The following is a 288,358-nucleotide window of genomic DNA, read 5'->3' as shown; positions in this document are numbered from 1 at the left end:
AGATGGTACACTGTGTGATTTTTTTTTTCTTTATTTTTTTGCTGCTGTTACAACACTACATGCACAACACAACAATACAAAACATAAAACAGAATAAAATGTAAAAATTAAAGTAAAAAAAAAGATGTTTTGACATCACACTCGGTGCACATTGTTTAAATTGTCATATGTTTACAACCAGTAAATATAAGCTCTGTAAATGATGGCTTTGGTAAGAAGCCTGTGATTCGAGACAGTCTCATTCACTTTCCTTTCAAAAACAAAGTAATCAAAAGGTGAGAGACTGGGATGACTGAAGGAAGCGCGCAAGAACTGAAACTACTGGAAAAAAAAAATGTATTGAAGAGAGACAAAACCTGCAGGGCTGAAGTGTTTTAGAGGCTATCTTTACCTCTTGTGCACAAGTACACTCAATGTTTCTGCATTCTTCTGTGAGCCCTCACCCACACAAGGTTAAACCGTGCAAACATTTAAAGCTTTTAATTTATGGGAATGCACTGTTGTTCTTGCCACACTGGACCTCACAGACGGGGGCTCTAGTAGAGGCCAGAGTTGACGAGGTTTAGTTTACAAGTGCTCGTGTGTGGGTGGGTGCAAAAATCTATCGTATGTGAACCTGCCTTAGTGTTTAATTTTTTCAAAGTCTTTAATTGGCAGTCTCATTAAGATTGCAGTCTCTTTGACTGCTGAATGCTACTGAGTGCACAAAATGTATTTCTCAATGAGGATATTTTCCTGCAAGTATGCAGACACCATAGATTTTATTTCCCTTGCCAAAATAATTTCGTTGTAATCACATGAAAAGTGTATTTTCACTTAATGAAACAGTACATTTTTAAGCAACTATGCCACTTTGCAACAATTTGGTTCTCTTTAAAGCCTGCTTATTAAAATGCTGCATAAATATTTCCTTTCCCCCCACTACATTAATCTTTTTGCCACAGACAGACACTTCAGCCAACCTTCTGAAAAAAAGCCTCACCAGCTGTCGGGAAAATTGAAAAAATCTCTGACAAGAGGCTCTCCATTCTACCGACAGCCCATATGTTCACCACTAGATCTCTACTCCAGGAGCTTATGCAGCTGTTGGCATGTCTTGAAGTCCAGGTGAAACCAGGAAAAAGACAGATGAGAAGATATCAGCAGATGATAAGCTTTAATGTTGGCAAGAAATCAAATCCAGATCCTCAACCAGTGTGCCTAACACTCATTAGGGTGGAGGCTTGGATATACTGTATAAATATACATGCAGATGTTTATTTGATCTCTTCCTCTGGCAGGTTATCTTGAACAGATTGTGGCTCCTTAGCACTGACACTTAGGTGCTGACAGATAGACAGATGGCCTGCTAGTTGCCCCCTTGGTCTCCTTCTGATGGCGTCTATGAGGATGGATGGGATTATTTTTAAGGTACAATTGGTCATCTCAAACACTGCTGTGTATTTACTCAATGATCTACTTGCATAGATCTTGTTTACTCTTTGTAAACAGCAGTAATTATGGCCACATGCTGTGCTTTAAACAAGAGCCAAATGATTAAATCCTGATAGTCCATAGCTCACTATGTATCAGGGGAGAAAAAGTGTGCTGTGCAAACACACGACAGCAATTTTTGGCTATTTTAACAACATGCTGGAAAGATTACATCTTTGCCACATGACACAGTTGTTCACATTTGATGCCAGTTAGCAGCTACAGAAAATGGAAGCAAACAGCTTTCTGAAGATGCTACTTTAATTTGCGAACTACAGTATAATGACAACAGGCTCTGTGTGTGTAAGTGCGTGTGTGTGCGCTTGTAAGTCTGTCTGTCTGTCTATCTGGCAGGCTACTATGCCTGGGTAGAGAGGGAGTCAGGAACAGTCCACAGATCTAGGCATTAAACTAATGTGCTGGGATCAGGGGCCAGCGCCTCGCAAGCTGTCTCTTTGGCTGTAATACGAATGGGCAGTGAGTGAGCACTGGCACTAGTGATAGCACAAAAACCAAACACCTGCCTAAGTCCTGTTCCAGTCCCCATAAACACTATATTTTCATCTATCCAATGTCTCCTCCGGTTGTGATTAGTGTGATCAACAATGGACCCAGGTGATGAGATTAAAGTCCCCGCTTTGTTGGCCAAAGGGGATATTGAGAACCCATGACTGGATGCACTCATGGATGGGATCTTAATTGGAAATGCCATTATACTTTCAGCAAGTACATGGTACTCTTTGTTCAATTTAAACCTACTGCTATTTATTATTTACCTCTGATTTATCTGTTACTGACTAATTTATTGACACAGCTGGTGAAACTCTGACTGAATGCACTTAACTGAATGCATGGGAGAGTGTATCTGTGCCTGAGAGGTTTTATGACAAAAACAGATTTATTTTAAAAAGAGTTTTAGACGTTTACTTATTTAGATATAATATGAACTAGACACTGCATTTTATCAGCATGGATAACTGCTGGGAGGAAGACTTTGACTTACTAACTTGATATGAAGGGAGATTTACTTTTATTCCCAGTGATGAATTCCTCCTGACACACTCACTAGTGGAAGAAGTTTCTTGACAGTGCTCTGGAGTGTAGCCGCTTCTTCTGTTCTCCTTTAGACATCTTTATGTCTCTCTAATTTCTTCTCTGATCTGCTTCTGCCACAGCGTTGCAGCGACGGGTTCAAGTAATGGGGAAATGAAATGGGGGGAGTGGATTTGTTGTCATAGTGCCATCAAGTTTAAGCCCCTTGACACTGAGCGTAAGGTAAAGAAAATGAAACCTGGCTCTGTCTGAGACCTGAAAGCACTGTGTCTTTTCAAAAAGGATATGATGTGGAGTTTATTTTTATTATCAACTGAGAGAGTTGGGGGGTGATTAGGTTGCACTTGAGTGGTGAAGGCTGCTGTTACTTTTTCCCCTGGAAATTGTGTCTTGCTATACGTTCCCCTCTCAAAGTCACCGGGTCCGTTCATGATAGTGCGGCTCATAAGAGACTTAGATTCTTTCCTTGTCTGGCATTAGCAATTACTGCCACCGTGGAAAGGTCAGGAGATGTTTTTAAAATGCAACCCAGGTCTTTGCCTGACTGCTTCACTGAAATGTTGTCATACATTTATTGGGTATCAAATGAGGCGCCTGCAAGTAGTGCCAAGTAGAAAGCCTTGACATTGTGACATTTTATACCAAGGTGAAAGCCTGTCAGAAGACTTTCTCTCGCTTTCTGTCATTTGTCTCTTAGTGTGATCCCTGCTGTTTAATCAATTAAAAGTAATTTTGCAAGCAACAGAGCATTTTGGAGTATTTCAATATGAGAAATGTATGAGATTAATTAAATAAACAGAAAGATGATTTTTAAAGTTGATTCAGGCTTTATTTGTCTTTTGCTGCTCTAAATGTATATATATATTAATTTCCATAATTGGGGAAGTTTTTAATAGATATGAATCTAAATGACTGTGTGACTGTAGAGATAATCATACCTGGACAGACAATACAATTTTCAGCAAGCTAGAAAATTAATTCCCATATTCACCAGATGTTTAATTTATCTAAAGGTTGATAACTCAATTTTCAAATATGTGCTATAAGCACATTACGTATTATAATTAGTCATTTCTACGTTATATGCAAGATTACACAGAGATGCTACAGAATATGAGCATACAAAGGCGCACACATACATTTCAGGTAGCATATATATATATATTAGATAACCCTTGACAGTCTTATCTAAATTTTTAATTGCTCTTAGTTTCATCCCATTTTAATCCATTTCATTACGTTGAGTCTGTGCTATAAGGTGTGGGCTCTTTTAGCAGATGAATATAGCTTGCCTACTCTCTTCCATTTTGATTGTTATGGTAAAGTGTAAGCGCTAATGTGAACCTAATTCACTTCACCCCTCAGCAGTTTAGGCTTTGCCTCATCCATCTCACTTAGAAACTGCACAGCTAGCCAGATCCCTTCTGTATAAAGAGATCAGCTATATTATAATGTCCAGCACAATGATGCTAAATTATTTATCTTACTTAGCTATGGTACAGCAAATAACTGTTAGACACTGAGGAGAAACAACATTCTAGTTATAGACTGTCCTGTTCACTTTTTTTTTCTCTACTGGATTGTGAAGGAGGTGCATAAATAATAGATAAGTAGAAAGCTTTTTTTTTTTTTTAAAGGTTAGACCTGTATATATTAGGTTTTTGTTTGGCTCTATGAATGTCCACAAACAATGCTAAATATAACTGAGTTTCCTGTCTTGGCATAACACGCATGTATGTGCGTTTGTGTGCGTGTGTGTTTTAATCAAAAAACTAATTAATGTCTTCATGTATCAAAAGGAGATGTGGCAGCAAAACAGGTGTTCTATTCACAACAGCAATTTGATAAGAATATTAAAAAGCAGGAATAAAGAGCAAACACACATCACACAGACTTTATATTTATAAATGAGACAGGCTACTCTTTGTAACAAGTAAGGCCCCATATATATTAATAGAAATGCAGGCTTTGATATGGATTTGCTCCAGGCTAAACAGAGATTGTGGCCTTCTGATTAATGCATTTTTCATGTCAAACCCATGAGAAAGGACTGGGCCAATGCATGCAAAACTTGTGATAAGTTTCTTCTGTATCTGATTTATATGGTTTATTCTGTATCTGATTTATATGGTTGTGAAATATAATTAGTAATACTAGAGTTTTTCAATTGTGTGTTTGTGGACACGATCATCACAGTGTTCTTGGTCATTTTACTTACCGTATTTTCAATTTCCATTGTCTGTTGTCAGCTAGGTTTCAGATGATTCTTGAGTCTGGGCTTTCTTTTTGAGATGCAGTAAAGCCTTTCAAAGACCCTCAGAACAACCTTTAACCACTGTTTTTTACTTTTGTTTGTTACCATAGTTCTTGGAGGTTACTGACTTAAGCCCTGGTATTGGATTCCTATAAGTTCTTGAAAAGGTGACAGCAGATAAATTGCAGCATTAAGGCTCACTAATATAATCCTCAAAACTGGAAAGTCAACTTTAGAATGGCAGCAGGGTGCTTCTGTGCTGTCTTATAGGATCTGATACAGAGGGTTGTAGTGCCACTGGTGGAGCCGCCTTGGCATTGTCTGATCTTACATGTATGCTATCTGATATGTATCTGAACATATAAGAAAAGGAATACATTTTTATTTGTTCATCAAAACAAAGCAAGATAAACCTCATTCTAAAATTAGGGTACCAATGAGCGACAGTTATTTTATTGCAGGTTTAGGCTGAGCATGAATATGAGCAGATTTAGCATTTATATTAATTTCAGTATTTGAAACTGAGCTGTGTCACCCTGCATTCAGAATTTATGTATGGCTCAGGGTTTACCTAAGCCTCTAGTTCTTATTGACTCTAAACTTGGAATGATGGCTGAGCCTTTCAAAATATGCTTAAAAATGTAATATAAGAAACACTGGACATAAGTTATTATTCAGAAAGTTTCATGAATGTGAACAACACACATGGATTTCAATACTTGTCTGCTATGCTGAGGCTTGACCCAGGGCCACAATAGTCTATAGTAACAAAAATCTGTCCGGTACATTTTTATTATTATTTTCAGGTCAAAGTGACTTGCAGGTCACATTAAAAATTCACGTCACGATGCTGTTTGAAATGTTTATTTACATCAAACTCACACAATTTTCATATTGATGTCATTTTATGACAGCAGTGTCATTGTAATGTAAATATCCTGTCAGTTCATATATTTTCTCATATTAGTTTTATTCTGGGGTCTTCTACAAACACCTACTATACAAGCCAAAGATCCTTGCATCTAAAAATCTGTTAAGACACAAGTAAGTTGTTTCATCACCTTCAGACTAATAGCAACTAATCTAATAACAATCAGTGCTGTGCAGAGATAAAAACTGTATATAGTTTTCACAGTTATATTTCAGTATTTTATTTCATTACTGCTATACCCTTGAAATCAAAATAGACACATGTTGGTAACTTTTATTTAAGCAATTTTTGCAGGCCTAAGGCTTTATTGTTACTTTAACTTTAGATGATGTTTGTTTTGAATTTGTGAATCAAATAAGGAAGGCATCACTAGCATAATTTAAAAAACAACAAAGGTTTCATTCATGACAGTTCTCACTTAACTGCAAACAATGTGGCATTATCATGAGCTTGATTTATGCTGGCATTATAAAGGAAGTCTGCCATCTTCGGTGTGTCCAATTATTCTGTGAAGAAATACGCACATGGTCGATTGTTGAGTGAAACAGATGAACCAGATTTGGTTTGTAAAAATGGTGCAATTTCAGTGATGTGGAACTGATTTGGTGTTTGTCCGTCAGATACACGACAAAGCACATTTTTTTGCAGAACATGCAAGTGGCCGTCGTTACTGTCGGACTAAGATGCTCTTAAATCTGTGAGTAATCTGGGTCCTAAACTCCGTATTCTTCAGGTCAAACGAACACTGCAGCATCACTGAGAGTTTAAAAACTGTCTAAATTCTTTCATCTTTAATAAAACGATCAGCATTGCTGCTTTACCAGGTGTAACTATGAAGTTTAACTTCCAGGCATCCATGAAAACAAAATTTATTACATTTAACGGAGTTAGATTTTAGCAGGAAGCTAGCAGAAGTTAGCTCGCTAGTTTCGCTAGTTACCTAAGCATGATATCCGGTTGTTCAGTCTGACGTCACTAGCCGTGTCTGGGTCTAAACTCCGCTGCAGGTCCATATATCAAACGATCACTATGGCATTATTGAGAGTTGAAAAACTGTCTAAAGTCTTTCATCTTTAATAAAATGATCAGCGTTCTGCTCTACCAGGTGTAACAATTGAGTTTAACATCCAGGCATCCATGAAAACGGAATTTATGACATTTAACGGAGTTAGAAGTTAGCAGGGAGTTAGCTCGCTAGCTTCTATCTAAATACAATATAGCATGTCCTGACTGCAGGGTTTTGAAAACAAATTAAAACGTACATCTCTGTTATCACTTCCAGCATAAATGAAGACAGAAAACTAAACAGCAGTGACGTTTGTAGGGTTACTGAAGTTGGGCTAGCTGGTATATAATGATGTGCTACGTGACCGCTAGCGACACAGCCGTGTTAGCATAATATAAACAAGCTAACTTTTTTTCCACTCGATAAAAGTTAACGTGAGTGTTCTCGGTGGTCAGAAACAAATGTAATCGCATGGCAGGATGCTGTAAAAGGACCAAACTTCAGCCAGGAGAACAACTGAGATAATCCATCCACAATACGAGGTTAGTCATTCATATACTGCTGCATGGGCTGGGCTGTAGTTACATCCTAAGGTTTTAAAAACTGAGCTTAAATAAATGATTAGCGGTAATAAGAAAAAAAAAAAAGAAGAAAGAAGAAAAAAAAAAAAAAAAAAAAACTTGTGATAAGTTTGAATGTGGTTGCACTCTTGCAAGTTCAATGTATTTATCATATGTATTTATCATTTTGCTGCTTAGTGGTTTAACATCTTAGTAATGTTTTCAATTCAGAAAAGGAAGTGATTAATGGGTAATAAGACATTTACAAGTTATACGAAACTAGAAACTAAGAAACAGAATATTAACACATCTGTTTTTGTGGTAATATGTTTGTTAAGATGTAATTTTTAATATGTTTATCGGAACAGGTGTCTTTTGTATATGAGACATTGAGTCTCAATGGGACTATCTGTAAGGTTTAATAAAAAATAATTAATAAATAAAATAACTATTGATCTTTTGTTGTTGCTTTAGTGAGATTAATGCCTTGATTGTGGACATGAAACTGAACAACCGTAGACGTGACATCTGAGTAGCCATTGCTGTTGTGCGCCTAAAGTAAAATGAAGGCTTAGTTCATAAATTATTGTGTAGCATTGTGTAGTTATTAGTAGATATATGCTTTCACAGCCTCTAGAAAGAAGCTTTTTTTTTTTTTTTACTTTTAACGTGACAACATGTATTGGTAATTTCGGATGTGGCAGCTGAAAATTCAACTCAATTTAATTCAATTCAATTTAAATTATATAGCACCAAGTTACAACAGTAGCCTCAAGGCACTTTGTATTGTAAGCCGAAGACCCTACGATAATAGAGAGAAAATCCCAGCAATCAGACTATAAACAAGCACTTGGCAACAATGGGAAAGAAAAACTCCTTTTTAATAGGAAGACACTAAAAACAGAATCAGGCTCTGGGAGGGGCACCAATCTGGTTAGGGATCAGGGGAGGAAGACAGGATAAAAGACACAGTGTAGAAGAAGATTAAGCATGGCATAATAGTTAAGTTCACTCAATAATCCAAAATGTGCTTGTAATGCTATAAAACGAGAAGAAACCCAATGACTTTGCTTAGGCCTCTGTGTCTGCTTGTGTTGTGTCTGCTGCTCGTGTGCTCTCCCTTTTCCCCTCAGTACTTCCAGGAAAACATAAGGTAACAAGAGCAATGCTAAAGCAATGTATCATTTGTTTAGCTGAGAAATTATAGATGCCATATGCCAAGGAAACAGCATGTTATGAGTTTTGTTTTTCTTTGAAAGAGATGAAATAAAGTTAAAGAAAGGCACTGGAAGCAGGTTTCCAAATGAGACTTATGTAGTGTACTGTTTTGATATCTGCCATTAATCCAGTCCAGTTCTTAATTTTCAACACTTTTGTTCCTGTTATCACCGTGACTTTTAACACGTCTATATAAGAGCACAACTTTGCACTTTTTTTTGAAAAACCAAAAGGTGTAGATCTAAAAAATCTAAAAATCTTCAGATCCAACAAGTGTCTAATCAAGAATCTATGTAATATAGAATTATTTAAGGGACTACAGTAAACCAGATAATTTTTTTTCATATGATGGAGAACAAAAAAAAGTTAAATTTCACTTTTTATGATCCAAATGGAGGCAAACAACAAAAATAGCCACAAACAAGAAACATAGTCACTGAGCAGAAGTAATCAAAGCTCCCACACTGAAAATGGAAAAATAACACCTTGATTTACTGAGAGCAAGAGTTACATCCCGGCGAAAGAAACTCCTCTGAAAAGTAGTTCTTGAACAGTAACAAGGACACATGTGTGCCATTTCAAAGCCACAGTCAGGAGATAGAGATGGAAAGTGAAGAGAAAGCTTTTTTTTTTTTTTGCTGTCGTCCTATGTCTTACACTCTTATCTGCCTCTTGGTGGGATTAATGCCACCTAAAAGCTCCTCTAACCTTTCCGATTGATTCATGGAGTTCATTTTACAATAACTTAGAGTTTCCTTGTGCATTAATTTCCCCTGCACTGATATTTATCCTTTGCAGGGTTCAAATTCTGGCCTTTTCCCTCCTGCATAAATTGTTGCATCCAGGTTGACTGTCTCCTGGTCCCTCAAGCTTGTGAGTGGTGTAAGTGCTCTGGTGTCATCTCCATGGGTACAGCATAATTAACTTGCAAAGTATATGTTTGTAACTGGGAAGCTCCTTTTTCAGTTAACCAATGCTGATGTCCAATTGGCCTTATCAGTTTTATAGTGTAAAAAGGTGATGTGTATAATTCAACTCTGTAGCCTCTAACCCTATTTTACAGGCAACATTTTGTGATATTTAGCTCACATCATATGTAAATCCAACACTTACATCTGTATCATTTGCTATGTAGTACCATTTTATATATTATGCGTATTTTTACGCTGAAAATACGCATATTTACATTTGAACTGCACGTAAAAAGGGATCAGACCACAGCACAATTTCTGGCCCATGTAATGAAGACAGCAGATGTTTTTTATATTCTTGGTATTTACTTTGTCATAGGTTTATATCTGTTCCATGTTAGTACACCAAAAACAACATTTGTAGACATAAATAGGTGAAAATACATAAATCAATTAATAATTTGTAGAATACTGTCATAAAAATGTCAGTTATTTTCAGCAAATTAAAGTGGCTCGATGTAAGAATTGCTTACATATTCATTATTTTTTTTTGTCTTTTTAGAAACATTGTTATGGCGGGGAAGCCAAAGCGTGAGGTGGACCCAAGAGCAGAGGCTCGGAGTAGGCGTGAACAACTTTATTTACAAACACGAACACTTATTAGGAACGGTGAACATGAAACATAAGCTACGGGTTTCCGAGGCTATGGGCTGTGAACATGGGTCGTGAATGACCGTGAGCTCAACGAGGAAATAGTGCTTCGAGATCCGGTAGTCAGAGGCACTGTTTGCAGGTGGAGATACAAGGGATGGATAAGTGTGGTCGATGAGGTCTGCGTGAGTATGGAGTGATACAGGAATTCCAGATGGTGAGGCAGGCAGGCGAAGCTCAAGAGCATATAGTGAATGGGTCGCGACTGAGATTGAATGAAGAAGACCCATTTACTATATGCTCTCAAGCTTCACCTGCCTGCCTCCCCATACAGGTGAGTGTGGTTATTATAAACTGGAGGACTAGGGTTTCTTTGGAACAACTAGAAGCCCAAGATAACTAGCTAAGTAAACGAGAACAATGATTAGCTAAGGACATGAGAGGCTGAGAACTAACGTAAGGTTAGCAGACAACCTGGCGAACACTAGTTGTGTGCACTGATCTTACATACAGCCGGCCTAATTAACCCACATGAGGATCCTGGTTGGAATGAAGATGGCTCCGCCCAGAGGAAGATACCATAGCATTGTGGAAAATGACTGCCACTCATCCAGACCATGGCAAACACATTAGAATTAGATAGTGGATATATGTTTAATAGTCATAATACTCACATTACTTTAAGGACTAAAATCAAAATCTAAAACACAGGGAACTGTTAAAATAAACCCAGCCTGCTAAAATAATCCACCCACAATCAATAAACCATCATGGAACAAGAAAAAGGAGCTAGGAAAAACGGCACCTGTTGTTTGTTGTACATTTATGGTGCATTTTAGCCATATTGCTAAAATACAGCAGCGTCACTGTTAGTTGATATACTACTTTTGTTCATATTTGGAGGTATTCAACTGGCCCATGGACATACTGCTCTGTGTCTGGAAATGAAGAGGCTATTTCTTTTTAGCATGCGTTCTCACCATATTATTTTTACATTATCCGATTACCAGACAACAAACTTTCCTCTCATACCTGGTTTGTAGCTAGTGATTGGCCCACTCAATGTTTATTTATTATTTAGAAATCGTGAAAGGGTAGCAGTACAAAGTAGTATTGATGTCTTATAGCAACCACTCAGCCCATTCTCCTGTGAATGCAAGGGCAGCACATTGGTTGAGGTTATAGATGTTATCCAGCATGGTCTAGGTGAAGATGGTAAACAGGGTTTTGTTGTTTAAAAGGAGGGTTGGGGCTGTAGGGTAAACATATTGCCTTATATTAGCAATTTTATTGTAGCTCTCGGGGGCCATGATGCTGGAAATGTGGACCTACCAGTGTCTATCTCCAAAACAGTCTTGGATCTAACAGCATATATATGTGATATTAAGGACAAGTCATGAGAGTTAGTAGATCAATGTTTGGAATATAACTGAATAACAGCTTGAATTACAGACCTCTTTCTCACACATTTTACTGCTGAGTCTACAACATGTGCTGTAAACACACTTTAATAAGACATAAGGCAACAAATCAATAGAAAGGTTTCCCTGTCCCATATGAAAAAAATCTGCCAGTCAGTAGATTTCAGCCTTGTGTTTTGCATTGGCTAGATTAAGGTGAAGTCTTTAAAAAAATCAATAGGTTAGACCCTAAGAATTTCAGTGTCAGATGTCATATATTTTTACACAGACCGTGGATTTAGGCTCTGCTTATTTAAAAGCTTCTGAATTGTTTACCGTCTATCTTTTTGTTTCAACTCATAGGTTGGGTTCGTTCTGACATCTGTAGTGGATAAAAGGTTAATTATTGATAAGTGAACCAAGTCAAATGTTCTGGGGTTTTTTTGGTTTCACTGATAAATATGTGTGTACTATTCAGTGTTTTTTCTATTCTCTCGTGTTTGAGATGTGAGATTTGTGAAAAATGAATTTTAAGTGAATTAATTTTAAATCCGATAATTCAATTCATCTTATATTTTTTGCAGCAACATAGGACTCCATACTGAGCCAAGTTCACAGCAAAATGTGGTTACAGTGCTTTGCAACATAAATAGTTATTTTGCTGTGTTTTCAGTATGCTTGTTTTGTCTGTTTTTCTGTTTTTATTCATATTATAGTTGGCTGGACTCATTAGCTAAAGATTTTTTCCTTTAACTCCAACTACTTTTTCCAACTAAACTAATCAAGAATGAACTGAAACAAAAACAAAATATTAAAATATTAAGTGAATTCACGATAGAGTTCTGAAAAAATTAAATTTCAGTGTCTGAAATTTGAATTGAACACTGACTGAAAGCAAAGTTTAAAAATGCCATTGGTGCCAGGGGTTGTACATTATGAATATAAAAACCCTGACAGTCCTGGAGTTACAAAAATAACAACTCAACAAAATAAATTATGTCAATAACAGTAATGGTAGTGATTTGTCCTGAGGGACAGGTAGACCTACAAGGACCCACATGACAGCTGGTTATCTGTGGTAGCTGTGCCGAACCATGAATGCGATTCAGCTGAATATTACTGATGTTGGTGTGCAGAGCGAAACATGATTGTGTGGGCATATGGAGATATGCAGAGTGCGCAGTGCCCTTGTCAGGACTGGCAGATGGAAAAGGTTAATTAATAACAGTTGTTTTAGATTAAGGAGCAGAGCCACTTTTGCTGATTTACGGTTATCATCATCACCATTCATTAATAAAAGCAGGAAAAAAATAATCAGTGTGTGGTTGTTTCTTTCACAGTGATAGTCATTGTGTTTACCAATTGGTACAAGCCTAAGCAACAGTATTATTCAAGTTTTATTTGTCCTTGCACACAATTTGAGTATGGTTTCAATTTTTACTTTCAGAATTTTTCTCCAAGATGCAGATTTAGTTTTTTAAGCTGAGTGGGCATCAGCTCAGAGGAGAGTTTCACATGTTCTTAGAATGCTATTAATCTGTTTCATAATATCAAGATAAGATATGAAGACTAAACTCTATTAGAGCAGTTAAGATTAAATTATCGGTCTGCTTTTAATATTGTCTGAAGATTGCATGTAATTCATACGGGTATAACACACATTTAAGAGTCATCATACAAAATGTTGTCATTAAAAATATTTTATTAAAAACATAGTGAGCCAATTACTTATTAATATGCAGCTCATTCATTTATTTCTTTTTGGTACATAAGTTACAAATTAGATTTTATTTATCTTGGATTGACACTAGCACAAGGAAGTCGTTAGTATAATAAACAGCTATTTTCTCTACTGTGTAAGTAGATGATGTATGATCCGTTTTTTTAAATACCAAAGAGCTGTTGCTGCAAACCACTCTTTTCTTGTCAGCTACTAATGTCTGACCTCTACCCCTTTTAGCTGAATGGTTCTATTGGTCATTAACGGTAGAAGACGGCTCACTCAGCTTTCTTTTCACATCAGTTAAGGTTAGTGTTATGAGTTTGTTAGAACCGGGCACTGCTGGAGGCAGCAGAGAGACAGTGCTTGATACACAGCACACCCATTATTTTTCTCACATTTTGCAGTATAACTTTATAAAAAAAAAAAAAAGAAAGAAAACAACAACGGGAGAGTAAATGTCATGAGAGTGGCGTGCTGTTCAAACAAAACTTGTGGGTTTATTACATCGACAACCACAGTGCAGGTCATTTCAGTCACTTGCTTACAGCCTATTTGTGAACATTTCTTTTATTCTCTTTCTGACAGATGAAATCCTTTCTTCACATTTTTGTCATTTACTTTCCAATGATAAAGCTCAACAATTAAATTATCCCACTAATATGTGTTGCTAAGTACACAGCTTGGCATTTTCAGTGCATTAAAAGGCATTGTAAGAATAATTTATCTGTATAGCATCTTTCACTGACATCAAACAACATAATTTCATCACGACTAGATATCAAATTTAAGATTAGAATTTAATAATAATGAATAATAATGGATTGCATTTATATAGCGCTTTTTGGGGCCCTCAAAGCACTGTACAATTCCACTATTCATTCACTCTCACATTCATACACTGGTGGAGGCAGCTACAGTTGTAGCCACAGCTGCCCTGTGGCAGACTGACAGAAGCGAGGCTGCCATATCGCGCCATCGGCCCCTCTGGCCATCACCAGTAGGCGGTAGGTGACACAGGAATCAAAATGAAGTAAATAGTGGAAAAATCAACAGTATTTAGTACATTACTTTATTGTATACTTAATGCATTCTACAAAAATAAATAAATAAAAAAATGTATCGCACATCCATTTGTAAAACAACAAACAGACAAACTGAACGTTACCTTTATGCTCTTCATTGACGTAGCTTTCTATAAATCTGAAGCTATGGGATGGGCCAAAGTGTTCAAAGACAGATTTTCAGACAGATTGTCTCACAACTTAACAAGAACAGACAGCTCCCTTTTTGCCTCCAATGATTGTTCGGAGACCTCAGACAAACCCCTTCTTGAAATTTGGAACCTACATGGAGCTCTCCATCTCAGTGAGTAAGTATAGTTAGGTCCCAGGCAGACACCGTGAAATGGGCACTGCTCTGGATCACAGAACAGGCCAGTGAGCCCATACTACTCATAGCTGGTCCATTTACCATGGCCCATTAGTAAGATCATACTCTGCTGGCTACACAGCACTGCCATTCATTCATCCTTCTACGCTGAGAGTGTTTGACCACACTAATGTTCAAGGTACTCTGTTCAGCTCACTAGCTTGCTGCAGCACTAATAGCTCTGGGCTCTGGAGGCTGGTAATGACTACACACCAGGCTAGACATGTAGGATTGATAGTTTAAATTAGATAGTGTATCTTAACGAATGCAGTGCTTAGACTTATTGATTTGTTTTGTGTGTGATATCAATCGTGACAACAGCCACATTCCAGGTGATGGAATTCTTATGAACCTCCAGGCTATTATCTTTTAATTGGCAAAACAAATGAACTCATATGATATACAATAAGAAAATGTAAATATCAATACAATAACTTGCAGTCCTAGAGGAGAACTTGGGTTCTTATAATATACTGTATGACTGAGTTGTTGCACATGCACTGTATGTGTTGTGTAAGTGTGTGTCATAATGCAACGGCAACTATTCCTGTCATCTCAGTGATTTATTACCCGACTAGAGGCTCTGTGGCCTGGCCGTGGCCATCTCCTCAGGCCACAGGAGTCACGGTATGCAGCTACATCACATCGGCAAACAGCACAATATTGCCCTGCTTCGCTTCGCTGATGCCAGCTGACACATGAATCTGTCTGTTGACAACGTGGTGTTATGTTGGAAACCTTGCAGGTCAAGTATCAGAGCAAAGGGTTAATGTGAAAATAGATTAAAACCCACAAGGCTTAAGTGGGATTGTGCTTCATACTTCTTTCAAACTTTGGTAAAGTGGTTTATATGAGTTACACACTCGTGTGTGCCGTCCACCCTCAGAGTGCTCGAAACGCAGCAACTCTGGGGCCAAGAACGCCATCTAGTTAACGGTAATTTTATTTGGAACCGGTGAAGACAGATGTGATGACTGAGCTGTTCTGGCCTCTTCAGCTCTATAATCATTTCTCCATTCTCTTTAAGTCACCATATGTATTAAAATACTATTGTTGCAGGCCTGTTTAAGCCAGAATTATTTCTGCTCTAAATTGTGCTTTTAACTGTAGCGGTGAGGACGGGACATTGTCGTACTCAACCATCAGAAAATATTTTTAAAAATTACAAAAGGTCTTATTTTCACCTTTAGGCATTTGATCGGTACCCACAGAAAGGGCATGCAATGTTTTATTTATTCATTAATTTATTTTAAATTACTTAATTTTTAGTTGCAAGGTGTGCCTAAGTGCAAGAGTGTGTGATATTTTAATAAAAGTACCTTTAAAGCTATATTACAAAGCATTTTGTTCCTGAACTTGAACTGGACACTTTTAAGACAACTGCAATATTTTTTCTGCACTTATCTTGTGAATTTAGTTTTAAAAGTAATTTAAATATTACTTTATTTAACTAGAATGTATTATTTTTGACTAGAAGTATCGTGTGGGATTGTATTCATATTTTTAAATGTGTTCTGAAATAATTAATAATTGCAAAAATAACTTAACTAAGTGAATATAAAAAGCTAATGCTTGCATAATAACTGATGATTTGATATTACACTTCTTTTTTGTGAATTTTAGTTCAGTGAATACTTCTCTAAACATGGTACTGTCTAAATATTAGCATGTCGGCTTTATCATTATCTCTGTCAGTATGCAAGGTTGATTTTTGCATTTAGGTCAAACCACCTCTGTGCCCATGCACAGAGTTGCTAGTATTACTATAGACTCCAAATCTTCTTATAAGAAGTTTATCTTTCAAAGGAACCGAAGACTCGCTAGGTTTTCAACGCAGAGCAGCCGCAGAAAGTGTAGACTGTATTTCCAGAGGTGCGAACAGATTACTTGATGACAGCTCCAGTAGCAATTCAAGGGAGAGGCTATTTTGAGATCAATATCTGCAGATGAAAGAACAAGAAAGGAGAGAAATGAAAATCCCATCAACTGTCTGCTTTGCAGTTTTAACCAAATGAGCAAAACTTTTCACTTTATCTCAGTTCAGTAAATGACCCGTGTAGTCAGTCTCAGGTTGTCTCAACTTAATCTGTGAATTTCATAGTTTTAGAAACACATATATTTCTGTGCTATATTAAAAGTATTTAGTCCTGAATCTTGTTTAGATCTGTTACCAAAAATCAAATACAAAATTAGGCTCTTGGAACTATGATCTGAACCATATGTCCTATAATGCTTTTAACAAGAAGCTGGTAAGGGCCACCAACATGTCCACCTCAGTCGACGCTTGCTAACATCACTGCCATGTTAACAACCTCCAGGATGAGGAACATGGAAGGTAATCATAATGGTGGGCGCTCTTCTATCTTAACATAAATCCTGCAACCCAATCTGACAAACCAGAGCATATTTAACATGCACCGTAACTGCCGTGTTAATTATTAACCGTAATGAAGGTCATGATGCTCTGATGTTACCGGAACTGCTAGGTGAGTCTCTCCACAGCAAAAGAAGATATAAAATTATTGTTTTTTAATACCTGAGAACCCAAAGATCACAGGTATCCAGCCCATTGTTGCTCTCCTCAATTTTTTTTGACAGATGTCACTACCATCAAATTCAAAATGAACAAATAGTTTTCTTAAAATTATACATATTCTAATTTCAAATATTTTACATGTTTTCTGTGTCCTATTATGAATAAAATCTGGGTGTATGAGATTTGCAAATCATTGCATTCTGTTATATACATTTTACACAGGTTTATAACTTTTTCAGAAATGGGTTTGTGTTATTAATTCTCTCGCCGACAGCAGATGCTTAAACTAGGCTTAGTCCAAATTCATGCATTTAATATGATGCTATAATTAGTTCTTATATTTTGAGTCTTAACTCTAATCTGGTTTCCTCATTCCTTATGTTCAAAAGTACACCCGGAGAACAAGAAGCACTGCATAAATATACATTCTTCCTACCAGTGTTTCCTACCTTTTTTGCTATTCTAAGTGCTGAAAAAGATTTAATTTATTTGCTGATTCAAGCATAAATGTTCACAATTTCCAGCGCTCAAAACTCATAACATTCTCTATGTTGAATAATTCAACATGTTTTAAATTAATAATGATTTTCTACTCTCTCTGTAATTGACATTGTAAATGTCACACTTTGTACATTTGAATGACTTATACATTTGATTTGGATGCAGCTTCGTTTGCAGGAAGAATATAAAAGAGAGCGATTACTGTATACTGAAGAATGGAGGAAATTCAATGTTGTTTGATGCTATTGACATTATGCTTGGTGAATTTTTTTCTCTTGTCCCAGGGTGCACTAGGCTGGTGGAATCTCTTGTAACCTCTAAGCAAGGATCCCAAGGATATAGACTGATGTGTCTCACCTTTTGTCCCTCTGCTTTCTATTTCAGCTTAGACCTCCTTATTCACAGTGTTCAGTAACACCAGTGTTTGGTTCCTCTAGCTGGAAGCAAGCCAGTTATAAATGCCATTTTACAAATGGGCCACCACTGTGATGAATGTTCTCCTGTCTTAGGATCATGACCCTGACACTGTAAAGCAATGAGATAAGGCTATTCATAGAGAAACCCAAAGAGACAAGTACATTAGCAATGAGGAAACTTTCTACTCATGCATCTTTTACAGAAGGATATTTACTTCTTATGCTTAAATCTATTTGGAGGTGGCTGTAGCTCAGAAAGACCAGGTAATCTACTAATTGGAAGGTTGGTAGTTCGATTCCGGGCTACTACAGTCTGCATGCCAAATATCTAAGGTATTAACCTCAAGTTGCTCTGTGATGCATCCCTTAGAGCAGCGGTCTCCAACCTTTTTTGCGCCACGGACCAGTTTATGCCTGACAATATTTTCAGAGACCGGCCTTTAATGTGTCGCGGATAAATACAACAAAATAAAACTAGTACCGGTATCGAAAAAAAGAAGATTTATTCATAACACACATGAAAAGACCCAGGAAAACCGAGTTAACGATCAAAGCGATAACAAAATAACGCTGAAAACCGATAAAAACCCTGAAAACCATACATTTCACACCTGAGCCTCAACTCTCGCGGCCCGGTACCGGTCCGAGGCCCGGGGGTTGGGGACCGCTGCTTTAGAGTATGAACGTGTAGGAAGGAAGCATGGAAAAAAGCTCTTGTATGAATGGGTAAATGAAGCAAGTCGTATGCAGTGCTTTGAGTGCTCCGGTAGAGTAAAAAAGTGCTATATATAAAATCCAGTCCATTTACCATCTGTGTGCAGATTCACGTCTGTTCAAGTCTTTTTAAAGTCTTATCAAAAATAAATGTCGAGATGTTAAAAAAAAACCCTCTATGTTATTACAAATAAACCTCTGTTTTCACAGAACTGGATATACATGCACAGTCCTAATATTTATGGAGACTTATTTGCTATTCCAGCTATCAGTGGACATAGTGGAGATTTGTATTCTATCTCCACCTTTCATAGACCTGCCAATGAGGAAAACAGCAATTTTAAAAAAAGAAAAAAAAAGCAGTTGAAGTGTAGGGAAAGTTTTAATAAAATCACATCTCTAATCCTGTATCTAATCTCCTTATCATTTCACCTGCATCTGGCTCTAGAATGCTGTGTGCATGCCAGGATGGAAGGAATGCATGAGGTACGCACATTTTTCTATAAATGCCATTTTAATATGGAACATGCCATCTCCATTTATGTGTGTGTGTGTGTGTGTGTGTGTGTGTGTGTGTGTGTGTGTGTGTGTGTGTGAGAGAGAGAGAGTGCGAGAGTGTGTGTTTGTGTGTGTCTCCAGTCCAGTCTCCTGTGTGTGTGCACATAAATATTACTTCAGTATGTCTAGGGACTGGAGACATGAGTTCCCGAAGGTTTATCCCAGTGATTCCTTAAATGAGAAAAGGCAACAGTTCCATTTAAGATTTAATTCTGCAAATATTGATGCAACTCATCCAAATGTATGAGTGCTGGAGCATTTAGTAGTAACCTGCACAATAACCCTGGGACTGTGTTCAGACTGAACAATCTGCAATCAAACCATTTCTGCCCAATGGCTGCTTCTTCCCAAATGACAAGATTAGCTACCACAACCCGTAGCTTAAGTTCTTTTTGCAAGATTAACTGAACATTATTAGCTAAATTAAAGGTGATTAATTAATGATGGTGTAATAACACAGTGATTACAGAACACTAATATTTCATTGGAAAGAACGAATGAGGTAATTTCACGACATGAATTTTTAATATAAGGGATTAAATTCTGCTGACTTGCATTTTAGATATTTTCTTAATTATATTTTGGATTAACAGCTCGTGTACTTTTTAAAATTCTGGCAGTCTTATTGTTCAGTATCTGAAATAAAAATCTTTCTTTCATTTTATTTACTCTTTAAAAACTGCAGCAGATCTTTTCTATGTCACAATCCCGTAATGATCACCAAACTGTTAATTATATTCTTTTTGCCTCAGTTTTTTGTTTGAAGATATGCGTGTGTGTTTATATCGTGCGTGTGTCTAGTGTTTTTGTACAGTTCTGTTCTTCTGTTTTGTTGTACTTACGGATTAGCCACATCTGGGCCATTATTTTATCAAGGGGTTTGTGTAAGTTTGTTATTTTGTGCTGACTGTGCTAACTGTAGGTCAGGCGTCTCTGTTGAGTCCCAATTCTGGAACCATCAGCTCCCCAGTGTCCCCTGCAGCCAAACATCCACACTAGCTGCCAGGCCCATATAATTCCTGCTGCTGACAACTCACTGAGACATCTTTGTAATTTAAGATGTAATTCTCTTTTCCTGGGAGCTGTATAAAATCTATATTGCAACCATAAACAATCCAGGCTTTCCTGTGAGCCTCACCATCTTCCTTTTTTATGTATGCAGCGAGATATTGTTGGAGATGTGCAATAGCAAGCAGTTCTGTTGCCTGAAAGGCCAAGCAGCAATAAGGTGGAAAGAGGCCGTGTCCCTGGTCATCCTGATGGAGGTGGATGTTCCCTCTTTACATAATTTTTGTACTCTTTTCACCTTGTTCATATTCTCCACCTTACAAGTTGAAGCAGCTATCTAAAGATATATATACACTTTTTATTCGAGTCTAACAGGTTTCTCAGTGCCATCATAATCTGCAAGACCAACATTTTTAAAACTAAGACTACTCATCATCACCAGAGGCTTGAGTTCACAATGTTAAGAATATTTTTGTATGTGGTGGTTGAGGTCCTCATTATTCCATGGAGTCACTGTCCTTTTGGTGAGACGTTTTACGTCCCCCCCTTCCATTTAGAGCGCTGGAAACTGATTTGTGACAAATACAGTAAGTGAAATAATCATCATCATTATTTTTTTCTGGTTATTTATCATTTGCCTGACAGAATGTCAAAAGCACTGAATTTCAATTTTGTATTGTTCTGCAGTAAGGCTAATTATGCATGTCTAAGTCTCCAGCTACCGTAACAATTTGTGCTTATGAGGCTGCTCATTGTGGCAGTTCCATGTGTCTGCTGCTGCAGACGCTCCAGGCATTATTCCACTTCAGCCTGACACCAGTGTCTCTTCAAATTCCATCTCATTGCATTAGTCATTAAGCTCGGCACTGACACCACCCATCATATCATTGCCTTAATCACATCTGAGCTCAACTGTGTACATATGACCATATCATTAACACAGACTTCCATCCCTTCTCTACGCTCCCATCCTTCCATGCCCTTCCATTTTGCTCTTGCTTTATTTTCTATCTCAGTCTTGACCCCGTGTTTAATTCATCACACTGGGTAGTCCAGGTATCTGTACAGTGACAAATGACATTCACTTTAAAATGATTCATTCAGTGATTATTTCCACTACCTCACATGCAAAATTATTCATCCTCAGGGTGGGTTGTTGGGGGTGACTGGGATAACTAACAGTGATGGAGTGCAATGTAGGTTACTAACCTTGTGCAAAATGGAAAAAATGTTCACCATCCACTAGTGCAGAAAAATATGATGTTGGTGAGATTTTTCTATATCCTGTCTCTCTGGGTAATGATGAGCATAGCTCGGCCAGCTACACTGATTATTAAAAGATCTATTTTGTGTGTGTGTGTGTGTGTGTGTGTGTGTGTAGGGACTGAACTTTGCTGACGTGGTGATTACAGATATCCTGTCACCCGTCTAATAGTCAACTGTGGTTAGACCAGGATTCTGACACACATGTACCATTGTAGCTAAGCATGCACAACACATTGACACTGTGAAAGAACACACCAAGTTTCACTTAGACAGAAAAGCTAAATAACACCGGTGATATTTTTACTATATAGACTTAGCTATACGATGCGTCAGGCCATCCATCTTTTTATTTATTTTGCTCCAGCTTGCTTGCTCTGACTAAGTGATTGTAATATGTGAATTGACAAATCTAATTCAGGAGACAGTATTCTCCCATGCTGGCAAAATAAAAATTTACTGTTATATTTGCTTCTTGTGCTCCCTATGCCCATAACAGCATCCCAAGATGTTGTATATCTAACTATTTTTAGCCTTGAGTAGAAACCTGCAAGCAGCATCATTTCTGGACATAAATGCATAAAACTACTTTCATCTGCTGGATGACTCATAAATGTGACAAGGGGCAAAGTGTGATTTTATTTGGCCGTCAGCTCATAATGTGTTCATAGTTTAGTTTGACAGTGCAGCTCATATTTTCTTGTTAACATATGTTTGGCTAGGCAACACTTTCATCTCATTCTGATGCATATAGACGGCTCAATCTGCAATTTCTTTTGTACTCTCATTTTCATTTTAGGAAAAATTATGATTAAGGTGGCCAATGCATGATTGAGGCCTTTCAAGAAAGGCGAGCGTTTGATGGATTAAATGCACAGATGCCGTGACATTTTATCACTCCGCCGCAAAAGAGGTCATTGCATGAAACCGTTGCACAGCGCTTTCCCGTTGTAAAACATTCTGTGGTAACTTTAAAGAGCCTCCAACTTCAGTTATAGGACTGTTATATGAATTGTCATTGATTTATCTTGTATCATTAAAGCAGATCATGGATGCATGAAAAGAATCACTTTTTTTTTGCTGCAGCACAATTGCATTATATAGATAAGCCAGCTAAGCTGTTCCTCGACCTGAAATTAGATTGAATATGCAAGGACTTTGAGGCTTGCACCAATTGGGTTACAACAAGCCGGATTATTGGAATTCTTAAAATGGGCTTTTATTGTGCGGTTTAATATTGTGAGGAAACTAGCACATGTGCTGCAGGGACCAGCAGTATCTGTAACAAAAGGGATTTTGGCACTTCCTCTGGCTATGGTGGATTAACCCTATCCTGTAATATGCTCTATTTTAGGGCCTGACTGATGGTTGTCACTTCCCAGGTTCTCAGGAGACACTGTGGTCTGCAGCAGTCAGAGATTTATATGGAATTAACATGGCTGGAGTTGATGGTAAATGACAGCTGCTGACTCTCACTTGGGATCCACCTTAGCAGGATAAAGGTATTTCTGCTTGGTCTTTCTTCAGCCTCTGTGATTCACAGTAATGAGGTTTGCCTAGCCACTCAAGTCCTCAGAGAGACAGGTGATCGTCTGTTGACTCTCCTCACCACGTTGACAAGATATTACTGCAGAATCAAATATAATTACAGGAACATGTCAGCGCCATCTGCAGTAGAGAATCGGGGTCTTACATCTAATAATGATTTTCTTTGTCAATTACTCTTTTAGCCATTATATGTTCTGGAATATACAAAAGAAGAGTAACAAAGGCTGTGGGTGTCATTTTTCTCTATAGACAGTGAATGGCTGCAGTTAATGGTACTTTAAGATGACTTTCAAGTGAACTACAACTTGTAATAGCATAAAAGAGGGAATAATTAGGAAAGAGATGGAGAAGGTATATGTTGTTAGTAATATATGTGACATGAGATAAACAATAAATAAGGTTTAGTGTTTCATTTGCCTCTTAGGTGCTTCTCTACAGACGTAAATCTAAGTGTTGCCCGCTCACAACAAGAGGTAATAACCCTCGGGGCTGCCTAAGCCCTAAGCTATTGTTATCCAGTGCCAATACCCATCCCTCTGCAATGCACTGTTAAAATTTACTGTCAAAGAGTGAAGTGGAGCTTCATTTTGACCTGATTTGGTCAAACAGCTTAATAAAGCCAAATAGTCTGAGATCGAGATGGAGGAAAACAAAGTGTTTTTTTACAGCAGCAACTGCTTTCATGCCTTTGCTTGGGCAATTTCACAGAATTATTCAATACATAAATTATATCATAATCCTGTTTAAAAGAGAGCTTTGATATGATCTATAGCTGATAAGACTTTTGCTTGTAGGATCTAAATTCTTTCATTGGCGGATTCAAGATCTGTAAGTGCAGCTCGGTATTTGGAGCACGGTTCAAAAACTGTGTTGTGTTATGTTCTGGTTAGAATGAGATACTACAACTGTAGTGACTATGGATAAGCGCTTTGGTTTCATTTTCCACAGTCACGGTCAGTCAAATATTTATCAGAATATTCAAATTCAATCCTGGTTTTCCACAAAGGTTTTATTAATGAGATTATATTTCCAGATAGACGTATGATTGCCATACTGTTGCCAGCACTAATTTCTATAATTTTTGCTCATTTTTCTAAATGGTGACTTGACTTGAGGACATCCTAGTGAAGTCCCCATGCTCCGAAAGGAAACCAAAGGACACAAACATTGCTTATTGTCCATAATTCAAGTAATTTTTATCTGGTTTTGACAGCGCTTCCAACTCTTAAAAGGTATCCAACTAGGTTTTTTGCTACAGTGATTTTAGTTGTTATTACTGATTTTGGACATTTCCTAAGACATACTTATTTAGTTAAATTAACTGATGATTTCCAACAGAAATGCCTTTTGATTCATTTATGTTCCATAACTGCCTTATCAGTTTGTGTGGAGCAGGAAAGATAATACATGGGCATATATTTGGTTAATCTTATATCTAACAAGCAAGCAGATGTTGTGGAGTAACACAAAGTACTGCTAATAATTATTAGTGCATTTTCTAGTTTTATAGACTACTCAAAGCACATTATGAGATACATTCACTCATTTAGACACACATTCAACAGTTCTTTTATTGGCTCATTGTCACTCTTGGTTTGGTTCAATATTACACATAGAAACATGTACTGCTAACCCATTGGGGGGAGATTTTTCAGATCATTTTCTTGCTCAAGGACATACTGATATGCAGGCTAGAGAAGCCAGGGATCAAACAACCAACCTACTTATTAGTCGATGACCTACTCTAACTAAGAGCCGTAGACCCTACAAGCAGTGTAGCAAGTAAGTTCCTTTACTTTGTATCGTGGTAAAATAAGCAAAATAATACTTAATCTTTATGGGTAACAACTCGTGACCTGACAAATACCATTTCATTCCCAACTTCTGAAATAGTTTGTGATACACCTCAAGTATACAATCTAAAGTGGCACTAAGACTTTGCATATAATATTACTTTTTCCATTACAATTCCAATACATAACTGAGCTGATTCATATAAGAACAAAAATGGAACAGCCTTGAACTATCTAGGCATCTGTCCAGTAAATACAAGTTTTAAATTCAGTGACCCCAATGCAAGTGGCAGGCCTGTCCTATTAAAAGGTCTTTCCTCCCTGTCTTTGTCTCTTTGTAAACAGATCTTTAAAAGGCGATGACTTTGCCTGGCCTGTGCTGCTTCATCTGCGAAGTTAGAATCATCAAGAGAAGAAGCCCCAAGCTATTGATTTGTGATCCCTCATATAAACACACACACCTACTCTGTTTGGCTTAGTGTCACTCTTGCTTTGGCCTTTTAAAATGTTATTTCTGGCCAGCTCGTATGGGTTGCAGGCAAACATTAAAAACAAAGGTCTAACAAACTTATGGCCACATCAGAAAAATTCTTTTTTACCCTTCACATTTCACTGCTCAACAAAAGGAAGATGGATAATTACATACCGCATGATAAAAAAGCCATCTGGACAATTATTAAAACACAGCTTCTTTTTCCTCCACAACCTTGCTATTTCTTGTCACTTAGCAGAGGCTTGACAAATCAATGTCAAATTTAAATGTTAATAGAATCCTAAATTATTCACCATCTAGTTTAGCCCATTTGACCCAGTCCCTGCTCGAAATACCTCTCCCATATAAATATATGATGGAGAATTATGGATCTGGCCAAGTCCAAGGGATCTCAAGGTGGGGAAATAGGAATTATTATTGTTGTTGTGTTTTTTGATTTTTTACTATCACTATTAAGATTTTTCACATCCTTAGTTTTACTTTTTTTGTAATTAAGCTGACAGAAATTATTAGTTATACTATGAGATAACTCAGAACATTTATTAGTCTATATTAAACACTTTACACATATTATTTCATATATATTGAAGATATGGAAATTTCCAGTTGTTCAGCTACTCCCTGCCAATTCCCAGATACCATTTGCCTGTACTGTAAATCTACTTGACCCATAATATTTCAAGATTTCATGGTTTTAGGCTGGAAATTAGCCTGGCACTTGCAGTGAACCTCTGCCTTATCTCCGGTGTCAAGTTCAGTCCAGTCCCAGACTGTTTCCAGTCAAAAAACAAAGTCTGCAACACAAAACGGACCTACACATCATCAGGCCTACCAGTTGTGAACTGCCAAGTTCAGTCTATAACTTTTCCTTCAAAGTAGCAAAGTACATTTCTTTGGTAATTTTTAATAACATACAGATTATTTAAAATGAAATGTATTACTTCCTTACACTTACAATATTATGGCAGAGTATTACATCTGCATTCTGCTGTTAAAATCTTCATTTGGACAATAAACCTTAGTATCAAAGTGATGCTTATGAAGGATCACAGTCACTGCAGCCCTGTATAAGCCTGTGATGCTGTCACCCTTAACTTAGAAGAACTTACAAGAAAGTAAAGTTGTTTTCTCAGTGCATCTGAATGTATCACATGTGTAGGCAGTGGTTATATATATATATATATATATATATATATATATATATAACAATGAAAATACAGTCAGAAAAGTGTGTGGTGTTTGACTGGGATAAAATGTCATTGTGAGGTAGAGACTGTAGGCAGTGAGTGGGCTCGTGGCATCATCACAGAATGTGATTTATTATTGCAATGGAAAAGCACTGAAACTTTCATTGAATCGCCAAGAAATCATTTATCACTTTTATTAGTCTCAAGTATTCCCTTTGCCATTCAGCCTACAGCCATCCAAATAAGCACGGAGGAGGAAGTCAGATAGATTCAACACCTAATGGCAGCAGCAAAGGGACTGATTCAGATATGTTCCAGATGTTTTATGATTAGACATAATGTCCTTTTTGAAAAGGCAACCACGGCTGCAGCCAGAGCAATTAAACTGTCTATTTTCAGCCCTCTGAGAACAATGTACTGCCCCAGAGAATACTAAACATCTATTACGTAATTAGAGGGACTGCACACCATATGTAAAATCAAGTCTTCCAGAAATCATGAAAATGACAGTAAATGGTAGTGGTAAATGGCAGTTGTCATTATTCCATCTGTTCTCGTCACATATCACATGAATCACATGGTACTTTAACAATTTGGCACAGACAACCACCTGCTCACATGCTAATGCTATAGACATCTGTTGGCCGAGACACAAAAGTAAAGTTTTATCATTTTGCCTTGAAGAAAGACATTCCATTATTTTCTTGAATCTACCGAATGATTAATTCCACAGGGCCAAACCATTTTTATTAGACTCCATTGAGATGAAAATAACTAATGACAGGTTCATTGTACTTCACTGAACCTTTGCTTTGACTTATGTGATATTTTCAGCCAGCTGGTCTGAAATGTCTTGGCACCAGTCTGTGACTTTGTAAAACTCTAACAGGCTGCATCCCTGTTTTATTTGTCTTGACCTTGACATTTTCCTACTGTTCCATATGCATGCTTTTATGAAACCACATGTCACTCTTAATGCAGTTGGTGCCGTGCTGTGTCAGTTTGATGCACTAAAATATGTGACACGCTTTGAGAACAACAAAGCCCCCACACTTCAATCAGGGGAATAAAATACGCACGTAGGAGACATGCACACAAAGACAAGGACAAAATCCACACACGGCCATATGTGATAGCTTGCAGTCATTAGCAGACACAAAACGTATGTAATAAAAATCGTGATGAAGCACATCAGCAGTAGCCACTGTGCAGTGTTTCATTCCTGCAGCGCAGTCATTTAACGAACAATACCCAACAGCGGACAGCCAAATATTAGTTTTCCCGTTCTCCCTCTGTATCCAATGTAACTAGAGGGGTTTACTCCACCCCCTCTACTCTACCCCCAAATTGCTCCTGCACTCATTACTTCAGCAGGATTGATGTTTTCTTTTCATAAAGCACCAAGTTGATATCCCATGGATTTAGAATTAATAAAATATGAAGGACATTAATATTCCCAGCATTCGTATTTTGCTATTATTGCAGAGGGGCTATTGAAGCCCCTGCCTCACACAGCTGTCAATCAACCTGCAGGTATGCTGTTGCTGCTCTGACCCAGTCAGGCTGAAGGTGAACACCAGTGACAGACTTCAAGCAGCTCCTGCTAGGACATTAAAGGGCATGTAATGTTGCAGAGGAGGCGCATGCATTTGAGATCTCCTCAGTGTTGATGTAAACCGTGTTCTAAATGAGAATTATTGTTTGGCTTTGATGTTTACTCTTTGTGTGTATTTCAAATGTCACAACGCAGATCAATAAGGTTTTCATTTTTGACAAACAATAATATAAATTTTCCCTAGTGTGAAAACCAGTAAAGATCTTTAAAATAAATGGAAAATTCTTTGAAATGTGACAGTATGCTGTTAGTGTCTCTTTTTAATCTATTGGCTGTGGCTATTGGGAGTAGCTGTACCACCTAAAAACACATCTATTTTTTATTGTTGCATTAATTCTATTGTCATATATTCACCATTTGTAAAAAACAACAACATTTCTTCTGGCAAACCTGTAGATAAATAGTTACAAATTTCCACATTCAGCAGTGAAAATAGAACAACATTAGTCATTTTTAGTCTTAAATCACAAAATGCAATGATAGCAAAGAGATATCACATATGGAGATATACAGAATCTGTAATCAAGAGACAAAATCTTTGGTACCAGACAATTTCTGTTTTTAGTTTACAGTCCACCTTTAATCAGAACAGGCTACTTTTTACTATCTAAGCAGGCTTTCCTGCAAATAATCCATCTACAGAGCAAAAGAGCATTGAAATGCAATCTGGAAACCATTAACTATTGTCTGATTATTATTACGTTTGAAATGAAGCTGCATTTGTAAATAATATCCTACAGAACAGGAAGTCTCGATCTTTACTGGTTTTACCAGAAGTCCCAAAATACTGACATTTCCAAATGGCTTACTCAACAGACTAGCCAAAGGATGCTCAAATTTCTGACATCCAGTCCAATAAATTATTTATATATTGGTTATTCAACATAGTAGTTGAATGCATCTAATAAAACAGAAGTCTTGGCAGCACCTTTGCATTCACACAGAATGAGCAAATCTAACATGGGCTCCTTGTTCTTTTCTTACATTTTAGCATACATCGTCCAGGACTGTGGCTCTGGGTGGGTTTGTCTGACAGTCTTTAAACATGACAGATAAGAGAGAATAATTAATTTATCACAGCAGGCCAGGCTTTAATCCCTGGTGTCCTGGTGATAAGGGAAGGTTTCTTCTCCCCTGATCCCCCTGCCGATAGGGGCTTTTTCCTTGACGGTTTCCCGTTAATAAGCCTGTCAAAGAGGCACACGACACTGGGCTCTGTCCCATACAGGTTATCTCACCGGCACACATTCCCATCTACTACCTGACAGCCGACAGCAACCAGGTCGCTGGGCCTTTGAAACCTGGGGAGAGGAGGGCCTGTGGGCATCTCTCTGAGGCGGCCCTGTCATTTAAAACCCACTAATTCAAACATCAGGTGGGTCTAAACCCACAGAAGAGACTGGACATGCGATAATAATGCCCCGTGGATAGAACACACTACTACCAAAAGCTGAATTTCTCTTTAATCAAAAAAGTAACTCAAGAATATTTTGAGTATTAATTATGTTTTTACTGTTTTTTTACTTGTCTTCAGTCTTGATGAATTGAGCACTGTTTTGGAAGACAAAAAGAAAATAAAAAGTAAACCTTAAGGACACACTATGGATATACACCAAATAATAGATGGAGGGCTCATTTAGTTTTTAATTTGGAGTCTGAGTGGCCCGCAGAGTTAGTGAGGGGGACAGTGTGTATCTCATGGGAACAGCAGGATGTCTGCTAAGCAGCAGTGTGCGTGGTGGCCTTCGCTGCACTGCGGTCCTTCATCATTTCCCTAAAGCCTCACCTATTTTCTAGACTGACTGCATACATTATCATATTTTATATGGGTCATGAAAAGCACAAAGGAGTAGCATTGCTCAGGAGAGTTTGTGTGCAAGTATGCATTGTGTGCGTGTGTGTGTGTGTGTCGATGTGCATGATGCGGTTTAAGTTGTATGTACACAATGCCTTAGGAATGCACCGCAAAGTTAAATCTTGAGCATTTGGTCTCCAAATGAAATGTTGTAACAACATGAAACATCTTTGCTTTTGTTACGTCAAACCACATAGTTCCAGATTTTCAAATCAACTTTTTGAAACTATGTTGTTTACTTATTGATCTTGTGTACTCAGCTTTTTATCATTGAACCAGCAGACCAGTTTACACACAATCAAGTCAAGGTCAGTTCTGAATGATTCACTTTGTGTCCTATCCCTGCCAGTCTGTCTCTGTGTATTTGTCTGTCTTCTGGCTAACTGGAGCACTTCAGCTTTTTCGATCAGTCCAACCCAGGAAGAAAAAAAAAACATTTAGCCAATGCTGCTCCTTATCTTTCTCGCTCTCTAATCTCCCGTGAGCTGCAGGAGTGCAGGCAGAGGGGTTGTCATTGTCCAGGGATGTGAACCTGCAACCTTTTCAATTTCACCCTACGCTTCAAAGCCCTTATGCCTGGACGATCTCACGTCATGGACAAAGGTGCCATTTGCTTTTCATTTCCTCTATGATAAGAGAAAAGAGAAAAGCATTGTACATTGTAATGCTCTCTCACCTTTCTGACATCAGCAAAATTGAGGTACAGGTGAAAGATCAATACAAATTAAAAGTAAATACAAAAGAGGCAATGAAAAGGAGGCGATACATGTTTGAAAGTCCATTTGCTTTGTCTGGGTTTTAAAGAAAATTTATTGTTTATTAAAGTGGTGTGAGCAGATGAGGAGGAGAGAAAGAGAAAATCTGAAAAAAGGCTATTCATTAATATTTTTTACAATCATTGGTTTTTAATTGAAATACTTGTAATTATTGAATGTGAATGTGAATTTAATGTGTACAGTTTAAAAAAAAAACAATTTTCCCTGTAGGTTGTTTTCAAAAATCCAGACTTACTTCTACTATTATGCAGCAGCTGGTGTCATCACAAAACTGTGATGTCATCTGGACTGGTTTAACTGGGGTCCCAGCTGTGTGGTCAATGTGGTGGAGAAACAGTGTGTTTTTACACGCTTTGCTTTCATGTTTTGCCTCTGTGCAATGAGCCACGATGCTGCGCTTTTAGCTTTTCGTCTTGATTTATTGCAACAATTGTCCTTCTTGTTCCAACTGGACATTTCACATTAACCATTTCACCATATACACTCCTGTCATCTTTTCCCAACTCCTCTGCTGTGTTACAGAAAAACTGCAATATGATATTTTGTTATTATAGAAGCAATATCTACACAACATTAAGCAGATTACATCTGGGTGGAAACATGTTCCAGTGCCTAAGCACACCTCACGGCATGGCAGGTGGCCTTACATCGATCAGACACAACACTGCCAAGATTGGTCGGCAGAATGAGGAAAATGGCAGCTCACAGTAATTGTGTTTGTCTTCCTACTATTCTGTTTCACAAAAGGTTCTCCATTTCCATAGGAATGGCCTGATGATATTGAACATATCCACAGGAGTCGGGAGCATTGAAAAAATGAAGATGCACTGTTTATTTTTACACCTACACTACAGTTATGGCTTGGGCAGGTGTAAATGTAGAGATACAGCAGTAAAACACAGAAAATGGACATAAAAATGCTAAATCGGCACATACCCTGGAGTAACTGCATATTCTGTTTATGCAAATATAAAAAAAAGTACCATCCCCTCTGGATTAAAGTTAAACAAAAACTAGCATTTAGAAGAATATATTTTCAGATATATATACATCACTGCACAAAAGTTGTGAGCCACCAGTCATATCTTTTTATTTGGCTAGAAAAATGGGAAATATCTACTGGCTGTTATATAAGAATAACAGAAAAAAGAATAAGACAAATAACGCCTGACTACAAACTGGTATTTCACAAAATCCCATAATATTCTATATAATCTCTGACTCGACTTCAGCACTACTTGCTGTATAAAGTATATGGTGTAACTCATACAGTCTGACTTCACATCAGTACTAGTGTATTGAGTATGAGTATGACAAAATTATGAGGAGTTGTTAAATTGTGCTCTGACTTCAAAGAAAATAGCTATGAAAGAGTTAGGTTAATTAATTAAGGTTAATTAATTTTAAGGGCAGTCTCTTAAAATAGAGTTCCCCGATTTAGTGTTTCAGTTTCCAGCCCTAAAAAATCCTTGATAAATGCCAGTAGGTCAACAATAACAATAAAGAATTTTTTACCACCAATAGACATTCTCAAAGATTCATGAAGACTTATTCATTTGTGGTTGTGTATCTTATCTCTATATGTGATTGGTTTAATAAATTATCTTGGGGCCAGAATTAATCTGCACTCTCAGTTGAGCTGACTGATCATCGTGACATCTAGCATCAGGATATAAAAGAAAATGATTCCACTGGTTCCACAATCAGTGCTGCAGGAACACTAAAAATTAGCCAGTTATTGCCCTGGGTGGATTAACACCATTGGCAAATTTTATCAAATACTATCCAGCTGTGTGCCCTCACATTATTTTAAATGGCCAGTGCTGACTTGTTTTCAGCAATCCTAATGCATGGTCATTAAACCACTAAGAGACATTAAACCACTAACTCTTAGAAATCCAGCAGAATAAGTATGTTAGAACAGCTATGCAAAAGTGTGGACTTAAAATTACAGTAGATTCAGGCTTATGTATTGCAAAGAGAAAATCGAATCTGGAGGAATTTGGAGGCAACATGTCTCTTAACTGGAAAAGGAGTTGACAATGAAGTCATATATCGGGCAGAGTTTATGAAGAAAAAATGTATTACAAGCTAAGGCGTTGACCACTAAAGGGTCCACTTCACAATAATTGTAAAAACAGATGACAACCATCCTGGGAGATGTACTGGTATTTCCGTTGTTATTGCTTCTTTAAATCTGAGCAGAGATTTGGGATTACTATCTGTTCAAATTAAAGTGAATAAAGGATGATTAGAGAAACAGAAGACAAAAAAAAACAAAAAAAACAAACTGGATCTATTATGCTCTGATTTTTGGACCTGTGGTTCATAGAGGCCTGGGTCAGTGAGCTAGTGAGCAGCCCCATTGCCAACTCACCTGCCAGTCAATATCCTATTTAATTTAATGTCACAGCCTATACGAGCAAAGCATATTGACAAGCTGCCGAATGCAGCTTCAAGAGGCCCCCAGCTGCAAGTGCCAGATAAACTGCATTTGAAAAATTCAATCTTGCGTTCATGGATGCCCCTGAGTCCCTATAAATTATTAAAGCTTGTCCACCAAAAAAGTATGGAAAAAAACTTATAGTTAAGGAGCTAATGTCAGTCATTTCATAGGTGGCATGAGTGATCTGTTGTTACACAGACAAACTGCTATTCCCGCGTCACATTTTTAGCTAAAACCATCTGTTCTGAAAGGTGACACAGTCTAACTGGCCTTTATGAATGTTTCAGGGGAGACGAAGGAAAAGATGGCATTTCAACATTTAATAAAGTGTCCTTCCTTGTGTGTAACGATGGTTCTATATGTTATGATGTAGACTGACAGTTTAAATAAGGCCTCTTTTGCTTTCTGAATATGATGAAGAAGATGGCAAATCAAAGCGCATAATGAGACTTGTGGCAGCTCCATTTGAACTCTCTGTCTCACTAAACAAAATCAAATGTTGGCACACAATTGCCTCTGATGCATCCTTTTTGTGTCTCCAAGAGTTCACTGGTTGAATGACATCTGAAGGTGACTTCCTCTACAAGTCTACATTTTTGATGCCTCTGTCCTGTCGCAGTCAATAAGCCATTTAATCTTGGTGCTGAGCCGAGTCGATGCAGCCGATGTCGTGTCCAGGGCTTATAGTAGACAAGATGAGGGTTCTGCCCGGGCCTGATAAACCATTCATTTCCTTGAGCTCCTTTGTTTTCCATTTGTTTCAGAGAAAAGAGCTCTTGGCCTATTTCAATCATGGGTGCCTCCCTTTAATGAGCTACTTTAATCCTTAGCAGTGAACGCAGCATGCCTAGCCAGCATGACAAAAATGTACAAGATTAGAGGATTACTCACATTTTTGAAGCCATGTGCTAATTTATGAACACAAGCAATTCTAGGAATCCCTTGCAAATTAATAACTATAATGAGAGTAGGTCTGTATCAGTGTTCATCTGAAAAGCTTGTGTTGCACAAACTGGCCTTACTGATATGGGTTAGGTTATTTTTTTTTCATTTACCTACATAGATAGGTTTTCATGTTTGTCGTATTAGTTTGAAAAAAAAAACTGTTATAGTTATTGAAGAGGAGGATTACTGCTTTGAAATCAGTTAATAGGAACAGTTGGAAAGACACAAATATTACCCACGCTGTTTCTTTTTTACTTGTGATCTAGCAACTGCCATCAACACAGCTCATGGAACGAAGAATAGAGATGAAAACCTATGTTCACTGCTCAGAGGCATAAAAATGTCAATATTTTGTTGCCGTATGTACTCCTTTTTTTAACATACTGCATTCTGACGCTCCTGTTTTTACAAAGAAAACAGAAGGAATGAGTTCTTTGTTTGTATTAGCAATCTCTCAAGAGTCCCTACATGTTTTGCAAGCTAATCTTATATTTCCATTCATTGACATGCATAATAACAGACAAATGTTTTTGGTTTTTTTTGCATAAACCAAATTCACAGGCCAGTGTTTATTTGTGTCTAATGACACATTTCAGTAGCATGAAAAAAGTGGTAGCCACAACAGGCAAAGGTCACATGAAAATACTGAGTTGGATCTGTTACTTACTGATGATAATAATTAGTCGCTCCATGGTGTAGTGGTTTACACAGTTACCTCGTAAGTGCAAAGCTCCTGGTTGAATTCCAGCTGGAGACAGACATTCTTGGAGACAGAAATTCCTCACACTCTTGCACTAGGATGGGTGTCTAGTATAAAAAATGCTAACACGCAGAGTTACCAACTATGGTGACCCTTTGTGACTAAGGGAGCAGTCAAACATAGCTTAATGACAAGTAGAAAAAATGCTAGCTGGAGTATTTGTTTTGAAGCCTTTTAAGTCCTGAAGCTGTCGCTGTCATGTAAATGATTGTCCCAGGCTAACTGTTAACCAACTCTATCAATTTCCCTCTTTGCCTTCTTTGCTTGCATTTCCAAAAGTGCTTATATTTCCACAATACCAGCTAACTAAAGATATCTCAAGATAAAAATCTAATCAGAATCAGAATCAGAATCAGAATGGGGTTTATTGCCAAATGTTGAGCAGGTTTACAACATTAGGAAATTGCTGCGGTGCTTCAGTGCAAACATGCTGTCATAAATAGCACTTAAATAGACATGGAAAAAAATAAAAGTAGGGATAAGAATTAAAAGTGCTACGTGGAAAGATATGTGCATGAGATATACATGAGATATATACATGAGAATAAGAATTAAGAGTGCTACGTAGAAAGATATATACATGAGTGCAGGTGGTGATCAGTGCCAAACATAGAATGATGCAGTGACACAGCGTAGGGTCATGTGTTAGTGGCGGGTACAGTCATATGGTTATTGTTCATGTGTCCAACAGCAGAGGGGAAGAAACTGTTCTTATGGCGAGAGGTTCTGGTGCGAATGGACCGGAGCCTCCTGCCTGAGGGGAGCAGGTCAAACAGACTGTGTCCAGGGTGAGAAGGGTCAGCTGAGATCCGAGCTGCACGCTCAAACCGGTCCGTGGCGCAAAAAAGGTTGGGGACAAAAATGTCAAACTGTATTCTTGTATAGCAAGAAACTGCCAAAACTTGCTGTGGTATTGGCTTCTGAAACTAGTTCTTGCCATTGGCCCAACATTTAATAGTGTCATTTTTCAGTGGCTACTACAAACAACCAAAATATTGCATTTTATAATAAAAAGTTAAGATGCCATCTAATTTCTCTCTAACAACATTATTGTACTATAATTAGCTAAGTATAGAGCCTAATGTAAAAAAAAATACATATTTTTGTTTGATTAGATGTTAGGAAGTAGGCTATAACACTTTTCCCTCCATAAAATTTTATGAAATGGACAATTAATGTTGCATATTTCAGGTAATTTTGGATACTGGCATAGATCTTGATATAGATACAGAAAATGAATGTGATCAGTTTAGATATTTATTCAAAAATATTAAGATTTTAAACAAGTGATTTTTCTGTTCAATCACTTGTTTCAAATTTTTCAGTGTTATTATCGTCACAGGTTGATTAATACTGATTGGCTTTTAACTTCACTTTTTAGACTTCTGCAACTATTGTATGTGCGGGTTTCTATATGGAATATGAATATGAATGAAATACTGACTTTTCAATAGAGGTATTATTGTGTGGATGAAAGATCAAGTCCATTGTAGCTTATGTGGGAAACAATGAGTGTGAGGGGTGTTGGTGAGCAGACAAAGTGCCGTGGGACACCTCCCAGGCTCCTCGGGATCTGGCCACAGAACATCTCGGTAAATGCGGTCAGACAGATGAGTCTCGCCTCGGAGCGCTGCCTCCCAAGGGCAGAGTGACATTTTCTGGGGACAATATGGGACTGCAGTGACATAGAAAACACCCCCCTCCTCCTCTACACTGCATTTCTATGGCCCCTCTTCTTTTTTCCATCTCTCTATCCTTTCCTACTTTTCTCTTTGCTTTCCTTTCTCTGCTAATTTCCCTGATCCTGAGTGCTGCAGTAACTGCCTTCCGCCTTTTCATTCTGTTACAGGTCAGAAGACTTGACTAAGTTCCAAAAGCCTGGTGGCACTGCACCAGGGAGCAAAATGGATGAAAATGTGACTGGGTTCAACAAAGAAAAATGATTACTGACAGAAAAGACACACAATGCCAGAACAGTACGATGTTTTCAGAAAATTCTGTATGTAAAACTCAGTCATAAATATCAAAGTTTCTAAAATAAAGTTTTAAAAAACACATTACTAGTCACCAATTTGAGAGATGTTGAGTATATTTTAGGATATTTTTTAGGGTTTTTTTGGTTTGTTTGGCCCTGTCTAAGTAAGTAAGTTTTTAATTTTCTTTACTCTAATGTTCAAAGTTATTATCTTAATATTCAGCAGGTTGAGTTTTGGATTCATCCTCTAATGACTTCAACTAGTAATGTTTGATTATATTTGATTTGTTGTTCCTGTTTAATTTTAAAGAGTTTTAGATTCCTGTCCACCCTCAGTGTATAAATAGTATACTATAAATAGTACAATGGAAAGACATTGGCTTTTTACACTACTTTTTATACTGTTAACAAATAGTATACAAAACAGTATAAATAGTCTTGTCTTTCCATTATCATTTGTCAGAGTTTTGTTTATGTTCTTTGCACCTCACGTTTTAAATTACTATTCCTTTTTATGTTTTTTAACCTAAATTAAGAGTTCACCTTAGGTTATTTAGTGTACAAATATAGAAAGTAATACCTCAATGCTCATTATAGATCATCGCCATAAATGTAGACCAATAGTTTAATTAAGATGTATGTCAGGGTCCCCGCATGTATTTACTGTTCAGCCCCTTGTACAGGGCTGTCATCCATTTGAGTCAGACTGCGCATCTGTCATTGTGCATCGGTACAGTGGTCTGTATGACAGATGAGTCCTTCCCCCTCAGCAGGCACTCTCTCCGGGGAGGTGCAAATTTCTGCGCATCGAAGCATTGGCAATCACGCACAGCACCTTGATGAGAGACAGGCCCCTGCCACTTGATTGACTGGCATACTAACATGACGCGAAGGCTACAAACACCACAGGCACGGAAACATAAAGACCACAGGCAACAAGCCACATCCTTGATACACAGAAACATGCTTGGACACACAGAACAAATCACTGCACATTAAGAGCTCATCTTTCACTCGCTCTCCTGGACTGAATAGTGTGAGTAGCTTATATCCATGGTTAATCTCATTTGGGTATGTCACAGAGGAGGGGACAGGTTGCTATTGAAGCTGCACGAATTGGGTATTACTGCTGATTACACAAACACAAGACTCTCCATCATGGTTGAGGATGTTTTATTGTCCACTTCAGAGGTAGGATAATATATTCAATCTGGGTTTGGAGAGTTTCTTGACATGGGTAGCAGAGGGTCAAAGACAATTAACTTTCAAGGGTCTGGTGAATCAGGGTTAAAAGCATCCAATCAAGTCAGGCAAGTAATTTGCTGTCTCCCTTGTTGCACTGCTAAAGCCAGTTAGTGGTCGATACAATTAAGACTTTGGTTCAAAACTGGCCCCGTTTCCCCTTGCAGTGACACCCTGCAGGTAGAGACGCACAGAGCAGGAAAAGATCTCTGCGGAGAGCTGTCTGTTGCACGGGGATTGTTTGACACTCTACTTTGATTGCTCTATTTTTCTGCGCTGGGTTTCACTGTAGGAGGCTAACGGGCTCAGTTCAAGACCGTCTTTCTGTCTGTCCTCCGCAATGACACCAAGCATAGCGCTCCCACAGCAGGACACTGATTGGGTGAGAGATTCAGCGCCTGGCAAGAGTGAGAGAGAGAGAGGAAGGACTCAGTGGTCCTGCTGTTTGTTTAAGAGCAGGAAGCCGTGTGGAAAGGCCTAATGTCTTAATTGGTGTGAGTGGCAACGGACGGTACCTGACGAGACCCATTAATCAGGATGGGTTGAAAAGACTAGAGGCTTGGATACCAAGAGAGAAGTGGAGGGGGCTGGTGAGTATCAGACCAGTGCTGTATTTCAAGCAGGGCCCTTTAGCAGCCTTCTCCTCCTGCCTCCCACAATCTCAGACACCCACTGACACCCTTGCAGCTGTGTCTGTCACTCTGAGTTACTCAACCACAGAGCGCAAAACAATGCAAAAATAATTTGAATTTATTTAGACTCACACACAGGCATGCAATCCATGGCATAATAACACAGCAACACAGCAATATTAAGTGTGGTATGTGAACAATAACATTGATCACTGATATGTGCAGGAGTGCTGAGGTTGTTGTTCCTCTGGGAGTTTTTCATCTCTGTTTGTCATGTTTAACATTGCTTTTGCTTCTGGGTGACAATGAAAGCTGTGTCTCACATCTCAAAGAGCTACCCTCCAGAGAATGATGCTGTAAAACAACAACATGCACATACTCAGACATGCACGCAGACATAAAGAGAAGAAATAATCACAGACACTTGTGCATAATACACACATACAAAAGTTTTCCCCTAAGTCGAGCCCATCAGACAGCAGCCATTATGTAGGGACTGATGTTCTCTGCACAGCGATTCTTTTTTCATCATTATATTTCTCAGTGCATTCTTTCACCATGTTTGCCCTGATCTCGTCTAGGTCACTTCACCCAATGGAGTAAAATGGAGACCCCAAGGCCAGGAGTTGTCCCGTGGACACAAACACCCATGTTTCGGGACAAAAACTGTGCCTCTGCTCCAGGCTTGCAATGAGAGATGTCACTTAAATGCCTTTTGCATTGCCTTTTTCTCTGGCCATTCATGGGCATACCATTAAAGCAAGGCCCTCTCTACATCTGTGTCACTGCATTTATGGCTGTCCTGCATTTCTGTCATTCACATAAGAATCCTTTTTAACATGATACCACTGTGATGCTGCAATAGAAATGCCCCATACTGTAAGTCATAAATACAATATGTTATTATTCATTTTGTAGCCACCTTTTTATATTTTCAAAACTTTAATGGATCTCCTACGCAGTGAGAATTTGGAGCATTTTGTGGACTTAGATGATAGTAACTCATTTTCAGCTAGGTGTAGTTATGCTGTGTTTACGCAAAATAATCACTTAAGTTCACTTTTTTAAATTTGCTCTCTGTACTGTTAATTGTCTCTTACATGTACAGTATGTTAAGAATTTCTCTTCAGCTTACATAACAATATAATTTTTTTCTAGTTTCTTTGAGCAGTGTTAGTCCTTCTGATGGAATTTCATTCACAGATGTGTCAGTTTCCAAACTCACTGGTGAATTTACCTCTCACTTTTCATTATTTGCAGGATGGTGTAAAAGAAAAAAGAGAGCATTTACACTCTGTTTCCTTCTAAAAAATTGTTCCCCAAACTGAGTGTAATGTCTTTATCACACAGGGACAATCAATTTCAAAATAATCACTGCAGGCTTTGACAGACCATGACCTAGTACCTACCCACAATAAGAGCATTCCAGCTGTATAACCCACCAACATTTCCAACCCCACACAATTGTTCCCATCAGGAAAAGTAAGCTGTGGAGGGACAGTTTGCTTGGTGGGCATTGTTTTCTTCAACTGTCCGCCCACCAAAACTCATCATCTTAATTGTCCCTTCTGTTGATGTGAAATTCAATAAACGTGGCAGGGACCATTTTGAATTGATTTTGAATAGATGCCACTGCCTGGGTGTCTACAATCGTGACAGCTCGAGGAAAGTTGATGTACTGTATTAGACAAAGTGTGCATGTAGTTGGGGGTGCGGGTGGGGGCCTTCTTCATTATCTTGACTTGAAAAGTGTTTTGCTCAGAAATGTGGCACACCAGTGACAAATTGTGTCGGCATCGCCCACCCTCCATTTTTTTTTTTAACATAACCTTGCTAGTAGTGCATAGCAAATCTGTCTCTTCACATTTGTATAGATATGTTCAATTGCTTACAGGGCATGAATTTCTCTTTGGCGCTGGAAAAGAGGGAGGTAAAAATGAAAGACCACCAAGTCCTTACTTTTCACATGGCTGCACTCAACCCATTGCTCTTTGATAGCATGCCTCTGCAACTTAAGCTGTGAATAATGATGCTTTTTTTTTAGCCCTTTTAACCTTGACTCATATACAGCTTGACCAATCTTTAACATGCAGCAATTCCTAGTGCTAGTGCTGTCCCCTGGGAAACCACCAGTAAAATACTGGTGGTGTTGGTTTCAAAGAAGATAAAGCTTGTCAATTTCAAAATGAGGTGTGTAATAACAGGTGATCATTTGGAGAAATGCATTCATTTATTCATCTAGAGAATTAATATTCTAGAGGTTAGGACCTACTTTAGTGTACTGAATGCACTAATGGTGGTAAATCATACAGACATAGAAAAAGGACATGTAATTCTCCCAATTAATTGATCTCTTTCCATGGCTATTTTTCTTTATTACAAAATAGGATGAAATGCATTTGACTGCTCTTTCTTGATAAATCAGCAGTATTGATCTGTAGAATCAACGGATGTGTTCTACTCTCCAGACAGCAATCAAGACATTCCAGCGCTTGGCACCCATTTCCTCTCTCCTCCTCAGGCTACATTGATTTTATGAAAGAGGGGCTCTTCTAAATCTAGTCGGTACTTTAAAACATCATAGTCCTCTATAGCCCATTATCATCATGGCTCATGAGGCCTTTCTGCCATTTGGAATGACAGCTATTTTGGAGAATCTTGCCAGGAGGTTTGCCTTATTCCCATTTCATCTATGTTTTTAAAAACTCCATTGCTTTCATCCTCTTAATTTGTAATTTTCCGTGTCAAAGAGGTTTGATGTTTTTTTTTTTCTTTACAGCTTGCGAATATTAACTCACTGCATCACTTTATGTCATATTATATCGACACTCTATATTATATACTGATATTGGGTGACTGCTGCTCCCACACGAGAACCTGAAACTGCAATAAGATGCAAGTGGACAAGCTGTCTGTTTCTCAGCAGATTAAGGCCCAGTGATTGTAGTTCTGAAATAATATTTGTGTGAGACCTGGAGCTGTTTGGCAAACTCAAGAAGTCACTATAACAAGAAAAGATTCGCATGATTTGGAAAGATAACTATTAGTAAAACAGTAACTTGTCTGCTCATACTGGGAGGTTGTAAGCCTTGAAGAACAATATACCATTCTTTAAATGCTTTGAAAAATGATTCCTAATTATTTGAACTTTATTTACTCATAACAAGTTATTATTCAAACAAGGAAACAATGTCCAATTTTAAAATTATTAATCAAGCAAGTCAAATTTTTGAAAAAAATGACCACCCTTCTAAACAAATATGGGGTTATAGTCATATAGTTTAGCAGATTGTGAAAATTACATACATGAACAGATTCCTTTATATGAAAGTTTGCACCCATTTCAAATTGAAATTATTAAGAACATGTTAGATCAGATTACATTCAGTCTAACAAATAATCATTATTCTGACAGAAGCTCAGAGTTTTTGCAACATAACATATAAGTTGTGGATTACTCTTTATTCATTTCACACTCGGCATCAGTAGCGCTTTTCACAGCACAAGGTTAACTTCGCCTAGGGAACCTGCTGTCTATAATGCCTAATCTACTTACAGAACATTTGGCCTTTTTTCTGGAATAAACCCTGGTCAGGTTTGTGGCTCATGTATCTTATTTTGTGTGGATCAGGCCTAAAGGTCTGGAGATTTTTAAAATGATAGAAGCTTTCAGCCTTTGTCTTTAGGGCTCCAGATTATGTGGATTTGGAACTGACAGTGGAGAGCTGACCCTTCTAAAGTCAAGCATGTGAGATATGTCTGTGCAGTTGTTCAATCTCTGTGAAAATGCTTCATGTTGTTTCCTACTGGAGTAGATTAGATAGACTAAAACACTTTTTATGCTTAATAAATTCCTCCTACAGTGAAAAGCATTCGATTTAACCCCATCTTTGTAATGTATAATGTATGTTTTTGTTATTATAACATTACTGCAATGTATTCCACCATATCTGTGGTGTATGGATTGGATTAGATACAGAATACATAAAGGGATTAGTACGATCAGCGTCAATCTCCGGCAGAAATGATTTATAATGCCTAGGGTGTACTTGTTCTTTTGAGACAAAGACAAGTCATGATTAATTAGTTGCAAAACATTGCAATATTGCAGTGACGCATAAGGTGAAGAAAAAACAAATTTAATTTGGAATATCTGTTCCGTCTGATGTATGAATTTTTCTGGTGCGCTTGTAATTGTGCTCTTGCACAGTAAATCTCCCATTCTGTTCGGTGAAACGCAACCCTCACAACTCACCTGGGAAATACATTCTGTTATTGCTTTGGATAAATAAATAAATTCAATTATGTCCTATGCATCGAATAACTTGGCTCAGCTGTGCCTGTTTCAAAGTGACTAATGTTACAATGGGGAGCAGTAACAGAAACATGGGAGAGCGTTCCTGACATTAAAGCAGATATCATCATACAAACTCAGACTCAGCCTATCAATGCTGGCGTCACTCCCACGTCCAACACCTATGCAGAACAGATTGAGAAGTTTCTCATTTCAGCCAGGTTTATTGAGGCGTCAGATTGCACCTGCTGTGGGCATACACACCGATGGCCTTTCAGACCTTAACTTTCTGTCTCAATCAGGGAAAATGATTGCCTGCCTGGCTGCTACCTGCCTGCATCATCCTGTAATTATACTTACTTCCATTTAGAAACACATGCCTAGCAGCTCTGACTGGAACCTGACAGCTCCCACTGAAAGACTATGGGCTGGGTATCATAAAGGACACAGCTAGTAGATGAGGTACCAGATGAGGTCTTCTTGTGCTGCCTCTGTTTTTATTTAAGGATAAACGACTGATTCTATAGTAATCACAATCACAATATCTTGTTAACACATTTGTCTTCTTATGCCAAGTTAAATCTTCACATTGTGCATTTCTGTTCCAGAATCATTCAAACAGTACTGTCTATCTATGTAGGACTACAGCTTTGAGATTCTTTTAAACATAAATCCAAAACTGCCCAACAGGATCCAGCAAAACAACAGCACCTCCAGCACACACGATAATAATGCTCACATTTTTCAAACAACGCCCCGAGAGACCACAGTGGGTCCATCCTAACAACTGCAATAGTTCACAAGTTTGGCTTAATTTCACAAAGCGTCTGTTGTGCACAGTTTTGTTTGTTGTGTAAGTTCCGCCAAAGGATTTTTGTGCTTTTTGTCTAAACCGAGCCTAGTTGTTTAGAAGTTAGCTGGGTAGAGTCATGACACAATAAGCTGTGTCGCCATCTGTTTAGAGAAGGAAACATTAAACACTCCTGTACACAAGTTTGTTTTCTCTTTCCTTAATGAGTGGAACAAAAAACTGTACACATCAGCATAATGGTATAATATCGCTTGTTTTCCAGCTGTTTCTAGATGCTACAGATGGTTCTGGGGATGTTATCTTTTCCTTACTACATTTTTAAATAGTTACTTTAGAAAAGATGCTACAAAAAGAACTGTGTATTTGAATGGGATCTTCTATGTTTTTTGGTGCTTATATTAAAGGAAAATAATTACCATTATCCTCATATGCCATAGACCGAGCATCCTGTTTCAATTTGGTGTTCTGTTTAAGCCATCTTTCCCTCATGACCATTGTTGCCCTGCATTGTTGTCTGCTCTTTCAACCACTGTACCACCAAGGCATCAGCTTATAGGCTCTGAGGAGATGTTTACTTGTCACTTTCCAAATTTATTTGTATCATTTTTGTGAGTTTGGAGCCTAGATGCCAAACTCTGTATATTCTTCTTCAGTAATTATTTTAAAGGTGATTTGTAAGAATAAAAGAACAAAAACAAACCACAGTCACATTTGTTGCCAAAACCCAGCAGTTAGAAGATATCTTGTCAACAGAAATGCTAAAATAAATGCAAGTGACCTTTTCTACAAGTTGTATACTGAAAAAAATAATCTGTTACTATTAGTCATTGTTTGTGAGTCTGAAGTGAATGCAGGATAAGCATCAACAAAAAAGACAGACCAACCACAAACAAAACGTTAAGCTGGAATGCTGAGACACACAACCCAAAAGTGACGCGCCACAGCTGAATGCCTTGACAATGGCTAATTTATCTGTCATGTCCGTGGCATATGCCTCAATTAGAAAGTAATTTTCTACATACATCATTGTTCAGCTTCCCGGTCTATTTTTCCCGCTTTCCACAGTGGTTCAGCTGCAACAATGCTATACATTAGGTGCATTATCGCTGCCTCCAGGGGCTTTTTGATCACAAAACATAGCATCCAGGTTTCTAGGGGACTAAAAGAGAAATTTGGGGCAGGGTTATGCATTGCATCAAGATGATGGGCCATTTTGCCAAATGGAACCCAATATGGAATGACTTTCTTTAGGAGCTGCAGACAATGGCCATCAGAGCTGCAGGCCAGAACAAAGAGGCTTCATTATCATCTGTGGCTCTCATTCCGTTACTCTTGGAGTGATGAGGAAATCAAATAGAAGAGAAAACTACACAAAACGGAAGTAAATGTTCAAGGTTATACAACTGATGGAAATGTGTTGAAGCCATTTTTTTATTTTTTGTCTTGCTTGTCAATAATTGCATCAGCTTCTGGATGTGGCCATATCACATTTCTGCAGGATATAAAGGACAAGTCAACCTGTGTGTGCTGTAATGAGCTTTTTGATTAAGAATGAAAATCCGCTGGAGGGGGGGGAAAAAGTCTTGTGATAGAGTAATTTCCTCTCGTGCCACTATGTGCCTGCCTGCGTACACCGAGAACATTAAGCTGCTGCTGTAGCCGCACGTTCACATCCTCCTGCTTTCCATGCAGTCTGCCCAACCAGTAAGGCAAGGCAAGGCAAGTTTATTTGTATAGCACAATTCAACAACAAGGTGATTCAAAGTGCTTTACAGAGACATTAGAAACAAAAACAAATAAAAAGCATGATTTAAAATTGATTAAAATTGATTAAAATTGATTAAAATGGATTAAAATTGATTAAAATTGTTTTGTTTGTTTGTTTGTTAACTAATTAACAAACAAACAAACAAACAAACAAAACAGTATATAAAATCAAAACAGATAAAATCAGAACAATAGATAAAATCCGTAGTTAAAATGTTAGTTTTGAAATTTAAGCTTAAAAGTGTGGATTTGGTGCTTTATTCAAATGCAGCTGAGAACAGGTGAGTCTTCGACCTGGATTTAAATAAACTGAGTGTTTCAGCTGATCTGAGGCTTTCTGGGAGTTTGTTCCAGATATAAGGAGCATAAAAGCTGAATGCAGCTTCACCGTGTCTGGTTCTGGCTCTGGGAACTGATAAAAGACCGGATCCAGATGACCTGAGGGATCTGGAAGGTTCATACTGGGTCAGGAGGTCACTGATGTATTTTGGTCCTAAACCATTCAGAGCTTTATAGACCAGCATCAGAACTTTAAAGTCTATCCTCTGACGGACAGGCAGCCAGTGTAAAGACCTCAGAGCTGGACTGATGTGGTCCACTTTTTTGGTCTTAGTGAGGACTCGAGCAGCAGAGTTCTGAATGAGCTGTAGTTGTCTGACTGATTTTTTAGGTAGACCTGTAAAGATGCTGTTACAGTAATCAAGCCTACTAAAGATGAATGCATGGACTAGTTTTTCCAGGTCCTGTTGAGACATCAGATCTTTTATCCTTGATATATTCTTGAGGCGATAGTAAGCTGATTTTGTTATTGTCTTAATGTGTTTTTCTAAGTTTAGGTCTGCATCCATCACTACACCCAAATTTCTCTCCTGGTTTGTGGTTTTTAGGTGTATAGATTGAAGTTCTCTGGTGACCTGTAATCATTTTTCTTTGGCGCCAAAGACTATTACCTCAGTTTTGTTTTTGTTTAGCTGGAGAAAATTGTGGCACAACCAGTCATTAATTTCCTCAATGCATTTACCAACAGCCTGTACAGGGCCTCGGTCTCCTGGTAACATTGTGATATATACTTGTGTGTCATCTGCATAGCTATGATAGTTTATTTTGTTGTTCTTTATAATCTGTGTCAGTGGGAGCATGTAAATGTTAAACAGAGGGGGTCCCAAGATGGAACCTTGGGGAACTCCACATGTGATACTTGTCTGCGCAGATGTGAAGTTACCTATTGATGCAAAGTATTTCCTGTTTTCTAAGTAAGCCAGAAACAAGCACTTGTGTTTGACATTCATGCATCTCTGTACATTGGGGGTTTTTTTTGGTTTTTTTTGCTTTTGTTTTTTAATGAGATGGCTTGGTGGCAGCTATTTATCCTTCAAACGCTCATATTAGAGCTTACTTCAGTCAGCTTCACTTAGGCTTGCACTCAAACATTATAAATCCGTGTCTCAGAGGAAAGTAAGCAGAATGGCCTGAAATAGGAAAGAGGCTATTGTTGAGAGTGCATTAACAAGAGGTGTGCTACTCTGTCTGTCACTCTTTGGAAAAAGTCTCCGCCATCAGCCTCATGGTTAACACACCTCAACCTTGTTATCTACTACCTCCCTCTCTTTCTATCTCTGTTTCGTTGTCTTTGTGTGTCTGTGCATCCTATTTGCATCTGTTGTAGTTTTGGCCTATGTGCAGAGTTCATTACTCTCTTTCTCGCTTCATTACAGCCTAAAGATGGGCTGTCATCACCATTGACGGCTGCACATTAGTATTTCCCCTCTCTCTCCTCCCCCCACTCCTGTGAGAGGACACCCAGCGCAGCAAAGCAGACAAGATGGTGTCATGTGGCATGCGCATGTTTTTGTGTCTCTTATTTGGGAGATGGAGCTATTTCAGTGCTCTCACAAGAATCTCTGAGCTGTTATCAGTGGAAATAAAAGTCACCTGCCTGTAAGAGATCCAAGAAAATCAGCCAAGAGGAGGAGCAGGAGAGAGAATGAGGGATGTTTCTAATTAGAGCCCATGGTGAATTTGGTGGCAGTGGTGGAGTTGTGGTGATGTCTGTTTTGCTGTAAAGCTTCGGGGCACTGGTAGACTTCCACTGGCTGTGTATTGATGACATGCTGCGTCTGCATGTAGAGATAATCAGCCTCTATTCAGATGAGGATCAGGCAGGTTTGTTTGCTGGAATCCTTAGCACCGTATCCCTGCCATATAAACACCATGCACGCCATGCGTGGCGGGAGGCTGTTGCTGCCGCCAGAGGTAACAGAGATGAAGCATAGCTGCTGATTGAATTACAGCTTTCATCAAGTGATTTTCTTTTGAGTTACCGTATGAGTCATAGTTGCTTCATATTCTCCTTTTGAAAAGTTTTCATCATCAGAATTAACTTTTTCACAGAGCAGAGTAGTTCAGAAGAGTCTTTGACAAGTCACTAGTTCTGAGTGAAGGCTACTGAGGCTCTTTGCAAGATAATTTATAACTGACATACCAATGTTGGAGATTTGAACAGCAGGAATATATTTTGGGAAAATTGTCAAAGGGGATAAAGTACAAGGATACCATTTCTAAAAATCAAAAAAGGTACTACTTGATATATACAAGTTCAGGTAGCTGAAAACCTTTATTTATTCATTTAAACAGGACCTGATTATTGTTGCAGAGCCTCTTGTGTCTTCACCTCTCATGCTCCAAATACTTATACATGTCTGTAGGTGGCAGTGTGGGAGTCTGATTTTTTAGAGGTGTTTGACAGATAGGATTGCTAATTTTGTAACTGCATGAAATACACCCTTTCATCTAGCTTAAGACAATGGAAGAACAGATCCTGCATGGGTAGATTTCAAAAACTTTAATAAATTTGTTTGTGATAAGGATATTTTCAAACGACAAGTTTGTCTTTAAAATGTTAATTAGACATATTGCCTTTGTCTCTGTTGGTATGAATACTCATTAGCACATCGCAGCATTTTGAGATTGCGGCACTCTGAAGTAGTGCACCCTTGCTATGGTATCTTTTGGTGAAAGCTGGAGAAAAGAATGAAAGCGAGATGGTTGTGGTTAGAGTGCTCGAGTCCATCTGTGGCAGAGCAAGAAGGTTACTGTGTCATTTCCCACTCCACTGCACTAACATCCTCAATTAACAGCAGCCAGATACTGATTACATGTTTTCAGGATGTTGCTTTGCCTCTGTGACCAATCACACTCTGCTGGGCTCCAAACTGCCAACGGAAAGCTAAGGTTAGAGGACCATGCAGTGGCAGCACACGTGCCTATACCTTTTGCACCGTTCCCACTGTTGCTCTTTTAGTCTGCAGGAGGAAAGACAACCAAATGTGACTTAAGAATTTGTGCATAATCGCATCTCCAGGTGTAAAGGAATTTGTGCCTGTTTTTTCTCCCTGGCTGCATATGGAGCACATAATCAGTTGGCACTTGACCTTGACTTGTGTCATTAATTCAGTGAATAAACTGTCAGCCTCTTTCACCAGCTGTGCTCTGGATTATAACCTTGGTTCCTTGAAGGTCAAGTGTTCTTCACAAGAGTTTTTACTTATGGAAGGATGGATGGATAGAGAGATAGAGAGATAGAGAGATAGATCTATCTATGGTTCTGGCATGTTTTGCATTCTGCAACATGATCTCCACAAAATGACTTACTTCATGCCTGAAGCCTAAATCTAATTTACTCAAATCTAAAGCATCTAATGTAATTCTTACTGTAATTGTACAGTAAGCTATTAACAAGCCACACCATTATTACATCACTTAAACATCACTATCACTAAGCCTTTTTTTTATCACTAAGCTTTTTTATTTTAACTGTCCGAAATGATGGCCTTCAATGTCCCCAGTAATTTCTAAGTATCTATGTATCTTTTTAAAGTCATTATAAAAGCTTTAAAGAAGAACCAGAAATGTTAAACACTATGTAATTAGTGTTAGTGTTAGTATTAGGTTCCTTCTTTCTTCACTGCATCACACTAAATATACGAATAATACACTAGATTGGCAAAATGCATGTGAATCATTAAGATAATGACACCAAGAAGCACTAGGTTGTTTCTCAATCAATGTGGTCATTACTCCACCAGTTGTTGTTTCCCAGTCTTTAAAAATGGCTGGCTAAGGTTAGTGCAAGTATCTCTAAGCCATGTTTAACCGTTGAGGAACACACACTCAACTACATCTGATGAACTTCCACTTGTGGTCTATGGAGATCTCTACTTGAGCAAACCAGAAATCTGGTCAGTGAAGACTAGAAGTGTGTTAGAGAGATGGAGAAAGATAAGAAAGAGGACAGGAGAGGAAGAAGAGAAGTTGGATTAAAAGGTAAGGACTCCTTATTTAAAGCTTACATGTAAGTCCTCATGTTTTTAAGTGAGATAGTGGAGCTGTACATGTGACATCATGTTTTTGTTCATATTGTGAAACATGCAAATCATACTGAGGCAGACTAACGCTGCTATTTAAAGTCTGCATAAAAATCCTCTGCAGGTTAGTGCAGGATAAACAGGTTAGTTTGCTGTAGTGTGATGAATTTAAAGTAAACAGTGGCTGTGGTTTCATGGTCAGTTAGGTTACATCTAATGTACCAGAGATTCATGTGAATTTTAGTTGATGATGCTGAGATTCATTGAGTGAATTCCACCTTCATACCAACTTTATACCAGTTAGAAAAAAGATAGCATAAACAGTGTACTGTCAGTGTAGTGGAAACTCATGAAACATCTGCTGACATCTGGTTGAATCAAGTTGTGCACATCCACAAAGAGCTGCAGGTCAGCTGATCAGAACCTGCATACTAAGAAAGTTTACTGGAGCTCTCAAAAGAAATTATTCTGATTCTTTTCCCCACACTGAACATTTACAACCAATTTTAAGGTTTCCCCACATTCTGAATCCCAAATTAACACCTTTGACTGTACATATTTTCCTGAGAGCCCCCCTCTACAATGTAGGCAACAGAAAATAAAGAGTGTTTTTTTTCCTTCTTTTTCTTTAGATTCAAGCAGAATAAAATTAGAATGTTAAAAAAGTAGAGTTTGTATTCCCATCTACTGATATTATTTTATCATTACATTAATATAGCACACAGTTCAGTTAGCTTTGCATAAAAATAGAAACCCCCTCCAAAGAGCTACTTTTTTTTTTTTTTTACTTTGAGTACATTTCAGAGCGTGTTCTTTTTAGCTTTTACTTGAGTAAAGAAGTTGAATCAGTACATCAACTTTTACTAAAGTATTTTTTAGTAGCAGTATTTGTACTTCCGATAAAGTACAGAATGTCTGTACTTTTTCCAACTCTGCTACATTTGTAATTTGTAGGGTTTCTGGGATATTTAGAACTTTGACTGCACAGTTGGAAATAGTTTATTTTCATGCACATGCTTTTTTCTTTTTTTTTCTTTTTTTTGCAAATTGTGCACAATAATATCTATCTTTGTTTTTGCTGCAGTTTAGAAAAATTAGCAGATCTCAAAAATGAAATTATGAAGACACTCAAAATAAATTTCCTGCAGTTAGAAACAGTTAGAAGCAGTTGTGTCACGGTTCTGGGTCCATTGGACCCAGTATTTTGAGTTTATTATGTTTTGGTTTATTTTTGCATTATGGATTGTTTTCTGATGTTCTGGTGCTTTGTTTATTATTATCATTATAGATCTGTCTCTGTTATTCTTGGTGAGGGATCAGTTAGGTTTTGGGTTCTCATGTGTGTTGCAGTTTCTGTTCAGTGTCATGTCTGCATCTGGTTTAGTAATTCTTGTTTCCTGTCTTATTGTGAAAGTCTTTGTCTTTTGTTAGTGTGTGCAGCTTAGCTCCCCCTAGAAAAATGCGTCAAAATAAACAAAAACAGTGCAATTTCTTTGTAGATTACTGCACTTATTAGAAATTTATGTAGTAACTATGGACTTTATACATATATATTATTAAAATTTGGGATATAACGGATGTAATGACACAACTTGAAATGCTCCAAAAAATGGCACTACAGCATCTAAAAATGTAAAGTTGAGCCCCGGCAGGCTTAAAACATCATCACACTTGTTTGGATCTCTTTGTTTTCAGCCCCTGTGACTCTGGTGTAGTAGCAGTTGAGCAACTGAGTTACCAAGCCAGGAAATTTATTTAGAGCCCAGAGCCTGACTGCATTCAGTTTATTATGGTGCTGCTAACAAAGTCCTTCTGTTTGACCAGATATAGCCAAAGGCTGCTGCTTTTTGTTGGTCCCATCAGAGGTGACGCTGATCAGCTCAAGATGCCCTCAATTCTTCCTTTGCCAGCAAGGAGTGAACAATGAATTACTCCAGCTTTTGAATCAGTTGTGAAGTTCTACTTAAAATCATTTCTACCCCTGTGTCTCCAATAACACCCCACCTGCCTTCAAATTACATTAAGGACGCTCTATAGCACATTTACCAGCGGACAAATCAAATTGTCATTTTAGAGGGAGGACCAGAGCTAAATGAGGCTTTCAAGAGATTTGGACCCAGACTGACTTTTAAAAGCTCATCAAGCAAAACACTTATCCCTGACATGCCCTTTAGACCTCAGTGCCTTAAAGTAGCATCTCCCCGGCTTATGTTTGTAAGGATACATCATGTCACCTGCTCTTCCTTGTTTGCGGTGCTACAGAACTCAATCAAATGAAGCATTGCTGACTGAGGGCGGGTCACTGCAGAGATGTCCCCGTCTTTGGCGTGATATGGCTATCTCAAGTGAAATGAGCTGGAAAACCTGCTGTCATGAGGTGGCAAAGGAGACGCGGAGTGTGGATGGAAATAGATTGTAGTCAGAGCTAGATCTGACTTTTGATAACAGCAAGCCGGCCTTTGTGCGAGCAGACATACTGATGTGCAGTTAGCAGGGGCAGTCATCCTCGGAGTCGATATAAGTCACATGAACCGTGAAGGGCAGAGGTCAGAAGAGGTTAGTCACACACTTGCACACCACCTATGCAGAAGAGCAAGATGCTAAATGGGAAACAGTATCTGTGACTAGTGATGTGAAAATGTTTGGAGCAAAGACCAATCTACATGTGTTATTTTGGTACAGCCAATTTAGTATCGGTAGTCAAACATATAACATAAAACATATTATGTGATCAGAAAAGAATAAAGAGGACACTGGGGAAATGCATGCTACTTGTGTTGTGATTGATTGCTTTAAAAAGCCAAATGCCAAAGATTTTCTTATAGTCTGTGATACTTTTGCTGTTATGGATTTTCAGGATGCACCAACTGTCTGCTTTTTCAACACCAGCCTCAGTTATAACTAATAGTACCTCTGCTTCTGTATTTTACTGCAAGGAAATCAAATATGGATGGCTGGAAGTCAAACATGATCTTTAGCTTTTTGGCAATTTTCACTTTACACAGGGACTGTCGTCAATTCTAGTTGGAGGGGTGTCGTATATTCTGACTAATTCCTTTATTATTGGTTTCATATGTTTGGCCTGAAACAACAGTGTAAGTCTGTAGCATAAATGAAGTTTTAACTTTGAAAGTCTGATGAATATGAACGTGTAAGCACTTTAATTGTCTAAAAGGCGAGGGCAATCTAAAGGATTGATTAAGGGATTTGGGATTCACACTGAATAAAGCAAAGATGAAGCCAAGTTTGCCGCTAGAGGCCAAGACAAACAATTAGCTTGCTCTCCTACCCATGCACATTTCCACTCACACATACACACTCAAGGAAACAAAAGAAACCTGAAGTCATCTCACAGCTCTTTGTGTCTTAACTCCAGAAGACTCTCACAGGGCTGCAACCACTTTACGACAAATTTATTACTGAACAACCAAAGAAATCCTATCTCACCGTGTCACAAAAGTGTTTATGAAACTTCCTCTACTTCCTTGTTAAAAGGAAATAAAAAACCACATGCAGTCTGAGCACTGTCTTAAGTGTTCCATGCACAGTTCAAACAAAGGTTATTCAGTGGCTTTTTAACTCAAGATACTATTTATTGCATGGTACATGTCAGTGCCTAATGTCCTCTGAATGTCAGGAAATGTGGTATATAATGGTTGAGTGTTTGTGACACCCTGTCCTGCCCCTTGTTCTTCAGCGATGGTCAAAGCCACTACTAAGTATAGTGGGCCATAACTGAATTAGTAAATTCAATCTTCTAAAACAAGATCGTGTGCTCTTGAAAAAACACTCACGCTACACTTTTAGTGTAATTGCCCAAACAATTATGCTAATTTACTTTACTTAATGCATTATGTGTTTGTTATGGATAAAACCGTATGGTAATTTAAAGGGAACGGTTTCTTCATTAAAGATAAAAGGCTCAGATAAATTGGACGGTCCTTTTTAAAAGTGCTTTCAAGTATTTGTGCACTAGAAGTGCTTTAGAATAGTTGTAGCAAGAACATATTTTGTCCACTATGCTACTTGGGCTATAAAGGTCATTTTAAACCAGAAAATTACTTTAACTACAAATATCATAGCTTTTCTCCCTGTGCATCTCTTCTGAGCATAGTGAGACTAGGGCCACACACAGTCTTTCACTTCTATTAGAAATGTGTTTGCCTCCAGCCTCTGCTCTTCCCAGCTGGTCACATCTGTGTGAACAAGCAGAACAGGGACAGCCATTCGGCCTGTGTACAGCATTCATGAGCAGTTGTTGCTTGGCAACCTTAAAACTCTAGGTGATTGGGGAAGTCTAGCTGACTGGCTGACGGGTAGGGTTGAATGAAGAGACGGAGAGTTTTAGCCAATATGGCTGCACTAGTCTGAGACAAAACTAGCTTTGACTTTCATGTTTCTGCCCTGATATCTGTGTTGGGTACAACATTTTTGAGCCATAGATACCTACTGTATTTGGGGATGAAATTCAAAACCTAAAAGGCAAGAACAACAAGCATCAAAAGCGCTTTACTCAAAGCTCTTGCAAAGAGCAGTCATCTTGAAATCATACTGTTACCGGTTTAAAGGTTAGACTTTGAAAGTGAAGAGTGTCCTTGTGTGTTAGAGCCAAGACACAGAGGTGTTAGCAAGTAGAGCATTTTGCACACGTGTGTGTGGCTTATAGAGTGTACTCGTGTGGGAGTGTGTGATACACTATATAATCATGATGCTGTCCTACTGCATAGCCAAGGGCATGCCATCGTAATTGCTGTGAGTGATTCAATTATTATCTAGTTCTACCTACTCCACAGGGGGCAGAAGGTGCAATGGGACATTAGAAATGGATAATTTACTTCACTGTCAAGAGATGTGTAGTGCTTAGTCTTTTATCCATGACAAAACACACATGATTTTATGTGCACTACAAAAACGCTAAACATATGGGTTCAACTTTAGATCTCAAGCTGTAGAGAAATGTGTTTTCTTCTTTTTTTTTCAGAAATGTCTCATTGGATCGTGGCTCCATTAACTCTACATGCTACATTAGGAATGTCGTTTTATGGATTTCACAATGACTTTCTTTAGTGAATCTAAAAGTAACAAACAAAGAAACATCTGCTCTGGCTCTTGAAAATGTACGTAAAAAATGTAGTTGTGTCCCATCCGGAAGGTGTGTACACTATCTTAATGAATCCTGCTTTCCTATCTATGGTCATAACATGATGAGGCCTGCAAGGTCTGGCAAAAATCAGCCATGTGTGAACAGTAATCATGTGGTGTCAATCATGCACCTGAAGCTTTCATTCAGGAATCAATCAGCCTTGGGCGGCTTACAGGCAAATCAACACTTCTGCAAGTGGACAGGATGGACTGGCTGACTGGCAGCTTATTCTGTCTGTCAGCAAAGAATTGCAGAGAAATCGAACACTGCCCTGCTGTAAAAACTATCCGGAAGACTTTTCAGAATGATCCCCCCCCCCCCATCACCAAAAATACACATTTGCACACATTTATCAGTTTCCACACTGAGAAAACTTGAGCTCATCCTGTATCTGTCATAGCAGAAAAACAGTCACATAAATCTTAGTATGCTGGAAACATGATTTGAAAGCTGTTTTAACCATTGAAAAGACAGAGAGAGAGAATCATCACCCACCCCTATAGCTAGCGTGAAAGGAAATGATGGCGAGCAGATGCATGAATCCCAATTTTACTGATCCTCGTATGATTCAAAACAGTCTCCGTCAATATCTTGTTGAAACCTGAACACGAGTTTTTTTTTTGAAAAAAATAATAAGTGCACAGAATCTCTTCTAACATGCGTCTCCATCTGCTCCACATAAAATTATTTCAGCTAACTAGTGCATCAGATGAACCATAGTTCACTGCTCGGATTTACACTGCAATAAAAGGACCAATTAAATGCCCATTCTCTTAGTTTCTCTTATGTAATGGCGCTGTTTGGCTGAGAAGACTTCAGCTGGTATCCAGCTGAACTTGGTCATTGTCTCATACTCTGCTGCCAATCCAGCCCATGTGTTGACATGCCCCATAAAAATTTAACTGCCATTTTACAGAGCTGTAACAAGTCACAAAGAGACACACCAGGTGTCTCTAACAACCGCTTTTTAAAAAAATTACTGACATTCTAATTTACCACTGTGAATGGAATTGGTAATTAGCCACAACCACCAACAACAAAAAAAAAACACTACAAAAAAAAGACACTAAAGCAGCAGTGCTACAAAATGAAAAAGCTGTTCAATTTCACACTAGCATATATGTTTGAGATTGTAGCTTAATCTTCGTCCTCTGATCCATGCATGACTACCTTTGTACACATCATTCAAACCAATAGGAATTATATTTAATTCTCCTGTCACACAACTTATTCAAACTTCATTAGCCTTCTGGGCACAGAGGTGGGTGACGGCAGTAGCAGAATCCAGTTATGATTTAACATAGCAGGGTTCAGCCATCATTCACATGAACACATGGCTGGAAGAGGGGGCGTTGACTAGCAATAGGACGCAAGCTTTCATCACTCACGAATGTTGAAAATTCATCATTACAGCATATATGGCATAAATGCATGCAGTGAGGTTTTGCTCTATCTGCCTTATAGCAATATATAGCACTGCGTTGTTGATGATTGAATAAAGTCTGATTAGGTTAGTGTACACCACACTAAAAAATAGCATTAATTAATATGTAACAATAAATTAAATGCTAAATGGTCAATCCTGGAATAAAACTCACGTACTGTCATGCAATCCAGAAATTCCTTGAACCTTGTGCTATATTAATACAATAATAAAATAATATAAGTACATGAGAATACAAGTGTTCAATTTAAATTCTAGTTCTAATAAATGTACTCAGGTTGAATATGTTATGCAGAAATAAGCTGTGAAAATTATTAAAAACTACAGCTCCATTGTCTGTTGCCTGTTTATACTGTTGCATTGAGAGAATGAATCTAAGCATCATTAGTTTAAATTCAGATTCATCTCTGCTACCGTTGATTTAGCCTAACATTAACCAAGAACACTGGCGCTCTCTGCGTCAGTCCAGCATAGTGCATTAGTGTAAATTCACCACAGTATGAAAAACTGTTTATCCTGCAATAAACTGCTTAGTATTCCATCCTATTTTGCAGGAAATTTTGCAACGTAAAAATACATAATTTACCAAAATACATCACATAGAGATCCAATATTTGATTGAAAATTGAGTACATTACATGTAAGCCTTAAATTTCCATTTTATCAAATGCCACTGAGCAGACCTTGCCTTTAAATATAGCCTCTCTCCATCATCTCCTGTCCCCTCTTTCTTATATCATTTTCCATCTCTGAGTGAAGTTATCTGTCATTCTGGGAAATACAGCATCTATACCTTTAGCTAGCAGACACACTGTATGGCAAGTGCATAGAAACAGTTTTTTGTTTGCTGTTAGAAACTTTGCATTTTAAATTACCACAGCACGTTCCTCCCTTTATGCCTTTTTCGACCACAATTTACCGACATCTGGACTCTTTCTGGGCTACTCTAACCCCTGAATATAGCACTAAAATGATAAATAACCATTTATCATTTATCATACTGCTCTTGCTCTTGACGAAGGCGGTCGCACTTTTCTCCTCTCCTCCTCTTCTCCTCTCCCTTAGCTTCCCTGCTTAGCGTCTTATGTCTTTGTCTAGTCTCGTGTTTTTTGTATTATTTTTCCCTGGAACACTCTTTCACAGTCTGTTCTCTAAAACCTAAAAGAGGAATTATGAATTGGATCAACTGGTCCCTAAACGCAATTGACACCCCTTTCTCAACGAGAAGTTTGGGCTTGGGTGAGCCTGAGTGCTGAAGATATCTACCTATTTGGAACCATGGTAACAGGGTTCTGGCTGATCGGAGCTGGCTTGGCCCTGACTTATTGAAGAATTAAGAAAGCGGAATCGGCTGTTCAAACCTCCACAAGGCTGCCCGCTGGGATTGAAACGATGGGAAGAGGCATGAGTTTCTCAAAATGGGCTCATTGAGTGCAGCACGGATAAGATCTTGGAAAGGCTACGGCTGCTGTGAATACTCAGAATAAGATCTCTGAGTGCAGACTGGATTACATCTCGGAAGGGCTAGCTCAGAATAACATCTCTGAGCGCAAATTGGATGACATCTTGGGGAGGCTCACTGTTGTGAGTTCTCAGAATAGGCTCCTTGAGCACAAGAATGACAACATCACAGAACGCAAGTATGGCGAAGCTCGCGGCTCTCCAACAGGAGATTGAGAGACCAGTGTTGGACTGTAGAACTGCTTTGAAATTCACATGAGCTGTTCCCACTAAAGTAAAAAGCACCATCATTTCATGCGGATACCCTCTCGGCGCCAGCTGCAGTCGCAAGCTGCGGTCGCAAGCTGCGGTCGCAAGCTGGAGCCTAACAAAAACACCCTGATAACGACTGTGTTTAGACTGTTCCTTCCCATTCCATGCAAGGCCACCTGGGTTGGCTGGAAGACTGTTTACTTAGCCTAGCAGGGCGAAGGAAACTGTCTCAGCTGAACTCTGGACACACACACACATACATATACACTGATGTGCACACACTCATCCCCTCTCCCTTTCCAAACGCCTTCGACGCTTGTTCCCTTCCGATGCTGACGGTGGATCAAGGAGACCAGCGCACAGGCTGCAGGCCCGGATGTACTGTCTAAATCGGCCTTTACCCACCCCTGTTGCTTGTCATGTGTTTCTTTGGTGTTTTAAGAGTTTTTTTTTCATGTGCTATGTGCAGAGGTGTTTTTTTCTGTTCTCAAACTGATCTCCCTGTTGGAGCTCAGTCTGAGTGGAGTTATTTTTTTTCTCCTTATCTTTCCTCATGTGGTGCATTTTCCATTGTTAAACCTCTCTGACCTGTCTTCCCCATGTGATGTTTTGTGTAATGTATGTATGGTCGGAGGGTAAGATCGCACCGCCATTGCGTGCAATAGGTCGGCAGCCTTATGAAATTTCCCCTTGTGGGACTAATAAAGGTATATCAAATCAAATCAAATCATTTAACCACATCATCCATTATTTGTATGCAATAAGCCCCAGTGACAGAGGACGCACCGTCCATTTAGGCTCAAATCCATTTGTTGTTTTGAAGGGATGCAGTAATGTGAAATAGTAATGCCACTCCAATGTCTTAAAGCTAAAGTAATGAGCCTGTTTTGAAAATGTAAGGAGTACAAAGTACAGATGACAGACTGATCACCAATAGCTGAGCACATGTGATCGATGCCAAAGGGGCCAGTGGCTTTATCGTATATCTACATCTTGGAACATTTTAGAGATTTGTAAAGGCAATGCAGTGCTTTGAATTGAATTAAGCTGTGCACAAATTGAGATACATGTATTTTGGAAGCCTTCTAGGAAATTTTGCTTTGTGATCACAACCATTCTCAAATCCTATTCCCTTGCAGACTGTAGGACCCCCACTGATGGATCTTGTAAATTGGATAAGTAGTTATAGACAGAGGATATTGCATCCCTTCTTAACAAGAAGAATAATTTCCATAACAGACTCCTTATGTAAATTCGGATCGGATGATGCGTTAGTTTTAATAAAACTACAAACCTGAAGAAATCTCAAAAAGATGAAATTGTAGTAAGTTAAAATTTGTAAGCTGATATTTTGTCACTAGATGTCAAAAACTATTTTCTGCAGAACAGTGTTCTTTGGGAAGGACATTCATTTTTAAAGAAAAAATATTTCATTTTTTTTTACTCAAAGAAATGTTGACATCTGTCAAATCAGTAATTTAGTAGTAGTTCCAGTAGTTTAAGATTTGCTCTAAATAACTGCAGTGTCCCTTATCATTATCAAGTACGCTACAAGTCGAATGGCAAATGCAAATGCCAATTGGAAGAGAAAGACGTGCTCCAGTATGAATTTCCTAATATCCTTCAAGAAGGAGCAGAACAATAGCTAGAGAATTAACAGCCAAGAACATAAGTGAGGAACGAGGTCGGCCCAGTCTTGTCAGTCATTGCTGGAGGAAATAAGGAGATTCTATTGGAATCTCCTTCTTTCCTCAAAAGAGCAACAAAAAGGAAATCCCACCTAACTCAACCCAAAGGCATTCCGACAAAGTAAGGGATGAGGGTGCTTAGTGGTTGAGAGTATGAAGCTGATTACAATTAGTGAATGAAAACAAACCCAGATTTATTCACCTTGGTGGCAGAAATCTTGGCGAGCACTTTGGTATTCAAAGACCGAGAGGCTGATAGAGCCCTTAGTGCCTTGGGTCTTTATGTCTCTTTCCTACTATCACCTACTGTACTTGGCTTGAGTTGACTCAGGTTTTAGGATTTTCCAATTAAGTAGTGGTGCCTGGTACCAGGTGCTTTCTTAGTACCTTTTCAGCCGGGGCTCCAAGAAAGCTGAGTTGAGCTGAAATGCTGAACTCAGATTGCATGCCACTGATTGGCCAGGGACTGACATCACCGAATGAGTCATGAGAGTAACTCCTTCACAAGAATCAAATCTGCCATTTTTGAAACCTGGCAAAGACGGAGCTGTTGCCAGGTGTCTACATACAACGCCTGCCACCTTTTGTGGCTCACTTCTTCTACCCTGAGTCATGGTAAAAGAAGCAACAGGTATTCCATCGCCTCAACATCTTACGTTATTTGTGCTAGTGTTTCAAACAAATAAGGACTCTGGACTTTAGAGCAGCTTTGTTGTAATGATCCACCCCACATTGAAGTGATACCCAAGTGTAATAGAAGACAAATGTAACCAAGTAGAGAAGAGTTGAGTCGAGCCGAGTAGGTGGAAACCAAGTCTTTCAGAAAGATTGGAAGATTGGGAAGTAAGGTGGGCACCTTCTGCAGCAAGGGCTTCTCTGAATATACTAAATGGCCCTGTAGACATTCATTAAAAAAAAAAACTGTTTCAAAATTATGAGTTTCAGAGTTTTGCATTCTTTTCATTGGATGTGTTGGCTCTTCAAAGGCAAGAGGCTCATATGTACTGGCCCTGTAGATTCTGGCGTTTTTACATTAAGTCTTAAAAGTAGATGTGTACAAATATTTAAATTCTTTATGTTATTATTATTTATCTCTTAGTCAGTGAGAATTTCCTGAAGTCGCAGATTTCTGACGTATGTTAAGTCTGATGAGCTGGTAGCTTTTGGGGGATTACACAGAAGCACATCTGCATTGGTTGCATACCAAACCTATGCAAATGGACACAAACACAATACCAAGCACAGTAGACAAGCAACTGAAAAGAAAGCAGAGGACACTTTGACTGTGGGTAATTATTTATAAGCAATTAAAAATCTTCCCAAATGTTGCTTCTAATATTTTTCCAATTTCAGTTTGAGCAGAGATGATTCTAATAGCTATCTGTGAGTGTCAAGGGGTTTTTGTTTTTATATAATTTGATCAGCTTCATAAAATGTGCTTTTGCTGTTTACTAAGCAATCTACATGTCTATGTGACTTTTCACCTAATAACTCTGTAATCAGCTACTAAACAACTTCCTGTTTTCAGAGAACAGTTAGATGTAAAGAAGAAAAACCGCAGCTCTTTCCGAGAACATGCAGATGTAGAAAAGGGGAAGAACCTGTTGCTCTGAGTGACGTTGTTATTTTTGTACACACACACAGACATAAGACATGTATAAATAAAGTACGCAGGCAGATCGCAGATCTCAGAGTGACTGCCCACACGTGTAAAGACGACTGCAGTGTTTGTGTTTTTTACTCAGGTGTCTTAGCTGAAGAACTACGGGGGGATTTTTAGAAATCCCCTGTCATTTAAATTGGTCCTTCGAGCTTAGCGATGGAAACAACAGACACGTTTCTGTGACTCCAATTCAAGGTCTGACTGCTGTATCCTGACGTCGTGGGAAGCCCTCTCTAGGTAGAGGTGAAAGACCTGGGACGTAAATTCGGGTCCAGAGATCAATAAAACACTGAGAGGCAGCCAATGATTTCTGTTAAAAGACTAACTGCAATAAATGCAAACCATGGGCAAAAAGACCACAAAAGACAATTGCTTTATAACCACAGTAGCACATATGTGGCAAAATTATTTAGTCTTTTAGAAAATAATCAATCTTTGAGTACAACTGATGAAAAAGTGGAGTTATGAGAAGATTCATTTTTCTTGATGTACTGCTTATCCAGTCTGCTATTTAGGACACAATTAAGGTCTCTGCAGGTCTCACAGTCAAGTGATTTTGAATTTAAATTAGGAAATGATGATCCTAAAGCTCAAAACTGACCATCCTTTCTTTAGGGGCCTATTTAGCTTTTAACATAAGTAGGACACTTTAATATTTCAAATTTAACCTCCATAAGCACATACCTAACCTGGCAGTCAGACAAGATTTGGGCTCAAACAAAAGGCTTATATTGAAGTAAAATGATATACTTCAATAAATGCTACGACTGCCCTTAATTTTTGGACAGTTACCTCTTTTTTACAGCATCATTCATTCCCTTTGTGTTCCAAGTAATGAACTGAAGCAAGCTGTCCCCTCTATATTTTGTGTTGATCATAAACACCTAAAAAAAATTAAAGGAACACTTGAACAAGCTTTTCGATTTGACTTTGACTCTAGCCCTCAAATGGTTGATGATTTTGGTTTCTGCCAAATATATAATTATATATATTTGATATATATAATATAATTTTATCCTCAATAAATTGCACAGTGTATGTAGTCTAGATTTTCAACTTTTCATTGATCAATATCTTATATTTGATTTAAGCACTCACCTAATTTTTTGAGCACTATATTTGATGTGCTCACATAATAAGACAAGTAGAAAAAACTGTGACTGCCAAAACAAAAAATTACTGTAAGATAACAAAAAAGTATCATTTAGATTAAAAAAAAAAACCTATTGGTTGTATCTTTAGAGATAAGACACACAAAAGAAAGCTTTCTTAGGTGGTTTGGTAGGTAAGACAGCTACCTTTTGTTTCCATTTGCCATTTCCTGTAACCATACCAATTTGCAACACATTTTCCTCATAAAAAAAGAACAGAAAAGCCTCAAAACAAGAGTAGCGAGCTGTGCTGCTGGAGTTGTCTTTGGAAATCAAGCTTTAGAGTCTCTGCCATCAGCGATGTTTGGTGTGCAACACAGGGCACATGCTGGGCAGGCTGCACAAAAATAGTAGCATTACTAAGGATCTTAGGAGGGTTTGGCTGGTCACAGGTCCCTGGGGAGGAAATCCTGATGCACTCTCTGACTATCATACACGTCCACACATGCACACACACATACACAAGCAGAAAGAAAAAAAAAACAAAGGACATGGCATAGACGAGGAAGAAAAGGAAACAGAATGATAAGACTGTATAATTCATAATAGTCATTTTAAATGGGACCCTTACTGTATTTTTATGAAAAAAAAAAACATACTTGAAACAAAATATACTTCCTGCTAAAATGAACAACAAACTGCCTGGAAACTGACTACTGGCATTAAAAGTCACGTCTTTAATAACACACAAAATTATAAGACTTAACAAAGCCTTCAGAGAGTGACGTATCCTAAAATCCAACCCTACTGCAGCTGTCCTGAAGCAGAAACCTTTTATACCAAGCTGTGATATGCCTGCAGGAAAACTGGGCAACACTGTTTCCACATAGAGAACTATATGGTCTGAAGTTTGGAACCAGCCTCAAATGGCTTTTCTGGAAACTCTAGTCTCTGGTACTTCCTTTATGGCTTAATTTTTCATTTGCTTGTATCAACCCAGAAATACACCTTCTCTCTACTCCGCATTGCTAAAATAGTGCCAGATCAGTGCTGTCAAGCTGCACAAAGAAGATGAAAAAGGCTAAATTCAGACAGGAATAGCACAGTGAATCAATTTTCAAAATAAAAGACCTTTTGCACACTAAGCACTCTACCTCTGAAACAATCCTGGTGCGATCAGAAGCCATGCAAAGGATGGAACAAAAGCACATCAGAGATGCGGTTTCACAGACAAACCAGCACGCATTGCATTTCCGGGGTTAGAAGTGACATTTCAGTGACTTCATCTTTGATTGTCTAATAAAGATTGAAGGAACCAAATATAGAGACTCAATCCTTTTAAAGATTAATTTTCATTCTTGAACAAGCTTTGATTTTTGGTGTGATTTTTGAATCTCGCTGTTACATTTTGTTCACAACAAATTACATAGGGGATGTCAGCGAAGATCTTCAACTTGAATATGTCCCTTGTGTGTCACATTACATTTTTGAAAACATTGATTTAAAAATGATTTTTTCTGTAAATGAAATAATTTTCAGTTATTTGAGTCATGGCAATGTGTTTACTCACTGTATCTCTGAACTCGATTCATATTTATATTTGGGAGTCAGCTATCCCTGGTGCCATAGTTCAACAAATGGGGTACACCCTGGACAGGTTGCCAAATAATGTACATTTGTATTTATGACAATTCAAAACTCCCACGGGATAAATTTACTAGTCTTTGACAGTTATTTCATATTTAGTGAATAATTCATGATTAAAAAAATGAAAACTTTGAATTAATTAATTTAAAATGACTTTTAATTTAGCAAAGGAGAGAATGATTACAGGAGCTGCTGTAAGCAGTTAAATGCCATCCTGTTAATGTTTGTCTTCCTACTCTGCCCACGTGAACATGAAATTGAATGCAGCACCATCACAGATTTTAGGATACACTGCAACAACAGAAGAAGTTGTGCTGCAAAAATACAATTGATTGTTCATGCAAATATATCATGTAATTACTGGTGATGAATATGTACCATATGGACCACTTAGTAAAAAGTATTAGCATCATACAAATTTGCTTGTGCATTTGTATGTAACTGCCTGAGGTACATGTTATTATTGGCTTACTTTCTTTCTTTCTTTGTACTTGTGTGACGCAGAATAAAAATGAAGGTGTAAAAGACTGTCAGATCTTAAGCTGGCATTTCCCTATTGACACCGTCAATCCCCCATTTACATTTCATATCTGGATGACTGGTTAGAGTCCCACGTGAAAAGGCCAGGTTGGATTAAGGTGTCTGTGTGATTCTATGATATCTTACGGACAGGCAGGCAGACCTAATTCCCTTTCTGGAGCAGGGCAGGTCTGAAGCCCCTAGTAAGCTCTCATCAGTCTCATCCTCTATCGCACGGCTCTCACCCTGTCATGAGATCAGCCATGATGGCATGTACTGGTGGATATACAGTAATTGCTTTGTCCTCTATCTCCCATTTTCCTTTACTTGTCTGTTATGTTTGAAGTAACCAAAAGAAATTAGGTGATACACAAGGAGAGCACAGACTCTTTCTGTCAAAGAGCCTTGTGATTTCTGTCTCAAATCCAGAAGAAAATGTCAGATTGCCTGTTATTCGACAATATTTTGATAGCATATCTGGCTGTGTTTTCCTTCTCACCCACATACATCTGGTAGCTTAGTATAAGTCAACTTTTATATATTGGTGCAAAGCAGGAAGTAGCAGATACTGCATGCTGTCTGAATATGTTGTTCTTTCTCTGTTTCACAGGGCTTATAAAACATCAACTCGTGTTTCATTTCTGCAAGCTTGCTCCTCGGGACTGGAAATCGGCAGTATCAAACAGTGAGCTAAGGTGGAACAGTAATCCAACCCAGCGCAGCCAGTTGTCAGGATTTTCTTCCTCTCCTTTAGAGATACAACAGATAAAGAGATTGTCTCACACTCATGAGTCAGAAAATGTGTTTCTCGTTGTTGCAGAACATATCCTATCCCCCATAACCGTGAAGGATAAGAATATTCAAGGTCCCTCGTTAGTATGCAAAACAACGCATCATATTTTTCACCATGTCTCATTTCCAATTGCAAATGGAGGATTGAAAAATATGCAGGAGATTACTGCATTAAACAATTTGGTTCTGCTTAATAGTGACTCCTTTGATTTGGTCCCGGGCCCCTGAGATGAGCATGGATGAGGAATGATTGAGATGCATGGAGGAGCTTGTTCCTGACTGCTTACACTGCTAAGCAGACCCACTTCACAATAATAAGAGGTCATCCCTGGTGGAGTGTGGAAATGTGTCTAATTAAAACAAAATGGTTTATCAAGAGCTGAGGCGAAGTGAGCAGCCCCAGTAAAATAAATAGCCAGCAATTTCCTGAGATTCAAATTCTGATAAGCATCTTATTAAAACAGTCCACCATCTAATGGAAATGCTTTCTATTGTAAGGGGATAATTCTTCCTCTCTCTTGTGCTCTTTTTCTCTCTCACCCAGCCTCCATGTTGCATGTGCGTGTCTTTGAGGATTCATGTACATGTTGGCAGCTAGGTGTGTACACGAGAAAACCATACTGCAACAGATTGGAAGCCTGCCTATTTTGTTAGGCGTTTTGGATTTTGCTCACCTTGCGGCTAAGCAGGAATGTAAATTACTGCTGTAGGCACACATTACTTAATTGTTTTTCATATCATCATTATTCATCTTGTCTGACAGCTCAGTTGTGGCACTGATGTGTTGAAAGATGGACCATCTGTACTTTTGTCACTTTCTCGCTTATGCTCCTTTTGGAGAGCCGTGTTCCATACTGATGGATGACATGTCCATGATTTGTTGCCATGTGATGCTTTAGATTACAGCACAAAGCTGAATCTCATGGAATGCCTCCAAGCAAGGACAAAATAATGACAATAACGCTAAATATTTTCATACAATGCTTCACTCGGCAAGCATATTAGAGGAGCTTGCAATTACCATGTCTCCTGCGAGTGCATATCTGTGGAAATTAATTGCATTTTGATATCTGCTGACAAATACCGACAAGTTCAGAAAAGTCCTCCAGTGACAGACATACGTTTGTGCCGAAGATCGGACACATTATCTTCTACTGAACCTCTGGATTGGTTGTTTTTCATGGAGAGGAGACAGAAAACATAACAAATATGAAACCTCTTCAAACTAAACTCACTGAGAGCTCACTCTCACTGCCTCCAAATAGCTGCAATTTGTTGGCTAAAACCCAAACAGGGCATGATAGTGTCAGATTTAATTTTCATTTTGCTTCTTTTTCTCTTCTGCTCACTTCCTGTGTGAAATATTTCTCCTCAGCATAGAGTAAAAAAGCGAGCCCTTCATCACAACATGGTAGCTGAGGCTCCATCAGTGAGCTATTACTGATGTAATCGGCCACTTGTGCGAATGTGGTTTCTGTGTGTAAGAGTGTGAATGTGTGCATTTGCTGATTGCATTGCAATATTCCCCAGAGCCTTTTGAGTATGTATCTGGTACCCAGTAACAAGTGGATGGTGAAAAGTAAGCAGCAGGATAGATGGACATAATGGACATAGTTCAACTGACACACAAATCCAAGTTTGAGGATTCCTTCTTGCCGCTCTGCAATTAAGAGTAAAACTAAATATACACCTGGAAGCTAAAATGGGAACACAGAATGCAATCATTTGAGCTTGAATTAGACCATTATGAGTTTTAATGTCACCTTCACACTGATCTATTGCCTTCTTGACAATAGAAGAATTATTTTTTATGTTATGAATATTAAATTCTGCAACAAAAAACCTAAGACTTTACCATGGAACAGAATTATTTGGCACCACATGCATATGACTGACAGTTAAATTTTTTAATCCGGTTGTTTCCTGTTACATTTTTGACTCTCCAGTTAAGCTGATTGCATGTGCGAGCAAGAGAGAAGGCAGAATGTTTCAGTTTCAGTAGAGTTGACATGATGCCACGTTCCCTCGTGATATTTCAAATATTGCTAGAGGGTGAAAGAATTAAAGGCATCACAAGAGGGCCCTTTGAAACCTTCCAACTTGGTATGAAATCGTGGCATGTGAGCACTTTGATCAGCAAACGGTCAAGCAGCAGCCCTGCAGTCAGCCATCCCCCCTCATTGGGCGTCTCTTCCCCAGCAATGTGAACACTCGTCCACCTGACCACTATTTGATTTGCTCACTGAACTGATCTTATAACAGTTAAGCTTTGTGCTATTTCACAAATTACTGCCCTCTATTTCTAATCAGCCATGCTTTAAAGCATGTTTGTATCTACCCAGCCTCCATGTAGATGCATTGATTAAAAGCAGACATTATATATCACACAATCATGGTTTCAGTTATTAACTTCTTTATCCATTTTGGGCTTTGAATCTACTTGGTTTCTTATTTATAAACCAAACCAAATGTAAAAATTAATGTAAATTGACTTGTGGTTTGCCTTTAGTAGCCACACCCTAAAGACCATTGATACCAATGATATCGGTCATGGCAGATGGCCGCCGCTCCCTGAGCCTGGTTCTGCTGGAGGTTTCTTCCTGTTAAAAGCAAGTTTTTCCTTCCCACTGTCACCAAAGTGCTTGCTCATAGGGGGTCATATGATTGTTGGGTTTTTCTCTTTATGTGTTATTGTAGGTCTACCTTACAATATAAAGTGCATCAAGGCAACTATTGTTGTGATTTGGCGCCGTGTAAATAAAATTGAACTGAATTGAATATGTGCTTTGATTTCTCATACGGGGTGGAAAAGTGCCCGGACTGATACCACTGAAAAGTTGGAGCAGTTTCACACAGCTTTATGCTATATAAGATCCAGAATTTGAATTCTGTTGTTTTAATTTTTAAGTTTTAGTTCTTAGACTATTTCTGAGTTATGAGCATTTTGATAAGCACTGTATCTTTTTATTGAATTAAACAGCTTGGAGGAACTGAGCTAAGTATGAAACATAACCAAGCAAGTATCAATATTTTCCTACTACACATATTTGTGCTTTTGACAGACAATAAAAAAGTAATTAAATTTTCTACAAAGTTTTCAAAGTTCAAGAAATTAATATCATACATGATGAATTGGGCTACGTATATTTACAGTCCTTGCAATTCTCATTTACTTTCTAAATATTTATAATCGGAGCTACAAACTCTTTCTATTTTCTTTTTGTTTTTTTCTGTTACAGAATCAGGAGCCAGGCTTAGTCAGTCAATATGTGTCCTAAAGTGAAACATGACTGATAGAATTGTACTGTATGTAATAACCAAGCTTCACTGTACAAAATGGGTTAATCTATCATCTTTCTCTACATAAAACAGGCAAAATGTCTTCCAGACAGTTTTGTGCAACCTGTTCTTTCAATATGAATTGAGTTATGCTCCAATCAAACAAATCACAGCTTGTTCCAAACAGGGCCATGAGTAATGGATTGAAAAAGTCTGTATTTGATTACCCCTGCTGCCCAGGGTTGACTAAGATCCATTTGAGAGGCAGTGCGGTGGAATTCCAATATGGACACCCTCCAGCTATTGACCCTGTCTTTAAGTGGGCGCTGTGCTTTTAGTGTACTTACGCTGGTTGTTCCACATCTTCTTCCTCCTGGCAGTTTTGCAATAGTTTTGATGGCAGATCCGGGCTAGTTTTTCACTACACTGCATTATTGATGCGTCAGAAGATGTGGATAGCCTACTTTTTGTCATAAGCCACTGAGCGTACAAATGCAAGAGAAGGTGAGGGGGTTGTGGTATAACTAGTTCAAAGTAATTACTGTGAGTTACTGCAACAGAACACAATATGATACACAAATATATAATAAATATACACATTGCATTGTACAAGCTGATCCAGTTAATGCGATACCAATACCAACTGCTCAACTTTTTTGAGGCTGCTCTGAAATTTAGCATATCTTCAAAATATAAACCGGTTGCAGCAGTTTCATTTTTATTTTATGTTTTTATTTTATGTACACTTGCAGATATGTGTGTGGATACATGCAGTCCACCTTTATTTTTTTTTTTAGTACCTCATGTCTGTTTCATGCACAGATAAACATCAGTGTCTCTGGTTGGAAAAGTCAAAATCTCCTCAAAATGCAAACATTTACAGCCAACTTCACATGATGTTACCTTGAAGTGAGGTTAAAAATAGAAGAAATCTGAATCTGAATCATCTTTATTTAACCAAGTTTGTGCACACAAAAAAAGAATTTGACTCTCGCTTTGCTCTCTGCATGTACAAAAAAAAAGAAGCTCCTACCACGGACCATATGGGTACAAAAGTACCAGGCAGAAAGGTTTGATCAAATTGCAGGATATGAATGAAAAATATACTAGTAACAAAATTAAATATATTGAACTTCTTCATAACTAAACAATGTTACTGTTTATGTATCTGAAAGCAATGGCTGTTCAGTGTTAAAAGCCAACACTGCTTGGTTACTGACTCAAGAATCCCTGCTGGACAGGAAGTGGACAAACAATCACAGGTCTGAAGTGCAAAATCCATGGGCTGAATGGCATTAGCTTTGTGTTTTTTAGCTTAATAAACTCAAATACAGTAGCTTTTCTACTGGTAACTACAGCATTGCCCAGTGACCCACTCAGTGCCACATGCAAAGAGCATTAAAAGTATCACTGATCAAAGCATTTAGGGGAAAATGCTAATATGTCATGTCAAAGATTCTTGAATGTCTTCAAACTAAATAGAACATAGCTGATACTGAAGTCTAAAACACTAGAAACATTTTTTCTAGAGCTAAAAACCACACACACGCACACAACCAAACTAATCAAAACAGACACTGCAGCAGAAAGAGGAGACAAAGCATGGGCATCTGGCAACATACCATAACTTCAAGGCGATTTGTCACTAATATCACGCATTTTAGGAAAAGATTTAAGGATTAGAAAACGCTTTGTTTTTTGTGAGTATCATTTCCAAACTTGGAACACTCCATAACTGCTCAGATCAGCTGTTGAGTGGGGCAATAAATACACAGATGAAGAGAAAATAAACCCAAAAAGAAATAATGATTCTTTTTGTAAAATGTCATAAATGTAAAATGCCAAAAATATAAGAGATAGTGAGAGCGAGTGAGAGCGAGAGAGAGAGAGAGATAGCGAGAGAGATGGAGCGAGAAGTATGTTCACAGTTTAATCCATAGATGGCAGTACTCTAACAGAAACAGAGCTGGACGAGCACATGCCACCGACACCGGCTTCAGTGTGCTCTGCAAGGACAAAATGCTGTCATAGGTAAGATTTTTTTCTTTTTCATAATTGTGATACAAATATCTTATAGTTATATAGGCGATTCCTAAAAAGAAAACTACAACTAGACATTTGTTAAAAGAATTTTCCAAACTCTTAATCATGCTTAATACGCTACAGAACTTTAGTGTATATTTACTGAAGCATATTATTTTTATTGTTGTTATTTTTGGTAAAAATGTAATTTGGCAGGTGGGTAGATGGTGCTCTGCACATTTCTCTAACCCGCCGTGTTTGTGTTTGTATGTGTGTGTGATTAAATATTAACGTTTAAAATCTTTTACTTTTTATAACTCCACGTTTTGTACTAAAACTGGTGAATTATTAAATGGTAGCCGACGTAAATGTTTATTTCTTTTATGTATGATTAATGTTTGGGCGGAAACAGTTAACACCATAATGAGCGTGAGGAGTGTGAGGGGGCTGGGTCTAAAAGCGCAGTGTGCCAGCTACAGGCAGCATACACAGACTACTGTACATTGATGGAGCCGATTTCTATGAGTCCGGCAGAGCCCTGTGAGAAAGCCACGCTGCGGGTCTGAACCGATGCTGCGAAATCACAACGCCAGATGATGGCAACTCTGGCCACGGCTTGTACATAACCTTCATGTCCTACAGAGCAGCTCGGAGGACGGTGAATGCCAAACTGAAGGAATGTGCCGTTTCTGTGACATGGTCTGGTAAAGTAACAGGTCAGTTCAGATGGTGAAGGCTCTGCCACGAAGTTTACGCGCTGAATTCGGAATTACCGGCGACGACGAAGGTTTCAACTTCAATGAATGACGCCGTCCCTTCACAGGTTCCGTATGCGTACAGGCAGTATTTATAAATTGGAAGAAGTAGGCTACTGACTATTAAAACTATCCTGAAAGGGACAGTTTGACCTGCTCGAGCATTTGGAAACATTTCTTACCCGCTTTGGAACTGAAGCGAGTCCAGCGCATCAGTTAAAGCCCAGAAGACAGCAGCAGCATTGGAGGGAACAGGATAGGGATAACCGGGAGATTCACTTTAAATGAAGAGGTGAGTGATGATCAGCACGCTCGTTAAGGCTAAATCAGCCTTACCGGGCACAAATATTTGCGTAAATCCCCTATGACTGTCAGCCACTCTGTTCCTCAAAGAGCTAATATCCGACACTGCGGAGAGTCAACTGTGGAGAGGCATTTTTCATCTCAGGCTGCAGGCTGTGTGCAGTGCTGGGGTACATTGTATCGTTGCCACTGCTCCCACTAGAATGACAAGGTGGCATTGTAAATACCGTGCGGGGTTTATGCATTTAAAAGCACTGCAGTTAGATCAACAAAAGGCTTTACGCACAGTCGTTGGTCTGTAATCTTTTACATTAATGCCATTTACTCTCCTTCTTTCCCCTATTCATTAGAATTTGGTTGCCTCACAGTACATAAGAATTACTGGATTACAGTAGGTTTTACTGAGGTGATACATCATAAGGTTAGCATCATTCTTGCTTGTTAGTTTCTTCTGATTGTGTAAGTATATAATGAACTTACTTGACCAGAGGAGTTATTTTTAGAGTGCTTATAATGCGTTGCTTGCAGTCATCACAGAGCTTGGCTTTCTAATAATTTTGATTTGTTGACCTTGTTGGCGTCTCACAATTACACATGCATGGTCTTCCACACAGTATCCTCAGGAAATAGCCTTTGTGTGTTAACAAAGAATCAAAATTTGCTTTTGACTACACATAGTTATTACTTTTGATATACTGGCAGGTAACAGGTTACAGATCTGGATCCTTGCCTTTCTGCAACAAGTGATCTATGAATTTAAAGTCAGAATGACTTGGAGATTGTTAAATATCTCACTTCAAAATGACTTGGTCTCACAACGTGACATTATGCAAATTTTGCCACTTTTGTTGCCTCATTCTCAAGTGGCAAAATCAAAAACCTAAACTATAACACTGAAAACAACAACAACGTAATGTAATAGTGCCAGCTGGCAACAATTTAGTATTCCAGGTTGACTTCAGACCTCGTCTGTCCAGATCAGCAGATGCACCTACAAATCTTCCTTCCCTGTCTGACTGCCAGTTCACCAGCAAGCACCCATGACAATGACTCTAAAGAAAATAAATGTTGTCTTAAGTAGAAAATTGCCTTACATTTGCATGAAAATGACTTACATCTGCTACGGCTGATGGGTAGCATATTAATCCCTCGGCTTGTGCAATCAAAACCCCTTCCTTCTTGGTGCAATCAGGTTTTTTTTGCATCTGAAGCGTGACCCATTCAGATAATTATTTTAATATCCATCTCAAAATGAAACAGTAGTTTGACCCCAAAGCAACCACCAGGGTGGAAATTGCTGCCTTTGGAAGAACAAACCAGCACTCAGCATTGGTTTGATTATCACATTCTGATTATATTCACCCAATTAACTCCAATCTAATGAAGAAAAAGGAGACATTCTGTAATATTGTGGTGCTTTCATTATCCGATTGACCAGCCAGCAGCTGCTATATGACTATGCTATTTTCTATTTTAGTTCAACTTTATTTTTTATCATTTATGAATCTTCTGTAACCCATGTCTGTATTACTGTTAGTTAAAAACATTTCTGCTGTTCATCATGTGAAATATTTCTGAGAGCATAGAATTTCAGTTCATTTGTTCCCCTTTCAAATAATGGAGGATATAAGCAGAAATGTTAAGAATTCTGCTCAATGAATTGCTTTCAAGTGAAGTCTTTGAACTCATGCCGTTCAAGAACGCCTTTTGAGAACCAAAACATCACACATCCATCCAATCAATAAGGTTAACCTCACCAAGCTGGAGAGAAATTGCTTTGACTGGACAAAGTTAGATCAAGCTTTGTTGATGCTCCTCTGCCGCTGCTTCCCCACTTTACCTCTTTATAAGGGGCTATTTTGATTAGATATTTAGTGTCGCTGTGTCATCAGCAGTGCATTCTGGAATGATTTGCATAGGTCTGTACTTTACTTCTAGATTTCCCCAGGGAATGTTTCAATCTCTCATTCTTTAATAGTGTAGTCTGAGCAGCGTACAGCATAGATGCATTTTTGTTTGAATTATTCTGGATATTGTCTTCATGCCAAACATATTTTGGAATTTCATTTGCTTTGTTTAAATGAATGACCTATATCAGTTTCTTAAGAGAAGCTGGTCCTCTAATGTGCTCTGCCTTGTTTGAAGAGAGTCTAAGGCATCATAATCTCCTGGACAAGGCTGCCTGTCGCTACAGCTACCGCTGCCACCATCAGCATCCATCAGTATCTGCGACAAACTCTTGCTGGCTCAAGAGCGTCCTCTGTTGATGAAGAGCAAAGAGTCTAAACAAGGAGCTGAGTTAATTATTTGGCTATAATGTGAACACACAACCCCTCTCCGGTCGAGTCCTTTTACTTGGACTCTTTAGCAGCCGTGCTGATACTCAGAGCAGTTTTTTAAAAGCACAATTTGCTGCTGAATGAGTTGTTGCTGCTTTTCTCACCACCAGCATTCACACAGCATGCCGCTTGCTCCTCTTTGGATTCCCCCCTTAAGGCAGCCAGACTCGCCACAATTTAGCTTGAGAGATTTTGACAAGTCGCTACACATGCAGGCAGAATCCTTGACCTATTTCTTAATGAGTGAATACTGCAAATGTGCTCAGCGGCTGTGTATTCCGAACACCCCCCCCACCCCAAGCTTACAACAACCCCCACTATCCCAACTGTCTTTTGGTTTCACACATACATAAACACTTGAACACATGCTGATAACGGTGCTTTTGTGGGTTCACCGACTCATTCTCTTATAGATATAGGTCCTCTCTTTCCTATCTGATAGAGTGTACAAATACTGAGTGTTTGTTTTAATGCAATTGGCCTCCTGTCTTCCCTCACTGTGGGCTGTTTATCTGAACCTCTCAACTGTCCAGCTGTCACAACAGAGATCTCAATCTACTTGACCCACACACGCTCCGCTCACTCAGCCTTGCTATGCACATGCTTGTGTCTGGAATCTGTATTTATGTTGAGTGTGTGTGTCTGTGTCTGTGAGCGAGAGAAACAGAATTGACATAAGAGAGATCTGGATCTTTGGTGATAATGATCAAGTGGAGCCAGGGAGAACATTTAGTCTGTGATGAGTTTGGTTGGCTTCAGTGAAAAGCAGAAGATCACAACCACTACTCTGCTCAATTTATATCTTCCGTGCTTGCTCTCTCCCCTCTGGATACTGATTGTAAAAAGTTTTTTTTAAAACTGATCTCTGATGAGTCTTGCATCAGATTCCAAGTAGAGAGAGTTTCTTTAGGTGATGATTATCCTATCAAACGTTTGTACAACGGCTTATATGTTAAATTAGGAGTGAAAGTCTGGAGCTCTGCTTGTGGATTACACCACAAGAAACTTTTGATTCTCAGATATTGGTGAGGCATCATTATGAAGTGTTTTTTCAATTTCTTAGTGCAGAAAGAGCTATTCAACACTCTGTACCCATTAAAAAAAAAACCTGTTATCCAATACTCAATCCGTTGTTCTGCTTTCTGTGTTTTTATATCCTCATTTAAAGAAGTTCCCCTGATATTTTGAACCTATAGATGCCAGGGAAGATACAGGACAGAATTACTCTTTGATAATTTCCACACAATGGCAGATGTTTGAAAACACCACAGGGCTACATTTAATGGTCTAGTCATGCTGCTGTAGCCGTTTTCATCATCTTGAGTAGTTGTGCTTGTTGCCTTCAGTGACTTATTGAATCGTTGAAACCATTTTAAATTGATGACTACAGGCCACTACATTGTTAAGTAGCAGCTTGCTCAGTATGAACAACACATAGCACAGAGTGCAAAAATCAATGCCACTTTGCATTTCATTTTTCATCATATACAGTGAGTACTTGAAAGAAAAAAGCCACCTTTTCTGCTGTAGCAGTTACCGTGCTGGGACTTTTATTCTCTGTAACTCTGTGATAAGCCTGTTGAGAGAGTTTGTTTCCCCATATCTGTCAAGCTGTAGGCTTTTTTCCCCCCAACAAGATATAGGCTGTGTGTGTGTGTCTCCAGCTTCCAGACAGGCTCCAGCCGGTCTCATCAGAGGACCAAGAGGGAATGGTTAACAGTCATCCCTCTGCCGTGCAGCCGTGGCCAGTCCAGATCCTGCTCTCCCTATTGATGGTGGCAAGTTTAGCAGTGAACCCCAATGCACACTCTGCTGTCCCAAAGCTTGCCAGCTTGCTGAAACAAAGCCTTTTGTAGGGCCACTAAATCCAACAGATGGAGAAATGGACAGTAAATGAAAGTAGAGGGAAAGGGGAATAAAGGAATTTAGTGGAGCATGTTTGTGGGTAGGCATTTAGGCTGCTCCTTTGGGAAGCCTAACACTCTTACAATGCAATACTGGCAGAACTTAACTGTTCTCTCCTTGATATGCTGCAGCAGCAGCAGCTTTGGGCCTCTATGTGAGAGGAGAAGGCAGTCTGCTCACGAATGCTCTCCAGGGCCTGGGAAGCCTTTATTAAGATGTTAATAGAACTGACTTCATGACACATTTCCATGGGACAGGATCCCTTGCTTCTGCCATTCTTTAGTGCCTCAATCTGCCTGCCACAATCATCAGTCTCTCTCCTTCACACAACAGCCTGTTTAGGCATTCAGCCCCATTTCCACATTCCCCTGCCCAGGCACTCTCACTTTATCTGATCTCTGCTGTCACAAACCATCCTATATTTACCACGTGTAACAAAATTACGCGATGCCAGTGATAAGGGCAGGAATCATGGCATAGGTACCCGCAGAATAACAAGTCTGGCTGTTTGTTTGTCACTGATCTTTTCACCGGCTGGAAGTCAGACTGTCACCCCAGCAAGCCATCAAGGCTTTTGTGATTTTTATTTCTCCAACCACCGTTTTCCAGATCACTAACTATATTCTTCCTCCTCGTTCACTTTAGTCCTCAAACTGCTTCCAAGGTTGCCTATGAAGCTACAGCAGCTACAAAACAAGAGACAAGAGAGACCTCAAGCTTTACATCCAAATACCTTGACTGACTTCATTTTCATGAAAGGCACTGAATGCATTGTCTCTACCATTTTCTCCTTTCACATGTATTTGAATATAAGTCAGTTTAGCCTGGCACCATCAATAATCAATTAGCTGGTGTCAAGGGAGGATGTGCGTTTTTGTTTGGTGGAAAACTCAACAATAAGTGAGCAACAAAAGGAGAGGCAGGGTGGGAGGGGGCTTCTGTTAGGCGCCAAGGGGCAGCTGTCAGGAGCAGATGACTGTGTGTGTGTGTGTGTGTGTCATATGTTCACAGATCCATGTGTTTGTGTCCATTTTAATTTATTTTAGTTTGACTGTGTGGCACTTTGTGTGGTGTGTGTGTGTGTGTGTGTGTGTGTGTGTGTGTGTGTGTGTGTGTGGGTCTGTGTGCATGTTCAAGACGATATACCAGGGTAGGCAGTAAGGGTAACAACATGCTGCGCTGCCCACACTGCCCCCTGGTGATGAGGATGCCCCTGCCTGCCACTGTTACCATGGTTACTACAGGAAAAGGGGTGCAGACATTACTTGTCTAGTCTGCTCATGTGCTATAGGGGAGTCCGGCCAATGGCAGCTTTGTCCCTCCCATATAAACTGAGGCCAATTACAACTAGAACCGCTTTCAACTCAAAGGGGCTGTTATGGCCATTACCCCTTACAACTGTCAAACAATGTAAGTATTTGCTCTGGAATTGTAAAATGAAGAAAATCTGTGAATTTACGTGCACTTAATTTTCTCTGTAGTTAGTGTATTGACTGAAAAAATGTTAGCATCGAACAAAAGCTAAAATTCCCTCATTGGGCTCCAACACTCAGTGACATGTTGGTGCTTGCACTTGTGCTGTCTTGTTACTATTTTGCACTCAGCTGTGGCCTTATCTGGGTTGATATCTTCTCTCGGTATGAGGCAGGATCTTTGAGTCATCCTCATCCTTCAATAGAAAGAAAACAGAAGAAAAAAGGGGAAATAAGGCCTTCTAAAGTTGTTCCTGAGTTAGATCGCAAACAGAAACTGTCTGGAAAAGTCCTCCCCCTTCCTCTGCTATCTTGTTCCTTCTGTTGCGTGCACACACATCTTCCTGATTAGCTTTTTCCACTGTCGTCGACCAAAGTAAATTGTGCTAAATTGATGATGAAAGACCTTGAAACTCCCACAACTTCAAAACACAGAATCTGCCCCACTGTGGCTTCTTATTTCCTTGCAATTTTGATAGAGGCAAAAAGGAAAACAATTAATGAGTTGGCTTCTACTTGCAAAACTTCACATGTAATTTAAATTTTTTTTTCTTTTCTTTCTTACTTGAATGCTTGATCAGTTTCTGAAGGTACAGGAAGAAAGATCCTGGATGCATGATGAAAAAAAAACAGTCTGGACTAGAGTTTGTGCCGCCAGTCTGTAGACTGCAGACTCTTTACTTTGGCCCAAGGTGATTTATAGTGTCCACGCCAGAGGAAATGAATACTCCTCTGGGATAACATTTATGTTTATGCATGAATCCGTGACTCTGATCCACACACTGAAACCAGCAGGAGAAAAGGGATGAAAGGTACTTAAAAAAGGGAGGCAGCTTGTCATGAAGCCCACACAAAGTCTGTGAGGACATGTCGTTACTTTCCCAACTTGCTGTGACCCAAACCATTAATAACACTTTATGAATGTAATTGCTTTTGTTGTTGATTTTTCACCTCTGCCCAACCTTTTAGATTACAGCTCAGCACACCATAAGCATAGGGCTTTGTGAAATGTGTGGGATACTGAGGAAGCAAAAACCTCTTCCTTTTTCTTTTTTTTTTTTTTAGCAGTGACTTTTAGGGGAATGTGTCGTGTCAAAAAGAATCAGCAAAAGTTATCACTGTGAATCACACTGTACAGTGTTTATATTAACAAGGTGAATCTATAATGGGAATGTTGGATGTTGTTGTTCCACCACCCTTACTTCCTAGTGCCCTTTGCTATCAAAGAGGAACGCTGCATGAACTCAGCAGGAGCTCACCCAGACAGGCGTGTTTTTCTTCCTCTGTCATAACCAATGATATATGAAAGATGACAGCAATATCTTCTTGTTACCTACAAAGAAAATTATCATGTGATGTGATGCCATGCTAAACACATAATCAAAATTCATCACATTTTCGACCATCAGCTGCAACACAAGTTGTGGGCGTTTGGCCTCATTTACTAGCAGTTTATAATTACCTCTACCACTACTGCTACTATTGCTGTTGTTGTTGCCTTTTGGACATTTACAGTTTTCCAAAACAACACAGGCCACAAACTGGCCTTACATAGCCTGTTAAGAAAACAAAATACTTCATGGAAAGGTTTAGCTTTAACCTTTTTTATTTAAAAATATTTCAGTGTTCTATGTCTCATCTTAGCTTAAACTATCTCATCTTTAATTAAAAACGACTTCTGTCTTTTCTAATACGATCACTGAGTCTAAATTCTTGGCACGTTTCCACTGATACTGAAGTATCTGGATTTTTTTTAAGTTAAGTCTCTCAGCTCAAGAGTTTCTCATTTCGAGCTGACAGATCGCGTATTCCTTTTCCTCCACCTGTTTTTCTCGTAGCCTTGTAGATGAACTGTTTTTAGCCTCATAGTTTAAAAAAAAATATATATATATATTCATTTTGACATCCAAATAGTTTTCTTTGTTTTGAGCCACAGTGAATGTGTCAGGGGATATTCTGAAACTTATTTCACTTTCAACAAGATTTTCATCACTCTGGTGGAAACACTTGGAGAGGCGCGCCTTTTCTGGCTTCCTCCTCGGACACTATTGTTTCCATCAGAGTTTGTCATGCCTTAGTGGTGCAGGCTTGTCTCCTACAACATCATCACCACTTTCTCTGCTTCACTTGGAGTGAAGCGGGCTCAGCTGTATGCAGATTGCCCAAGCCTGCTGGGATAGAAAAAGTTACTGGCATATTTATTGTGGCAACAACAAAATAAACCTGTGCATATGTTTCAAAAATTCAACAGTAATTTTGCATACATTACTTTTTTTTTTTTTTTTTGTGCAGGGCAAGAATGTAATGTTTAAGGAGAATGAAACAAGATATGAGACAATTATTCAGATTGTGACAACCAAACCTTTTGCCGTGGACCGTTTGAAATCCCTGTGTTGTCCATGAAGATGTTGATTAAACATGACTGCTCTGAAACATCTTACTGCCTAAGGGAGGCAAAGTGGAAGAAGCGAGGTGAGTAAGCAGAGAGAGTGAGAAAACTGAGGATTGACTGGGCAGGTTTGTACTTGAAAGCAATGAATGAGCATCCTTTCTTGTCTTAATCTGCTCCAGTTAGGGAATTATGCTATAGAAGTTAATACATTATCCACACAGAAGGTGCATTCAAAGGATATTTGACACGTTATTGCCACTACAGGCCCAGTTTTACTAGACACATCTTTATTTCCTCATTCATCTTGCAGTAAGAGCTAGAGTAAAGCTGGGAATTAGAAATATTTTTCTCTCTGCAGAAGGCATCTCTGAGCGTGTAAGTACAATGTTTACTGTTAAGTACTTTACACAAGCCGCGTTGCCTTTGCTGCCGCAAGTCCTCCCCCACATTTCTCAGAAAACATGTTCAACCTGACAGGGGTGAATAGGTGAGGTGGATTTGCATTTATTTACAAAGTATGCACAATGTTTCAGGCATATTTTTGTGCACATACTGTTGAATGAAAAATAATTTGCTTTTGCATGACTTTAAGTCCCCCAAAGAGTGTCCTTATTCAGCATTTTTTTTTTTTTTTAAACAGAAGTAGAGTAATTTATTTTTTAGCTACACACTGAAAGTGTCCATGTTTTATTTGTTCTGGGGATTTACATAATGCAGTATCATATCCTCTGTGTCCACTCTCCACTCATCTGTCTGCCTCTTCTCTTCACCTTCCTTTCCTGTGAAAGGGAGAAGCTGCAAAGGTGGGTGGAGGCATGCCAGAGGGTACTGGCATATGGCTGGGAAATCGTAGCGCATTTTTGCATTCACCTGTGTTTTGGGACCATGGCCTGCATTCTGCTTTGCATCGTCAAACCAAAAGGAAAATTACAAAATGGAAAACAGGAACGGGCTACTGGGCATTATGTTACTGTTGAATAGAGTGAGAATGTGCATACGTATACTTTCCATCATTTCAGGGCGCACAGACACGCTTATTTCGCTGCAGTGTGCACAGACATGGACTTGCCTGATAAAGGACCCCTTTGCTTTGTTTATTTTGTTGAGGCACAGTGTTTTGGGGTTGTGTTCAACAAAGCATTAGTAGCTTCAATGGCTTAAAGTCTAAAAAAAGCTAAAATGGGGTGTCTCTGCTTGCTTGGCTCCCTGTGGTGCAGAAAATGTACAGTAGCTCTGTGTCAATGTAAACAACTCCACCTGTGTTTGCATACTATTACTTGAAACAACCAGTTAGAAAAGGGAAAGCAAAGGAAGCAGAATGAAACTGCAGGCTGAAGACTAGTCAGAATGATTTCGCTGCAGGAGATATTGTTACGTTAATTTAGTGCAAAGCCTTTAAAACACAAGCTAAAAAAAGTGCTTCAAACATCATGCGTCTTCTTGTAATGTTTGACAATAAAGGGTGTTTCCCAGGAAGAGAAAGTGGTTGCAGAATGTAAATGCAGCTATACTGAACATAACCAACAGTGAGATGTCATTTATGAGTTTGCTCTGCACTTGATGCTGTTACTAAGACTTCATCTTGTTGAGATTTTCTGACTCGGATCATGATTTTAGATTTGTGTCTTGGATGCATGTGATCAACCTCTATAAACACAGAATCAGAGCTTCTTAATTGAAAAACTGGCGTATTGCTCCTGTTTGTCAGCACCTTGATCGTGACTCATCAAGGTCACAGGGTCACACTTAATTCTCAAAGGGTTCCCAGTACCAGTGAAATGCAGCATTCCCAGCCTCTTTTATAAAACAAAGGAAGAAACGGGGAGGTCTGGGATTTTTGCTTGTGATACCGAGTCAGACAGGAAGAGAAGAGGAAGCTGGAAGGGAGTGACGGAACCGGAAGACAAGGCTGTTTTCGTAGGAGTGAAGGGCACCATTTGCCAGAGAGAGGTATAAAAAAAACAAACCCACTGAGAACATTTGCACTGGGCTAGTTAAGGAAAACTGAAGACCTGGGATCAGCTGACTAACCATGCTTTGGTGATCTCACCGGATCTGCATCTACATCCTTGTAGATGATGTAGGTGTGTGTTGAAGTGTAATACTCCAGACTAATGGGAAAACACACTCTTTCTTAGTGGGTCCTAGGCAGACTGAAACAGCAGTGAACCAACCACCAAGTGTCCTAATTAGCCCACTTCAGCATGTTATTCTGCCCCAGCTGCTCCTATTTATGTTACTGATGAAATGCTGAATGGGGCTTTTTCCCCCCCCCCCTTGGTTACATTTTCTCGAGGGTAGCAAATAGTCGATTTTTATCGTTTTTCTCTTTCCTGTTATTGCAGTTTTTTGCTGGAGTATGATTATATGTTTTCTCTACTGCTGATGTAGTTTATGGGAAGCAGCACCAGCAGGGCTGTTTTGTTTGGCTAAAAAGGTTGGCTGCTAAGTACTCAATCCAGTGTTTTGCCTCCCCATATCCCCCAACTAAGAAATGACAGAATCTGGTGATAGAGAGAAATACTCTGTTTGCCCACTGCTGTGTTTATGGTGACTCCATTGTGGGCTTTAGTTTCATCATATATTCTGCAATAGCACACTAATCATTGAAAGAGTTCAGTGAGATTTATCTGTTGAATGCAGCGAGCTGGCCTACTTGTTGAAACTTCATTTTACTGCTCTACTAAACCTGCAGACTATGATCACATTTAAAGTAGTGAAGCCACAGCATTTCTCCCTGAGCTTCATCATCTATGTGTGCGGCCTAAAGAAAGAGTTACTGAGGGAGAAGCTGCCACAGAGGAATTCAGAGTCTTGGTTTGGCATTGGTCATAGTGACCAAGTTAGGAAAGCTCGTTTCTTTGATTTATGTTCATTTATTATTCCTCTGTCTGTTTTTGAGTCGTGTCTTTGTTTCTCTTGGTCTTTCCTTTCACGCTCTCCTCTGTTTATTGCACTTTTCTTTTTTGACTTTCTGTCTTTATGTCTCTTTATGTCTCTCCATCTGTCTCCTAGGAGACAGATGGTAATTTTAATCATCGTTCTAGCAGAGATTAGTCTTTGATCAATTTTAATGCTCAGAATACAACCGCTACATTTAGCTTGAGAAAGGGGGAGGCTGGGCTTGTAAAAGTGATTTGGTGACTAAGGAAAGGCAGAATACTCCAAGATAAGTCCTCTATCCAAGTATTTCTCATGCCCAACATTTTACATGCAGTCAAAGCGTTGTTAGAATTACAGTCTAGTTAATACTTCAGCTGGATTTGGGAAATTCGTTCTCTGATTTTTTTTTTTTTTTTTTTGTATTTTTGTTTGTTGTAATACCCCGTTGAGACCTACTTCTGTACATGCAAGTATATGCGATTACTTCTACGCTATGCCTTCCAGAGATCCAAGCCTCTTTGCTCTTTGGGTGACTATATCAAGATGTCGTACAAGAACACTACTGACAGACGGTTATATAAGGCTGGGTGGCCACATATAAAATATGGTCTCTGGTGTCTGCCTGAAGAATACAGATGGCCTGCCTGTCTACATGTTATATCTGCAGCAAGAGCAGGGAGAGAGACTCGGGAGTCTCTGGCCTGTGAAAATGAGTGTGAAGCACTTATTCCCAGAATGGCTATAGTAGCTCTTCATACAGCTCTGACACACTCAGAGCAGCTCTGTAGTCACAGATCGTGTACATTATAGGCATTTCACACACATGCTTTGCTTGTAAATAATATTGGTGTGTAGTTATTGTGGTTACATCAGTCAATTATATTGACATTTAGGCTGTTTACATTTCCGTAGTTCATCAAAAAGAGCAATACCCAGCCCAGAGCTGACGCAGCAGCAGAGTGGACCAAGCAACAAGCAAGCTAGCCAAGTGAAGTCTCTAGATCTTTACTATTCCCTGGTCGTTTGTGTCCGTGGCACCGCTTTCAACCTGGCGAGTATTGGATCTCTTTACTGATCCCTGTACTTCATCACAGTGCGTATGCTGATGCTTGGAAAAATTGATCTAAGCGGCCTGGAAGATGTGTACTATATGCCTAATACACAGATTATGAAATGCTTTTCAGTGATCAAAATAAGAACTTGGTCAATAGCCTGATGACTTTTGAAAGAAAATGGTTAATTAGTCTTTTTGTGGCAGCGAAACAAAAAATAATTATTGAAAGAAAATATAATTGTTTGAAAGTGCTTCAGCCAGTCAACACATGAGTAAATGGAGCTTTTTACATCCCAACACTCTGTGTAACGCAGCTTGTAGGACTCTTCCTTTATCTCTCCAGTATATGGAAATTGTCTTTTAGCTCCACTCGTATGCTTCAGCTGTGGCTGTATGAGACACTAAAAGATAACATTCCCATATTAAAGCAAAGTCCTCATAAGGAGGTTGGCATGGGTGGGGCAGGATATTTTCAAGAGACCCTGGTTCATTTCACATTTGGTCCGTTTTGTTTTGCACTATTTTTTTTTTTCTCCCTTGCCTTGCTTTTTAAAAGAAAACCTTACTAACATTAGGATTAGGAAACATTCATGGTACCGGTTCAAACACACTCCTTCGAAAGTAACCCTTCTTGTTGATAAATGACAAGTTGGAAGTGACCCCTCAGTATCAGGTATGTGATACCTTGTCCATCAAAGTAGACAGACAAGGTTATCACATACAGTAAGTGGCATCTTGTGTGTAAGGACGTTTCGCCATCAGTTTTGACAGACACCATGAAAGTGGGCTGAATGAGCAGAATATTAATCTAAGTTTATGTATCTGCATCGCAGGTATAAGGACTACAGAATCAATGGAACATACAGCCACTAGTTAATATTGCCAATAGCAGTTAACAAGACAAATAGCAGCAGATACCAGAAACCAATATTTTCACCATTTCTAAACTGCAGCACAAATCTGCAGTATGCTCTACTAAAAAAGTGTTTTGGCTTATATCTGTTAGATTATACATCTGTGATCAGCCAGTATCGTTAGTCAACGCTGATTGTTGTGCAGGCAGCATTCTTATCAGATTTGCTTGTACTTCAGCTGCATCATGTTTTATTTGTGTACTAGAGTTTTTCTAAATAAACATCTCATATGTTTAGCAAAGTTTATAACAATCTTTGTTCTGTGTGTGTTTATTTGAAAAGTGTTTGCCTTGGTGATATGCCTGCTAGATTCTCAGGACACTATCTGACAGGAAACCAGCAAGTGCTGATTTTCCACCGTATCCCAGCCAGAACTGCATCCTGTACGGGGCTCACATGGAACAGGCCGGAAGGCATGCGTGTGTGCTTCAGCACTGATCCAGCAATTCACTCAGTCAGTCATCTGGCTTGCTCTCTGTGCTCTGTCCCATCATATTCAGTCCTGTCCTGGCATAGCCTGGCAGCAGCTGCTGCACCCCTGAGGACGATCAGGTGGATTGTTATACGCCCACCATGCGCAAGACTGAGTTAATGCTTACTGCAGCACTCACTACTGCTTTATTATTCATATTCATTGCAAACCCTAGTTGGACTTGCATGCAAATGTAGTGTAAGCTTTCCTGCGAGCTGTGGTCTGTAGTAGCAGTGTAACTTTGCTTTGCTTTGTACTGCACTTTACCCATTTGAGAAATGTTTGGAAAGCTTTCAAATCAGCCTTTGAAATTAAGCATTTCTTAATTGATTTAAAAGTAAAGATCTCCTAGTGGAGCAAAGTTTGCAGGTGGTTGCAGTTTTGTTGTGGGAACTGTGGCACATTTGGGTCCAATTCATCTCCTTTCTGCTCGCTTTATACCTGATGATTATTTTCAGTGTACAGACAGACAGTCACTACCTTTGTTTTTGTTTGTGGTCTGTTGTGCACAGTCTTGACAGTAACCAGGCCATTCTGCTTGCTCGGCATGTATCCTTCTGTGTGAATAAGCACCCAATTTCCTCACCACATGCTGTTATTGCCTCTCGTCCAAAGGGAGATTGGGCTAAGTAACTAACCACAGACTGATTTTGTGGTGTTTTATCACCCCTGATGAAATTAGAAGGGCCTTGACCAGGCTGAGGTAGAGAGAGAAACAGACTGAGAGAACAGGAGAGAGGTTGAACCCTGCTCAGCTGTGTGATAATGCATCTGTTTTATGTGTCCAAGCAAAGAGCTCTCGAAAATAGGCTTTAATGGTCCTTAGACAGTAGTGTGTATTCGAGAGGCACACAACATTATGCTTGTGGTCAAAGCCGATTGTGAATACAATGGGTAAAAGTTTCTTTTCATCCTGTAGGGGTTCACAAAAAATACCACAACATTAACTTAAGTTTGCTTTGATACTTTACTGGTCAAATGTTAATTAGATTACCAGACAAAAAATGAGTTACATATGTTTATAGGTTTTTTCATATGTTTCCATATTAAGGTCACAGGTTTTAAAGTCTCATTATCTTTGCCACTGTAAACAGAGACACTGTTTGCCTTTGGTCAAACTTCAGTGTTTATTCAGGTTTTATTGCAAAAAGGATTGGACTTTGTGAGGACAAAGCATGACTGTTATACTTCTGCACTCACTGTGGCAGGAAAGAAGAGTGGGTCATTAGGGTTAGGCGGTTTAACTTCTCACAAGTGCTGCCATTGCAAGGTAGCAGCCTTACGTTTGCGATAAGACAGTCCAGTGTGTTTGTACAGAACTGCGGCTGACCCTTTTAAGAGTTGGGGTTTGAGAGAACTGAGATCTGTGCTGAAGCTTAGAATGGAAGGAAAAAAAAAATCATAGACCCAGTGTGACAGCTGTAGGTTCATGCTTTCAGTGTGACAGCAAAAAACATTTCACTTTTGTAAGAAGAAGCATTTGTTTATACAGTCTTGCTGTGTTTGTTAAAATTTCCATGGAGGAGTGTGGCTAGCTGTAAACAGAATAGTCCCAAAGAAAGCTGTCTGCTGTCCTGGATAAGCACAAGGAATTAAATCAGCCGCATGCGCACTGACACAGACAGAACAACAACTCGTATAAACGCAGCATGTACACACTGCGGAAATGAGCAACTGAGTGACTCTTGTGTTTATTATCAGACAAAAAAAACATGACTCATAAAGTTCATGGAAGAGCGATGAGTGTTTATATGATTTTTTTGCATAATGTAGTTAGTTCCCTCCCCCCCCATTTTTGTCCTTCAATGTGCATCCTGCCAGCCAACTCTTCTGGCATTCAGAGCATTCACAGAAACTGAGGTCACATGCTCAACTGTTATTTTAATTGCACTGGGATATTATTGATTTTTAGCATTGATAGAGCTATATCTGGCACAGCAGTATAAATTTCTCTTACATCACAGATCACATTCTCACTGTTCTAAGTTACACCACAGCCCTGGTTGTTGGGCAATACTTGTCGCTATAATCAAAATTAAACCCACATACTACCTTATCTATAGCCTATCCTCTGTAAACCATGCAGGGATCCATAGTGACCATGTTTGTAGAGCAGTTCAACAGAAAAGTGTGTTTCCTGCTGAGTTTATAGTGCCTGGTTGTTAGCCAACCCAGAGTAGCCTCATCCTTTCAACTAGCGTGTGATTACAGAGCTCCAGGCTATATCATACAGTCCTTAGATGAAACGGTAGCAGTAGAAAATGAAGGGATTACTTTGACTGACAGGATGCACATCATTTTTTCCTCTCCTCCAAAATCTCTTGTATAACCATTCCTTCTCCCCCTCTGCATTTCCTGAATGAAATAACAGGTCTCGTCATGTAATGAGTAGATCTATTATACATTTAGACCAAAGAATAGTCCTGTGTAGATTTCACTCATCTTTGACCGTCTTTGACCTCCTCATTCCTTTCACTTTTTGATTGATCTTCCTGTAGCCTGAGTGTGCCAGCCATGTTGTGCCAATGTTCTCCAGATAATGGAGAGACCATGCCAACTTCTAGAGTTATGGCTGCCGTAGTCTCTAACAGCCTTGTCAACTAGCAGCAGTACTTGACATTCTTTCTCTTTTTCATACACCATCATTGATTCTATCCCTCTTTTGGGTTTCGGTTTCCCTCTGTCTCCTTCTTTCTTAGACCCTTTCAGCATTAGTCACCTTGACCACTGAGCCATGCCTTAGGACTATGATCCCAGTTGAACAAATGATGAAGCTGTGGATGGAGAAAATTCATATTACTACACATTATATGGAAGGTCTTCCTGCAGTGTTTCACACACATATGGAACATGTATGGAAGAAGTACTTAAATTCACACACATCTCCCCACTTGCAGATCAGTTTGCTGGTGTTTTACTGTGGATTTGGCATGATATTTTTTTGACAGAAGGTTCAGTCCATCGGTGCCTTATTCTGACTTGGCAGCTGCACACCAAAGGTCAGAGTCCATGCTTTGTTTAGCAGACTGCAGCTACAGGCAGATAACGCCTCTGCGGGGAAAGTCTGCTGATTTTTTTTTTTCTTTTTTTCTTTTTTAAGTAAATCAACGCAAACCAGTACACATAGACACATGCTATGATGATGCAGCTGCTTGCATCCACACACGCAGTTTGCGCTGGAGTGTGGTATTGCTTGGTTTAATGTCATCTGTGTCTTTTTTGGTTCGGCTGCCTTTACCTCTCTTATGTTTGGTGCTACAGCACAGAGTTTATGCAATCTGATTTCACCAAGGCAAGACGAACTGAGCCTTTCATGCATTTCATTTCTACTCACAAGACGCGCAATTGCCCACTCGCTCAGACCAATGCCCCTTTAGCTGTCCTTTGCACCTGCTACCTGGCACACCAGCCAAGTTCTACATTTTGCCAAGTTCATTTGTCTGCTTCACCGACTCTTAAATTTGCATTGAGATTTGGCCACTATGAAGTTGCCTTAGATATGAGAAGAGCTATTGGTAGTTACGAGTTTCAAAATATTCGCTTTGCTGAACTGCCTAAATTCATAATGTCATGTAAGAGATCAGATGAATTGATTTTATTCAAATGCTTCTTTCTCTGCTCAGTTCACGATAACCTCTTGAAAGGACAAAATGCTACTGTTTTTACAGGTGTTCAAAATATTGTGAGCTGTGTGTTTGCAAATTTCCTTTCTTCAGTAATTCATAGGAAAGTGATTCAATTTCAGATACGCAAACCACTGAAACACACCCCATCTACTTTAACTTAAATGGATCTCTCCACATCTAGCTTCCATTATACTATTATACAGACTTTCAAAGTGCGAGGACAGCGCAGCATCCACCACGTGCGTCAAAAGTAGTTAAGGTCCTTCGGTTTGATAAAATGTGTATGATGTCAATCAAAAAAAGCCTGATTCAATTTCAATCTGTGTATGAGCTGAGGTAGATATCTGATCCTGTGGTTTCCCCTGACATCCTGCTTTGTTTGTTTTCTTTGCCCACTGAGGATTTGCTCTGCTCTCACTAAGGCCCTTTACAATTTAGATTTATGGAAATGCCTCCTAATAGAAATCTGCTCTCATCGGATGACAGACAGCAATGATGAGACGTACACCACATATGACTATGCTGGGATTGATTGAGAAGATCATGCCTCAGGATTCATCCTTCAAATGAACAAAAGCATGTAGAGCTTTGTTAGTTTTGTCAGTCAGAGCAGAATTGAGAGGGAAAAGGAGTAATTCATTTACATTGAAGCTGCCACTATGTATTTGTGTATCTTTCATTGTAGCTGTGGATACGTACGTGTCTAAGCTTGCATGAAAGTACAAGTTTAAATGTGTGCATGCCTGTGTGTTAGGAGAATGTAGCGGCTGTGGGAGCGGAAAAATATAATTAGAGTAGCAGTGACACTGTAATCTCTTTAGTAAATGTTACTGGTTTTAGCTGCAATACCAGTGTGTTAAGTTTGTGAAGTGGGAGTGGAACTGTGTAGAGACAGGGTTAAAGGGAAGGATTAGGTACACATGCCCTTGTTTGCACTGGGGAATAAGCGTCTATGCTAAGTCTTGACTATACCTGATGAAAAATGTTTTTATGTAAGTTTGTGGTGGGTTGTTCTAATCATTTTTATGTGTTTTCATTAAAATAATGCTAAAGCTGGGGCACGACTGTGACTGCTTTCAACAAATGCAGCTCATTGACAAGCAGTTCAAGGCCTCTCTGTACGCCTCTAAACTCAGATGCTCATGAGCAAGTGCACTGATATGGGTCACTAACAAAGATAGTGCTATTAAATACTGGATGCAAAGTGCTCTGTCAGAGTGCCCAGAGAGCTCATGCTTAATTGTGAGCAACTGTGCATTAATTTACTATGCATCGCTAAATTGCAGCTCTTTCAGCCATAGCTCAGAGCCTCACACATATCATGTCAAAAGACAAACAACAACTAAATGGCTTATAAAAAGGTCAAATTAAAACATTTACACAGTGATGGTTTTAATTTAGCAGCTCTGGACTATTTTTTATGTTATGAGGAAGGCTTTAATGACAGTAATTTCCTCCTGGTTATTAGGGTTTATCTTTATGGTGGAATTTTGAATCGTTACACAAGAAAATATTGGGAATAACCAACCACGTCCAACATCACAGCACAGGAAACCAGACAGAATTAAATGATAGTTACTGGAGGGCTTGTGGTTTCTGAGGGTGTTTTCCCTTTCTGTTGCTATTGGGTCGTAGCAGGAGAAAATGCTATGTTTCCTTGCAGTGGCTGGAAGGATGGATGACTGGAGAATAGTTTTCCTGGAAGCTGACAGATCGTAATGGCACTGGAACAGAGAAATTCATTTCCTATTGTCACAGAAGAATGTATGAATATAACTCCAGCTCAACAACATAAGATACTAACGAGGCCTCTCATTATTTCTTTTCCTGATAGCAGAAAAGAGAGAAGACTAATAGACAAACCTCTACTGCTAATACTTTTTATCGGTTCCTATAGAAGGAGATCTCCCTTTGGGGAATATAAAACTTTTTATTTTTACTGTCCAAATTGCCACATCCACTGAAAAGTTTACCAGGAAATGAATAAAAAAATCCAACATATTTTTAAACCCTTAACTGTACTTTTCCTAACTAGAAAGTTGAGGAAGGTTTGTTCCAAATTGTCTCTTTGATTCGAAGCATATCACTTTCACTTAAGCTTTCAAATTTCATGCTTTACATTAATCGTTGAGGGAATAACACATTAATCCAAGGCATGAAATTACAATCTCCCATTTCCTTTTTTTTTTCTTTTTTTTTAAATTCAACAACAATGGATTCAGCACCATAAATGGATTTGGTTTACATTCTTTATCTTCTGCAGTACAATTGCTGTAAATATGAATTTAACAGATGAAGCAAATTTGGCTAGAGTGTTAAGAAGCTTAGGATGTGGAGAGAATAAACTGGGGGAAAGCACAAAAGCAGAAGACCTGCTGCCTATTTGAGGGTGATGGAGCTTTAGGGCTGCTCCTGCTTCAAAGACAAATTCCTTCTCTCCTGTGCCATTTTGCTAGTTGCTGGACTACCCTCAGGCTGTTTCTTCCCAACCATCATTGAGGGTTTACTTAGCTCTCGTTTTGCATTTCGCCACTCCTTTATCCTTGTCCTGTACCTAATGTCGCTCTTTTGCATCTTTTTAAAGTGCTACAATCCAGCTCTTTTGGCCACAGTTGGCATTGTCACAGCATCATGCCCAGTGGCTGGGGAAATCACCAGCATTTCAGCAAGAGACCCACAACCAGTCACAGTGACAGTGCACATGCAGCCAGTGGGACCAGTTTGTTTAACAAGCACTCTGAAGCAGCCTGGCTGAGTGTGCCAACACAGTGTTTTGTGTGCCTGACTATTCATTATGAATGGGAAGTTTTGCAAAAACTGTCTTTTCTCCAAGCCATGATCACAGCTTGCGTTTGTGCGGGAACGTGAGTTCTCTTCCGTCTCTCTTGACATGAAGATTTTCTTTCTTTGCCTTCTACGTCTGCCAAAGAGACTGTCATATGAGTGTGAGTCTTAAAATGGAAATCTACTGAGAATGACCATAAAGAATTTTGTTTTGTTATATAATTTTTTTCCATTTTATATTCTTATTTGACGCTGACAGTTTTGTCATCATGGCAGTCTATCATTCTTTCTGTGCCACGGCCACAATTGTGAAACATCTGCACACTGAATTTATTTCAGGAACAAGACTTTTTTGGTTCATCCGCTCACCCTATGTTTAAAAGACAAATAAAAAGTCGATTGTCATCCGTGCCTCAGCATTAATGGCAAAAATCTCATGTAGTGAAAGTCTGAATTTTTATTCAGAACTACTAGCTGCAAATGTGCCTATATTCTAGTTTACCTGTAATTCAATGTCAACATAGTCATGCCCTCTTCTTTTTCCAGGTCACTAGTTAACTATGTTTAAGTATGAATAATTTCTGGTTGCATTTATATGTTAATTTTCTTTTACTTAATTCTGACTTCTCACAAACAAAAGAAAGATATGGCTTTGAACTAAAGAGCACGCTGGGGGATCGAGTTTTGTTCGTATTCTTTTAAAGTCTTCAGCTGCATACTACTGTGGAGTGCTATGTCAAGTGCAACAAAGAGGTGGTCATGCAATCAGCTTGAACAAAGACTTCATTCCCTGTGTTATTGAAAGCAATATGAGGGGATAACCTTTTTGTGGAGGTTTTTATTTACACCATTCAGTCACTCTTTTTCTTTGCATGGGCAGCTGTTGCCACAACATAAGAGACTGATGCATAATTTTACTCCTGACAACTGAGGAAACGTAGGAAAAATAAAAAGTAGAAGGAGAAAAGATGGATGGCCTTAAAACATTGTATATACATACGATTAAAGCGTGGAGGTGGAGCGTAAGATCTAAAGGGCAAAAGGCTTTGGGGCTTGAGCGAAAAGCTAGCTCAGCAGGAAACTGATTATGCCACCAAAGGGATCCACTTTGCAAATCTACCATGTACAAACTCAAACAAAGGAGCATGGCAGCATGCAGGCAACTGAAAGTGAGGGTGGGGGTCTGACCCTTGCTGTTTTTTAGAGTCACTGGCACTTTTATGACCATGCTAATAAAGTGCTTTTGGGACAGCGCACCTCCCACGCCTCTGCCTGTGCACACACACCAAGAACAGGTTGACTGGGCTTTAGGACCTGTGTTTCTGGACACATAGATCAATATGCTTCCTTAGGGTTATATTTAAGATGGTGCTGTGTAGTATACTCGATCACAAGGAGTAGGGAGGGACCCTAAGATGGCCATTAACGGATTTGGATTGAGGTCTATGAAAGGGCTGACACGGCTCAAAGGGACCCCTAAATTACTGCTGCAAATCAAACCTGCCTTGAACACGTCACAATGTAAGCTGGCTATTCAGTATCTTCCCATACAATGTTCCCTCCCCTTTTCAGTCGCTTGTTAATTCAAGGTGCAGTTACTGATTATTCAGGCCACATCTTTTCACCCTTGATTCTCTGTGCCCTCGCTGCTGGAAATGCAAATCTGGAGCGTGACAAACGACGTAGGGCCGTCTCTGACACATTCAAGCCCCCGGCGTCCCCATGTCACTCCCCAGCTTACCACCTCCAGCGCCATAGTAATTACCCTTGTTGGATCGCTACGCCTAATCGTACTTGATTTTAGGATGCACTGCCATTCTCTCCACTTGTTAGCCCCTCACACTACTTGGTTCTGATAGAGTACACCGATAATACTTGGGGAATGAGACACACTCATACATACATCAGATGTTCTATTAGTTAATCTTTGCATGAGGATGTTTTGTATATATCTATTACAGTGGAGGGATTAATTATAGGCAGCACAAAAATCACCTTTAAATTAATCAGTTGTGATCTGAGCACACCAGTATTAGAGGAACTTGATTTATAAACAATGAATAAATAAATAAATTGTATAAAAGAATAATTAATAGATTCAGAGTCTATAAAAATGAGCCCCTTAAAGAGCAAGAGTAGGGGTGTGTGCAAGTGGCTTCCAATTTGTTCTCAGTTTGTTTCAGTAATGAGATCCAGGCCGTCTTTTCCAATGGATGAGATAATTAACTCCTGGGGACAGACTGCTTGGTTTTATAGCACATGGAGAGAGATCTTTACAGCCCAGGCAGAGCATGGTTGCATTAATTGTAGCGTGATACATTTTGACTAATATAGTATATCAAAATGGGCAACTGATAGGGGATGTGTTTAAAGAAATCGTGAGGATGGGGTCAGTATAATAATAAAAAGAAGAGAATGATGTTTTAAGGATAACGAAGCACACAACGTTAAGCTGTGTGCTAATGTTTCTGGTATGGCATGATCTCTAATATTGAAGATGTGTTTTAGGTTTTCCTTTGTAGGTAAGCCCTATCATCGAGATGGCGTCATTAGACGTTGATGGTCAAAGATCAAACATTAGGTCGCTACAGATTAATGTATTTTCTGAATGAAATATTCCTTAAATCTGCCCCAAATATTCACTTGCACTCAGGGATGAACTGATTAAATCTTGGTGGTCAGTAGTCAAGGCCACTGTGATGTTATGCCCATCCCATTTGTGAATGGAATATCTTTGGAAAGGTATTTGGAATTTTGTCCAAATTGGACACAATTATTCACTTTGATTTAAAGATAAACTGCCTAGATCTGCCATGGCCAAAGTTTCAGCTACTAAAATCCTCAAAGGGTTATGGACAATAACTCAGAAATACAGATTCTAATTATGACAATATTCTAAACCCTTTCTAATAAAATAAGTGAATATAATACATGTGTAAAAGGTTAGCTTCACTGAAGTGTCACATTGTTTTGGAAGAAAAAGACAGTCAGTCTCACAACACAGTGACCTTGCTTTTAGCGAGCAATGCCTGTTTTGGCCTTTTTTCTGTTCTTGGAAACCTCTTACTCAGTGTGTGGTGACAGCAGCAGCGCTAGCATGAGTCAGGTCAGGCTAATTTCCGTTGCTGTAACCTGCCCTGTCCTTTGGAATGTGCACCATAATGGTTTCCACCAATTGTCTATTCTCCACAGCTCATTGCTTTATTAAATTTGAGCCTCTTATTCCTTTTCACTTTGAAACACTCTTAAATGCATCTTCTTCGTGTGACATGTAACTCAGCTGTGACAATTTACAACTTTTCTCTTTGTTTCTTGTTTTCTTTTACAGAAACATGTGAAAAACCTTGTGAAGCTTGACCTGCAAGATAGCCTTCAGCAACACAAAGGCAAAGGTCTCCTCCACGTATTCATTACATCCATTCTCTCAACTCCCTTAGCGATTTCCTTCCAGGCCTGTTAAACATGGAGGGCCAGCAAGCATTTCGCAGAACTTTATCACTTAACCCTAAAGTGGGACCAATGGCTGCTCTACTAGGCTTCTGGCTCATAGTAATACCTGCTTTATCCAATGGGCAGACTTTTACTAGTTTCCACCCTGAACGTCGGGACTGGGTATTCAACCACCTGACAGTTCACCAAACCACAGGCGCTTTGTATATTGGAGCAGTCAACCGTGTGTACAAGCTCTCAGGCAACCTGACTCTTCTAGTCTCCCATGACACAGGCCCAGAGGATGACAACAAGGCGTGCTACCCTCCTCTGATTGTCCAGCCTTGTTCTGAGCCCCTTGTCTCAACCAACAATGTCAACAAGCTTCTCTTAATTGATTATTCCCAAAACCGGTTGCTGGCCTGTGGCAGCCTGTACCAGGGAGTTTGTAAACTCCTCAGATTGGATGACCTCTTTATCTTAGTGGAGCCTTCCCACAAGAAAGAACACTACCTCTCTAGTGTAAACCAGACTGGGACTATGTATGGGGTCATTGTGCCTTCGCAGGGCCAGGATGGGACCCTGTTTATTGGCACGGCGGTAGATGGCAAACAGGACTACTTTCCTACAATCTCCAGTCGAAAGTTGCCCCGTGACCCAGAATCCTCTGCTATGCTTGACTATGAATTGCACACAGATTTTGTGTCCTCCCTCATAAAGATACCATCAGACACACTGGCACTGGTCTCTCACTTTGACATCTACTATGTTTACGGCTTTGCCAGCGGCAGCTTTGTTTACTTCCTGACTGTTCAGCCCGAGACACCAGAAAACAGCATGTCGTCAAGCGGATCCGGCAGTGACCTGTTCTACACTTCTCGCATTGTTCGCCTCTGCAAAGATGACCCCAAGTTCCACTCCTATGTTTCCCTGCCTATTGGCTGTGTGAAGAGCGGTGTTGAGTACCGGCTACTGCAGGCTGCCTACCTTGGCAAGCCAGGACGTGTTCTCGCTGCATCACTCAATATCAGTGCCCACGATGATGTGCTCTTCACCATCTTCTCTAAGGGCCAGAAGCAGTTCCATCGCCCACCAGATGACTCAGCGCTCTGCGTCTTCACCATTCGTGACATCAATGCACGAATTAAGGAGCGCCTGCAGTCCTGCTACCATGGAGAAGGAAACCTGGAACTTAATTGGCTGCTTGGGAAGGATGTGCAGTGCACCAAAGCGGTGAGTTATACTAAATGGATGACAAACTTTACATGCACCCATCCACAGATCTCCAGATCATCCAGAGTGTGAAAGGGAGAACAATTGAAATAACCCTCTTCCATATGGTAACAATGTGAAAGAGGATTTGAAAAACTTGAAACGCTTGTCATTGGGAAATATTATTGGGATAGTATAGGAAATAATGTAAGGACACTGATAAATTGGCGAATAATTACTTGCACATTTCTGTTTTGCACATTCGTGTTTAGATGAATCAATTTATACTTTTTTTTCCTTTTAAATTCTTTGAGCTTCAAGTAGCTGAAAACCAAAAAAGAGCTATTCATTTATATAATAAGGTCTGACATTTTTATAAATTGAGCAACTTCTACATTTAGATTCTTTCTGAAATATGCTGGTAAACAGTGAAGGGAATTACTAAGTCCTCTCAGTGAACCAGAAAAACACAGCAAGTTGTGCAAGCGTATGCTGGTTTATTTATTTATATATATATATATTTTTAAAGGCAATCACCCAGAAATGCTTTTGAATGCCTAGTATTGCATACTATTTTACAAATGACTCTTCTACTGCACTCAATTATTTCAAATTGTTTTGTAGCTTTGATATCAGAAAATATCCACTTTCAAGTACATTTCAATAAGAGATATTCATAAATTAGAGAGGATTTATTTTTCTTGGCAACCATCAAAGTGATAACATTCTCCTCGAGCACAACACAAGTAAACACACTCCCCTTCTAGAAAAATAAAGTGTGTGTGTGTGTGGTGGGGGGTGTCGCTCAAGTTACTCTGCTTCTGATGTTGGCATAATGTAGATCACACAGCAGACTATTCCTTCTGAAATCCCCAATTATGCTATAATACAAGGCCATGTATCCGTTACATGTTGTCACGTACAATTAAGGTTTCGCTCGTTCCCAGGAGGCCACAGTCCTCTGTGCTTTCATTCTTTAATTGCAAATAGGACTTTAAGAATATTAAGAATTAATGACTGGCTAAGTGTGCATGTGTGCTGTATATCTGTGTGTGCATAGGAGACACTTTTAATACTGGGTGTACAAGCAGTATGTGAAGTGTGGGGTTTAATGATATCCCTATCCTTCACTATGATGAGAACCGCACTGATCAGCTTCTTTTGTTGCTAACCCCCCCGGGGAACTCAGTTGACCACTGCTATTAAAATCAGTAAATTCCCCATTAGCACAATGTCAGAGGTGATTGTCAGGAGGAGGGAGACATTATCTCAAACTAGCTGTTGGACTTTATTAGCTCTGCTGAGAAGGCGGAATAAGATGTTGTAAGATGCAGAGTTGGCAGAAGAAGGGGAAATAGTGGTATAAACTGATGACACTGGGAGCCTTTTAAACTGTTGGAGCTCCATTTGGAATATTTTTCTAGTTTCCCAGAAGATTGCCCAATCATGTATGTGCATGTTTATAGTTGCTAGTTTTTATCTGCAAAGCTGCACCCCCACTTCATTCTTTAGGCATTTATTTCCAGTAATGCATTACACTGCACCAAGCATTGTATATTTAGCCGCAGTCACATATAAAACGCAGTCCTTAAGACCAAGACTGGCTACTAAATCCATAGTACAATGTGGATTATAAAGACAGATGTCAGTGCATGTGGAACTCATATAACCTGTCCCAAATACATTTAACACCCAGATATGTCAAACATGCTGACATTGTGTGCTTGATGTTAAATCCTCAACTTAAGTAGTGTGACTACTTTCAAGTACACATACTGTATGCTTCACATCTTTCTTTTTTTTTTTTCTTAAGTATGTTCCTATGTGACTCTGTGTGGTATTTTTTAGTGTTTGACATCCATCACAATGTGAGGTTCTTCAAGGTTAGACCAACCCAAGTGTATTTTAGCTAACTGTTAACTGTACCTTTCTTGGTTTCTGAGTAAATTACACATGCAGCTTCAGTACCTCTCGTCTGGTCTGTTGTAAACAGCAGGTAGCCAGCGAGCTCAAAGCAGAGAACTTTAATTATACCCCCAGCTCTCATTCTTGCAGACATTTTACTGTGTTCAGTTACATGCAGGCCAAGGCTGAGGCTGGGAATGGAACTGAGGCTGAGCCAGGGGATTCAGATACAGCAGCCAATCAAAGATTTATCACCCAGCCATCCAGCCTTCTGCCATCTGGAGATTCACACCATCTCTGTAGTCAATCCCATGGAGTAGAGCCATGATGGGATTCTTTCTGTATCACACTGTGTGTGTGTTTGTGTGTCCATGTGTCACACTATCCTCCAGTCTTGCTTTTTTTGCTCATGCCCTTAGAACTAATTAACCACTTGTGAAAGCGAAGTGGGACTGGAGTTGATAAATTTGATATACTCTGAGAGGAAAAATCTCTGAGAGCACATATCCTGTCACATCTAAACAGGGTAGCAGCTATTTTCTCAGCAGAAAATTAATATGATTTCATGTTGTGAGATGTTCAATAAGGATTAATCGCATATGTTTAATTTAGGTCTCATATAATTTGTCTCTTGAAACAGTGGTATAGAAAACTACATTTCTGCACTACTCGTGAGATTTGTTGTAAGTCAGCAATAAAAACACAATGAAACAAAAAAATCTGCAAGAAGGTGAACAAGAAAGCTCAACCACATGGACTCCAGGGGGATTTGAGCTGTCTGCCAAGTCTACTAAGCATACATCATCTGAACAATCTAGATATAATCAGAACCAAATGGTTAGGAGCCCAACAGACCATATGTGGAATAGCTGCATGATTTTCAGGGAGTATATATTGATAAGCCGATGTCTGGAACTCACGGCTGTTCCTCAAGATAGCTGCTAGCTTTCCCATCTGATTCATACCGTCTGTGTCATCAACTTGTGTTTAAGAGAAGCCTAGAACAATTGCATACAGTACATTTGATGTTATCACCACATGAGACATGAAAATGTTAACTCACCAGATTGTTTTTTTTCTTTTTAAATACCGCAGTAGTACTCCATAGCACTCTGTGCTATTTTGGGCAAAGGGAATAAAAGGAAATGCCACAAAGTGAGGGGCGTGAGGATACAAGCGGAGGCGATTATTCCCCTTCAGCGTTATTGCTCTGTTCATGAAAATATATGTAGAAAGGTTGTACAGCCACTGTGTGAGAGACAGAGCTGCCTTCCACACATTCTCAACACAGTCTGCTTAGACCATTCTGACAGTGAAAAAGACAGAAGCAGGGATAGAAAGGAGACGGATGAGAAATGTGAGAGTAAGAAAACTAATGAGTAGGGGCTGTAAAAAGGGGATATATATTTAGAATTTGAATAAGATAGAGTTTGTGAGCAAGGGACTATGGGATATACACATGTAATGCTTGCCTGGCCATTTCACTTTAGCCTGCATGGCACATTGAGGCCAATGATACTTGGTGACTGTCAGCTGACCTGATTCAACACCAGACAGATCACTGTCTTACTTCTTATTCACCTCCTCCTCATTGCCTGTATTTTCATATCTTGAAAGAACAAGAAGTTTTCATTCTAAGCAGCTGTCTTAAGGCCCAAATTTTCCTTAAGAGCTGAATTTAAATTCACTGAGAATTCACTATAGCAGTTGTTTTCTAGTGAATAAGTAAATGTTATTAGTGCTTCTTTGGTTACATGCACATTTCTATGTTGCATAGTTATCACGCATTGTGCTCGCTAATGCCCACTGTTATCGTGCAATATGTGTATTTCTGCTGTGATGTTGTGATAGGCCAGGGTAATGAGCCACAGTGAGAGCAAGGTGGAGCTCAGTCGGGTGGAGCTGATACATATTCTTTCTGGTGTGCCCGAAAGAAAAACGTTTGTCTGGCTAAGAGACTCACGTGAGCAATTCCTCCTCACTCTGACCTTCCTCTTTCCCTCAGGCTCACCTCTCTCATCTGCCCATCTCAAACACTCTCTAACACTGCCACTATTTCCACAACTTTGGCCATCACCCTCGTGTTTCAGTCTGTCACCTTCATCTTTGGTCCTTACTGAGCTGTCTTGTTTTATAATGCTCTGTATCTCAGCCTCTCTTTACTGCTGTTGCCTCATCCTGTAAGTCTGTCTTTCTCTGGTGTATTTTTTTTCACTTCCTATTCCTACAATTCAATTCACTTTAATTACATTTTATTTATATAGGGCCAAATCACAACAATAGTTGCCTCAAGGCACTTACAGTATGTTTAATTTTAAGGAATTCTTTGCTTAATGTCACATATTACCCTGATAATCATGATCACCATTTTTTAAACATTCTTGTTATTAATTTGTAATTCATAACCTTTTTTTCTTCTGTCTTTAGCCCGTGCCCATTGATGACTCCTTCTGTGGTCTGGACATCAACCAGCCACTTGGCGGCTCTCAACTAGTGACTGGCCACACTCTCTACACTGAGACTCGGGACCGTATGACTTCTGTGACCTCTTATGTCTACAATGGCTACTGTGTAGCTTTTGTGGGTACCAAGAGTGGACGCCTGAAGAAGGTGAGTACCAACTCCCTTCCTCTTCTCATCCAGCAGTTAAAGGTCTCATGTATAAGTTCTCTGCTTGTGTTATTACTGTGATACATAGGGAGTTATACTGCTCAATAGTCCAGAGGGGACTGACACTGTGAAGTGGTCCTATTTCTGTGTAGATGGATGTTGGTCACAAGGAAACATAGCTGCTTAATATTTAATCCCAGCTGTCAAAGTGTCAGGGAGGTGTAATGGCAACAGCTAGTTCACTGTAGTGGTCATTACCAGTTCCTTGTTAAATGAGCTCTAGTGTTGCACTGTTAAGTATCCTGCACTGAACCATTAATTTTAATAGGCACCTTTCTGCTTTGGCCCACTGAGAGCCAAGGGAAAGAGCCAGCCCATGCACTGAAATTCCTAGTCTTGGTGAGAGAATACAAAGGCTACAGAGGGTTAAGGGCTCCTGGCCAGTTAATAATAATAGATTTCACACCCTAGCTGCAAGAAACATGGTATTCCTGTGGATTTATATTTCACTGGGAAATCTACACCACAGCTACACCGTAATGGCAAATCCCTCTGAGACCTTACATTGTAACTTACGGTGCATCTCCATAGAAATGTGTCTACAAGTCTCATCAATGCAACTCATAACTATTCGCTGCAGTTGTTGAATTTTCAGTGAGAGAATAAGAATCATGATCTCAATATAAGAAATAATAATCATAGCATCAATAAAAGGATTTACACATGTTGGCAAATTCCTAGAGGAGGATGGGGGAAACTATTGGAATGGACATGAGAGAATGTGCAAAGAAGTGAAAAACATTCAGGAACAGAAGAAAGAAATTTTAATTGTTTCTGCTAGTTGGCACCACATGTAAAACACTGGGAGACAACTGCGTGGTAATTAACGTGTAATGTCACATGCATTAGTATAAATGTCAGCAATGATGTTGGCCACTTATGTAGGTTACATTACCGGCTCAGAAGTCTAAATCAGGCATGAGATTAAACTTTTGACTAGCTGGAATAAATAGTGCAGAGGAGAAGTGCTGTTAAGTGCCGCTCTGGGTTTGATTGTCAGTCAGACACATCTATGATTTATTGATTGTTTTCAAACAGCTCTTGCACTGTTGTGTGACACTGACATTCCCCCAAACAGCTGATTAGCTATATATATTTTTATAAAAAGTATATGTTACACCAATGTAATGCATATAGGTTTAATATACAGACTCTCAGCTTTAACTTAAACATAAATAGTGTACTACTAACCACTAAACAATTGTAAGTGTTGCTATACACAGTCCCCCATTCTCAGGCGCCAAAATGTAGTTACCTGTCTGGTAATATTGTGTGATATAGCCTACTATATGTATGCATGGCTTTGGTTGAAATTTGAGTTTTCGGGTAGGCCTATCATAGTTGTCCTTTGTCTCGTGTCCAGACTGCAATTAGACAGCTAGTTGAAGGATATTGATAGATTTATTGACCTTGCTTCTCTCATTGGGCTGACTGTCTCAGTGTCATTCCGAGATCACAAATGTCAGGAGTGGAACATAAATGTCAGTGTCGTGGGTTATTTTGGTCTTCATTTTTCCATTATTAAATCAATTTACTAATCAGGCTGTTGTGTAGAGAATATTAATTTGACTTAACCACCAGTTTGAGCTTTAAATAATGTCAACTTTTTTTTAACCTTTTCATCTGTTTCAATTATTTGCAACAGAGGAGTGTTTTCCCCACTGTTGCTTGCATATGGTGTGTGTTTGCCTGTTTCTTTCCACACTCTTGTCTGTACCTGCCGCTCGCAATCACCCATTTCCCTCTGCTATGTCCTTAGTCTGTTTCAAAATCCATGCAAAATAGCCTTCTGTGCATCTGTGTGACTACATACAGAGGCGTGACTGTAACCACAGTAACGCTAAGGTGGGGCAGGAATTAATCAGGATATGAGAAGCGCACCTAGACAAAAGGTACCACGGTCCAGTGGTCAGAATATAAAAAAAGCAAGCAGTCACCCACAGAGAATGATCCCATGACACACAGAATATGGTTTCACTAACAGAGCACATTAGAAAGTTCAAATGATGTGTTGTCTTAATATTTATGATTATAATAATCTTCTTACTATGAGGTGGCTGAAGTGAGAAAATAGTGGAAAAAGTTTAACTCTGTTAAAATATTCTCAGTAATGTGAATGAACTCAGCACGAGATTATATTAAGTGTAGAAATCAAAATGTCTGCCATAATGAAATATTAATTGTATATTTCTGTGACATTCCCAAAACTTAAATTGCATTTTGCGTTGTTAACTCAGGTTTTTACTGCTAAATAAAAGGTTGTGTTTTAGTGTGGTCTTGCTGTCAAAGTAAGTTTGGAGGACTTTAATTGAACCTAATTTGCTTTTGATCGCGTGAGAATATATGCACTCTTCGGCTGTGCAGAAATTTGCAAGCAGATGTGCTGTTGGATAGTGAAACGTGATGATTTGCATGAACGCAAATGATCAACAATGTACAAGCTCTGACTGCTGGGAGAATGACAGAGAATTGGGATTCCCCTGTAGCAATTTGCAGCAGCTTAAAAAAAGCTGTTTTCATGTATAATGACTAATTAGTAATTAAGAATAATCAGTCTGTCCGAAGTATGCATTGTTTACACTGAATGTTATTCAACACCCTGGCTATCCCCTCCACCCCACCCTTCTCCCAGCCTGCCCTGCCATGCCGTGGCACAGGGAGGGCAGAGGGATTGGGTGACCTAAAGAGTATGAGCTACAGTTTCCTCTGCAGAGGGATGATAAGCTCCTACAGAGTTGCATGAGACACCTACATGGAGTAGGATGCTGGAGGCTTCCTGCAGATCTGAGCATGACACAGCTAGGGTGACAAGATTTGTTGCTTTGCTGGTGATACAGTGCTATACCTCCAGCTCTTTCATGCATCCAAGAAAGACAGACAGATGGGGAAAGGGAGGGGTGTGGTGCATAGGGATGCACGATTACAGGATGTGAGTGTGAGCCACGATGAGCAAAAAATAGGAAACAGAGTAGCAGGAATAGGCATCTTTAGAAGAAGAAGCAAGAAGGTACTAGGGGAGGAAGGAAGAGACCGTCGAAATGTGAATTTTGTGCCGCCAAAGAAACCAGGGCTGCACCACTGCTTGTAATTGGATTGGCTCCCTTCCCAAAGAATACCCCCTCCCCATCCTTCCACTCAATGCTTCCCCATTCAATCCCACTCCTCCTTCCCTCCCTCCATTTCCCTCCTGCTTTCCCTGCAGATCAGCTCCCGTATATGCTGCTGTTTCCTTGGCTTTGCGGGAACATGGCAAAGCATGAGGGATGATGTTGGTGGATATCGCTGCCCGTGGCAGGCTTTTGTAGGGGATTGATTGAGGAAGAGGGGTTAAGAGGGTGGGGGAGTAAGCAGACACCAAAGTAAGAAAAATGCATACATAGTGTGGCACACTGCAGGAAACAATAACACTACACAGGAGTCTCATACAGTGCTGCAGCAAAAAATATTCTGTCGTGATGTTAACAGAGTGTGAAGTCATTGCATTTTGCTGAGAGATGTGGGAACAAATGGGCATCTCATATACTTTATGAACTTAGAGAATTTCACTGCAAGCATAGACTAACACATGCATAAGCTGTGTGGTTGAATGTGTTGTGAGACTTCCATAAATTGGGTGTGGACTTCTGGGTGGTGTTCTTGAAGGCAGTGATTGATGGTGGAGGCCAGTAGGTGTTCACCTCAGCAGAAAGCTGTAGAAGACGCCCAGTACACCAACCCTTATGAATGTGTTTTAGCGATTGGAAAAACATTATTTATCCCAGTCTAAGCTATCATTACAGATCTTCTAGTGAGGTGGTAGTCCTGCTCTTAAGTTAATGTATTATTTAAATTCTAGAGCAAGATGTAAAGTAATTGTGTCCAGTCTGCATATTATCCACATCAGCCTCTATCATCTATGTTATCACGCTTATGTACACAGAAACCAAAGATGGCTCTGTGGGTGAACTTTATAAAGATAGGCAATCTGCTATGCAATTGGACACACATTACCCAAGAATTGCATCATCCAAGTTAAAACTGACTGTGTGTGGTTCACTTTTTGCTGGGGAGGAGGCATATCCCATATGGGGACTGGGATTGGTGGGAATCAACGATGGCATTGTGGAGCAGAGGAGCTGCGGAAAGCATTGCCTTTGATATAGATGGGGATGGAGGGCACTGCTGCACATGTAAAATTAGATGTTGAAAGAAGCCAGAACAAAAAATGAATGGGAAAGTTAAAGCATGTTCAGCAGAGGGGCATTCACGATTCCCATCTTAATTGGAATCAGTTCACAGACAATGAGAAGAAACATCCTCTATCCCTGTTTTTCTCACAAGCTCAACAGAGTTGTTGAACCTGGGACCATAGGGATACATTCCCAAATGGTAGGCTCCCATGTATTCTAAATCCTGCAAAACTATTAAGATCCAAACAGGCTTTGTGATTACATTATGAAAAGGTAACTGAGTCATGAAGGATTGGCATAATCTGTATAGCTATTGTACTGTACACTTTACAAACAGCAATTATCTTAGTAAATGTCGGCTAGTTTACCCTTCAGTGTTTTGGTTTGGATTAGGCGAACAAAAACCAAAAATGGAAAAGTTTGTTGTTGTTTTTTTTCTGTCATGCCCTGATGAATAATGGGGTAATTGGTTTGGATAATATGTTTTGTAGCTAAAAGAGGCAACTTAAAAGGGTGGTTCAGGTGTTTAACTGGACAAATGTCCTGTAGATCTGGTTAACGTAGCAGAGTGTGCGCAGCTTACTCACATGGCTCCCACAGTAGCCTGAAGAACAGCAGGGTTGTGTGTGTTGTGTAGACAGTGATGTTGGGGGGGGGGTCACTGAGGGGAACAGCTGATCACAGGGCATAAAGTATTCCAGACTTAAAAGGCTTGTAAATGCAAGCAGCTGCTACTACAGGGTCCTGGTGGACAAGTGACCATCCTCCCTCCAACCCCACTCTCGCCCTTCTATGCTGTGGTTACCCCGAACAGAGAGGGTGATTTTGCAATGAACCTCTGTGAATTATTTCTTGGATTTGTTGCTCTGAGAAAGAATACGATCAGAGCAACTTGGGTGTCTGGCCTGTCAGCCAAGAGGTTGCTCACCTGTCTTTGTGTGGCCTGGCTTTGCCTGGCATGGATTTTTATGTGAAATTGATGGATTAGCTCAGCAAATTTACTCACTGCTTTCCAACCCTTGACTTTTGTTTTCACTGTAGCCCGGCTATGTTGTCTAAATAGTAATGCACAAGGATACTGGGGCAGTAATGAAGGAGAGAAAGAAAGTAGAACAGGTGGAAAAACTGAGTCGGTGAAATAATAATAGACACAAAGATGAACATCTAGAGTAAAAGAGGGAGAGAAGCACTAAATATCATTGAGGATGATGTCCATAGCAACAGCTGAAAGGAGGCCCATCCTGTTCCCCCAGGGGTACAAATTATTTTGAAAACAGAAGTGAGCCATCCTGTCACCTGCATCCCTTAAAACGCGCTAACACAGAGTGACTATGTGGAAATATGAAACCTAACCTCTTTTTATGGAAAATGTTCAGTTGTTGTTCATAATTGCAAAAACGAATTCCAAAAACCTAAAAACACAGAAAATTAATATTTTTAACGGCTTTATTAAAGATCTTTGTAGTCCCTACACAACATAAATTAACCTCACAATACAATACAATACAAAGAAATACAATTACAAGTGAAAAGAACTGTCACAATCGCAAACCAGGTAGAACTTATTTCCAGTCATCATAGTCAGTAATTGCTATTTCTCACTGAATGCTTTATATAATAACAATTGCATCACTTAGATTGAATAGTGTGTTCTACTTAATCCCAGACTGAACAAATAATTGCATTCCATTGTTAAATTATTGTTTGTTTTGCCTTGTGTGGTTAAAATTAAATGGAAAAACATCACACGAAATACACCTATTTATGGAGCAACTGACATTTTAGATAAAAAGTGGCATGTATGAGCGATTCTTTAACTGATATTACAGCTGTGTTATGTACCTATTACAACCATCTTTGTGGGTCTCTCTCTCCTTGATTGCTGGCAATCTTTTTGATCACTATCAATACAGCCTCAGTTTCCCTACTAGAAACAGCTGAGCGCTTGGCATACCCTCTAGAAATCACTGTTGCTGGTCAAATAATTTTTTTCCTCCCAGCACAATTTCCAGCACATCCACAGAGAGGCTGGATCAAACCAACACAATATCCAAAACTGCGAACAGAGGCAAATTTAATTTGTGTAGCTTTTGTGTGTGGTACCTGAGAGACTATCTTTTTTTACAATTTCAAAAAAAAGAAAAAAAGTACAGTAAAGCTCTGTCTTGTGGAATTAAACTGTCTGATCAACAGCAGGATATGGGGGGGAAGGAACTTCAGCCAGGACTGAAGAAGTCCTCTGTTGGGTGGTTATTGAGACTATAAAACTACTTTCATTGGCATGTTAAATCTGGAAGAATCATATTTTTTGTATTCTGTTTATTTTAAATGATATATTTGTGTAGAGGCTTTGTATCTTTGGGTGTAAAGATGGTTGCCATAAATGTTTAATTACCACAACCATCTCTCTAGTCCAGCTCAACCCCAGCTTGTTTATGGATTTTTGGACTGGCAGGATGCCTGTGTGACCTTTTCGATCCTGGCCTCTACTTGCTCCTGCCCAGTCTGTTACCCTGAGCCAGATAAAGAGGTGGCCAGCGGCATCCCCAGCCAGCAGGAGCAGGCTGTGCTTTTCATGGCTCTCTTTAGAGCACAAGCTTCTCTATCTGCCAGACCTGGTCAAGGCTTCCCTAAACACTTCACTGTTAAAAGGCCAGCAGAAGACCAAGAGCCCCTGCTGTTCCATTCATCTGAGCTTTATATCTCTTTTTTTCTTTGTCTGCCTGATTTACTCACTTTCTGTCAGTCGTTCCGTCTCATTCCCCCTGTCTTTTCATAGCAGTGAGTTAAATGTAGCCAGGTCAGTCAGCTTGGTTTCTGCTCAGTTTTTTTCTCTTCCCTCTCATGTCTCGCTTTCTACCCCATTCTCTGTCTCAGTCTCTAACTCTTTCTGCCACTCTATTTTTCCTCCTTTTTGCTGCTCAGACTTTTACAATGACACAGCCTACCCTGCAGTGATCTCATTAATCACATTCAAACAGCTCTATGTTGCTTTCTCTCCTTCCATGTGTCTCCCTCTCCTTTCACTTCCTCTAATTGCCTGCTCTTTTCTCTGCCAGTGTTTCGAAGGAAGTGTTTTTCATTATCTAACAACAGGAGACAAATACTCATGCAGTGCATACATTTTACAACAGATGAATTTTATACATGTAGGCTTTATTTAGCCTAAAGGTATTCATTCACCTATGCCAAAATGTCATCCGAATCCCGAAAGAGACAAAGTCTGCTTCACACATGTCCCTAAATGTGTTGTGCACTACTTATTTATTCATTTACCTTTGTCTGAACAGAACTTTTTTTTGTGAGACCTTTCATTAGCAATGCATTTTATTACTATTATTTAGGAGACAAATATTCCCCGTAGAGTGTGTCCCATAATTGGACTAACTTCACAAGTGAGATTAATTAACCCATTGTTGATTAGAGCCACTTTTCACTGGAGATTGTCTAAAGAAAAAGCCTTGCAGTAATCTAGCTTCTTCAGCATGTTTTCCTATTGATTAGGCTTCAAATTGTGTTAATGGCGGAGTTATGTAGCTTGAACTTTTTGTTATGTTTAAAAACTCTCACTTTTAAACTTTTGTTTGCATGGAGAGCTGTAAGTGAAGTCTGTGTCATTGCTTTGTGTGACTTTTATTAATGTGTGAAGCCATTGTGGTGTTAGGATTAAGAAGCCACATCAAACGCAGATCCGTGTCTTCCAGGATACACAGAAAGGTAAACAAGTTGGGAAAAAGCTGAATGTTCTCTTCATTTCTAATGAATATTGTATTTTCCAAAATTTCCAGCCAATTGAATTTGTAATATAAAACGCACAAAAATACTGTATGTTCAGAACATGAGGGCGCGTTGGGAGGCAGCTTATCCCAGCCTATCAGTTTTAGCTGTTTAGTCTGCTGCTAGTGTAGGCACCACAGGGAGAACATTTGAAATTCATAGAAATAGTTATCAGTTTTTGCTATTGATCTGTTACTCTGGAAATGGTATAGTATGGGTGTAAGCCTTATTTATTTATTTTCTTTTTGCCTGAGGTATGAATTTCTGAGATGAAATGTCTTCCAATCCACCAATCAAAGAGGAAAAATTTCTCTCAGCTGAATGAACTTTAAGTATTCAGCACTTGACTTGTGTCCCTTCTGCAGCAAGTGTGAAATGGAACACAGTTCTGTTTTCTTCTTCATTTTCTCCACTGACCTTGCTGAAATAGACAGGCAGAAAAGGACGGCTAGCTAAAGAGTAAACATCTTTAGGACAGAATGGCGAAAAAAAAATAGAGAAAATAGATTAGCAAGCAACATCTGTCAAAGTGGATGACTGGCTCAGTGCCAGGCTTTATTGATTTGCTTTACAAAGCACTTGAATGGGCCAGATAACTGTGATTAGAGTGGTCCAAAATTAGATAAAAGGAGGAATAGGAAGGACAGAGGGGGATAAGAGCAAACTTGTACTTTGTAAACTTGAACAGAAACTCCAGCAGTGACCCACTATAGAGGGAATCTTTTTGAAGTTCGTGGTGAATTTTCCATATTTTACATGCATCTTAATGATCGTCCTCATTAGAAGCAGTTAGAAAATTTAAAAAAGAAAAGAAAGCCATGCCTTGTTTATGTGTTTGATATCATGCATAATCATTCCAGATTACACAAGCAATGAAAACAACATTCCTCTCATCTATTTTGCAAATGTGTACTTCCATTTCAATAAGCTTATAGTGCCAATAGATCTTATAAATGAGAATTGTTTGGGTTTTGATGATATACTAAACCGTTGTCTATGCTGAGACAAACTGAGTGTGACAGCTACTAATGTTTCTGTCTGATAGTGAGACAGCTTTACTGCTTCTACTTCATACAAGACAGCAGCAGCTATCAGTTCCTTTAGAGTTAGGCTTGTCCTGGTGACAGCATTGTTTAATGCATTTCTGTGATCACACAATGTTTACAGGAAGCTTTAATGGGCGCTACACAAATCATTTCTTTGATACATGCTTTTAGTCATTGAATAGTCATCTGCTTATCATACATTATGGATGTTATGACAATAAAAATTGGGGATTGTAGTAATGTGCCTCATTCTTTCTTGTTGTGACATTAAATACCACAGCTGTCCGGTTTCCCATTGAGGTTTTGCCTCTTGGTTAAATGTCTGACAGTGAAGGATTGAGGCAAGCAGACCCTTATCGTTCACCCTTATTTTCCTTTCGCAATGATTTCCTTTTTACATTTTATTTTCTGTGCACGGTGTAACTCCCAGAGTTCTCTGTCTTTACTCACTCTTGCCCTCACACTTTTCATCTCTCTTCCTTACAACAAGGCTGTCAAGTAACTGCACCTAGCCATCAGCCTAATGAACAGTGATACAGTACTAATAGCATGTGATAATATTTCAAGCCACTGGTAATCTCCGCTCACTCAGCCTGCTCATCACTTCTGAGACACACACTCACACCTATACACGCACTCACACAGGGCATCTCTTTTCTTGACAACTGTATGTCAGATCTTGGCCTCATGCTGTCATGAAAAAGAGCTGTCAGCCGAGACTCCCTCTTAATAGTCCAGCTGTCCAGCAAAGAAAAGTACAGTCTTAATGCAAGCGGACATTTCTTTCTGCATAGCTTGTAACACTTTGTACCAGAGCGTCCATTCAAACGTCTTTTTCTTCTGTTTTAAAGACCCTGTTATCCATGTATCTATTTTTATATTACTCCATTATATCATACATTTTTCCACTCAAAAATCATAGATGAATTACTAATTTATGTCCCTAAATATTAATGAGTGTACAATGTACAACACTTTTAATATTTTAATTTCAGAGAGCAGACCACTTGAGCACAATGCTTTATAGTCACATAAAGATCATATAGAGTATTAGATGCTAGAAACATTAATTGAGAATGTACTTTAGAATGAAGAGAAATGAAGAGAAACTCTAAGCTATGTGAAATGTGTGAAATGTCAGAATGCGTCTGTGGTTAGATTGCTTGACAGGTTCATTGTACAATGGAAGGAATGGAGAAAAGGTGCAGAGCTGCACATAATAACTGTGACCCAGACAAAACTGAATACGAGGGCATATATGTGGTTTTTGAAAAGCACCTGTACTTCCAGAAAACCCATGGCAGGCCACTGAGAGAGCATGAACAAGGTCACGATATCAAAGAACTTAGCAGGAGCTAGAGGCCTCAGCCAGCCATAGGTCAGCTCAGCTACTGCTGTTATTCATTAAACACTAATGGTTAGCGGTTGGGAAAACATTATCTGGGCCTCTGGTAACTTGACTAATGCAAAGGGTCAGGGTCGGAGCCAGGGGTGAGGCATCCCAATGTGTGGTGACATGGGCCCACTGTGTCAGACTGGATTATTGGTCGAGGCACAGACATGATAATTTGATGGAATCACAACACAGCCTCAAACTACTGACGTTCCTAATTTTCACTCTGTTTAAAAGGGCAGTTAAATATTTCTGTTTTGGTGTAATTGGTAGCCACAGTGTGGTGCTGCCACAAGCAGCTGTTTGCTCAGTGGGGTGCGTGGATAGAGGTGGTGTGTCTCGTGTTTGTGTGCTTGTGCGTTTGAGCTGTATTAGTTGGCTGTGGCAATGAATCAGTTCGGTTTGTGTCATGTTTGGGCGTTGTAGGGCAAGCATTTTGTCAGCATCATTTGCATGTTGCGTCTCTGAGGTATTGTGCCTTTTAGTCTACAAACTGTTTAATTTTAATACGTGCCATAACATAAGTGGTTCCAAGTTTGTTTACTGTGTGTTTTATAAGGTGTGCACATGTTGATAATATTATTTAGTCAGGTGCACATAGAGGTTTTACGCAGTTATTTGTATGTGGGAGGTGTGCGAAAACTCCCTTGATCATACATTCAAAGACACTTGGTTTCACTCTATTTCAAGAGTGTTTCATCACATGAAAACGAATGCAGACACACACACACACACAGTGGGGAAAGAGGAGGGGGTTGCCCTCTAACTGATTAGGAAACGAGAAACACTTGTGTCATGAGTTTTCACCCTAATAAGTCCAGATTGTTGCAGCTGGGTGAACATTTGGTTGCAGGTATGCTGTGTTTGGGCTGCAAGCTGGATTAGAGGAGAGGGGAGAGGAGGGAGGCAGGGAGGCGACTGTTGGGTTGGAAGGTGTGTTAGATCAGATGACTGTGTCGTTCTCCCCAGGATCATCAGCTGAAAGGGAATAGGACGGTGTTTGGGTTACACCATGCTGGTAGTGATGTCCTCTTTGAATAAGACACACTTGAACAAAGTACAGCTGATCAGATTAGTGTGGCTGATCAGGCTTCTCAGCAGGTTGTTGGCTCCCACTGTCTGAACATCTTGAGTAAGAAATGTTGTTAATTCTAAACACAATGAAGAACAAAGAGAGTAGATTAAAGGGATATAGCAAGAATTTTTGCTGTTGTGTTGCAAATTCGTGTGCGATCAGTAGAGCTCTAGCGGTTAACATTGTAAACATCTATTTGTTCAAGGTTTTTTTGTTTTTTTGTTTTTTTTCCACATGCAATTTTCTCAAGGGCAAAAATACTCTTTCTGACATTAGAGAAAAATTCTACAATGATCTATGGGACTCGGGCTGAAACAATGGTAGTAGGATGAATTTTACCGTTCCACTTGTGCTGGGCTGTATTGTTAACTGTGCTCTTGTTACAAGGAGGAAATTGTTTCTGTTTTGGAGACCTGATGCATCTCTCTTCAAAGACTGAAAATCATTGAAACAACATCAGAGGAGCAGCAAACAAAGAATATCACACAATAGGCAGCATCTTAGTTTCACTCTCCATTTCTTTTCGATTTATTTTTTTCATATTCTGCTGCTGTGTACTGCTATCCACTTTTATTTTTTTCCTCAAAGTCCAGTCCTCATTCCTGTCTCTGCCCTCTTCTATCTGTATTTTTCATTCTCCGTGGCTTTTCACCCTTTATCCATCCAGACCAAGTCACAATCCCTTATAAGGCCAAGGGAAGCCCCATCTGGCCTCTTATTTCCCTATCAGATCTGTAGTAACAGACAGGATTTATACAGGATCAAGCCTGGAATGTGAGGCTGCCTCTCCGACGGCTATGCCACAAACCCCGCTATGCTCTCTGCTCCGAAGCACAAACCTGGTCAAGCCTCCTCTTCTTCCCTCGCTCCCTCTGCTCTTCTTGCAGCTTCTCTAGCCTCTATTTTACCCACATTTCACCAAGCTCGTCTTCCTAAATCTCTCCTTTCTGCTTTTCCTTGTGTTTCTTCTTTCCTGTCTGTTTTTCTTCCCAGCTACACCTCTCATCTGCCAGTATCCTCCATTTCCAACCACGCTATCACCAAACGCTTACTCATGCTTCTCTTGTCTCGGCAGCATCTTAGCAAAGCACACATTCACGTTTGGGGACAGAAACACAGCATGCTCAAATGTTTGCTTGCTCTAAGTTTATAGCTTACGCTAAAATGGAGCCGCAGACGGCTAAACGAGAGACTAAGCCACATCTGAGACCAAGACAAAAAGAGGAATGCAGTAAAGCCAAACAGAACAACACCACAACAAACATTCTTAAAACAGACTCATAGCATCTGTGGTTAAAAGCGCTCTTTCCTTCAAAATCATCATTACAACTCTCTGTTTTTATGTCTCTTTCTATGCTTTATGCACTCTCCGAGCCTGTTCCTCATTACAATTTGATGTTACCACAGGCTTTCTTCCCCTCCCTGCCGAGCTTTAATATGTAAAGTGTCGACTTTCCTGTGTGTGTGTGTGGTTTGGTTTGTTGTCGTAGTGAGTCTGTTTCTGATTAGGCCGGCTCTCACTAAGCCTTCCCTTTACTGCCACATTTGGGCCTTGCTTGGCAGTGGAACTTTTAGTGAATCTCATCCAGACCTTAATTGTTTTAAAAGGCTGGCAGACCCGCTTTTCTCTTTGGCTCTCCATTCTCTCTTGCATCTCTGCTTCCATTCCACCACAGATTCCTTTGTTCCTCAGTTCTCTCTCTGGGTCTGACACAAATGGAGGGATATAGGGATGAGAGGGGATCTCATATAGCCTATGATGCTCATCTCCACTGGGGCTTGTATGGCTCATTAACCTACGTTAGTCTCCACATGGCTCCATTAAAGAGAGACACCTGGCTCCCAAGAGCCGAACAGGGAAAAGACAAGTCCAGTGTGCTTTACCTTCATTGGCATCCTAAACACACATAGGGAAAGGACTCATTACACAGAAGAATGACACATTCAGGACTCCCTGACCTTTGTACTCCTGCAGCACTTCCTCTTTTGTGGCTACAACCGTCATTGATTCTGACATTTTATGTATTGTCATGTCAGCTGCACTGTAATGGGATCTGTATACCACACTGAAATGATGAGATCCACATTATATACAAGAGGCTTTCCAACAAACAAATAACAAGTAGCACTGCCTCTCGCTTTAAAGGAAATCTGAGTGTTGAATTTGAACGACACAGGAGAAAAGCTCCAGCACTTACACACAGCAGCTCTATTCAGCTGGAAGAGGCTGTAAGCTTTCGGTACAGTGGCAGTTCTCAGATTAACCCAAGTCCTTTTCAGAGCCAGGAAAGCATCAGTTACATTGTGGGTTACGCATTGAAATGTATACTCCCAAGTTATTGCCAGTGAAAAGCCTAAATCTTATTTGGGCAATGCTTCCTAAATCTGTGTTCTTGTCCCATGGCTGGCTCTGGTTAATCTGCTTGGTGGGGACTTAGCCTTTCTAATGTTCCTTCCATCCACCCCACAACACAGGGGATTGCTGAGATAAGCAGAAAATTTCCCCACACTATGACACCTGGCCAAAAAGTAAATTCCGTAAGTTGTCTTATTATGAAAACAGATGGACAGAGATGCAGGCTATCAATCTTTGTTAAATTTTCAGGATATACGGTAACTTTGTTCTTTGTTTTTCTTTCTCCACCCATCTGTCCTACTCAGTCACTCCTTTATATTTTATTCCCCTTACATATCTCTTGACAATGCATTTCTGGCGCTATAGAGCATGGAAGTTGAGCTGCCTCACTTTAATGTCAGACTCCATGTTTTCCGCAATACTGACCTCTTTGTCTTCTGCTGCCTGCAGTTTCAGTGTCGTCTACTCTTCATTTCTTCTTCTTATTCCCCAGTACTCCCTCTCACCCAGTGTGAGAAAGTGTGTGTGGGTGAGTGAGAGAGAAAGGGAGAGGGAGCGTGCTTGTTTCTGGCAGACAAGTGGATCTTAAGGAGTTACCATGACCTGGAACTATTTGTAGAATCTCTTTTCACCATTTTAACATTTTATCCCCCCCCCCCCCCCCCCCCCCCCCCACACACACACACACACACACACACACACACACACACACACCCTTTCCCTTCACTCAGCACATTTCTCTTCTATTGCATCTGGCTGCTTCTTATTCTTCAGCCCATCTCCAGTGCTAAGAAATATTAGCATATCATTGCCATAAGAAGCTTCAAACTTTACAATTAATGGGTTTTTAATGGTTCCTTGGGCCTCACTATTATGTGACTGGGCTTTTTAGCCTAATCCAGTGGGGACCATATGGGCAGCAGGCTGACTCCATACATTGGACCCAGAGGCGTATTGAAGCCGATGGGGAAGCTGAGCCAGAGTGTATTTAAATGTAGTGGAGCTCAGAGCTTTATTTAAACCCAAAGAGAGTTTATTTGTTAGAGGACCTCGGAGAGTGCGGCGAGAGTAGTCGCTCTCTTGGTTTTACAAGAACTTGTTTATTGTTCTGTAAATTTCAAGGTTTAAACGTGTACATTAGTGAATCCAGTTTACACTTTCTTGTGACTCAGTGTCATTAAAAATTTGTACGGAACTTGCTGATTGTGTCTTTTAAAATACCGTTGAGACCACCAGCGTGGTTGTCTGTTATCCATGTTAGGGGGACTTTGTTGATTTGAAACTTCAACAGAGGAAAATAAACACTGCATTTGACACACTGACAGTGTTGTCACATTGAAACCTGCAAGGGTTTAGTTTTGAACATTGTGTTTATATTCACGCATCCATCCTGCCCCAAAAAGGAAAGCGTCTGTGTTATAGGTTTGAGAGCTGCTGTCTGTTTGGACAAGGTGCTTCAAGAGAATGTGGCTCAAGTAAATACAGAAGTAGATACAGTTTATGCTTTAACTGTGAGACTAATAGGAATGAACAGAAAGAACCAGACTCAACCAGGTAGAGTTTTTCATTTAAAAATCTGATCAGGCATACATTTTTGTTTAGAGCAGAGTATTCTTTTATGTTCCTTGTCCATTAGTTTGCTTGGCTGTTAGTTTAAATTCAAATTTCTGTGTCTTTTTAAAAGTTGTTGGTTTATGTTGTTGTTGTTGTTTGCAGATCCTTGATTTAGTCTGCATACTCCTGCACATTCATGTCAAAATGTAGACCAGTCACACTGTGTCCTTGTTCTTTTCAGAATAAACTCTGACTGATCCAATTTGGAAATCTTATATTTCTAGTTGGATATGAGAATAAATTACTAAAGGTCAAACTAACTGGCCAAGCAGCTAACAAGCCAGCAGACCACAGTCAACACCTGCGTGGAAAGCAGCCAGAAAAGCTCTTTACTCATTACAGTTTCTGTCAATGGAAAGAAGATTAAAGCGACTAAGGACTGTGTCGCCTCATGTCACACACTTTTCTTCAACGTGATCCGCTTAGGCTTTTAATGTAATGCATGTTATATTGCAAGGTTGTAGTGTTATGGTGTATACACGTTACTCGTGTGTGTGTGTGTGTGTGTGTGTGTGTGTGTGTGTGTGTGAGAGAATTCTAGGCAGTGCAGTAAGTGCTGATGCAAGCTTTAAGCATCCCTGTCCAGGTAATGGCCTGTAGCAGTACTGCAGCCTGGGGCCTGCCAGAGGAGGAATGACATTTACTGCCACCTTAACTAGCTCATTAGCCTTCTTCACAGTCTGTCTCTCTATTCACTCCACAGAGGGTAATGAGAATAGCACTGTTTTACAGTGCCAGTTGTTATTCTGCTCATGCCCTTCAAGGCCATCGAGATGGAACACTCAGATTGTTTTGGGAAATGGATTCTTGTTCTCCTGCTTTCTATGCTGTTTTAGCACGAGGGTTCACTCAGTGTGTCTTTGAAGAAACAACCGATGATAGTTTTGAATCTTTTTATGATTGGTTTTGTTATTGCACTCTTGCCGAGATATCAGTGTTACATGCTCACCTAGAGTGAGCTCATCTGTTAATCAGTCGTGATCCAGCAGACTGATTGGCCCTATTGTTCAGTGTATAGGCTATTGAAATCTTCCTTTTATTTCCCCTAAATAGACAAATACACATTTGTATTCACACACAGCAGCACAGGCCCTTGCACTCACCTGTGCACACACTTGTGCACACCATTACACAAACTCACATCTTTAATATGCTACTTTTTCGGTTGATTGGAGTGTTGTGTGATGTTAATGTGTGCTCAGTATAATCCTTCCTCTCCTCTCTAGCTGCCTGACATTGCTTTGTTGTTCATTAGGGACAGAAAAGGTGAAGGAGAGAGGCACAAAAGTCCAAACCGGATTCCAAAAATGTTGGGACACTAAACAAATTGTGAATAAAAACTGAATGCAATCCAGTTTGTAATAGCAATGAAATGATATTCAAATAACAAAGATATAATAACAACATCTAATCTACAAGTCTGGGCGCCTTTAGTCTGGTTACCTCATTCTAGTCAGTCTCTCCTGATGACTGGCATGTCACATAGAGATAAGTTTGTTTAGTAGGTGTGTGAGTACAGTGTCTTTACAGTGATCTATGCACACACATGCATACACACTTGTTCAAAACAGTAACCACACATGTGCAAAGGAAGAGCACAGTTTTGCCTTGGCTTGTGGAATGCCCCAGGCTCAGGTGCATCGTGAGGCTTTTGTTCTGGTGATGTTTTCTTATTGATAAGGTCTGGTGGGAGTGACAATAAAAAAATAAAATAAAATAAAAACCCTACAAGAAGTGATTGGCTCATTCTTAACCACACTAGACTACATTTCAAAACTACACACAAAGCTCACACACAGCTTTTATTGCACGACCATCTGTGCACTGCCCTCTTGTTTTTGGTCATGCAGTTATTTATTCAGTGAATTATCTCGTGTCTCTAGTGTAGGTATGCACTCCCTGCCTGACTAAAAACAGCCCAAGGCCTGTTCATGAAGTCTGAACTCCCTTTATATACCTTTCACTAATTTAGTGTGTGTGTGTGAGCGTTTATTCATGTCTGTGTGTTTGTATTTCTTCACCACAACTACCATATCCTGTGTTTACAGCATTAATGTCGTTGGGTAGATGTTGGACTGTCTGTGACTCATAATGAGTTATTGCAACACTCCAATAAGACCCATTCAGAGATATGACCGCGGGCAAAGCACAGAGGCCTCTATGTGTCTGCACTCTTAACAGGTATCAGACAGCATTACAGGTTCCCACAAGAAATGGATTAGACAGCACATACTTGGCTCCTCAAAGTAAACGCACCTTTCTTTTCTATCCATGTCAACATTAGTCCAGTGTGCTTGGGTTCAGGCTTTGTTGAGGAACACTGGGAATATGAAACACCTTAGGTGGCTGTGCTGTAACATCTCATGTGCTGTCAGTTTTGTTTTAGAAGTATTTCATTCTGTGTTGCTCTTTTAACTTTGCACAGCTGAATTATTGTTGGCTTAGCTCTTCTTAATATTTATGAAGCAACACTTAAGTAATAAAGATGGATTAAAAACCTGCTCAGGTATTGGGTTGAATGAAGATGTTTTAACTCCCTTTTAACTTCTGGCACAATTCGACGTTTAAATGGAGTTGATTTTGGTGCCAAACCTGCTGCCTATTTGGCTGGTACCTAACATTTGACTCCATTCTCTACTTTATCCCAAAAAGAGGGGAAGTGTCCTCGGCAAGCAAATATGCCAGCTGTGACCAGTCACAGAGCTCCCCCCATAGCTGTCTCCATTTACAGAAACTATATTCTCCTCAAACTGGCATTGGTCTCTGGATCAGTGCCAGCCCAAACAGTAGTACTTTTCGCAATCTTTTATGTCAAAATAAAAACAAAGTGACAGCACTCTTTTTTTCCTTTCCCCTCATAGCACTAACTTCCGACCTTCCCATTATTAAAGCAGCTGTTTATTTCAGGCAGCCTAAATAAGCTGTCTTCGTTTTCCCAAATGCTTTGCTGGCTTATATTATGTGCTTATATTTTCAGTCTCCTGCTTAATGACATCTTTGCTTTGACTTCTACTGTGTGAGTAATTGTGATGTGTGTATTGTTGGCTTGCATGCACATACGTGTTTGCAAATTTTATGGCTTTGTGGAATGGCAGTGTCTGTTTTTCCTCTTACAACCTTGTTTTGGGGATTTTGTGAAAGTTTCGTGTTTCAGTGTGTTTAAAGCAGGGTCAGCATGGGACTATTCTACTGTAGTTAACTTTTCTAAGAATGGATTAGCATGGAGGCCTTACTCCTCTGTTACAAATTTGTCAGGCATTTTGAACGCCCTTCTCAGTCTGATCAGTCAACTGGCATTTCCAAACGGACATATCTGCTTGTGTCCAACAAAATATTCTCACTCACATTATCACATTTTAATGCACAGAATCTCCTACTTATTCTATTTATTTCCTGATGTGCAGGTGTACTGCACCAGAATACCATTATACAACAAACGTCCCCAGCAGATGTCTGGAGGGGTGGAATTGTCATAAGTCAGTGGACTTCTACTGAGAAGACGAGACTTTGCAGATGTTAGAGTTTGAGTTTAGGCTGTAAAATGCTTAAGGATATGAGAACTTAATGCTTTTTGTTTAAATAAAAAAAAAAAGTTTTAAATAATCTTACACCTTAGGAATGCTTCATGTCATTTCTTTCAGAATTTCAGGGACTTATTTGGCGTTCTGTGAAATTAATCTGCTATTGAAAAAATATTTAAATGTTGTCCTGAACAATTTATTTGTATGTGCTGAGTTAAGATTAACTCTGTACAATATCACTGCAGAACACAGGCATTATATGCACAAATACATAAAAATCTTACAACTATTCTCATACAGTATATACACATTAGTCAGTGTGGCTTCAGTGATTGTAGCTGAGCTTTTCTGTTTGTATCTCATGATTTTCTGAAATGTGGGCCATTAAAAAGGATGGCCTCATTTCCTCTGATGACTAGCTAAGAGTAAACCACACTCTGTCAGATGGAAATACCAAAGTTCTTGTTTAATTTATTAAACACAGCTGTCCGTGGTTGTAGACTGATTCTAACAAGAAACTTGTGAGAAACTTTTGCATTTAATGAATTCATTCAGCATGCCTTATCCACATGTGAAGGCATTGGGTAAACTCAACTGACCATTTTTTTTCCTCTGAAACTTTTGCAACACATAAACAGTCCTTTTCCTGAATAGTGGGTATAAGAGATTTTGGTAATTTCCAGCAGAACAGCACTTTTTACTGAAAAGCATTTCATTATGATTCCACAGATAAGTTAACTAAACACACTGTACATTGAAATAACAAATTTCATTTCTGTGGAAAAATGAGAGTCACAGTGCAGATGAGAAAGTAGTATTCTTTAATCTACTTTAATTAGTTACACCTTAGTTACCTTTTGTTCTCTGGTATATTGTATCTCTGGGTCCAATAAAGGCATAGGAGGCAATTTGGTCTTAACCAAGCCATTTACTTTATTGTTTGTGTCATTACAATTGAGTAACTGTAATGGGTTTGCACAGACACTAGTTGACCAAGTAGCCAAACAATATAATGCATCACACACTGAAATACTTCTAATGATCTTAATGCAGCTATAAAGCAAGATAAGCTTTTAATGAAGTCATTATGATTCACAGGCACAGACACAGATTTACTGTAACCGAAACATATCCATGCATGTAGCCTAAAATGCACTTCATTTTTTAACCACAATAACATTTTGTTTCATAACAGTTATTCTACAATGATTCTAAGTGTCCTGTTTCTTCTTTCCACTCAGAGTTCAATGTACTGTAGGGCTCGGGGAAGGGTCATGCGTTGTTTGGAAAATGGTTATCATAAACAATAATGTTATGTTATGGATTCCAGTCATTCAGCTATCGCAACACACTAAAAGAATGGTGATTTATCAGACCAAAACATGATCAATAGATTACCCCAGCTGGGGATACTGGTTGTGTAGGTCTCACATTTGCATAATTTTTTTTGTCTTTGTGTTGTTTGCCGTCATGGCTGCTCAGTCATCTAGGGAACTATAGGAGGCAGCTGCACTTCTTTGCTCTGTCTCCTGCTCAGCGGGGAGGGGGGTTCCACTAGGATGAGGCAGCCTGGGGATCGACTGCAGGGAGGGCGTGCAGGTTGGAGAGGAGGGAGGGATAGACGGGATCTGTATCTGTCTGTGTGTCCGACTGGCTGCTGGCTACGGGCAGCATGTCAGCTGGGCTTGTTCCCCAGACCCCCACCCTACTACCCCATTTTGCCTTTCCAGTCTCTCTCTCCCAATAAGTGATGGACGGATGGTTTGGAGAAGGAGGCGGCGTGCAGCCAGTTAGTTCCACCCCACAGCAGCCTTCTTTATTGGGCCTTCATTGGGGATTATTGTTATTGAATTATGGAGGGCCTCCCGTTAGACAAATCTCTGGCAGGAAGTGGGAACCCCAGGCTTTCATGCAACTGCTGATGTGTGACCCTCTTTCCCACCCACTTTACTCCTTATGCCCTCTTCCTCCAATTCTAATGTAGCCTCATAGCTTCAGCCAGCTCCTTTTAGTATACACGCCATCTGGATCCCTTACATGTGCATATGCATATACACAGTCAAAAGTGCAGCCTCATGCAGGCGCACACCTTCAGATGTCAAAAGGAATGCACCATTTATAGTCATTTGCCTTTTGGCTGGCATTACCAAAGCATCAAGAGAATGGAACTATAAATAAATGGAAAGTGTGAGGCAGACAGATGAGGTGTATCGAGGAGATCATTTGAGAGGAGCTGTGGGTAGGGGGTTCCTGTGTTTCCATATCGCTGCCTGTCTGTTCACCCCAGTCCATCCCTGTCATTGCCCTTAGGTCTCTGCATTCCTCACACCCATCCCTAACCCCATCCCCCTGCTGTTGTCTGGCCTTAACACCCCTTAGCCTCAACTCCCATACGTGTGTTCAGTGGAGAGGCACAGACCAAAAGACACCCGAGAGACAGAAAACTATTTATGCATGTATGAACGTTAACACACGAGTGTGCATGCACTCTCTTGCTCTCACACAGACTTAGACTCATGTCAGTGCACATACATACATACACACACACACACACACACACACACACACACACACACACACACACACACACACACATAGTTGTTGTCTGCTCAGCACTAGCTCCATGCCATGTAAGGAATGGATATTATGACTCCCTATTGTGCTACACCCATAGGATTACACTAGGTGATCCTAGCTTTGCTGATGTCTGGGACCTACGTATATACAGCGCGGTAGATTAGACATTGTAATTTATAAAGTATCACAGGATTGGTTGATGTCATGAAACTGTTATGACTAGACACCCAAATTAGTTCTTTCCACTGATGTTTAGGTGATTATTGGGGTAATCTGGTTAAAGACGCGCTGTCGGCTAAAGATGAGGGATTAGCTTTATATCCTCCAGGAAATGGTTCATGATACCCTGCATGCCCCATTATGTTTCCTCTTGACCCTCAACAAACACATTCATTTTTCACATGAGATGGCTTATAAAGAGATTTTGTGACCTTTGGCCTTGAGTGACAGGCTTCATCCCTGGTGAATTTAAACATGCATGAAATAACATGCGACAACTGTAGAACTGCATGAACACCCAACGCTTTCCATATAGACAAATGGCTGTGCTGGAGCAGCACCTAACTTTTCAAATTATATTAGCAAAGCTTTAATCATTTTTGTTTGTTTTTTGTGTAAATTCATCAAACTGGAAGACTACATTTTCATTTTTTCTTTGGTTAATTTGTTCAGTCGTTGTTTTCATACTCCCCTAGGTGCAGTAGGACATTCTCTGTTGAAAGTTATTCTAATTCTGTGTTCTAGCCTGTATATCGTACAAAAACACTGAGTGATAGGTACACTATTCCATACCAGTTTATGTCTTTCTTTCAGCTTCTTTTCCTGTTTCTCTTTCTGGCTCTCTCCCACTCTCTTTCTCTCTCTCCGAGCAGTATGTGTGGATGGAAAGTGAATCAAGTTGTCGTTGTGGCTGGCTTTGAATGAACTATGACCTTTTAACAATTCCTTTGGGTGTATGTGTGTGTTTGTATGCATGCGCAGATACGTGCATATTTCTGGGTGTGTGTGTCTAAAGGAGTATCCACTGTCTGCTCACTCCGTGACACAGAAAATACCTCCCTCAGCCTGCCAAAAACCGTTAACCAACTAAACACCCAGTTTTTCGCCTCCTCCTTCTCCTCCTCCTCCTCCTCCTCTTTCCTCCTCTTCTTTAAGGCCACAGTTATGTAGTCTCTTGTTTTAGAGAAACAAAGAGCAGTGGTCAGGCGGGAGAATTGCAGACGCATTATATCATTGTGCTATGAATCCTTCCCACACAGCCTCCACTCTTCCCCTGTCCCCCCTGGAAAAACGAGCTTTTAGGTTTGTGTTGACCCAAACATTTATGTGGTTTTTGCAGCAAGAACAAGGAAAAGGACATGGAGAGAAAGAGAACCAGAAAACATGTATTTTTCCATAAAGCCCAGTTATGGAATAAAATGAAGCCAGGGTTTTGGGGGATCTGGACTGAGGTAGCCAAACATAGAGCCGTCTGGCCGGAGTCTGTGGTCAACTTATGAAAAAGAGAAAAAAGAGAAGGGTATTGTTTGATGTGGGCTTTCAAACCTAGTTTTTCCAGCTCCCTCTCTCTAGCTTGCTAAAAACAATAAGGAGATTTTTCCCTGATATGCCAGGTTAGCTCACATTTGAGAGGCACATTCAAATCAAGATATCAATTACTGTGCCTTGGAATTTGAATTTAATAGTGTCACTGTTAGAGAAACCTTTCATCAGAAAACGATCTCATGCCTAATCTGACTGAGCTGAGAGAGAGTACGAGAAAAACGCTAATATACTGTAGCATGCTTCCTTTTTGGATTTCACGCCAGTGTTGCATGCTTTTTGGCAGATGATTTTTAATGTAACAAAACCCTCTGCGGCCCCTGCTGCTAATACTAGACATTACCTCACAAAAGTGGATTTATACAGAGGAAATGGCTAATCCCTCAGGTAATATTGGCATGAATCAGTCAAGCCAGACAGCAGGGAAGCTCATGCTTGCTTCTTCACTCAGCTCCAGAAACACCAGAGATAGCCCCGTACTGCTGTAGCTATTCTGTGTAGTGTATGTGGAGGAAAGCAAGAGAGCTGTCACAACCCTTTATATTGTAACTCTTACTCTAGCTTAAGGCTAGAGCACATATTGGTGTATGTGCTTGAGCATGGTAGCAGTGTTGTTTCAGCAGGGGGCTATTTTAGGGCGTTTTGCTTAATTTCTTTAAAAAAAAAATCTGTTTTAAAATATAGATTAAAAATAAGTACACATGTTTGTTTGAATATGCACATTCATGTGCTCCACAGCCTTACACTGTGTGGGCACCTAGCTCATTTCTGTGGAATTTTGAGATCGTTAGCATATATACCAATCCAGCACAGAGTCATAATGTATCTCCTTCCTCAGGGTGTTATTGCACATCCTTAATTTCTTACATGCACACACACATAAACTGGCTGGCTGCTGACCGGCACTAATGCCCTAATGGTGCTGCCCTACATACTTGGTACACTAGTGTCTGTTGGTAACTTCATGACCTACCCTAGGCTGGAGGCAGATGGGGAGGACAGGGGAATAAGATGGAAGGAGAGGTTTGCTTTTAAGCTCTTAACACCTCAACTCATTTACCTTGTGTTGCATTTGTAGTAGAAGCTACTTAAATGCTATTGTGTTTTCAAAAAGAATAGGTTCATATAATTATATTTCATCTTTCTTTTATCATAAAGGTCTAGAGAAAGCTGGCGTAAGTTGGGTTGGTAAAAGTGAAAAACCATTATATATGTCTTAGTTAGGTGTTTGGCCTCCACATGCTGCCAGGACAGCTTTCATTGTGTTACGAATTATTTTTCACAAATCTGTTGAACTGTAACGAAGAGGGGGAGGGGAAGGGGGTGTTAAACACCATTCTTTCAAAGGATAATTCCTCATTTAGTGTTTTGATGCTGGAGGCGGAGAGTGCTGTCAAACAAAATCTCTCCTAGGTTTAAACTGGGTTGTGATTTTATGATTCAAATTGCCATAGCATGTGATTCATATAATTTTATACTCATCAACCTGCTAACGGCTGCAGCAGCAAACCGCCATCGTTTGTATGGTATATGAATGTGGGCAGGCAATGAGCCACCTTTTCCAAATCACTCAAAAATAAGAGTCAGTCAGACTAAAAAGGAAACAGTTGTCTTGACTGTCAGGTTTTTTTTTCTGTTTTAATCAGTTCAATTTTTTCAAATTATGCTACGGTACAGTATTGATTTTCTCTGGCATGCTTACCAAGAAAGACACTTGAAAAGATATTTTTAGGTTTCTGTTACACGGTGAAATAGTTATGAATGGCAGTTATCATTCCTCCTCTCTGTACTGGTTGGATTTCACTCTTTTAGTGTAGAAAATCTATGCTGCACTGTATCTAAATGTAATGTGGTGACCTCTGAGTCAACTGAAAAAACCTTTTCACTTTACTCTTTAAAAATGTGACACGTAGACAAATTGAGAGCCTTGTACCAGTTTTCACTCTTCCTCAGTCCTTACCTGTCACATGTAGATCCTTCATCGTGCCATATAGTGATGGTCTAACAGAGTTGGATGGTTACCACAGTGGTTACTGCACCCTAAGCAGAGGATGTGTCATTGTCTCATTTCCCATTTATACATCAATCCCTGAACCCTCCATTACCCAACCCTACTCCCTTTACATTTTGAAGAAAAGCAAAAGCTTTGCAGTGTGATGGAGGTGTGTATTGACCCAGAGAAACTATGAGGATGGAATACTAATAGGGTTAATAGAATTAATGGTGCTGTCACCCTTGTTTGCGGAGGAGTGTCAGGGTTTGTGCTGGCTGTTTGCTAGCTGCTTTTGTGGCTATACTGGTGCTCTGAGTTGCTCCATTGCTGCCTTCTCCCACTATGCAATTTTGTCTCTCTTTTTTCTTCTCACCCTTTTCCTGTACATCTGTCTAATCCTTGCAAAATCTTCCGTTAAATGAATGAAATCCTTTTTGATGCCGCTACTTTTTATACTCTTCTTTCACAAATGTCCTTTATTCATTCAGATACTGATAAAATAAAGTGGCTGTGATGTACAAGTATTTATATTCCCTAGGTTCATGTGCAAGAGTGATTTGTGTGCTGTTTGTGTGCATGTTTATGATTCTGTGGTCGTTTTAAGGGAGGCACTGTGTGTGTGTGTGTGTGTGTGTGTGTGTGTGTAATAATTGAAGGTTGACATTTAAAGCAGTATAGTTAGTGCCACTGAATTAGCATACTTTAACTGGCTGCTCTATTCCTTCTGGAGTGAAGCAGGCATTAAATCCCGACGCAAGATTGGTGGGCATTTTTAAAGAGCTTTAGTGAAGATTCATAGACTACAAAATGTGCTGGCATCACACAGAAACTCACGCTTATATACACATTTTCTCTTTCTCTGTCATTTTTTTTAAAGAAACTCTGACCTGAGAATATGCTGCTTTCCTATTCTGCATACACAGCAGTTTTCCTCTTCTGCCACTTCAGAACATGTGTATGAGTTACGAGGGAATAAGAGAGGACTGAGGAGTGTGTGGATGTTTTGTTTGAGTCTGAGTGTTTGGGGGATAAAGGAGGAATCCTCTGTCACAGACACATGTCTCTACTGATGAGCATCTCTGATCTCTTGGTCTACAGGAAGACTCAGGCCTGTTGCTGTTTTGCATGTATAATATACAAATAAAGACACACAGCTGCATTCAGTAGTCTTTTTAAGCCTGTGGCTGTCTGACGCTGTGTTTGTGTTCCTCCCTGTAAATCTCTTAAATGTGCATAGAATTGCTGAGAACACAGTACCATGAGTCATTTTTTACAGTGTTTTCTAATTAGCAGACTAATGAATCAAGGCCCTGTTTGCTGCTGTTCTCACACAGAAGAAATATGCCTGACAGTCTTTATCTTGTTTTATGTGCAGATAGCATTAGACATGCCTGTTGGAACATATATTTTAGAGAGGGGACATGTACATTTTTTCTTTTACTATAAAGGTATGTTTGTGTCACCAGTTCCAAGTATGTTGTTGTTACTAACACTAATTAACATTAACTGCAATTATTGCCCAGTGTATCCTGTTTTCAGTCTCGAGGCTGTTTCTGATGGAATGCTATAATTTCCTGGAAAGCTGATCTTACCACATGTTCTAATTGGGAGCGGGGGAACAATCAAAAGGCCTCTGAAGGACGGAGACTAAAAATGAGCACCGCACTCTCTTAATCAGTTCAACTTGAGCCTCATGACTGAAACAATATTAATGACATAACGGCTTTTTTTTAAAATATCCAAGAATATCTGTGGACATATACATGTACAGTGGGGCAAAAAAGTATTTAGTCAGCCACCGATTGTGCAAGTTCCCCCACTTAAAATGATGACAGAGGTCAGTAATTTGCACCAGAGGTACACTTCAACTGTGAGAGACAGAATGTGAAAAAAAAATCCATGAATTCACATGGTAGGATTTGTAAAGAATTTATTCGTAAATTAGGGTGGAAAATAAGTATTTGGTCACCTCAAACAAGGAAAATCTCTGGCTCTCACAGACCTGTAACGTCTTCTGTAAGAAGCTTTTCTGTCCCCACTCGTTACCTGTATGAATGGCACCTGTTTGAACTCATCATCTGTATAAAAGACACCTGTCCACAGCCTCAAACAGTCAGACTCCAAACTCCGCCATGGCCAAGACCAAAGAGCTTTCGAAGGACACCAGGAAAAGTATTGTAGACCTGCACCAGACTGGGAAGAGTGAATCTACAATAGGCAAGCAGCTTGGTGTGAAAAAATCAACTGTGGGAGCAATCATCAGAAAATGGAAGACATACAAGGCCACTGATAATCTCCCTCGATCTGGGGCTCCACGCAAGATCTCATCCCGTGGGGTCAAAATGATCATGAGAACGGTGAGCAAAGATCCCAGAACCACACGGGGGGACCTGGTGAATGACCTGCAGAGAGCTGGGACCAAAGTAACAAAGGTCACCATCAGTAACACACTACAACGGCAGGGAATCAAATCCCGCAGTGCCAGACGTGTTCCGCTGCTGAAGCCAGTGCATGTCCAGGCCCGTCTGAAGTTTGCCAGAGAGCGCATGGATGATACAGCAGAGGATTGGGAGAATGTCATGTGGTCAGATGAAACCAAAGTAGAACGTTTTGGTATAAACTCAACTCGTCGTGTTTGGAGGACGAAGAATACTGAGTTGCATCCCAAGAACACCATACCTACTGTGAAGCATGGGGGTGGAAACATCATGCTATGGGGCTGTTTTTCTGCCAAGGGGACAGGACGACTGATCCGTGTTAAGGACAGAATGAATGGGGCCATGTATCGTGAGATTTTGAGCCAAAACCTCCTTCCATCAGTGAGAACTTTGAAGATGAAACGAGGCTGGGTCTTCCAACATGACAATGATCCAAAACACACCGCCCGGGCAACAAAGGAGTGGCTCCGTAAGAAGCATTTGAAAGTCCTGGAGTGGCCTAGCCAGTCTCCAGACCTCAACCCCATAGAAAATCTGTGGTGGGAGTTGAAAGTCCGTGTTGCTCGGCGACAGCCCCAAAACATCACTGCTCTCGAGAAGATCTGCATGGAGGAATGGGCCAAAATACCAGCTACTGTGTGTGCAAACCTGGTAGAGACCTATAGTAAACGTTTGACCTCTGTTATTGCCAACGAAGGTTATGTTACAAAGTATTGAGTTGTATTTTTGTTATTGACCAAATACTTATTTTCCACCCTAATTTACGAATAAATTCTTTACAAATCCTACCATGTAGATTCATGGATTTTTTTTTCACATTCTGTCTCTCACAGTTGAAGTGTACCTCTGGTGCAAATTACTGACCTCTGTCATCATTTTAGGTGGGGGAACTTGCACAATCGGTGGCTGACTAAATACTTTTTTGCCCCACTGTATTTACGTAGACAGACCACAGTTTTGGCTGATTCCCTGCTGATCTTGTGCCCAAGGGGAGAGAGGTTACTATGGCAACCCTTGTCCAGCACAGGGGTTTTGGCCTGGTTTTCTTGTTAATAGTTTGAATAGGGTCAGACACCCAACCCCTCCTCAACCCATCAGTAGCATCACTGTGTTGCTGAAAAGGACTGATTGGATAACCCTTACCCCTCATAGTCCACCCCATGTTCTTATCCCTTCCCCCTTCTGCATTGTTTCTGTTGGCCAGCAGAGGTCAAAGGTCCCCAGAGTGGTGTTCATCTTACCCCTGTCCTTACCCTCTCCACTTACAGGGGGAGCTCTAATTATTCAAGAGTTGCTGGGAAGTTGGTAGATGAGAGGTTAAAGGTTGTGATGTCTGTCTCCATAGAGTTACATGCGGTATGGTTTGAAATTTAGGGTGGAAGGGTGTAATGGGCTGTGAAGGTGATGGACCTCTGGTTTAGCCACACAGTCACCTTTGAAACTTTGAAATTATGTCTGATTATTTAAAGCCAGTGGCAGTAAAAAATACCAAGACAACAATATAATGATGGTAATTCTTATTTTATTATTTTTTTGTGCAGTATACAACTGGGAATGTAGGGAAAAAAAACCTGTGGATCATATGTTGTATTTATGTGGCATGAGAACTATATCATCAATAACTTGTAGAAAAACACATCATTTTTTAATAGATTGCCTGAGGGGAAAATGCTCTCAGTACACACTGCGTGCAATCACAGTGCAATAATGATCAAGGATGGTGCCAGAAATAAACAAAAACTATGATTATTTCAGATTACTATTTCTATAACATCCAGTTAGTAGGTGTAATCTTATGTCTTATCCTTTTTCCTTTTCTGTTCTTCTCATCTCATTTACATGCCTATCTATAATATTCTATCATGTGTCAAAGAACGCCTGTAATATTATGGCCTTAATGAAGACGGCATTGAGTGTCAAGGCCTTATCACAGCACAATGCATTCGTCAAAAGCATGTTCACTTACCACTACCAAGTACATCTCAGTAATATAAACCACCCCATGAAACATGTAGGGAGATTATTCAAGTTCAAACACATTACAAGTATAAAATATAGTCTTGGTTGAAGTGCTTTTATATTCTCATTTGTTGTACGGATCCCACTGGCTATAATTTCCTAGTATCACATCTACCTGGCAGTCTTGTCCCACATTTAAATCTCACAAATCCGGTGGGAGAAATTGGAATGATTTCAGCTAATTTGCCCCTCACCTGAACCTCTTCTGAGCTACTTCTTGATTCAAATATCTTTGTGATCTACTTTGAAGTACACCGAGGGAGAAAGCAGTAGAGTGATATTTTCTTCTGGTTCAGTATGTTTGACATTCCTCTAATAACTTTTGTCTAACCATCAGCAGCTGTGTTTGCTGCATCTAATAGTTTCGTGATTGTTTTGTCCCTTGCTTATTTACTCACATAAAATAGGTATAGCTTTTCTTTGTTCTTTCGACACGTACATCGCATCAGTCAATGCTCCATCTTTAAAAGAAAAAAATCTCTGGAGAGAACGTTTCCTTATTAGAAGATGAGGTTTCGCGCAGAGGTAGCTGTTATTTTGTGCTCGTAACTTGGAATTGTGTGTGGGCTTATGTGTAGCTATGTAAACGTGTAATGTTTTGCATATATATTCAACTTAAAGTTGTTGGCATCGCCAGAATGCAGTTTTTAGAAAAAACAGTTTCTATGTGCAAATAGGAACAATAGCTTCATCATACTAGCAAACCCAGATTTTTAAGGGCTAAGCAGAAAATCCCTCCCACCACATCCCTCTGTTTTTGCTCTCTGTGAACCTTTCTGGACTGTGTCCATCAGCAGCAGCATGCTGGTCTCTGTTCAGTGTTTTAATGTGGAGCTAAATATAGGCCTGACATTGTGCTGCTGTGCTTAATATGTGTTTGGGCTGATTAGAGTTGAGGCCTGATCTCATCCCACCACAGACCCCTTAATGCATGCCGTGGTCTCTGGTTTCTTTTTTTACTCGGGGGCAAACAGAAGAAAGGGCTGATATAATCATGTTTTGGGTTGTGAATTATGTGACCGAGAGAGATGGTAATATTGCAGAGCTAAAACTTTATTGAACGAGTGTTGGATATAGCTATTATCCAGACGGCAAATTGCACCATTGGTCTCTGGAAGTCAGTTTAATAGAATGTTTGCTAGTGATACTCACTGATATTTAGTGGGAGCAAAAAAATGGCCATTTGAATGGTCAGCATGTGTGATTTGTTGTGGCGTCTGGGCAGGCTTTTGTTTTCCTTTTCAAACAGATGAGAAAAGGTGCTGTCGAGGAGAGGGTTAACTGCTTTGTTCATGGGGCGTAGAGCCAAATCAATAGGCTTTATGGTGCCCTGCCAAAAATGTGAAGTAATTGCCCCTTGTAGGCTCGGGTCACTTTAGCTGATATACTGCCACTGTATGAGCCAGGTGAGGGGAAAGGAATTCCACTTACAAAAAGAGTGATGTCTCTTGTGATTATCCTAATTCCAATGTCTATTTTCATTTTCTTCCCGCTCCACTAATATGTAACCTCTTTAAAAATTGCTTTATTGCTTACATTTTTTCCAAACTCTGTAATTGTTTATAATTTTTCTTTCCTTTTCCTCTTCACCCTCTTCCTGCCTTTTCTTGTGTTTTCCTCCTCACCAACATGTAGTCTCTCCAGCCTCAGTCTTTCCGATGGGAACTGACACAAGCTAACATAAGCCTTATGGGAGCTTATATTGTACAACAGGAACAAAAGAGATGGCATACTGGGCTGTTGGGAGTCTTCTCACACATATACACAGGACATTTCTACACGCCGCTCGCTACTGACACCAGAATTCTTCAGCCTGACACTGGTGATGGATTAGATGCGTTATCAAGGCGGAGAGAGGCTCCATGTTTTCTCCCAGTGTGCAGAATAAGGAGAGGGATGAAAAGGGGTGGGGGAGACTCGCACACAGGCAGCTGAATAGCCTGAACCTATTCCACCTGAAGTAGAGAAATACAATAGCAGCCTGCTACATTTCAAGCTGGGTTTCCAGGACAAACATGAAAATAGACATAGTGAGCCTCGTTGGTACACAGGGTTCTGCAAGGTGTGGAACATAACCAGCTGTGTGTCTGTCTGGCTGTAAAACGGCTCATTGACTGTGTTCCTTGAAGGACTACTCAAGGTGTTGCAATCATGAAGATGCTGCTCTGTTTTACTGATGTCCTTAAAATCAGAATGAATTGGTGTCTTACTGGTATTTTATTCCTAGTGTGTTGGCAATTAATTTTTTCCCGAATGTTACTCATACCACCAGTCCACTCTTAGTGATACATTCCCAATCTCACGGCTAAAGCATCTGACTTCATCTAGTATGTGTCCATATCAACATATCCCAGGGCGTCAAACTCTGCCGTTCTGTCAGAAGCTACTGGCATATCAGATCTATACCACCAGACCTGGCAGTATTGGATTTGGAGATAACAGTCTTCCTTTGAAGAGTGGAAAAAGTCTGCGTTGGGAGGTTGGGAGATGGTGGTGTAGTAAATCAGACGTTTGTCAGCCATGGTTCGTGTCTTGTTTGGCTTTGATTGTTCACTTTGTTTCCATGACTTACACTTTCTGATTCGTTTCATTTGCACCAACATTTTACTAGTCAGTAGCTAAGTTGAGGCACTAAAACATACTTGGTTAGGTTTATGCACCAAACTACATTGATTATGTTTTGGAAAATAATGTAGTTTAGGTTAAAAAAAAAAAGCCTCCTTAAGTAACCATGCATGTTGAAAAACAATAAATAAATATGTAGTGATATTCAATTTGATGGCAAGGGGCTGTTTGTACATTAAGCATGCTTTTGGGAGTTGGAAGACTGAGATCAATCACATTGTTAGTTAAACCTAGTGTGTCACACCACAGATGCAAAAGGACAGCTTGTCTATAATTTTCTGGACTCTAGCATCTTTAAAATATACTGCCGTATTCAATACTCTGGACTGGTGGATGGTGGGCCATCCCCAGAAGGTTAGTCTTATCAGCACACCTCACCATTTTTCCCACTTCTGTGTAACAGATCTAAAAATATTTATGTGAGCTTAGTGTAGCTTTCTGGTGTTTCTAGTTCAAGGCTGTTTCCTTGATATTCTCATGCATTGGAGGGGTTTTAAGGTAAAAGACAAATTCTGAGCTTGTGGAAAAGGTCTTTTTCTTTCTTAAAGGTGTGCTTGCAATGCAAAACCTGATGGCATAAGAGCACCTTTGGCTATCACAAAAGCTTTTGAAATCATGAGAAGCATCACTGGCGCTTAAAATGCTTTCAGCAGTTTATCAATTGTCATATGATCCAAGGTGTGAGGTGGTAGTCTCAACACCACGTTCAAGGCTATTTGGCAAGACTGAGAATGGTTCTATCAGAGAAACTGGGCTTTATTAGTGAAAGTCCATCGTGGTCTATGTCAGGTCTCCTGGTTGACTTTAAACTGTATTTGACCTTAACTGAATACAAGTGCCATTTACCTAAACATAGCTGCCTCTGTGGTATCTCTGTGTATTGAGACAGCGTGTGAAAGTGTGCGGTGGTGTACTTTAGCAGAATCTAATCCAGTGTGTGGGATCAAGCAGATAAAGGCAATGCCTATCACTTCAACACTCAAGACTACTGAACTGGATTAGCGCAGATGCAGAAGATAGCTGCCAGATAGGTTATTCAGGGACTCTCTTTCTCTCTCTTTGAGATTCAGCCATAAGAGCATAATCTCCTAGAAATCAACTCTTGTTTTACTATTTTGGTACAACATGTAGGTGGAAGACCTACAGTATGACTTAATTCTATCCCAATGCAAGGTGTTAGTGTGTTGTACTCTGTGGTTTGGTAAAGGTTCTCATATGTGGGTTACATTCTGCTCTGCTAGCTGAAATCTGGTGGTAAAATAATGTGCACTCTCTGGATCTGTATTGGTCTTGGCAACGAGCTGTACACATGCTTGTCTTGTTTCAGAACACTAACCTCCCTCAAGGCTAAGTTTTGAAAATAAGATTTCCACACATATTTAAAAAGAAAACAGTTCTCAGGTAATAGTTAGCAGCTGGACCATTAAAGAAGAAAAATTCTTTAGAAATTGAGCATCTACTGTTGAACAAACACTTGGAACAGGGCAAGCTGTGAAACAGACATCAATCTATAGACATGAACATACTGTTACATCTCATGTTACTTCACGGTTGTATTTTGAGACCAAATCAAAACCATTTTGGCATTTTGCATATATTACATTTAATATTGATTTTTTCTTTTTGATGAAACTGCAGTTTGTTTGTTTTTAATGTTCTTTCCAATTCCTTTTACTGTAGAACAGCAGCATCCACAACACACTGCAAACACACATTTGATGCACTTTTTACGCAGGATTTATTCCGCACTCAAGCAAATTGCTTCACACGGGCTCTCGCAGTTGGGGATTCAGTGTCTGGCACAGTGTTCAAAACCAGAGAGACCAGGAAGGGAAAGAGAGCAAGAGAAAGAGAGGGAGAGAGAGAACAGGACAGGGAAAAAAGGAGAAGGGCAATTTGAATTGGAGTTTGGTCAATCTTCAAACGTTTTTTCAGGGTGCTTACATGGTCTGATCAAAAGCACCCCACTGGCACAGGGCCTTGTAGCCACAAGGGGAGGCCTCTGATGCCTCTGCCATGGCTTCCCTGCTGGCCAACCACCCCAGCCCCACTCTCCACCCCCAACAGCTACCCATTTAATGCTGACTAGGTGCTGTGACAGAAAGCCTGTAAATAAAAGCAAAAGTTGTTGTTTTTTAATCTGTTGTTTTTGCTAGGTTCTGGCAGCATGGCAAAAGATGCTGGTTACCTGCGGAGTCCAGATGTGCATATTGAAGTTTTCAAGCCAAATACACCACCACCTTTATAATTAAACTATTGCCTCATGATAGTTTTAAGGGGCTTGGATTTTTAAAACCAAGTATCGCAGCTATCTGTGTGCTTCAAGTTTTTATGATGCCTGTTTTCATCTTTTCACCGTGATCATATTTTTTTCATCATTCATGACAGCGCTGTTTTTTCTCTTCAACATAAAGCTGCCCGTGGTGGCCCCGGGGGAGAATGTAGACTGTTTTTCAACAATCTCATCCATCTTCACTTTTTCCCCTCTTACTCAACTATACTCAGTTGCAGCTCTCCAATGCTGGTGAGAGAGAGAGGCTAGCTAATGGCTGTGGTGTTGAAACGGGAACCATGTCAGGCCAGGACAGACCAAAGGAGAGCTCTCTGGGGTATCAGGGGTTGTTTCCATGGATGGGCAGTCTTAAAATAGAGGGGCAGTAATATTGTGAGGCAGTTGAGGGTATGAAACCAACTTGTTTGCAGCTTTTTCACCCGGCCTGATAAATAATGCAAGGTCGTACAGCGCAAAGATGGGATAGATTTAAGTACCTGAGAGAGCGGGCTAAATGTTGAAGTAAAGCGATGCTGAGAAAAAGATGTTTTGAGCATGAGAGTCGCTTACTCAGGTGGTACATTTTGTTGACTGGTGGAATAGTAGTGTGGGAGTGTGGTAAAGAGAGGGAGTCTTTGACAGAATTATTTTTGGTCCACTAAGCACTGGTGCCTCCATTTACTTGCTCTGGGTTTTCATTTTCTCTTTTTTCTCTCATTCGCCCACCCAGAGGTGAGTCTGCTCTGGAAAGTACTTGTATTTAACTGACCCAATTCACACAAACGTTCATATTTTTTTATACTTTCTAACAGCGTGTCTACATATGTGTTAATATAATAGTCTTTGCAAGATTTACAGTTGCTGTAGAAAAGGGAAAAAAAAATCTGGATGTGAATGTGTTTGTGTTTACATAGTGGGATGGTGAGAGTGTCATTTGTCAATAATGTTTATTCGGTTTTCTTTGTGAGCTATAAGCCTTTGGGAAAAGCATACATAGAAGCAAAGAGTGAGAAAGAGAGTATTAGTGAATCTTCTTCCCTCGTACCCAGTCACTAATACAATGTCTCTGTAAACAGTCTTGCACTTGCATTATTATTATTTTTGTTTTTTAAAACAGGACTGGGCAACTAATCTAATTTTATTTTCAATTTTAATGTTGGCTCCAACAGCTACAATAAAAACAAGATAAGCTGAAAATTATTATTGATTAAAATCAGTGTACCTCATTCTGTTTGTGTTAATTATGCTGTGTAATATGTTAAATAAATAAATAAAAATAAAAAAGTTGCACATTCTCTGTCAGTGCCGAATGTAGCAGGGGGACTAGGTGCACATTCAGCAACTGAGCCTAATACGCTAATCACTAATAATCAAGTTTATTTTAAAGTGCACTAAATATGTAGGCTAAATAATCAAAATACAATTGAAAAGAAAATATAGAAAACAACAACCTACAATAGATGTATCCATTTCCTGACATATTTGACCAGTCACCCAACCTTATAAAATGATCGTGTAAAATGGTTGTAGTTTTTATATTGAACAAAAACACAAAAGCAAACACAAAAAACTATTTTTGCCTTAATAGAGCAGCTCTACTGTCTTGTTGCTGGTAGGCCTAGTATGTTTGTTCTTCTTTTAACAAAGTGTCTGGAGAGTAGAGGTTTTGTTCCTCACACACTCATAGACATCTCTGTATGTGAGTCTCTTTCTGGCCAAATGTTAATTTAAAAGCCCCTGGACAGTGGTGAGAGACTGTGTGATAGCGATCTGATTCAGATGAACTGCAGGCCTGCAGTGGGAAGGTCGGGTTATCTTGTGATCCCTAGTGGCAGCCTGCTAGGACACATATCACAGCATGACAGACTGCTCCTATGGGTGCACACACAAAAATGCACTCACAACACCCACACTGACACAGTAGTGAACAGAACAGTGCCGACATGCTTTATGGATGAGCATATTTGCTGAGGTCTCCCTCCACACTGCAGTGTCAGTAACCAGATGAAGACTGGCACGGCCCCCACATCCTGCCTTTCTCCTCCTACATATGGTTTTCACATATGTCCTGTTGTCAATGTTTGGATTAGTCTGCCAAGGTCAGATGTAGGTCAGCCATGGAAGGCTTAACCACTTTGAGCTTTGTTCCTTAACTGTGGTGCCTGCTGTCGTGTACCCAACTAACCCTCAAGCTTTGAAGGCAGAGCTCCAGGGATTTTGTGTGAACTTAAATCACATTTCTCTTACTTGATCATCCAGCAGTTTGACACATGGTCTTGCTCACACATTCGTACACAACAGTTTGTGCGTGCACTCGTTTTCTCACCCCCCCCCCCCCCCCCCCCCCCCCCCCCCACTTTCGCTGTAGATCTTGTTTTGACAGACATATGACCTTGACTTTCCCCTCTGTGAGCCTGACAGCTCTTTGGTGCTGTCATTGTTTGAATAAACAGATGAATATTTGGGTGGATGGAGGCATGCAAGGATGGACAGATGATAAAGCCATCAGCTTTCATGGTTGGAGGAGGGCCTAGTGACATGTGACATCACAGAAACGTCAGAAAACCCCCACTCAAGTTTAGACAACCCATGCTGCTCCTCAAGATTTGCTGTTCTGTTTATGTCTGGCCAAGGGGATCTAATGAATGACGAAGGCTAGCACTGGCCCATTTGGGTCAGATGCCTAATATAAGTCGTTTAAATTCTTTTCCATTGCTTTTGCAGTAAGGTGGTCTTAGCTTCAAGTTCAAAGCTTTCCTGAGCAAATACATCATTCACTGAGGGAAAGAGAAAACCAAAACACAGCTCAAGTTTCACAAAGGTCTAATAATATCCACAAATAATTCCGCACAGTTTTTATAACCCCGTCTTACAAGGAACTTATAGAGGACTTACATTACCTCATACTATGAAAATATTATGGTTTGTTGCACAGTTGTTGGCAATTATAAAAAAGCTTTTATGTCATATTCATATTCATTCTTTCTAGTGGAAGCGATCCTCAAGGAGAATCTCCACCTCCAACTGAAACTTCAAGTAGCTAAATAATTTCAGTGTTTTTCAAAACAAAAACAAAAAAAATGAATCATGTTTGTCATTCCTGTCAATCATTTTTATCTGGTTTTACTATTCCTGCTGTCACTGAGGTATAAATAGCTAAATCTGACCTGTTTGTGTTCTGTTTTTTGTCAGATTCGTGTTGATGGGCCTCCTCACGGTGGTGTTCAGTATGAAACGATCTCGGTTATCAAGGATGGGAGCCCTGTCCTCAGGGATATGGCCTTCTCTCTTGACCGCAACTACCTCTACGTCATGTCTGAGAGACAGGTAGGTATTTGAAAGCTGCATGCTTGAAAATATGTGACGCAAGTGTCCATACATAAGAAGAGATGGTTTTAATGTGCCTTTGTCTCTGTATGCATATGTTCGAAATGTCAGGAATATTGTGCGAATGTGTGAGCTCCAGCAGGGCGCAAGATGGCCCACCTCTCAACATCAGCAATCCACCACCTACTGTTAGCTATAAATAACCAGGGTGGCACAGCAGGGGACATTGTGACAGCATTTGATAATGAAGGAGAACAATGAGGGCAGGGAAAACGAAATAGACAGATGAGGAAAAGATAAGGTACAATGAGAGTGGATGAAGGAGAAGAAGGGCAGAGACTGGCAGGTTGACTGGCTGCTTGAAGCATGGGAGAAAAAGTGATGATGGAAAAGGGACAGCTGGAGGAGTGTACGACTTAGGAGTAAAGGAAAAAAAAATGGAGACAGAGTGCAAGGTCATCTTTTCACACTTCTAATGAAGTGACACAGCACTGCAGTCTGGGTGGGCAGCAGCTGATAACCATCAATGCAACTGACATACTAAACAGGTAGAAGAAGTGCGAGGACACAAGGGTAAAAGGGGACACAAGGGCAGAGTAGAAGGGAGGAGATGCAAAGGAGGGGAAAACATGGTGTCTTGGAAAAGAGATGACAACAGGAGGAGAAGAGGAGAGGAGCAGCTGCAGGGGAGCGTGGCAGCGTAGCAGCCCTAGAGAGAGACAACGTGCAAGGCTGTCAGTGTGAGGTGATAGATTGCCATCCTCTCCTCTTATCTCTTCTTTTAACACACCCAGCTTTAGCTTATGGGTTGAATCCATGGTGGATGGATAACGTGTAAAAGAGTAATTTTGAAATGATGTCCAATTCAGAGACGGGAAAACGGAGCCGTAAATGTAGTACTACGTTATTTTTTTTATCCTTCAGCACATGACTTACACTTTCTTTTTTTTTTTATATATATAAAAACAAACACTTGAAAAGTTGCACAGTTCTAGCTGCCTACCTGATGTGAGAATAACAATAAAGCCAAAGTCGGATCACTTCACCAGTAACAGCTCAGTACTTTGAGCAAAAAATATTCCAAGATTATAATTCTAGTTTATCTTTTTTTGCTAAAGCTTGCTAAAGTCATCGCCACAAATATTCAGACATTTACACAGTTTTCACAATTTTGCCTCTGCACACTACCATTCTGGATTCTAAAAGCAATCAAGATGTGACTGGAGTGCCGGCTTTAAGCTTTAATTTAAGGAGTTAAGGAGTTTAACAAGTACTGCAATAACTATTTAGGAATTACAACAATACATAGTCCCTCAATTTAAGAGCCCCAAATTTAATTAGACAGCTAACATTATTTTAAATAGAAATATTTTGAATGAAAATCTTTTGCAATCAGTGGCTGCCTAAATTCTAGAAGCCATGCAGATCATCAAATGTTGTGCTGTTATGCCTTCACTGAAGAATATCCAGTTTCTTTCCCTTGATAAACTCTTGGGTAGCTTTTGCAATATGCTTTGGCTCATCATCCATTTGCACTGTCTGATCAGTTTTGCGGTATTAAGCTGAATATGAGCTCAGAATATAGCCCTGTACACTTCAGGATTTATCCTGCTACTTCTATCAGCAGTCACATCATCAGTAAACACTAGTCTCCTGGTTCCACTGGCAGCCGTACATGCCCATGCCATAACACTGCCTCCACTATGTTTGACAGACTACGTTATGGATCGTGAGCTGTTCTTTAATTTTAACCTTTTTTAAATACTCTCCTACCATCATCCTGGTACAAGTTTGTCTTTATTTCATGTATTTAAAGGGAAAACTTTAGTCATTTTACATGCTTTTTTTGGTGTTGCTCTGCCTTCTCTCTTTTTCAGAATGTACCAGTGTGTTGATTTGGCCCTTCCTAAAGTTTGTGCTATTTCTTTAGGGTTTCTTTTGTTTTTTCATACTAATGGTGATGTTGTACAGTTGAATTGACAGCTTGTGCTGAGATTTCTTGTGAAGAGCTACCAAATGCAAGTTCAGTGTTTAGGACTCCAGGTCTTTTATCTGGTTAATTTCTCATGATATATTAAGGGAAACGGCCAATCATGTCCAATTATATGCAGGCCTCTGAAAATTAGGACCATATATAAATTTTTTGATAATTACTAAAGGTTAATGCAGTCCTCATGTTAAACCCCTTGAATTAAAGCTTCAAGTCTTCAGTTCAGTCCAATATTGGCAGTTTGATTTAAAATCCAGAGTGAAAATTACAATTATTGTCAAAATAATTATGGATCTAAATGTACATTGAAGGCCAAATTATACTATTTAAGTTCAGTTCAATTCAGTTTTATTTATATAGCGCTACATCACAGCAGCAGTCGCCTCAAAAGCGCTTTATATTCTTAGGTAAAGACCCCACAATAATACAGTTTATCAAGCCTCTTTATAAGTATTTATATAGTATATTAATCAAAAGATATAACTGTACATCTCTATGTTTGGAGGAGGTTTGCATAGATATGTATATATAAACAAAACATGTATATTGATATTAAATGAAATATAAAAATTTCATGCATAAACATAAGATGCAGGTATTGGACAATGAACTGATGACTCTGAAGCAATGGACTGAGCAAGTAAAGAAGAGTTTGCACTGATTCTAAAGTCTCTTTCCCATATTTACTAAATCCTTTATTCTCACTTATTCTGCAGATGAAAGAAGCTTTTGATGTTGAGCTCATAACTGCTAGTCATCTGAATGAGAGGTGATCGTGGTGAATATTATTAGTATTCAGTGCAGGGATTCTTCTGTCTTCCTCTCTAGGGGTTAGGGAGGATCGAAGGAGACAGACACGCACACACATACTGAAACATGCTCAATTGCTTCAGGGATGTTGGCATGCATGTTGAAAGACACCTCCTGATAGTCATATCGTGGCTCAAGAGTTGGGAGTTCGCCTTGTAATCAGAAGGTTGCCGAGCTCCGGCTTGGACAGTCTCAGTCATTGTGTCCTTGGGTAAGACACTTCACCCGTTGCCCACTGGTGGTGGCCCACGGGCCCGGTGGCGCCAGTGTCCGGCAGCCTCGCCTCTGTCAGTGCGCCCCAGGGTGGCTGTGGCTACAATGTAACTTGCCATCACCAGTGTGTGAATGTGTGGATGACTGGATGTGTAAAGCGCTTTGAGGTCCTTAGGGACTAGTAAAGCGCTATACAAATACAGGCCATTTACCATATCTGACAGTGTCTGTAGAGAGGTTGTGCATGTGACCCATATGGCCCTTTCAGTTGGAAACAGTTCAATCAGTGGCAAAGGAACGTTATGTTCATCTGCAGTAATATATATTTGGTTGCATTTTGGTATTTGCTTGTTCTAGGACATCCCCACTCATCCTTGTGCATATATGGAAAGTAAAAAAACACTGAGATCAGCAACAAGAACAGAGCTGATACCAATGACAATAAATATGACCATTAAGTCATATACCATGTAAAGGAGTTTTTTTGAAAGTGGGTTGCAAAGCAGCTTGCAGGTGTGCAGCAACTCTGGACAGGCTAAAGCAGCTTGAGTGGCATGTCTTATATGGGAAATACCAGCTGAATGCATAGACTGGTATCAGCTTAGCCATGAGCTCATTTTTCACAGCAGTGTACTGTGCTCAAAATTATCCTCATATTTTTTCGTATGAAGACCTTTCTTGCAAAGCTGTGATCCAAATATATTTTTGAGTTTTCCGGAGTATGCCTGGAATTCAAATTTGCATGTATTTTGTCTTGCCCAGTTTGACCTTTATCTCATCATAAGCTTAAATATCACCTCGAGCTACACTTGTAGTCACACATCCAGGACATCACGAGCTATATCTTGTCTAAGCTCTACTTGTTCCCATGTGTCTGACTAATGCCATCTAAGGCCAAGCACATGGCGATGGGAGACGGCAGGAACAAAGGAGGGATGATATCAAACGGAAACCAAGGCAGATTTGGCTCCAGTTGCATTTCCTACTCTGAATAACAAAGAAGTCCTCTGTGTTTGGCACAGTGGGAAATAGAGGGAACAGAGAGAGCAAGAGAGAGACAGACATTAAGGGGGAGACAGACAGAAATTGGGAGAGCAAGAGTAAAATTTGCTCAGCAAGGCCATGCTCCAGAATTCTCTCTCTCTCCTGTCCTCACACCCTCACACACAACACTCTGTGTTGTGGCTAAGAATTGTGGGATGTGCAACGCCTCTGTGAATACAAACATGCAGACAGGCACCCACGGGGATGCACACACAGTCACACAAACAAAACACATGCTTCCCTTAGTATTCATTTACATACATTTAGTCACAATGCACTGGTTCTCCTTATCATGTGTACACTGTTATAAAAACACTGGAACTGCACATACATGAAAACACCAATCTCTCAATATTGTAATGGCAAGTCCATAAGGCTGATGGAGACTTCATTACCTATAGCCTATTGCATGTGAATCTTCAGTCTGACTTGCACACAACCTTCCTCGTGTAATATTTTAGCAAACTTTTTCTTTTCTCTTGTTTCATTTGTTTCTTTCTCACATTCTCACACAAGACACCATCACTGACTCACCTCCAAACATATTTAATAACTCCCTTTTTCATATTTGATCCATCGTCCTGCCATGTTAAACTGTGCTTTTGTTTTGTAGATGCAATGACAATAGCATTCACCATATTAATGATGTGGTGAGATTGGCCCAATGCGAGGCAGTGCAGTGGAACTGATGAAAAGACCTGGCTCACTGGCTTTCTCTACTCCCTGAGCAGTGTGTGTGTGTGTGTGTGTGTGTTTGCCCTCCTGTAGGGGTATTGTATCATTACTGACAGTCCTGAAATACATAACAGCAGGTTTTCATCTCAAGATTTATCTGTGTATATGCACTATGGTGCCTCTTTTGAATAATCACAAGACATGCTGGTTTAATCAAATAAAATCGTTTAATTTTATTAGGACTGACTTTGAAGTTTGTGCATTACAAATGTCCTTGTGTATCCCGTGATTCGGCAGATCCGTTGTATGGATTTCTGCCAGATCACATGTTTGAGTCATGTTATGCGAATTGTCTGCGCAACTGTTTCTATATTTATACCAATAATCCAAAAATTTGGGGTTTCTGCTGTCATTGCTGTTTTGGGAGATTCGAGTGAGCTGCTGCCTAGACAGTCTTTTCTGTCTCGATGTGTCATATGTCTTACATTCCTGCAGCACCTCTGCATAAATTGTATCAAAAGCGTTAGGCTTCGAAGTGAGTACCACATCTTCCTCTACATTTACAAAGCACACATGGTTATGCACCACGTATTATCTTCAAAGGTTATTCTTTAATATTAATACTAGCAGCCACTTTACATGCATCAAAAAATACTCCAGTATTATAACAGTCTCTCCAGATTCTGCAATTAGATTGATAAAGTATTCATGTACAGTATGAATGGCAGCTGCAGTAGAGCTAAGCCACTGGTTTTGGAAATTCAGTATCTGCCATCTGGCTAATCCTCATAGTTGTTGTTATTGTTATTATTATTCATATTTTTATTATTATTTAATGAGGCAGCACAATGGCTTAGCTGACCTAATATCTTCATTCCAGAAGAGCTGCAATGGAGCTCAGACCATGAAACACTGTCCCCTCTTGTTTTCACCTTTACAACAGATAAAAGATCCTCTGCCTAGGATTCTATGGCTAGCATGCAGTACAATATATGGTGGCTTATTAAAATCTTAAATGAATTATTAAACATATTGGAAGCCAGTGTATAGAGACTTAAACATGTGTAAGGTGGTCACTTTGTTGGCTTTTAAGTAAAAAAAAAAAAATTACTTATGGATTTTTGATGATAGACAAACTGTGGACATTATCAAGAGATTTGGCTGCCATTCAGCATCGCATGTAGCGCTTCATGTCAGATGCATTTTCATTACTGCAGACATTCTGCCTGGTTTTCATCAGGGGTGGCACCTGGGCAAAGCATGCAGGTGGCAGGGCACATGAGAGAATCTCCAGAAAGTTAAATACTCTCTGGAGTTCTCACATGGTTCAGCCAGATATCATATGGACTTTGTACTGGGGAGCCGACAGGGTAAAGACCCTTTTATGCCTGATTCAACTGATTCATTTGCATTCTAACGTGCACCTCCTGTGGGTGATGTCTAGAAAGGTTCAAGGCTTCAGTATATGTGTGGAAAGAGCTTTTCTGTCTTTCTGTCATTACTAACGTCTCCTTTTTTCCAGTATACTTCCAGAGTTTCTTTTATCAGGCTTTGTTTTCTTGAGAATGCAAACACACCCCTTTCTTTTTTTTCTTTTTTTTTTAACCACAGAGGGCAGGTTTGTGTTTGAGTATGTACGTGTGTAGTTTTTGTGTAGTGTGCTGCTTTTGAGGAGTTTAGACATATGGGAGAACATTCAAGCACACATGCCACTGTGGCCCACAGAAGACCCAAAGCAGCCTTTGTTTCTTTTTGTTGTTAGTTTATCAACAGAATGCAGCATACTGGGATAAATGGTGACAGCTACTCCAGTACTGATGGGGTCTTATAGGGCCTAGATTATCAACATTTGTATGACTCCCTTTCATGTCTTTTGTGGTGTTTTGTGCTGCTCTGTCTGTTGGCACTCGGGGCAAGCACTCATCACACATGGTTGAGAATCAGTGACTGTATTATTTCAGTTGCTTTGGTCAGCAGCCAGGCTATAATGTATTATTCATGGGGAATAATCAAGATTTATCATCTGAAAGGGTTTTGAAGTGATACCTGTGGCGTGGCTTTAGTTCTGTCTGAAAAAAGGTTTTTGAAAATACCGTTTTTTTTTTAAAAAAAAGGAAACTCAGAGAAATCCTCACACAAAAAACTGAAGTGGTTACTTTTTTATCTTGCTGTAATTAATCCCAAGAAAGGAGGCAGGTGTTGACTTTGTAATGGAGCTCAATGGTTTTTGTAATGTTTTATGGCTATGGTGTACAATGGTGCATAATAGACCTTAAAAGACTTAGTGTTTCCAGTGAAATAGTGTCCCTCTAATTGCTAGCTCTTTATAAGGATAAGTGTGAAATTCCTGCTAGCATGACCAACTGAGGGATACTGAGCTGGCTTGTAAAACAGACTCGTCTTTCATGGACAGACACACAGTCCTCCCCCTATAGAGGCGTTCAGCCATGTGCTGCTGTCACTCTCCAATACACTCTTGGCTCTTTAGCAAACATTAAACCCCCTCAGCCTCCAATCCTTGTATTCCATCCTTCCTCCCTTAGCCAGCTTCATATATGGAACAGCAACATTACAGCTCACAGATTATCAAAAAGAAAAGAAGACCTCTTTTCCAGGCCTGGCAATTTCCTCCAGGTACTCAGCTGTGAAATTTGAAATCCATGCATGAATTCTTTCTTTTTTTAAACCTTTTTTTTTTGTAGGAGGTCTGCTCGCAACCTGTTCTAACACCAACCTCCCCCATTTCCTCCCCCCTAGATTTTTCTGTTTCCCCTACTTCCCTTGAACCTTTGTTTGGCTGGTGTGGTTAGATTAGGTGGAAATGGGTTCAGTGGTTATAACGACAGGAGTAAATAGGATTCATTCACTTCTCATCCAAGCTGAGATTAGCTGACATGCTACTGGCTCATTATTAAAGAAGACTTCGGTGCATGTAGCACACACGTGTGACATGGAACACACTGTAGCTAATAACAAGCAATCCGCGTTTGCTCTACTATAGATCTAGCTTCTGCAAATTTAGAGAAAGCGACTAGCAGCGATTTTGCCAGAAAGCCTTTTGTTTCCTAGATTTGTTGTGTCTCGCTTTTTGCAGACTCAAACACATATATTAAAAATTATTCATGAAAAAAAAAATTATGAAACACGGCAGCGAATGCTTCTAGCCCAGCTCAACACGCTCTTTGTTTCCCTAAGTCTCTACAACACAGGTGGTGAGTACAAAGAGCGCATTCGATAATAAATCTTGAAATAAACCAGCATTATCATTTAGGTACATATCTGGACTTTCCTGTTGGGTTTTTTTGTTTTTCGTGACTTGGTGAGAGTGAGTGGGTGTGTGTTTGTATGTTTCCCCAAATGTTCTCGTCAGGAAGCAAAAGTTCAAACCAAAAAATTAATACAGACCAAAAGCAACATGAGATATTAGCACTTTACTGAGCTTCTTTCCACACCATCTTTCTCCCTTCTCATTTTGTCAGGAGGGGGTAACAAAAAGGGATTCTGGCATCTACCTCAGCAAGTGCTGCCTTGCACATGGTCCCTTGACCCCGTGTTTGCCCCAGGGCAGTCTAGCTAGCACACAGCTGCACGAAGATGATTCAGGCGTTTGACTCTTGACCTTAAATTGTTTTTTTTTCCCCTCACCAATCTGTCTATCTATGACTTTCAGATAAAGAGTCCCAATAACTTAACCGTATACCATTACAGCACAGAGGACAATGATGAAGTTGCTTTTGGGAATATAAATCTGCTGTTATGCTGAATTCAGTTATCATTGCTATAAAGTTCTGCAGCCATCTCACTCCCCGAGTCTTTCCTCAGTCCCATTTGAACACAGTTCACTTTCAGAAAGCAGAATGCTGAATATTTTCCTCTGCTACCCCTGAATGTGCAACTCATTTCCAAATCCCACAGACTGTAAGAATAGATTTCCCTCAAATGTTCCTGAATGTTGCCTAATTCCCAAGTTGTATGTAACTGGCTATTGAGCTGCATGAATATAAGTTGGTTTTTTTAGGATCTATTGTACCTAACTTGACTTCAACTGAGATTAAATGAGGACTGTTTTCTATAAACAACTGACAAAAAACAACAGGTCCTTTATATGTTTGACAACAATGAAGAAGATGGGCATGAACAAATGGTTTGTAAACTGTCATCTCATGGGCCATCATATAGACTACATATCTACATTTGATCACACCCTTAAGGATGATGAGGGAGGATTTAGCTTACAGGTGTCTGTTTTTCACCAGACATCTCTGGGACGTCGTGCTGTCAGTTAGACAACAGACACTGGCCTTGATGGATTGGCCACCATGTTTTATCTGGGATGTAAGCACAACAGCGGGGTCAGTTTGGCAGCCATTGGAGTGAGGGCCAGCAAATTAATTGCATGACTGCTTACTTACCCAGGTGCTCCATGGTTTGAACAGGGGCCTGGAGCTGTAGCTTAGAAGCTTGAGCTTAGATTCTTAGCTGCTTCCCTGACAGCTTCACTTGATATTGACACCTGGACAAATTAGGATAAATTCCCCTGTCAATACAGACATCCAATATTATTGATGATGCCATTTAGCTTTTCATTCTGAAGAAACTAGTTTCAACACTGTCTCTCCACTTGTCAAACTCCCTCGATCAGAAGCTTTGTTGTGTATCCATATATGTGTCTGTTGCATGCATGTGTTGATTTCGTTTCCTTTTAAAATAATCTGACCACAAGTTATTAGATTTAGTTATAGCTGCCTTAAATTAGCACTTTCGCTACCTTTCTTGCACGTTTATTATTTATCATGTGTATTAGTTTGCACATTAATCATAATTACTGAGTGTCACTGTAAACCAGGCTGATTTTCACCTGCTATCCTGTGATCGAGACTGTAAAAACCAATTAAGTCATTTAATTGGAGCCTGACTGGCACATAGCTGTATTGGGCTCTATATTGGGATCTGCCTATATGTTGACTGATGTGAACTTTAATATTACAGAACCTAATGGAGAAAAAGATACTTGGGACCAATTTAGACATAGTTTCAGCAGTGCCTGCAGCACATAGAACAGACCAGGCATGATGGTTGACCAGGCAGTGCTGAGTCAAGTGGAAATTTTAATTTAAGCTACTATTGAAATAGATAAGTACATGTGATGATTTGTTATCTTCATGACACTGCAAGTAAAAAGAAAGTGTTTTGGCTTAAACTACCTTTTCAAAGAATATTTGATGTTCCCTTATTTCATTTCCCCTTTTCTAAACGTTACATGCATGCGTGTTGACACACATTCACATGTTTGGTTTAATAGACGTTTCTTTTATTGTTTAATCTGTATGCAATGTTATTAAATTTTTTGGTCAAAGCTTGTATGAGGTCTAAGGGTTGACTGACTGCATCAGACTGAAGAGACGTCTAGGGCTGGGCCATATCACACCGTTCACGGTAATACCGGTATAATGTTGGGCAACGATAAGAAAATGAAATATAGCAATAGAATATGGGTAAAACGCGCACGCGCAGTGCCTTTGTTTTCATGCAAACATGGCGGAAAAAGCATGGCGGCGACAGAGAATGAGAAGGGCGAAAGCGGATCGTTGAATGAAACGGATGAACCAGAATTGGTTTGTAAAAATGCTGCAACTTCAGTGGTGTGGAACTGGTTTAGCTTTCGTCCGTCAGCTACACAACAAAGCACTATTTTTGGTAGAGCATGCTAGCGGGCCGTCGTTATTATCATCGTGTTTTTTGGAGAATAAGGCACACTTAAAATCAGTCCTCTGATTTTTCTGAAAATCGACAGTGCCCCTTATAATCCCGTGCGCCTTATGTATGAATTCTGGTTGTGTTTACTGACCTCGAAACGATTTTATGTCGTACACGGCGCTCGAAAATCTGTCAAATGGTTTAGTACGACTTTACTAAGCTACGAAGCCGCACCACTTGATTAATATTTCCGCATTGTGTGTGTATAACCTGTTTTTAAGTTTTGTGGGTATTATACATGGTTATGCTGAGGATATGTCGGCCAATTTCCACTGGAAATGCCTTTTGGTTAAACTGTCAGCAAGGAATTTGCATTTGCACCGTAAAATTTTTATATAACTTTAATGCACATAAAAAACAGCTGCTTGTTTAAGTGAAAATACATTGATGGTTTTTGGGGGGTTTTTTTGCACTAATAAAGTTGTGGAGTTGTAAAGTATTTTGTCTAGTGTCAGTTATATAGTCAGTTATGTCGTTATCGCAAATTTTCTAATGTATATCGTGATAAATATTTTTGATCATATCACCCTGCTCTAGAGACACCGTTACATAAGTCAGCTATTTCTTTCTCATTATGACTTTTTATGTTTGTCACCCTTTTTACTATGATCTAGAGATGTTTTACACGTCTGAATGTCAAGCCATGTTTTCTCCGTTTGCACTAGCTCACCTAACAAAGGCCCCTCATTTGCATTAGTCCCTGAGCAGGCATTGTTAATTGACTTAAGCTAGGATTAGTGTTAATCAGGTTTTGTGCCCTGGAACCATTGGCCAATCCTAACCTCATTATTTGATAGCAGCACACGTCCTGTCAGCCCCCATCAAGCTGTTAATTAATAGAAGCACACCAGTGCACCCCAGCCTGCACTCCCTCTCATTTTCCCCTCTCCCACCCTCACATCTTAGCTCCTGCTGTGTCAGTGGAGGTCAGTATAAAGAAATATACAGTACCGTGTAGCTTGATCTCTGTTTAAGGTGAAATAGGCGAAATGCTCTGCAAATGAGTACATTTCTAGACACATGTGCATACCTATGTCAGGGCTGTGTATTGCTTTGTGATCATGCATGTCTGCACATCTCTCAGTGCCAGTTTAAACCTCGTGGCTGTCTCCCACCCCAACTCCTCTGCTGGCGACATTCACTGGCCCTGTAACATAATATGAGGTAATAAGGGTACCTCATCCTTAGAGACTCTGACATCTCTGCTTCTGCTTCTCTGCAGTCAACTGCTGCTTCCATAATAGCCCAGACCAAAACGTTTTTTAAAAAATCAGTTGAACCTGTTCTCTATGTGTAGAATCTGTACTTACACTTTGGTGCTGATTGTGAGGAAATCTTGCAAAATTTTTCAAACAGACAAACACATATTTGAGGAGGAGAGTAAATTAGTGTTTTACAAAGGAAGCTAATTACAAATATTTAGAAATAAACATTCAAAAGATGAGGCCAGTCGAAGGCAGAAAGTCCTCACTAAAGGTAACCTTGAGTAGCACACTTATTCTTGAGCTTGTTGAAAGCCCCTTATCATTTATAAAAATACTGTTTATCTCTGATTAACCTCCTATTTCAGTCCTAAGTTGCTTCTGTTTCTTTGTTGTTTCTGTTTATTTTTGTCTCACTGTGCTTCCATTTCAGAGGATCCACCTTTTTGAATTTGTGTCTGGGGATTTTTGTTTTTTAACTCATGAGTGCATATGTGCCTGCACACTTTGTCACTTTGGAGAATGTGAGCTAAAGTAACAGTCCAGCACCAATCCTGCCAGAATAATCAGCTCTGTAATTAAGAGCTGTGAGTATGTCAACTGTCTTCATACAACCCCCCCCCCCACCCTTTCTGTCTCTTTCACTCTCACTGTCTGACTGCCTCTATAATGGCACAGCATTTGTCTGTTTCCTCCCTGCGCCTATGCAGAATGCTCATGACATTTATTGTGAAACTAATGGCAGTGCTTCAGTCCTCCTAATTGTAGGCTTTAATTGCAATAATTATTTACAAGCCTAATTAGAGCCTAGAGAGTGTCAGGGAGAAACAGGAGTGCCAGTTGAAGGAATCACAACAGGGTTTGTCAGGAACCAGGCAAAGAGTAAAGTGAATGTGGTTGCATTGTTTGGTCTATAATTGGGGAAGGCAATGTCTGGAAGTCTTGCGTACTCCCGCTTTTTCGCATTTTTTGTTTGGTTTTTTTTAACATCTCTTGGTTGCCTTTTTTCTTAGTATTCTCAAAGTGTAGTGTATTGTACATGGTTTTTGAAAGTGAGCCCACACATGACTGGATAACAGCAGGCTGTCCCCTGCACTGTTTTAAAGGTGCTTATATAGAGGTCTCCGGCTGACTCTGTAGACTGAGCTTTATTACTTGAGGAAGGGAGATACTCTTTTTTTTTTTTTCCCTTTTTTTTTTCAACACTGCCAGCTGCTTTGTAAGGGGTGAAGAAGTGTGTATGTGCACACATGTGAATGCATTTACATTCATTTGTCAATGAGTACATGTGTTGCTGTTTGGGTTAAGTTAATTTACCACAGTTTGGCATAGTAGCTCAGGAGGTCCTTTGTGTGTGTGTCTTTTACTGAGTGATGTGGCCATGCTGCCAGGCCTGCAATATGCTCTTTGTCTGTCCTTCACAAGGCCAGTCTTAGTAAACAGGCTACAGCAGGAGAGTGTCTTTTTTTTTGATGGGTTAGCCATGGCAGCTCAACCCTTTCTTCTCTTTCTTTCCTTCTGTTTGCTAAGGTTGTGTAACACATTCTCAAATTTTTCCTCCTTCATTCATCCTTTTCTCTTCTCCTTTTTCCCCCTCTCCTGTCAGAACAGCGTCCGATGGGAGAACTCAATCCCGCACTGCCATTCTCCTAACCCCTGCGGCTCACTTTGACAAAACTGTCAGCCTGAGCACCAGTGATGGATGCAGTATTGTACAGTGTGGGTTTACGTTGGGATATGTGTATTTATGTGTGACAGTTAGGGTGTTTTTTGATGTTAAAAGAAGACTGGTACCCTATTTCAGACTATTATTGGACAGAAGAACAGCATTATATGCATGAAAATCAGTAAATATAACATAAAACTTACAAATGTGTACTATTTTTATTTACTCGTATTCATCTTTAAATCCACCTTGAAGAACTTTAGATGGGTGGGCCTGGAAATGGGAATTGTAAATTATACCCCTCACAGAAGAACTTATGTAGCAAATATTAAAGAAATAACTTTCTGTAACACGCACATCTTAATATACACAAAAACAGATGACTATTTCTCTGACTGCTCAGACATGTGCAGACATACATTTTGTTAAAGAAAGTAGATGAATGTGCAGGGAAGGGTTCCCTATCTGTAAGGCAATATTTGAGGAGAAATATTAGAAAGAGAACAGGCAAGATAAGACTAGTGATTTAAACAGTATGCCTGCTGACAGCCTGTTGAAATATTACTCTTTTTGGTGACTTGTAAATCGGATATTTGTAGCCACAAAGATCACATATTGGTAAAAGATAAGATCATATAGTGGCAGTCGTAGGGGATTTTGAGTAGGGGAAAAAAAAGTACTACAACTAAAATTGGTAACTAAATTGAATCGCAAATTTTGTTACTTACACACTGAATTTAGGCGGCACCCTGAGCTGTTTAAACTTTATATGTGTAACCAAAAACACTATACCTCGGAGGCAAAACGTTTATTTATTTCACACTTTCCAAAAGCAGCTGGGGAGCAGTTAATTTTGGTTGCACAGAAGCAGCTGTCTAAGAATCGAGGGATGGGAGGGAGAAGGAGACAGAGGGTAGAGAGAGAAGAAAGACGAAGAGAGTGAGACACAAAAGCAGTTTGGTCTCATTATGTTGATTTTTTTCTTTCTTTCCTCTTCTGCCAAACAAAAACACCCAGGCACTTTCAGACGCACCAACGAAGATCACTCACTGCTTTCTTTCTCCTTCGCACCAGAGTTTCTTTATAAGCAAAGCTGATGATTTTCACTCAACTGCAGACGCGTCTTTCGCCCGAAACCTTTGTGTCTGTATTTTCCTTATAGACTCAAATTGAATTCAATCACAAGCACTATTACAGGTCCTAAGAAAGTCTTCCAGCCTCAATAATACTTCAACATATGAACTCCAGCTGAGGAGTGTTTTAGCGTGCGTTTTACAAATGCAAATAAATACACAATCCATATGTGCATGCATGCATCTAGATAAAGATACCTATACGACAAAGCTATACACACACACGCATACACAAACATTGGCTGGGGTTGCTATTCTTTACCACCTGAGCCTAGTTATCAATGCCTCCCACCCTAATTTGGGTACAAACGCACACAGACCCACATGCACAGAAGCTTACCCTTGTGCACAAGCAACAGCCCAGAGAGCAGTGGGGTGTAACCAAACCCTTCATTTGTATGTACATCATGTACACTGGGAGAAATGCTGAGACAAAGAGAACAAACATGCTCACATGCATGCACGCATAGACACACACACACTCTTGCACACAGAGGCACACACGCACACAAAATCTAACACACTCAGACATGCACTGTGGAGTACCTCTGTGGATCAGAATTCATTTCTGTCTGCTTTTTCCCCTCCAAATCAATACCCCCGTCGGTCGACAGACAGCCGTAAGTGTGCCAAGGAGGCTCTGTTGCCTTCACACCCTCCCCATATGCGCACACATGCACACACACACACATACACAGACACACTCATGGTTGTTGATGTGTGATGGCCTCTGCTGCTTCCTTATTAACTCCTCACATGCTGACTGAAGCATACACCTCATTACTGGCTGCATTGACAATCTGGCACCCTACTGAGAGGCACTCACACAAGTTGGACTTGGACAGACAGGCCAGAGATGGATCGAAAGACAAAGAGGTACAGTGAAGCGACCAATATAAAATAAATGTGACATAGATGAGCAGTCCAGACAGGTGGGTAAAAATAACGCAAAGCAGGTAGAGTGAAAGGCAAGAAATTGCATTAATAATGGCTGAAGCTTTGCAAAAAGACATTGTGACTTTTAATCATTAAGGCTGACCTGGAAAGATGCAAGTGTAGGATTAAATGTAGGATTCACAAAAAAACATTTGTTAATGTTGATGTAAGTATCACTCATAGAAAGACGTTTATTATATATGCATTACTTTCCTCTCAGCTGCAGGTTAAGTACACTTGATCTGAATCTTTCACATCAACCTTTTTACCTGAATTAACTAAAGTTTTTCTAATACACTGGTAATTTCATATCATATTATTACTTCACTTGACTGCTGTTCCAGATAACCTATACTGTTAGTATCAGTGAAGACTCACTGTTTCTTAGTGGTTAGTGGCTTAGTGTTGCCATTTATGAATACAGTTTGTCAAAAATGTGCTTTCTAAGTGCAAACCCTCTAATTAACAGGCTTCATTTACAATATAATGCAGAAAAACTTAATTCCTCATGTCATCACTCTCAGTGTCATATCTGTCTTTGCATGAGTACACACGCTCACACATGCACACTCAAAAATATTCTTTGGCGCTTTCACAGCTCCCTGTGCCCATTTCTTAAATGTCAGTGTGGGCCTTTAAACTAGTTGCCAGTGAGCAAGCATAGTAGAGGGGGGCTGAGAGTTCAAAGTGGTCAGGCAGCATGGATGTAATTTCCTCCTTTTAGCCTCCTGACTGAATTACTGAGCAAAGAGGCCACCTCGACTGGGAGCTGCAAAGGAGAGGGAACACTGGAGCGTGGAAGAGTGTGTTCAAGGCAGGGAAAAACATAAGGGAGGAGATGAGAAGATAAGTGAAAAAAGACAGTAAAGGGTCAGGAAAAGAGCAAGGGACTTTAACATAATATCACCAATATCAGTCCTAACATCTTTATCTTGTGTAAAAAGGTGCAAATGATACGTGGAAAGAAGTAACAGCCATGCTGGTATCATTTGCAATGCTTAAGATTCAAGTGATCAAGTGAAGTTGTTAAGTCATGCACAAGTAAATAAACATATTTTTCCCTTGCTAGTGTTTTGCTAAGATTATTAACAGGCACAAAATCAGATTTCTGTCAATGCTTTTAGTTTTTCAGTGCAAGTTAACAGTGCTGAGGGCATGAAAGCTGTTAACATTGAGAGCTTCAGTGATCTACAATATATGCAAAGCCACAGTTGAGGTACAAATAAACAGTAGAAAAATACACAGGCTTTTGGAACGAGCCAATTCCCCACCTCTTTTTACCCCAAAAGAGAATTGAAGCCATACATAATTGATACACTCCCAGCTGTATTGACTGGTTGTATTTTTCGTCCTCCTCACTGGTCGATTCCCTCACTCCATTATTTCTACACTTGCTCTCTCTCCGCTGCCTCACAGGCCCCTATGACTCCTCCCTCTAGTCCTCCAGCCTGTAATACCTAAACACACACTCACAAACACACATAAACAAAGATAAGGAGGCAGTCCCATCTCCCTCCTCCACTGTCCGATTGCCCAATGCCCCATTTTGCTTTTGAGACACACAGTTGTCGGTCAGTCCAGGGGATGCCTGCAGAAATCCAATGCAATGCGTGCACAGCTGTATTATGTATGTGGTCTGTTGAATGCTGAATTAATACTAAGTCCATGTTTTTTAGGGGGTGGATTATGTTTTTTAGAATAATTAGACCAACCTGTATATGCTTATTGTCACTAAATGGTAAATGGCCTGTATTTGTATAGCGCTTTTCCTAGTCCCTAAGGACCCCAAAGCACTTTACACAACCAGTCATCCACCCATTCACACACACATTCACACACTGGGGATGGCAAGCTACATTGTAGCCACAGCCACCCTGGGGCGCACTGACAGAGGCGAGGCTGCCGGACACTGGCGCCACCGGGCCATCTGACCACCACTAGTAGGCAACGGGTGAAGTGTCTTGCCCAAGGACACAACGACCGAGACTGTTGGAGCCGGGGCTCAAACCGGCAACCTTCCGATTACAAGGCGAACTCCCAACTCTTGAGCCACGATCGCCCCATAAGTCGCCTCCCAAAGGGATTTAATCATTTAACCCTCGGATGGTCTAAGTCAAAAAAGGGACCCAAAAGGGTCCCTTTTTTATGGCATTTAAATTGGGTAAGAGAATTATCCGGATGTATTCCTAAACAACAAACACCCAAACAGTTATTCTAAGTTAAGAGATGCTAGGTGGAAAGCATTAAACTGTATTATTACCACTTTACTTATGTACTTATTGTTCCTGGGTTAGCATTGACACATAATAGACGTTCAGCATCAGAGTTCAAACTGCGGTCAGTAGGCACACGCTTGACCTGCTCCTTCCCTTTTTTCCTGCCTGGCAGTTTGTCTCCTGCCAATCTGTTACTACTTATGAGCTGCCAAGGGCCACGCCTCCCCAGGACCGAGGGGCATGAGAGGGCTAAAGACCTAATGTGGGGTAGATATTGATGCTGTTTGATATAAAAAGGTAACAGTATTGTCTTGATATCCACCTTGGCTTAGTTTAAGTTCAGAATAAGTTAGCATGGCCATCTTTGTTGTTGTGTATGGATTCCAGTCCCTCTTTTTTTTATCCATCTTTTTATTATTATTAAATCCAGCTTTGTAGTGCTGCAATGTCTTGAGTTTTTAGTTCACTCAAATCTCTGAGCATGGGCAAATTCCAATAGTTAAATAAGTGCATGTGTATGTGCAAGCATTTTCTTTCTGAGTAGGTGAATACACACACATAAATAAGGAAGTGGATTCACTGAGAGCGCTGGCTGTGACAAAAAAGGTTCAAAGCTACCAATTTCACACCCAATCATTTCTGGAGTATGGAAGATGGCTGCTTGTAGATGAGGCATGCTGTATCATTTCATTTTGTTGGAGTCTTTTCTACTGTGGTTAGCTTTTTAAAATCAATGACTAATACCTACTCTGAATGTTATTGCGTTTACTTCAAAACCAGTTAGTTTGAAAGCCACCCAGTATAAAAGGGTCTGACCTTCATAAAAACACTAATACAAAATAGTACCACATCTTCCACTGAATCCTTCCTGTTTTTATGCCTGTATCCAGAACCTTCTCTGCATTAATCCTGTAGATGGCTTTTTAATAGATGTTATACAGTGGGGAAAAAAATCAATATTCTGGATTCCTACACAAAATGTGTGTCTCTCAAATGAATTGTAACAAAGCCCTCTAGCATTTGTAACAATAAAACCAACAAACAAGCATTCTAAAAGCAGTTCCTTTCAGAACTGAACAGCACGTGTGTAGCTACAGTGTATCTTCTTAGTGGTTTTTTTTTGTTTCATTTGTTTTTTAATGCACAAGATGTGGAGTATTATTATGCATCGTTATTATATTCATATGTAGCTGTAGCTGTAACTAATAGCTTTAACACATCTGCTCTTGGAATGCTGGGTTTAAGCTGTCATCAAAGCTTCCAGCTGTTGTGGTATCGTTGCACAACTCAGCTCAAGGCCACCAAAGGATCAGATCTTGTCCACCCCCAGCATCCAAGAGCATGCCCTCATTTTGTCCTTAATCACGCTGGGTGTAATTGGTGAGGGTCTTGATGCCTGATTATCCTTGGAACAGCCATAATGCATAACCCCTCACCTCCATTATCAGGTCCAGCCATATATAGGATGGATGTTGATGATTAACATGAACCATTGACCGACCTCGGTGTAAGACTGCAGAAGAAGTGAATTATTCTCATATTCAGTCTTAAAAACTTCTATAAAACAAGTTGAAGTCAGAGGGGATGGGTGAACCTTTTTTTTTTTTTCATATGCAAACTTGATAGAATGTGAATCCTCGTGGGTGGATGTCAGTGAGCTAGAGGAGATGGCTCTGCCTAGAGAGTACAGTGGGCAGATTTTCCTGAGTTGAGGACAAGAAGACCAGTGGGAGGAGGACAGGGTGAAACAGAAGCAAGGAGATATAGCTGCTGTCCTAAGGAAGAGTCTCGGCAGGATTACTAAAGCAGATTAAAGGGTGGCCTGTCAGGCAAAAACGGCTGAGATGTCCTTGTAGGTAGCCTGAATACAAGAAAAACTGGCTGCGGGGTCACTGTGAGAGTAAAAGACCCATAAGCCTGTATTTTTCATATGTTTTCATCTATTTCAGCTACAAGTATTTGCTCTGCTTTTGAGCTTTAGTCATTAAGCTGGCTCAAACTGTTTCTCTGTCTCACTCACACACATACAATTACACACATAAACACACACACAAGCAGACACACACTCTCAGATACACTCCTCCCATGCTTACCCTCATTCGCTCTACTGGAATGGGTATTGTGTTCATGATCGATGTGCCTCATTCCAGTGACGTGGCAGCCTGGCTAACTCTCATTAAAAATGGATAGGGTGTAGAGGAGCCGCCAGTGTGTGTGTCTACATGTTTAAAAGGAGGTGTAGGTGGCAGGAAGTCCCAGAGGTGCCAGCTGTTTACCGTGCACTGCTCAAGGTTTCGAAGGTTGGAGGGATTATTGGTGGTGGTAGATGAAGGGGGGGGTCCTGAGGTCAGAGCCAGGGCTGTTACCTTGGTAACAATTGCAAAATAGCTTCCTCTCCATTACTGGTGATGGTGGGATTTTTCTCTTTGTGTTGCTTTCTCTTTTTTGCTCAGCCTTGTGAGGCACATCTGGCAATACAGAGACTTGGTCCCATCAGAGCACAGGGCAATGGGCTGTTTCTACTTTACTTTGTCTTCGTTTATCTTAAACCCCCCCCCCCCCTCCCAAAAAACTCTTCTTTTCCATCTTCTCTTCAAACTCTGCTCCTGTACTGCCTCCCTATCCATCACGGAAGTGCAGTGCATGACTTGCTCCCAGGACAGCAGAGCAGAAATGGAGTCACCATTCATTCTTAGTCACGGATTGTTTGGAACAGATGAGACTGTTCCTGCTGCTCTCTAATCAGCAAACACTGTAAGCCCCACTTGGGTGCCACATCCAAATGTTTCTGTCCCCTGTTATACTCCAAACAGCCTGGCAAAACACATTGGTTTGGTTTTTTTTAGTAATCCTAAAAGCAATGCCTCTTTTACTGAATACCACTACTTCTGTTTCACTGCCACCAGACTATCAACTGTCTGTTTTTTAGGAGGTTTTTTGTCTTGAGTGCCACTGCAGCAAAAATAGTTGAATTTTATATTTTATAATCATACATAACAAAAGTTCACAATGTTAGTGGCCTCTAATGGCAGCAAGAGTTGCCCAGTACAGTTCACAAAAAAGATGTTCGGTGACGTTAACAAATAATGCCCTTCTCAGTCCGCTGCAGTTGTATAATTTGATGGGTTAATAAAAATTTAGTATTTATACATAAAAGGATATCCTGATGTTAAGGGTGGCCATTAATAATGCTAGCCAAATCTGTAGCTATACTTTCCTGTAAACAAAAGCGCTCTTCTATTATAATAATGAAAGCTGAAGTCTTTTTTTCAGCGTGAGGCTTTGAAAGAGAAGAAGCTGTTTTAACCTTAGACTGTGACTGTCAGTCACCCAGGTCGCTCCAGTATGCAGCCCTGCTGTAGCCGCTTTGGTTGAATAACCCCCTGCTAGGGTCATCTTAAGCTGGAATTTTATTAGCATTCATTTGAGTAGCGCACAGTGCATCTTTACTGACAATGTTCAGTTTACCTTATGGGTCAGCTGTGGCTATGAATGTGTTCTGGGAACCTAGAGGAAGAGAAAGTTTAAGGCATTATTAGATCACATGCAGGACTCTTGGTCTTCTTTGAAAACACAACAACAATCTGCACATCCGTTGCAGCGTTGTGCACGTGTGCATTCAAATACGCGCGCACACACACACACACACACACACGCATAGACTCACAGTTGGAGAAGGGGCTTCATTGTGCAGCCCTGCTGTTTTGAGTGACTGTAGCGTGTGCTGGGCAACAGCTGCTGTGATCCCCCACTACCCTCCCACACCACATTCCCCTCACCTACACTCTGTGCTACTGGCCCATGCTGGTCTAAAACATCAATACCCTCGCAGCGACATAGACGCGCAATATTTATTTACAACACACATTTACAGTGCACATGAGTAGTCTCTTATTTTGTGTGCGTTTTTTTTTTTTTCACTTCTCATCTTTTTGTTTTCTCTTTACCTCCCTCCCCTTCTTTTCTTATTATTCTCTGGCCTTTTTGTTCTTCAGTCTGTACTGTATCAGCTGACAGCCTTCTGTGTCTGTCAGTCTTTAAACACTGCTCCATAAGGGACACCCTAAGCTCCCCTCACTATTCTCTGACTTTCCCCCACTGACAGCTGTCTCTACAGTGTAACCCTTTCATGGGTCTGGGCCTCTGTGAAAGTAATAGTATAAAGTTTCAGCAGCCTCATGCATGTTTTGAGAAGGATCTGACGACTTTCTGTGGTTAAGAGAGATTCAGAGGCTTTGCGATATATACACACACAGACTGAGTTGCTGCTTCCTCAGCCAAGTCTAGTTCCTGGTGGGCTTGTTTGTCATCGGTTGCAGCTTCTGCTGCTGATGTGACCTCGTCTGCAGCTCATTACAGCATGCCACCTGTTTGTCCCGAAGCTAAGAAAGACACACACACAGACACACACAATAATAGAGTTTGTTGAATTGACAGGGGGTTAATCTAACTGGAGTGTCCATGGTGGAACTGCCACACAAACTGTCAACTTCCCACCGTGTCAGTGGCTTTCTTTGTCCTCTGGGCTTGTCTTTCTGTAGGACCAGGCAGACACTATGATGAGCTTCTGAGTAGCAAGCACTAAACAAAGAAAGAAAAATACACACTGGAACAGGTGTAGCTCACAGGTTTTACAGCATCTGACAGGTTTGCTGACTATAACTTTTCAGAATCCATGCAATAACAGATGCATGTTTCAAATTTTACTGTCAGCTCTTTGTAAATTTTCAACACTGTGTACCATAAAAGACAGGATTTTGATGAACACCCAGCTGTTATTTCTAACTGACAGTTAATTCCAGTCCATGGTTGCTAACAGCAATTATTATCACCCAGTTGTGAGTGATATGCACAGGGTCAAAAAACACTTAAAAGGTGCTATTTGCACCCTTAATTCGATCCATCACATTTTACAGAGGAGTCACTTATTAGGCATTGGTGTGATCCTGAGGTTTGCATCTGAACAGGGCAAACACTGTCAGAGCTAGCACTTATCATCCAACACGCCACTTGCCAAGAGACTGAAAGACATACAAAACTGGAAATGAATCTGTGTCAGACTCTAAAATGAACTGATTCAGCCCCCGCTTTTCTTATGCCATTTTCATCTGCTGAGCAGTATTGAGGTTTTCTGGCTTCATGTTACAGTAGATGTACATTTACAGGCGGACACACACACACACACACACACACACACACACACACACGCGCGCACAAAAACCTTTCACTCTGAAGCCCTCCAAGCTAGACAGAAAGAAGGAAGGTCGTTCGAGACGGCAGCACCACATCAGACAGACAACTAGATTCAGATGCATAAACACTCATGCTCTTGTGTATATAAAACCTACCTGGAGATAAGTGTGTGTTACGTAGGCCCAGATTGTGGTGCACACTTTGGCAAACAAGCTGTGAAGTTTGTTCTTCTCTAGTGTGTTGTGTTTACATAGGTTATGGAACATCTCAACCCTGAGTAAAACAATATCAGTCAAATCAAGTTCGTACAGTGAGCACTAGGATATTTTTTTATTTATTTTTTTATGCGACTCTACTCAAATAGCACTGTGTGGGTTAGTGTGTGTGGGTTAGTGTGGTATGGAGGTGTGTTTGGTTTCCACTGGAAGCGCTTAATCATATCTATTGTTGCTGACACTTTCAACATGTAATACTGAAATACCAATTTTATTCCCTTGTCATATTTTTAAAAAAAACATTTACAGTACAGCTTTAATTGTTACTTTCCAGTTTTAACAGTCATGCCGCAGGCCTCTACTTTTTTTTTAATAACATTGATAATTTCAAAAGTTTATCTTTTCTTTGTTTATTTTAGATATAGTTATAGTTATACTCTTCAATACACTTGACTCTAACTCTCTTCCTAACACATTTTACACTTGTGTCATCAAGTTGTACTTTGAACGCTCTCTTGAGAAAAACGTCTGTCACTCGTCCATGTGTTGGTGTGTTTGCACAGGCCATACCTAGGTGGACAGATGCCCTGGTGCAGACAAAAACCCATTGATGGCAGAAAAACAGATTTGTCTTGCCAACTGATCCCAGCTGTTCAGTAGTTTTTATGGCTTTAAGATAAAGGCAACAGTTGCTTGGGCAGTTGGCATCTCACACATCAGTATACAGAGGCGTAGTGTAGCCAAACATTTTGAGGCACATCATTCTCTGCAACAGGTCCACAACAAACAATAACACTGTTTAATAGGGATGGAGGGGTAATGGTGCGTGTCACATTATTACATTTCATAACATAGATTAACTGTGTCAAAACATTGCACATTAATTAATAGTTTCACTGGCGTCTGTCTGTGTGGGACTGAGCATGCTCACACACAAACACATGCATACTCAGAGATCTTTGTTGTACATTTTGTAACGCTTTTCTGGCTGCACTGAGACAATGATGTTTTAATGTGTTTGCAGGTTACCCAAGTTCCCATCGAGTCATGTGAGCAGTACGGGACATGTGGAGAGTGCCTGAGCTCTGGGGATCCACACTGTGGTTGGTGTGTTCTTCATAATATGTGAGTATCCCTGATTAGCTGTCATGTCTATTTGCATCCATATGCCCATTTTCTACCAGTTATATGTATCCAGAACATGAGGGCAGTTGTCTGCTGTTTACCATGCACCGCTCCATATTTAGTGGTTTGTTGTGTTTGTTCATTTTTTTTTCAGTTCAGACAGATTTTGTTAGATGTCTCTCAAAATGGCCCTCACTTTGCCCACGCAAAGGCAGACAGGTTATTTTCCTAATGTTTGTCTCTGATGAGATACAGTTTAAGGAAAGAAGACAGCATCTGACTGAAAATGGATAATTGTGCCTCAGAGATGGTTCAGAGCTTCTTGTTGCTGCCATTGTCATTGCAGCTTTATTCTGACATGACTTGATATTTACAGGAAATGATGCCATTCATGTTATATATGTTTGAATGGAATTTAAAAAGACAGGCAACAACAGACCAAAGAGATCAATCAGAAAGTTTAAAGATCAGAGAATACGCATAGAAAGCATGAGTGACACCTGCTGGAGCTCAATAATTACTGCAACAAAATTAACCTTCAAAATGACAGGAAGAAGGGAGAAACGGATGCGGGAAAAATATGCGTGTGCATGTATTCATCTGAAAAAGCAACTGATATGTGAATATTTAGATGAAACAATGTAAAAGAGTGGAATACAGACAATACTGAACAGTAAAAAAAAGCTGAAAGATGTTCAGCTCTGACTCCCTCTCCTGCTTTGTTTCTTAAGTACACAGATTTTATTGGAGTTTTTTCTTAGTTACTGTGTCCCCATTTGAAGCCCCCCTAAATACAGACCCACTCTGTAAAGGTATAGCTGAATATTTGTGTGTGTGTCAAAGCACTGCTGCAATCATCATTATCATGATGGCAGCCCCTGCAAAGTGCACTTAAAGTAATTTACATCACTCCAAAGCTGGGACAGGACAAATAATTGCCTAGCGACAAGGTAATTCAGCATGTGCTTGCAAAGAGCAGGAGGGGCTGACGAAAGCTCTGTATTCTGTGCAGTCTGCGTGCCTTCACACAGGGATCATTTAACACAACATAAGCCTCCATGCTAGACTGCTAATCATATGCTTTTGTGTAGGTGTGGTAGGGGATAGAATAATTCACGTTGATAGGAATCTGAGTCCACTGCATGTAAAAGGTGTTGGTCCTTAAAGGTGAATGGCTTTTGGAAGCCAGCTGTGATGAGGGAACAGCTGTTTGATGTTTAAATTGCTTCTCGAGAAAATATGTGAGGGCTTACGTTTGAGTGGGTTCATGCATGTGTCAGTGCACATGGGGTCGATTTTTATGTACATGCACAAACACTCATGTGGATCACTGTACTGTACTGTTGGGAGAAAAGGTCAGCACCCTGATTTGCGTAAGATCAGCCATCTGTCCTCTCAATACAGCGAACGGTTTTGCCACCTGTCTCTGATCCTAATCCCCCTTTCTCTAGCCTGACCCTGCAAAGAGTATCGCAGGACCCCTGTCAGCTTTAGCTATGCTGCCGCAGAGAGGAAAAAAGTTACTTGGAGAATGGTTAGCTTTTCTCTCTGTTGCATTTTCAGGCCTCCATATGGTTCTGCCTACAAATGTATTGAAAGAGCTACGATTTCTGCAACAGTTCTAACGTGAAATATCGGTTTTGGTGCTTATATCCAGCTTCTGCATGATAAACACAGCATAAATACCTGGTGAAAAAAAAGACAGACGGTTACAAAAAAGATTCTACAAAGTTTACAATTTGTCCACCTTTTGGCAAAGGTGGCACAAAAAGAAGATGCAACAAACACTGAAGCAAGTATTTTTTGAATATGTCTTGACATAGCATTGCCTTATTCAGCCTGTTCTTTCATGCACAAAGCCGACGTGCCACCACTCACAATTACACACCTCTGTCAACACAGCAGCTCATATATATACGTCATCAGACAGGGAAACCTCAGAAAAAGCAGAAAAATGTCATCTCGTGTTGTTAGCTGCAATGAATTATGAGTGTTGCTTGAGTGCTTAGGAGATGATGTAATCTTGTCCACTTCGACTACTTCATCAAAACACCCACTTATTAACTGAAAGCCAAGAAATTTGTACAGGATTTTAAATGAAACATACATAATTGCACAGCATAAAAAGGATAACAATTATCTATAAACCAGTTTGTGGCTTTAGTGTAGTTAGCGTGGTGACATGAATGCACAATATAACTGACAATTAAAGAAGATATTTGTCAAATACCACTAAGGAAAAGCAGCTGCACCCTTCTGGTGAAGCACCCCCCTCATCCCAGACACCCAGAAATTAAATTTCTTGCCAGCCTTCTTTCTTTCCTCAGCTGTGATTCCTCTTCCATCATCCCCCGTTTCCCTCAATTTTTCCAATTCTCTGTCATCCATGTCTAAGCCATTGTTGATTTTGTGAAATTATCTTTCCCTCTTTCCATGTTTGCATCTTCCCCACTACCCAAATAGCAAAGCTAGTCTCTAAACTATTCAACTCTACTGATCTCCTCAGCCCAGTGTGGCTCACTGCTGTCTCCTATTTAGACACTCTCCCCTCTGGAATCAGCCCTTCCACACTCCAGAGATGGTTGGCTTGCCACATATAAACACCCCTTGCTTTGATCACCCTCCTCCTTCCTTCTACAGCTGTCATCCACGATATCCATCCTCTTTTCTTCTCCAACTCCTGCCCCGCAACCCACTACTATTTCCTTTATGTTTGCATGTGCATGCTCATTGAAGTGCGGCATTCTAAGGTGGCTAATTAGGAACACGGAGAGACATTAGTTTGGCTAGCAATGATGAGGAGGAGAGAATGTTGCAGAGGGAGAGGGAGGCACTGAGATGACCAGAAGTGGCATTTCTGTCTTCCCTGTCTTTCTACTCTCTTTCTTCTACCTCTGATCCAATGTGGTGTGAGACTCTAAAGTCCTTTAATTACCAGCAGCTGCTAGGCATTCACTGAATGCACGAAGACCAAAAAGGGAAAAAAAGAGTGAGGATAAGAATGAGCAGGGAAGAATGAAAGAGGGAGAGAGTGTTTGATGCTCTCGTACACTCATCGGCCGACAAAACGGAGCAGCATTTTGATTGCTGCTCAAAGGGAGCTCATCATCTCGAGCGCTCTTCAGTCGCTGTCCTGTGAATGGGTAGTTCAGCCTTCGTCTGACCACAATCCAAAAACATGGCGTTATGGTGATGCTCCCCTCCCGCCCCCCTTCCCTCTCCCTCCCTTAGCCTGCATCTCGCTGCTGTTAGATTAGCTCTCTAATCATGCCCAAAAGAGGCTTTTCCATCTCAAAATGTCCCATATCACTCCGTCTCTTTCCATCCTCTCAACTCACTCCAACATTCCGGGAGAGGCTGAATGGTTTTGTTGAGATTTGTCAGGATTAGTAACAAGTTTGAGTTATGTCCAAAAGGGTACCAGGTTCAAGGTTAAATTTTTTACCATTATAGTATTAAATAATGTTTGCAGTATTACTAATGTTGTAATCAGTGACTGGTTGCGGTAATGTATTATAAGCATAAGGAATTCCGTTCTCTGTGTCAAAATGAGTGTTTGTTGTGAGGGTGACAGCTTAAAGGGTAGAAGTATAGTAGACTCCAGCAGAGAATGAGTCAGCATTTTATTCTGAGTAGAATAATATGTCACTACTACACGGCATTAGTGTCTGACTGTATGTGGCTAATCCACCCAAATCTGTTTCAGTAAACCACAAAACAGTTTGGGTCAGGTACCTGCCTGTCTACCTGTCTAGCAGTGGATCTATTGGGTCCTGTGGCTCAGGGAATGGGACCTCTCTGGACTGGGCTTGTTCCTTTGCATCCTGTTGTTGCTCATTTGAATCGTGACCTCGGACGTTTGGTTGGCGGTCATGCTCGGGAATCAAATTTGACTTTTTAAGCTGTTTTTATGATGTAGTAGTCCATATAATCTTCCTTGGGAATATTATTGCCTTTGGGGGGTTGTGAATGGCCTGCAACAGTAGGTAACACCCATGCAAATATCAATACCAAAGGCTTTCCAGCTGGGCGGTACAGTGTAACAAGAGGATTAGTATTATTTACTTTTCTGTCATTGGTTTTAAAGTTGTGGGTGTTCAGCATATATTGAAGCAGGAAACATCAACCTAGAAAATAGTCATATTTGGCGTTGCATGCATGTTTGCTAAAACACACACACAGACACACACACAAAACCCCACAAACTTATTTCTTAAATTATTGTTCCCTAGTTTATGTGGCATGTTTATTACTTCGCTGCAAATTGTGTCACCCAACGACCATAAAATTTCCTCTAATTTCACAGTGACAACACCAATTAGACTAGCAATGAAAATGGCTGCCTCAGTCCATTGTGAATGTCAGATTGTGTGTCTAATGGCCAACTCATCAGCCAAAGCCTCAGTTAGCAGTCAGGGGGAAGCTGCATCCATCTTCCCAATTGTGCCTAATGAGATATCGATCACAAACATGCAGATCTATCGATATTTCCATAGATTCCTAGCAACTAGAGCTAATACAGGTTGGCAACATGCAGAAATACTGCACCAGTGTGTACAGTATATGTAGGCAGGCAACATATTATACAGTTAATGATCCTAACAACCTACTGTGTATCTCTTGCTTGCTCATTGATTTTCTTTTTGAGATGCTTCCGTCTCTGCAATGCTTCCACTGACTTTTTCCCTTTTTCTCTTTTGCTCTCTGCTCAGCCCACACAAGAAAAGCTATAGCTTGATGCTGAGCACTCAGGAATGGTCTCTTTATAAATTCTCTGGGTTTGCATAAACCTTGACATGTTTGTTCATCTGACCATGGGTGCTCTACTGTTCTTGTTTTGTATAAACACACTGAATTTACACCACAGTAGTTTCAAGATCTTCAAGATACACTGAATGAGATGTGGTCTTGATGTGTTCTGGGTCCTTTGGGCAGTGCCCTGCTGTGACATTATCAGTCACCACTGGAGACAGGCTAAGAGCTACAGTGGTTGGTTTGACCCCTGACATGAACTCTGGGTTTCAAAGTACATGTCAGCCAAAGCCCTGAGGAGTTTACTATTTCCCTTTTCACTTCCTTTAGTACTTCTTGAAGTTTAAATGTATTCCTATACTTTAAAAATGGACCAGTAAGAAACAAATGGACTGGATAAGTTCAAGTGAGGATAAAACACTGAAGAAGGGGTGTGCAGCTATGTGTGTGTCACACAGAGAGCAACCCAGCACAGTACAGCACAGCCTGACATATCCCTGCTCACCTATTGAGTCTGCTTTTCATATTAAGAAGCCAAAGACCCAGTGCAGTCAGCCTTTATGCACATTTACATTAACAAGTTTATTTGATGAAGCACACAGTCCCCAGTCTAGGTTCCCATTCAAAGCAAATCCTGCCAGCAATTCTCTAACATTATGGGTTGCCTCTTAAAACTAGTAAAGCTTTGTTAAGCTCATCAAATATTCAATTATACATCCAGTTAAGTCTCTCTGTACATCCTTTATAGCTTCCCGCTGTACTCCTTTCCCCAATCCCCCTGCCCTGCCACCAAAGCATGCCTGTTGTGCTTTTAAGGAAGGACGGCAATCTTTCCCGGTGGCCTGGCTCTCCTCCTCTCTGCTGTCAAGACCATAGTGTGTGTGCATACGTGTGTTTATGTTATTATTCGATGCTGTCTATTAAATGTGTGAAAGATTAAGTGCAAGGCACTGTATGCTATTATGCACATGTAATTTCCAGAGGGTTTGAGTATACATGATTTGTATGTGGCCATGCCCTCGTATGTGTCTGTTTTAGTTTGTATGCAGGGATGATGCTCTCTACCAGTCATGCGTCTGTGTGTCTGTCAAGACAAGGTGGAGAAGAGATGACGGTGTAATTTCCTCTCCAAGGCAACAGAATAAGATGCAGACATTGGTGGAATGGACCCCAATTTCTGGCGTCTGCTATCCTAACCCCTACCAACTATAGAAATTGCTTCCTCGGCCAACACTACACCTTACACTGTACATTAGATATAAGTTTCTAAAAGTGAATTAGATTGCATATACTATGTCAGATTTACACCCTGAACAACGGTGTAGCCCGAACACACTGCTACAGTAGTAAACAATATTCTCCACTCAATTTTAGGGTGCATTTTAGCAACTCACCTCCCATGGTTGCACAAAATGGGACTGCCACTCACAACTTCTTTTGTATTCTGCAGAAGACTTGTTGATACCAGAGAGAGCTAATGATGGTGCATGCAGCTACTTCAGCACCCTGGACAGGGCTTAAGGAGCCTAACCAAAATCTGACGCCGCTAGCTCTGGCTGGAATAAAATAGTTTTCAGTTGCTTATTACAGGAAATTGAAAAAGATAAACATATTTGTCCATCTTTGCATATGGAAGATGTGCATTAGAGAACACTTGTTGTATGAAGTGATGGGACACTAAGCATGAGTGAAACTACTGACTGACAGGAGAAAAAGGGAGATCTACAAGGCAGGAGGTCAGAAGGGGGAATATGAGGAAGGCAGGATTGTAGTCAACACTCAGTGGCATGCACTTCAGCTAATGAGAGAGGCAAGGGGTCAGCTTCTAACTACACAGAGATAATGGCCATCTCCTGAAACCATGGCAACAGCTGCCATCCTGCACGCCTTCCACCCCCGCTGCCTCACCCCCTTGCTGCGCTCTCATCTTACTTCACCCCACTGAAATGAATTTTATTAAAAAAAAAAAAAAAAAAAGAGAGAGAGAGAGATTCACATTGAGGAAAATCAATGCAGAGCTTTTTGTCAGTTAATGACTGCCCAGGTTTTTGCATCTGTACCCATACAGCTTGGAGACATGCATAAAACATCGTGCCGCAGCCCACACCTGAAAGCACATTAAGTATCATTTTCTCCTGCCATTGTGAATGTAAAAGAATCACCAAATTGCAGGCAGAGTAATACCTTGCCTAAGAAAGGTGTACTAATTTCAACTTGTATTAGAATAAGACAAAAAGGAGTGTCTTGGGCCGATAATAGCGAGAGAGACGGAGGGGAAGAGAAAGACCGAGGCAAATGAACCAGCGGTGCGGTCAAATGTGTAAAATGAAAAGGTAAAGTAAGAAAAAAACCATCAATATTAAAAAGTATAGTTACCAAAGTAGTGAAGGGGAAAAGCAGGTGATCATCATCAAAAAGTGCTGCAGTGACCCTCCTTTCCCAGTGGGAGATTTCTCACTACTATAATAATTCCACACTTTTCTGCTCTCTAAATTCCCTAGGGAGTGCTTGGAATATTAGTGTGTGTGTGTGTCTTGGTGTGCCTAGTAGTGTGGACTTCTGACAACATAATTGCACACAGAGGCTGTGGATGAAGATGTAGCTTGGAGTCAGTATATGTGAGAGTATGTGGTTAAGAAGCATGATACGGCGCAGAGCACACGGTGCGGAGCACACAGTGCAACACACAACACACACACGCACAGAGCAACCAGGAGAGAATAGCAGAGCTTGTAGTGGCACATCAGCACCATGGACAGCAGCTGACCCTTTAGAGTCCAATTAGAGCTACTGTGACCAGTCAGCCAGTTAGCCAGACACTATAACTGGGTTGGATAAGGATAGAGAGGCTTTGGTGTAATGGGATGGAGAGACCGCACAGTTTTAATAAGTGGTGGGAGGTGGCACAGTTTTAATGAGAGATGTGGCAGTTTCTTGTGATACTTGATACGCAGTCTGACCATTAAGATCTCTTATGAGAGAACGCCTTGTAATTTGTACTAGTTACATCTACAGAGTTATGCTGAGATTGAAGGAAGCAATCTAGCTGTGTTGTGCATCCACTTCTGTGCCACCACTTGTCGCTGCAGTTTATTGGGAATGCATAGCCAGTCACCTACATGTTTATAATAGAGATCAGCTGTTATTAATGATGTGAGTTTCATAAGATATCTTTGAGAATGAGCTATTTTGTAACTGGTTTTTTTAACCAATCCAATAAGACAGCAAAAATGTTTAAAATAATTTTTCAGCCTGCCATCTGTTTAGCGGAACAAGAGAGAAACACAGTCTGTTAACAGCAACATAACTTGTAGCCAGAATGTAGAGCATGTCACATTTACAGCCTTGATCATCACAAAATAAACAAATCTGGATGACTAACACAGAAAAGCACAAAACAAGGAAAAGTGAGCAAAGAAGCCCCAAGGGTTTGGTGTGATTTTTATTTTTTTTGTAGGTTATTACTGATCTGTTCAGATGTCCTAAAACAAGCATGGGAAACATCGAAAGGTGGATGATTATGGACTCGTAAGTGCCCATATAGTGGCTGGTGACAAAAGTTGGCTATTAATGTGTTGAGACAGTGACAGTGTTACATCTCCCTACAGCACTGCTGCGGGATATTTGTTTTATTTCTGTTACAGCATTGTTTAATATTCCTTTCCCTACACAGTCTTCACCATCTTTGACAATCCTCATGCTTCCTTTCTTCCGTCTGTTTTTGGAAGGAGTTTAAAATTGTCACAATTTCTCATTTGCCCTCCAGTCATAATTGTTACATTATAATTGTAAGTTTCATTTTCACATATTTTCATTGCACATCCCTTTGGCGGCACTTTTTTTTTCTTGTAACTTTTTATTCATGGAATAAGTTGTTTTTCCTCTATTTCCTATCATATCCAACGCGCATATTTTTTTCAGTGCTGTATAATATCACTGATAGCATTGAAAAGCAAATATCAGTAACTTCTTTCTATCTCGGTCCTTTCTCCTCTCTGTTCAGATGCTCTCAAAGGAATCGATGTGAACGTGCAGATGAGCCGTACCGTTTTGCTGCTTCGCTCAATCAGTGTGTGAAGGCAACCGTGTATCCAGACAGCATTGCAGTCTCAGAACCTAGCGTACATGTAAGTCTGCACACAAACAAACAAGCACTCGCTCACACATATGCATAATCCTACACACAGTATACAACATACCTGCAATATCAACCACTGGTTGCAAAGTCAAAAATGAAAAATTAGCTGCTATCTACGTATTTCCAACCCACGCAACAAAAGCAGAAGTTTTTAAACGATCCCACATAGCTGTTCATCTAGTCTTGAGTTTGGTTGATGCATAAACATTAGATGGGAAGGTTCATAAGGGCTTTACGTGGGCGTTTCAGCATACATATGCTCACTTTTTACAGAGCAGTCAATATGTGTGCCAAGACATGTTTGTGTGGGTGGGTGTGTAGGCGTTAAAGTTGTCCGAGTGCAGTTGAGTACAGTACAGTATTTCTACACGGATTCAGTAAAAGCACGCAAAGATCAACAGTGAAAGGATCTGCCTGTCCAGATTCTGGAGATTGTTGTACATCTATGCACAATCCACACTATTAATGGGTCATTTTATGCACATCCTGTTCAGAAAAATGTCTTTGGTTTGAAATGGTATGAGATGTAAGACACTGACTTATAGATGTATTAGGATACATGAAATACTTTTGTGCTGTTCAGAACAATTTAAGTGGACTGAAATGTGAATCTTTAAGCTGAGAGTAGCTGCATTACAGATTTTTAAATGATTTCTTGGGATTTTATTGCAAGTAAAAAACCAAGAACCAAGAAGATCTCTTTAGCACTCCTCTCCAGACATCTTTATAGATTAATTGACAACACATTTTCTTCCATGTATTTTGGTGAGCTGACCTTTTAATTTATGTGGTTAAACATAAAAAAAATAAAAATCTTGTTAACATGCAGTTGGCTCTTGCACTGACTCACCCTGCACCACATTATATCTCACCCTCAAGCCAATGCTCAGCATACCTGGCCCCCGTTGTCCACTTTGCAAACAGCAGTTTATTACATTTTAACAGTTTCACCAACCCCCCCGTTTTGCTGTCATATCAGAAACGGGGTCATCTGACCAACCACAAAACACTCAAATTCACACAGTTCACAAATTCCACAGGGGTAGACTGCTATCACCATGACAACGCAGCTTCTTGAAGTGGGCACCAGGACAGATGGAAAAGGCAGTGAAAACAATGAAATTACCTTTGCTGAAATCTGCAACCAATTATGGTGACTGCCAAGCAGCAAAAACCCCCACCACCATCGTGGTGAAAGGAAGCCAGCAAACGAAAAGAGCAAAATCTTAACTCTCAGAAACAAGCTTATTTTGTGCAATAGCTTACTGTGTCTGTGTTTTTGTGTGTGAGACAATTTCTGCATAAGCAATTTTTGAGTGTTTATCTGTATATGTGTGTCTGAGGACGATGAGAGCTAATTATTGTAGAGAGGTTACTCAGGGAATTCTGCATTGAACAAAAGACATTGATTGCTGTGATTGCTGTAATCAAGGATCTCTCTGACACCTCAGAGTGAAGCAACACAAACATGGTGAAAGTAAAACAGGGAAAGACAAGAGGTCCTCAGCAGAAAAAAAATAAAAGAAATCATCCATCCTCTTGATGGGTAACAGAACAAGCCAGCTAACGAGGGAGGCAGTGTAGTCAGCCACTGAGACAGTCAGCATCTCTTAAAAGACCTACAGTTAAGCTGCTCAGCTGCCTTGCCTGTCCCAGTAGCCCTGCGGTGTTTAGTGAGAGGCAGATAAAACAAAGAGAAACTTCAAACGGTATGGCCCAAAAATAACAGCTAATGGAACAAGGCTGTGAAATGCCATGGTGATAATTATCCAGACTGCCTCTCTTGGCTAGAGAGCCAGATCACATACCCTGCACAGAATACATTTATTTATAGGAACAGCAGCTGAATGCTCCAGCCACAGTGTCACTGCTCTCCAGAGAATGACTTCAATCGCCTTTATGTGCATCGGCACTTGTGTAGTGCATCTCATATGTGAGTGTCTCTGTGTGTATTTTTTCCTGTATCTGTCTCACCTTCTAAATACTAAAGAAAGGTAAAAGAAAAAGTAGAATTTGCCATGTGATATTTTTTCCCCATTTTTTCCTCCATGTAGCTTCTACTGCTTCTGAGTGGGTCATGATATTTACCTCTGGAATGATGCCTTCTAGAAACAAATAAGATTAGCTTCTAAATAAACCTTTTTTCCCTTATTATGCTGTTTTTAAGATGCAGAAACAGTTCTTGGCAAAGTGGACGGACAGCTTTGCCAACAGCAGTGTTTTCTTTTCTCATCCTGACTAGAGCTGCTGAATTTAAGCCACTGTCTCCTTTTATAATTTCATCTCAGATTTTCATGTCTTGTTTATCAAAGATGCAACTGTTAATGTTGGTTATGTGTTTTCCCCTATCTGATGTATCACGCATTAGTCTTCTAAATCAGCTCCAGGTATGGGGAAGTTTTAGGAAATTTTTACCAATTTTTTATCTGTTTTCATTAGTGTTAGTGTCCATTTTGATCCATTCTCAAAAAAATGTGTACAACAAACTTCATTACTAAGAACATTGTCATGTCTCACACCATCTGCAGCTGCTAGTGAAGGTGAGCGACGTACCAGACCTTTCTGCCGGCATCACCTGCTCGTTTGGCAACTTGACAGAAGTAGAGGGCCAGGTCAATGGCAACCAGATACTCTGCAAATCTCCTGCTGCTAAAGATGTCCCCCTCATCCCCACTGACCAAGGTAGATACAGAAAACAGACACACATATATTACCATGTATGCAATGCCAGCTGATGAATGGCTTAGTTGTGAAAATGCTTATTTTCCTGTGCAGTCAACAATACGCTCATCAAAACACAGCCTTTGCTGGATTCTGATATGTCCCTCCCTCTCATTTACAAATCTCTGGGCTAACTGTTCAGCTGCACGTGTACAAACTCTGAAACATATTTAGTGATCCAGCACTCCCAGTTTATTCAGGGGCTGTCTAAATAACAAGCACCCACAGGATTCAGGTTGTTTTGCTGTGAACTGTGCTAACACATGACCCCGGCTACTTTAAATCTGCTTGAGGATCCAAATTAGATCCCCTGGCCTGTGGTCCAGCTACGTTGCACTTAATGTCTGGCCTTAGATTTGCCTAATAGGGGATGGACTAACACTAGTCCATGGTCTAACCGTAGACCATTCCCTATGGTCTACTCTTCAGTCAGGGATCAATTAGAGGGAGTAAGTTGATTTGATGGATTCCAGTCTTTGCATAGCCAAGGCATAGACAGTGTGTTTGCTCTTTACCTCCGCTGGTACCTGATGAATTTGAAAGTTTGAAATTGGCTAATTTTATTGAACTCCACAAAACAAGCATGTCACATGACACCTTCTTTGGAATAAACAAGGAAGACTGCTTTTAGATCTTGTGTAAAGGTATGCCAATAACCTCTCTTATATGATTGTTGGAAATCTCATGAACTTCTATTGTAAATACAGGGCACAAATATATCACTCTGGCTTAGGCATTCATTTATTTGCAAATGTGTATATCATTGTGAATATTAACATCTGTTGTTTGACAATAAATGCCTCTTGTTTGCAAGGAAAGATGGCTGCAGGATAACAAAACTAAACTGCCTGAATAATATATAATATGCAGTGTATGGAAGTCAATGTGTGTTTTGGGGGGTTGGTAATCCTCTTTCCTGTGAGTAAATGACAGACCTGTTTGCCCAGAACTCCCATGGGGACAAGTGCATCAGGCACTAATATGAATGTTCTCCCCCAGGTAAATGTCAGCCAATCCCCCCTGTAAGACCTTCCTCCATCCATCAAGCTATCCATCCAGCTGTTTATACCTTTGTTTTTACTTCACATGCTTTCCCCTGAGGCCACCTCCTCCTGACCTCCGTCACCTGTCCCCCTAGCAAGTCTTCTGTCTGTTGCACATCAACACTGATTGTGCCGTGGTGACTTGATCTGAGGAGAACAGAGGAAAGAAAGGAGAAAGGAAGAGGGGGAGGGGAGATCAAGACTTGGAAGGTGGAGACTGATGGAAAATACAGGAGAGAGGCCAAATTAAAATACAATTATGTGAAGGGGCAGGAGAAGAGGTCAGGATAAACTGTGAAGACACTGAACTCGTTAAAGAAAATAGCTGGCACCCTTGTCCACTAAATAAAATGGTCTTAGATGAAGTTTTGTGCAGATATGACCTCTATATGACTTTATCAGATCCCGTGAGACAAATATGTACTAGTAGAAGTCTGTTATGTGCCTGCTATAGAGACTTGTGTGAAACAAATCCTGATTCCCAACAGGTGCTGTGGAGAGAACAGAGCACTAAGGGTCAGTCAGCCCTCCTACTCACTGAATGTCATCTGAAATTCAGGCTGCTCGACACATACAAACAGACACTTGCACATATTTATGGAGCTGGTGTTCTGACAGAGAGAGATAATGTGGCTTTTTTTTTTTTCACAAAACACAGTCAGAGCTCTGTTCAGCAAAGTGAAGGTAAATAAATTTGGATCTGATTAAATGGTTCTGTATGAGATTGAAATTCAGGTATTTAATTTCACAGGCTCAATGCAAGCAGTATTCCTTCATGTTACATATTTAAATATATGCAATACTACACAAGAAATACCTTTCTAAGTGATGTGTGTATGTGTGCTAACAACCTTCGTTTCAAAAATATTAATAAGCCTAAAACTAAAATCAGTCTGCTGTTCACAACTACGCAAACAGTGCGAACATATTCACTGCTCTGTAACAGTAAAAGATTAAATAAAGGTTGATGTCGTGTCTCCTCTCTTTCAGATTGGTCAGGCGTTGAACTGAGGTTGAATTCTAAGGAGACCGGTCAGATGCTTATCAGCACAGAGGTCAAATTTTACAACTGCAGTGTCCACCAACTGTGAGTATCGCTCTCTGAGTCCATTCATTTTCTTTTTTTGACAAGAACAATGCCCAGAGCTGCTGCCCGAAACCACCGAATCAGTGCTGTGGGACTTTAATCACTATTTGTCTTTAACGTTAGCCTGCCCCAGTCCCCTAAAAATATCCCCTGTAAAAATTAATGTAATCTGATCGCTTGCTGTTCCCCGCGGTCCACACAGGAAGAATCTGTGTTGTGTTGTTAATGAAGCATTCTTTTCAAACATGCTCAACTACAAAACACTCTGCTTTCTGCCTAACAGGCCTTCTGTGGGGATTTCATGCCCATTTTCATGCCATGTCTGTCCCTGATTGAGTGATGTTGAATTGAATCCCTGGATTGGAGATCTTAGTGTCTGCGGTGCCTTTGCAATTGCTTGCTTCATTCCAGTGTGGCAGATTCTGTTTGTGTGAGATTCAAAGGCCTCATTGACTTGGGAGTATCACTGAATTGAGAGTAGTTGAGAAAGGGTATCACAGGGGTTCAGGAATCCTACCATGTCAAATTATCCTTTGACTCTCCCCTTGACATTAAAACAAAATGTTTTAGCCATTGTCTCCTTTGCTAGATAAAAGCAGGCAGTGTTACTCTGCATCTCTCTCTTCGTGTTTTGTCTCCTTTCTCTTCATATTGCTATTTGAGAACCTTGCCTGAGTAGCACAGAATGCAATTACCAACTCTCACATCAGCTCAGTTAATCACTGATGACAAACAGAGTGCACACAGCCACACACGCGAAGAAATATGCATACATTTGAAAAGGGCATACACCATCCTTTCAGTAATGCCACCTCCTGTTACTTCCCTCTTATTGCACATATCGTTCCCTGTATATTCCTGATAGTGAATCAGCCCGATTCATTCAAATTAGGCTTCTTGACAGAGATCACTCTGATGATTTTTGCCTCAGTGATAATATTTCACAATGAGCATATGTGCAAAAAGGAGACAACGAAAGAGAGAACCAGTTGTGACAACCCCCCCCCCCCAGCCCACCCCTTTTGAACAACTGCTCAAAAATACATAGCACAGTAAAATCTCATCACAGTCTATTAAAAGTGAGTGCTGTGCTTGCCTTGGTTTGCTTTAGTAACATGCAGAATAGCATGTCTTGTACCTAGTATTTTCCCATCAACTGGTTTTCTTTGGCCATTCTTGTTTTGACTCATCTCACCTTCTGTTCATCTATATAGTTTCTATATACAGTGTTGGAAAGTGCACGTTTATCCTCATTACTGCTATCTTACTAGTATAACACTCCACCTCTCCATCTCTCTCTTTCTTATTGTGATTGTGGTGTCCTATTCACACATGTCACACGTATTAATATATGGTAGAGGAAAATGTATGCAGGGAGAATTTGGCCTAGCAGCTATTAGGTACTGTGCCAACCACAAGGGCACAACAACAGCGGGTGCCCACTTGGGACATGAACTCATTTCCTATGTGGCACTTCCCCCTACTTTGGCAAACTCGTTGTCCCTCCTTGACTGCACTGTTCTTTTTTTTTTCCCCCCTTTCACTCAGTGTGTGCGCATGTGTGTGTTTGTGTGTTCCTGCAGGTGTCTGTCATGTGTGAACAGTGCCTTCCGGTGCCACTGGTGCAAATACCGCAACTTGTGCACCCATGACCCCTCCAGCTGTTCCTTCCAGGAGGGACGGGTCAACGCTTCTGAGGTTGGTGGAACACACATGCACAGACACACGGACTTATAACCTAATCCATCTTTTCCTCTCTCTCTTTCACCCTTCCTTTTGCATATTTGCACTTGGTTTCTTTCTACCTGCCTCCTGCACTGCGTTTCAGCTCTGTGTCAGCCTCGGGGCATGTCTTCAGAAAGACAGCCATCTAAGCTTTTCTATTTCTGAAGTGGTGCTACTCATTCAGAGCTCTTGTTCTCTGCAATAGCAATTAACAGTCTATTATCCTTGGAGTTACTGAGCTTAACATGTCTTAACAATGACACAAGATCATTTTGACCACATCAATAATGATCACTATGTCACTAGCTATGCACATTTACACTACTGGGATTTTAAGTGTTTGCCTTTATTCATTTAAACCCATTCACTTGTATTAAAAAAAACTTGTTAATAATCCCTCTTCTGTACATATATGAGTAGCCCGCTTGCATTGCCTCAGTTCATATGTATTTGCTGTGCATGGCACACAGAGCTTCAGTGGTAAGATTAGATGCAGTACTCACAATTATGAATTAAGACCAGCCTTTCTCTATGACATCAGGAACAGCTATTTTATTTTAGCAACCCTACAATCTAAAGGTATATTTGAATATCGCCTTATGATATTGTATCTATACTTTAATTGACTTGAGATGTAAAGATTCACAAAGCTAAAGGCCATTAAGAGTGAAGCTTCATTGTGTAAAGCCATAAAGGCAGTTTTCTCAGAGTATTTCAAATAGCAACGACCTCCATTATTACTGAATACTTTAAACCACTGACTACTGATACCATTCTCAGTTTTGACGAATTGAGCAGTTTCATAATTCCTCTCTTGAGAATGTGTATTTCAACGCAGCTCATAGCTTTCCAAGGTCACAGAAATCAGTTATAAATTCTAACTTAGAATTAATTTCCACATTAATTCCACATATTGTGTTTCCTACTTATAATCATCCTCCTTTTTCACCATTATTGCAAAGTTCTTTTGTTCTCCTTGTCTTGCTAAACATGAAAGTGGAACGTTTTTCTTTTTCGTGGACCCTCTCTGCTTTATCCTTCCAGGACTGTCCCCAGCTAGTGCGCTCTGAGGAAATTCTGATCCCAGCAGGCGAGGTGAAGCCTATAACCCTGAAGGCCAAGAATCTGCCACAACCCCAGTCTGGCCAGCGGGGCTATGAGTGCGTCCTGCACATCCAGGGGGTCAGCCACCGAGTCACTGCCCTCCGCTTCAACAGCTCCAGTGTACAGTGCCAGAACAGTTCGGTAGGTTGTGCGGTGCCTTTTCACATTGAGACAATATGAGTGAAATTGATGATGTGTAATTTGATTTGTCTGTAATTCTCCATTATATAATTACGCACACATTTTAAATACTGTATACAAAAACAGATAATGGCCTGAATCCCATACCATGTGTATGCTTGTGTGTGTGTGTATGTTATTTAGTTAGTGGAGAAATAGTAGCCATCATCATAGATAATTATACAGAAGAAGACTGTAGCACGAGTCTGCCTTCAGAAGTCAATATACTGCTGACTTCTGTAGTATATTCCCAGAGGTACCACAGGCATGCATGTTTTACTTTCCAGTCTTTCGCTCTCTCCTGCACACACACAAACACAAACACAAAAACACACTTGGGCAATGAAAGTCAGGCTAGAGTTAAGCGCATGGGAGGCAGTTAAGCACAGCATCAATAAAGGCCAGAGGGAAGCTCAAGCTCCTGCCCAGCTGTCCCATATCTTGTGGCTTTTCACTTTGTCTGCTCCTCAGATACTGAGATGATGTAAGTATGGGGTAATATTGGAAGGACACAGTACTGTCTCCACTTGGGTTCACGGGGATTCAAATTCCCAGACTTCCCATTGAAATCCTCCTCTCTTTTCTGCTTCTATCCCAATCTCTATCTCTTTCTCCCTCTTCATCACTCTGTGGCCTCTAGTATCTGTATGAAGGAATGAAAATCAGTGAGCTTCCTGTGGATTTCTCAGTGGTGTGGAACGGCAACTTTATTATTGACAACCCAGAAAATATTAAAGGTAAGAACAAAAGATGCTGATGTCAATATCTGCTAGAAAATAGGATGGACGCTGTCATTTTTGGGATATTTTTGTTGGTGCAAATATTCCATTTTTTTGTGAGAGGTCACAAAAGCATTTGTATGTATTCATGTCAAATCATTTGTAGAGTATTTAAGAAATTTGAAAAATATTTTACTCATAGCAGACTATCTACCAGTTTTCCTTTTAACAATAACAGCAATACTTATTGGTATGTTCACTGTATTGCCCATGTCATCCCACAGTGCACTTGTACAAGTGTGCAGCCCAGCGGGACAGCTGCGGCATGTGTCTAAAGGCAGAGAGGAAATTCCAGTGTGGCTGGTGCAGTGGTGAGGGAAGGTGTACACTGAGGCACCACTGCCCCCCCATCAACCCTTACACAACCCGCTGGCTGAACCTGTCCAGCAAGAATGTGAAGTGTACCAACCCACGCATCACTGAGGTCCGTACCTATAATCCCTCGTCTGTCCTTCCTACCTGCCCACACAGATCCAGCGGTCAATCGATATGTAATTATCAGCTTCCGTTGCAAGGTGTGTCTTGCATCTTGTCACAGTTCTTTCACAGAGGGTCATGAGGCGCTCAGCTGAGACTGTAGAAGTATACTTAAAATTCAAAGTTAACAGCTCAGACAGCTTAAAACGGCTTAATAAGACATTGTCATCTGTGCCAGTGGCAAGGCAGTTACAAAGTGAAAAACCTGTTCGGTATTCTCCAAAGCACATCATGATCACTAAATTGCAGCAGAATAAGAATACACTTGACTCTGGCATGCTGTTTTTTAACATTTAAGTTGAAGCGGTAATAGCGGGATTCTTTAAAGAGATGGATAGGACCTCTGATAAATTAAAATTTTTATCTTGTACAAGATAGAACAAGGTGTTGCATGAGAAGCAGCTGTTCTACTCTACTTTGGTTTTGTGTGGACTCAGAAAGAATGAGAATAAACCTTCAATAGGCTCCCTACTGTGCTTGGCCCATCAAATGCCTGCACATCCTTAAATGTTTGTTGCCTTTCTGTCTGTCCTTTTATCTTGCCTTTTCTTTTTCTGTGTTTATCTATCTTTATTTGCTTAAAAACAAAAATTATATGTATGGCTGTTTATGTACCTGTGCGGCTATATGTGTTATACTCGCAGGTGCTTATTCTTATGAGAGTTCTTTTCATCTTCAGGACTTATCCAAGGGCAAGGACACACAAATACATGCACGCACAGAAATAGAGCTTGAGATTTGTAGTTTTAAAGGGCTGTCTCTTTGACATCTGCTTTCTCTTTGTGCATAGGCACAGCTCCCTGCTCATAGATTTTAATGTCTTTTGTCCTCACACAAGGTTATTCCAGCCCTTTGAAAGTTTCTTTGGCACCAATAACTGTTAAAAAGGGAATTTCACAAGCAAGTAATCGTAGTTTTTTTTAAAATTATCTTTGCATCCATAACCAAGTGAATGAGCGGTGCTCCTTCTTGTTTTTTCTGTCATGCTGAATTTTCACAGACATGACTAGAACCCAATAGCTGGATGTCCTCCACATCAGCAAGATCGGGATCATGACCTGGAAGTGCTTATTTGTTTTCCACAAGCAGACCTTTGCTTACTCAAAGCCCCCACTGTCGGTCTGCTGTCACAGAGGAGTCAGGCCAGGAGGGGCCGACTATTTAATTAGCTTGGTAACACACCAGTGTATTGTGGTTAACCTACCAGACCTATCTGCCTCCACATTTATTCATTTAGCTTCTTTTTCCTCCACTACATACCCACATGTAACTCTAGCCAATTAAAAACTGAAGCTAACAACTTGGGTAATTGATTTGCTATACTACACGCAAATAATCACGAAAAATAGGCAACCTGATGAATTCCGACCGATCTTCTTTTTTCTTTTCCCTGCTGTCTTATACCTCCATGTTTTTTGTTCTTGTGTCTCTGTGTTTAACTGTTTCTGACTCTTTTTGCCAAATTACATCCATTATGATGAGTTTGAGACTTTGACACATCATGCAATGGGACTTGCAATAGTGAAGAGCACAAAAGAAGCAATAAATAAAACATGTAACCAAAAGTAAGCTTAAACATTGAGAACCTTGCATTACTATATCTATACTGCATCCATCAGTTGTCCAATGTTTAAGCAATGATGTCAAAAGCAAATCTGAAAACTACAGAATGTAACAAACCGGTTTTGAAATGACATGGCAAGCCAAAGGAAAAAGCTCACAGGGGAAATGACTGGCATAATTATTATTTTTATATTATTCTTCAATTAGCACTTCTATCAAAAACCAGTGATTGACAATATATTACAGAAGCAGAGCTACACGGTCAGTCTTTCCGTTTAAGTGGAAGAAAAATAAAAAACTACACTTGTGAAAGTATGAATGGTTTGGGTGAGGTGAAACGATTCAAGCAAGACAACAAAAGACTGAGGGGGAGATGTAAAGTCATCAAAGGTGGGAAGAACAAAGGAGCCGGGGAGTAGGGGGGAATTTTGGGCGTGGGGGGCTCCTGAGGCCAATCTAAAATCAGATCTGTTTATGGCTGTAGGTGGCAAAATCAACTCTGCGTGAGCATGTACTTCAGACAGACACACCTATTTTCTACTCATCATTGGTAGTGAAGCCGGCGCTCATCATTCGTGCGTCGTCCTAGCACCCCCCCGCCCCCACCCCCCTCCCGTCTCTCAGTGATTACAGTTTCTTTAAGAAGCCGACATCCCCCTGTTGGGCTGAATTTATTAATAAATTTGGTTTTGATTGTATGCACCAAAGCCCCCATCAAGAGCTGATTTGTATACATACTAACACATTAGTAGATGTGCCTTCCACAAGATAGGCCTTTTGAATAATTAATGTTTCTGTTAAGTGCCACGGTGCCTCCCACCACGGGCCATTAATATTGAAGAGATGTAAGCCCCTGCTAACAGCAGAGGGAACAACATCAAATGAAGCTGGGAGTTAGATGGGCATATGAAAGGCGTTTCCTCAATACGCTTCGGCCGTGGTTTCTGTATGAGTTAACTGTATAGCAAAGAAGCTCCCCTGCCTCTAGTGACAGTAAATATAAACATCTAGCTATAGCCTTAGGAAAGAAAAAATATGGGATTCCTTTTTTCTCTTTCTTCCTCAAACATGCAAGTGAATGCATGCTTTTTGTTGATATTTTGAACTCCACGGGGATAGCAGGCCTGTCAGCTGTTATCAGACTACAACTGAACTCTGCTTACTGCTGTAACCCCGAGAGTGCTTCTGTACTGTATGGATGCTGACCTTTATTAAATCTGCCAGCTGAAGAATAAAATATTGCTCAGCACCCCACAGATTCACATGCAAACCAGATGATAGGTTACAATTCCCCATTCAAATCACAGGTCTTGTTTTTTGTTTTTTTTTTACATAGTCTTCTTTTGTTTTTTACTTGTTTTCAGCTCATTTTCATTGTGACCAATATGTCTTAGCCTATTACAAGACATTCAAGACTCTATAAAGTATTTAGGATGCAGTTTGTTCTGGAACAAGCGATCAGTGGGGTTTTATGAAGCCCATTAAATGCTTCTCACAATTAAATGTGACATGCTATAATTAGTCTGAGCTAAGAATTAGTCTGAGTGGCAAGACAAAGAGATTATCTGCAAGCTTCTAAATGATATCAAAGGTTGTTTAATTTCAAAAGCCAAACATAGAGCTTTGGGAAAAACAGAAATCTCCCACTGTGGTGTTTTTAAGGGCATAAAAAGATCGTATCCTATACAGGGAGTGCAGAATTATTAGGCAAGTTGTATTTTTGAGGAATAATTTTATTATTGAACAACAACCATGTTCTCAACGAACCCAAAAAACTCATTAATATCAAAGCTGAATGTTTTTGGAAGTAGTTTTTAGTTTGTTTTTAGTTTTAGCTATTTTAGGGGGATATCTGTGTGTGCAGGTGACTATTACTGTGCATAATTATTAGGAAACTTAACAAAAAACAAAGGAAAGGAAGTTGCCTAATAATTATGCACACCTGATATAGGGTGTTGATGTCATTAGACCACACCCCTTCTCATTACAGAGATGCACATCACCTAATATGCTTAATTGGTAGTAGGCTTTCGAGCCTATACAGCTTGGAGTAGGACAACATGCATGAGGAGGATGACGTGGACAAAATACTCATTTGCCTAATAATTCTGCACTCCCTGTATATCTAAGCTTTATTGAAAGTAGATAATAATGAACATACAGTAGATTTTTTTCGTATTATAGATTTTAATAGTAAATGAGGAATATTATTATTGCTGAATTCCACCGGGCTCGGTCAGCTGCCGTAGTTACAGTGACATGCTTGGCTTGCATAGCCCGAAGGCAGCTCGGTTGGTGTATTGCACTCTGCTCTATGTATTGAGTTTAGCATTGGCTGCATCAGCACATCTTTCCCCGCCATTACTTCAGCTGAATATGTCAGCACCACGCTGACAGACAGCCCCAGGTTATTCACATTGAAGCCCATTTCTCTCTGTCGCCATAGTTTTTGTTATTTCTCAGAATAACAAGGTGTCTTCTCAAAACTAGCCAGCATTTTTTTTTTTTTTTTTTTTTCTGGAAATTGATTTCTTGTACATCAGAATGTCTTTTTTTTTTTTTTTTTTTTTACTTAAGCCATGCATTTTTATCTCTAATGATTCTAGTGTTTTTTCATTTATTCTTTTCATGGTCTTTTGGCCAGAGAGAGATACATTATGCCAGAGCGACTGCATGAGTAGGAGCAGGGAGAGTGGCTTGCAAGCTGACTGCCTGTTTGCTGGGAATTACCCTCTATTGACAGTGTGACAATGCCAGGCGGGCAGCAGCACTGCTGCTAAAAGGATTACATAGGGAGCATGGCATGGCAGCACTGGGTGGGAAAAGGGAGCTGGGGCAGAAGGGCGTGTGTGTGCATGACCAGCAACGCTTCCTTTTCCCTTCTGAAATACAGTTTGGTAAAGCAAAACAAGCAAACTAGAGGAAGAGGAAGATGTGTCACATGGCCTGGGGAGATAAGATGATGGATGGGAAGAAAACAAAGAGAGTGATGCAAACAAGATAATTTTGCAGTGAAATATAAACACAAACCTATGCTACCAGATGATAGTATATATGACTACTTTTATTTGTCTATAAAGACCATTAGAACTTTTTTTTTTTTTTTTTTTTTTTTTTTTTTGGCCTGTCCCGTTTGGCTCTTTTGCCCTCAGAATTGTTGTCTAAAGGCAAAGAAAGATGCCCAACGGATTTACTTTACCAAACTGACCATCCCAGCCTTGCCGTAATGGTCCATTTGATTCACCTTTTATTGTTTATTTTATTTTCACTTACTGAATACGGGACAGACTTGACTGGGGGAAAGAAGGGGAGAAAGAAAGAGGGAAAGAGAAACAGCTGAGAAGAGGGACGGGGGAGAAGGGCAAAAGACAAAAACCAACAGAACGGGCAGAGAAAAAAAAAATGCATATATCAATCACCTGGATCACCTGCTGAGAAAGAAAAAAGAAAACAAGCAGAAGAGAACAAGAGTAATAGAATAAACAACATCACAATGATATATGGGAATATGACAGTAAATACTAAATGTTAAACATTATTGTGCAGCACATAAGATCAACAGAACACAGTGTGCTTTGAGGTAGGAGCCAAAAAGGGTGTAGTTTGTGGGTGTGATCACCCGTGTGTACACCTGTGAGCATGGACGCGCTTGTTTTTTGTTTTTTTAAAAGGTTCCTTCATGTAATAATCTGCTAGAGGGTGTGGGGGGGCCACAGCCCCGTCCTCCAGGGCGTGAAGCAGGTGTGGAGGAGATCAAAACTCCAGACATCCAGAGGCCCCCAGAACACAAGAGACCAAGGAAGACCAACAGAGGGGCAGCTGCGCCACTGTCCCGGAAAGAGCTGAGGAGAGTCCCAGATGAGGGCTCACTCAGCAGCCGCGGAGCAGAAGCCAGGGGGAGTTGCAGTGACGCGCCCGTGAGCTCCGCCGGCAGCCAGCTGCGCCTGAGTGACCGAGCCCCAGGCCGAGAGGCCGGGGGCACCCCACCTCCGAAGTGGCCCGAGCGAGCCCCAGGCTCCAGGCCCCGATAAGCGGCCGCCAAGGAGTGAGCCGGTGTGTACCTGGACGCCCACCCCCGGACCATTAGAACTAATGTGATTGGCAATCAAATCAGTCTTGTAAACAAAAAAAAATTCTTTATAGATCTGGTTCCTTTGTATGTGTTAGAAATGCAGACACAAAGACAAAGAGCAGAAGTTCTCTTATGCCTCACAGCCTGGTGCATCTTTGAAGTGATAGTTTTTTTCCATGATCCAGATGAATCAAGGCTCTGTCTGTCAGTGGGGAACTCAGGAAAATGGGTTTTCTGCGTGAACTGGACTATCATCATGTCCTTGGTCCACCATGGGAAGTGTCCATTTCAGTCTCTAAGTAGAAGGAGGAGGACTCCCAAGCTTTTAGCATGCCCGTCTGTGATACAGCACTGCTGTCCTGTCACCCGTCTTGTCTGATGGGACCGAAACTGCGTCCACTTCCCCCCGCTGCTCACCCCATTTTCACTCTTCTTTCTTCCATTCCCTTCCTCTTCGTGCTTTTCCTTTCTTTTTTTCCCCTCCCTTGTTTTCTCACAGGCCCTCACGTTGCTTATGTAACCATCACTAAGTCTACTTGAATAGCTGCTGCCATCGCCTGACATGGATATATTTAGCCATTATGTTCCCCCCTTCTATACCCTGCATGCCCAAGCAGTGCTAAAAGATTCATGTATTCAGGCCCCTCAGGCGTTGCAGTGACACACTTACTTTACATCCAGAGCAATTAATGTCCACTGAATCTAGATTACAATGCCAGCATCCCACACGGAAGCCGCAATGCCCTAGTGGGTGTTGGGGGTGGGGATAGAGGGTGTACAGCAAGTCTTAAAGGGTTGCCATCACGTGGGGGTTTGCAGTTCAGTGAGCGGGTACAACTGACTCTTGTTTTTTCCCTTCTGCTTGCATGGTCAGTAATAGCGTATTGATTGTTTGCATAGCAGCCCCACACAGCAAAGTGACAGTCTATCCTCCCTGCTGCCCTCCTCTCTTGGTTTTTCTGTATTCCTTTGGTGACTGCACAGTATTGCCTACTCTTTTGGTCTTTTTTTTCTAACCTTTTTTCCATTTCATTCTGTGTTCTCGTTTTTGTTTTTACTCCTCCTCCTTATCTTGTCCTCTTGTGTTTAAATGGCTGTGTGATGGCCAGGTTGGTGCCTCAACAGGACTCTGCAGCACAGAAGGCACTGTGCCACCCTGTGCCAAGGTCATGCTGGGCAGCCATATTGCATTTTATGAGTAGGTGGTCTTCGCTAATCATTAGTATCCCCCCTTGTTAGATTTAACATCCATGTTAAGCAGGGTAGATTCTGAGCAGGTGGCTTTGCTGAGTGTTAAAAACAGCTTCGTCTTTATCCCAAAGTTCCTTTTTTTAAAAAGATTTGCTGTTGCAGGAGAACGAAATTGCAAAAGGAAAAAAAACCTTTGTATTCACTGGTGATTATGTATGCATGGTGTGTGGATGGGTATAATGCCACATTTTAACAAGAAGAGCTGCAAAACAAGTGTCATTAGGTGCTGTTGTGATTAGAAGTTGCTCTTGGCACAGTGACTCATGGCATGTTCTGACATTTTGTGGATGTAGGACTGGGGAGTACACTTAATTGCTTTTACAGCCACCTGGACCAAAAGAGCATATTTACCCTTGAGCACATACAGAAACCTGTACGCATTTATGTGTTTCTATAAACCCGCCGCATCCCTGAAGACAAAAACATCATTTGATGTCTAGTTTCTCTCCAACATTATAGGTAACACCAGTGGCTGGACCCCCAGAGGGAGGCACCCGGGTGACCATCCATGGCACAAACCTTGGTCTGGCTTTCTCAGATATGGTCGGCAATGTAGAGGTGGCAGGAGTGAGGTGTACCCCTGTAGAGGATGGCTACATCATTGCTGAACAGTAAGTGATCCAAACAGGAATGATCATTTCAAAACTATTGCTAATACTTATTATTGATGGATAACTACACAACATTTAATTACAAACACAATTATTCCTTCAAGTTAAGTGAAAACATGACGTTTCTTCCAACCAACCCTCCCAGTTTATAAGCAGATCTCATTTGCAGAAAGTGTATATGTACATTGTATGTAATAACAGTTATTTATAGGAATTGCTGCACACGGTGTGGCCATATGCCCTCTCACTTGCTAACAGTAGCAAAATATTCTAAATGGACTATATTTGCTGTTCCTACAAGTGTATAAAAGTAGGAAAAAACAAAATGACAGAGTGACCGAGGTTTTAAGTAATTATTCAGTAACTTTAAAAAAAAAAAAAATTATAATTTATTTCATGTTCTTTTATTTAATTAATATTGAACATAGGGATGCATTCAATCCGTTATTAACTCTCATAATAGCATGCATCTAGCCTTAGGTTTTGATACATTATTTATGTGCTGTAACAGCTAATAAGCTCTAAACTATATATGTGTGTTGCACAATCTCCCGCTTTAATGAAGACTGGAGCAGGTCCAAACAGTCTGGTCTTGACATTGCTGTTTTCCCTCCCTGCAGCACAGTAGCCCAGTTCTCTCTGTGTAGCTCATCTAGTCAGCAACAATCCCATAACAGCTGTGTGTGTTTACTTGTGTTTACCTCCTTAATTGTCCCATGCTGTGTGTACATCATGGTAAAGTCTGTCCCGTTCACCCTGAACTAATGAAACGTGGCCCATGCTTCCCAACTTGCCCACCACCCCCTTGGCTAGACACACAAACGTGTGTAGACTTAAAGACCCAGCGCCTCATGGTTGTTTAATCTCAGGTTGTGTTAGCCCTCCCAAGATAGATGTATGTATAGATAGTGTGTTAGTTTACCCTAAAAATATATATGTACATATTTAGACTAGGGTTAGGTTGAGTTGCCTTTGGGAATTGAGCTTCATTGTTGAGGGAAAGGCAATACTTCATTATAAAAAAAACTATTCTATTATGATTTTTAAGCATTTTATGCAGAAGGAACAAAAATACACATTATGGAGCAATTACAGGTTAGATAATTGTACCACGGAAAATCAATAGGATATGAGGAATAGTCTATTAAAATAGTACAACATTGCTATTGTAACCTTTATTATTGGACCCTTCAGCCACCACAGCTCTCTAGAAATTTTATTATAATATTTATAGTTTTCTTTAGGAGAGACAAGTACTCAGAAATAATTGGCTTTTCTTTCAGTTAAAGTGAAATTCTCTCTCTACTGACTTTAAATCTGTAAGAAAATGGTGTTAAGAATGAAATGTATAGCAATTCACTAAAAAAGATGACAGGCATGAACCCACATGTGAATGAACCCACACACCAACACCCATGCAGCCTATCACTGGCATGGTTCTCAGAGGAGCCTTTAACCCTAATTTTTTCTTTGACCTACTTGTGCCCTCAGAAAGAGAACAGCGAAGCGTGATGCCATTGCTATAAGTCGCATAGTTTAACTTCTGCATGGTGTTACAAAGACATATCTCGCAGTCACATGTGCACACTTGCTACTACTGTTTACTGTGATGCGGTAATAAAGTAGTAAAGCTATAACAGCTCACATGGCATAGAGTATTTCTGTGGTTCCTTGCCCTGCATTGAGTAGCTGTATAGCTGTAATTAAAATCCACTTGGCTGTAGGAGACACTTTGTGTGCAGCACACTGATCTGACAGCACTTTAATGCGATTGGGGACAAGCTGGGGAATTCATTTATATGGCGGGTAAAGAAAAAAAAATTGACTGTGCAAAATTAAAAAACTAACCTATAACCTTTTAAGTCCAACTTTGAAGGAGATGAAGTCGTCCAGATGATATACTGAGCTGGACTTTTATTCAGCACCTTTGGATTGTATTTTGCCTCTAGGTTCATTATGCGCATGTCCTTAGCTGACTGTTGGTGTTTGTTTTGAGTCTTAATTCAGTCATCAGCCACCCTATGATGGACTGGACTGTACAAAAAAACATACATATTTATGTGTCTTTTATGTTACTACTTCAGAGGTGTGTGTGAAAGCTACTCCTGCTTTGAAGAAAAAGTCTGAACTTTTGTTTGTTCCTTTTTTCCAGCTGTCAAAAAGTACTTTTTTAAGGACTGAGACTTTTTTGTTGTAGATTCCAAACTGAAACCTTATTTGTATGAATGAATTTTAAAAGTAACCTGCAAGTTTGTTTGTTTTTTTTTAGCAGACTTAATTGCGAAGATCCACAGAGAAAATGAATGATAAATTTAAAAAAAAAAAAACCCCACAAAAAACCCAACTTATTATCATAAATCTGTAACTTTGCAAATGGCCAGTACAGTTTTGCTTTCAGGTAGGAAGCAAGCGAGTCTCTGTTTTTGTGAGGTGCAGTAAGAGGATATTATTAGGTTTGTCAGCAAGTAAATCCTCCTTTAGCTACACTCGTCCACATAGCTCATCCAACAAAGCTCTCAAAGTCATTTGTTGTAATTCAGATGATCAGTGCTGGAGAAACAATACATCTGCTCTGCTTCATCAGCTCCGCTCCTACCTGCCCCTGCCATCTGCTCCCCCACATATTCCATCTCTCTTTCCACACTGTGATTGCTTCTTGTACTTTATTACTCCCTGGCACCAGCGATCAATAGACGCTCTCATTTTATTATGTCATTCGATCTAGTCACCTGCAGTGCTGGGAGATACCTGATCACATGATATGATGGAACGGTATTGATCTTGCTGCATGATTAACATTAGTCTTGCTGTACTGGCACAGCACCACCACTGTTGGGGAGGGCTAGCTGTTAGTGGGAAATTTACTACATTCAGGTGCAGCATGCTGGAGTGCCAAAAGAGGAGCAGACATGGTCTCATTTAAAGATTGTCATCGATGTCTGACTGTGTCATGTAATGAAATGAATGAAACTACAAAAGATATTGTAATTAGAGCAGAAGATATATCAATATCAAGCAGCGAAGTGCTTTGAATATTCTTTTCTACAACGTTGCTTAAGCATTAAATCATGAAGACCATGTTTAAGTTTAATGTTACTTTTTAAAAAAAAAATTGAATTCCCGCTTCAAGTATGGGAGTATACTTCTGTTCCTGAAGTCATTTTAATTGGAAACCCATTTTAACTGTCTTTTGCAGGATCGTATGTGAGATGGATATGGCCCATGCGGACAGTATGCCGGGTCCAGTACAGCTCTGTGTCGGAGAGTGCAAACCAGAACTCCGGGCTCGTTCCTCACAACTCTACTCCTTTGTGGTATGAGTGTAATTAAACTCCATTTGTATTGTATTCTGAAATAACACTTGTGATCTAGCCAGTATATGGCTAAAAAGAATCTATGTACAACTAACTAAATATATTATATAACTATATATATATAATTATATATTATATAATTATATAAATAGCCATATACTTAGTATATGGCTATTTCCAGCTTTTATGTACAGTCTGTGTGTACTTGCCATCCTCACACACTCGCACACATTTCCTTTTCTCAGATATCTGCTGTCTACCTGACCTGCACCTAACAGTTAATCTGCTTTCTCATTAGCACTCTCTCACACCTTCACAATTAGCACTCTTTTAACTATTAACAGCAGTCAGTAATTACTGCTGTTGTTTTCAGAGTACCTGCACTATCCTGCATGCTGGATGTCACACGTCGCTGTCAGTTTTGAGTTTTGTCAGCATGATGCTCTTGGCTCTGTAACACAGGCTTGGCCACTTTTTCTCACCAGTGATACGGCTGCTACTCTGGGAAGCAGTGGAATTCCTCTGAGATTACTTCACAGAGCTTAGAATTGGCAACGCTTACAATTCCCTTCTATTGCAGTGCACCTAAAAAAGACTGCATCATCACAGGAGCATTCTTCAGACAAGACATATTCCCTACGTGACCTTGTAGACAAAGGGACATTGTAAATGACAGTGTGCATTTAGTCGCTTTTAAAATGGTTGTTTTATGTTTGTTCAGATACAGGTGTGTGCACACAGATGCTTTTATGTGTGTACGTGTGTTCCTGTGTATGTGTGCTGTCTACTTGAATATTACTCCATCTGTCTGTGTGACAGCATCCTGGCTGCACGCCGCTGAAAGCATTCGTTATTTTCAGATTGTCTTTAAAAAAGCTCCACTCAGATGCAACCCAGCAATGCAGGGCACCCAGTAGTGGAATCTATAAGAGGACACTGAGGCTTTATTGTACTGCAGTTCACTGCCATCACTCTGACAATACGAATAACTGTAATTTGCTGGAAATTAGTGATAACACTGAGTGTTACAACAGAGATGCTTCCCTGCTTACTGTAAAATGCATATATCTTTTAATCTGTCTGCTGGTCTCGTGTCATTTCTTCCTGTTCCTTTCCCTCATTTTAAATGACTCTGACAGTCTGTCTTAATGTCTCTCTTTCTGCATCTGTGGTTTTTTGTTTTGTTTTTTTAGACTCCAACTGTCACAGGCCTGTCTCCTAGAAGAGGTCCAGAGTCTGGGGGCACTAAAGTAACTATAATGGGAGAAAACCTCGGTGCCGGCAGCAGTGTCAACGTTAAGTTTGGAAACCAGACATGCGAGTTCTTTGGGTGAGATCTTAATCTCCAACATAATTGTCCTGCATATGTGCTGCTACAGAGTCTGCAGAATGAGGAAATGCACATCATGGTGGAAACACGAAACGTTTATGTTGATATTGTGGAGTTAAACTAATCCAGTCACCATAAATGCCATGAATTTCCATACATAGCACAAATAGCAGTTTCTCATAGTATAAAAATGATTTGAATTAGTTTAGCTAAGTTTTTGCCCTCCAGCATAACTGTCAGAAAATGTTGGCTATATGGCATGCTATTAGCAATTTTTAAGAGTAAATAAATAAATAAAACAACAGCTTGTGTTGTCAAGATAGTGATTTATTCACATTAAATAAGCAGCATTTCTATGTCTTTATTCTTTTGTTTTGGGGTTTTTTTTCCTTTGATATTATACTGCGAATACCCCCCAAGGGGAACCTCTTTATACCTTTGTTAAAACTTGTGTAAATTCTAATAAGGTTTTGATGACCTACTGCATCAAACCTTGTAATAATATCTTCCTTTTTTTATCTAGCCCCATCCTTCTCATTCTCTTCATTCTCCCTTTCCTAATTAGTTTATCTGTTCTCCCCCATCCCTCAAATTTTTTAATTCTCAGTCTCGCAAGTTGCTTCCATTTCTCTACACCCATCCCTCCTGCCGTCTTTTAGTTACTCATACATGCCCTCTTTCTGATTTCCACTCCTGGAGGCACCTATTTTAAGCCCTGCCACAGTGTTCTGACTGTAATGTTGTAAGGTTGAGGAGTCAAGTAAACTTTAATGAGATATGGGGCTAATTACAGCTTCTTCACTGTATTCCTGTCATGGGAGAAAGAGGTAGATGTGGGCCTGTTCTACTACAAGCACTCTACTAATGAATTTGGACAAATTCTGAGGGTTTGTGTGTAGATCACAAAGTCTTGTACAGGGAGGAGAAAGCATGTTTTAGAAGGATGTATGAGAGCTGAAAGTACTGACTGCATGTTAATGTGCACTGAGTGCACCTGTTCGTCATGTTTTGAGTGGGATAATTACAGAACGGGTCTCACAGAAAAAAATAGTATGTTTTTTTTGCTCATATAAATCAAGTTTGTGTCTTCTCATATTCATTCGTTTTGCTACAGATTTATATAGGTGTTCTTATTTTTTTGTGTAGAAGGACAAAGACAGAGATAGTGTGCTACTCTGCCCCTTCTCTGTCTGGAGTCGGCCCAGTTCAGATCAGCGTCAGCGTGGATCGTGCCCAAATCAGAGAGAGCCTCACCTTTGAGTACACAGAGGACCCTACTGTACAGCGCATTGAACCAGACTGGAGCATTGCAAGGTATGCACATTCCTCAGATTGTATGTATGAGAGTTTTATTCGTGTCCTCAGCTCCAAGCCAGCAACAATAAACAGACGAGTCAATATTGCATTTTCAATTACTGTTCGGTTCTTTTCCAATTAGTCTGGAATTGATAGAAGAAGTGAAGCTCACTGATTGGAGAGGATGGGCACTTTTGAGACTGAGATTCTCCTACTGAATGCAGTGTCGATCCATGTGTTGAACGTCTTTGGCAGATAGATACACAGACATAGAAGACTACTAATTAAAAGGAGGAGAGGGATGAAGATGAAACAATGGCATAACAGAACAATGTGCTATCAGAGGTGTGAGTCCACAACAGATGGCGTGAGCTTAGAGATGGAGAGTATGGCACACTGCAGCAAAATCGTGACAACACAAAGGGAATAGGAGGAATAACGAAGGGAGAAACTGATAGGAACCACATATCTGTTTTGCTTTCTTTGTGTTTCGGAAGAGAAAATAAATTAAATTTCCATCTAATTCCATTTTAAATTACACAGTGTGAACTGATTTTCAATGTCTCAAAAATTGGAGCTCAAATTGTGTAGAAAGACAGAAAGAAAAGCGAGCACGGAGCAGTTATTTTGCATAGTTGCTGAGTGTATAATCTATGGACGCCACGGACAGCACACAGTCTGTCCACAGTAACTCACTACTGGTACAGTGATCTTTACCCTAAACCTTTATTCAGCAAACCACATTGACAAGTGCAACAGAAAAACCATTTTTAACAAATCCAACCAGCTACAGGAGGGCTGGGAATTCAGCAATTTTCCACCTCCTCTGTTTATGCATATTAATATATTTGAGCTGTCTGTTTTTTATTTTTTTTTTGCGCTACTTGATTGTGAATAGTAAAAACATAAAAAATGCATCTCTAATCACCATCTTCCATGGGCTGTTTTGTCCCAAATTAACCTTTAAATGGCTTTTGATATGAAGCTTTTTGTTCCCCAAGTGATGGGGAACACTTTGAAGAAACAGATCAGAGTTAGAAAGTTTACAATAGGCTTTGGACTGCTGCGGGTCTTTTTCTCAGATATTCTCTTTCTTAGTCTGCACAAAATGAAATTCGGATCTGACAAACATGATTATAAAAACTCCTGTAATAAATTTTGTCTAACTTCTTCCATTTATTCAGCGGTCACACACCCCTGATGGTGACGGGAACTAATCTGGATGTGGTTCAAGAGCCCCGGATCAGAGTGAAATATGCTGGCCGAGAGTCTGTCAATGTAAGAATCACTCACTATTAATCTGTTTTCAACCACAAAGTCTCTCCTGTATGTGTAGTAGAAATCTTCTACTGTACTACTTCCAGCTTGCCATGCTATATAAGCAGCTAAGTGACATTTACTTCAGGTAAAATGGTCCTTAACAGGCCCTCTAGCCCTCTACGCTCTCTGATTTATGCTTGATCCCAGTCTTCTTGACCCCAGAGCATATAAATATTGCAGCTGTTGGTGAGAGTGATCCACATGCACTATTTAATATAGAGTTTACTTAAATTTTTTTTGACCATCTCACCTCCCACCTACTTGGTGTTTTATTTACACTGCTCTCCTGACTCCCGAATACCATTTTCACTTGTTTGAGAAAAGATAAAGAGGCAGCTGGAGGACAGTAGAAGTTGACCAAGACTATAAAAGGTTCAGTGGGGAAAATGTTAGAGGTGTGCATCGTTGGAGGCAAGAAGGCTCATAATGACTTTCAATGGAAGATTAACTGCAGTCAGAAGTCTTTGGTCAGCATAAAGACCGCTTGTATAATCAAAGACTTGTCTGAAGGAAATCGTTACAAATTGCATTTGAGCCCCTGTCCTGGGGGTCCTTGTTTAATTAAGAGGATGGGATTTCCTCTCTGTGGTCTGCTATAAGGTGGAGAGGGCAGATGAATACGATAAAGGGGAGTTTGAGGAACAGAGAGTGGTGAGCCCATTATTGTGTATCTGTTTAGTTTCTGTGCGTCTTTTGTAAAATCAATTTTCACACATGCACTATGGCCCTGACCCACGCTGCACATTACCGAGCAGGGATGTAAGTAAGAACTGAAGCTGAAATCATTTGGGGTAATTAGGTCCATGTAATGGCTAATTCTGGTGTAAAAATAGAGCAGTCAATTTTTGAGAATTCACAGTGAGTGAGTGGGCATCATGTATCCTGCCTCTAGATTGGCATCATCCCGTGGCAGCATGGTAGCTCAGTGGTTAGCATTTGCTTGCTTCACCGCACAAGATTTCTTGATCTCAAGACATTTCCTGATGCCGCCAGTGAAAACACAATCTGTACTCACTCTGTGCTAATGCAACATGGCCTAAGATTCTCAAAAACTAACATCTAACTGTGGATAATTGCCAGAATATGTGGCGTGAGTTCTGCTTTGCAAGACAACATCAGAAGACTTGACAAATACACACTATACATTTTCTGATATATGGAAAAAACACACTAGTTTGGAAATATTTCAGTCTCACACCTTAAATTTTCAATATATACAATGTTTAAAAACATCATAAAATAGAATTTCACATTGATGCAGGGATGCACAAAACCATCCTCAAAGCTATCCTTCACATACACAATTCCCTATAGATTTACTCTCATTGCATTTCCAACTTACTGTCTCTAAATTAGCTGTCTAAAATTGGCCTTAAGTGTCTCTCTTGTTTAATGAACATTTCTGGAATGAAAACCATCATTCTGTTCCGAGGTTTCTGAGCTCCAGGATCCTCGTGCGAGATACTGACATGCAGACCTTATGTGAAGTAAAAGACACATAAGACACTGTTTTTATATTTGGAGGAGAGAAAAACACTTGATGAGTGAGACAGAGAAAATCTGGTGAAATGGAATTTGACTTGTGTGTGGGTGCCGTAGTGTCTGATATGTCAGTTTCCAAATCTTTGAAAGCGAGTTGTTCATCTCCACCCTGCCTCGTCTCATCCAACTCCCCACCTAGTGCCTCGCAAAAGACGACTGTGTCACCGTCTTGACTGCCCCCACAGCCACAGAGAATGAATTTCTATTAAATGCTAAGGTTACAATTACCCATCCTTCATCCCACCCTCCAAGGCCCTTCTACCCCTTTCCCTTTTTGTCACGGGAGGAAGGCAAACAGCACAGAAGCCTATAGCAATAAGAGCTGCTGTCTGTCAGCCAGCCTTCAAATGATCACCTGTCTTCCACTAAATTGCTTCTCTTCTCTCCCTCCCTTGTGTCACCTGCATAGATTCACAAAGAAACCAGGAAAGAGGAAAAAAGACAATTTTCTTTGTGAAATGCTCTGTATCTGTCACTGGATTCGCAATTGAAACATTTATCATGATCTTGATTAAAGCTAAAAGGGTTATTTCCCAGCTCTAGCATATTTCCCTGTCCCATACTTTAGATGCCTGGACTGAGTGTCGGGCTTTGGCATGTCAGGTACATTTACGGTTACTACTGAACATAAAAGGTGTTCAGCATGAGTGTACTGATTGCTCTGCCTGATTGCGAGAGGAGGCTGCAGATCACTGCATAATTAGATTCACATTTTTAGAATTATTTTGCAAGTATAGGAACAGCAGAATAACCAGAATAACCTTCAGATGACCTTTGACTCTGTGAAGCCATCGTATTTTTTCCATCTCTACAGTCAGCCAGTCGTATCTTCGCTGGCTCTGACTCTCTCTCTTACCACTACCCTGGCCAGAGACCTTTGAATGATTGAGTGGGCTGTATCCACACAGTAGATCATGGTAATATATTCAGCCAGAGGGGTTGGAGTGTTACTGCCTTAAAACACCCTGGCTCTATCCAACAGTAGAGAAAGAAGACAAATGAGACCGAGATTCCAATTATTTTCTCTTTCTGTTGACCTCAATTCACTTTATCAATGCTGTAAATCTTGTAGCTTCTTTTGCCACATGGCCTACAGGAAGAGATGTACCATTTGTATTTGACAATTAATTGTAAAGTTTTACTGCTTTACTGTTATGACTGAAGCAATCATTGATGAGACGTAGATGGAGTGTAGGAAAACAAGCTTGTAATTCAGAATTTGGGACATATCTAATATCCAGATCTGCTAAAAGGAAGAAATACTGCAAAGGTGTCATGTTGCCCTACGCAGAGGGGAACCAAAGTATCATTTTTTAAAATAATCTCGCATTGCCCCATTTACCCATCGCTACAGTACTCACCCATCACTTTGGATTTGGATGTTACGCTCACTGAAAAACATCTGACATTATAGGAGCAGTTTCCTGGCAGGATTTGGTGAAAGAAAAGATTTAAGAAAGAGAGCGAGAGAGCATAATAGGAAAGTGAGGACAGTGCAAAAAAAGCCCACAGTATCCATCCACGGCAGAGCAGATGGTAGTCAGAGCTTTAGTTGACTTGCAAATGCCTTACTGTTCCATCCCAGGAGTCACAAGGATCGTGTTGGCCTATATGGACCTGTCTATACTGTGTAATGTGTCATTATGCTAACATTAAGAAAGCAGTCTATATCAACTAAACTGGAAGTCTTCTGTCCAATCAACCTTTAACCCTGATTTAAAAACAGAACATACTGTTTTCATTGGTTAATTTGACCTATTTCACTCTGTGATCATATGGGCTTACACGTTAAACAGCCAGGATGACCACATTGAAAGCTCGATGGCTCAGCAGTACAAATATGAGTGGATAAAATTAATTAACTTGATCTATTCATATAGCACTATATTTGCTCTGTAATCACGCAGAATCTTTTGAGTCTCTGAGTGGTACCATTCACACAGTTTTCTTCCTGCTGGCTTGTATTTGTGGATGTGGAACTATGCTGTGCAGATTTTAATAGTTAATTCAAGCTCACTTTGAAGTGACATTTCTGCATGATAAAACATCTGAAAAAAAAAATTTATTCTGATTTCTTTTTTTATGCTGTAACTTTTTAGTTGTTAATGGGATTTCACAGAACCTAAAGATGTGAAAGTATGTCATGTGCTATCTATTTTCATGAGCTTATCTTTCTGCAAAGCTAATGCACTGCTACTGTGCTTTGTAAAATATAGAAATTAAAAGAAAATTGACAAAACTTAAGAACAGTTTCACACACACACACATGCACACAGAGCTATATTCCAGATATGTTGCTAAGACTATTGCATCATCACCCAGGTTTTGCAGCAAATGCAGATTTCCAGGCAGCTAGTCAGTCAATTATACATTCGCATAACTGATTTAAAATGCATCACCAAATATCAAGTCCCTTTTCAATTAAAAGCAGCAAACATTAACTTTTTAAAATGTGAGAGTTTTTGCCGCTTTCACTTTCTATTATTGTATCGTTATTGCTGCAAACCAAAGATATTTGGTTTAAACTATTCATCAGACCCCAGAAAATGTCCCTTTTCAATGCGCTCAACTACTGACAGTCACTTGTATCATTTTCTGACTTTAGATAGGCTAAATGATAAAAAGAGATAATCAATTATTTGAATCCGTAGTTGCATTTTTAGGGACGGTGTGTCCAAGTTGTATCTGAATTTATTTTAAGAATGAGATTCAAGGCTACATAGTGAACACAATCTTCAGTCTATTTCCGAGGGCAAACTAAATAAAGATGCCAGTCCCTTCTTCCACCTCTGCGATCACACTCCTGCAACTTAGCTTGCACCATGCTGGCAAAATCCAATTGGTGTACCCTACACAGAATGAGTTTGCATCGATCTTTCTGGCTTTCTCTGGAGCACGAGACAACAGGTAGGAGGCGTGGTACTCGCTAGCGTTCACCACCTTTGATGATATTTACCTCTAATTAAGTTTCTTCCCCAGAGAGAGAGCTGGGAGGGAGTGAAAGGAGATAAAAACCTCTCGGAGCAGAGTGCTGTGCAGCAATCAATCCTCTCTCCCCTTCCCTCTAGAGCTGAGACCGGGAGGATGGATGGAAAGCAGGCCTCTCATCTGGGCAAACTTGAGAGAAGTAATAAAAGACCCATAGCTCAACCTCTTCCAGAGGAGACAGAGGAGAAATGCCTCCATCCTTTTGTGGTTGTTGGCCTGCAGTGTTTTTTAGTGAGGCTGTTGGAGCAATTTATTTTCAATTTTATAGAGGCTTCCTCTACAATAAAGATGGATTTAATGACAGAAAATAAATCCTATTTTTCTGAAAAGTATTTGGCCTTTATAGGTCAATTATAAGGCTGGTGAGCACGCCGCAGGGTTCATGTTGAAACCAATGTGTTTCAGTTAGGATCGCACTTTAGGTTACAGAACACAGAGGATGGAGCAGATTATAGAACCAGAAGAAAAAGAGAAATCATAGCTTTTCTGAGCTGTTCAAGTTTATTCTGGATGACTGAATTGCAACTCTTCTTTCATTTAAAGGGCCACAGGCTATCATTTCGTGATGCGTTGATTGTTTCAGTGCAACACATCCCAGTAGCATCACAGAAAGTTTCTTCATAACATTTTTTCTCTTCTCTTCGTTCACTCTCTCCAGGTGTGTAAAGTATTGAACACCACCAGCATGAGCTGCTTTGCTCCTTCTTTGATGGCAGAATACCATCCAGGTTTGGACACCGTGAAGCATGCGGACGAGTTTGGATTCATCTTCAACAACGTCCAAGCGCTGCTGGTCTACAACAACACTAACCTACTCTACTACCCCAACCCCTACTTTGAACCGCTCAGCACCACAGGCATCCTTGAGCAAAAACCAGGCTCACCCATCATTCTCAAGGTAAAGGAAATGCAGGATGGATTCACTTAATTCGCGGATTAAAGCCCCAATATAGACCTATCATAATATTTATCATTCGTATTCTGCTGCTAAGTGGTCATTTCCATATACTCATACGTTTTTCTCTAGTTCATTTTTATATACAAGTCCTATTATCTGGATGCTTCCATGTGTAAAAAATCAAAATCTGTATGGCATTCGCTTTCATAGATGCTTTGAAGCTTTGTTGAACTTCCCTTGTAGTGAACCCCTCTGGAGATTGTGTTCACCCTTTTGTTGCATCTCCCTGTTTGCCTGCATTTGTAATTGGTACAATCTCTGCTCCATTCTTGGCCAGGTCACTGTTGGAAAATACATTTTTCAACTCAATTAAAAATAAAAGATATGATGAAATAATATCCTTGGGAAAGATTTTAATTCCTTTTTCACTCAGTCATTATTGTGTTTGTATAGTAATTATAGTTAGTTGTATGTTTTGGGGTTTTTACTGGTATTTTTTACCTGATAGATGGAGAGCAAGGAATTTGTCAAAATATATATTTCAATCCTTTTTCCTGATTACCAGCTGCTCCCACTGTAAAATATATCAGCCTGTCTGATCTTGGTATGGAATCCTATTGAGTGGCAGCTGTGCCCAAACCTAGGGATTTAATTTGTACTGTATTCAGGTGACATATCAGTGTGGTGCATTAAAAATAATGTTTGATTTTTGTTTATGTGTGTGTGTGTGTCTGAGTTTATCTTTAAATTTTACACCCCTCTGTTCATTGCTCTATGCCCACAGGGCAGAAACCTGGTTCCTCCAGCATCAGGAGGGGTGAAGCTTAACTACACAGTACTAATAGGAGAGACTCCCTGTTCTGTCACTGTGTCTGAGAGCCAGCTGCTGTGCGAGCCTCCCAACCTCACTGGGCAATACAAAGTCATGGTCAGTACTGGTCTGTTCTGGTGTTTTGTTATGGACCTAACTTTCTTTCCAACTTACTTTCCATCTATCCCTGTATTTGCAATTTCTTCTTTATAATAGTCAACCTCTAAGCTCTATTATTTGTGTTCTCATCATTGTTAATTCAGCTGAAGAAAAGGGGTCGAAGCGAGAGCAGCATGGTTGTGCTCTACATGTCAGAAGGTTCTGCCACAATCCACCGCAATTATTCTTATTTACCCACTTGCTTATTGAATGCAATGTTCGTACTATTTCCCTCTCAACGTGATAATGGTCATGTATTTGCAGGCAGTTTCAGCAGACAATATTTGAAAAGGTTTTGGTCTAATTTTCAATATTTGGTTGGCTTAGTCATTTCTGTAAAACAACAATCATGTAACATACAGCTCAACTGCATGTTTTCAATCGCTCTTTTAGTTTTAACAGTCTCATTGTGACTCTTGCCTTTCTTGACAGGTTCAAGTAGGTGGTCTTCACGTATCTCCAGGTGCCGTGCACATCATGTCTGACAGCCTGCTGACCCTACCGGCCATTGTTAGCATCGCTGCAGGTGGCGGTCTTCTCCTTATCATCGTCATCCTCGTCCTGATCGCCTACAAACGAAAATCGCGTGAAAATGATCTGACCCTTAAGCGCTTGCAGATGCAAATGGACAACCTGGAGTCACGAGTTGCCCTAGAGTGCAAAGAAGGTTAGTGTTAGTGTAGAATAGTAGATACAGACTTAAATGTTTGTTAAGTGCTTTGCTTAACCAATAGGCTTCTTTATCACTCAAAACAAATAAAAAGCATAAATATGTGTATGTGTTACTCAAATCAATCAGAGCTGTCTGCATGTTTTAAGTAATTATCAACATTACGTCAAATCTGGATCATCCTTGTTTTTTATCACAAAAGATTAACTTATTTAGCCCTCTATGTGACCTTTTTCATCATGGAGTAGTTTGCATGCTGGAAGCGATTTTTCATACAGCTAACATGAACTCTAAACATACAGGAACCGAACACACATTAGATATGAGACGCACAAACGTTCAAACTGTATTTTAAATTCTGCTGTAATTCTACAGTCATGTCTTCATAGCAGGTGTTTGTGTTCACGCTTTGTATGTCTGTATATATTTTTGTAACCATGATATGTTAAAACAAAAGTGAGCACTGATTGCTCTAGTTTTATTTTAGATGTGAGCGTCACATCATTTCCACATCGCTACATTGAAATAAACACCGTTGATTACTCCTACTGTTATCATTGGGGTTATTTTAGCTAGTCTGTGGCAAAAGTGAGGTTTAGGTCTGACAGTGTTGAGGCGATTTCATCAGCCAGAGGGGACCTTATTACTTATCCCCTCCAGCTACCCCTGATCAGCTGCCCCAATGTTATTATGTAGTAATAGAACACAATGGTCCAATGACAGATACAGACAGACGGGCACATAGAGTAGGCAAACAGAGGGAATCATACACAGGTAGCCTTAGGACAGAAGAAGATTAATGTTTTAACCATTAGCATTGGCCTGGCGAGTACTTCCCCGCGGGGTGGATTTAGATAGCTACCAGAGTTCCTCCTTATGAGTGTATATATACACTGTGAGTCCATGTGTTGGTGTGTAAACCAATGTGTCACAGGGGACTTTGGTACCAGGAGGTGAGGGCTAAGACTGGTTAGAGATGGTGGGGTTTTGAGGAGGGTTTTAGGAGACGACTGCTGCTCCTGTGATAGGCTGCAGGCAGGGAGCCTCCCCAAGGGCGGCAAAGCAAGGCAACAGAGCCGTGGGCTTGAACCAGAGTCAGTCAGGATGGAGCCAATTAACTAGTGCTCACCTGCAGCTTCACACTGAGATGCCACACTCTTTGGGGCCTTTGCTTCAGCCAATTTACTGGGTGGTAGATAAAAATGAGTAAGAAAAGGAGGTTTGTGTGTATATGTGTGTGAAAAGTGAATGTAAAAGAGGGAGGGAGAGAGATCTATTTTTTTAGAAGAGAGATGTAAAATATTGAGTTCCTCTGACATGAAGACTATCTTGAGCGTTCTGTCATCTTCATCATAGCAGCAGTAAGCCCCATGAAGATAAGAAGGATTCACATATATGGTCCTTGGGGATTAAATAACAGTTTTATTTTCAGGATGCCTTTCCCAAGCACTCCCTTCAACTTGTCTCGTTTCTCTGCCTTCCTTCTCTTCTAGCCTTTGCCGAGTTACAGACAGACATCAATGAGCTCACCAGCGATCTCGACAGAGCTGGTATCCCCTATCTGGATTACAGAACCTATGCCATGAGGGTCCTCTTCCCCGGCATAGAGGATCATCCTGTCCTCAGAGAACTGGAGGTAACTATGACCAGAGTGCAAGAGAGAGATACATTTTTAAAAAAGAGAGGAAGGACGAGGGAACTTCAGTTTGAGCTGAAATAAATACATAAATATACAAAGTGGACAAAAGAGAGAGAGCCAAACGGCATGTCTGCCCTGACCACTTCTCCCATAGGCTAACCGTAAGTGGGAAATTGCTGAAGGGGGGAAAGGATACCAGTGTGCCATCTATCCTTTCTACACTCTGATCTCACACGCACACACACAGTCAGTCAGGCTGGGCAGCATACACATACACACACATATATATATATATATATATATATATATATATATATATATATATATATATATATATATATATATATATATATATACACCTCACATGCAAGCTCCCTCTTGGAAAACAGGGTCTCAGCACATGGCTATTTCATCCACCAGTGGCTGCAGTATGAGGGGTAATGAAGTGAGTAATTCCCAATCCTCAAGCAGAACTTTGGGTTCTTCCAAGGGGGGGAAAAACTGGCTGGTTAACACTTTTTCCTCCTCTTCGAGGGGCCAGAGTAGTGCTAGGAAATGACTTTATTTTATGTTGTTGAGACTGGTGTCCAGAGGATGAAACTATCAGGGATAAGAAGATTAATCATAGTAGAGATTAAAGTCAGCAGTGTGAGTCAGGCTAACTAGCCAGGTGTAGTTAGTTAAGTGGATAGTTGCTCAGGTAAGGCTAGCCGTGTTTGCAAGAGATCAAAGGAAATGTAATGTCACATCTTAGAGCAGTGGCATTTGGTGAGTCACATAAATTTGGCATTGCCTGCCAGAGGACCCATATTTTTATGCAAACTTCAGAAAAACAGTCATGGGTGCTCAAACAAGTACAAAGCGAATATTACTTAGATTGTTTTACCCTGAAAGCTTGTTTAACATTTAATTTGAAAGTGAAGTGACAGCTAACTCGGTGTACAATGCTTTTTTTTTACTGGGACCCGGTCAATAATTGATTAAGATCTTCTCAGTTACTCATCATGAGCCAGAGCTTCTTTCTGCCTGAGGTGAAACATGAGTAAAGATTTTGGTGCCTTTGTAAAAAATCTTTATTTTTTGTGAGGCAAGGTCACAAAGAAAGTTAAAGAGCAACAAACCTTTTCAACCAATATTTCAGCAATGTATCATTAAAGGTGTTACTAAACAAATTCCTGCTTGATACTCATTAGCCTTAACTCATGCACTGTTGTTGCCTCTTTTTTTCGGTGCAGGTGTCAGGTAATGGCCAGCAGAACGTGGAGAAGGCCCTGAAGCTGTTTGGCCAGCTCATCAACAACAAAGTGTTCCTGCTCACCTTCATCCGAACACTGGAAATGCAGCGCTCTTTCTCCATGAGGGATCGCGGCAATGTGGCCTCACTTATCATGACTGCCCTTCAAGGACGACTGGAGTATGCCACCGATGTCCTTAAACACCTGCTGTCAGACCTGATTGACCGCAACCTGGAGAGCAAGAACCATCCCAAACTGCTGCTGCGCAGGTAACACGGCAATAATGTTCCTTCATGATTTAAAGACTTGAATCGTGCCCAACTGAACTTAAACCTTACTTGTTTGTTCTATCTTATTATAAAGCTTCAAATAGTTAAACGAAGAAATGAATGAACACTAAATAAGATAAACAAAGGCCTCTCTATTGTGCACAATTGGAATGAGAATGCCTTAATCCTCGGTAATGCTGTTTGTTTGGCATAGCTTTATAATATTGAGCCAGAAAGGATAAAAACACACAGCATTACTGTTTATCCCCTCATATGCGATGCTGTTCTTTGATAGCTATGTAGATAACAAAAACAGAACGTTCATTAGCAAAAGAAGAGGTGCAGCATCATATAACGTTTTTAGACAGATGGATAGTTTTTGATTTAGAATCATATGTTCTATAACCTTTTTCTCATGTTTCTTGTGCATTCCTATTTCCCCATGTTTCCATGTAGACACTTCACAGAATCACACTTGTAATTAGTGTTATGGAACTTGTACATCTGCAGCACAATGAGATAAACAACATGCAATATTTGCACGAGGAGCAACATCTGAGTTCTCTGCATAATTCCACATTCCCTCTAGCTTCCCTCTTTCCCACCGCTCTCTCTAAATACCAGTGTCACTCTAACTTATCCTCCGAGCTCAGGCTCTTTATAAAACATTTAAGTGGTTCAGCTGAACTTTTTTCCCTGTGTATCAAATGTACATTGTTTCTCTGGGAAGTTAGAATGACGTGTTAAAAATTTAAACACCTACTAAGTTCCTGCTCAGGTTTCCGCAGCTGCTTTTGGCAAACAAAGTAGCTTAAAAAATATATGCAAAGTCCGTCACAGTCCTTCGTAAAGCCTGGCTGCTCTGTGCATGATTTTGACTATGTTTACTTTACTTAATAAGATGAGACCGTGAGACCAGGCAGCTGCTTTGTTTCCAAACATCCTTTTCTGCTGTTAATGCTCCTTATTTCAGATACATTTAAGAAATGTTTCTATTTTTTATTTTTTTTTTAAGTCACGTTAATAGTCGAGCTTAAATTACTGCCAGATAGAAAAAACCCTGCATATTGACAGAGGAATTGACTAAAGCATCACAGCATCAAATGGACCTGGATTAAGCTGTTATTTTACATGACAATAGGGCTCCATGTCACCTCTAAGTTTTCATTATCCGTTTCATTATGTTCTTATTAGGAACACAGTGGTACATAATCCTCGGGTCCCGCCTTTGTAGCCTGGAGGGCTAAATGTCCTATAGTTTTTACATTTCAGTCCCCATTTTTATGAAAAATTTAAGGGATTAGTGATTTGACATGGCTCTTTGCTGTTGTTGTCTTCCTCGTTGCCTATTTGGAGAAAAGCCGACGTGAAGCCAGCCAGCTGACTCACACACACGTTCAAACACGCTCGCACATCTGTGATGATAGTCAAATTGAACATTTCTCTAAGCAGTAATTGTGTTTGTGCAGGCCGTAGAGTGAGGCTGCTGGGCTGTGCTTTGTTGCCATTTTCCCGTTCAGCTGTTTTTTCTGTCACGTCTCCTCAGTTTGTTTTTTATTACATATAACAAGGTAGTGAAACACCTGCTATTATTCCAGCTAAGATGCCCTTTGTTTTGTTGCTTTAATAAAATAGCTGTATTTGGACAGATGCTTGTGCTTTTGTACCATGTATCTTTTGGGGTACAGTGCGTATTTCTGTAGATATCATCCTTGTTAGAACACACAGATATAAATCTGTGCTGACTATATTGGATTCCGGTGATATGAATTTCTAATGCATAATTAGTGAGCTTACACTTATGCAAAATTCACACAACTACAATAGTTCAGCAACATACATCAAGGACATCCAAGGCAACCAAATCACTTTATTCATTCAGTTCAATTCAAACCAAGTTTTCAAACTAGCAGGCTCTACAGGAGAAAACAATAAAGACAAGAGCTACAAATACTGAGAACTGGTTTCATCTGTGATGGGTTTAAGCGGCTCATCACGATCCCACAATTTAATGGTAACCAGAGTTTAATATGCAATGACCTCAAATTGTTGTTTATTAAAGATTGCAGTTGCTCGTATATGCACATCTCTGACATCAAAAGTGTATGTGTGTTTATGTGCGCATGTACAGGTATTTTAATAAAAGACGTCTGTGAAAATTCTACAGGGAACATTTAAAGCTTTACAGTGAGATGTGTTCAGAGTATGAACGCTATATACTGTAGTGTATATTTATACTACAAAACACAGCAGGTACATATATATGCACAGCTTTGTCATCGAACTGAGCTGTTATCTGTGCAGTAAGTTTGTGTGGGAAGCTGGAGCACCATGCTGTTACTAGCTTTTGCACAGAAAAAAGGGGAGGAGGGGTGTCGGGTGTGGAATTCTAATTAAACAACTAATAAGCCTATTAATTGAGCAGATTATACCGAGGTTTGCAAGTCTTTCCACAGATAAATTTCCAAGTTAAGTTTGCAGCACGTTCAAGATGCTGATTGTAAAAGCAGGCTCTGATTAGCATTGACACCGCACCGCCTCTTACCACCTCTGCCTCCATTACAGCTAATTTCTCTAGTCCTCTCAAATATTCTGTCTCTCACACGGGGAGATTATCTCCAGATAGCATGTTTTCTATATTTGAGTATTTAGTTGCTGATGCACTATCTACACTACATTGGGAATGATAATGTCAATTAATTAATATCCTTGTGCAGTTTCAAGGTATGCAGCTTTCTTGCTAAGTGTGCAGGTTTAAAGGTGGGTTAAATGGAACAGCATGTTAAAGAAACAGCCCTCTTCCGTAAAACGTGTAAGGTGTCTGCACAGATCTGATGGTGCATTTACTAACTGTAGACGTGAGGATATATGGACTAATATGTATATAACTTTAATAAATATGCAGCTAGCAATTTAAAAAAAATATTTCTGATCTTTGACACTGAACGGGTTAAAGAATTATGTCACCGACTTAAAATGAATCCGTGTGACATGCCTCTTGGCAGAGTAAGCATAAAAAGTAAACCATTGCCATCTGCAGTATTTGAGGAAGTAGTTAACCTCATTGTAGCTGAAAGGAATACAGCACAGCTCTTGTCACTGAGAAAGTTTGATGGTAGGTTGAATGTCTCTGAAAGCCTGGGGGGAATTTGGAAATCTTATACACCAGTTGCAATGCGACATATACGCAGTTTTTACTCTTAAGCTCAGCAGAGTGCCAGGCCCCATTTTACCATCAATCATATCAGACTAGTGAAAACAAATTATAGCACATTGTACATTATCTTGCATTTATGCAGCATATATCATCCCCAGTCAGTTAAGTTCCTGGAATCATATTTGAAGGGTGCACTCGTGCTCTTTTGAGGGTTGTTTTTCAGAGAAACTCCTGTCTGTTTGGTATTTAAAGATTTCAAATACCTTCTGTTGTCTTTGCCTTGATAAGGAATGATTTTGGCTCACAGTCACTTTCATTCTCCTAAAAGCTTTTTGAAAGTGATATCTAAGCTTTGTGTTTGATTTTAACACTCTTCAGTGCGCTAAGTGGAGTTGATGAAGCACCCCATATTGTTTGGATTGTATTTACCACCATTAGTGCTCTTGTGTTCACGTTCTCTCTGTGTCCTATCGTTCCAGTTCTCCCATTCTCTATATGTACCTTGTCCTCTGGCCATCTTTCTGCCCCTCCAGTTTCTCAGACTTTTACAGATTAAATGACCCCTATCAAAACATGCTTTTTTATGCATTAAAGTCTCTTCTCCATTGTCTCCATCTATAAGTTTTCTCAAAGCCTCTTGATTTACCCAGTTTCACTTTCTCTTCTTTATAATGCTCTTTTAATGGAATCACTGAACATTGCTTCTATCACCTTGAGACTTTTCAATCTTGTATTATTTTTCTCCTACGCGTTTTTGTAATGAGATTTCCGCCCATGCAGAGCAATGGAGTACAGCATTATTAAGAGAGTGAGTATTGTGTTTGGCATTAGTTTCACTGAAAGACATTCAACTGGCTGCTAAAATAGCCCCCCCAGTCCACCCTAGCTGCCATTAGGAGACCAGAGATGGGGCCTGTCTTAAGCACTATGTGGGATAATGAAATCCTGATGTTCATTAATGAAACTCAATTAATAGAAAGAAGGAAGTGGAGGCAGATGAGAAGGAGGACAAGAAGAGAAGGAGAAGGAGGAGAACAAAGGGCTCCCCCCCGCCCGACATCCAAGTGAAGAGATATTAAAGGGGAGTCAGCACAGCCCCCTCACAAAGGCTTTATTTGACTTCCTTCTTCGAGACTTGCTGAGCTTATTAAAATACTTAATAGGTTCCATTAACTTCTAACACACTCAAGTCTCATACAGGCAGGGAGGGGCACATGGTAAGCATGAGGTGGGGGGTATAAAGAGGGGTGAATTCTTGTAGAGGAAGGAGGGCAATTACTCAGGGATTTGGAGTATTGTCCAAAAAACTCCACAATACCTTCAAGTTTATTCAGCATGAAAACACAGCCTCAGGCTCTTATGGATCCTTATTATGTTTTCAAATTACTTTTTTGAAACCTTGGAGAAATACTTTGTGTGTTTCTCTATGTATGTATTCTCTCTGTTGTGTAGATATAGTGCTGTGCAAAAGTCTTGAGCCACCCCTTATTTCTTGGTATTTTGCTTCCAAAGAGCCAGATTTTTCTTATAGTTTTAAACGGTCTTAAGCAACAGTTCCTCAGGCTTTCTGCAGGTCTTTCAAAGTTCTCCATTTTCAAAGGAATGTGTTTATGTCCAATGCATGTCCTTTGGAATGTCCTCAAAAAGCCTAGAGAACTACTTAAAGAAATTATGAGAAAGGTTGCGTAAAAATTCAGGCTGTGCTGAAGAATAAAAGTGGTCATAACACTTTCAAGCTTGGTAGAGTTGTACAATGTCTATTTTTGCCTTATATATTTTATTTCCATTTATATCTACATATTTCAGTAAATCGGTGGACCTATTTTCCATAAATAAAATAAGTGGTGCAAGACTTTTGCACAGTACTGTACGTATATGGAATGACAAAGAGGACAGAACAATAGAGCTTGTATGTTTTCCCCCAAAGAGAATGCATTGTCACACACACAGACATACATGCACAGAAGCGTGCAATCTTTCAGCTCCTCAGCATTGTTTACTCCCTCATCCTGTACCTGAAACTGGGTGAACTAATGTACACGCTCCCCCCGCTGGCACATCGCACTTCAAATAAGCTGTCACACAAGTCTCCATCCTCTCAACAAGCTGCCAATAGACTGGCCAGCACTCTCGTTGGCAGGGGAATAGCCTCCAGGCGTGGAAGACAACATCACAATTCGACCGCACATCATTCAAAACAAAATATAACCTCTGCTCTTCTGTCCTGGAGCTGAAGGAAAGTTTTGTATTTGCAAGTAAAAAATAGACCAATACCTCATTCAATCTCAATTTAATGAGAGAGAAAGAATGACTGACGCTTTATCTCGTCTCACTGACTAAATTGTTGGCTCTTGTAACCTCGCTGGTTCACACAATCCTGCTGGGACTTCTGCGTTGGTCCCAGACTCTTGCTCATAGCCTTCAAACACGACTTAACGCGATTATCTCCACAATAGTCATAATCTCCCTTCAGGTCCATTCAGAGCCTGAATAGGTATAATCATGCCTAGCACTATTGAGGAGACGGAAGCCTTCTAACTTGTCTTTAATACCTGGCTGCTCCGATTCCAGCTAATCCCCAGTTCAGCACAGTATGCTATAAAGACCTTCCATCATATCCACCAGAGTAATCACAGTAATTTCCTGCTACATTAAGAGGGTCATTTTTTCCACTGCACTGTCATTTAAATTGGCAATGCTCATGGACAGACTGACTGGCAGTGATCATTCACGGCCAGGTGACAATCGCAGGCTTCAAACAGCAGTGCAGTCCTATGGGGCGCTTTACCATGGCATGTTAACTTGTGATTAGTGTTGATAGTAGCTATGTTAGAGCTAGCAGGAGGAATGACACTGACGATAATACAGGCCAAAGCTAGCTGTTAAAAAAACAGTTTGTGTTCCAAAACAGCTTGGTATTGGTGTGTTCCAGGTAGCATTTTTAAATCTCTTTGCAGGAAGCCTTGTGCAGTCGTCAAATAACAACAGAGTAAGGTAGAAGCGCTTTTACTAGATGAGGTGGAAGCTACTTGTTGTTATTCATCTCAGGTGCTTGTCCACCCAGAACTAACCCTTTCATCTATGCTTCATGCTTGTTAACCATTCCCACCTGGCTGGATTCTGTTTTTTATTTAAGTGCAGCTTCTGCTTCTCTAGTGTCCCATAATGGTGCTAATGAGGCAGTGGGAGGATGTTTGTCTGGCATTCAGAGAAAGACATGAGTCGAAATTATAAAGGAGTCATACACTGTCCTCTCATGTTCTCTGTGATAGAAATAGTCGAGGGGTCATTGCACACTTGTGTTTTTTCATGCCCAATCAAGCCCGGCAGTGCGCTGTACCCCCTGTGTGATTGACTGGGAAGGGAGAGGAGGTACGGAGGAGGAAGAAGAGAGGAAATGAGAGGAGAGGAGATCGTTTTGGCTGTGATCAGGCGTTACCTGGCAGTGACAGCACTCGTCACTCTCAACAGCTGAGGCTTGTCACAGCTGCTGATGTCCCACTGTGTTGAACCACACGTGAATAATCAAGCTCGCACACATTGGCTCACACTCATGCATACTCAATCACGCACACATACACACAGGCCATACACGTACATGCACAAATGCCCGCTCTCTGATCTGCTCTGTTCACTCACTGTGACCACAGACTGACATCCATGATGTCTGTCTGTGGTCAGTGATGTCAAGATACCCTCCCTGTAGTTTATAACCTTATAACCTCCTGAAATATTAAACTCTTTCATACTAAATGTTTTGAAATAAGATTTTAAAAAGTAACATTTAGACTTTTTTAATGCATTTTCAGGACAGAATCGGTTGCAGAGAAGATGCTGACAAACTGGTTCGCTTTCCTCCTTCACAAGTTTCTCAAGGTTAGTCCAATACAGTGATAGTTTGTTTTGTTTATTTTGATATCTTGAAAAATCTGATGTTACATGCTGTTCTCATGTGCGAATCTGTGGATTTGTTTGTGTGTGTGCAGGAGTGTGCTGGGGAGCCTCTGTTCATGCTGTATTGCGCCATCAAGCAGCAGATGGAAAAGGGGCCCATCGACGCTATCACTGGAGAGGCCCGTTACTCCCTAAGTGAAGACAAGCTCATCCGCCAACAGATCGAGTACAAAACCCTGGTAAGTCACACTTCACCATAGGGCTGCTCGATTATGGCAAAAATGATAATCACGATTATTTTCACTGAAATTGAGATCGCGATTATTTGACGATATTTATTTAACCCTTTAAGACCTACTATAGAACCAAGTCCGCCAGAGCTTATATTATTTTTTTATATGTTGTAGTGCCATTTGTGGGAGCATTTCAAGTTGCTAAATAACTGTTATAGCCCATATTTTAATAATATGTATGCATTAAGTCCATAGTAACTACATAAATTGCAAAAAAGTGCAATAAACTACAAAAAAATTTATATCGTTTTTGTTTTGTTTTTTTACATATATTTCTACTTGGAGAAATTTAAGAGGTTTATCCCTCAAAACTTTAAATACAAAAAAGTTGCAAAAAATAGTTTACAACAACAGGAAATTTATTTTGAGTGTCTTCATAGTTTTATTTTGGAGATACAGTTTTTATATACTGCAGGAAAAACAAAAAAAACAATCCTATGATGCAAATTTGCAAAGAAAACAGCATGTGCATCAAAATAAACTATTTCCAGCAGTGCAAGCATCCCAGAAACTATTCAGAAAAGTCAAACATGACCAGTAGATGTTTTTAAGGCCTACAAGTAAAAAAACTACATTTCCGCGAAAATGACGTCACTTCCGGTTTCGGCCAGGAAATGGCGGACATGCGACAGTTCGTGTTGACGTCTGTTTCACTGTGGGAAGTGTTACGAACAGCTGATCGGATCGGCAAAGCGTGTTTCTGGAATATTATGTTTTTGTTCCTGCAAGCGCTTTTTATGCAATTATTGCAAAGCTTTATGTGGAAGGAAACTGTGACCGAGGACAAGCTGATGGCATCAGATGTAAGTACAACTCCTCCGGTTTCATATGCAAAACAAATTATTGCGCTAGCTTACGTGGTTCAGGTTCTACAGGGATTTAAAAATAGTTACACAAAACGGAGCATGCTGCTCTGACCGGATTTAAAGGGTTAACAATGACTTTAAAAAATAATATAAAATAGTGTGCAACACCACTGAAGTTTTTTTTTTTTTTTTTTTTTACCTCTCTTTTCAACCAACAGCAGTCACTCTCCTCTCCAAATAACTTCTGCTTAGCTTTCCGAGCTTTCCGAGCTTCCCTCGGGTCCTCTTAATCAGCGGTCTCCAACCTTTTTTGCGCCACAGACCGGTTTATGCCCGACAATATTTTCACGGACCGGCCTTTAAGGTGTCGCGGATAAATGAGGGAGGGGCTAATAATCGGCTCCGTCATTTTTAATGATCGTTGAAAGCCCAGATCGTAATCGTGATTAAAATTCGATTAATTGAGCAGCCCTACTTCACCAGCCTCACAGGAACTGTGCACACTGGCTCAAAGGCATACTGAAGTACAGGTTGTGCTTCACTAAGAAACGTCTAAGTAACATTGTGGCTAAAATGCTGCTCACAAGATGCACAGACACACAGACTCCAATATACCAAACAATAAATCAGATTTTAAGATGTCATAGCCATGTTTGCTATGTTGGAGTTCTTCATTCTAGTCCAGGAAGAAAATTAACTAATTATCCCACTACCTCCAGTGTTGGCCCAACATCAGAGTGGGTGGCTGTGGAGACTGGAACACACCAAACATAGCCCTCTATATACACAGACAAATGCACAGAGAAAAAAAGCACTCACAGAGTCAGCATGTGACATGACAATGCTCTGATTGCTCTGACTGGGAATTTGGCTCATTACGTGCTAACACCCCGGCAGAGCTGGAAATTGGTGTCCCGCCGAAGGTGTGAAATTAGATTTCTGGATGCCAGCAAGAGCGGAAATGGTTTTTCAAAGCTCCTGCCATGCTCCGAGGAGACTCTAATGAGGGCAAAGCTTCAAGCTGGACCAAAGTCCAGCCAGTAACAGGACACCTCAAGCTTTTTGCTCTGCTCTCACGTTTTCCCTTTCTTTGATATTTCGTCCCCTCACCCACTCTTCTCTTTTCCCTTATTTGCACTCCAGATCCTAAACTGTGTGAACCCAGACAATGAAAACAGTCCAGAGATTCCAGTAAAGGTGCTGAACTGTGACACCATCACCCAAGTGAAGGAGAAGATACTGGATGCTGTTTACAAGAACATGCCCTATTCTCAGCGGCCACGTGCTGTCGACATGGACCTCGGTAGGGCGCAAACACACACACCCGAGCACAAATAAATACACAAACACACACAACACTCACAGATGCAGCTGGCAGGTGTAAAGTCCTTCACACCCACAGATTAATGTATCAGTCAGAGAAAACCTAGCCATGTGTACAGATTATTGGTGCATTAGTGTGATAAAAGCTGTGTTCTAGCAGCCCAGCCAGGTAACCAGCTTCAGTGTACTGCTGCCAGGCTTTCTATCAAACTGACTGACAGTATGCGGCGCATCCCTCCGTCTGGCAGCTTTTACTGTTTGGTAGCGCCAATAAGACAAAGTAGATCGAGATAGAGAAGTGGGCTCGTCTTTGTGTGTGCGTGTTTGCGTTTATGATGTGGGTGTGTGAGTGGCCAACACAAGTAAGAGCTGGCAGAATGGCAAACCAGCGGCACTGCCATTTCCATCCCTTGCCTTCTCTCTGTCTCTCGTTTTCTCTTCATATGCATGAAGAGGAGAAAAAAACACAGCTTGCTGCATACCATCCATCACTCCACAGTATCGCTCTCAGTGCATCTATTGCCTCCTTCTCAAAAATAATTGCATCTCTATAAGAGCGTCTTTTGTTCTTCAGCTTTATCTGGAGATTTGAGTGTAGGTTAGAGGGTGTGAGGAGTGTGTTATGTCAAACAGGAATATCATATGGTCATCTGGCGGATGCACAAAGTCATAGAACTTAGTGAATGAGAAGCAATTTGATGATCGCTACCAGTATGAGGCCCACAGTGGCTATCCGCTTTCCACTTTTAGCATACTTATCATTTCATTACCCCACAATGACCTGTCAGAGCTGCTGCCCTCCCACAGTGCTTATAATCTCTACCTGTTACCCCTACCTCCTATTTTTTTCCTTTGAAAGGAGGTGATTTTCTCATTGCTCTTTTTTTTTCATCCTGTCTTGTCTGCTCTCCTCTTCTTCTTTTTTTTTTTCTGACCCCGATGGGCCAACTGCTGCGTAAGTGACACAAGTACCAATTAAAGTGTGCAGCCTGACTGAATATACATCTTGCAATTGTTCGTGTGTAATGTTTAATTAAGATGCGTGTCAATCCAAGTCTGTGAGAGGAGCGCACATGCCGAGAGCCGTACAAGAATACAGGCTACTTATATCTGCTCTTTTGTGTGTGAGTGTGTGTGTGGTTGTAGAGTGCTTTTATTCTAAGCAGGTTACATTTCACCAACTGGAAGGTGAGAGTTTGGTTTAGCGTCATAGGAATTCACAGTTGCCCTGCACGGGAGCCATCTCTGGAAACACTGCATAAACCAATATTATGTAACTTCACAGCATCCTCCACATATGGTTTTAAATTATGGCTCACTATGATGTATAATTTGCACTATGCGGTTGTTCATAATTCAGTATTTGTGTTTTTGCGCTTTCAGAATGGCGCCAGGGACGAATGGCTCGTGTGGTGTTGCAAGATGAAGACATCACAACTAAGATTGAAAATGACTGGAAGAGACTCAACACTCTCATGCACTACCAGGTAAACACACACAAATGCTTTAGAGCAACATTCCTCCTAATCACTCTCAAACTTTGCTTTTTACATCTTAAAACACCCCCGTCTCATTTTAGTTCCTGATGTGGATTTTACCATTCAAATTGTGCCGCACACTTTGGCAAACTTTGATGTTTCCTGCTCTTGACTTTTAGGCAGCCAATTTTCCACCCCTCATTTGCATGCCCATGCCTGGTGTAATCCAAGTGACTCCGAATAGAGGACAATTACTGTACAGGTGGCAGGAGAGATGAACTCTCAGCATCTCAGTTGACACTTCTCCCCCCTCCCTGGAGAGATGAAGCTGCTCCAGTGGGGAGGAAAAGCAGCTCTCCTTCTTTCATTTTCCCTCTCTTTCTTTCCCCTCTCTCTGTCGTTCTCTGACTTCTATGCTGGCAACAATTAGTCCCGCTGTGACTGCCTGCTTCTGTCTCTTCAGTTCTGGAACCTCCTTTCACACCCCACAATTTGAGAGCCCATGGGCGAACCTGTTGCCCTCTGTTTAACAAAGAGAAACGGAGGCCGCTAAAGACGTGGCTTTCTGATAAGGAGAGTTCTGCATTTTTTTTTTCTGGGAAATTTAAGGCTTTTGACATCGTAAACAAAGAGGGGGGGGGGGAACAAGACGGGGTTAGTGGAAGCCACAGATAAGATAATAAAACAAGAACAAAAGGAATAAAGAAATAAACAGGCAATTCAGAACTATCTCCGCAGGTCATGAATCTTGCATCCTAAGTCAGCTCTCATTAGCCAGTCAAGGGGGACAGTCTGTTTAAAGGCTGCATGGAGTTTGATTCTGGGTTACCTGCTTAAGAGCTGGGATGCAGCTTTGGCTGGATTTGAAAATTGGGACCATGGGGAAAGGAGACACATGTGCATCTAGAAGCAGAAAATGGCTACGAGGTGGTGAAGCTCAAGCCCTCGCAGTAGGGGGTCAATCTGAACTCTTGCCCCAGAAGAACAAGCAGAATAATTTAACAGATGTAGGAGTCATTAGAAGATGGGACACATCACAGTGTCCTTCACACAGGACTTGGCACCATGCAGCTTCTTTCCCCTTTGTCTTTCCTTGCTTGTCACCCTCCATTTTGTTCTCACCTTTATCTCCCCTTTGCCACGTTTTATTTATGTATTTATTTACTTACATATTTGCTTTGTGTACATTTTGCCCTTAGCCATTTCCCTTTTCTATTTTTTCTAGTTCGCTAACAAGCAATAAGATCTCCTCTTCCCTTGATTTTTTTCCCCACTCACTTTTGTTCTGCCTTCCTCTCAAGCTCTGCCTACCTCTTGGTCACTGCAGTGCTTTCATCCTTGATAAAGCAGTTCAGTATGTTTGCTTCCACACCAAAAATGTGCCTGTGTTGTGGTTGTTGTTGTTTTTCCAAGTTCTTTCTGTCACAGTTTGGTTGCCATCGTTAGCCAAGGGATGCAACAGGACACACAGCAACATGTGTGTGGCCATTTAACTTATTTACTCGCTCAATAGCAGTTCTGACTGCTATTGATTATGGATGTAAGAACGTGCCTAGAATGGAAGGCCCAGTAGTGTACGCCATGTAGAGTGCAGGGCAACACAGCGTGGAAGGAGAGGAGGAGACGGGGCATTGCAACATTAGGCAGTCAGTGGTGGAAGGGATCAAAGTAGGATGGAACGACTTTGAAACTTCATTGCTGTTTTGATGAGCTGGCAATAGTCCCCTATGTATGAGTTTGTGTGTGTTTGTGTCACACACCATGGCACTGCATTGGCAGCTGTGACAACACATCTGGCTACATATGAAAAGAAGGAAGCTCAGCTCATTAGGCCCCAGACTGACGGGAAATGTTTGAAGAAAAAATGGGAAGAGGTAAGCAGGAAATAGTGAAAGGGGGTCTGAAATATGCAAAGTGAGTCTGAACATCAGCTCAAGTATTTGCTAATTCTCTCATAGTAGAGACACAGGGACTAGACAGAGGCATTAAAATTCATAGGGCTCACAGCAACCCAAGAAACCCCATTGGCTATTTACTCTGCCACATGGGAAATAATGGTTTACACAACCAGAATGTGGAATTGCACCCTCCCTGCTCTCCCCCTCATTTCCCAACCACTCTAAAATTAAAAACATAAATGTACACACTGAAAAGGAGTTCAGACTCCTTGTTCATCACCTTTGGATTCATAGGGAGGGAACTCAAACCCCTTCTTCCAACCTTTCCAATATTTCTGTATTTTATTTTATTTTATTTTATTTTATTTACTCTTTCTTGCATGGTTTAAAAAGTATAGAAGCACACTGTAACACTGTATATACAACAGTATATATTCTCATTTCACTTGGTTGTACTCATCCAAACTGAAGATGAAATATTATCCTTTGGATAATAATAATTTGGATAATGTGTTTTTGTTTTTTTGGGTTTGAATTTGTTTTTTGTTTTTGTTTTTTTTTTTTGGGGGGGGGGGGGGGGGGGTTGACTGATTGTTGATTTCAGTTTTGCTTTGCTACTTAATCTTCCTCGTTGTCAGAGACAAGCTCTTCTGGCACTTTCTTCTCATTCTCCATTCTCCTCCTCCTCCACCCTCCCTTTTTGTCATTTTAAGACAAAGATGGGGGTGGGGGAGCTACTGGATAGTTAGTAAACAGAATTACAGAGTTACAGAATTACTGAGATCACTTGAAGGCAGCACTGACAATTCCTAAAGTGGGCATTATCGTGAGCTGTAGCCAGAGTTGTTTTTCCCCATGATTCAAATTGCAGACAGGCCAAGCATGTTGTTCCCAGTGCACGGTGCACTCAATTACTTTGATTATGTTTGACAACAAGGTTATTTAGTAGATGATATTATTCCACATCCAATTGTGGGGCAAATGCATAGACTGTTTTTTTCCCTTGAATATAGTGGACGTATTTTTCATACTTCTTCCTAAAAATGCAAAATGCTAAAATAAGGGCTGTTTAAAAGTTTTTGTAGCCTGAGTGGTGACCTCTGTGTGTCCTCCTCCTCTGTGGTGAAGGAGTAGGAAGAGGAGAGACTGATAACCACACCAGTAGAGTCCGGTTACCCAGATTGCAGACTTGGGGCATTTAGGCTATTTTCAACAACCCCAGACACAACAGATACTGCTCATTTTTCTGTCTGTTCATTAATCTAATGCTGTGACTGTCAAGTTGGAATATAAAAGTTGGTTAGGAGGAAAACTATTGTCTATTTATAGCCAAAATATTTGTAAGAACTAATATCCCATTATAAAGTAATGGAAATTTGCATTAAAGTTTTTTTCCTGTTGCCATCCAAGAAAGAAATGTTTGCGTATAATAGCCCCTTTCATATTTTTTCAGTTCTGACAACAAACATGCACAGATGATGTGTTTCCAAGCTAGTGGGCAGAGTCCGTAGGTGTGATAAGCATCATGATCTGAGGGCATCAGTCCAGACGAGATGGGATACCAAGGGGTAACAGGCTTGGACCAGAACAGTGGGTTTGTGTGGGGAGGGCTGAAGGGGGGGAAAAGGGGAAAAAAAACATCTAGGATGACCACTCTCTGCTGTCTGGTCCACTCTGTACTGTCTAATGGAAGGTCTTATCACAGGCAGGGCCCACAGCCCTTATCACACCTGCCCACTATCAGCCCCACACTGGATTATCCCTGAAGGGCGAATCTGCACGCCTTCAATCATTTACTACTATCACAAGGACCCATCTCTGCTCTAGCCTCTATGTCAGCCATAAAAAGCAGAGAGAAAGAGAGAGAAATGGAGGGAGTAGAAGGAGGGGGTGCAGAGAAGCTATTTCATGCTCCCAGGAGAAAATGTATCACAGGAATAGCGGTGCAAACTTTACGGAAGTCCACGCTGTCAGTATATTAGAGTTGGTCCGTGGATTGTCAGCCAAGAGGTGGCTATAAAACGGAGAGGCCATAGAAATTAAGCTTAGGAAAGCAAAATGCACAAGAGGTGAAAAGGGAGAGAGACAGTTGAAGATGCTAGTCGCGAGTGGGGGTTAGGAAGCAGATTTTTCATTTCCCTTCAATAGGCCTTGGTGCCTGAGCTGCTTCTTTAAGAGGATTCTTCCAGACTTTATCCCCATTTTCGAGTGTCTGTTCAGTAGAGACCAGATGGCAACTCCAGCTAACAGCAGAGCTGAGATTAGTTTATGAAAGTGGAAATAACGGGTGAAGACATGAACGAGAGAAGGTGGCTTTCCAGAACGGGGAAAAGCACCATAAATGCCCATCCCAGTAACCAGTGGTTCATTTCCCAACGAGAGCCCAAAAGGGTCCATTCTCGCTAAAGAAAATGAAAAGCCTAATTTCCTGTTTTTCTATAGATTCTTTGAGGTATTCCTTTTGGAGCCTGGCATTTTCCTTTTGTTTATTTCTCCACTAGAGGCTCATCAGTTTTTCTTCACTGGGTTTGAAGCAGAAATCCCTCCTTAGGGTGAGCTGTAAATGCCAGCCAACAAGCTGTTTGTTGTTTTGGTTTTCAGAAAAGAACCACCGGTTTTGTTTGCTGTGTTTTGCATTTTCCAGACTAAATTCCTTTGCTGTAGCTGCACTAGTAGCACATAACTGTAACTAAACTGTCATTTTTTGACCCATTAATTATAATACTAGATTGATGAAAGATCTCTAAAAAGAGTTTTGAGGATGTCCTTTCAAATGTAAGTTATGTCAGGTTTTCTCAGGCTACCACACCACAGGGGTGGGGTGGTGGGGATAAACCCCAGTGTCTGTGTCTTATTCATGACACAACATCTTTTACACAGCCTTTTTTCTTCGTCTTTCTCTTTGACTCTGACTCGCTGCTCCTCTATTGCTATTATTATACCTGCGTACCCCATTTTTTTTTCTCCAGTGGTGTCAAGTGTACACAAGATGAGACATTCAGCATTCTAGTCTCTGTCTCTCTCCATCTGACACTCTCTTTTTCCATTTTCCTCTCTCTTTCTCTCAGCATCTTATCCCAGTTCCAAAGCTTACATCATGTTTCTAAGGTTTGTGAAGGGTGATGACAATGACAGTCATGTTGAGTACAGCCATCATGCAGTCACAGCACTCTGCTCTGCCGAAAAAAGCCACAGGGCTGTGGTAGAGAACAGCAGGGAGTGCAGATATGACAGGGAAGGATGTACGGGTTTGAGATGTGTTTTGCTCATGGGACTGTTCACTCAGTCCCCTACATTCCCATTTGTAGTCTTCTCTTTGGTATGAAACATTTGTGAGAACATGTGATACATAAATAAATTACACACACGCGGTATGTGATGGTGGCCCACAAAACTCTCCGGAGAATGGGTTTTAAACAAGGAATAGTGGGACTTTATTTTAGGAATAGAGAGATATTTAACACATGTATGAACATGGAATGCTTCTTTTCTATTTAAAAGATTGATTTTTGTGAAATCTGTCTCATCACACAGGTGTCGGACCGCTGTGTGGTGGCTTTAGTGCCAAAGCAGACCTCATCATACAACATCCCTTCCTCAGCCAGCATATCGCGCACCTCCATCAGCAGATACGGTGAGTCACTAGACATGATTGCTCTTTATATGCCTTTGTTTTGGCTGGCATTGATTGTATTGATTGATGTAGCATATATATTAGGTAATTACAGGTGGATTGTGAGGGTTAGCCATCAGTTAAATCCATGTTGATGTAGTGCTATTGCTGCTTTTGATAGATACATCAAAGTACTTTTACATTAGTTGTTTCAGATAAGAACAAAGGGAAATCTTCTCTCCCCAAAGCAATGGTCTACTCTTTTTTTTCTCTTTAGAGAGGTTCTAGCTGCTTTCTCCCCCCCCCCCCCCCCCCCCCCCCCCCCCCCCTTCCAACTGTGTGAATGCTGCAGTTTGCCTCACAGTTCAGGCCCAACCTCTGTTGGATGGTATGGAAAGAACGCTGAGAGAGAATGACAGAGAAAGCCATTGTTTAGTTTTGAGGCTATAATATTTTTTATAATGAAGATCCGTTCTCTGCGGGACATTTTGGGCTGCTATTTGCACACATACTTGTGCCCACGTGGGCATGCACACAGTACATGCAGTGCCTATGCACGCAGGCGCTCACATGCTTTAGATGTGCTTGTTGTTTGTGCTGCCGGGTGCCAACATTTGGTCCTATGCCAAACACACAGCAGCAGCACACAACTTGTGATTGCTAATTATTCTCTGTGAATGATACTTCACACAAACAGAAAAAGATAAGTGAGCATAGCCAATTATCAGGATCGGCACTAGGTGAACGCTGCCTTTAAACTATCTAACTCAGAAAAAGAGCTAACAGCGTCCTTATCTTTCCAACCAATTATGCTTATTTACAAATGTTAACAGTGGACACCTATGGACACTCCAAAATGGGCCATCATCTTCAGTTCATGTGCTGTGACAAATAAAGTGTAACGATATTTTCAATGATGACCTTTAGAAGATTGCAGCGTACTGAGTCATCACTTTCTTTTGAACAAAACACCGTAAAGGTTGTTGGGAGAGATGGCAAGATGATGGATGACCAAACTAATGTAAAAAAAAAAAGAGTACAACTACAAAAGGAAAGTCACTTTCTCTGCATTATGTAGGTTGTTTCTTGTCAAGCTTAATTTGTTCTCTTTGGAGTTTTATACCCATATATTCTATTCAGGCATTGGAGCTGGTTGTGCACGGCATAAAGAGCAAAGCCTCTGCTGGCATGCTCCTGGCTCTCATCAATCATGGGTTGGCACAGCGGGCACAGCTGCACCTCGACACCTGCTGATCGATTCATACCAATTTCACGTTCGGTGCTTAGCATCTTGACTCAATTTACACCCCCAGAACACCCTATTAGCTTTAAAATCAGCTTGAACACACTCCCCTACTGACTGGCTCTGTCCGGGAGCTGCGAATTGCAGCCAAGCAGGAAAGGGTTGCAGGTCACTGCTTAGTGTTTCGGGGAGTTAGGAAAAGACTGCGGTGCAGGCAAAAGAATAGCCCTGCCCACAAAAAAGTAGAATAGCAAAAGAAAAAAAAAACAGTGACTGGATTAGGATGGGATTTGGGTCCTCAATCCACCCTGCACACAAGTGCATACATCATCCCTTAGTGTCCCTAGTGCCCGTTCCAGAGCTGCAGTTTGGTCTTATTTGAAAGGTATGTGGTTTTATTGGCAGCAAAAGCTTAGTTGTTCAGCTCGGCATTTGAAGATATGTGAGAGAAATCCTCATTGGGATGCTCAGATCCTGAATCTCTAGAGAGCCACCTGCCATGATGACAACTAATTAAAGAAAGTGAAAGCAGTATCATTCTGAGAGAATGAAAAGGAGAGGTACACAAAGGTAGGGATGTATGGATGAAGGATGGTGGCTACAGTGCTTAACAAGTTGCTGCAGGAATCTTTTGATGTATTGATTAGAGGATGACAGGGACATTTGGCATTGGCACAATGTGGCGAGGAAGAACCAATTATGAGTGCTTTAAGTGGAACTCGGCACAACAGTGTCTCAGTCGGTGAGACGGGGATTATATAAGAGACAGAGAATGAATAAGATGAAAAGCAAATACTCATCAGATAAATAATGGCATACAGAGAGAAGAAAAAGTAGAGTCAATAAGCAGAGTAATACATATTTAGTATTTTTAGTCCTGCACAATAATAATTTGGTTTTGCATGTGAAGGACAGAGGTCAAAGTCTTGTTTTCATCCATTTTCTGTGTCATTTAAGATTCAAGTCTCAAGATGGCTATTACTAATCCGTGCAATGCTAGACACCACAACTCCTCCTCCCTTTCATTACTTTGTTGTTCTTAGAAATTATCCATTATTGCAATTTCCTTTATAGCATGGCTTAGAGGAGGAGGAGCGCAGAGGATTCGGCTGTGTAATGAGTTACAAAGCAGAGATGGAAATGAGAAAGGGGCTGTGTATGTGTGTTCTTGTGTGGGTTTGTTTGTGGGTGTTCTATGTACAGTAGGTGTGAGTGCATGCTAAATTTACATGATGATGCTACACCTAAGGGAAGCTTTTTTTAATCACAGTCATTTAGGCTTGCTAATAATTCTCTATCGCTTTTTTTTTTCCTCCTCTCCTTTTTTCTTTCCTGTCCTGGACAGACTCTTCATTCCGCTACACCGGGAGTCCAGACAGCCTCCGATCACGTGCTCCCATGATTACCCCCGATCTAGAAAGTGGTGTAAAGGTTTGGCATCTGGTGAAAAACCACGAGCATGGAGATCAGAAGGAAGGAGATCGTGGCAGCAAGATGGTCTCTGAGATTTATCTGACCCGACTGCTAGCAACCAAGGTACGTCAGTATTCTCTCATACATTTCTGTGGCCACGGAAAAGTTTGTCACTTTTTATGATAATGCTGCGTTCACAGTGGATTTTTCTTCTGTTATAATCGTTGTTTCTTGTTGCTCATGCATTGTTAATCTCTTTACTCTCGTTCTTCTACTAGGGTACACTACAAAAATTTGTTGATGACTTGTTTGAGACGTTGTTCAGTACAGTCCACCGAGGGAGCACCCTTCCCCTGGCCATCAAATACATGTTTGACTTCCTGGATGAGCAGGCAGACAAACACGGCATTCACGACACAGACGTACGTCACACATGGAAAAGCAATTGGTAAGGGGTTTTCTACTAAAGACAGTAAAAGTAAGATTGCATGTGACTATCTATTAACGCCTTTCTGTATTTCCCTTATTTTTATTTCTGTCTGCCAGCCTTCCTTTGCGTTTCTGGGTAAATGTGATCAAGAACCCGCAGTTTGTCTTTGACATCCATAAGAGCAGCATCACGGACGCCTGTCTGTCTGTAGTAGCGCAAACCTTCATGGATTCTTGCTCCACCTCAGAGCACCGCCTGGGCAAAGACTCTCCATCAAATAAGCTGCTCTATGCTAAAGATATCCCCAATTACAAGAGCTGGGTAGAGAGGTAGGGGCCGTTACATTCACTTAATACACCATGCTAACACCCCCCACATCTTTTTTTATTTTTTATTTTTTTTGTATCCTCATACAATGAGAGTTGGATCTTTGGGGAAACTGATTCATAATGCTCTTTTTTCATGTATTCATTTTTCAGCCAGATTCAGTAAAAGCTTTGTCAGTGACTGTTAGCAGGCATTCATTGTTAGTGAAAGTGATATAATGGATCCAAATTTGAAATACTGTATAAAAGAATTTAAGCCTCAGTTGAACTATCGCATTGACTCAGCGAGTCTGTGACGTTTCCCCTCGTCTGTATCCCCAGGTACTATGCCGACATCAACCGGCTGCCAGCCATTAGTGACCAGGACATGAATGCCTATTTGGCAGAACAAGCCAGACTCCACTCCACAGAGTTCAACATGCTCAGTGCTCTCAACGAAATCTATTATTACGTCAGCAAATACAGTGAAGAGGTAAGCGATATTAGTGGTCTCAAACCTGTCATTCAGATGCATTGTGTGTCTGGCATTGTGCTCCTTTTTTTTTTCTTGTTTTAGGTGTTTGTTTTTGTTGTTTTGATTACACTTATTTTGCATAACAACTGAAGAGCAGCCAGTGTTTCAGCAGTGAATAGCACCTCTATCTGTAGTATACAGGGATTTGTGTGAGAATAACAGAAGGAATGTAAAGGGATGTGTGTTTGATTGCAGACAATAAAAAAGCACAAATAATGAATAACGTACTTATCAATTCCAGCTAGTTATGACTATTTTGGCATTTTAGAAAGAGGGATGAGGAATGTGGGTATTTGCTAATTAAAGTACCTCTGTCCTAGTTAAACACTGCCCATATTAACAACATATTCCTCAACCTGCTCTACTGTCTCTAATTTTCACTCTCTTTTGTAATATGTCAAACTGCATGTGTTGCGTAAATTCCTGAAAATAAGTTTTATACAATATGATCTATTATACTGGCGTGTTTCTCAGGTGAGGTTGAATCTCAGTCTTGTTAAACTTTTGTTACTCTGTGATAAATCCTTCCTATGAACTACATTCTGAGCTCGTTCATTTACAGAATTTACCTTGAGGGCAGTCCCAGGCACTGATTGCGTAATGAGCTGCCGCCTTACTCAATCAGCTGCTAATTATTGGCAGATTGTGAGCGTAATTTGAACGAGAGGCGTGCCACAAATTTGCCCCGCACTTTAATGTTCTTATATTTTGCCCTTGGTGCTTCCAGACTATTCATAACTGGAAAAGGTTGGCGAGGTCAGCTAAGAGTCTTCAGTAGACTTCCCCAAAGCCCAGAGGTCTAGCGAGACCTGGGCTTAACAAGGCAGCACGCTTGATCTGTAGAGAAGAAAGTGAATGTCTACAAGCTCTCAGCATGTTGCTCTGTCCTTTTGCTGGTGCCGAGTTAGAGTAGACAATCTGTCATATAGGGTTCTCATGAGCAGAATCATGGGCAATACACACACATCCTCTCAGATCGCAGGAAGCATAAAAAAGGAGGGAAGACGATGAGAAAGAAAGAGAGAGCATTTATAGAGACATTCGGCTTCTAATGTCAGCACATCCTCTGGGAAGCTTTAACTTGACCTTTATGTTGGACCATAGTACCTCTCTCTTTTTCTCTTATTCTCTACCTCCTCCCTGTGCATTCCTTCTCTTTTTACCCATTATCCAGTCAGCTTCCCCTTTGCTCGCCATAAATCTCATATGCTCGCTTTTGCTGCAGTTGCCATTGTCTGATTCACACATGCACAGGGACGCAAACGCACTCACTTCGCACACATACGTGCACCATTGCTCCTGCAGTATCTAGCAGAGTGCAGTGCGTAAAAACCTCATCTAGCACCATTAACAGTTGTTCATTCTTACTCAGCCCTTCACAAAGGTTGTGTGTCAGGCTAACCAGACCAGAGCTTCAGCTTGCTTAAATGGATTTGGGAGTTTGCAGTGGGAGCTACACCTGCGTACAGAGCTGCAGATTAATTATAGATTGCTGTCGGGCCCAAAGTGGAGGAGGAAACGTTCTGTTACGTAGCTGCCAGCCTTTAAGAGCACTTACGCAGATGAGTGGATGATGGTAGTGGGCAAGTCAGACTCTGTGTTATGCATCTAGACAGGCAGCAAATAAAGGTTTGCCATGGTATGCTAAAAAAAGGAAAAAAAGCAGTTCTTGATATGATTTCCAAGTCAAATTTACAGAAAGGGTTAATAAGCCAATCAAAAAGAAGCTCTTGCTATGATAATTACATTCTTTGGACATTGAGAAAATATTTTTAAATAACACAGTGTCTAAAATACCAGATATTTTGGTGTATTTTAGAACAAAATAACTCATTGAGCCTGCATATAAAACCAAAGACGATAAATGAGTGAGCTGAAATGTCACTCGACAGGGATAAATGGTACATTGAAGATGACACTTTTTTTTGTTGCTTTTTTCATTTTTTATTCATCCCTTACCTCAGAACTTTTTAAAATGCATATTGCATAAGATGGGTCGATGAATTATTTTGTTTAAAATATTAATAATTAAGTAAAGCACAGCATTCAAGTGTAGCCAAGAGTAGCAAATAGATGCACAGTGCCACCAGAAAGCATGTATTCAAATGGCTGCAGCATCTGGATACAGGGATTCATATCAAAGGTAATGCATATGAAGGGCTCTCGCTATGTATTTTGGCATCACTCTTACACAGATTTATTATGACAAGGCTGACACTAGATGAGAGAATGAAAAGGAGAGCCTGTCTGAATGTCTTTTGAACCCAACTTGACAAATGCCAAATTTAAAAGATGGGGCTCAGAAGATAAAACGCGAAAGACTCGTGCACAAATATTTCTCGAAGCTGTCAAAGTCAAAGGGAGTGATGGAATTATTATTTTTTCTTTTATCTGATGTCCATATAGAAATCTGGGAAAAGAAAAGGAAAATAAATTTAAAAAGCGCATTGGTATTATTTTCTTTTAAATGTAACTAGATCTGAATTTGTGAACAAATCCTAACAAGCAAGTGTTTCACAGTATATTTTTATTGATGATGTTTTTTGGGCGGGGTTTGTCATGCACAGATCACAGCAGCCCTGGATCAGGATGAACAGGCAAGGAAGCAGAGGTTGGCCTACAAAGTGGAGCAGCTCATCTCTGCCATGTCCTTTGAAAGCTGAGAGTGACTACTACTGAGAGAAAGTGAGAGAGAGAGAGGACCACAGTCTTTACGTGACCTACCAAAAAAGGTCTTGCATTACTTACCTCTCATGATGGGAGCTGAAACCATGAACCAGACCTGGGACCTCTGTATCTACAGCTGGACAAACATACAACTGCTTGAGTTTGTAATTCTCCCACCTCCTTCCATGACGGTGCCAACGCAGGGCCCGAAGACTGAAACGGAGGCCTCCCTGCAACTGGAGCTTTTGGCATGAGAGACTATACCAGAGAAGGGAACCACATGGCTTGTATTTATTTTTTTCCTTTAATTTTCCACAAAGGACATCTTCTCTGTTTGACAGGGAATTGTATGTTCCGTGAGTGTGTGTGTGTGCATAAAAGTGTGGGTGTGCATGAGTGTGTGTTTGTGTCATACTGAGGAAGACTCCTACAAGAAATGGAGAAACAGATTTATTCTCTAGCAACTCGCGGCTAAGTGTGAGGCGGAGAGAAAAAAGGCGAGAAGTAGAAGAGCAGATCTCATGTTGGACAGCTGAGATTGCATTCAGAGTTCTCAGATTTTATTTTTGTACTTTGTACATTTGAATATTATCAGTTGCGGTTCCAAAATATCCACCTCGGATCCCAAAAGTGTTGCTATGTAAAGATGCAAAGCGCGTAACACCACTTTAGATTAGCGTGATAATAAAATGGGCCATGACTCGTGTCTTCTCTCACTCCTCTCTTTGGACTGAAGCTTCACGCAACATGGACAAAGCCTCTGGTCTTTATTTAATCAGATATGTATAGGAAATCATAAAACATGTGGCCATCACATAAAAGTTAACAGAACTCTACATGTGGTGGTCATCACAAGTTAAGCCAGCATGCTTGCACCTAAACTGAAGATGATTAAATCTGTAGTGTAATTAGGAGGTGACCTCAGATAAGGATCACTCTGGTATCAAAGGCTCTTTACAGCAGTTAGCTCATCTATGTATGTACCAGTTGATACTTGCCAATCATTGTATGTGAATGTACAAATTTTTGTTTTTTCATTTTGTATCTTTGTCTGTCTGTTTTAAGTTTTACTACAAAAATTGGCTCATTTGAATTGAGCTTCATAGATATTTCCTGTAGCTTGTTGTGTGAAGAACTCAATTTTGTTCATCCCGGCCCTGTTCCATCCAACTGCTTCTTTTGGCCTAAATTGCTTTCCTTCTAAAGAAGAGTGTGCATCGTTATAGTGTCTGTTAATGCTGTAAAGCCTGTGGCGTAGGCTGCAGTATCCAGAGGTACAGTGGCAGTTTGAAAAGAGCAGGTAAAAGCAGCTGGTTTCTGTGCTCACATTTTATGTCCACTTTTTTTTATCTTTTCAGGACCTCGATCAACCTTTTGTGTAATTTGCATGCATGGTGTCACACATCAAAGTGTTTGAGGGTCCGTCTTTTATTTTTCTCAAGTGCCAGTGAGTCACACTCTAGTTGGCCAGTTGAAATGTTAGCTGATGGAAGATCTTACCTAACCACCACATGTCTTCGCACAGATAATAAGAAGTCTGCGTGGGCCTAGTTTGACAAAGTGCCAAAAGATCCCGGTATTTCAAGTAGTTCACAAATGTATCACAATCGGTTTATGCTTTACAGAGGAAGCAACACTCGCATATTTGAGTGTATATTCAGTTAAAACAGAAGACTTAAAAACTGGAATGGTGAGTTTTCAAACTCACTAAAGGTACGAAACATAAGCGGGGGGCGAGAGAACTGAGAATAAGAAGAAAAACAGAGTTAAAGTGTGTTTTGTGTCATGTGATGCATCTCCTGACTTGAACCAAACATTAACAAGCTTAGAAGCTTATGTAACTCTCCAGACTTTAGCTGGATGACAACAAACTGTAGATTTCATCCTCTGGATAGGTTATTTCATTTCTTCCAAAATATATATTTGCTTGTTGTTTACATCAAGTACTTGAAAAAAAGGTAGTAGTAAAGAGTTGTACAGTGTACTGCAATTGTGTGTGTTGAGAGCATGATAAAGGTGGGTGAAAGGTGCTTCTTTTCTCCGTGGCCTTAGATACCCACCTGCTTAGTGTTCCCATACCTATTACTTCTCATCTAGGGCACCGTCCTTTCAGTGCTTCAGAGCCCGTTAGGTTTGTTTTCTCTCTCTTCTCTTTTTTTCTTTCTTCTTTTTTTTTTGGTACTGCTACCTGGCCCTGGCACTCGGCTGAGAACTGTCTTAGTGAGATGCAGTAAAAGGAAAGGTGAAGAGGCTGTGGCCTTGCTTAGGTAGACGTTGCCTCGTGCAGTACTCGGCACCCTGAGCTGTTTGAAGAGAAGTCTTGAGAAATGAGGAGCAATGGAGAGATAGAAAGAGTGAAAACCCCTTTAGCTCTAGTTTCCTACTCCAGCTTTGAAGCTTCTCTTTGATCTGAGTCAGTTGTGTTCACAGTGTGATCAGGAGATGTAAAGAAAAAAAAAAAACATCAAACTAACAGGCAAGGAGAAATGCAGGCTGAGGTGACGACTGAGTGCTATGACTGTACCCGACCAGTGGGGGCAGAACTACGAAAGACCATTTCATCTGTTTATTCATCTGAAAAAGCAGCTTCTTACAGAAGAGCTTTGCCAACACAAAAGAGAAGATATTAGATAACTTATAACATAACTGCCTTAGCCAAGTTTGATTCTTAAACTTAAGTTTTTTGGTTTCTTTTTCTTTGCAGTGAACATGACATTGATTCGAAAACTTTGTATGTTGTTTGCAATAACTTATTTCACAAAGTACGAGAACTGATCTTTTAGTAATGAAATCTGTTCATGATCATAAGATCATATTCTTGAACTTGGGAGATCCATAACGTTTAAATTGTAATGCCCAGATCTAGTAACTATTGATAATGTTAAAGTTTTGCCATAAGTTATTTAGTTTTTTCTGTGTGTTGTGAACGCAATACACTTCTGTACCTTCTTGCTACTTAATCCTCTGCTCAACATCTACAGGTACACAATTACACACACAGTACAGACTCAAAGCAGAAATCTTCTTCCTTTTGATTAAGGTGTCTTCCCAATTTCAGCGAATAGAATTGTATCCTCCTCATACCTCACATTGCTTTTATGTAAGTAATGCTTTTTATCATTTTAACAGGACCTAAATGCCTTTTCCTTCTCCAAGGAATAAAATGTATGTTTATTACAGTCCTTCCAACTCTTAGATGAGCTCGCCCTATACAGAATAGTGATGAACAAAATCAGGCACACAAGTTGGTGAAGAATGGCTTTGATTGTTTTTTTTATTTTGTCTTTGTGTGTGATTTTTTTGCATGCATTACAATTTATGTTTTAGTCATGCCTGGTATTCCATATCGATCTGCACCATCATCAGCCTAATGGCAATTCTTCCATTTGCAGATGTCTTAAATCACAGCTGAATGCACCTTTTTTTTGTGAAAGAGTTTTTTTTTTGTTACTAAATAATAGCTTGTTTCCATGCTGTATGCTCATTTCTAGAAACCTTTTTAATTCAGTTTGAACTGAGAAGAAAAGAAGTTTGTTTACTCTTTCTGCAGTGCAGAATCCCATTTGACTGCCAGTTGTGTGATATGGAGAGATGCTCATGAACACAACCTCTTTTCAGATGAAGTTGATTACTAATTGAAGATGCTTTGTGCTCTTTTTGGCTCCTGGTGAAGAGATGGTGTCGTGGCTTCGACTGGCGTATGCCATTCCTTATACAAAACAAAGAATTAAATTAGCATTTCTTGTGTTTGCTTTTTGGCATCAGACAGGAACTGAAAAATCCAGATCAGTGTATTGCTCACCACGTATTAAATGAGTATCCTTCCATTATAAACACATTGTAAACAAACCCTTTGTAGACACTGGAGTTCTGTAAAATAGTAATTACTGGCGATGATGATGATTATAATAATAATAATAATGGCTGTCTGTTCTTGTTTTATAAAAGTGTTGTGAAAAATTGTAAGAAACTTAAAATATTTAAAAAGGTTGTTCTCTTGTTTTTTATTTGCTTTGATTTTGTTATGATAATATATTATTGTGTACCTAATGTAAATATGAAGCACACCTATTTTGCAAGCCAAGGATTCACTTTGTACTGTTGTTATATATAAATAAACTTTGCTGGTTAAAAATTGCGTAGAACCAAAAATCAGTTATCACGTTATTGTCTTTGTTTTAAGCCAATGGAAAGAGAGACGACTTGCAGCTGGTTCTGAAGCGAGTCCTCAGGTGTTTTGTATCTCCGAAGGCAGGGGTTGCCCCCCTCCTTCTTCTCCCCAAGAGCTACAGTTCCAACAGACCTTAAAGTTCGCCAGTACTGTGCCGGAGGGCTGTTTTCAATTCATAAATGTATAATTATATTTCCAAGGAAGTATTCTCACTCATTTTTCTAACTGTTGCACAGCAAGAACAGTGCTGCATTGGTTTCTACACGGCTATAGGAAGCTTGTATTTTGTTTTCCCCAAATAGACATGCATTATTATCACAGTAAGCATTTGTTTACATAGTGGCTCAAAAATGTATGCAACTATTTGGTTTTGATTTTAAATCATGGTGGGCAGTGGGCATAGTATGTTATATATTTTTATGTTTGTTCATATATATATATATATATATATATATATATATGAATGACCTACATGTAGGTTTTACCACAGCTGTCATTCCTTTTCCTTCTAGTCTACAGCACCATAGGCTATGCTTTGTAATTTAAAAACTGTAAGATGCAGAGGATGATAAATTTGTTGAACTGCTTTGCTTTTGTATAAGCATGGGGAGATGCACCCTAGTGGCTTAATGAAAGAAGGTTGTTTCAAAGCACTTTCACTTGTGAAACTACAACCATCTTTTACATCCAATCTGTGCTCCACGCTCACTGACTCAGACATTGCAGTCCACTCCAGCTTTGACTGTAAAGGTTTATGCCACTGCTACACATTTTCAGCTTATTATGCAAACCTTTTTATATACATTATAAATATACATTTTTCTTTGGTTCTGCAAGAAAATATAATTTATATTTTGATGCTACTGTACTTGAGGAAGCCAGAAAGCATGAAAACAGGTTAACAAAAAGTTTAATGGCTACTCCTTGACCTTGCTTCACAACTCTGTTAAGTTTAGTAAAAGTCAGAGTGGTATCATTTATTTACTTCTTTCTTTATTAGCATAGTCCTGCTGACATCAGTTGCCTTGAAAACTTGATCTTAAACAGGATTTTTACATTTGTGCCAATCTGAGAGAAAGGGAGACTCAGACCAACATTTTTCCACCATAGTCCAACTCGGTGAGAGATGTCCCATGTGTCGTAGTCTGCTGTAGCTTCTCTGCAAGACAGCGACTTGCAAGTTGGCAAAAACTGAATGTGTTGTGAAATTAGGCATTATTAATTTCCACAGAATAAAAAAGTAAATATGCAGTAAAATAACATTTAAAGTTGTTTCTTTTGCCAAAAAAAGAAAAAAAAAAAGAACAGAGCACGAGGAGCAGAGTGAGCTGTGTAAATGTCAGCTATAAGCTATCTGTAGTTCTGACTCTGAAGACACTACAAATTTGAAGCAGTATGGATATGGCAGTCACAGCTTTAGCATCGTTAACTCAATAAGTAACAGACACCAGTGAGAAATGAATTTCAGGTGTGAGGGGAACCAGAGGAGAACTGTGATAAGTGACCAACATGAGCTGCTTTCCTTTTCTTTTACAAAACAATAATTTAACATTAGCTGATACTTTAAGACAAAACAGAAACAGCTTTGTAAAAAATAAAGTCATGATTCTCATCTATACTAAAAACCAGCGTCGTATGGAGACTTTTACTAAAAGGCAATCAGGGACTATGCTTCCCTCCGCTCACCCACCCAAATCATCCTCCTCCTCCACTATTTAACAATTTAACAAAACAAATTAGATGAGATTAAAATATGCCATTTGTGTTGCCTGTCTTCACTCTGCATGGAAGTCTTAATTTTTCCTCACTTCTTACTGGTAAAAGAGTTGTAAAATATTACTACTTGTATAGTTAAATGCATATCTACTATAGATAGTGAGAAGTGGTGGAGGACTTTTTCAAACCATTCATTTTAAATTATTTATTCTATTTAATTTCCTGCATCTTTTTCTAGAAAATGATATATTTGTGGTGACTGGAAAAAAAAACAGTTGTTCATAAGTTCTGAAACAAAACAAAAGTATACTAAAATATACAAATAATCAAAAGAAATTAAAAGGCTTCTTCCTCAGCCAAGTTACCAAACATGTTTTTTTTTTCCTTCACATCAGGGCCCTGTGCTTCGTACGTGGCTTACTACATCCAAGATCAAATGAAACATCCAAGACCAAACCATCGCGCTAACCGTGAGCGCGCTAATCCGGTTCCCCGAACACACCTGCTGTTGACGATTAGTACAGCTGGATGCAGTAATGTGACATCACTGGGTGTCGTAAAAGGGGCTACGCATCGATAGTAGAAACATTGATCGGCAACCCTCTGATTGGTCGGCGAAAATGTCGACGGAGCGCGCTCGGCTCGGTATTTTTCGGCAGCAGAGCAAGAACTCTTGAGTGAGGGATTTCAGGAGTTTCAGAGTTTAATCAGAACGCAAGGGAACACTGCAAAGGCTGCAAAAGCAAGGAGCGAGGGCTGGCAGGAAGTTGCTGACAAATTAAACTCGTAAGTAATTTAATAATAACAATAATAATGGAGTGGATTGATATAGCGCTTTTCAAGGCACCCAAAGCGCTTTACAATGCCACTATTCAGTCACTCTCACATTCACACACTGGTGGAGGCAGCTACAGTTGTAGCCACAGCTGCCCTGGGGCAGACTGACAGAAGCCAGGCTGCCATATCGCGCCATCGGCCCCTCTGGCCAACACCAGTAGGCGGTAGGGTAGATTTATTATATTACACTATATTATCCAATATTATATTACATTATATTATAATATGTTATATTTTATCCTCTTTCACATTAGAGCCACGACAGGACCCACTAGAACATGGGAACAGGTAAAAGTGAAATATAAGAATATTCTACAGAATGGTAATATTTATCACTTATATTGCTTTTCGTCTCTTGGAAAGAGACCCTGGAATACTCTGTTTGTTTGTTCATAACAGCAACCAAGAAAAGGGCAGAGCAAACAAAGACAGGTGGTGGTCCTGCACCCCCTCGTCAACAAGTTGGTTAAGTAAATAATACCCTCACGGGAAAATCGATATCTCTCTATGAGCACACTGTCGCGCTGAGCTAAAGGATCCTGTCTGTCCCGCAATATACGCTGGATTCTGAGGACTCTCCTTATCAATCTTGCACCTTCCGCAATGGGTTGCTCGCGTATACGGACAGGACATGGCTGCGACAGACTTCCCAAATCCACCTTCGCTTTTATAGCCGTGGTCTCTCATCTTGATTACACGAAGTAATTTACAATTACTACTCTGAAATATGAATTAAATCTGTAATAATCACATACATGTAATAGAATGTTAATAGTACATTTCCCTTTTTTAGGAAATGACCTGTATGTATCTGTGTGAAATCAATAAATGGATCAGGTGCTGCATTATCTTTAGTTACATTGATGTTATTTATTTATGGTGAAACAGTGGTGGAATATCGCTGTTGCTTTCGTATGAATGACGCGGGCATACCTGCGTGGCCGCGATCTAATCCTGTTTACATAAAGTAAACCTGCTCCCCAGCAGGTTTACGCTTACGGCTCTGTTGCTATGACAGCAAGTCCCGGATGGGCTTCGGGGAACCGAACGATCCAGGATCACGCGAAATCGTCAACAATCTCATCCAGCTAACTCACTTAGCGCGGTACGAAGAACAGGCCCCAGATTTCAGAAGTAAAGTGTTGACATTATCTTTATTGTTATTGCACAAAAGGACAAGAGCATGACGGTAAAGACAAATAATGCAAAGCTGAGTGTATGCTGACCCCATCTGAGCACCCACACCCTGATCCTCAGCAGGCAACAAAGACGATGATGAGCAGTCAGGCTTGAAATCTCCATTTCTGCCTGTTTATGTTTCTAAATTAAAATCACTGTGGAGATCGCTTTAAGGTCTCTTTGAGGTGGTTTTCAACTTAGCATTGTGTTTGTATGTAAGAGCTAAAAGAAACATTGTATGCGTGTCTTGTGTTGTTGTCTGGGACTGTAGCCTGTGGTTTATATTGTTAACTGCTAATTATGAGACAATGGGTTTCAGGCCATTTTACAGAGTAACAGAAAGTAGTGACGTGATCAGTGAAACTAATTACTTTTTCCAGCAAGTAATTAAGTTACATACAGCATTACTTTTGAGTAACTTTTGAGTAATCACCCTAACACTATTTACAGAACAGCTCATGTTTTATTAAGATGAATCTCTGAACGATCACCAATCACCCTTGCTCCCCTTGGCACCTCTAAAATGAGCTGCTGCTGAAAGTCGCATCATGCTCCAAGCTTGAGTTTGAGCAAACCACACTCTCACAATAATATACCATGATGAAACTCAGACTCAGTAGCACCAACTAGTACACAGAGCTGGGGGGGACTTTGGGGGGACTTGTTGAAAAAAGAAAACAGCTTTTTTAATGAACAGCAGAGTGCTGCTAAAATCCACACTTTTTCATCTGAAATAAAGTATACATGTCTTACAAATTTACGAAGCTTTTACATAAGTAAAACTGAATTTAATTTAATTGAATATTAATTTCAAAGAAATGTATACTTTAGTTGTAAGATTTGCATTACCGTTACTTTTCTATTAATTTCACTGGTTTGGTTGGTTAGTTGTTTGTTTCAGACCAAGTTCTGTTAATCTTGTAGATAAATGTCTGTGAAACTACCAGGAGAGAATTTTGCATTTGAAATGAACACCTACCACCATGTTTACTGAGCATCATGGTGAAACATTTTTCACTTTGGCCTCAAACGTCCAAAATATATTGTTGCAGAAATCTTATGGTTCAGATGCAACTTTGCAAACTTAAGCTGACATCTTCTTTTAAGAAATAAGAGGCTTTCCTCTTGCAACTATTTCAAACAATCCATACTTGCTCCATCTTCTTCTAACTGTACTGTCGTGAACTTTAATGTTTATCATGCTGAATGAGGCCTACAGAGTCTGATGTGGAGCTCCTGGGTTTTTTGCTGTTTCTCTGAGCATCCCACAGTCTGATCTAGTGGTGAATTTAGTCAGACGGTCACTTGTGAGAAGAGTGGCAGCTGTCTTGAATGTTCTCCACTTGTGAATAATCTTTTTCTCTGTATAGTGATGCAACTTTATATTGATTGGAAATAGCCTTACAACCCTACATGGGGCGATCGTGGCTCAAGTGTTGGGCGTTTGCCTTGTAATCGGAAGGTTGCCGGTTCGAGCCCTGGCTTGGACAGTCTCGGTTGTTGTGTCCTTGGGCAAGACACTTCACCCGTTGCCTACTGGTGGTGGTCAGAGGGCTCGGTGGCGCCAGTATCCCGGCAGCCTCGCCTCTGTCAGTACGCCCCAGGGTGGCTGTGGCTACAATGTAGCTTGCCATCACCAGTGTGTGAATGTGTGTGTGAATGGGTGGATGACTGGTTGTGTAAAGCGCTTTGGGGTCCTTAGGGACTAGTAAAGCGCTTTACAAATACAGGCCATTTCCCAGATTGATGGGCAAAAATCGCTTCTCTAAGATCGCTGCTGATGTCTTTCCTCCTTGGCATTGTGTAACACACACCTGAGTCTTTTATAGCGGTGGTCACACTTGCTGATTAATTAACCAAGTGCATTTGATTAGGAGAATCTGGCAACTACTTATCCTCTTAATTCTGGTGGAAGGAGAAAAAGTTTAAATTAAACTAAACTTCCTGTTTTTCTAGATTCTGATATTTAGTTCAAACTTCACCAGCTCCTTTTAACCTGCCTAAATAAATCAGGTTTCTGACACGTTTAGCTGATTACATTCGCTATATTTGGATTAACAAGCAACAAAATCAGTTTACTTAATAATGAAATTGATTTGCTTTCTGTCTTTCCCTTTACACTTCCTCTTTTGAAGCCTGACCATTGTCTCCACAAATCTAACAGTATGCGGGCTGCAGGGTGATGCATGTCCGTCTTCCCGTAGCTCTGGGTTCATCATGAAATCGACCTAATGCTCTCACTCACCTCCTGCTGAATGCTTAACAGGAAAACCAACAGCTACAACGTACTGAATTGCAGTCATTTGTCTTCACACAGGTCTGTTTGGTCAGGCTAGGCCCAGCTTCTCTAAACCAACATAAGGGCTCCAATTACATTAGGTTAGTAATAAAGGTGTGGGTCAGTGTGTGCAGCTGGTCTAAAATAGCCCTGAGGTCATTCATTCCACCAAGGATGACTGAGAATAAGGCATCAGATCACTCTACTTATTAAAGAAGATTGCAGAATAAGTAAATGGGTACAGTGAGAAACAGAAAGGAGGTTTAGGTGCCCATGCTAGTGTGAAGTCTAAGTAAGATTCTTCATCTTTAACAGCTCATTGTGTAATAATGTCACACTGACATTGTGGCTGCTGGCTCCTTTCAACCAAAACAATGACAAAATAAATTGTGCGACAACTGCACCATTATTAGATAGTCTTATTGTATCATATGACTATCTAACGGTGTCATGCCTGATATAAAAGTAGATTGAACAGAATCTATTGATCTGTTTTATAGATGATCATTCATTCTGTATGACACACTTGAAAGATGTAGTCTCACAAAACTCACCGAGTTGTCATAAACCTGCTTTGTGCTGCTTAACATCTTGGGGCAGTCAGTGTATAGAGCAATATGTGTTCTATATCTTGAGTCCTTTGGCCATCTCTTCAGTTTTTTTCTGTCTCTCTCGCTCTAGGGAAGGTCTAATCCCTGCTGCTTCTAATCCTGTACTGCTGAGACCAATTCAAATCCATGCGGGACTTAACGCCCTGTAATGCCTTTACAAGTAGTTGCATAAAGCTGACATCCCATTCGTTCTGGGTAGGATTCTCAGCCTGGATTACAAGGCAAAATCTGAAATAATTAATGTGAGGGTGCCAGGGGTGATTTCAACCCTATTTCTAAGAAATAGGGTTGAAATCTGTGTATATTAATTTTTAAGTAAAACAATCCCTAATACATTTTTTGGACCTCTGTGCTTCCAATTCTCATGGCTGTTTAAATGTTTGTTGAAAGTTTTTGACTTGCCATCATGTTTTGGTTTTTTTCCCCACGTCTGTCTAGTCTCTATGTGTTCTGTCTCCATGGCTGTCTGCATTCTCTGTCTTGTCTAGTTAAGTTGTTTGTAGTCCTGTCTCTGTATTATCTCCCTACCTATAACCATGTCCCTCTCTTTGTGTTTCTCCCCATGTTTCTGTCTTGCCACCATGTCTGTTTATCCCAAGTACCAGTGTCAAATTCACGTCTTGGTCTGAGTCTCAGTACGTGTGTGTGTGTCTCATGTTAAGTTTTGCTTGATTTGACTCGTTAGCAGTGATTCAGTTCAGCTGTGTCTCCATGTGTCTCCATTTCCCTTGATCACCCTCTTGTGTATATGTTGTATGCGTCTCCTGCTGTTTGTTGTCATGTTCGCCCTCATTGTGGGTGCTGTGTCTGTCTGTTCGTCTGTCAAACTTGGCTTTTTGTCTGTTTGTAGTCAGTCAGCTGGTTTGTTCTGTGCTCTGTTATAGTTTTGCTTTTGTTTTTTGTTGGCTTTTGTGCCAGCAATAAAGCTGTGGTTTTTAGTTTTATCGCTTTCTCCTGAGTCCTGCATTCCAGTAATGTCCACAGACTTTAGAAGGGAAGGTGGAATGAATCAAGTATTTGTACAATATGGATTTCTTACAATCATTTACAAATACAAATAGCAATAAAAAATATGCTGTTTATAAGACTTAAATAGATCACATCAGCAAGTGCATGCTGCCACTAATTGCATTACCTCTGGCTAAGACGAATAAGCAATCTAATATTTTGGAAAGCAGATACATTTCCTTCTTAAAAGATACCACGCTGATTATATCAATTTCTTGTCATAATGCTACAGTCATTGCGATTGTAATGGCTGTAATGTTTGAAAATACATTAGAAGAAAAGATAATGGGTGGTGTTCTAATTTCATGAAATAGAAGCCCACAGAGAGTGTGGGTAAAATGAGAAAAAGGAAAAATGGTAGGAAGAGAAAATGCAGACCAGGTTTTGAAATAAAGGAAAAATACAAACCAAGTAATTGACTGTAAAGAAAGACTCATTTTGACACAGAGAATAAGAAACCTTAAGAAATCTTATTCATGCTTAATATAACACAAAAGAGAAATATGGGTTGCGGTTGTTGAAGTTGCTCTGAAAGAAATTTCGAACTAACATGAATCCAGTTTTTATAGGGACTCAGCACAGGCTCTATTTATAGTGTGGCTTCCCGCTGTTGGAGCTGTCATTCTTGCTGTGCTCTGCAGCCCATCTCACCTGCCCCATACGATCCTCTCTCTCATTAGAACGCCACAGCAAAACACACGCCGCCACGTCTGTTGGCGCACTGCATGATTCACAGGTCAGAGACTCATTCACCAGCACGTGTTCTACTATTTACCGGATGTGTTATTTTTATGTGTGTACGTAATTGTCAGTGTGGGCAAGGTTGTTTGAAAGCACGTGTGAACAAACTAGTGCTTAATCTGCAATATGAGGCCTGGGGATTGTGTAAACATGTTCATAAGAAACAGGAAATTGTACAGGTATTAATTGAACGTTTCTCTCATGCATGGGCATCTAGAAACTTTCCCAATGACATTTGCTGACAAGAAGTTCTTCGACTTTTCCGAGGACTGTGGCTGTCCCTTTTAGCAAGTAAGACTGATGATCAGTCTCTGGTTGCGACTTGTCCAAGCTCCCTGAGATGGTAATGAGGCTCTCACAGCAGGGCTGCTGACAGCCTCCTGTTGTGTGGCCTCATCTCTTTTAGCAGTGCACAGCAAAAACAAAGAGGTGGGTGGCTGGCGTCAATTCGACCCAGTGCCCCCCGGTCCACCCATACCAACTGTGCTTCCAGAAAGTGCAGGGGTAAGTATTTTTCAGCTATGCAAATACACAGGGACATTAAAATACACAAGTGCACCCAGGAACAGGGATGTGTTATGAATATGAAGTCATGGAACAAATATAATTTTGTGTGTCTGTGCACCATGTGTCCACACACACACACCTACACGTGCACACAGCGACACTAACTCAACTACCCTGCTGCTTTCAGGCGCAGGGTGCAGGTGAGAAACGCTTGCCAAATTTCCCTAGCTGGAGCACTCGTTTGCATATGCAGATGTTAATTACCACTGGAGCTTGTATGGGCCAATCGGCAGGCTGCTGGAACAGCTTGTGCATCTCTCTCTCTCTCCCCACAGGTCGCCGTTTCCACGGTTACTCCCCTGGCTGATAATAAAGATAATCACCTCAGATTTCCTTCATGGCTCATTTTCTCCTACTCGCTTCTGAAAGGCCAGAGCGCCGCTGTCTGATTTTCCACGCCGAGCTCTTATCAGTGCGCCAGGGCCGAGGACTGGGGTGGGGGCCAAGTCGATGAACCACCTGCCACATACTCACCAGAGGGGACAGATCTGTTCAGTCAGGGTCTCAGATATGGTGGGGTAATGAGTGCGAGATCATCCATCCGGTATGGTGTAATTGTGGTTGGAATAAGAGCTTGGATGAGAGCAATGTCAGATCAGATGAGATCTGGTGAAGGCTGTTATCACACAAAGACTGACAGGACTGATCCTGGCCTGTGCCGTTTGAAAGAAAGTAGGGTTTCAAAAAGATTGAAATTAAGAGCATTAGATCAAAGGATATCGATCAGATAATTTAGACTGAATTATTCTTTGACCTCAGTGGCAGTTTAAATGGTTAAAGGTGATGAGGTGCTTGGGTAATTCTGAGTTTCATGAGGTGCATTTGTCAGTGTAAAGCAACATGTTTAAATTTTTACACTACACTTAATCTTCTTTCACCGTAATCTCTTGTCATTAAACATGGCCCGTTGTACCACTGTATATCCAGTTGATACCTCTTAAAGCAAGCCATCTGCTATGGGCCTGTACAAAAGATTCAATTCCCGCTCAGTCTCTCTCTCTCTCTCCCCCTCTGCCAACCCCCCCCCCCCCCCCCCCCCCCCCGTTCTTTCTGTCTCCCTCCTTGCGCTCCCTTGAATCCATTGTCCGGATAGAAACGTGCCTTGGATAGCAAGGCCTAGCTTTCGGCACACTTCTTTGAGAATTATTTAAGGTTTAGGAGTTTCTGTGAAATGAATATTTGATGTGGAGGACCTGAGCGTCTCCTGACGAGCCCAGAGCAACACTTCAGAGAACGACTGGGGTGAGGTGTATAGCTCCATGCTTCAAAACACACACACACATGTGCACACACACACACAAAACATCACCCGCTCATCACCATACCCAGAAAATATACCAGACATTTTATGGCAGATTATTGAATGAAAAGGTCTTCATTGTGAAGTCTGGAGGCTGCCCAATCTGATCCTGGATGCATGTTGTCCGAGGCTTTTATTTGCCTTTTTCCTTTAACCTTTCTTTCTTTTTTCAAGATTCTTCATAATATAAACCATTTCTCCTTCTTCTTCTTCGTGTTTGGTATTCACTATTCAGGCCTTTTCTTCTCCTCAGGTTTTCATCAAAGTGTATGCCACATTACCATGAATTGTATGGCAACAGCAAAGCCCTTATGTTTTATATGCACTTATCGCCAGTTTTTCCTGTTACCACAAGAGTGCAGAGTTGAGATGTTCAGAAATATCTTTTCCCTTTGATGGTGGCATTTTTAAAAGCCTGGTCTTAGAGTGCCATCTCATGGTTTGTGTGTGAGATAACTTGTGAAAATTTTCCTCGTGAAGTCAAGCAAACAAGAAGCAGAAATCAAACCATTAAAACTATTAATTGTTCAACAAAAGACATGTTAATCTGGAGTCTGAGCTCAAATATTGTGAGAAAATAGATCAATAATAATATATTAAATATGTTGTTCCAATAAGATTTTTCTTGTAGATCTTGATAGAGCCCCTATAGACCACAAATTCAGTCACTGAACTTTGGCAAAAAACATTAGATCTGGTTTGAATTATCAGGTTTTACACAAGAAGACCTCTTAACTGCTGACAGTCTGATTCATGACATTACACTCCAGAGATTAATCAAACAGATACATATAATGAGAGCCATCTGAGCAGCCAGTACGTTAATAAATTCAATCCACAGACCTTATCTGACCGTGTGCTCCCAGAACATACAGTCTATATAGCAGGACAACTTGGGATGCCAATAATATGATAGACATCTGGTGTCACGCAAATGAGTGCGTTTGCTTTTTCTGGATCGTGACTGGGATGAATGCAACAATAGATCTAAAGTTTCAAACAAATAATTTAAGAGATTTAAAAACAAGCACAGTCAAATATAATAAAATGAATAGATGATGCTGTTCTTGTCTTTCTTGTCTCTGTTTTTCTTCATCATCGCCTGCTGTTGTGACAGAACAAATAAATAAATCAGATTAGTTATATAACTTGGACTAATAAATGATTGCTCAGTGGAACTCCACAAACTGGGATTTTCAAAAATATGTCAAAGTGAAGTATGACTTCTGAACTGCTTTTTGAAGTACTAAATACTTTGGTCTCTGCAAGTGCTTATCTCTGCATTAATATGCATATATTGTACATAAAAAGGATTGGGGATTTTAAATCTCCTGGGATTCTGATGTAGAATCTCGGAGACCCAAAGCACTCCCAACCTCTGCAACCCCCTTAACCTTGAGCATAAATCACTTCAATATGTCTACCAAGCCACTCAATAAGAGCCAATTAGGGCTAGTTACAGGACTGTAGAGTTTGCCCTTTTCAAAAAAGAAAGAGAGGAAAGACATAAGGAAGCTGGGGATGAAGAGGAGACTGAAAAGGAGGTTGTGGAGAGACTAAAAGAAAGGCAGAGAGAGAGGGAAAAGGGGAGTATACAGTATGAGGGCATGTGTGTGGCAATGGCTGTTGTTATTAACATTCTCTAGTTTATTGTGGAATCTTTTGAAAAGTGCAAGGAAAAAGGAATAAAAAATATGCTGTGTTGACTAACTTTCCAGTTCGGAATATTGTATTCAAGACTTCGAATGCTCCAGAAACACTTGCACTCGGTACATGTGTGCTTTAGGCATTGGGCGGGGTCGGCAGGGACCATGGGACTTGTATGGAACAATAGGAGAAGACTTCTTCCAAAGGGGAGTGCTAAAAAAACATCTGTATGAGATCAAGGCAATGGAGAGAATGAGCGAAAGTTAAAGGTGGGAGGAGAAAGAAGGAAAGGATTTTGGCACTGCATTCAGACAAAAAAACAAAACTGTGTTTTGGAAAGCACAAAGTACGGGCCTCTTCTATAAAGAGGGTCATGCATATCAGAACTAAATGAGTGACTAAGAGAGGAACATTTTTTCCAACTCTATTATCAAGACTGACTATCAGATATTTTCTTTACTTTTCCCAAAGGAGATATTAAGCAGTATGTTGTATGGGAAATATATTTATGCAGAAATATTTTGGGGGGTTCCCAGAACCTGTTACATCTGTTTATTGTTTGTATCGCTGTCGCAACTTGCAATCTGTTTTACTCATGAGGGCGCATCCACAGACTGTATCAATGATAAACTCAGTGACGTCCACATTTGCCTGTAAAAACAAAGAATTACCAGATTTTTTTTTTAAAACATATTTTTGTTTTTAAGAAAAATAAGAGCCACATTTGAGGATATTCGTTTAAAATTTTGATAGAACAGTAGCAGTATAATGTCCTCGTAAGTGGATATCAGGCCCTTGTAGAGCAAAACTGAGTATTTTGGTCTAAATAACCCAAAATGTGATGTCCACATATGTGGACGCCAGGTCCTAGGAGGTTAAATTAGACATATTACACTTTGCCATTATTTATTTAACATTATCTATTGTGTGAAAAGCCAAGTAGACCCATGTTTCAGTAGTTTTTTGAAGTGTGGGTGAATAGTTAAATAGTTTCAGCCTTCATAACTTCAAGTATTCTGAGGTAATGGTTTTCTGTATGGCTATCAGTCTCTCTCATCGCTGTGGAGGAATTTTGGCCCACTCCTCTTTAGAGCATTGCTTCAGTTCATTGAAGTTTGCAGCTAGTTTGTAATGATAACACGCAGTTTTCTTAAGTTCTTGCCACAACATTTCGATCAGGTTGACTTCTGGACTCTGAGTTGTTGAAATACCTTCATTCTTTTATTTTTTAACCCATTCTGTTATGAATTTGCTGGTGTTTATTCTACTGTTACATAAAGCTTAAACTGTTGGACACTTGTCTAAAAACTAGAATAATTTGGTATAGAAAGGAGTTTATGGTTAACTCAGTCACTGCAAGGTTACCAGGTGCCCGCGTCCTGTGGCTGCAAAACAAGCCCCGATCATCATCGCTCCACTACCATGTTGCTTTTAGCCATTTGTGCTGATGTGCTGTGTTTGTGTTTCCAAACGTGCCGCTGTGCATCATGGCCAGTCATCTCCACTGTGGTTTTCTGTTCAGAGGACATTGTTCCAGAAGTCTTGTGGCTTGTTCAGATGCAATTATGTAGAGCTAAACTGTGCTGCCATTCTAGATGGAAGGGGTTTTCTCCTGGCAACCTTTTCAAACAAGCCACACTTTCCATACAAGTGGCCACACTTGCTGATGATCAGTCAGTCCAGTGCATTTGATTATCAGCACCTGGCTGCTACTTTTCCTCTTCCGATGAAAGCAGTCGGGGTGCAGTTAGTTTTTCTTACACTGATTCTGTATTTTGGTTTAGTTATTGGTAGCAAAAATATGAAATTTACTCTACCGTCATTCAAGAATATTCAGTCAGAAGTCTGGCTGGTGTAAACCGTACTTTATTCCTGCCTCTGCTGTCTTCCTCCCTGCAGAAAAACTTGGAAAGATCTGTTCCGTTTGTCTGTCGTGGGCTTGAGGTCATCACTGGGTCTGTCTGATAAGTTGTATGCTTTATTGTTAGCACATACCATGTGCAGGGAGAATGGCAGGAAACAGAAAAGGAATTTCAGTTCAGGAGAAATGATGGATGGAGACTAAACTGGGGCTGAAGGGTAACTATACTGGCAGGAAACAGAGAGTAGGACTTTTGTTGTTTCCTTAAACACTTTAGCTAAAATCATCACTGACTTCTATGCCTAGGAAACCTCTCCAATAGAGTCTCTCTGTGCTTACTGTAAGCTCCTAAACAACACCCCAGTTCAACAAATGAAAAGAAAAGCAGGGAAGCGTCTTTACTTCAGATCCCATCTTATGTTGTCCCATAATACTTCAACTGAGCTGTTCAAATGTCACTGTTTCATTAATCTACTCACTTTTATTTTTTATATATTTCTACACAAAGTGCTTTACAGAGAGAAACAAAAAATTCAGAGTTGTTTCCACTACTGTTCAAATTTCACATGGTGTGTAAAAAGTTGGACATGATGCTCTATATCAGTTAGTTAAAGAAGAGACATAAAAGTTACTGTTTTTTAACTATTCAAAAGAACTGACAAATTTAAAAATTAACTAAATGTAAACAGGTATTACACTTGAATGAAATTATATAATTAAAGGCCATTTTTAAAATAAAAAACACTCTGAAATTTACTTTTGCCCATAAGAAAAGTTAAGTAATCCAAGTTCAGCATTCATCATATGATATTCCACAGCACAGAAGACGGGAACAGAATAACACAGAAGGATATGACCCAGGGCAGAAAGACTGAAAAGGGAAAATAACATTCACTAAGGCCCTAAAGTCTTTCCTGAATTCTAATATTTTAGAAATATATATATATATATATATATATATATATATATTTTAATTTTTAACAATATTACTTCAATATCAGCTCTAAAATTATGTTTGATCACTCACATGTCATGTATGTCTCCACTGACGGCTCCTCAGAGCTTGATCTAGAACACCAAAAAAACCAACAACTCCAAAATGTCCTTTAAAAAAGAAGGAAAAAAAGGGCCCTGAGGGTCAGATTTTCTGCTAACATGTGCTGATCCTCGTGATGTCCTGGCAATGCCTTCCTCACTGCACAGAGAATTCTTTGTTTATTTCAAGAAAAATAAGTCAAATGGTAAGTTAGCAAGGGCGAAGAAGAGAGAAAATCTCATAGAAATATCAGGATTTGTAAACAGGCCAGACCCATGCTGTACGTTCAGTGGGGCAAAGCACAAACACAGATACAAATCAGATCAGATTTCTATTTGACATAAGTTACTGGTCTGCTGCTCTTAATGGAAATTTGACCTCATCATGATCCACCAGGTTGCATTTATTTACTTACTTATGCTGATTTTAGTTTTTATCAGTTTCTGTCGGAGCCATTCACAATTATTTTTATGTACTGTTATAATGTGAAAATGAGTGGTTTGACCTTAAAATACACCTAGTTGTTTATTGTCATACCGACTTTAATTATGTTTGTTTCAAATGTTTTTAATAATTAAAGACATGTAATTAATAAAATCATAATGCAACATAATTTTCAAACAAATATATGCAAAATTATTTTTTCAATTAAGATTATTCCGTTAACTGGCTTTCCCAACACATGGATTAAAAACACAGTTTTGAGTCAGTTAAGAAAATGAACTATTTTCCAGTGAGATGTTTGGATACATATAAGTTCATGATATGGCAAATAACTGCAAAGATTATGACAGAGCAACAATTAACGTAACATAAGTCCTAAATTCAGACTTCAAATCTTTACAAATGCTGATTAAAAATTCTTATTTACTTTTGACTTTTAAGTTCCTCTTAGAAAATAGCTGTTATGAAAACATGGAAGGTCACCACCAGGGACGCCTATTCCCAGACATCAGCCTGATCTTGACTGCATCGATCTTCATATGGTTGCATTGTTTGACAAGCACGTCTCCTAGCAGTCCTCAAAAACCCAGCAGTGGAACTGCAGTGATTCCAGATGTGGCTGACACAGATATGTGGAACAACACACACATCAAACTCCTACAACAACCCACATGTAAGTGTAGCAGTTTAGCTGATGTGGTGCGACTTTGAAAAAAACACGTTTTGTCTATAATCTCAGTGTGTGTGTGTGTGTGTGTGTGTGTGTGTGTGTGTGTGTGTGTGTGTGTGTGTGTGTGTGTGTGTTACGACATTTGAAAAATGCAGAGTACAGTATATCAAACCATGCATGTGTTTTTGTGCCATTCAGATGACTCACTCTTGGCTTTTGGTGATTTAGTCCACCAGGGACACACAAAAACTGCAGCCAAGCTTGTGTGTGATGTCATGTGTTTTCACAGGCCTTTTTAGCAATGCAAGTTCACACTTTGTAGAATATGAGAAGACTTCCTCCTCTTTACCATGTGCATCATCAAAGTGGCGCACTTCACAGCAAGAAGACTCCTGTAATGGACTGGTGTCCAGGTTGGACCCCACTTCCCCACCCCACAACAGCTAGGATAGGCTCCAGCCCTGAATTGGATGTGAAGTTAAGAAAATGAATGGATGAATTATGAAAAAGCAAAACTGCAACATATTGTGCTTCTGTTTCTCCTTTTTTCTTTTCCATTTCTTCTTCTTTCTTTTTTTTGCCTTTCTGCAAATCTTTAGCCAAATTGAAGTCAAATGTGTTGCAGACAATTCTTTGTCTTCTCTCAAAACTCTGTTTACATTTGCACTTTTGCCTACATCTTTGTACTGTACTTTTGCACTTGTTTTTCATAGACCGGTCAATAGAAATGGCTCATATTTCTGCTGAGCATCACCTGAAGCCTTTCTTAAGTCTAAGCACAACCACCAAATTGCAGAAAAATCGAAACAGTGCATAAAATGTGCACACTTTTGTGAAAGAAGACAAATATTTTCACCAGGAAACAAACCTACAACACATAAAGCTTAGTCTGATGCCAAGTATCTCCCAATAACATCTCATTATCCCATTCTGGCCAGCTAATCATGCGAGCACACACAGGAACACAGTAAAGGGAGGAAGAGGGACTGTTGCTCTGGGGGAAATGGGCAGGAGGCAGTTAGAAAGGGGGTGTGGAAAAAGCACAGAGTGAGAGGCCAAAGAGTTGGGCCATATAAAGAGAAAGAGAACACAAACCAGGCTCTATCTTTCTCCTCTATCAGACCTCATCGACGACCCTTTGCTTCCCCTCCCTCACACTAACCTTCAGTGTGTAGAAACTTTTTGCTCTAACACAGTCCCAGCACCAACTGAGACCAAAGAGGATGGCTACATCAACGTGGAGAATGAATGGACTCTACAGAAAGATGACTCAACCTCTGTTTCTCTGCACTCTGGTCCTTAGCAGTGAGTACTGTAATAAGTATTTATTAAAGTATGTTATTTTGCATTTTCGGGCATTCATCCTTAGTTAGTTATTCTATCCAAACAGAGTTTTATATATTGTGTGAAGTTCATTTATTTTTTTATCTAAAAGTGTCTAACGTTCTACTCCATCAGCAAGATTTTGTTTATGTCACAGTAGCTTACAAACTTGCTGGGGATTTGCTTTGATGTGCTCCACCATGAGATTGCACACAAATGCAAAGAGGCATGGTTAGCAGTGGAGTAGCAGCAGACACAAAGGCTTTGCTCAGAAGTGGAAGCTGCTGTACATACTCATTATACTTTATACCCTGCAGTGTATCTCCGTGGAGCTAGTAAACCACACATAATATAGTCTCAGAATACACACACACACACACACACACACACATATTATGCGGAATGTATTTAGAGAGCTGCACATGTACTACATGTGTAAAAGTAACCACATTTCATATTATTTCATCACTGAGCAAAAATAGTTCTTTCATCTGTGTTCCTTATAGTAAATGTGTGTGCCTTTGTGTGCACAAGTGTGCAATTATGCGGATGCGTGTGGACACACTGGGCAGTCCACTCCAAATCAGTCCGAGGCCTGACGTTAATTGCAGGGTAATGTATGGCTTGGACGATAGAGCTTCCTCGCTTGTTGTAAACCAGGTCTAGTTCTAGTTCAGCCCAATGTAACGACTTCTGCAGAGCTAAGGCCACAGGGGAGGTAAATGTTTGGAGTGACCTTGGGAACACTAAGAGGAGTTTTCACGATTGATGGAAAATAACTGAAGCTTAACTTTTAAAGGGGAAACAATCATGGGATGGCAGAACATGTTTGTAGTGTAGTAAAGAGCCATATTGCCTGCATCAGCAGCCTAACAGATGGTAATTAAATTTACATAGAAATCTAATTACTCTGGGCACACCCCGTCAACGCAGATTACTTTTTTCGATGTATATAGCCTAGTATACAAGTCACAAAGTCACCTCAAGAGGCGTTACTGTTCAGGCAACATGCTACTCCTTCAGTCTTTCTAATATTTAAAAACGTGAGAAATTATGTCTGACAAGTGATCTAATAACCAACCATGTTTATTTGTGTTAAGCAATGAATGATATGCACTCATACAGTAATGGACCTACAATGAAAGGGACTCACTTGACTTCAAGAACAACTTGTGGCTCACTATTTTGCCAAAGAACATTGGCATGTGAACAGACCAGGGATGAAACCTGTAATTACTAAAGCGCTAAAGCACCTGAGCCCCAGTGACCCTGGTTATTTGTGTTCTAATCTAGTCTAGTTTTATTATGTCAAGAATTTTGTATAATTTAATTAACTGAGTTTGTTTTCACTCACTTCTTATTATGATTTCAGCCATGATCGCCTCGCCTTTTGCTCTATTTGCAAATCAATGTTTAAGCAGTGGTCTTAATTAGCATTTCAGAAACAAAGGATATAAACATTGCACCTTTGTTTTAGGTTTAAGCACACAGCTTCTGATTTCTACTTTAAGAACTCCGCAGTTGTGTTGTCTGCTCACCCGTCCTACGCTTCTCACCACATCCAACAGCAGTCCTTTGATTACACAAATCTGGTCACAGACGGCTCAGAAAAACAAAAACTGAACATTTCTCACCTAATTATATGTGATGGATTGTTGTGTCTTCATGCAGCTCTGCCATTCTGTGTGTGCGTGTGATTATTTTGTTTCTTGTTTTGATTTAGTTTACATGGGTCCCAGCTCTAGGTCACAAGAGACAAATTGTCATTGATTTCTTTTGACAATACCAGCTTCTGTGGTTGCAGTAGTATCAGAACTCTCTGATATCTGGGAACCTTGAATACACATTTTTGCAAAGTCTTGGAAAGTCCCACATCATACAAAACCTTTCGCAATTTGGTATGTTGGCATTGTGACCGGTGTTGTAATAATAGTTTATCTCAAAGTCTCAGAGTATTAGAAGGTAAATGAAGTGTTGGTTCTCACTTTCAGCTTGTTGTACGTGGGAGGAATGGACAGCTGTAAAGACTTTTTATAAAGACAAAACTGCTATAACCAAACGACTTGAAACGGCCTTTGGTTGGAGCATTTCCAAAATGCCAATGGGCTGCTTTCAGTCAGGAGTGATGACTAGCTACTGAAACAAAGGATAATAAAGGACACACCAGCACCAGATGTTATATACAACAAGGCACCCTTAGAGATAGAGTCCCTCAACTGGTCAGAGTGTTTTTTATGTGCCTGTGGCATGTCAGCAGCATATTATAGAGGATGTTTAACAAAAAGTTTTGGCTTAGCAGTAATGTCATGTTGCTGCAAACGTGCAAAGAACTATAAAAAAAAGTGTCCCCTCTGCACAGTTTTCATAAGGTGGAGATTTGCTATTGAGATAAAGACTGCTTTTTTGTTGTATCAGGGTGTAAACATGTTTATTTCTACTGCTGGGACATTAACTTGGGCATCTTGGGCACTGACTTGCAGAATCAGTCTCAAGTGGCCATTCAAAGAACTGTTTTTTTGGAACCAAATTTCCTTCACTTTTAACCCCAGAATTACTCACTTGGTTTATCAGAGCAAACATCCTTGTCACATATAAACAGGTCTCTCACCCTGACTGCAAACAGATTGCGTTTATACACTCACTTCCCATGGCTGTAATTCAGTATCTATGCAGGCGTGCAAATATGCAGCGCTGACATGGCCATGGACTAAAATCTTAGATGATGTCATTCATTGCCTTTTGGAGTGTGTTATAAGCGGTCTCTCTCCCTCTCTCTCTCTCTCAAGATTTCAGGGGAAAACCCAAGCTTTAAATCTGCTCTGGAAGGGGAAAAACATCTTGTCTCACTTACTTCAGCTTGTCATCTACAATGACTGTTTCTGTTGCTAAGTCAGGGCCTCAGGCGGAGCAGAATAGGATAGAACAATTGCTGCTACATATCATAGTGAAAAAAGTTTCATTCATGGTTGGAATATTCCAGTTTCTTATTAAGTTACTTGTGTGCATTTTTGCACATGTGTAGAAGTAAAAAGCCGTTAGTACTTTGTGATGATCTGTAAAAATATGAGACTAATTCGTTCTGAACAAGAACAAGTAAAAGATGAAAGGGTCAAGACTTAATGTTTTAAAGTGAAAGAGCAGACTTCAGTGAAAATAAGCCCTGATATGTCTCTGCACACACATTTTTGAAACTTTGTTTCTCAGAAAACAACTTTGCCAATGTAAACATGGCCAGAATATTGCCACTGATGGCCCTCGGCTATTGACCAGCATTCTTTCAGTCTCAAGTTGTGATGATGAAGTTTGAGTCACGTCATCTGCTGAAGGGTGTGGGTCTTTTATGTAAGCCTTGGCAGATCATGGTCTTATGTCAGCCTAGGGTGTGTGTTCACTTGGGCCCAAAGTCATGGTTGAGGAGCCATGTGAGCTTGCAAAGCAATTAAACCTGAAGCCTGTGTTCTGTAAAACCAGCCATTTTGCTTTAGCGATTTCTAAATGTGCAAACCGGGTTAGATGTGAATAAACAGCTTGTATCAGTGTACATTCTGACACCATATCTCTGAACCCACATGCGCAAAATCACATTTTGAAATGTATTTCTCTCTGAATTATCTTTATTTGGAGCCAACTTCCTTCCAAAAATGATGTTAATGAAAAGCAAAACAAAGCCGCTAACTAATGATCATCCATGAAAAGGAAATTACTTCAATAAATAGATTGTCTAGCAACAATATTTACCTTGTGAAACAATCTTAACTAGAAAAAGTTGCATTTCCTGCAAAAATGCAGTGTGAATTCTGTGTAGTGGAATTTGCTAAAAACAGCTGAAGAAGCTGAACTTTCTGCTGAAAAGAGGTGAAAAAAAATGAAAATTCTGCTGAAAAGAGGCGTAGAAGCGGAATTTGTGCTGAAAACAGGTAAAAAAAAGCAGAACTTTCTGCTGAAAAGAGGTGAAGAAGCGGAATTTGTGCTGAAAAGAGTTAAAAAGCTGAAATTTGTGCTAAAAAGAGGTGAAAAAGTTGAACTTAAAATAAATTTTGCTTAAAAGAAATTTAGCCATGGCTGACATTCAAACCCAGTCCTCCGAGTCACAAAACAGCTGCTCGTCTCACTGAGCTGAAACACAGCTCACCCTTGTGAGCTAAATCAGCAAACACACTTGTAATGTGGTTCCATTCATCAAAATGGGCCAAAAAATGGCATAAAAACCTTCATATTTCAAAAAGTATAAAAGTTATGAGCACCAAAAGATATACCAACCGTTAGCAGAGTTTGAATGGTGGAAATTGTATGAAAACTGAAGGGGTAGTTAACCAGCAAAGAACGGAGCAACTAGAATAATAAGGTAGAAGAAAGAAGAAAGAGAAACAGGATCTCAAATTCACACAACAATGAAAAACAGAAGCTGTGCTACCATTCAAATCTTCCTTCTTCCAATTACTGCTGTTCTGGTGAGCTTATTGTTCCTTGTTCCCCTGCTGCAATTTTACAGCTGCTAGGATTGAAAGAAAAAAAAAAGTAGTCTCTCATTTAATTGAAAATTGGCAGTATGAGATGTCCAAAGGATGAGAAGCTCTTAACACCTTTGCTCAGATGAACCTCAGCTCTATATTCAGCTAATGAACAGAAAATAAGTGTGATTTCTAAAACAAGAACTTGGAAAAATCGTTTCACTTATTATGTCATCATTGCTTTTTCCCTTGCTAAAACGTAAGCAACAGATTGTCCTCACTGACTTATGTAAAGTTATGAGGATGTCGTAACACCAGTAGAATGCAATCACTGCATAAACTACATAATCTACGGTGGATACCCAGGCTGGGATTTCCTTAAAGAGGGCTATATTGTTTACCCAGGGGGATAAAAGCTCTTAATGAGCATTAGTGGGGGGTTTTGACTGCCAAAATAATAGCTCTTGGTAATTAATGTTCATTAAATGGCACACTGTTGAAGGCATACTTTAGACATCCTAATTGAAAGCATAAGACTGCACCCCTTGCTGTTCTTAAAAGCCCTTGGTTGGAACACCACATTCATTTGTAGCGTATATGTTTCTGGGCAAGTGTTTTCATTTGTAGGAGATACTGCATTGTTTAGAAATGCGTAAGGTTTTTGAGTTATTACAGTTACTTCTCTGGCTTCCTCTTCCAATTTGGTTCCTTAGTTTCAGTAATATCAAAGCCAGATTGTTTAGAGCGATATGTTTCAGTCTCTTTTTTCTTTCCCAACAGAGTATCATGAAACATGTCTTGAAATCAATCCATGGATAGAAAAGGAGAGCAGCTTGCCGCCTCTTGGAACAGCTGGTGTGTCCAGTTTCTAATCCACTAAGAAAATGGATAGACTGTTTTGGAAACATAGGTTTTGAGTTTCACTGCCCTGCTGAAACGATTTTAATGAGTAAATTAGAGGTTGAATAAAAACAACAGTGAGCGGCTGCTATCAGTAATAATGTTACCTTTTTGTTTTTTGCTTTATTGCTGAAAAACATTTTTTTCAGTACTATAGCTTTTGAAACACAATAGGCTTGGGTAGAATATCAGTAAGTAAAATCTTCCTAATAAAGACAGTCCCAGGTTATATTTCTTAACAACAGGCATTATAGTTCCACTCCAAGAGTATGTTCCTGGTGATGGCTGTTATCTGTAGTTTCCAGCATGTTTGTCCCTGTAGTTCAAAGAGGTCACTGTGTGCTGTGATATCCACATCCTGTCATACAATAGGATGTGCATGGATAACATTCCAAGCCTGTTAATTATTATTGTTTTTGGGTTGTTTTTTTATGGTTGTGTTTTGTTTCAAAGCAGGGGCGTGTGCAGGGTGGAAAAAGTCAACATTTGCCAACCGTCTGTGCAGAAGCAAAATTAGTTCTTATGTTCACTGATTAACTGGTATATTCCAAGTGTTTTCATTGCACCAAATAGCAATAAACGGAACTGTAGTGATTTAGTGTGCTGTTGTTTTCTTGTTTTTTTGGTGTTTAGTTGGTTTATGCTATGAAAAGATCTATATTTTTCTTGAAGGCCTGCAGGATTGAAAAGAATCTCTGCTTAAATTTGAAATATAAAATAGAATTCCTCTTAATAGGAACAACTAGGAGTAGCAAGGGATGAGTGATGGGAGACTTTGGGCTCTGCTTTGGACATCTGGTGAAGTAATGGAAGGAGGGTGTGGCTCATTATGACATCCAAGGTGTTGTCTCTACAGTCTGGGTGGAGGTCAAATCTAAGCCCCAAGGTTTAGGGCTGAGACTTTTCTCCTTTTGCATGATGTTACTGATTTCACAGCACAGCACATATGTAGGGAGGGAAAGAGCTCCCCAAGGAGACTTGCTGCAGCTGCACCACTCATCCCCCTCTCCAGGCCTCCTCCCCAATCTCCCCAGAGAGGAAACAGGCCTCATCCTCAAATACCATAAGTAAAGGACTCCTGTCCCCGGCTTATACTGTCTGACTGCAACCACTTAATCAGGTGTGACAACATTTGTTTTTACTGCAATTTTCTGCTTCTTCCCCACCCTAAAATCAAAAGCTGGGATGACAATCACAATGGCAGCTGAGAGATTTTTGTTTCATATTTAGTTATTTCCCATAACAGCGACATGGGAAATAAAACTATTCTTATTCTCATATATAGGCAGACATACAGTAGACTTGTGCATTAAAGGAGTCTGTTTATTCAGTACAAGTAAAGTATTGATGATGATGATGATGATGATGATGAATTCAGAACAAGCATTCCAAGTATTGTATGTAGCAGAATCCACTCATGCAGTTTGAGCACTAGATCAACGATTTCAATTTCATCATGGTTGAATTAGAAATTCAAAGGAAGTGCTCAACCTCTGATGCTAAAAAAAAAGTGCATTTTTATTATTGTTATGCTCATCATTATTGCTATTGGACTCAATATCTTAACTGCCCTTTAAATGTAGGAAATAGCTAAAAGTAAATCAAGTAAATAAAGTGAAGCAAGCACAGGATAACATAAAAAGTTTAATTTTCGTACTTTTTTATGAGTAGAGAAGCTGCATTCTCAGGAAGAGACCTGAAGCTACCATTAAAATGAACACACAGGAGTAAAATCTGTATTTAATCTTACCTTACCATGGTAGCAACTGCGTTTTAGACAGATTGAACTATCTTCAGAGAACATTACGCTTTGTACATTCTCTAGCTTGTGATTTTGGCACCGTGCTCTTGAAATTATGTTTTTGCATCTGTTAGTGCATACAGCAAGGGAAGACTTTTCCCCAGTGAGGAGGAGCGGTGAAAGAAGGTTGTCTGGCATTAAACAAAACCAAATGTAAAAATGAAAGGTCTGGCTGTCATAGCAAGTTTAGTGCATAAATTGATGATAATGATACGCGGCCTCCTCCCTGCAACATGTAGCTATAGCACCCCTGCACAGACTTGAATCTTCTATAGACTGAATACACAAAGCTTTTCTAAAAGTAGTGATTGATGATGTGCAATCCAGGTTGCCAGTTCTGTAATGACCTTTCATGCTGTAATCCATTACTACAAATCCAGTCACTTGTGAAATTCTTGAGAATCTCCCAAGGGATCATCTTGCTTTATTTCTGGGGCTGACATCCACAGTGTTTACAGCGTATCTGACTTTAGGGGTTGCTTACATTCCCCTGCCATTTAAAGTACATGAAGTACAGTTGGATTAAACTTGAGACCAGCATCTCATTACTCCAGCAGCATGTTAAAAACTCTTGTGGTCCTATAAACTATGTAAAGAGAACAAAGCACTTCCTGGGAGATACATGCACATCATGGCAGCAGACAAAGCAGGTGCTTTAAGAGACTCATATTTCTTTTTTTTTCAAAGAAGTTTTACCTTTTGTCTCACTGTCTGTAATTTTAATTTGTCCAACAACAACTACAGTGTACAGCACATCTGATTTAACTTATTATTTAGTTCTTTACATCTGGCTACACACCACATCACCCAGGCTAAAAGGAGGACAGCCAGGCCAGGAAGTCCACTTCATGTAGTCAAGCAGTGATGAGCAAGATTTACTCAATCTTCACCCAAGATTTACTCACAGTCTTGGCCTTATGCTTTCTGAGAGAGACCAAGGATGTGTTTATGCATTTTTTTGTGTTTCCCTGTGTTTGTGTTGAGACTGGAGCGCCTAAGGCTTCTTGTTGAGGCCAGGGGGGCCTTGTTGGAAACATAGGAAGACTTTTCACACAATTGTATAAGCTGTCTCTGTCCACAGTAGTGAGGCACTACTACCTATAACGGTTTGACATATTCCATAATGTTTCAACATGTAAGGATTAATGTAATCATCTTTTTCTTGAATTGTGATTTTTTTCATTTATAAAACATAAGAATAAAGGGATTTACAGTGTCTTACAATTCATACAGACTGCTTAGTAAGTGGAATGCTTTAAAATCTTTCACTGATACTGATTGCACTAAGAAATATTTAGAGTCACGAGGTATAAGCTAAGGTAAGTCAATTTGGTAGGCTGGCTATTTTTGACATATTAAACACAGCAGATTAAATCATAATTAATCGAATGATCTGATAGCCCAGATTTGTACCCCAATTTACAAATTTAATTGTAGCATATGACCAACTTTGGTCAATATCCAGCCATTTGATGCTGTTGGTGAGAAAGGACACATTGCTGGAGAGAACCTACATGGTCCAATCTAGAGTGGTAGATGCATCATATTGGCCATTCGCTAGCTTCTTGTTTTGGATGAAAACATTTCAAAGTGACCTTGGCACTTCCCCAGAATATGTTCAAATTAGCCATGTTTATAGGATTACAAACACACGCTAAACACTTAAATCTACGTCCCATAAATGTGTGTTGTGTTTCACTAAATAATGATAGTGGTGCACTGAAAACATTTTGCTCTGATTGCAGAATAGTTTTGGTTACACGTAAAATTGTTTACACACTACACTGGGTTTCTTCCATGAGGAGGGGAGTGTTTAGAAGTTCAGGCTGAATTGAATTACACCGCCATCATACAGTAGGCAGGATGATCCCTGATGCTGATTATGTCTCATTTACCCTTCATGACTGTGGCAAAGCTGTGCTACATAGTTATATCTTTTTGCGGCTGTTTTTAAAAAATAAAAGTCAAAGGAGCTTTTTATCGGAGCATTTACGTTTAATAACACTGTCTAGTCTTCAATATATAAAAATACTTGTTAAGATTAATTTTCAGTCATAATATGATTATGATATTAGATTTCCAAAAGAAGTTATTACATAAACAAGATTTCTCCCAGGAGATGGATGTGTGGTGAGGTCACGACCCTTTGAAACTTAGCTGCTCATTTTTATATGATGCAGAGAGTAAAAATTAAGACAACCGTGAGTACTAATTAGCAAGTACCCTTAAGAAAATATGCCAAACTGTTAAATGTTTTTGGGTGGGCTTGAGGCTTAAATCACCAGGAGAAGATGTTCAAACCACCTTTTTAACCTCTATTAGAAACAAACAAAATGGAAAAAAAAAAACTCACAGATATTTACATAAAACATCTTTTCTTAAAGGTGATTATATATACATTAGCAGTGTGTTGCAACTGCAAGAAGTACTGCACTGGCATAACTGTGGAAAACCAAGTGTAAGAAGTTTTTGATATTTGATATCTGAGAATTACAGATGATGTGAAGACAAGAGTCAATGCTGGAGATGGAAAAAACTTTATCTTTGGAACCTTAACCTGTATGAATGAACTGAAACAACTAGACGTTAACTACACTCATTTTGTGGGATTTGGTATATTTAATGTAATCATAACTGCAGCAGAGACAGTGGCACACATCATGGAACTAATTATAGTACTTCAGGTAGGACCCGATTGATTTAGTTTGCATCAGAATTTGTAGGCTAATCGTTTAAGATTTGGTACTTGCTCTCATTTGAGACTTCACTATCACTTTTATATAATAAATAAATAAATAAATGTCCTCTTCCCAAGGAATCATAACATTTGGGCTGCACTGCAAGTTTGAAGCAAATCCAACAGAATAGGTTCAAAATAAGGCTTGAACTGTAATGTAAAGCTAGCTAATGTTGCCATAGGAAATGACATTATACTTTGGACCTACAATGCCGAGAAAAAAAACCCTGCTTTGTCTGATTGGCATCAAACTTTATGAGCACTTGCAAGAAATGAAATGACAAAACATATGGGACAAACTGTGTATTTATGCAAGAAGCTTTTTTTTTTTACCATTTTAATTATAAAGTGTTTAATTTGCAATTCCTTTTTCTCGATGTCTCTGTCTTTCTGTGATTCACCTGCTCTCCCTTCCTTACAGGTGTAGTGATATGTCAAGACCAAACCACCGCCTCTACCAAAACACCAAGTGTCAGTAACGGTAAGAACCTTCAAAAAATGTATAATGGGATGTGAGAACAGCACTGGATTCCAGAGAATTTCACTATATTTTAGAGATATTATTTTAAAGTGCCAAGTTCCTTCAAAATATATACAGACATGCTTTTGTGACATAAGACATGGTGCCTGACAAAACTTTGTATTTAAACTTTATTTTCAGAGACAAACGAAACCTCCATTGATTCCCTGATTACTTCAATAACCAAAAGTTTGGCTTCCGGTAACGACAGTGCGTTTTGGTTTCTCACGGCAAAACCGCAAATGGATGAAGAAAACTCCAGCAATGATAATACAATGGTAAATACCGGCCTGTAGCATCATATTTTCTACTTATTAACTAATAGTACCTCTATCACCAATAAATCTAACAGCAAAAATGAAAATTATATATGTTATGCTGCATGTTATATAAATGATGACATTTATTTTTTAAACATGTATTTACAAGGGATGACAAAAGCTGTAGTTATATGTATATGTGCAATATATGTGGAGTATAAGTACAGTGATATGAGAGGAGACAGCGCTAATCCCAGTCACGTCCTGGTGGCATTCCCTCTAACCAAGACCCTTTATCTGGCTCCCTACACCTTGGGCCCCGAGGAAGTGTTTTGTGCTGCTTGGAGGAATCAACTGAATGTGTTTAAAGACCTACAGTTGGAAAAATTGGTCTCATAAAAGTGGATCTTTTCTCAGACATTCCTCAGCAGTTGTAAATCATGAAGCTGTGCTCAATGCTGGAGACAAATGAACTGGAGAGCTAATGTTTCCACTCATGCACTCGAACAGGTGTGGCTCATTTTTTTCACAACTGTTTTTTGCAACAACTTTAATATATTATAGATTTTTTATTTCTTTTTAAGGTTTGTCAAAACAGAAATATCTGACCTACAGAAAGAACTACAGATTTATCTTACTGTGTAATACAATATACTTATCCTCACATTATTAAACTGTAATTGCACATGTATTTTTTGACGAACAACAAAAGAAATTTGATGTTAAATGTTACATCGGAAGTCATCGCTACATTGTGCCATATGTGACTCCAGGTGTGTAGAGACAGCGCAACAAGTCCGTTATATAGGTCATTACTGCAACATCAAGCCAGGACCATCAACTGTCCAACTCAACCTGAAACTAAACATGAAATTCCTAAATAGCTTGATATGACACTGATAACAGAGTCGGTATCAGTGGATCACATTTTATAATATTACAATGGAGGTTATGGGAAATAAGAACACTAAAATCTGTAAATCCAACACATGTTTTTCTCCTTCTATCTTCAGTATCAAATAAATTGTTTATGTTAAAATATGCCGATTCAAATTAAACATCCAACTATGGTCATGTAAGTTCAAGCAAAGCAGGAATGAGATGTAGGATTTGATCAGTCACAAGCAACAGATGGAGAACAGCACAGATTCCCTGGGATTGATTTTGTCATCTGACTTCAGCCTTCCTGAGTTTCTTCCTCTTCTTTTCAAAGCTCTGAGCATTACAGACGAGTCCAGCTGTGAGCCCACTCCCAACTAACTGAGGATTCAAAGTTACAGCTCACAGTGGTCTTCTGGGAATGCTGAAAGCAGTCTGGATCACATTACAGAAGAATAAAAAGTGTTCCCAAGTTACAAAGCCTGAAGTTGTGCAATGATGATATCATTATTCAGGGTTAAAGTGGGTAAAAAAAACGAAGGTGTGGTCAGCAAGTTCACTCAGCTGCATCTTGTCTGTAAGGCACACAAGGCCAGTGTGTAGTCTGAAACACACATTTGATTGGTGGCCCTGTGCTCAATGTGTATGAATAAAACTATGTACTGAAAAGTGAAAATTGCATTAGGCAATTGCAAAATAGGATATATTTTGTAGGAGATTGCTCCAGCCTAGACAGTGACATATGGAAAAAGTGTACTATTACAGAAACTACCGTCCTTCCACATAACAGCAAGTATGTACTTTTTTGTTTTTCTTACTTTGTGTGAAAACCCTTCATAATATTTTTTTTAATATACTGTATATGAGTTTCTCTCAAAGCTACAGAAGGTGAATTTCAGAAAAAAGTTATTTGTCCATCCATTCTCTTCTGCTTGCCCATCATCATCATCATATTTATTTATTTATTGTTTCCAAATTTCTTTTTTAAACTACTTGCAAATAGACAATCCTCACGCTTCCTTCTTTATTCTATTTATTGAAATAGGACAGCATGGACATTATACACCGGCTACAAATCATATTATAAAAGGCCAACATTTGGCTTCACGTTTAATTTGAACCCTACTCTCCCTGTGAAAGTTCTCTAATTGTAATGCACCACCACAGATACAGACAGCAAAAACTCAGCTATGAGAACTTAACTTGCACTCTCACAACTTGCATCTCATGACTGAGATAAGAACACCTCTTATTTTCTTCTGGACTTTTTTGACCAGAAATGTGTTTTTAACTGTTCCCATATAACTTTTTTTAATCACACATTGTCCTTTTATACTTTTTTTGTAGGTGGGAAGTACTAAAAGTCCATCACCATCATTACATTTATCACCATCATCATCATCATCATCATCATCATCATCATCATCGTCGTCGTCGTCATCATCAAATTCCTCTGTGTTTGTGGGACTACTTGTCAGTGGTCTGCTTGCTGCCCTTGGAATCACTGTGGGTTATTGCTATTGCCAACGCAGGACTGACACCAAGGCAGTGAAGCTGGTAAGAATATTGTACAATATACAGTAGAGTATCTTTCCATTGTGGAACTCACTTATTTATATATTCATGCTGGCACAGGTGTTACTGTAAGCTGTAGTACACCATACCGTGCACCCTGGATTAATTAAAAATCTTTATAACAATTGTAAATTCTGAACAGAAAGACGACTTTATATTATTTCATGTGTGTATTGTGATGGTCAGTTGAAAATTTCTAGTCTTTGTTTGATGAGCTCCTACTTGTGGTCTATTTACAGACAGATGAGACCTATCCAGCAGATCAGGAGAACCAGGGGAGCACTCTTGCTTCTGTAGCCCCCCTCATCCCCACTCCCGAGACCCAGGAGAAACCCAGCGTAAATGGAGAGTCCCCCGAGGCAGCAAAGACCCAACCTCCTCCACCTACCAACGGCCACTCCACCACCAAGACAGCAGACACTGAGCTGTGAAATAGTCCAAAATGAATTGAATCCCAGGAACTACCCATCTATACACACAGACACGTCTGATGAAAACACATCTTTGTTTCAGAATTCACTCCTGCCTAATCACACAGAGGCCACAGAAATGTGGACTTTAGGGACTACAGCAATCCCTTACATAAACACTCCTGTTGTTAAATGGTCCTGTTACCTGCTCTTTTAGCTACGTGCCTCAAAAAAAAATCAGGAAAACTAGTCTGATGATGACAATAATGGTAGAGATGAATGATGCTGATTAATCACGACGAAGACTCGGTTCCTGGGTTTTGATGGCAGTCAGGAAGGAGAAGAAAGACAGGAGATGGGCAGTTCTGGGTGTGAAAAGACTATAATGTTAGTATTAACCACAGCTTGCTACCATGATGACTGCAGCCTCTGGAGTCACAGCAATGTGCTGTCCACTTCAGCAGAGGCTCTGCCTGTCATCTGGTTTAATGCTCCAGCCAATCATCCAACTGAAAACACAGCTAAAGCACCTAAACAACACGTGTCCTTACATTAATGTAAGACCATAACAGACAGACAGGAACTAACTTACACTGCCTTGAAATCTATTTACAAGAATACATCTTGTATTCTTAACGTGCGTAGGTGGTTGAAAGTGTGTGTGTGTGTGTGTGTGTGTGTGTGTGTGTGTGTGTGTGTGTGTGTGTGTGTGGGTGTACTATGACATTTTGCATGAGTGTATTAACTTGCATCTGTACTGTGCATTGACTGTATATATCCATACATGCATCTACGCTTATCCTCCTTATTGTACTGTATGTACATATGTGTGCTTCATGGTCATTTTGATCAGTCATGTCAGTGATCGATAAATCTTAACCGCATGCGACAGCCATGAAAAATGTAGAAATTTGTAAAATGATGGCTAACCAAGTTGTGGACAATCGCCATGGTGAAGCAAAACGAGTATTGACATTTAAGTCACACCATGGCATTAATCACGAAGCCAAAAGGCCTCTTTACTCACTGTTTGACCAACAAACTCACAAGGACTTTAGACACAGAGCCTCCTTATGTCACCTCTGCCCATCTATTTGTTAGTATTATTCTCTGTCCAGTACTGTATATACTTGTTTTTATTCTGTGTATCCATACTAGTATTGTTCATTCTATGTGCCAAGATCTTCATTTTATAACTTTTATTGTGTTTATATACTTCTCCCATCATCATGATATTTTATCTAGGTTATATGACAAAGAAATATATTTAGAAATGAATCAAGTTCAGCATCTAATGGTCCAAATATGCCTTTTTTAATCCTATAAATATAGGTAACATCAGTTTTCCCTGACATGCCTAATAACAATAACAATAATGATAATAACTTTGAAAACTTTGATATCAAACTGGAATGTCCTGCATTCATTGTTCTTTTGATCCATCTTGTATCGTACCATTATCACATCAATATTTCAGTGTGACTATTTAATTTCACTAGCACTCTGTAGTTAAAATGGGATTTAACATGAAAAAAAAAACCTAAATAAATAACATTGTATATGTTTTCCTGTTTTCAGCCTATTTTTTCCCAGAAAAAAAGCGAGTAATTTTGCTTGAGTTTAAAGAGAAGTTGGATTTTTAACTGCTGCCAAGCTCCTTAGACAACTACTGACAAATTGTACACAGACACGTACATACTTACACACATCTGTGGTCTAAAACACATGGAATTTAAGTCCCATACAGCCCATAAGGTCCACAGCTGGTTTACATTAGCAGTAGCAGTGACATCACTTAACACTGTTTTGTCTTTCACAGTTTGGGTGGGGCAGTAAAAACATCCCCCAGCTGTCTTGTTGAATGGATCAGGACATGCTCAGAGTCAAACGTCAGTTAAAAGTCAAGGCCATCATCATGGTTATACACATTTACTTTAAACATTCATGTTATATTGTTAGTATAGTATTTATAATATTATATTGATGTACAGGGTGGGCCATTTATATGGATACACCGTAATAAAATGGGAATGGTTGGTGATATTAAAGTCCTGTTTGTGGCACATTAGTATATGTGAGGGGACAAACTCCTCAAGATGGGTGGTGACCATGGTGGCCATTTAGAAGTCGGCCATCTTGGATACAACTTTTGTTTTTTAAATAGGAAGAGGGCCATGTGACACATCAAACTTATTGGTAATGTCACAAGAAAAACAATGGTGTGCTTGGTTTCAATGTAACTTTATTCTTTCATGAGTTATTTACAAGTTTCTAACCACTTATAAAATGAGTTCTATGTGTTGGATTGTCAATGCAACCCTCTTCTCCCACTCTTCACACACTGATAGCAACACCGCAGGAGAAATGCCAGCACAGGCATCCAGTATCCGTAGTTTCAGGTGCTGCACATCTCGTATCTTCACAATTGCCTTCAGATGACCCCAAAGATAAAAGTCTAAGGGGGTCAGATCGGAAGACCTTGGGGGCCATTCAACTGGCCCACGACGACCAATCCACTTTCTAGGAAACTGTTCATCTAGGAATGCTCGGACCTGGCACCCATAATGTGGTGGTGCACCATCCTGCTGGAAAAACTCAGGGAACGTGCCAGCTTCAGTGCATAAAGAGGGAAACACATCATCATGTAGCAATTTCAAATATCCAGTGGCCTTGAGGTTTCCATTGATGAAGACTGGACCCACTATCGTTGTACCCCATATACCACACCAAACCAGTTAGTGTCAGACCAATAGCGGTGGTTTTGTTTGTTAACTTCACCATTCACATAAAAGTTTGCCTCATCACTGAACAAAATCTTCTGCGTGAACTGAGGGTCCTGTTCCAATTTTTGTTTTGCCCATTCTGCAAATTCTGGGGCCGATCTGGGTCATCTTCGTTGAGATGCTGCAGTAGCTGGAGTTTGTAAGGGTGCCATTTGTGAGTAGCTAATATCCGCAGAAAGGATGTTCGACTAATGCCACTCTCCAGTGACATGCGGCGAGTGCTACGCTGTGGGCTCTTGCTGAATGAAGCTAGGACAGCCACTGATGTTTCTTCATTAATGACAGTTTTCTTGCTTCCACATTTTGGCAAATCCAACACTGAACCAGTTCCACGAAACTTAGCAAGCAGTTTGCTAACTGTAGCATGGGAGATGGGTGGTCTCGTAGGGTGTCTTGCATTGAAATCTGCTGCAATGACCCGGTTACTGCGTTCACCAGATATCAACACAATTTCGATCCGCTCCTCACGTGTTAACCTCTTCGACATGTCAATGGCTGTGAACAAAGAGAAACTTGTAAATAACTCATGAAAGAATAAAGTTATGTTGAAACCAAGCACACCATTGTTTTTCTTGTGACATTACCAATAAGTTTGATGTGTCACATGGCCCTCTTCCTATTGAAAAAACAAAGGTTGTATCCAAGATGGCCGACTTCTAAATGGCCACCATGGTCACCACCCATCTTGAGGAGTTTGCCCCCTCACATATACTAATGTGCCACAAACAGGACCTTAATATCACCAACCATTCCCATTTTATTACGGCGTATCCATATAAATGGCCCACCCTGTATTACGTGTTGCTCTCTGCCACACAGACAGTTTAGCTATTTTTTCCCATACATTCATGCCTTTATTCCATCACAAGATCAGGTCCCATATGAATTCCTACCCTGGCCTGTCCCTCTCCACACCCTAAAGGAAAATATGTCCTCAATGCCATTTAGCAATGCCGTAGGACAACCCTGTTGCCACATGAAGTCACAATGTAAAGCCAGCAAGAAGCGCATACCATACTAAATGTAGTCAAGTCTAAGACTGGCCATCTGTCAGACAGCATCAAATTAAAAGGTGCAAATCCCAGAAAATGTTAAAATTGCTTTATCTATGCTCTCAGACATGTATCTCTGTTATTTACAACCTACTTGACAGGCTACTATTACATTATTTATTAAGCGTCTACTTTCAAGAAACACACTCCACCAATGTGAAAACGCCTAATTAAAGTTGTTTCCATCAGCTTTTACATGTTTACTCATTTCCCAAGTTTCTAGTTCATGTTTTAAGATATGTACTTTTTGCATTTGTTTTCCTCCATTTGTCCTGATGCAGTGTAAATTAACTGTAGCTGCATGCTGCACTGAAAAAAGAAATCAAATAAAGCACTGATTCCATATTGCTGTAGAAAAAACACTATCAGCTGTTTCGAAAGAAAAGATTAATAAGAAGTACTGTCTGAATTAACATGAACCTCATATGAGAATGTAGTTTAAGCCTTGAATTTTCCACCCCTATGCCCCTGCAGAGTATCAGTTCAAACCTTCCAATTCTCAGCTTTTGTTCAGAGTCACATAAGTCCCCTAGTTCCAAGCTTGTTCCTTTCGCATCTTTTATCCCATCCAAATCTTAGTCCCCCCACCCCTCTATACTCCTGGATTTGGCCAAGAGTAGTGTATGTGTGTCGTGGAATCTGGAATGATGGACTAAACTCAGCTGGTTGTTTTTATTGTGGGGATGATCCCCCCCTTAACATAGTTACAGCTGTCAAATACGTCATGTTTTCTTTCTCCACGCCAAAGCTCAGCCCTTCTAAACTCCTTAATGGTAAGATAATATTGGTTGGAATGGGAGGCTGGAGGAAAAGTAGAGCACTCGAGAGACTTTGTGGGACCCTGAGGTCAGAAGGTGTGGCCTGCACACTGAGCATATAAAGACTGATAAATGTAAAGGTTCGTGAAAAGGTCATTGCTAACAGAAAAATCAACTTCATACTGCACAATACATTTAACCTGGAATATCTAAGTTAATGTGTCTTCAAGGAGAAAATACAATAAAGAATGCCTGCAGCTTGCAAATATCTGGATTATTATGTGAGCTGTATTAACAAAACAACTGTGCATAAGAAAGTGACTCTCTCTCTCAGGCTTAGGGCGTCGGGGGGTTCCCCGGAGGCATCTTCCTTGGGGGGCTCAACCCGGGGTAGCGGTCATGTCCGGTTAGGGGCTCTGTTGGCTCTCAGGTGACTGTTTCCTCGCGGCTGCGTGCAGCGGGGCTAGGGGAGGGTCTGTGCTGACGGACGTGGGTTACTGACCTGGTAGCCTGGCTGCCCCTGGGTGGGTCCGGGATGGGCGTGAGGTTCTGGGGGCGCTCCGTCTCTGGGCTGGGACCCGGACCGGGCCTCGGGGGCTTGGGTCCTGGTTGGTGTGTTGCCGGGGTTGTGGGCGGGTGGGTGCATGGGGGCCCAGCCCTGGAGCGGGGTGCCGCCGGTGCATCGAGCCACCTGGGGGGCTCTTCAACTGGTGGGGGAGATTGTCACATCTTGCAGGAGCTTTCCTCTCTTCAGGAGCTCCCTCTGCAGGAGGGGGAGATACAGGAGAGGTGGAGGAAGATCTCAGCCTGGGTGTTTATTGTCTTATGTAGTCTGGAAGATGAGTGGATGGTGGGGTGGGTGCAGTTTTCTCTGTGGTGGGGTTGGGAGGACTGTCCCGGGCTCTGTGGGGCCGGGAGGCGCTGCTGCGCTGGGCCCCGGTCTGGATGGGCCTGGGCCCCCTTTCCCTGGCGGGTCGCGGAGTATGGGGGTGCCTACTGGGGTCAGCGGGGGAGCTGGCCCCAGGGAAGGGTCACTTGCCCCTCCCTTCCTTCCCTCCCCATCTCCAGCTGCCTCCCTCTTCCCGCTCCACCACAACCACCCACACATGCAGGACCTTGGAGCAGGGGTATGTCACCAGGGTGCAGAGGAGGCTACCCCCCCCCCCCCCCCCCCCCCCCCCCCGTCCCCTTCTGGCTGCCTCTGCCTCAATTTTATCCCACAACTTAGACATTCACATTACTCACACTCTCATTACACATACATATAGGATCTTGGGGGTGGGCACAATCACGGAGTCCAAATCACCATCAGGGTGTATACCTCACCCCTGACGTCGTTGCCCACCTCTCAATTTTAAATACACGTAGACATTGAGGGCTAGCAGGAGGGACCATGCGCTTACCTGCTGCTCTCTGGCAAGTAGCTCCAAGCCCTCCTGGGTTTTAAATGCACCTTAGAACACACATGCATCAACACTACAATGAGCGGGTGGAGGGAGGTTTGGAGTCTTCTCTCACCCCCATTCTCTGCGACCTGCTGGAGCGGGGGGGCTAGGAGGAGGAGTTGGCCGTCCGACTGCGGTCTGGAGTTTGGGGCCTTCCTGCTGCTGCAGAGTCGGGGCGGTCTGTCTCCCCCCACCGTAGGGAAAAGGGTAACACCACCTGGGTCTGGGTGCAGTTCCCCCCTCCAGGGGCAAGAGCACCTAGACCCGGTTTGTAGAGTACGCTTGGGGAGTGTGATCGTGTGTACAACGTCTCTTTATGTCTGTCTCCACGTTGGTTGAGTGTGGAGTAAGTGCATATGAGAGCATGAGGGTGGGAATGGATGTTGTATCTGTGTGTGCCTGTATGTCTGTGTCTATATGTCAGGTTGGGTGTCAGGCGCCACCTCTCTGGGGACATCTCAGGCCCTCCAAGGTATGGAGGCCTATCTCCCCCTACCACCACTTCCCCTGCCAGTGGCGGTCCCCCTTGGACATCGGTGCGTTGGTGGTTCTTTGTGTCCGGGGGTGGGCGTCCAGGTACACACCGGCTCACTCCTTGGCGGCCGCTTATCGGGGCCTGGAGCCCGGGGCTCGCTCGGGCCACTTCGGAGGTGGGGTGCCCCCGGCCTCTCGGCCTGGGGCTCGGTCACTCAGGCGCGGCTGGCTGCCGGCGGAGCTCACGGGCGCGTCACTGCAACTCCCCCTGGCTTCTGCTCCGCGGCTGCTGAGTGAGCCCTCATCTGGGACTCTCCTCAGCTCTTTCTGGGACAGTGGCGCAGCTGCCCCTCTGTTGGTCTTCCTTGGTCTCTTGTGTTCTGGGGGCCTCTGGATGTCTGGAGTTTTGATCTCCTCCATACCTGCTTCATGCCCTGAAGGACGGGGCTGTGGCCCCCCCACACCCTCTAGCAGATTATTACATGAAGGAACCTTTTAAAAAACAAAAAACAAAAAACAAGCGCGTCCATGCTCACAGGTGTACACACGGGTGATCACACCCACAAACTACACCCTTTTTGGCTCCTACCTCAAAGCACACTGTGTTCTGTTGATCTTATGTGCTGCACAATAATGTTTAACATTTAGTATTTACTGTCATATTCCCATATATCATTGTGATGTTGTTTATTCTATTACTCTTGTTCTCTTCTGCTTGTTTTCTTTTTTCTTTCTCAGCAGGTGACCCAGGTGATTGATATATGCATTTTTTTTTTCTCTGCCCGTTCTGTTGGTTTTTGTCTTTTGCCCTTCTCCCCCGTCCCTCTTCTCAACTGTTTCTCTTTCCCTCTTTCTTTCTCCCCTTCTTTCCCCCAGTCAAGTCTGTCCCGTATTCAGTAAGTGAAAATAAAATAAACAATAAAAGGTGAATCAAATGGACCATTACGGCAAGGCTGGGATGGTCAATTTGGTAAAGTAAATCCGTTGGGCATCTTTCTTTGCCTTTAGACAACAATTCTGATGGCAAAAGAGCCAAACGGGACAGGCCAAAAAAAAAAAAGAAAAAAAAAAGAAAAGAAAGTGACTCTCTGAGGCTTTGACCGTGATAACATACTCTCTTTAGTCATATACAGTATTCCTACCGTTTATTCAGTTATGGCAGAGAGCTCTAAATCCCAATGTGGATACAGTGAAACAGATATTCTGTTTTCTTTTGGATTCATTCATTACATCTGAAAAAGAGAAAGCCTTTAATAAAAAACAATGTTTTTTTTTAATGTCGCATTCACCAAATTTGGAATCACATTGATGCCCATTTGTGATATGTGTATAAGAATTTCTTTTATTTATGTATTAATCACATTATTTTATTGTATAATGCCTTGGTGCAACTGGATTTTAGCATGTCTCACACTCATGCAGTTAGACAGAGGGTGGGGGTCTGGTAAGGAAGTTGGGGGAAGCAGAAAACTCCACAGGAAGAATCTTTTGTCTCTTCAGAGACTCTGGGAGGTAGCAAGGGAGTGTGAACCTTAAGGTGTGAAATAGCTGTGTACTGCCTTTTGTTCCTGGACAAGGTATTTAACTAAGAGCCATGCTAGGCTCAGAGAGAGAATCTGCTGACCGTCTGCCCCACGATCATGCATGCTCTCCACCAAGCTTGGTTTTCTGTTCTTTGTCTTGACTAAAGAATGTTAGCTACTGCTCACCGCTTGTCTGCAGGGTTTATTTAATGGAAAACTTCCACAACGTATGTAAGCGTTGGAGCAAGTGCACACTGCTTTTAAACAACCTTCTAAGGTTTTTCAAACATGGCTGGTTAACTTAAAATTTACTTTAAAATTAACATGTTCCCCTCCTTGTGATTCATGTATGATGATACTTCTTAAGAGGTGCATTTAACCGGACCAAGTTACTATGCACAAGGTGCCTGGTGTTAGAGAGACTGCAATGATTGGTTTTGTTCTCATCCACCAGTGTGGTTCAAATTGCAATTACTGACAACTACATTTTTCAGAGCAAATTTTCCATTCAACCACATCCCAGAAGTGTTCAACTGGATTGAAATCTGGTGACTGCATAGGCCAGTGAAGTCACTGTCATGTTCAAGAAACCAGTTTGGTGCAAAACCATCTATGTTATAAAGCTATGTTTAGCTTTATAACATAGATGGGTATATTGTCCCAGATGGGATAGGTTCCAGCACCCCCCACGACACTGATAAGCGGAAGCAAATGCATGCATGGATGGGTATATTGTGGGCATAAAGAGATAGATATAGTCAGCAACAATACTCGAGTGGCTGTGGTATTTGAATGAGCATCAAATGGTACAAAGGGGCCCAATGTGTTCTAAGAAAATACTCAAAACTCCACCATCACCAGTCTGAACCGTTGATACAAGGCAGGATGGATCCATGCTTTGTGTTGTTTACTCCAAATTCTAACCATTACCAGGCAATGTTTTTCCAGTCTTCTATTGCCCAGTTTTGGTGAGTTTAGGTTAATTTTAGCCTAAGTTTCCTGTTCTTAAGGTGAAAATATCCATTGAACTACTGCTCAGTGGATATTTTCTATTTTTCAGATCATTCTCTGTAAAGTGTAGAAATTATGTGGGGAAAATCCCACTAAATTATTAATTCATGAAATCTCCAAAAGTTGACTCTGTTCATCTGGACGTAGCGTTTTCAGTGGGAGAAACGTTTCGTCACTCATCCAAGTGACTTCTTCAGTCTCAGCTGACTGCAGGTTTCCCCAATCTTGTAAACAGTACACTTGCATAATGACTGAAACCAGCTCATTGAATGAACAATGGGCTGGGAGGTCAGTTCCTTCATCATGATTATGCAAATGCTCATGACCACTGATCAAAGACCACTGATCAAATTCATGAAATACTCAGAGAAACCTCAAGCAACAACAATCTTTAACATGTCAGTAAGCCTAAATGCTTTGAGTTGCTCACATGAGCTTGGTTGATTGGATATCTGTGTATACAAGTCACTGAACAGATTTACCTGACAAAGAGAGAAAAAAAATGCAATTTTTACTTCTCTACATATACAATTACAACTATTATCCATCTCTTTTGCTTATCCTTTTTCAGGGTGGGGGGCTGTAGCCTATCCCAGCTGTCTCAGGGCGAGAGGCAGGGTACACCCTGGACAGGTTGCCAGTCTAACACATAGACACAGACTCGCACTCACATTCCCGCAATTTAGAGTTTCCAGTTAACCTATCTGCACGAACAGCATGTATTTGGACTGTGGGAGGAAGCCAGAGTACCAGAGCATGCAAACACAGGGAGAACATGTAAACTCCACATAGAATGACTGATGATGGAATTGAACTCAGAACCTTTATGCTGTGAGGCAACCGTGCTAACCACCGTAATTATTACAGCTGTTACAGTTGTGACAGTTTGAAATACAGAGCGTACCAACCGTTGCCTGACAGTCAAACAACAACTTACTGTTGAAGTACCAAATGCAGTTAGGAAGGATGTGAATGGGTGTCTAAACATGACAGGAGGAAGTTAAAGAAATGTGAGCCGCTTTTTTACTGGCATTTTAGAAGTGGTGAAAGGGCCACAGCAATCCACAGCAACCGGAGAGAAACCTAAGATACTTGAACATAGTTTAAAAAAACATGCATTGGGGAAATGTAATTTGCAGTTTCAAAGCTGGGATCCACATTAAAGGTAGGTGTTCTTTTGAAGACAAATATGGGGTTTCCCTGACTAATGTGCACACATAAGGGATTGACCAGACTGTCATTGTGTACATTATGGTTTTAAATGCAGTTTTTATTGGTTCTTTTTTAAAAGTCAGTAATACTAGGACACTATTTAAATCTCAAACTACATCTTATTTTCATAAATGGGATTAGATTATTCCTTTATTTAAACTCTTGTTAAGTCATTTCAGGTCATACAATAGTTTGCAATAGATTTTTCTGAGGATTTTTCTGTGGTGCATTTTGAAAGTAACGAATTCAAACTGAAAAGGTGATATTTCACATTTTGTCTCCATAGAAACCAAGACAACATGTAACAACGGAAACTTGAATTGATATTCCATCTGTTTCCTGCAAATCTCTCTGTGATATTGTTGTCTATTACCAACATCTGCTGTAGGAAAGAATCTGGAAAACATTGCCTCTTGTTTCCAGTGATGCAACAATCCAGAAGGCACATATCACCCTTTAGTAAACTGTAGTAAGCCTGAGCACAGTTGATTGCAGTAGAACAATTATTTACAAAACCAGTTACGAGTTTACAAAATCACTACACCAGACAAACTACACAATAACCCCACATTTTAGGTCTAATTTATTAGGCTAATAAAAAATACCTCATTTTAGCCTCAAAACACTTCTCAGCTACCCACTATAAAGTAGGTGTATACAGAAACACAACATTCTTCAAGTGACTTGCATGAGGTGCTTTTCCAAACTAGAGTTAAGAATGGACTGGAAAGTAAATGTGATATTGTTGGGTTAGGATGCCCCCTGCTGTGGCCTTAGGGCCAAACTGCAAACTCAAAGTTAAAAACGCAATAAACAGCCTATTCTTTTTTTTTTGTTCTCTCCGGAAGCAGGCCGACAGACACAGCTACTGCTGCTGTTCACCATCAGCTCAACATATGGACATTCTTCACTTGACTCTACAACTTGATGATCAGTTTTTTCAAGCATAATTTTCCACAGAGGAATGGCCAACAATGAAGAGACAGCAACATTCAAGCCTAATATCTGCAGAAATATTATACATTAATGCCTTGGTACTGGAGGTAAAAGATCCAGTTAATCTATCTCTTTGTGCCTGATAATAAAATGATTTAAAAACAAATTAATCTTCATAGAGCCAACACGGGGAAACTGTACGGAAAAAAGTTACAGGAACATCTTAAAATTGAAAAGTAGCTACTCACTGAACTTACCAGCTGGATGTGCCAACATAGCATTGCTGTCCATCAAAAAACATGTATCGCCACTTTTGACTTTTTATAAATGTAATGTGCTCATTCTACTCTCAGGTGTAAGAACTCAAATAACTAATGAAAATAAATGTAGTAGATTTATAGAGCCTTTGCTTTAAAAAAAAAAAAATGCAATTCAAAGTGCTTCACAGGTCTCGGTCCAATCAATAATCTATGTTAAACCATGAAGCTGTGTTTTTATTACTCATCTTGTTGTGATGTCAGAAAAGAGAACACGAAGAACAAACAGTACTAACAAAGTTTAAGAAGAATTAATTTATGCAGACTAAAGCAGTGCTCAACTATGTTGACGTTGGGTAAAACACTAAATCAAATCCTATGTTCTGCAATCTTTTTTTATTTACTTGAAAGTAATGAATATGAATCTTCTGCTGCCATTGTGCTAGGTGAATATGTTGATGTAGGTTAACACAGTGTGGCTTGTCGGGGAAGGCCAAGAAAGAGGGCAAATCCAAGGACCTGGATGAATGTCCAGAAAAAAATCTGAATGAGAGGCCGGTCTTATACTAGTATTTTGGGGACAAACTGGACTGAAAGGAAACACTTTGTTAAACCGCTGGTGTAGGAGAGCAGTGTGAACCAGTGATGAACAGAAGCAACTGAACCCAGGAGGTCAACATCAGTTTTTTTGCCACCTTGTGGTGGACGGTAGAAGAATCAGTTTGCCAGCAAATACTCCTGTTGATCTTTGGCATTAAGCAGTGGTGTTTTTTGAAGTGGGTAGGAAGAAGAGGGAAAATTCCAGAGAAGACGTAGAAAGCAAAGGTGAGGAGTTAGACAGAACAGCAGGACTTCCTCAAGACCTTTCTTCTGGAGCATCCCTGTAGGTCACTGTACCTTCACACACTCCTCTGCAAACCATTAAATCCAGTGTGGAATCCAGTCTCTGTCAATGCAAGTGTTCAAAAAATATTAAAAGACTTAAATCTGTCCCTAGTATACTTTTTGTGCATTTAAAGCAGGGAACAACAGTGCTGCCATGTGGGACGAATGACGCATGAAAAAAGACTGTGTAGGCTATGAAGGAAACTGACAATAAAAAATCCAAGTGGTTACATGTATTGACCTACAGGGTCTCCCTGCTCTGCCACAAGCTTCAAGCTTTTGCCTTTTGTTTTTTATAAAACAAAACTAAGCGCACATAACTTTACCATCTATGACAAGGCATCATGTGATGCAACAATTTACCTTTGCCATTTGAGTTATTGGCCTCTCTGCCAGTAAGTTTGCTTCATGCATTGTACGTTTTCTTGAAGAAAACTCCTCATATAAAGAATACATCCTGTGAAGAGATGGATGCGGCTACCAGAACCGAAACCTCCTCTTATGCAACACCCTCCGCAAGTTTGCTACTGAAAACAAGAAGCAAGTTACGCAGTAGTATCTTAAAAGATGTCACACACAAATAGAGGGTAATTTGCTGCATAGTGAGAGAAGCCAAAGGAACAGAGACATCCATGTATCAGGTGAGTGTCCCGCTGTGATCCAGGGAGCTATGCCCAATCCACGGCCATACCATGTGAGATACATGGACTACAGTTTCTTCGCACACTTCAGCCAAGTGCACACCTGCAAGTCAATCCGACCGGGGAAAAGTGCTGCAGATCCAACAATGGATTCTCTCATTTACTTCACATTTACTTTACTTTCACACTGAGATGATTCCAGGCTATTAAAAAAAATGCATGCTTACTTTTGAACATGTGAGTCCAATTTTATGTTTATATAATGTGTGAATGTGTTAAAACTCAGTTTTTGGTTCTCTCTTCTGCCCCTATTTTTTCTTCTTTCCTCCTTTGATATGAGTCGATCCACTAGATTCAATGCTGGTGAAACTATATCATACCACCACCACTGATAACGTACAACCCTAACCAACCTCAGGAAGAAGAGGAGACATCACAGTGTCACTATTATACAGCACCAGATGAGAAATTAAGAAGCTTAACATCTTCAAACGCTTAATTTTTTTTAACATGATACAGTGTCGTGTTATTGACCTTAGCACTAGAAAGTGTGCACCAGAAATTACTGGTAAATTCTCATAATATGTGGTCAAATGTATCTTAAGGAGGAAATCACTACAGATAATTTTATTACTCTTAATAGCCTTCGGACATTATTTGGCCAAGCTCGAAGTTTTTATAGAAATTGGGAAACTGCCAGGCTAGGAGTTGAGCTAGATTAGCTTTGGGTTGTTTTTTTAAGACCAACCTGTCAGACGGATGCGTTCGTGTCTGTGGAAGAAGGCTAGCAATTAGCACAGAAATGCTGCGCATTTAATTTAAATATAGACGAGGCTTCGATGCAGCGAGTGCGTTGTGTGGAAATAGCCTTGCTATCGCTAATTCAACGGCTGAATGGGGAACAAGTAGAGACCCAGGACGTGAGGACATTTGAAAAACACGCATGTCCACTTGTGGTCACACCGAAACAAGTAAGTACATTTGAAATATCAAACGGCGCACTGATGACTGTGTAAAGTCATTTCGCATCCCAAATGTGTACCAAAAATAGCATTATTGCTTCATTTAGGTATTTAGTTTTACATGAAACGTGTATTTTTTCATGCTCCTGATTTTATTTATTTATTTACTTATTGGATGTACGTGCTAATCGTTGGACAAGTGGCACAGAAGTTGACCCTTTATTTGGTTCAGCTGACACTGGAGGGTTTTAGTAGATGAACTGTGCTTTTATAGTCCACTGATTATGTCTAGGCCTGGGCTTTGATGAGTGAACTCCAGAAGCTTAAATTGTATTCCTTTTGAGACATTTAAAGGTGAATCGGGTCTTATGCTTGGGATCATTGAGGCTGTGCATTACCCAACTTTGCTTGAGTTTCAGCTCAGGGACTGATAGCAGTTCACCCAATTCATTTTTATTTATATAGCGCCAAATCACAACAGCACTTGCCTCAAAGTGATTGTAAGGTGAAGACCCTACAGTAATACAAAAAAAACCAACAACCCATGAGTCAGATGATCTCCTATGAGCAGCACTTGGAAACAGTGGGGAGGAAAAACTCCCATCACGTGAGGCCCTTAGCAGCCTAGGCTCATTGCAGCAGGGAGGTTTCAGGGTCACCTGATCCAGCCTTAACTACAAGCTTTATCATAAACTTTTAAGCCTAATCTTAAAAGTAGACAGAGCACCTGTTCCCCAAAATCTAAACTCGTTGCACAGAAGAGGGGCCTAAAGCTTAAAGCTCTGCCTCCTATTGTACAGTGTAATACTCTCAGACTGATACCCATCAGTCTGAGAGCAAAGTGCCCTACTGGGGCGATATGGTACTATGGCATTTTTAAGATAAGATGGGGTTGTTCAAGACCAATTTTGGATTTAACAGAGTGAATGAAGATAAGCCAATATGGGAGAAATATGCTCTCTTTCTAGCCCCTATCAGTACTCTCACTGCAGCATTTCGGATTAACTAAAGGTTTTGGTGTTTGCCATCGGATTTCATGGATAGATGAGGCTGGTTATCATCTGCAGTGTAAATGTGTGCTATGCCTTCTAATAATGCTACCTAAGCAAAGACACCCCAATAACTTTAGTTTGCCACCTCCATGTTTCATCGTAATACATATTATGTTCTGTTTATAGAATTTTGTGTTTGATTTACCCAAAATATAATGAGACCACTTTCTATTGAGCAGTTGAATTTTCAACCACTGGGTGGACGGAGCACTCTCCCATCTACAAAAAAGATTTAAGGATCCTCAGTTTGTGTTTTGGCAAATTCACAAAAGCCTTTTGTATTCTTATTGGTTAGCAATTGTTTTTGCACTGCCACTGTTCCATAGCTGATTTTCCACTGTCTTTTGATCAGTGAAGTCTGACCTTTACTGATATGAAAACAGCCTGCTCCTTGTATGCTTTCATTAGATATCTTGTAACTTCCTCAATGAGCTGTCACAGAAGGATTTTTGGATAAGCTGCCACTCCTGGGAAAGGTAAATGTTGTTCCAAGTCATTTCTGTGTGTGGACAATGTATCCAAAGTTTTGTAGGCCTTTCCAGATATATATTTCAATCAGCTTCTTTCCTTTTATCTTCTTCTATTGTTTCTATTTAATTTTGGGACAGCAAGGTACCGGTGAGACTGTTTAGCCAACATTAAGCTATGTGATAAACTAAGTGGTAGAATAGTTTCCTTTTTTAGTTTAATAAATATAACTATCATTAAAAGCTTGTTCCAGGACTTTTATAATTATTGTTTTCTGTTGAACTGAAACAGTTTAGTTTAAAATAGAGAAATTGACAAAATCAGTAAGAAGACAAATTCCTTTTTCATTACACTGTATTTGAATAGCTTTTACATACAGTACTGTTCAAAAGTCTTAGGCTGTCTTTCATTTCTTTATAATTTGGTGGGAAACTAGAAATATGGGGCTTTGTTAAAACGCATATGGAAATAAAATATATAAGGCAAAAACAGAATCTGTATAATTCTAATGAGCTTGAAAGTCAACATTTGTATTGAACACATTTTTTTCTTCATTAAACTTCATCAAATGTCTTGAACAAGCTTTCTTGCCATTTTTTTAAGTAGTAGTTCTCCAGGCTTCTTGAAGAATGTTCAAAGGTCAAAGATCATCCAACAGTACTGCAATAATGTTGAGGTACAGTCGATGACTGATAGTTTTCTCTAGTGTGTTTTCTATGTATGCCTTTGTGCATTAGCAGCATTTTTCTGGTTCATTATCATGCTAAAAGCTGAGCCCCTTTTCAATCAGACTGCTTCATGATGGGTCAAAATCTGGCAGTTCTTTCCCCACAGTGTGGGAGACCCATGCCTGCCCCATTGTTATCTTGATATTTTTCATAGATTCAGCTAAAAAATGGCTTTTTCTTTTTTTTTTGGCAGACCACTAGTCCTTAAAAATACAATTTAAAGTTGCTTCTTTACGAAGTTGTCTTTTACATGTAGACATATCACTGATTCATCCCTTCCGTCAGTCTTCTCCTGCTTGAATCATTCACAGATTCGTTTTAAGTGGTTTAAAAAAAATTGGAAGATCCTCAGAAAGCCTGTAGAAGTTTTCCCCAAGCCCACTTAAAAATACAAGAAAGTCTCACTCCTTAAAAACAACATTAAGAAACAATGGATGGCTGGAGAGTTTTTCAAAGCACTGTTGATGCAGTGTTTTTACTACGCAGTGAGATAACGTTGCGTCGCATATTAGGCCAATTTTTCCAGAATAAACAGCTGCGTGAGCTTGGAAATTCTTATTAATCATATATTCAACATATCAATGTCCTCTTACTTCGTATTTAAACCGGAAATTTCCCGAAAGGACTCTTCTCCCTTCGCCCGTATCGACTTCCGCCCCGTGCCTGTTTGTAAACATGCGTCAAGACCACGTGATCCTGTCGACGTATTTCAGAGCCCCGTCCAATCAGAAAACGGGGGTGTGTGCGAGTGGGCGTGGTTGAATTCTGTTGCTGTGAAAATGTCGATGGACTACGGGTTTTCATTAGGGCAAGGGACCACTCTGGAGCCAATGTTAACCAAGAGGTTGATGGGAGGTTATATCAGCGACGAAGAAGCAGTTATAGTGAACCGGAGAGGTTGCGAAAGAGTCGCTGTCGGTAAGCAGCCTCATCATCAGATCTTCAGGAAGAAACTGTTTATTTACATCTACCGGCTGCTCCTATGAGTCATGTAACATAATCTGTATGTATATAGGCTATAGTGCCCCTACTCTGGGTGATGAGCTGTTTTAGTGATGTTTACTAACGTTCTTCGTTTGTTTGGGGGGGGGGGGGGGGTTGTTTTTTTTCTGTGTTATATAATTGTACTAGCGTTGAGCTTTGCTTATTTAAAACTACAGCTAATCGTAAAACAGTTGCTATGTTTCGTTTTATTAAAGGCCGATTAAAAATTACGCATGAACGTGATATGATTATTATAGTGCAGTGCGCAGTTTCCAGGGTTGCTTCCCAACGTTACCCGGAAATAATTTAGAAAAAAAAAAGAAAAAGTATTTGTTACAAACTGTTCCCTTATAAAACATGTCTGTGCGCATTTGTGGCTCATTTTCTTCGGAGACAGTGAGAGGGGCAGAGTTGGGTGGGAAGGTGTGCTGGATGCTTACTGCAGGAGGATGTTGCGCACTTCAATTTACCCCCGGAGTGAGTGGTCCGTGCATCCATGCGGTACTGCGTAATAATTTGTTTTCGAGAAAGATGTTGATAACGTGTTTGTTTATGACTTTTAGTTTGTCATTTCGGGTGCAGAATTTAAATTATTGAAATTTAGGACGTGTAGTCATGTGCATGAGTGTCTTGATTGAGTAAGTTTAAAATTAAGTTACAACACGGAGTAAAACTAGTTTACCTTGAAAACTGTAATTCATAATAGGTAAACCATAGAGAAGCTACTACTCCTCCAGTCACTTTGCGTGATATACTGACTTTGAATTGTGTTATGATTGCACCTGTCAGAGTGCGTCACGCTAATATAGCACAATTTATTCTTAACATGTTTAAACTGTCATGTTGAAAGTAATAGAAAATAAACAATAAAATATGACAAAACTTAAAATTATGTAAGATGTTTTTTTTTCTTCCGCTGTTCATGAGCAAAATTACATCCTTGAGTTACTAATTTCAAAACTTGCTCCCGATTTATTTCTAAAGGCTCATTTTTTGTTGTTTGTTGATGTTTATTGTGTGCCCTGTTGTTCCAGTGCCTTGACTCAGCTCCATCCATCCAGAGGTTTCTGTCATACGCACTTTTTATTCCTGATGTAAACAAACCGTCAGAGGGCAATACCTTCGATCACCAAAAGATGGCGTATTTATGCAGGGTTACAGAACAGTTTGTTCTGAAGCAAGAAAGTTCTCTAAACACTGTTCTTGGAATGAGTCAGATATTGGGAAGCATTGATGCAACACTACAGATTGAGGGTGAAACAGCAGCTTGCGCATCTAAATGAGGGGTAACGAATGTATTTTTCATTCATTTTTGTGCCTGGTAATGTTAGAAACCTCCAAATGACTGCAATCCTTTTAACAACTCGAGTTGCTGACGTCTTCAAATGCACATTAAGAGACCATTTTCAGGGTTGAGATTGAAATGCTATAGGAATGTTTCTGGAATTTAACGTAGTTAAAATAGACGACATAGTTCAACGTAGAAATAAAAAATGCTTAACCTCTCAGCTGATATTGCTGTTTATCTTTTCACAGAGCAAAAGTAGAGACACGCTCAACTTCCCTTGAAAGGTGAGAACCAGCACACTTCTCAGAAAACCAGGTCAGCCAAGTTTTTTGTAGAACAAATGGCAGAACAGAGCAGTAGTCCATTGTTTTTATCAAATGTTATCCAAAAGTCAAGTATCTGTGTGATATTTGCAATATTTTTGAAGGTTGTTAAGTCAAGGGTGTGGCCAGTAGTTGGTGATTATACCTACAAACAACATGTCACATTTTAACATGTAATATGTTACTTTTTGTTACCCTACTTTATCGTTTTTAGATATATAAAACTATGGACCTTTAAATAATATTTTTGTTCTAGATCATATCATATTTTTATCTATCCATCTGACATGGTTTTTTAGGAGCTTCTTCCGATGGCAAAGCTCTGCCAGATGTCTCTTCATGATACAGCGACTGATGCTTAACACTTCTGAGAGGCAACTTGAAACCAGGTAATAAAAGGTAACAACTGTTTTGTTTTACTTAAGACAACATAGATTTTAGACTTTTTCTTTTTTAGCCTGAGATCAAAAATATGCGCAGCTGCATTCAGGATTTTTATTCTTTGTTCCCATTGCAGCCAGAAAACAATATCAATGGAGCTGACTGGGCACCTTTCCAAGGGAGAGATTAAGGTTTAGGAAGTGGAACAGGCATGGCTGATAGATGACATGGCTAAAATTAACACACTACCCACTGGATGAGGAGAATAAATAGCTGACAGGAAGGACCAACACTTTAAAAGCATGTACCCTTAAAGTCACATAATATAACTGTCAGCACAACCATTGTCACACTAAAACTTCCTGTTCCTGTTAGAGGGCTACAGATTGGACCCTTTAGCATTTCCCAAGTTATCAAAAATGCTGGAATATCTAGAAAGATTGGAAATGAATGAAATTATTTCATTTTATTCAATTTTAGAAAGTTTATGTTTTGTAGATGGCCAAGTTTAGAAATACCTGCAACTTAAAGTAAAAAAAATACTGCATCTTAAAGTAGTAGGTTAACTTAACATAAAGTGTTGCACTTAATAGCGTAAAGCTCAACGTGAAAAATATACTTCTTAGTCTTTTTCTAGTTATTTTGCAAGAGATGCACAGGACATCTTCATCCTAGAGGAGCAGATAGACCTCAATCCTCTGATCAATACCCTCTACTTCTACCGGTCTGCACGGAGCAAACATGCTTTGATCCCTCGGCTCCCTTACATTTCCCATATAGCTCGAGGGTGAAAGCTGATTCTTTTAGCAATGCTCTTCTTTCTCAATCCTGTAAGGTGAAGCTGTGGGCTCTGTGTTCTTGGGCTCCAGTGGGGAATTAGGACATCACGAGCTACAAGTGCTTTAGGGAAGAAAATTTACAGCCACATGAAATGCTGGAAATCTACACTTGCAACTGGAGAATAATGGAAAATTTAAGGCATAAAAATAGAGAGCTTAGTTTGTGCTTCAGAGGCTCAATGAAGCCTTTGAACTCACTGTAAAACTAAAAGGTTTAGGAGATCAGTGTGACCGGACTGCAGTAGAAAAAATATTCTCAAAACATAGTTGACATCCACTTCAGCACTTGAGTACAAACTTGCAGTTATAATGTTAGGCTTAAACATTTTCCTCCGTGTTTTTAAAAATGATGAATTATTAATCAAAGCACTAGTTCAGTGTTAACATTGCCGTGTATCTCTAATATAAATAGGTGTGGTGGTGAAATGACAAGCAAACTTTATTTGGCTTTCGGTAGCTGAGACAAAGCTTTTGTTTCAGTTTAGTTTATAAAGGGCACTTTATGCTTCTGAAATGTGAACAGACCTAATAGGGACAGATGAGCTCATAAAAGGGACAGAACCAGGCTTGTTCCTCTTGTCGCCCTGCCCGGACGCTGCTTCCTGTATTGTTTGCATAGATTCAAATATCATTTTTGTTACGCTTAGCTTTCTTCAGACTAATTTTGTATATTGACACTGTGAATACATTCACCTAGTCTGTATATAGATTTATAGTTCGTATCTAATAATATACTCCGTCTGTTTTTATCTCTTTCCACAGACCACAGACAGAATTTGTCGTATCGTCCGCAGTCGGTAGGAATAGCAGTTGTAGTGTTCACAAGGTACCATACTGTAGTTCAGGTAAAGTGTCGTGTCTAATGGAATATTAACAGATTGTCTGGAGTCGTTTCATAAGGTAAACAGAATGATTTTAATGGTTATTGTTTTTAACTTTCTCTTTTTATCCTCCTGCAGTGCCAATGTCTCATTTATATTAGAAATGAAGAAACATCTGTTCGAGGTATGTGAACAATCACACAATCTGCAACCCGAATTCTTAAAATAAACTCAGCTAATGTTTTACTGAATCAAAGCAGACTATTTATAAATCGGGAATCGCAGTCCTTTTAAGGACATCTAACGTAGTACCCATGTTTAGATCTTATATTTTAAAGTGTAATCACTTTAAAGTATAAGCTTACATTCTTTTTCACAATATACATGAAACGGTTAACAGCACAGTGCCCTGTGTGTCCTTTAGGGCAGCACTGAGGTTGAGAGCACTGAAAGAGGAAGTATATGTTGTAGGGCTATTCACGGTCTTGATGTGTCAGAGTCAGGATGTGATGGTCAGTCACTTTGCACTACATATATTTTTCCTTCTCTAATCTGGACCTTGGCGACTGAATGCGGAACCATATGCATTCTACAACCTGTACAATGAATCTACAGTAAATCACCATATTAGGTACATACAGCATAGCCACACAGTGTTAAACAGGGTCCTGTTTGTTTCAGAGATAAGTCGGATTCTTCCTTAGACAGCTTTAAAAAGCCAAAGGACCATTTTAGTGCTTATGCAACAGATACACACTCTGGTGATGTGCCTTTAAAACCAGTGGCTTGTCAGGTGATCGAGGAGGCTCAGTCAGTTCTGCCTCACAGACAGAGAAGCCAGAGTGTGTCTCTAGCCGAGAGCAGAGAGGAGAGTGCCAGAGAGAAGGGCAGCGGAATGAGAGAGACCCAATTATAAGGGACATAGGGGGAAATGGGGACACAGCAACGTCACAGAGTGGGGGAGAGGGAGCCTTGGTCCCTTTAACTGCAGTCTGCTCATGCTCACTTGCCTTCTCTGGCACCTAGCAAGTGTGTTTCTGGCTCAGCTTGATCAAGAGGCTGCGTTGTGTAGCCACAACAGTGGTACAAAAGCACAGAGAATTAAGTGCTGCGTCACACTCAGGAAGAGGAATTGCGTGGCTAAGCGCGCGTGTGCACAGCTGTGCGTGTGTGTGCGTGAACGCGCACGTACATATGCATTTGTGTGGGGTCTATTCTGTTTCTGTGTATATGTGTTAGCTCGAAGTAGCAATCTAATGGCAGTTCTGCTGTTGCAACAAGATGAAAATAAAGAGTGCGTGTGTTTTAAGAGCCAAGCAGAGGGAGATACAGAGAGGGAGGGAGTGCAAGCCAGAGAGTGAGAAAGAGAGAGAGATTTTGGATTAGTTGCTACGTCACTTTTTCATGTCGGGAGAAACAGAAGCTGAGATAACAGAAGCCCAGAGTCATCGTCAGTCGGTTTCCACCTGGAGTGAACACAGTGGTTTCGGATAACCTCGCCTTTCTCCTCCTCTTCCTCTTCCTCCTTGGTAGTTTTGATCTGCTCTGCCTGTCGCTGCTTTCTGTGTGTGTGTGTGTGTGTGTGAGCGTGTGTGTTTGTGTGCGCGCTGTGTAGTTCCTGTGAGCTGATACCGGAGTTTCAACATGGATGCTGAAGATGTGACATAGTTTCACTAGGTCTTGTTATGATAGCAGGGTAAGGTGTGCGTAGGGTGGGCAGAGGTGCGACAAAAGGGTTAACAAAAGAATATTCTGGAGAGTTCTTAATATCACGCCGAAGCCCAGTCAGGAATGTTTTGCCGAGAATTATCGAGGCATTCGAACAACGCTTCTTTTTTCCTCCTTCTTCTTTTTGTCAACATCACCTCAAGAAATCCGGATGGCTACATTAGTGGAAATAGGTGAATATAGTGGTTGCGTGGCGCTGTCTGACCTATTATGAAACAGAGTATTACATGTGTAATACACCAGCATTTACTTGTGTGTACAGATGCAGCAACGTGGACAGCATAGAAAATGAAATGAAATTGCAGAATAAGTTTGTTGTTAAATTTAGGCACACAAATGACATTATTTTTTATTGTTTTGTCACCACGCATATGAAGTACATGTGTACGTATACGCATATTCACATTGTTGACTGTAGGCCTACTTTTTGTGGTTAGCTTACGATGAAGCTGAAGCAAAGAGTGAGCATCCAGGAAGTATGTATGTGTGATGGCAGAGACTGTTGAGGATCCAGCTGTATCAGATAACAGCATGTGGCTAGTGGCACTTTTATCATGTGATTTGTTTTGTTTTTTTACCCTCAAGGGCTACTGGGATCTGGCAAAACCCTTCCCAGGACACATTTGTTTCTGCGTAGTTAGGAGAGATCGGGATGATGACGCAGTCATTTATGGGCTGGACTTCTCTTTAATCAGTGCACAGCTCGTATCTCTCCATTTCTGTCCGTCTGTTTATCCGTCTCCTGTTCTCGGAGAAAGGGACAGGCGGAAAGAGCTAAATGTCATGGCTCAGGTTCAGAGAGAGAGAGAGAGAAACTGATAAAAGAAGGATAGATGAGACGAGAGGGAAGTTGTTTACCTTGTTCTCTTGGTGACTCTGCCTTGGCTTCTCTCCAGTTCACATGCAGTGGACTTCCTAAAGCTGCTGCATCACAGGCCATCGTGCCAAAGCTGAATTCTCATTGGATGGGAGGAGCTCCCCTGGCTCCACGAGCTTCACAGCAGTACTTTATTGGTTTTTAGCAAGCAAGTAGCTGGAGTTCAATACCTAACTGATTGGGGAGGGCTCTTTTTTTTTTTTGTTTTGTTTTGTTTTGCTGTTGCAGAAACACTTTTCCATGGATACAACCTTAGCTTATATGTTTATATGATTTTGTATTGTTCCAAAGAGTTAGGAAAGTGGCAGTTGATAAATCAGTTGTTTAAAGCTGCGTTTTTACAAGTAGTTCTTTTGTTACGTAACGATCAAAACAGTAATGACATTTCTGACTGTCCCTGTCTCTTATGGGCCTTGTTTGCACCGTGTTTTACAGGTTATATGGATTTCAGATCTTTAAAAACTTATAACATGTACACATTTATTAGAAGGTACTGGGATCCATAGAAGTTTCTCATTTCATTTCATATAAATTAATATTCTTTTCATATCTTTTGTTAAGGCATGAACATTATTAATGTGTGAAACGACAGAGGTCCATTTAAATATGTTTATTTGATAGCTGTTATATTTATTCTGTGTTCTCCTTATCCTTGCTTCTAGATATGTTTTCGTATTTTTGCCTCCGAGGTGCTTTGCACAGAGTCTCTAGGCTGTACCAGATTTAATTAGAATTTATGAACTAGAGGTACATCAAAGGAATTATGTCTTTTTTTTTCCTCGGGTATTCAAACCACATTACATATTCACTTACAGGACCTTGCTCATTTAGAATGAC

At 40.1% G+C, this 288,358-nt stretch overlaps 2 protein-coding genes and 1 long non-coding RNA gene across 3 annotated transcripts; all 3 read left to right on the top strand.

The window, feature by feature from the left end:
- The first annotated feature begins 71,615 nt into the window (after positions 1-71,615).
- plxna2 (plexin A2) lies at positions 71,616-233,306 on the top strand. Its single transcript, XM_085444847.1, has 32 exons — positions 71,616-72,155; positions 95,336-96,669; positions 100,981-101,163; positions 138,833-138,967; positions 163,042-163,142; positions 171,898-172,021; positions 174,561-174,714; positions 176,787-176,883; positions 178,467-178,581; positions 179,653-179,853; positions 180,533-180,629; positions 180,896-181,095; positions 188,494-188,645; positions 191,842-191,959; positions 193,153-193,289; positions 194,436-194,603; positions 195,770-195,863; positions 201,094-201,333; positions 202,118-202,261; positions 202,736-202,970; positions 204,467-204,609; positions 205,848-206,116; positions 213,083-213,149; positions 213,260-213,406; positions 215,410-215,569; positions 216,973-217,076; positions 222,500-222,599; positions 225,167-225,357; positions 225,513-225,682; positions 225,781-225,993; positions 226,312-226,462; positions 229,072-233,306. The coding sequence occupies exons 2-32, from the start codon at positions 95,470-95,472 to the stop codon at positions 229,165-229,167; spliced, it is 5,706 nt and encodes a 1,901-aa protein (XP_085300973.1). The 5' UTR covers positions 71,616-72,155; positions 95,336-95,469; the 3' UTR covers positions 229,168-233,306.
- A 17,015-nt stretch (positions 233,307-250,321) lies between these two features.
- Positions 250,322-265,657, top strand: cd34 (CD34 molecule). The gene is made up of 5 exons (XM_085443957.1): positions 250,322-250,542; positions 260,871-260,930; positions 261,111-261,247; positions 263,456-263,665; positions 263,923-265,657. Exons 1-5 carry the CDS (start codon positions 250,461-250,463, stop codon positions 264,112-264,114), a joined length of 681 nt encoding a protein of 226 aa, XP_085300083.1. The 5' UTR covers positions 250,322-250,460; the 3' UTR covers positions 264,115-265,657.
- Positions 265,658-281,051: 15,394 nt separating this feature from the next.
- On the top strand, positions 281,052-284,748 carry LOC146685095 (uncharacterized). The gene is made up of 3 exons (XR_014917136.1): positions 281,052-281,198; positions 282,801-282,836; positions 283,175-284,748. It is a non-coding gene; the product is annotated as an uncharacterized LOC146685095 (long non-coding RNA).
- Positions 284,749-288,358: the final 3,610 nt, after the last annotated feature.

The sequence above is a fragment of the Copadichromis virginalis genome, linkage group LG20 (assembly GCF_057382275.1).
Source record: "Copadichromis virginalis isolate Kocher_CV1m ecotype Utaka linkage group LG20, C_Virginalis_male_GT1.1, whole genome shotgun sequence".
NCBI lineage: Eukaryota > Metazoa > Chordata > Actinopteri > Cichliformes > Cichlidae > Copadichromis > Copadichromis virginalis.
The sequence above is the reverse complement of the archived record's forward strand: the minus strand, read 5'-3'. Positions and strand labels throughout refer to the sequence as shown.

Bases quoted from the DNA above. Each gene is read 5' to 3' on its own strand.
- plxna2 (XM_085444847.1), top strand. From the start codon at position 95,470: ATGGAGGGCCAGCAAGCATTTCGCAGAACTTTATCACTTAACCCTAAA. The intron at 163,143-171,897 runs GTGAGTATCCCT...CTCTCTGTTCAG, and splicing joins TGGTGTGTTCTTCATAATAT to ATGCTCTCAAAGGAATCGAT. The intron at 191,960-193,152 runs GTATGAGTGTAA...TTGTTTTTTTAG, and splicing joins CACAACTCTACTCCTTTGTG to ACTCCAACTGTCACAGGCCT.
- cd34 (XM_085443957.1), top strand. From the start codon at position 250,461: ATGGCTACATCAACGTGGAGAATGAATGGACTCTACAGAAAGATGACT. The intron at 250,543-260,870 runs GTGAGTACTGTA...CCTTCCTTACAG, and splicing joins CTGCACTCTGGTCCTTAGCA to GTGTAGTGATATGTCAAGAC. The intron at 260,931-261,110 runs GTAAGAACCTTC...CTTTATTTTCAG, and splicing joins AACACCAAGTGTCAGTAACG to AGACAAACGAAACCTCCATT.